Source organism: Schistocerca gregaria, chromosome 9, assembly GCF_023897955.1.
Source record: "Schistocerca gregaria isolate iqSchGreg1 chromosome 9, iqSchGreg1.2, whole genome shotgun sequence".
Classification (NCBI taxonomy): Eukaryota; Metazoa; Arthropoda; class Insecta; order Orthoptera; family Acrididae; genus Schistocerca; species Schistocerca gregaria.
In genome coordinates, this window is record NC_064928.1 from 141,379,653 (window position 1) to 141,664,093 (window position 284,441).

General features: G+C 42.8%; 1 protein-coding gene across 1 annotated transcript; it reads left to right on the top strand.

The window, feature by feature from the left end:
* Nucleotides 1–114,143: 114,143 nt before the first annotated feature.
* On the top strand, nt 114,144–242,134 carry LOC126291709 (PE-PGRS family protein PE_PGRS5-like). The gene is made up of 5 exons (XM_049985365.1): nt 114,144–114,214; nt 201,531–201,808; nt 214,817–214,931; nt 234,123–234,624; nt 238,834–242,134. The coding sequence occupies exons 1-5, from the start codon at nt 114,200–114,202 to the stop codon at nt 238,920–238,922; spliced, it is 999 nt and encodes a 332-aa protein (XP_049841322.1). The 5' UTR covers nt 114,144–114,199; the 3' UTR covers nt 238,923–242,134.
* The last annotated feature ends 42,307 nt before the right edge of the window (nt 242,135–284,441 follow it).

A 284,441-nucleotide genomic window follows, 5' to 3' on the forward strand; every position in this document is an offset into this window, starting at 1 on the left:
TTGGTCTGTATAAAAGGGGAAGACCGCATCTGTGCCTACCACCCTTGTCATTCCACACACTTGGCTCCTGGTCTTTAATCGTTTTTGTTCTCTGTTGATTCTTTGTATATTACCCATCAAGCCTATACCTATTTTTCTGAGGATATCAGACATCTTTCATCACTCAAAATGTAGAGCACTTTTTCTTCACAAACGAAACCTAAGAGAGTGACTGGCACTCGTGCTGGCGCAACTTTAGAAAAAGTTTTAAACAAACGTTGGCGGTAGATCCCAATAGGAAAGCATCGGGACGTGGCCACGAAAGCCTCAAACGTTTTCTGGTGTGAGAATATCCTGGTTTTTCTCAAGTCGTGCTTCTGCAAAGATACGTTACTTGAGAATTGCCTTCCTAGAAGAAGGAGACTGCGGACAGAACAGTTGTGCATCCCAGTTTCCAGTGCTGTACGAGTGATTGAGATGCCCACTTTAAATAAAAGCATCGAAGTAATTGAAAAGCGGCTGCTAGATTTGTTACCAGCAGGATATATCAACTCGCGAGTATTACAGAAATTCTCCTTGTGCTCAAGTAGCAATCACTGGGTGGAAGAAAACGTTGTTCCCAAGAAATTTAGAAAACCAATATTTATGACCGGCTGCAGAGCGATCCTACTGTCACCATCATACACCTCAGGTAAGGACCTCAAGATCTGAGAAATTGGAGCTCCTACTGAGGTCTATAGTCAGTCGTTTTTCTCTCACTCTGTTTGCACTGGAAGAGGAAAAGGAATGAGTAAAGCCGTGACCTACGTGAGCGACAGAAGCGAGCGACTTCTGGATATGCGACACTCCACCGGCTAGCAGCCACATCGGGCGAAAACCTTGGGTGTCCTGCGTGCAAGCGACTGTGTCGCGCTACAAGATGGCTGCTTAGAGCTAACCAGCTGTTTCTATAAAACGGTGTCTTTAACCTGTAGAATACTGTGGCTTGAGAGTAAGGCTACAGAATTAGGCTTACTTATGAAAAAAAGCGAAAATTACAAAGCGAGCAACCTCCAAGGAGAATTTCACAAGTATCATCAACTACAAAGATCACCAGACAGGTTCTTCGAATACACGTGAATAAGCAGAGGAGCATTGGACTATCTCATAAATAAATTAAATACGATTTTTTTTACATGATCAAGAACTTTTAACAGCCAATAAATACAAAGGAATGACTATTACATGACTAACTACGCTAAGTGAAAGTATAAGCACACAGATTGTTACAGCTGAACAGCCGGTAGGTATGGTGTAGGGTAGTGTATACAGTTCATAGTTGCGTGCGAGGTGGAAACGTCCAGAGGTGGAAACGTCCAGGGTTCGACTCCCGGCCGTTCTTATATTTTTACTGACTCAGTTACTATTCTGTATACTAATTTTTATGTATACTGTTTACACTGCATCGATAAGTATGTTTTTACGTTATTGCCAAAGAACTTGATCTTCATACATATCCCAGTATATCACACACATTTAATTCCTAATAAATTATAATGAACATGAAATTTTACAGATATTTGATGCTGCGAAAGTCGGTGTTAAGGCCAAGCGTTTCAGTTACTCTAAATAGTCTGTAAAAGTAAAACTGACAAAATTTTTGAAAAGAAAGTCAAATTTTTGTGTAATAATTTGTCAAAAAATATTAGGGGAACGTTTGGTGCACCTCATTTTCTGTTCATGATTTCGAGTATCATTCAAAGGCACCTAGAACGTTTCTCTGATCTATTTATTTCTTTTACACAAATCATTTCATGAAATATTTGAGTGATTTCTTTTATTTTTTGAATTTCAAGTTTTATTCAAAAAGCATGATCTTACTGACTCCTCGTTTGCCTTCCTGGCGTACTTGATTCGAAGAAAGTCTTTTTGACATTTAAATACCGCACCAATGTATCTCTTTATATGCAAAATAGCTAGGTCTCGAACAGATGACATTTTTGACACTTCATTTATAGCAGCTTTTCGTGAAATATTTCAGTTTTTCCTCAGCTTATTTATTAAGTTTTCGTTCATTAACCTGATTACTTTCAAGCAGTTACATATTTTCATACCAAACTAGACTTCATGTTGGTCACTTTGATAGCCCGTTTACCTGTTTCTCTCTTTGTTTGGCTATGAAAATTTGGACAAAACCTCATGGTGTAAGTCATAGGGAGCCTTGTTTTCGCTCTGGTCACGCGTTTACAAAAACGTATCGAATGTTAATCATATGATAAAATAGCCCTTTCTGCGTGCTGTCATTTCCAAAATTCGTCGTTTCGATATCTTCAACCTTCTATGAGATACGACGATTTTTACGACCACTTGATTCCCGCAGCACAGTAAAGGTTCGGACGTGTCGCAAGCGACCCATTCTAAAGAATTAAAAGAGATATCATTCCAGGATCAACTTTAAGCACTATTGACATATATTGGATACATTTCATGCGCAATAATGTATGGCCTTAAATAAACTATACGGAAAGTCTACACAATGTGATTTTACCGCTGCAAATTCTTAAAAAAATTCGTGCAGCCATGTACTCAATTTCGTGCACAACAGTAACTATGACGAATAACGAAAATAAATTCTGACCTTTATCATTCAAGGAATTTTCTTAAAATAGGATGTTAAATAATCCGCTCCACTGCTTTGCCCAGAAGACACGTGGCTGTCGCTCTGTGTCGCGTGGGCTGCAGCGACAAGATTCAAACACGATTGAATTCAAACGTCGCCAGTTGCAGCGGGAGACAGGCAGTGACACAGATGTCGCTCACTTAGGACACTTTCGCAACTACACCTACGGTTGTGTTTTGTCGCCTGAAGCTGCCGTACGCTGTCGCTCGTTGCTGTCGCTCACGTAGGACACGGCCTAACAATGGTAAAAGGCACCCTCCACCATGCACCACATAGTGGCTTGCAGAGTGTGCGTGCAGATGTAGAAGTGGTAGTCAGCTCAGTTCATGTGGCTTTTCCTTGATTTGTAGGAAGTAGCGTCTAAAGAGCTGTGGAGGAGTGTTGGACGTTGTGTAACGTTGTTGCAGCTGAGACCCACTCATTATTAGACTGTGATGCTTATGCAATGCACCTGTATGAGATCAAAAGATAGCTGTATAATAATTACGCTTGAGAAACTGTTCCATTCAGAGCACAGGATGTGAAGTTTTCCTCCCTACTTATAGTCAGCGAGCATGCTGGATATTTAACTAACAGAATCTAAAAGTCTAAACTCCGCCTCAACGCGTCTCGCAAGGCCCAACGGCACTGACCGACCGCCGTGTCTACTTCAGCCTATAGGCATCACTGAATACGGATACGGAGGGGCATGCGGCCAGCACACTGCCTTCCCGGCCGTTGCCAGTTTTCACAGCTGGTGTCGCTACTTCATAATCTGGTAGCTCCTAAATTAGCCCCACGAGGGCTGAGTGCACCCCGCTTGCCAGACCTGGACGGAGACCCATCCAAGTGCTAGCAAAGCTCGACAGCGCTTATCTTTCGTGATCCGACGGGAAGCGGTGTTAGCACTGCGGCAACGCCACTGACGACAGAACCTTGCACAAACACCAAAAATACTCCAAAATGCATTAGCGTAAAATAATGTTGAATCAACAGAGATTAAATTTAAGTACTTAGAGAAAACACTGCAGCCAAACAGTCTAGATAAAGGTACAAAAAGAAATAGACCTACATAATCCTAATGGCTTATCGGTTAACGAAGGACATCTCTGTTATTATAAAAATAGATGTATGTATGTGTGTATGTTCATCATCTAGAAAACAACAGGATCAATTTCAACCAAGTTAGTACCACTTACTAACTGGAAAGAAGTACCATGGGGGTGAGAGCCAGCTACCTCTCAAAGCGGCGAGGCTGGGGGTGAAAAAGAAGCGTAACGCACTGCGCGCAAATACCCTGACTATATTCATCCAGTGTTTGAGAATAGAGCACTTAGCGAGTTGCAACAAACGTCACACACAATTTCTAACCATTAATAAACTTTATCTCGATAGCACCCCGCCCCCTCTCCCTCAAAAAAATTAACGCTTAGTTTATAGTTATTACTTCCGTACTACTAACTCTAACGGCAACACAGTTTGCAGGTATTATACATATACTACTATCGTCTGTTGCGTCGGTGGACCTGATCTGTGATAGCATATTGCCAGGTATCTTAAAGTGTCTGAAATTTTGCCGGCCAGAGTGGCCGAGCGGTTCTAGGCGCTACAGGCTGGAACCACGCGACCGCTACAGTCGCAGGTTCGAATCCTGCCTCGGACATGGATGTTTATGATGTCCTTAGGTTAGTTAGGTTTACGTAGTTCTAGGGGACTGATGACCTCAGAAGTTACGTCCCATAGTGCTCAGAGCCAGCCATTCATCTGACATTTTAGTCCCAGAACTGATGCGTGACAAATGCCGCAAGTAGCTACGAGTTTTTTGAAATAATTTTTTTTTATTTCTGTTTAACTGTTCGATCCTTTAAATAGAGGCTTTGACACACTGCGTTGAAAAATAAATTTTGTGTTAATGGCGGCAAATTGGCTTTTCCTTTATGACAACACAATGTGAATGCCGTTGTATCGCATAAAGGCGCCTCCGACGCGAAATTGTTTGCATTACAAAGTCTACACTATAAATTCATCTAACCACAATTACAGTTCTCAAATTATTTGGAAATTGTTCATTGCATATTTAAATTTATCTTTCAGAACGACAATAGAATTATCGTTGTCAACATCTGCATTATTCCTGTTACTTTCTCTACCCAAAAATTGTGTCTCTCTAGCTCTTCCTCTTTCAGGCCGACCCATTAATATTCCTCTTTGATGATGATGTTTGGTTTGTGGGGCGCTCAACTGCGCGGTCTTCCGCGCCTGTACGAAGTCCCAATTATTACACAGTTCAATTTTTTTTTTACACAGTCCAATCTAGCCAGCGTCATGTATGATGATAATGATATGTAAAATAAAAAGTTCAGAATATAAAATTGCGCTTTTGTTTCGGAAATGAAGTGCTAGAGCGACCCCCAGAGATGAGAGGAAACGCAGGTGCCAACAAACTGCAAGTAATTACTTAATAACATTAAAAGAACGCGACCTAAAGTGTTTGATAACCTAAAAATAACAAAACTGTACCGCTTAGATCCCACTGAAGGCGCCTTAGAGTAAGAAACAGTGGAAACGCATCTTAGAAAAATAAATTACAGTTACAGACAGAAAAGGCGATTTTGTTTACAAAACAAATATATCTGTGCTTGGTGCGGAGGATGGTCACGCAAACAAACTTCCTATTCTTATTAACGTTTAAAAACTTCAACCAACATAAATGACGTCGAGACAAGTAATTTAATATAAGACACATGGGGCCGCAAATATCGGGAAACACCCCGAAAGCGGATAACAAATGTTGAACGTGTGACGTCACCAGATGACGTAGCGCGCTACACGTGCATCGGTTGAGGCTACTGCTCAGTCGCACCTGATGATCCCAACCAGTCAAGTATTTACGTCGCGTCGGTTTGGCACCGGGCCTACATGGGCGATTTCAGCTCGTGGGGCTCAGGTTTCGAGTCTTGCGTCTGGCAGGCTATATCTTTTTGCATCGCGTTGGAAAATTATGTGTTTTCATTGAGGTAAGATTTATTACCGCGTGGATAATCCTTGCTCAGCATGAAAATACATGCTGTGAATAACGGAATGGTTTCCTGTTGAAATTACGAGAGCGTAATTTTCAGGAAGAGGCGGACAACATATTACTTCCGAGCATCTATATCTCGCGAAATGATCACAAGGAGAAAAGCAGAGAAATACAAGCTAACACGGAGGTTTGCCGACAATCGTAGATGTAGCGTCCTTTGCATTAAGAGCTATTTCTCAAAGCGCTGATAAAGAAACAATATTACTGTGATACTTTCTATGTTTCCACTCTCTACGCGGATATGGTGTACTATTCTGAGGCAACGCCGCAAGAAGTGAAAAAGATCGTAAAACAGTAACGCCCCACAACGGTCCTTTGACATACTTGTTATTTATATGTAGTTTACATTTAGCCCATTATCTAGATTCTAAAGACGAGCAGGGAGACTGATATCTCGTGTTAGCTACAGAGATTCATGAAGGCACCTGTTAAATTGTGATTATATCTACTCATTAATGACATCCGCAGCTAACAAAAAGAAACTTTTCCAGATAAAAGAGGGCCTACATGAGCATAACACGCGACAGAAGAAAAGATTGCACAAACGCATAGCAACCTTCATGAGGGTGCAGAAGGTATTCAGTGTGGAATAAATGTTTAGAGGCATCTTCTCAAGATAAGGCAGGGCATTATCTACCCATAAGAGTTCAAGAGAAAACTGTAAACATTCTTGAAGAAGCATAAAATGTAATCTTTTATATTTGTACAGCTAGTGATACTTCTAAAGCCACCCATATGAAATAATATTCTCCAGCTAATAATGCATTCCTTGACTTGGTATACATTACAAGTACATACATCGAGAGAATGTACTGATGGGTTCAAAAAAATCAAACCGAGAAGAAAATTGTACACTATCACTAAGACATCAATTTTGTTGCCGCGTATTGAACTCCTTCCTCGGCCAGCGACAGCTTTAATAACACTGAACAACAAATTTGAAGTGAAGGTGTGTAAATTGCATGATTTTGAGTTAGTTATGTTTATTTCAGTATAAAACGATACAAAACCATCATCTTCATAAGTGTTTAACTGTTTTTTTTAAAGTGATCTACATTTTTGTATAAATAACTCACTAACTAAATATGCAATCGTGTTCCAAGATTCAGAATAACAAAGTGAATAATTAATTACTTGAATTATGCTATGTGTTAAGCATTGATAAATTTCAGTGACATTCTGGAAGCACAAAAGTAAAATATTAAGAAAACATGAAGATAATATTCCATGAATGCAAATATTTTGTAAGTCTACTTTATACCAGCACTATGTAAAGGACAAATAAAATATATACGAGAGTAATCCCAAAAGTAAAGTCTCCTATTTTTTATAAGTACGTAGATCTGCTTATTTCTACAATGATTTACATCAGTTTACAACTTGAACATTTAGCTATTTTTCGACATAATCACCATTTCTGTGGATGCAGTTTTGTAGACGCTGTGGCAGTTTTTGTATGTCCATGTCATACCAGCTCGGCGCCATGCTGTTCAGAAAGTTATGAACCTCTTCTTTCACCTCGTCGTCGGAGCTGAATCGCTAGGACCACAGTTAACGCTGACAGGTACTGAGAGACTGAAAAAACTCAAACGGGATATTCAGAACCGGAGAAGAGGAATGTTGAGCAAGGGCGTACACATTCTCCATGAGAACGCTCGCTCACACATCGTTCAGCAAACCGTTGCTCTCCTGCAACAGTTTCAGTGGAACATAATCACCCGCCCACCCTATAGTCCTGACTTGGAGCCCAGTGACTATCACCTGTTCCCTAGGTTAAAATAGCATTTGGCCGGAAAGCGATTCAGCTCCGACGACGAGGTGAAAGAAGAGGTTCATAACTTTCTGAACAGCACGGCGGTGAGCTGGTATGACATGGGCATACAAAAACTGCCACAGCGTCTACAAAACTGCATCGACAGAAATGGTGATTATGTCGCAAATAGCTAAATGTTCAAGCTGTAAACTGATGTAAACCATTGCAAAAATAAACAGGTCTATGTAATAATGAAAAAATAGGATACCTTACTTTTGGGATTACCCTCGTATTTTAATTGGTCACAAATGTATATAAAGGATTATAAATATTTAATGTCCATATGTACAGTATATACAGTTACATATTTTGTTCAGAGATAAATTCAAAGATGACCGTTTTCACTTGACTTGACGTTTATACACATACCTGGGAACATCCCTTATGACAGTCCAACAGTAATCTGCTAAAATAGTATGAGTCCACTTTCCGACATACCTCTTCTCAAATGTGGCAATATCTTGATGAAATCGCTCGTCATGTTCATCACTTACTGCAGCACAAACTTTGGGGGAGAAGTCAAGATGATTATGTAAGAAACACATTTTCAGTGACATGTTGCAACCAATTTTTTCAAAGATGACAAGATGATATCTTCAATCTGCTTGTAATTTATTGCTCGTTTGTTCCCTATGATTTAAACAGACTGCCTTAAAACGTTCCCATGCATGCTTCTCATCATCTTGTATGATTCCACCAAACGTGTGGTCTCCAGGAAGCTCCCGAATCTGTGGGCCTACAAAGATGCCCTCCTTTACTTCGGCATCACTTAAGGAAGGGAATCTTTGCCTTTAGTACTTAAGCGCGTCACCATCTTTGTTCATTCCCTTAACAAAGTTTTTCATGAGATTCAATTTGATGTGCAAGGACGGGTGGAGAATCTTTTTAGGATCTACTAGAGGTCCATTTTAATGTTCTTTATACCTGGTTGAAGAGATTTTATGGTGGGTCATTTATGTTTACTGTAATGAGGTCCACGAGCTCGGCTATCCCATTCACAGAGAAAGCAGCAATATTTAGTATACCCTAACTGCAAACCTAACAGCAGTTCAACCACTTTCAAGTCGCCACAGATATTCCATTGAGAATCGTTATACTTGATTGCTTCTAGTAAAATTTTCATGTTTTGGTATGATTCTTTCATATGCTCAGTATGTCCAACTGGAACAGAAGGAAACTCATTGTCAATATGTAAAAGTTCTACTTTTAAGCTCTACTAGTTCGTGGAGCCCTCCATCGGTAATGCTGGAATCAGTATGGTGTTGGTCCACCCTTAGCCTTGATGACAGCTTCCACTCTCGCAGGCATACGTTCAATCAGGTGCTGGAAGGTTTCTTGGGGGATGCCAGCCCATTCTTCACGGAGTGCTGTACTGAGGAGAGATGTCGATGTCGGTCGGTGAGGCCTGGCACGAAGTCGGCGTTCCAAAACATCCCAGAGGTGTTCTGTAGGATTCAGGTCAGGACTCTGTGCAGGCCAGTCCATTACAGGGATGTTACTGTCGTGTAATCACTCCACCACAGGCCGTGCATCATGAACAGGTGCTCGATGGTGTTGAAAAATGCAGTCGCCATCCCCGAATTTTTCTTCAACCGGGAAGCAGGAAGGTGCTTAAAACATCAATGTAGGCTTGTTTTGTGATAGTGCCACGCAGAACAACAAGGTGTGCAAGCCCCTTCCATGAAAAACACGACCACACCATAACACCACCGCCTCCCAATTTTACTGTTGGCACTACACACGCTGGTAGATGACCTTTACCAGAAATTCGCCATACCCTGACCCTGCCATCGGATCGCCACATTGTGTACTGTGATTCGTCACTCTGCACAATGTTTTTCCACTGTTCAATCGTCCAATGTTTACGCTCCTTTCACCAAGTGAGGCGTCGTTTGGCATTTACAAGCATGATGCGTGGCTTATGAGCAGCCGCTAGACCATGATATCCAAGTTTTCTCACCTCGCACCTAACTGCCATAGTACTTGCAGCGGATCCTAATGCAGGATGGCATGCCTATGTGATGGTCTGGATAGATGTCTGCCTAGTACACATTACTACCCTCTTTAACTGTCGGCGGTCTCTGTCAGTCAACAGACGAGGTCGGCCTGTACGCTTTTGTGGAGTACGTGTTCCTTCACGTTTCTCCTTCACTATCACGTCGGAAACAGTAGACCTAGGGGTGTTTAGGTGTACGTACAGACGTATTACACAAGTGACACCCAATCACCTGACCTCTTTCGAATGACTACTGAGGTCGCTGATGTGGAGTACCTGGCAGTAGGTGGCAGCGCAATGAACCTAATATCAAAAACGTATGTTTTTGGGGGTGTCCTGATATTTTTGATCACATAGTGTATTTTTAAATCGAAATTTTACGTGCCCATTCGCCAGAGCTTTCCCAAATTATTCTAGTCCAATATTCGCTCGTTTTATCGACATATATGAACACTGTCAGTAAAACTCGAAAAATATACAGCAATCCAGCGATGAGTCAGTGCCGGCCGGGGTGGCAGAGCAGTTCTAGCCGCTACAGTCTGGAACCGCGTGACCGCAGGTTCGAATCCTGCCTCGGGCATGGATATGTGTGATGTCCTTAGGTTAGTTAGGTTTAAGTAGTTCTAAGTTCTAGGGGACTGATGTCCTCAGAAGTTAAGTCCCATAGTGCTCAGAGCCATTTGAACCATTTTTGATGAGTCAGTAGCGCTGTATGCTCGGCGGTAGCGGAAAGCACGGGCCGGGACGGTGCTGTCACTGCTGGAGTACTGGTTATAATTCGTGTTTTACTGTCACTGCTCATACATATCGGTAAAGCGAATGTTTGGTCAGAATGTTGTGCGAGCGCTCTGTCGAATGGACACGTGAAATTTCGATTTAAAAAGAATTTTGTTTGTAACGGAAAGCATATCGGCGCTTACCGTCAACACTGACCGTCGCCCGAAAGAAGCGATGAGCAGTTTTTCTTTCGGCTGACTACAGCTACACGATGAAAAAACTAAATTGCAAATATCCGCCGAAATACGAGAGGAAATGCACCCTCCAAAGCTCATTCCATACCTTTGTTTTTAACTCACTCTTAAAACGCAGTATCCTGTTCTCATTATTAGGCTTCATTGTTTTGTATGAACCTACCTCAAGGCTATAAGCCCCATATTAATTATTGTCATTAACTGTGTGTCACGAACAAATAATACATTATCACTTGCGTGTACATTAATTGTTTCAGCCTGACCAATGTCTACGAAATTGTTATGAATCTTTGTCTCACTATCTTTCTAAACGCAAACTGGAAAACTCAAAATTGAAATTAGATTGAAACTCTCAAATAATGATTGCAGTTCATTTTTTCCATCCGTATCATTTAAAAATTCTACATTTATATCTCCACAAACTACTAACTGCTCCTTCTTGCCTGACAGGTAGCTGATTAATAAATCTAGATTTCTCATAGATAACAATTTTCCTAGAGGGGATCTATAGACTGCTACAATCGCCAGAGAAGTATTCTGCAGTAACAAGTCATAAGAACGTGTTTCCAGGTTCTGGTCTACACAAAAATTATTTGTTTTAATATTTTTTACTTTGTGCCCAACTTGTACATATTTGCAATTTAGTTTTTTCATCGTGTAGCTGGAGTCAGCCCAAAGAAAAACTGCTCATCGCTTCTTTACATGTTAACTCGAAACTGATGTTTGCCTATAATGCCTGATATTTAACTTCGCCATCCCTGTGGTTATATGATGTTCAGAGAGGCACAGAACACCTATCACTTCAAATTTTCCACTTCTTCTCGGGGTACAAAAAGCTAATCTGTCTTGTGTTTTAGCCTCCTAATGTTCAGATGGAACAAATTAGTTTTATTACTTCTATTGAGGTCGTATTCTGCTCTTATTTCTTTCAATACTCTGTGTCTGAAACCTGACTCTAAGGTAGAAAGAACGCTCCTCTGACTCCAGTAATCACAGGTATTTTGTCTTCTGTGGTTCCCTTCATACTATCTGCAATATGCTCAGCTAAACTTTCAGCACCCCCAATATTTACATGATAAAATGACTAGTAATGGTGCAGGGTGCCCTCCGCCACGCACCGTAAGGTGGCTTGAGGAGTATCTACTGGGTGACAATTGTTGAACTATATGAAATAAAATCGTCACACCTTCTGAGCGGTTTGCGTTAGGACATTGAAACTACACCGTTGGCCGCAGGGCATGATGGTAATTAGTATGGATTCGTTTAGCGACGAAGCCCACTTTCATTTGAATGGGTTCGCCAGTAAGTAAAACTGGCGCATTTGAGGGACTGAGAATCCGCATTTCGCGATTAGGAACTCTCTTCGCCCTCAACGGGTGATGGCGCCGTGTGCAGTGTCGACTCACGGTATCACAGGAGCAATATTCCTTGATAGCACGGTGACTACCGAACGGTATGTGAAGATTTTGGAAGATGATTTCATACACATTATCTAAAGTTACGCTGATTTCGACAAGATGTAGTTCACGCAAGACGGAGCTTGACCCCATCGAATCAAGAGAGGAGCACTTTAGGAATCGCATTCTGGCCCTGGGGTACCCAGAGGCCACTGGCATGCGCCTCATGACCGCCATATTCTCCGTATCTCAACACGTGCGATTCCTTTCTGTGGATCTATATTAAAGACAAGGTGTACAGCAATAACCCCAAAACCATTGCTTATCAGAAAACAGCCATTCAGGAGGTCATCGACAGCATCGATGTGGGTCATGCAGAATCTAGCTATTCGTCTGCGCTACATCATCGCCAATGATGGCAGGCATATCGCACATGTCATAACCTAAATCTGAATATCTGTAGTGACGTTTAAATGTTGTGTGCACGCCTTAGTTTGTAACTAATTTACGTTTTTTTTTCATATAGTTCAATAATTGTCGCCCTGTATGTATGTGTAGATGTAAATGGCTATTACATATTAGCTGATGATATATATAATATGTTATGATACAGACGAAGCTGTAATAAACTTATGGCCATTAATGGCTACGTGAGGAAGTCTGTTATTTAATACCTCAAACCATCCGGTATTTGAACTGTAGCTATCTATGTGATTGCCGAATTGCAGATAATTATAGGACTATGTTGCTGACGTCAGTCTGTTGTACATGATGATGAGTCATTCAAGAAATGTTTTAGGGATCTGGGATAGATAATTTTAATGGAAAAGTTTAAGTCAAGTCTTTACGTATTATACCGGGTGATCAAAAAGTCAGTATAAATTTGAAAACTGAATAAATCACGGACTAATGTAGATAGAGAGATACAAATTGACACACATGCTTGGAATGACATGGGGTTTTATTAGAACCAAAAGATGCAAAAGTTCAAAAAATGTCCGACAGATGGCGGCGCTTCATCTGATCAGAATAGCAATAATTAGCATAACAAAGACAAAGCAAAGATGATGTTCTTTACAGGAAATGCTCAATATGTCCACCATCACTCCTCAAAAATAGCTGTTGTCGTGGAATAATATTGTGTACAGCACTGTAAAGCATGTCCGGAGTTATGGTGAGGCATTGGCGTCGGATGTTGTCTTTCAGCCTCCCTAGAGATGTCGGTCGCTTACGATACACTTGCGACTTCAGGTAACCCCAAAGCCAGTAATCGCACGGACTGAGGTCTGAGGACCTGTGAGGCCAAGCATGACGAAAGTGGCGGCTGAAAACACGATCATCACCAAACGACGCGCGCAAGAGATCTTTCACGCGTTTAGCAATGTGGGGTGGAGCGCCATCCTACGCAAACATCGTACGTTCCAGCAGGTGTTTATCAGCCAGGCTGGGGATGATGCGATTCTGTAACATATCGGCGTACCTCTCACCCGTCACGGTAGCAGTTTTGCTGTCCAGCGCCATCTGTCGGACATTTTGTGACTTTTTTTTTTGTTCTAATAACCCCATGTCATCAATTTTTACCTCTCTATCTACATTATTCCGTGGTTTATTACGTTTTCAAATTTATACTGACTTTTTTTATCGGTATATTATGTACTTACATGTAACTGACACGAGGACGGCCAATGGTCTCTTCAGTGCGGATGCACAGTAGGCCCCAACTCATACGGGAACCGGCGAAATGCTACGAGTAATATGGATAATTGGCGAGGGGCACAACATTAGTAGTATGTGGATAGACTGACATATAGGTCCGACGAGAGGCCGCTCGGGGTGGCCGCGCGGTTTGTGGCGTCTTACCACCGCTCGCGCGGCTGCCCCTTCACAGGTACGAGTCCTCCCTCGAGCATGAGTGTGTGCGTTGTCCGTAGCGTAAGTTAGTGTAAGTCAGATTAAATACTGTGTACGCTTAGGGACCGATGATCTCAGCAGTTTGGTCCCACAGAAACTTACCACAAATTTCTAAAATTTTTCTGGTGGAGTTGCGATGACCACTGTGTCTGGAGGGCTCAGTGGTCAGAGCATCTGCCTGGTAAGCAGGAGACGCGGGTTTGAATCCCGGCCCGGTACAGATTTTTAACTTTCCCCATTGATTTCAGTCAATGCCCACTCGCAGCCAGTATCTGTAATTCTATTGTGTCTTTACTTCTTCCAGTATAACTTCCGCTGCGACTACGGAGCGTAAGTTGCCTGCGTTTCAGAACTGAGGCAGTTCTGTCCGGTTAGGGCAAATGACAAGAGGCGCCTCCAGTCTTCTGCTCAATTTGCTGGTGTATCCACGCTATCAATGTTGCCAATAGCTAACGTGGAAGGCAGGCAACGTGTGTGGTCGTTGGAGAGTGCTGTGGAACAGAGAGCAGTTGTATCTGTCTCTTCGTATCCAGTCTTCAAACGGAGCAGGTGCTCTTGTAACCAAGACTTGAGCCAAAGTGGACGGCCCAGAGCCATCCGCATGTCTCTCTGCTCATCGACAGCGAGAACCATCTGTGTAGGCGTGATACCACCACCTTTCCCGCTCCCATTCCTCTAGCTAGGTCCGAATCCTAAACTGGCAGCCATCCTTTAACTTTAGCTCCCTAGGGCGAGTCCTCGTGTGCCCTGTCACTGAGAATACAGATCCCAAGTTGCAGGAATTTCTCTCTTTCATTAGATCAGGCGTCAGTCCGGGCATCCGCCCCTCTGCAACCCTTGACACAGTCGCCTCCACTTTCCGCAGATGGGCCTGCATACTGCTGTAGAATGGTGGAACAAGTTTTATTCTTATTTATACTGTCCAGTCAAATTAATGTGTCCACCTGTGACAAGCCTGAGTAACCAAATTTTGTAAGGTAGACTGCCGTGAGATGTGCAGGAAGAGGTCCAACGAACTTCTGGAAGGAACCGACAAGGAGGTGGAGCCATGCCGACCCCACTCTGCGGCCAGCTGCGCTAGGTGTCTCTGTTTCAAATCCATGACGCATCGCCCAATCGAGTTGGTCCCACAAATTCTCGATTTGGTTTACGACCCCCGGAGTTTCATGGCCAGGGCAAACTCATCCCGCTGCTCATCAAACCATGCACGTACATTGTGAGTTGTGGACTGTGCTGCTGGTCCCGGCGGAGGTTCGAGTCCTCCCTCGAGCATAGGTGTGTGTGTTTGTCCTAGGATAATTTAGGGTAAGTAATGTGTAAGCTTAGGGACTGGTGACCTTAGCAGTTAAGTCCCATAAGATTTCACACACATTTGAACATTTTTTTGCGAGTTGTGTCTCGTAAATTATCTTGTTGCCAGATGTCATCGTAGAGGAAAAGCAAATTGCATGTAGGGGAGGAGATGGTTCTCAGGGATAGATATATTCTTGTGTTGATCCATTATGCCTTCCAGAATGATGAGATCACGCAGGCAATGCCACGACAACATTCCACAGAACACAACGCTTTGTACTCCAAAAAAATGGTTCAAGTGGCTCTAAGCACTATGGGACTTAACATCTGAGGTCATCAGTCCCCTAGACGTAGAACTACGTAAACCTAACTAACCTACAGACACCACACACATCCATGCCAGAGGAAGGGTTTCGAAACTGTGACTAGCAGCCGCGTGGTTCCAGACTGTAGCGCCCAGAACCGCTCGGCCACTCTGGCCGGCGCTGTTGTGGTACTGGCGTGCAAAGTCCAGCTTTCGTGACCAACGAACAGTGGTCAGCATGGCTGTAAGAACCTGGTAGTTGCTGTGGACGCCAATACTAAATAACGTTTGCGAACGGTCTTTGACGAGACACTATTGGTGGTAGCCGCTTGGTTCATCTGGGCGGTCAATTTATAACAGTAATTTGCCGTGAAAGTAGCTGACGTTACCCTCTGGGAGGATTTTTGAGACTGACCGCGCGTGTGTATGTCTAATGGACAAAGGTATCTGACTATAATTTTGAATTTGGTGAAATTAACAGAAAAAAACCAAACTGGCTGTAACCTTGGGAGTTAATGAAAGTGATAAAATCATAAGTGAATGAAAAAAAAGAACGGTCGCCAGCCAGATTTGGCACATTAATTTGGAAATAAACGTTTAAGAAAATTAAATACTGGTTATTGAAGTTACTTTCGTTGAGATTTCCCTTTGAATAGCAAACAGAATACAAACAAACACAGTGCACTCTGAAGTGTGTGTAGTAGCAGTTACCAATAACGCACACATCAGTAATTTGTAAGAAATAATTTTTCACCAAGCCCATACCAATGACAGCTACACGCAAGAGCATTACTTAATCAAAATATGAAATCTTACTGCATGATGTGCAGAACTAAATTTGGATATGAGATGCTTTTATCTTAACTGACATAAAAAAATCAATAAATATGAATAATTCATAAATACACTGTTTAAGCTCCTCTCTATACATCGGTTTTTCTTAGCAACAGTACAATTTTTTCCTAATAAGGGGAGAAAATTTTATTCCTACTATGTGGAGAATATGATGGGGACCCATAAACTAGTATAGTTTCTCTAGTCAACTCTCTCTTTTTATTACTGCAAAAAAAGACTAATTCAAAAAGAGAATATTCATTTCACTTGGCGTAGTTCATAATTTACTTTGTAAGGCAATAAAATACAAGACTGGGGTTCATTAACTTCAAAAAAGGAACCATTCACGATAGAAATCAAAACCACATTATTTTTTAAAATGAATTTATTTGCCATTTTATCATCCGTGAGGCAGGTATTTTATACAATAATATTTATACAACCTTGCACTGTATTCCTACAAAACTATACTTTTTAATAAACTAAGGATACTTTAACAAAATTCTATCTAACTTCACTTTTGTGGTTTTAACTTTAACTTTTACTACTTTTACGTTAGGCAAAAAATCACTTTAAAACACTTGAACACAAGAACTGTTCAATTAAATCAGGATACTCGGTTTTAGTAGCACTTAGATGAGGATCCTGCATAGGTTCGTGATCAGGATAGAAAATATGGTTCTGGACATAAATATGTTTTTGTGATTATTATTCAAACCACGCACAAATTAACTGGTCCATGCCCATATACATTACTGAGTGTACGAAGTTAGAGAAGCAGTGGCGAAGATTGGTGGCAAGCGACATGTTGACTAACTGTACACACGGCTCTTGATGTTTGAATGCTCTATAAAATCTCTTCTTTGCGTCGTATTTTCACCATATTACAGCGAATCCTTTCTGCCGAGAAAACCAAATAATTGCCAGCTCCACATCCTAGGCAAATCCATTGTAAGGCAGCTTCCAATTGCCTCTCTTAGCACCGTCGAAGTGTACCGTGCTACGGCTAGCCACATACTGCGTACCGTTCACACCAAGAAGCCGCTCAGTTCGACTGCCAAAACCACGTCCACTTCCGCTGCGGAGGGACTTTCCTTTCTTTCTTTCTTTCGGCCTTATCCCACCTCACGTGGGGTTGGCCGTGTTGTTATGGAGTCGGCAGCATTAGTTGCAGGGAGTGGCTCGATGCCCTTCCTTGCGCCACCCTGAACCTCACTGCATGTAAATAGTGTACCCCAGCTGTCTGTATCTAATGTAAGCCATGAAAGAATGCGAATGTTTTCAAATGTCTGTGAATCGTGTAACTGAGGCGGATCCAGTCCGGTATTCACCTAGTGAGATGTGGAAAACCACCTAAAAACCACATCCAGGCTACCGGGCCCTCGTCGTTAATCCGGGGCTGGCGCGCCTACCTGAGTCCAGGAAGCAGTGCAATAGTGCTCTCGGCTATCCTGGCGGGTTGCAGAGGAACTTCCCTACATATTTTATACATCACAAACACAAGTGCCCTAAGCATGAACCAGTTTTCAATAAACATTTTCTTTTTATGAACATACACATATTATAATAATTTATCATTTTAACAAATCATTTTGCTTTTCTCAAATATACATTACAAAACTCTAATTTTCCTGTCACAAACCAACGACTTTAAATAACAAAGAATACACACTCCATAATTGCAGATAATAGTTACATAATAAAACCTACTTCTAATCGATACATTTGTTGCTCAACATTTCAACCCCTATTCGCCCATACACATCTCCACAGCTGTGTCATCAGCGGCTTGTGGTGTTCCACAGTAGTGTCGTCGCCACTTTTGGATAGCGGCATTTTGCCATGGACGATATACTTTAACCGCAGCGGCACGCTAACAGTTTATAAACTTAACCGTTTCGACAAGCCTTCCACCCTTGACTCGAAAGCCAAAGAACATGCTCTTTTAAATGTCAGAGAAAATGCTCCGTTTCCGGATTATGACAACATGTGCACAGTTTTCCAAGTCCCCCCCTCCCCCCTCTTCTGCTAGTGCTGCCATCTGCCATATGCCATCTGTCACTGGTTATTTCACGCTGACGTCGTACGTAGGTGGTGGTCACATTGACGTAACTTCACCGTGTATTATGACGTTACTAGAGAACGAAAACCTCCTTTGTAAAGATCAATAATGCTTCTGTAAGCAGAGATCTTGTGAAATGCAGCTCGTTCCGTTCGTCCATGAGATACAGAGAGCTATAGACAGTGGCGCCCTGCTTGATACTGAGTTCCTTGACTTCAGGAAGGCATTTTGAAACAGTCCTGCATTGTCGTTTAGCGAAACAACAACGAACTTAGCCCGTATTTATCCAAGTTTGTGACTGGTTCCAGAACTTCCTTCCATACAGAACTCATCACGTCGCTCTTAATGCAGCAAAATCGACAGATGTAAATGCAACTTCTGGAATATCCTAAGAAGTTCTGATAGGACCGTTACTGTTCCCAATAAATACAGGGTGTTACATAAAGGTACGCCCAAACTTTCAGGAAACATTTCTCACACACAAAGAAAGAAAATATGTTATGTGGACATGTGTCCGGAAACGCGTACTTTCCACGTTAGAGCTCATTTTATTACTTCTCTTCAAATCACATTAATCATGGAATGGAAACACAGAGCAACAGAACGTACCAGCGTGACTTCAAACACTTTGTTACAGGAAATGTTCAAAATGTCCTCCGTTAGCGATGATACGTGCATCCACTTTCCGTTGCATGGAATCCCTGATGCGCTGATGCAGCCCTGGAGAATGGCGAATTGTATCACAGCCGTCCACAATACGAGTACGAAGAGTCTCTACATTTGGTACCGGGGTTACATAGACAAGAGCTTTCAAATGCCCCCCATAAATGAAAGTCAAGAGAGTTGAGGTCAGGAGAGCGTGGAGGCCATGGAATTGGTCCGCCTCTACCAATCCATCGGTCACCGAATCTGTTGTTGAGAAGCGAACGAACACTTCGACTGAAATGTGCAGGAGCTCCATCGTGCATGAACCACATGTTGCTCTGAGTACTTTGGGAATTAACATCTGAGGCCATAAGTCCCCTAGACGTAGAACTACTTACACCTAACTAACCTAAGGACAGCGCACACATCCATGCCCGAGGCAGGATTCGAACCTGCGACCGAAGGAGCCGCGTGGTTCCGGACTCAAGCGTCTACAGCCACTCGACCAAACCAGCCAGCTCACAACAATGCAGCCATAAAATACATACATCTACATCTTCATGGTTACTCAGCAATTCACCCTTGAGTGGCTGGCAGAGGGTTCATCGAACCATTTTCATACTACTTCTCTACTACTCCACTCTCGAATGGCGCGTGGGAAAAAGGGACACCTAAATCTTTACGTTCGAGCTCTGATCTCTCTTGTTTTATTATGATGATCATTTCTCCTCTCTATATAGGTGGGTGTCAACAAAATATTTTCGCATTTGGAAGAGAAAGTTGGTGACTGAAATTTCGTAAATAGATCTCGCCGCAAAGAAAACCGCCTTTGTTTCAGTGACTGCCACCTCAATTCGCGCATCATATCAGTGACACTCTCATCCCTATTGAGCGAGAACACGAAACTAGCTGCCCTTCTTTGTACGTTTTCGATGTCCTCCGTCAATCCCACATGGTGAGGATCCCACACCGCCCATCAATTGTTCCAGCAGAGGACGGACAAGCGTAATGTAGTCTGTCTCTTTAGTGGGTTTGCCGTATCTTCTAAGTGTTCTGCCTACAAAGCGCAGTCTTTGTTTCGCTCTCCCCACAATATTATCTATGTGGTCTTTCCAATTTCTCGTATTTGTAATTCCTAGGTATTTAGTCGAATTGACAGCCCTTAGATTTGTGCGATTTATCGTATACCCAAAATTTATTTCTGTTAGTACCCATGTGGGTGGCCTCGCACTTTTTTTTGTTTAGTGCCAATTGTCACTTTTCGCACCATACAGAAATTATCTCTAGATCATTTTGTAATTAGAATTGATCGTCTGATGATTTACTAGACGGTAAATTACAGCGTCATCTGCAAACAATCTAAGGGGGCTGCTCAGATTATCACCTAGAAGTAACTGAGTGGTGCGGCCTAAAGGCGAATGACCGTTCAAAACAATTAGTAGGAGAAGCAGATGCCAAACAGAGATCCATGACAACTCGACGTCGCATGGGCTTTACATGTTGTCGGAAGTCCCCTGAAAAATATTGAGCCAAGCTGTCTCTATAACTGCCCAAAACTGGGAAGGTGTAGATGGTGCACGGTTTTGTGCACGATTTGACATCTCGATTATGTACCATAAATGTTCGATGAGATTCATGTCGGGCGGTCAGGGTCGTCAAATAATTCGCTCGCATTGTCCACAATGTTCTGGCATGGTGCATTATTACCCATAAAAATTCCATTGTTGTTTGGGAACATGAAGTCCGCGAATGGTTGCAAATTGTCTCCAAGCAGCCGAAAATAATAATTGCCGGTCAATGATCTGTTCAGTTAGACCAGAGGAGCCAATGTATTCCATGTACGGTAAATGCAGCCCACACGACTGTTGAGCCAGCACCAGTCTGCACAGTGCCTTTATGATGACGTGGGTCCATGGTCTGGTGTTCATTTCCACAGTCACATTGAGAAGATGAAGCCCTTCCCCATCAGTAGAGGTTTTCAGCACAGATGTCGTGGCCTGTGCGGATCCGATTAATTGTTTTCTAGGTACGTCGCGTTAGTTCCATACTTGCTGGTCTTGTGTCAGGTCTGTAGGGTCTGATGTTCCTCATGGGCAATAGCGTTCCCCATGTCTGTCCACTTTTTGTTGATACTGAAAGTAGCTGCCTGTAGCGATTCTGCCAGTAGGACAGATGGCTGTCTAGAGTTTAGTCGGTCCATTCGTAATGCAGGAACATAGAGTGAATTGGAAGCTCAGGGATTTTAAGTAATTTTTGGTATTCCTTGAGGAGGGCGTTCTGTCGTCGGAGGTGTGGTGGCACAATGTTGCTTAGAGGTGGTACGCAGTATAGAGGATTAAATTTGATGCGGCCTGTTTTTGTCCTTATTGCTGCACTTAGCTCCATGTCAATTTTTCTCACAAGTGTGTTATTAAGCCACACGGGGGTACAGTATTCGGCAGCAGAATAAACAAGCCCTAAGGCAGCACGTCGCAGTGTCGTAGTTCTTGCGCTCCATGAGGTACCAATAAGCTTCTGTATGATGTTATTGCGTGATCTCAGCTTTGCTGTGGTGTTTTCTATGTGCTCCCTGCAAGAGAGCGTTCTATCAAGACTCTCTCCTAGGTATTTTGGAGAGTCTTGATGGTGAAGGACGTGACCATTAAAGGTGGGTTGTGTACATAGTTCTGCGTAGTCAGCACGTACACAGATTTCCCACTAGAGCGCGACCCGCTAAGCACAACGGCGCAGGCGCAGCGTTCGTCCGTCTCTGCAATACGAGATGGCGCTGCCATAGAGACGGGCCAAATTCTGCTTCCGCCGATCCGCATATGTAACGCAGCCAATGAGATTGCTGCTAACGTAGAACCTTTTCTCCTCACGGATCACACTCGCGCAGTGATACATGAACGCGTGAGGTATTATAACAGACCTCCAATTAGTCAGTCTGCATTTGTCTGGACCAGTCTGTACCAATCTGCACCAGTCTGTACGAGTTCTACATTTGTCTGTACCAGTCTATAGTCAAGTTTCAGTCTGTGCCTAATAAGATTACCATATTCCTGTGCATAGCCATGAAGATAAGTGTATAAACACTTTTGTCAAGTATCAGAGATATATGTGAGAATAAGATTAACGTACCAAGACCAAAGGAACTTCAGATTGTCAATTGTAAATAGCATCCAGAACCAAGTTAAGTGATTTTCATGCTTGTTATTATTTTAATAAATGTGTGTGAAAATTAATCAAGTTCTGTTTAAAGTTGGTCACCATCAATCTGCTACACTAAGCATGCAAGTGGCATTTCTATCGTCTGACCTAACGGCAGAAGATAAACATGCCACGATAAGACCACGAGACATATTGCTGACTCTCGCCTACTTCGTTAGAGCAAAAAGTCAAATAATCTGATGGTGTGTGTACTGAAGGTCTTACAGTATGCACACCACAAGGTGACATTCAACTTCGCATTGGCCATTTTGTTGTTAAGGTGAAAGCAGCTGACTTCAGTCTCCATTCGATTTGGCATCAGTCTTCACTTTTTGAAGTATTCATCTATTGTGCTTAGATCTGCGGATAGGATCTGCTCACCAGCTTCAAGAGTTCTCTATTGGGTGGCCAAGGCCAGATCACCTGCGTAGATAAACTTCCTTGACCCTGTTTCACGGAGGTCAGATGTATAAAAGTTCAACAGGGTTGGAGCCAAAAATTATCAAATTTCTTCTGTCTGCTTAGTTGGTTACCAAGGACTACTTGGTAGTGTCTCTCAGATGGCATGTTGTTTATGAGCCTGACTGTGGTTTGACAGTGCATAACACTGGCGAGTTTGTACAAGAGTCCTTATCTCTGTACTGCATCGTACGCAGCTGTAAGATCAATAAAAGCCCCTGATGTTTTAAGGTGACGTTGGAACCCAGCTTCTATGTGTCTGCGCCTCACTTGAACCCTATCATCCGGTATTACCAAATGAAATCGGTTTTAATTTGACCAGGCCACAGATTTTTAGGACCACGAGCCCAGAAGAGGCGATGCAAACGATTTAGTGCTGTCACAAGACGCACTCGCGTCGGTCGTCTCTTGCCGTAGCCCATCAATGCCAGATATTACCGCACTGTCCTAACAGATTCGGCCGTCGTACGTCACACACTGATTTCTGTCGTTATTTCACTCAGTGTTGCTTGTCTGTTAGCACTGACGACTCTACGCAAACTCCTCTGCTTTCGGTCGTTAAGTGAGGGCCCTCGGGCACTGCGTTATCCATCGTGAGATGTAATGCCTTTTGGATATTCTCGAGACGCTCTTGACGTCTTGGTTCTCCAAATACTGAATTACCTAATGTTTTCCAAAATGGAATGTACCGGGTGATCAAAAAGTCAGTATAATTTGAAAATTGAATAAATCACGGAATAATGTAGGTAGAGAGATACAAATTGACACACATGCTTGGAATGACATGGGGTTTTATTAGAACAAAAAAAAAATACAAAAATTCAAAAAATGTTCGACAGATGGCGCTTCATCTGATCAGAATAGGAATAATTAGCATAACAAAGTAAGACAAAGCAAAGATGATGTTCTTTACAGGAAATGCTCAATATGTCCACCATCATTCCTCAACAATAGCTGTTGTGGACAGCACTGTGAAGCATGTCTGGAGTTATGGTGAGGCATTGGCGGCGGATGTTGTCTTTCAGCATCCCTAGAGATGTCGGTCGCTCACGATACACTTGCGACTTCAGGTAACCCAAAGCCAATAATCGCACGGACTGAGGTCTGGGGACCTGGGAGGCCAAACATGACGAAAGTGGCGGCTGAGCAGACGATCATCACCAAACGACGAACGCAAGTGATCGTTCACGCGTCTATCAATATGGGGTGGAGCGTCATCCTGCATAAACATCGTACGTTCCAGCTGGTGTTTATCAGCCAGGCTGGGGGTGATGCTATTCTGTAACATATCGGCGTACCTCTCACCCGTCACGGTAGTAGTTACAAAACCAGAATCACGCATTTCCTCGAAGAAAAAAGGTCCGATAACGGTAGATGTGGTAAATCCAAACCTTACCGTGACTTTCTCGTCGTGCAATTGAGTTTCCACGACAGTTCTAAGATTTTCTGTAGCCCAAATTCTGCAGTTGTGGGCGTTGACAGATCCTCGGAGCTTGAAATGAGCTTCGTCGGTCCACAACACGTTACTCAAGCAATCGTCATCTTCCGCCATCTTTTGAAACGCCCACACCGCAAATGCCCTCCGCTTCACTAAATCGCCAGGTAACAGTTCATGATGCCTATGGATTTTGTACGGATAGCACCGGAGGATACGTCTAAGTGCCAACGAAACAGTAGGGTATGGAATGCCGGTGCGAGGTGCGACTGCACGAGCGCTGACTTCCCCGTGCATAGACGAACCCGCTACAGTCCCCATTTCTTCCTGAACTGTCTCAGCAGCATTACGCCTTGTGCTCTGTCGGCCACTACGGGGTCTATCGTCTAAACAGCCCGTGGCTTCGAACTTCGAAATCATTCTCGCCACAGCTGCAATTGTCAACGGACCTTTACCCGTTCGAATCCCATTCATATGGCGATAGGATCGTAATGCTGAACTAGCACATTCCCCATTCTGATAATACAGCTTCATAAAAGCGCCTTTCCAGGTAACGTCAACATGCTGCGACTGCTGGCGCATCTGATTTTCTCTCTCCTTACAGCTCCTTTTATACACGATTGTCGTCCGCAGTCACTGACGTTTTGCTGTCCAGCGCCATCTGTCGGATATTTTGTGAACTTTTTTTTGTTCTAATAAAACCCCATGTCATTCCAAGCTCGTGTGTCAACTTTTACCTTTCTATCTACAGTATTCCGTGGTTTATTAAGTTTTCAAATTTATACTGACTTTTTGATCACCCAGTACGATACGTCTAACTCCAACTATCATTCCGCGTTTAGAATTTGTTAATTCCCATCGTGCAGCCATAATCACGTTGGAGACCTTTTCACACGAATCAAGTGAGTACAAATGATAGTTCCGCCAATGCGCTGCCCTTTTATACCCTTCGTACGCAATACTACCGCCATCTGTATATGAGCATATTGATATCCCATGACTTTTGTCACCTCAATGAACAGGGCACTTTTTCGACCAATTCTGTAGAACTGTTCATCAGTATAGGCCCTTAAAAACGGCTCTAAGCCATATGGGACTTGAGATCTGACGTCATCAGTCCCCTGGACTTACAACTACTGAAACCTAACTAACCAAAGGACATCACACACATCCATACCCGAGGCAGGATTTGAACCTGCGACCGTAGCAGCATAACGGTTCCGGGCTGAAGCGCCTAGAACCGCTCGGCCACAGCGGCCGGCATGGGTCCTTATCAGTGGAACCGATAGAGGAGGTAGAACAGATCCAACAAAGACTGGCGTGTTTCATCGCGCGATTTTTCTCATCGGCGCGAGAGCGGTAGAAGGATGCGCAACAAACTGCAGCGACAGACACTACAAGGGGCGCGTCGCGGAGAGGATTACTGTTGAAATTCCGAGAAAGTACTCTGCGCAAGGAGTTGGGCAACATATCGCTTCCTCCGGCAAATCTGTCGGAATATGACCACGACCGGAAAACAGATACACTACTGGCCATTAAAATTGCTACACCACGAAGACGACGTGCTACAGAAGCGAAATTTAACCGACAGGAAGAAGATGCTGTGATACGCAAATGATTAGCTTTTCAGAGCATTCACATAAGGTTGACGCCGGTGGCGACACCTACAACGTGCTGACATGAGGAAAGTTTCCAGCCGGTTTCTCATACACAAACAGCAGTTGACCGGCGTTGCCTGCTGAAACGTTGTGGTCGTGCCTCGTGTAAGGAGGAGAAATGCGTATCATCACGTTCCCGACTTTGATAAAGGTCGGATTGTAGCCAATCGCGATTGCGATTTACCGTATCGTGACATTGCTGCTCGCGTTGGTCGAGATCCAATGACTGTTAGCAGAATATGGAATCGGTGGGTTCAGGAGGGTAATACGGAACGCCGTGCTGGATCCCAACGGCCTCGTATCACTAGCAGTCGAGATGACAGGCATCTTATCCGCATGGCTGTAACGGATCGTTCAGCCACGTCTCGATCTCTGAGTCAACAGATGGGGACGTTTGCAAGACAACAACCATCTGCACGAACAGTTTGCAACAGCATGGACTATCAGCTCCGAGACCGTGGCTACGGTTACCCTTCATGCTGCATCACAGACTGGAGCATCTGCGATGGTGTACTCAACGGCGAATCTGGGTGCACGAATGGCAAAACGTCATTTTTTCATATGAATCCAGGTTCTGTTTACAGCATCATGACGGTCGATCTGTGTTTGGTGAGATCGCGGTGAACTCACATTGGAAGCGTGTATTCGTCATCGCCATATTGGCGTATCACCCGGCGTGATGGTATGGGTTGCCATTGGTTACACGTCTCGGTCACCTACTGTTCGCATTGACGGCACTTTCAACAGTGGACGCTACATTCCAGATGTGTTACGACCCGTGGCTCTACCCTTCATTCGATTCCTGCGGAACACTACATTTCAGCAGGATAATGCACGACCGCATGTTGCAGGTCCTGTACGGGCCTTTCTGGATACAGAAATTGTTCGACTGCTGCCCTGGCCAACACATTCTCCAGATCTCTCACCAATTGAAAACGTCTGGTCAATGGTGGCCGAGCAACTGGCTCGTCACAGTACGCCAGTCACTACTCTTGATGATATTTGGTATCGTGTTGAAGCTGCATGGGCAGCTGTACGTATACACGCCATCCAAGCTCTGTTGGACTCAGTGCCCAGGCGTATCAATGCTGTTATTACGGCCAGAGGTGGTTTTTCTGGGTACTGATTTCTCAGGATCTATGCTCCCAAATTGCGTGAAAGTGTAATCACATGTCAGTTCTAGTAAAATATATTTGTCCAGCGAATACCCGTTTATCATCTGAATTTCTTCTTGGTGTAGCAATTTTAATGGCCAGTAGTGTAAGTTAGATGCCATACCGGCAATCGTCGTCCCCACGCACCATTTTCGAATGGAACAGAGAAGGGAGGATAAGTTAGCGATCCCAGGAGTATTCTCCGCCACACACCGTAAGTTGATTTGCGGAGTACTGATGTACATGTGGATAGGACTCACGAGAGCGACGCTGAGTAGCACGTATCTGGTTGTTAGCTCGGATATTACCGGTTTCCCAGCAGGCTGTTGCTCCTTCATCGTCGGCCACGGAGCTCTCACTTTCACTGACTCCCTCAAGGGTAGCCACCGGTCAGCGCAAATGCCGGCGCAGCCTTATTGTTCGCTTCTCGTAAGCCACGCCTTTGCCGCCTGCTGCCTCGTGCGCTACAACCGGCCAAACTGGCTGAGACAGTGATGAAGCAGCTGAAGATTCTAATCCCTGTCCGTCTATCCGGATATAAGGTTTCCTCGACTTTAAGATTTCCTTGATTACACTGCATCGCGAAAGATGAGTGCTGGGATGGTTTCTTTGAAAAGGACACAACCGACTTCCTAATCCGTTCTTCCCCACATCGAGCTTGTGCTCCGTCTCTAATGACCTCGTTGTCGACGGTGCGTAATTGTAATTTTCCTTTAAGAATTTTTAACACAGTGTAGCCCCGTCAGCAACTGTGATAATTAAACATATAACACGTCAGCCTCAGTTGCAAATAAAAAACAATCTTTACCTAGGTTTCAGCCAAAATAATTTGGCCTTCTTCAGAAGCTATTGACACAAAACTATTGTCGCTTATAATAATGGACATAAAACAGAAATCGTGAGATAGCTCTTTAACAAGAAAACAGGTAAAAAAACTGCGACCTCATCTACACTAGGTGTCGCACCAGAGTATAACTCCACTATCTTCATTTCTATTCCCTTGATAGGCAGAGCATCCTATAAAATAGGGCGACTCTTAAAGATCCACGGCTTTAAGATTGCATATTCTACGAACAACAGCCTCAAAAAGAACTTGATCCACTCGTTAAAGAATACGAATGACAAATTATCTCGTTCTGGGGTGTACAAAATCACCTGTAGTGATTGTCCGAGTTATTATATCGGCCAGACAGGGAGAGCCCTCTTAGCTAGATATAAAGAACATACACCCACGAAAAGTGGCGAGGGCACGCATGGCTTGACTTTTGCCGAGCACCTTGTTCATTTGGCCCATGCTCCTAATCCACCAAATGACACAGAGCTATTAAATTGCGGCCGGCCAGGGTGGCCGAGCAGTTCTAGGCGCTACGGTCTAGATCCGCGCGACCCTATGGTCGCAGGTTCGAATCCTGCCTCGGGAATGGGTGTGTGTGATGTCCTTAGGTTAGTTAGGTTTAAGTAGTTCTAAGTTCTAAGAGACTGATGACCACAGAAGTTAAGTCCCATAGTGCTCAGAGCCATTTGAACCATATTAAATTGCGAGGTTAAAGGCACTAGGTTTGACTTCCTTGAGGAGTTGCAAATTTTTAAACCCCTGTTCCTCGATAAAGAAAACTTACTTAGTGGCCAGCTACAATTGAGAAATAAGAACTTTTTCGAAGATTTTCAACCATTGCTTCACCTGTCCTTATGTTACGTAGCCTTTGCAGTCGCCGACGCCTGACTTTAGTCGAATACTAATGTATTCAAAATTGACGAATAATTTTGCCGAATAATTTATCTAGTCTTTCTTACGGGCTACGAATTCGTTTATAGGGTTCTTGTTCTCCTCAGAACTAAGTACGGTTACATATTGCGCCATTAACAGTTACGTTAATCCAATTCCTAACGTAAAGGTCCCCTACCCCCTTGAACCATGGACCTTGCCGTTGGTGGGGAGATTTGCGTGTCTCAGCGATACAGATGGCCGAACCGTAGGTGCAACCACAACGGTGGGGTATCTGTTGAGAGGTCAGACAAACGTGTGGTTCCTGAAGAGGGGCAGCAGCCTTTTCAGTAGTTGCAGGGGCAACAGTCTGGATGATTGACTGATCTGGCCTTGTAACAATAACCAAAACGGCCTTGCTGTGCTGGTACTGCGAACGGCTGAAAGCGAGGGGAAACTACAGCCGTAATTTTTCCCGAGGGCATGCAGATTTACTGTATGGTTAAATGATGATGGCGTCCTCTTGGGTAAAATATTCCGAATGTAAAATAGTCCCCTATTCGGATCTCCGGGAGGGGACTACTCAAGAGGACGTCGTCAACAGGAGAAAGAAAACTGACGTTCTACGGAACGGAGCGTGGAATGACAGATCTCTTAATCGGGCAGGTAGGTTAGAAAATTTAAAAAGGGAAATGGATAGGTTAAAGTTAGATATAGTACGAATTATTGAAGTTCGGTGGCAAGAGGAACAAGACTTTTGGTCAGGTGAATACAGGGTTATAAATGCAAAATCAAGTAGGTGTAATGCAGGATTAGGTTTAATAATGAATAAAAAAATAGGAGTGCAGGTAAGCTACTACAAACAGCATAGTGAACGCATTATTGTGGCCAAGATAGACAGGAAGCCCATGCCTACTACAGTAGTACAAGTTTATATGCCGACTAGCTCTGCAGATGATGAAGAAATTGATGAAATGTATGATGAGATAAAAGAAATTATTCAGGTAGTGAAGGGAGACGAAAATTTAATAGTCATGGGTGACTGGAATTAGACAGTAGGAAAAGGGAGAGAAGGAAACATAGTAGGTGAATGTGGATTGGGGGTAAGAAATGAAAGAGGAAGCCGTCTGGTAGAATTTTGCACAGAGCACAACTTAATCATAGCTAACTTGGTTCAAGAATCATAAAAGGAGGTTGTACACATGGAAGAATCCTGGAGATGCTATAAGGTATCAGATAGATTATATAATGACAAGACAGAGATTTAGGAACCAGATTATAAATTGTAATACATTTCCAGGGGCAGATGTGGACTCTAACCACAATTTATGGGTTATGAACTGTAGATTAAAACCGAAGAAACTGCAAAAAGGTGGGAATTTAAGGAGATGGGATCTGGATAAACTGACTAAACCAGAGGTTGTAAAGAGTTTCATGGAGAGCATAAGGGACAATTGAGGGAAAGAAATACAATAGAAGAGGAATGGGTAGCTCTGAGGGATGAAGTAGTGAAGGCAGCAGAGGACCAAGTTGGTAAAAAGACGAGGGCTGATAGAAATCCTTGGGTAAAAGAAGAAATATTGAATTTAATTGATGAAAGGAGAAAATATAAAAACGCAGTAAATGAATCAGGCAAAAAGGAATACAAACGTCTCAAAAATGAAATTGACAGGAAGCGCAAAATGGCTAAGCAGGGATGGCTAGAGGACAAATGTAAGGATGTAGGGGCTCATCTCACCAGGATCAAGATAGATACAGCCTACAGGAAAATTAAAGAGACGTTTGGAGAAAAGAGAACCACTTGCATGAATATCAAGAGCTCAGATGGAAACCCAGTTCTAAGCAAAGAAGGGAAAGCAGAATGGTGGAAGGAGTATATAGAGGACGATGTACGTGAGGACAATATTATGGAAATGGATGAGGATGTAGATGAAGATGAAGTGGGAGATATGATACTGCGTGAAGAGTTTGACAGAGCACTGAAAGAGCTAAGTCGATACAAGGCCCCGGGTGTAGAGAACATTCCATTAGAACTACTGACGGCCTTGGGAGAGCCAGTCCTGACAAAACTCTAACATCTGGTGAGCAAGATGTATGAGACCGCCGAAATTCCCTCATACTTCAAGAAGAATATAATAATTCCCAAAAAAAAGGTGTCGACAGATGTGAAAATTACCGAACTATCAGTTTAATAAGTCACAACTGCAAAATACCAATGCCAATTCTTTGCAGACGAATGGAAAAACTGGTAGAAACAGACCTCGGGGTAGATCAGTTTAGATTCCGTAGAAATATTGGAACACGTGAGGCAGTACTGAGCTTACGACTTATCTTAGAGGAAATATTAAGGAAAGGCAAACCTACATTTCTATCATTTGTAGACTTAGAGAAAGCTTTAGACTATGTAGACTGGAATACTCTGTTTCAAATTCTAAAGGTGGCAGGGATAAAATACAGGGAGCGAAAGGCTATTTACAACTTGTACAGAAACCAGATGGCAGTTGTAAGAGTCGAGGGACATGAAAGGGAAGCAGTGGTTGGGAAGGGAGTGAGACAGGATTGTAGCCTCTCCATGATGTTATTCATGTATTTTCTGCAAGCAGTAAGGGAAACAAAAGTAAAATTCGGAGTATCTATTAAAATCCATGGAGAAGAAATAAAAATTTTAAGGTACGCCAATTACATTGTAATTCTGTCAGGGACAGCAAAGGACTTCGAAGAGCAGTTGGACAGTTTCTTGAATGGAGGATATAAGATGAACATCAACAAAAGCAAAACTAGGATAATGGAATGTCGTCGAATTAAGTCGGGTGATGCTGAGGGAATTAGATTAGGAAATGAGATACTTAAAGTAGTAAAGGAGTTTTGCTATTTGGGGAGCAAAATAACTGATGATGGTCGAAGTAGAGATGATATAAAATGTAGACTGGCAATGGCAAAGAAAGCGTTTGTGAAGAAGAGAAATCTGTTAACATGGAGTATAGATTTAAGTGTCAGGAAGTCGTTTCTGAAACTATTTGTATGGAGTGTAGACATGTATGGAAGTGAAACATGGACGATATATAGTTTAGACAAGAGGAGAATAGAAGCTTTCGAAATGTGGTGCTACAGAAGAATGCTGAAGATTAGATGGGTAGATCACATAACTAATGAGGAGGTATTGAATGGAATTGGGGAGAAGAGAAGTTTGTGGCACAGCTTGACAAGAAGAAGGGACCGGTTGGTAGGACATGTTCTGAGGCACCAGGGGATCACAAATTTAGCATTGGAGGGCAGCGTGGAAGGTATAAATCATAGAGGGAGACCAAGAGATGAATACAATAGCAGATTCAGAAGGATGTAGGTTGCAGTAGGTACTGAGAGATGAAGAAGCTTGCACAGGATAGAGTAGCATGGAGAGCTGCATCAAACCAGTCTCAGGACTGAAGACCACAACAACAACAACAACAACGTAAAGGTAGCTACTATTAAGCATCTATATTTCCACGCGCGCTTGTACATGACTATCGGCGGTGCTCGGTACACAGCTGCGATTAGTTCCAGTGCAGCTCTCGCGTCCTGCCGACCTCGTCCGCGCAGTGGGGCTGCTGTTTCTCTTTAGTTAAGTAATGTAGATTTATGACAGGGTACTACAGCGCTAAAGTTTTATACTTGACATGGCCAAACTTTGGCATGCAATAGTTTATTGTCAATAGCTTCTAAAGAATGCCAAATTATTTTGGATGAAACCTAGGTAAACACTGATTTGTACACTCCTGGAAATTGAAATAAGAACACCGTGAATTCATTGTCCCATGAAGGGGAAATTTATTGACACATTCCTGGGGTCAGATACATCACATGATCACACTGACAGATCCACAGGCACATTGACACAGGCAACAGAGCATGCATAATGTCGGCACTAGTACACTGTATATCCACCTTTCGCAGCAATGCAGGCTGCTATTCTCCCATGGAGACGATCGTAGAGATGCTGGATGTAGTCCTGTGGAACGGCTTGCCATGCCATTTCCACCTGGCGCCTCACTTGGACCAGCGTTCGTGCTGGACGTGCAGACCGCGTGAGACGACGCTTCATCCAGTCCCAAACATGCTCAATGGGGGACAGATCCGAAGATCTTGCTGGCCAGGGTAGTTGACTTACACCTTCTAGAGCACGTTGGGTGGCACGGGATACATGCGGACGTGCATTGTCCTGTTTGAACAGCAAGTTCCTTTGCCGGTCTAGGAATGGTAGAACGATGGGTTCGATGACGGTTTGGATGTACCGTGCGCTATTCAGTGTCCCCTCGACGATCACCAGAGGTGTACGGCCAGTGTAGGAGATCGCTCCCCACACCATGATGCCGGGTGTTGGCCCTGTGTGCCTCGGTCGTATGCAGTCCTGATTGTGGCGCTCACCTGCACGGCGCCAAACACGCATACGACCATCATTGGCACCAAGGCAGAAGCGACTCTCATCACAGAAGACGACACGTCTCCATTCGTCCCTCCATTCACGCCTGTCGCGACACCACTGGAGGCGGGCTGCACGATGTTGGGGCGTGAGCGGAAGACGGCCTAACGGTGTGCGGGACCGTAGCCCAGCTTCATGGAGACGGTTGCGAATGGTCCTCGCCGATACCCCAGGAGCAACAGTGTCCCTAATTTGCTGGGCAGTGGCGGTGCGGTCCCCTACGGCACTGCGTAGGATCCTACGGTCTTGGCGTGCATCCGTGCGTCGCTGCGGTCCGGTCCCATGTCGACGGGCACGTGCACCTTCCGCCGACCACTGGCGACAACATCGATGTACTGTGGAGGCCTCACGCCCCACGTGTTGAGCAATTCGGCGGTACGTCCACCCGGCCTCCCGCATGCCCACTATACGCCCTCGCTCAAAGTCCGTCAACTGCACATACGGTTCACGTCCACGCTGTCGCGGCGTGCTACCAGTGTTAAAGACTGCGATGGAGCTCTGTATGCCACGCAAACTGGCTGACACTGACGGCGGCGGTGCACAAATGCTGCGCAGCTAGCGCCATTCGACGGCCAACACCGCGGTTCGTGGTGTGTCCGCTGTGCCGTGCGTGTGATCATTGCTTGTACAGCCCTCTCGCAGTGTCCGGAGCAAGTATGGTGGGTCTGACACACCGGTGTCAATGTGTTCTTTTTTCCATTTCCAGGAGTGTATTTGCAACTGAGGCTGACGTGTTATATGTCTAATTTTCCTTCTTCCTCCTCTCATACTCTTGTGGCACTCCCCATTCTTAAAAATGAAACTGTATTTCTTTAAATGTTATTTAACATTGCCTTCAATCCCGAGCGCAAAAGGCAGTAAAAGTTTAAGTTACTTCTTATAAATAGCTATCAAAAAGTTTCGGTTCGATGGCCTTACAGTTCAGGATCGGTATGTCAAACAGATAAAATCACCGTAAGCAATGAGCCAATGATTTCACCGACACAACAGGTTGAAGATACCCGTATGGTAAAATAAAATCTCCTGCTTTGTGAAGAAGTCCGTAACAGATCGCTGCACATTCTCGTCCGACAGAAGGCGTCGATCCTTCAACGGCTTTTTTAAGGCGATGAAGCCGGCCGGGGTGGCCGAGCGGTTCTAGGCGCTACAGTCTGGAACCGCGCAACCGCTACGGTCGCAGTGTCGAATCCTGCCTCGGCCATGGATGTGTGTGATGTCCTTAGGTTAGTTAGGTTTAAGTAGTTCTACGTTCTAGGGATAAGGAAATAATAAGAGTGGACGATCAAGAACGAAGTGCTCGTATTAAGAAGGGAGTAAGACAAGGCTGTAGCCTTTCGCCCCTACTCTTCAATCTGTACATCGAGGAAGCAATGATGGAAATAAAAGAAAGGTTCAGGAGTGGAATTAAAATACAAGATGAAAGGATTTCAATGATACGATTCGCTGATGACATTGCTATCCTGAGTGAAAGTGAAGAAGAATTAAATGACTGCTGAACGGAATGAACAGCCTAATGAGTACACAGTATGGTTTGAGAGTAAATCGGAGAAAGACGAAGGTAATGAGAAGTAGTAGAAATGAGAACAGCGAGAAACTTAACATCAGGATTGATGGTCACGAAGTCAATGAAGTTAAGGAATTCTGCTACCTAGGCAGTAAAATAACCAATGACGGACGGAGCAAGGAGGACATCAAAAGCAGACTCGCTATGGCAAGAATGGCATTTCTGGCCAAGAGAAGTCTACTAATATCAAATACCGGCCTTAATTTGAGGAAGAAATTTCTGAGGATGTACGTCTGGAGTACAGCATTGTATGGTAGTGAAACATGGACTGTGGGAAAACTGGAACAGAAGAGAATCGAAGCATTTGAGATGTGGTGCTATAGATGAATGTTGAAAATTAGGTGGACTGGTAAGGTAAGGAATGAGGAGGTTCTACGCAGAATCGGAGAGGAAAGGAATATGTGGAAAACACTGATAAGGAGAAGGGACAGGATGATAGGACATCTGCTAAGACATGAGGGAATGACTTCCATGGTACTAGAGGGAGCTGTAGAGGGCAAAAACTGTAGAGGAAGACAGAGATTGGAATACGTCAAGCAAATAATTGAGGACGTAGGTTGCAAGTGCTACTCTGAGATGAAGAGATTAGCACAGGAAAGGAATTCATGGCTGGCCGCATCAAACCAGTCAGTAGACTGATGTCCAACAGACCGCCCCGCTCGAACTGTCAACACAACTGGCACTGCTAAGAGTATCCTACGACTTCCACATCGCTGGCAACAGGTTATACACAATGCTGGTGACTACTTTGAAGGTCAGTAAAACTTTGAAACACGTATCTATTTTGTACGAGCTGTACGTAAATAGTTGCCACTATTAAAGTTCCAAAACTCGTAATTTGCCTCACATGAGCCACCGCAATGAGGGCTCAAATAGAAATCGCCTGAAAAAATTAAGTTACAAAAGCCGTAACTGCGGCCCTCAATTTGGCATCTGATTGCAATAAAATGTTGCGCCGCTACGGTTTCAGCTACAAAGAAATAGAATTAAAATAACATCTCCAAAGACTAAGTATTCGACTTAGTGTCACGCGGCGATTGTACGACTGGACATTACGCAGAGTTAATGAAAATAAATGGCCACACTTTCGCTTAAATTTGCTTTGTAATAAAAAACCATCGAACGCTGGTGTCCAACACAATAACCTCTTCCAATAGCACTGAAGCCTTGGTTCCTCCTAGGGCTAATTTCCGTAACAGCTTGAATCAGTAAACGCCCCACCCGTACCTCCAATTCTTGAAGGGATCTAACTACCATGTACAGTACCCATACCTCCAGATCTATGTCTCATAGAATGATAAATTTTGCGGGTGTATTCAGTAATATCTCTGGATACAATCTGCAAAATGTGTTGCGGATAGAGACAGTACTAAAGAAGTAATAATTAAAACGTCATACCCGATGCTGAACTTTACATCACGAACAGCGAAAGTGTAGGAAACGATTAGCAATTTACTTTTCAACTATAAAGAGCTTGTAATGTGTCGCCGGCCGGAGTGGCCGAGCGGTTCTAGACGCTACAGTCTGGAACCGTGCCACCGCTACGGTTTCAGGTTCGAATCCTGCCTCGGGTATGGATGTGTGTGATGTCCGTAGGTTAGATAGGTTTAAGTAGTTCAGAGCCATTTGAACCACTTTTTGGAATGTGCCAGAACTTTTGTTGCGTTAAATCGGCGTTATTAGAAGGTGTCGCCTCATCTTATTATCAAAATTTGCTGTTATGAAAAGTAACGAGAGTTTAATTAGTCGTTTAGAAAGCGCTCTTATACGTATATTTGTAAAATGTAGAGATTGCCGCCTGAAAATATCTGAACAGTAGTCCGCCTGCTTAGCTGGGTGGTAACGTGCTTGCGTCCCATGCAGCGAGCCCGGGTTCGATTCCCGGCCGGGTTGGAGATTTTCTCCACTCATAGATTGGGTGCTGCGTTGTCCTGATCATCATCTCGTAGTCATCAACGCGCAAGTCGCCCAACGTGGCGTCACATGAAATTAAGGCCTGCAACACCGCGGCCAAACTTCTTCGCACGGGGCCTCCCGGCTAATAATGCCATACGATCATTTCATTTATATGAGCAGTAGAATCTAGTCAAAGCCAGCGAATTTACTATGCACGGACGACTGCGCAAAGGCAACACCTAAGGAGCAACTGACCACTACAAGACTCCGACGACAGCCGCGAAGAAAAACCAACTGTTGTTAAAAGGGAAAAAATGCGTGCTTTGTTTGCCCATGAGAAATTCAATTAGTCGTTCTTGGTTGATAGCATGACTAATATCAGACCAATCGGGGTTGGACTCATGGTGTAAGTCAAACAGTAAAGTCGTTTAAGAGAATTCCGTGAGATTGATATCGGCTTCTTCGAAAGATATTTACGCCGATCTGTGATAATTTTGACTTCACTTTGTGCGGCCAAAAGCGTCAAGTGATTGATTTGTGTGGGAACTTAGAATTTTTGTGTGAGGTAGCAATAGTGGCTACAGCGTATTATACACTATGTGGTCAAAAGTATCCGGACACCCGCAAAGACATACGTTTTTCATATTAGGTACATTGTGCTACCACCTACTGCCAGGTACTCCGTATCAGCGACCTCAGTAGTCATTAGAGATCGTGAGAGAGCAGAATGGGGCACTGCGCGAAACTCACGGACTTCGACTGGGTGTCACTTGTGTCATACATCTGTACACAAGATTTCCATACTCCTAAACATGCTCAGGTCCACTGTTTCCGATGCGAAAGTGAGGTGGAAACGTGAACGGACACGTACACCACAAAAGAGTACAGGCCGACCTCGTCTGTTGACTGACAGAGACAGCCGACAATTAAAGAGCGTCGTAATGTGTAATAGGCAGACATCTAACCATAACGTCACACAGGAATTCCAAACTGCATTAGGATCCATTGCAAATACTATGTCAGTTAAGCGGGAGGTGAAACAACTTGAATTTCATGGTCGATCGACTGCTCATAAGACACACATCACGCCGGTAAATGCCAAACAACGCCTCGCTTGGTGTTCAAATGGTTCAAATGACTCTATGGGACTTAACTGCTGAGGTCATCAGTCCCCTAGAATAGTTAAACCTAACTAACCTAAGGACATCACACACATCCATGTCCGAGGCAGGATTCGAACCTGCGACCGTAGCGATCGCGCGGTTCCAGACTGTAGCGCCTAGAACCGCTCGGCCACTCAGGCCGGCGTGCTAGCTTGGTGTAAGGAGCGTAAACATTGGACGATTGAACAGTGGAAAAACGTTGTTTGGAGTGACGAATCACGGTACAAAATGTGGCGATCCGATGGCAGGGTGTGCGCATAGCGAATGCCCGGTGAACATCATCTGCCAGCGTGTGTAGTGCCAACAATAAAATTCTGAGGCAGTGGTGTTATGGTGTGGTCGTACTTCTCGTGGAAGGGGCTTGCACCCCTTGTTGTTTTGTGTGGCACTATCACAGTACGGGGGTACATTGATGTTTTAAGCACCTTGTTGCTTCCCACTGTTGAAGAACAATTCGGGGATGGCGACTGCATCTTTCAGCACGATCGATCACCTATTAATTATGCACGGCCTGTGCCAGAGTGGTTACACGACAGTAATATTCCTTTAATGGACTGAGCTGCAGAGAATCCTTACAATCCTACAGAACAACTTTGGGATGTATTGGAATGCCAAATTTGTGCCAAACCACGCCGACCGACAACGATACCTCTCCCCAGTGCAGCACTCCGTGAAGAATGGGCTGCCATCCCCCAAGAAAACTTCCAGCATCTGATTGAACGTATGCCGACGAGAGTGGAAGCTGTTATCAAGGCTAAGGGTGGGCCAACACCATCTTGAATTCCAGCTTTACCGATGGGGTGTCCGAATTTACCAGAGATGATCTATTACGCAGATTTAACAGCAGAGTGTTCATAAACATAGGAATGCAGGAGAGAAAACAGATGGTGGACAGATGCCACATCCAGTAATATTTCGGCCATACTGTTAAGGATATTGCTTGTTTGAGACCCAGTACTTCAGTAAAAAATAAGGAAAGGAAAAAAGGGACAGAACTAGCAGTAGCATAGAATACCTCAATAAATGCAGTACGGGATACAAACTTCACGTACGTCGATTTCTTCGCTTTCGTTAGCACTAATATCCCATACAGTTCAACTGAAGTACGGGACACAAATTTCACAGGTGTTGTTTCTTTCGCCTCCGTTACTACTAGCATTCTGTTCTTACGCAGATACTATTACTAGCGAATACGGAAAGATCTACATACATAATAATTGTATCCCATACTTCAGTTGACCTATGTAGGTCAAAGTTATCATAGTCTTGTTAGCGACTACAAGAAAACCAACAGCAGTGAAATTTGTATCTCATTCTTCAGCTATATAGATCAACTGAAGAATATGATACTACTACTAGCAAATGGAAAATAACAACGTTTATAACATGTGTATCCTGTGCTTCAATTGATCTATATATATATATATATATATATATATATATATATATATATATATATATATATATATATATATATATTCCGTACTGTCATTTCTTGTTAACAATATTAGCTTATTCCCACGAACACTCCCAGTTAATACTCGGCAGAAATCAAACCTGCATTTGGATCGGAGTTCCGTAACTCTTGTGCAGGAAGGTGTGAAGTATGCTGCTGCATCCATTTTCAACAAGCTACCGCTCGAATTCAAAAATCTTGGTAGTAATCCACGCGCTTTCAAATCGAAACTGAAGAGTTTCCTCATGGGTCACTCCTTCTATTCTGTCGACGAATTCCTTGAAAAATTAAGCTGATTTTTGTTGTATTGTTGATTGCGTTTACTTAAACTTATAGCCTGACTTTTTTCGGGGTTATAAACATTTTTTTGTCTGTTATTACTTTTATGTAGATTTATGTAGATTTCAGATAGATTATATAATGGTAAGACAAAGATTTAGGAACCAGGTTTTAAGTTGTAAGACATTTCCAGGGGCAGATGTGGACTCTGACCACAATCTATTGGTTATGACCTGTAGATTAAAACTGAAGAAACTGCAAAAATGTGAGAAATTAAGGAGATGGGACCTGGATAAACTGAAAGAACCAGAGGTTGTACAGAGTTTCAGAGAGAGCATAAGGGAACAATTGACAGGAATAGGGGAAAGAAATACAGTTGAAGAAGAATGGGTAGCTCTGAGGGATGTGGTAGTGAAGGCAGCAGAGGATAAAGTAGGTACAAAGAGGAGGGCTGCTAGAAATCCTTGGGTAACAGAAGAAATATTGAATTTAATTGATGAAAGGAGAAAATATAAAAATGCAGTAAATGAAGCAGGCAAAAAGGAATACAAACGTCTCAAAAATGAGATCGACAGGAAGTGCCAAATGGCTAAACAGGGATGGCTAGAGGACAAATGTAAGGATGTAGAAGCTTATCTCACTAGGGGTAAGATAGATACTGCCTACAGGAAAATTAAAGAGATCTTTGGAGAGAAGAGAACCACGTGTATGAATATCAAGAGCTCAGATGGCAGCACAGTTCTAAGCAAAGAAGGGAAGGCAGAAAGGTGGAAGGAGTATATAGAAGGTTTATACAAGGGCGATGTACTTGAGGACAATATTATGGGAATAGAAGAGGATGTAGATGAAGACGAAATGGGAGATACGATACTGCGTGAAGAGTTTGACAGAGCACTGAAAGACCTGAGTCGAAACAAGGCCCCCGGAGTAGACAACATTCCATTGGAACTACTGACGGCCTTGGGAGAGCCAGTCATGACAAAACTCTACCAGCTGGTGAGCAAGATGTATGAGACAGGCGAAATACCCTCAGACTTCAAGAAGAATATAATAATTCCAATCCCAAAGAAAGCAGGTGCTGACAGATGTGAAAATTACCGAACTATCAGTTTAATAAGCCACGGCTGCAAAATACTAACGCGAATTCTTTACAGACGAATGGAAAAACTGGTAGATGCAGACCTCGGGGAGGATCAGTTTGGATTCCGTCGAAATGTTGGAACACGTGAGGCAATACTGACCTTACGACTTATCTTAGAAGAAAGATTAAGAAAAGGCAAACCTACGTTTCTAGCATTTGTAGACTTAGAGAAAGCTTTTGACAATGTTGACTGGAATACTCTTTTTCAAATTCTAAAGGTGGCAGGGGTAAAATACAGGGAGCGAAAGGCTATTTATAATTTGTACAGAAACCAGATGGCAGTAATAAGAGTCGAGGGGCATGAAAGGGAAGCAGTGGTTGGGAAAAGAGTGAGACAGGGTTGTAACCTCTCCCCGATGTTATTCAATCTGTATATTGACAAGCAGTAAAGGAAACAAAAGAAAAATTTGGAGTAGGTATTAAAATTCATAGAGACGAAGTAAAAACTTTGAGGTTCGCCGATGACATTGTAATTCTGTCAGAGACGGCAAAGGACTTGGAAGAGCAGTTGAACGGAATGGACAGTGTCTTGAAAGGAGGATATAAGATGAACATTAACGAAAGCAAAACGAGGATAATGGAATGTAGTCAAATTAAATCGGGTGATGCTGAGGGAATTAGATTAGGAAATGAGACACTTCAAGTAGTAAAGGAGTTCTGCTATTTAGGAAGTAAAATAACTGATGATGGTCGAAGTAGAGAGGATATAAAATGTAGACTGGCAATGGCAAGGAAATCGTTTCTGAAGAAGAGAAATTTGTTAACATCGAATATAGATTTATGTATCAGGAAGTCGTTTCTGAAAGTATTTGTTTGGAGTGTAGCCACGTATGGAAGTGAAACATGGACGATTACTAGTTTGGACAAGAAGAGAATAGAAGCTTTCGAAATGTGGTGCTACAGAAGAATACTGAAGATAAGGTGGATAGATCACGTAACTAATGAGGAGGTATTGAATAGGATTGGGGAGAAGAGAAGTTTGTGGCACAACTTGACTAGAAGAAGGGATCGGTTGGTAGGACATGTTTTGAGGCATCAAGGGATCACAAATTTAGCATTGGAGGGCAGCGTGGAGGGTAAAAATCGTAGAGGGAGACCGAGAGATGAGTACACTAAGCAGATTCAGAAGGATGTAGGGTGCAGTAGGTACTGGGAGATGAAGCAGCTTGCACAGGATAGAGTAGCATGGAGAGCTGCATCAAACCAGTCTCAGGACTGAAGACAACAACAACATTACTTTTATGTTGTTTAGTTCATGTACTGACATATTCCAGAACCTTGGAGACTTGCTCCTTAGTTTGGTCCTACGGAATTTGACGTGTAAATAATAAATAAATAAATAAAGTCAACTGAAGAATAGGATATTAGTGCTAGCTAAGGCGAAAAATAGCGACATACATAACATTTGTATCCTGTTCTTCAGTTGACCTATATAGGTAAATCACATGTTTCGTCTCGCTAGCACCAGTATCCCGTACCGGTACATCAGTTGATATGTATACGTCTCGTGAAGTACGGGGTAGAAATTTTACGTATGTCGGTATTGTCGCCTTCAGTAGTGTTAGTATAGACTTGAAAAAATCGTAGTAATACTAATACTGGAAAAGAGAAAAAGAGCAACTACTGCAAAATTTGTATTCCTGCTGCAGCTGACGGACCCATACTTAACGCAGTACAGTGTAATACGACAAAGAAATACATCGAAATAGACAAATTCAGTACAACATAAAAATGAAAAACTAAACTTACCATAAGCAAATTCCTCAGCAAAAAACCTAACTTTGCCTTAAAAGATATCAACAAAAATCACATATACACATACATAAGTACACAACATCACGAAACTACACACATACACTCAAATTTATAAAGCCAGAAGTTCACATCAACAAAATGAAAGTAAAAGAGGAAAATTACGTAACATAAGGAAATGAAGAATGACGGGTCAAAGCCAAAAAATCCAAATCAATATTTTATCCATCTCGACCAAACCCACTCTTTTCCTTAATTATCGTTTACACCTCCCGCCCCCTATCCCCCATCCCATTTTGAAACTAACTAACAAATTTTGGACTACACATTTGCCCAACACGTTGAAGGAAACACTTAAATGGGCAACATGTATCAGGTAATCTACGCCTCCACGTGTATTAGTCTAAATGGCTCTGTAGTGTCGAAATCCGTCGTTTCCCCCATCCTACAATAGATTTTATGGCTGACCAATAACCTATATTATTGGTACAAGCTCCAGTCGATGAAGATCTGAATTCAGTATTATGACTGATAACAAGACGCTGTAAATCCCTATTACCGAAATCCCTGTATGAAAAAAACCCATCGGAAATAACTACAGAACCCTCTGATACATGATATTGAATTAATTTCACCAAGACATTCATCGTTCAGTTCGGAAGTACTTTAAAAACTACATCGTCACATTCCGGACCTGAAATTACAGCCCCCCAAACCCATAATCCTACCGCAGGTTCCGCCCTGTTGTAACTTGTTTTGCCAAAATGAGACTCATCGATCCTCCTCCCCCCCCCCCCCCCCCCCCCCCCGCCCTCCCCAAAAGGCTCCCTAAATTTTATACATTCCTCACAAACTTCCCTACCAAAATAATACCAGTCTAATATGGTACGCTCACTCACACGACATTCATGCTCACACAACCACACAGGATACCTCAAACACCAACAGTACGTAATTTTTATTATATCCCTCGAGGCCAGCTACGATTTCTAGTAAACCATGTTCCTCGTGTAATTGAGCGCCATAGTCGATCTTTGCTACGCCTCCATAAGACTAAATCGTCAGTACGACGAGGAGACACACTTACCAGACGCATATGTTCATTGCACTCACGACATCGAACGTAATCAGCAAGAAAACCAAACATTTGCAAAAATCGAATGGTCGCCATCATGTATAAGCCCCTTTAAGTCTTCTATTTTCATGGTAATAGATAAATCCATACCTACCAACGAAAATGAAAAACTAAAAATTTTTCCAAATCATCTGACACTCACTAAGGATGAAATTAAGTACCGAATGAAATGGAAAGAACCAATTATTTAAATCAATGCAAATGAAAAAAATCTCACGCAAGGTCTAGCGCTGTTTTTTTTTAACCACATTAATTTTTCTCAATTTACGATGCTGGCGCTTATCCACAGCAGACAACAGATTTATTATCTATGGCTCGAAAGTATACACAAAAAAATGTGTATGAAATATTATGGAACTTAACTGCTAAGTTCATCAGTCCCTAAGCTTACACACTACTTAACCTAAATTATCCTAAGGACAAACACACACACCCATGCCAAAGGGAGGACTCGAACCTCCGCCGGGAAAGTAAACACATTGACATCTATGAGTAACATGTCACATCACTGGTCAAAGCCGACGGGTTGTATTCCGTTCTTCAGTTGACCCTAATTTGATTGTGGTTTTGAATTGGAAAGATATTTATACGGTGTTACTTAGCGAGGTACGTTGTCATGCAGTAGAGTTATACATTAAAAGTTTTTTTTAAAAAAGAAGGAAGATCGGGTTTACGTTCCGTCGACATCGAGGTCATTAGAGACGGACACAAGCTCAGATTGTACCAAGGATAGGGAAGAAAATCGCCCGTGCCCATTCAAAGAAGCCATCCCGATATTTGTACGGAGCGATTTAAGGGAGTCACGGAAAACCAAATTCTGGGGTCAATTCTAGATTCCACACGTCAGCTTTCGGCAGGGACGTCATACCTAAGGCAGAGACGCTACGTAGAGGCAGTCTTTGAAAGCAACTGATCATATTTGTAAACAAAAGAATGTAGCATACGATAAAATTACAAACACAGTTCACGTGATTGATTACTTAGCCGACAAGAATCAAAGGAGACTAAAATAAATAAGAACATAAAAAGAGAAGTATGCATTTCTGAAATTAATTATTATCGTAGTTTGTGCGAGTAAGAAAACCACAAAAAACTTTAAATCCAGTACCGTATAGCGAATGGTGAAGTCATAATATTATGAATCAGTGTTAACTTTTAATGCTAATTGTTAAGTCTAACGGGACGGGGACAGAAATAACGAAAACTGATAAAAAGTACGATCTAACAAATACTGGAATCGGTAACTGGAACTGACTTATATAGGTTAATTCTAGTTACCGGTTCCAACCAAAGTGTTACAGGATTTCTGCGTATGGCATTACTATTTGTCTTCATTATTATGAAAAAGAGAAAAATTTGCAAACTGTAACTACACTACTTATTAATTTTTCATAGTAGTTCTGAGATCAATAAGAAGTCTAGAAATACCACAAAACCATAGTCCATAGATTTAGTGCAAAAATATCCAAAATTATGAACAATCGAAAAGTTGGAATCGGTAACTAGAATTGACCTAGGTCACTTCTAGTTACCGATTCCAGCCATTCAATGATTCATTAATTACATCGTTTTTTCAGCATCTGTGCGCACTAGAATGTAGGCTAATATGATTTCTGCATTTGTAATTGCTCTCTGAACTACTGCAGAATGGTTACTGATATTGGAATCAGTAACTAGAATTGACCTATGTAGAAGGTCAGTTCTAGTTACCGATTCCAATTTTTTCTGTAGACCGTGCAGTTTTAGAGAGCAACTACAAACGTAGAAATTGTATTACGTTTCAGTGCGTACAATTGCAAAAATAATTTACATATGAATCACGGAGCGATCGGAATCTGTAACTGGAACATATGTACATAATTTAATTCTAGTTATCGATTACAGCATTCATTATTTTTTGTAGATATTCATTAGTCCTTTACTGGCTTCTCTTTTAGAATTTAGTGTCTCGGTTTCTTCATATTTTATGCTACTGTTTCGTATCTGTTGTCATTCATTTAATTTGTCCGTTTTTCTGATACGTTTTAGTTTCTCCCCGCCCAAAATTCCCACTTTCCTACGCTTATCCCGTTATATTCATTAATTAATATAAAACTACGCTATTTTATAACAGCATGACTTCACCATGTGCTTTACTGTAATGCAACTTAAAGATTCTCTGTGCTTTGCTAGTCGCATAAACTATCAGAATACTTGTGAATGTATGCTTTCCCGGCGTATACAGCTGGCGAAGAGTTCTCGGGCTTCCAGCATCTAAGATGATGAGTATGTCACTCGTCGAAACGTCGCAGTTTGAAGACACCGCCACCCGGCTGGAAGCCCGAGAACTCTTCGCTATCAGAATACTTCTTCTCAGACATGAAAATTTCTTTTTAATTCTTGTTCTTATTATTTTCGTTATCTTCTGTTCGTTTCGATATAATTCATGACTAAGTAAATAGCTGCGTGAATGTGATTGTAATTATATCGTATGCTACATTTGCTTGTTTACGAGTATGATCCGTTGCTTTCATAGATGCGTATACGTAGCATCTTTGCCTTAAGTATGACGTCATTGGTCAAAGCCAACGATCGGACACTAGAATCTGGATGGCCGGACGCTGGTTTGAACCGTCGTCCTTCCGAATGCGAGTCCAGTGTACTAACCACCGCGCCATCTTGTTCAGTGGGAAGCTCTTGTTCCGTTGTTGTGAATGGTGAGGTCGAGTACCTGATTTTCTATCCAACATATACTATAGGGTACAGAATTTTCGGGTCAATTCTAGTGTCCGATACCACCCGTCGGCTTTGACCAATGACGTAATGTGTGATGTTATTTTGTTTGTGCCCCAGATTGCTGTCGAAGAACGTTAAATGATTTCCCGTTATATGCGTATATTAAGAATTAGATGTAGATTGTTTTGTTTTCATATTGTAATTTGTTTTCGGCATCTTTTGTTAATGAAAGTAGTCGTGATTTATAATTAGTCGAGATTTACAAGGTCTTGATTTCTGACGGTGTTCGTTATGGATGAACCAGTTGTTTTTACTGCGAAAATTCTGCTTCAGAAAATGAGTGACCGTAAGTCAACTATAACATTTTTGCAAACATTGGGCGTCATTGCTGAATTTTGCAAGTGCAGTGTCTTTGGAAATTATATGGTTTTGATGAAGGTTGCGTCATCACGAACTTCCGACGAATTCATGTGGAGGTGCAGAAAAGATAACATATGGAGATCCATAGGCAGGGGGACGTGGTTCGAAAGGTCGAGGCTGAACGTCGAAGTAATTGTCATGCCAATCTACTATTTTTGCTATAAATATTCTTGCAAATCTGTCATGCATGAAACAGGGGTTTCGTGTGGCACTTCAGTCAACTGGTTCTCGTTTTGTAGAGAAGTCTGCGGAGAATTTATAAAGTATAGGGGGTCACTGGGGGGGGGGGGGGGGGGGGGAGGCAGGGTTTATAGTGGAAGTAGATGAATCACATTTTGGAAAGTACAAAAGGGGGCAAGAAGTTGTTGGGCTTTGGGTTTTTGGAGGAGTAGTTTCTGGAGGAGATTGTGCTGATGATGTATTTAGGGTTGTACCAAATCGGACAAAGGAAGTCTTGTCATCTTTAATAGATGAGCATGTGGAAGAAGGTTCTGTAGTCATGTCGGATGGGTTTGCTTCTTACAAGGGGTTGGGTGAAAGGGGTTATCATCATTTGGTCGTGAATCGCAATATTCAGTTTAAAGATTGTAAGTCAGGGGCATGTACTAATACTATTGTGGGGTATTGGGGGGGCTGTAAAATCTGTTGGCGGGGAAAGAGAAGGATTTTTGTGTTGCAAGGCGATTTAGATGAATACTGTTGGAGGAAGAGTATTCCTAAGGGTTATTGTTTATTTCTTGCATTCATGAAAGTAGACAGCAAAATGAACAAGCCTCGTTTTGTTGGTTACGTGTCGGTCGGTCTGATACTTTTTTCTTGTTTTACGTTGCGTTTTTTATGTTACTGTATTGTGCCAATGCTACTTTTTTTGTTTCTCTGCAGGGAGGTTTTTCTGTCGTTGTAATGTTTTCTGGTTACAATCGAGGGCCGAGGGGTATTTCTGTGTCTTTGCCGGAGGGTTTATGTTATTGCTCGTGGTTTCATTTTTTTTCTGTTTTAATATTTTGCATCTGATTGAGGGCGGGTGGTAGGGAAGAACTGATTTGGGCAGTTTTTGTTTCTTATTTTTATTCAGTAGATATTCTGGATTTACTGCTTTCGTTACACTTTTACCTTCTAACATTATTATTTCTTGTCATGTCCTTATTTCGTTCTTGTCAGCCTCGATCTTTGACTCCTTTGGAAGTTCATATGCGGTAAGTTTCTTTTTATGTAGCCACTTTTATGTTTTCCTTTTCAATGTTTCTGCTAGAATTCTCTTATTTTTACTGTCACTCCTTATGTATCCATTTTAGTGAGTGTTATTTGGCACTACTGTAGCTGGTCTGACGTTTCGTGTATCGGTTGCGAGGTTTGGTCATTTTTGCGTTTTATTTCTTTGCGTGTGCAGTAATGTGTGTAAAGATTTTAATTTTTTCAAAGTCGGGTCGTATTCTGTAGTTCACTAACTATATCATTTTTGAAGCACGTTTCTGTTATAAGATTTTTGCGCAACAGTTCAAAAAATGGCTCTGAGCGCTATGGGACTTAACGTCTAAGGTCATCAGTCCCCTAGAACTTAGAACTACTTAAACCTAACTAACCTAAGGACATCACACACATCCATGCCCGAGGCAGGATTTGAACCTGCGACCGTAGCGGTCGCGCGGTTCCAGACTGTAGCGCCTAGAACGCTCGGCCACCCCGGCCGACCAACAAACAGTAATATTGGACTAGGTAACTAGAAATGACCTCTTACATAGGTTGCTTCTTGTTACCGATCCCAACTATTCGACGGTTCATTATTTAGATCGTTTTTGGAGTACGTGTGGAAAATATAATGTAATATATGCACTCGTAATTGCTCTCGTGTTCTAATGTATTTCAGACATCTTCAACTCATTTGAATGAAATTCGGGCGTAAATAATAGTCGCGTTAAATGTATTATTTTGTGGCATGTTACATTCCTTTGTTTAAGAGTATGATCCGTTCCATTCATAGATTGTCCATTGTAGCATCTTTGCCTTACATATGACGTCACTGGTCAAAGCCGACGGGTGGTATCGGACACTAGTATGATCCGTTGCTTTCATAGATTGCCTATACGTAGCGTCTCTGCCTTAAGTATGACGTCATTGGTCAAAGCCAACGATCGGACACTAGAACTTATCCTAAATCTGGATGGCCGGACGCTGGCTTCAACCGTCGTCCTCCTGAATGCGAGTCCAGTGTGCTAACCACCGCGCCATCTTATTCAGTGGGAAGCTCTTGTTCCGTTGTTGTGAGTGGTGAGATCGAGTATCTGATTTTCTATCCAACGTATACTATAGGGTACAGAATTTTCTATTGATGCTGAGATCGTCTTTAATGGTAGTTATTCGTACGGACTTCGTAAATATTTCGACAGTCAAACACGTTATTAATGTCATTATTGTCATAATCCTGTAGCTGCCACTAGTCTGTCACACCACAAATAGTATCCGTGGCAGTTCTGTAGTGCACGTCATCATAGTAGTACGCAGTCTGGGCTGTATCGAGAGAATTTCAACGTCCAGGTAAAAGTGTCTGCGTTGTGATCTGTACAGACTGTATTTCTCATACAGAAGTTCACGCCCGCTGCTTATCTTAGGCGTAGTCTTACCTATGAAGTTTAGTGACGTAATTCCGCAATGGAGCTAACATTGCTCTTCTTGAGTACAACTAAAGAAAACTAAGGTGTTGATTTCTGCTGTGAGACTTGCTCTTCCCTTACTGCTTATTGTGCGCCTGTAGTGCCTAATCGCTTAGTTATTGCTATGAGTGTGCTTGTGTCTGTAGGGTGGCGCAGAAGAAGCTCCATTTTCAAATACTGGATGAACATCTAATGGGTACTAGCACACTGTGGGTACCCTGACTCAACACATATACACCGAGACGACAAAAGTCGTTAGATAGCTTTATGTATATGTACAGGTGGTGGTATAAAAAGGCAGCATATTGGCGGAGCTGTCATTAATACTCACGTGATTCATTTCCGACGTGATTATGGCCGAACGATGGGAATTAACAGACTTTGAACGCGGAATGGCACATTCATGGTCATAAATTAAGGGTAATACTGATACATGGTGAAACAACGCTCTGGTGGGCGATTTGCGGGTTTAAATCACCTCGGGGTATGACCATTCGGTGCATTTGACCTTCGGTCGTCGCACGGTGACGCTGGCAGCAGTCCGCATACGCAGAGGTGCGTTGGTGCATGTCAAGAGTACGGTGGAGCGAGTAAGTGTGCAGACGTTTTCAGACGTGCTAATGGTGTCTGTGTGTTGAAAATGGCTCAGACAACACATATTGATAACGTTATGAGGGGTGGAATACTAGCGCGACTGGAGGCTGGTCAAACACAGCAGGTCGTAGCATGGGCCCATCGTGTGCCACAAAGTGTGATCTCAAGATTACGGCAACGATTCCAGCAAACAGGAAACGTTTCCAGGAGCTACAGTACGGGACGTCCACAGTGTACAACACCACAAGAAGACCGGCCACTGAGTACTGCAGGCAGCCTTGCTCGGGACCTTACCACAGCCACTGGAACATTTGTCTCCAGGCACACAGTCTACAGATGACTGAACAGACGTGGTTTATTCGCCCTGAGACCTGCAATGTGTATTCCACTAACCCCTGGTCACTGGAGAGCCCTTAAAGCCTGGTGTCAAGAACACAGCACATGGCCATTGGAACAGTGGTTCATGTTCACGGACGAGTCCAGGTATAATCTGCACAGTGATTATCGCCAGGTTTTCATCTGGCGTGAACCAGGAACCAGGTACCAACCCCTTAATGCCCTTGAAAGGGACCTGTATGGAGATGGTGGTTTGATGCTGTGGGGTGGGATTATGATTGGTGCACGTACACTCCTGCATGTCTTCGACAGAGGAACTGTAACAGGTCAGGTGTATCGGGACGTCATTTTGCACCAGTATGTTCGCCTTTTCAGGGGTGAAGTGGGTCCCACCTTTCTCCTGATGGATGGTAATGCACGGCCCCACCGAGCTGCCATCCTGAAGGAGTACCTTGAAACAGATGATATCAGTTGAATGGAGGGGCTTGGCTTTTCTCCAGACCTAAACCCCATCGAGGACGTCTGAGATGCTTTCGGTCGACGTATCAGTGCACGTCTTCAAACCCGTACGACACTTCAGGAGCTCCGACAGGCACTGGTGCAAGAAGTGGAGGCTATACCCCAGCAGCTGCTCGACCACCTGATCCAGAGTATGCCAACCCGTTGTGCTGTCTGTGTACGTGTGCATGTGATCATATCCCATACTGGTGTCGGGGTACACGAGCAGGAAACAGTGGCGTTTTGTAACAAATGTGTTTCGGGAGGGTTTTCTCAGCTTATCACCAATAACGTGGACTTACAGATCTGTGTCGCGTGTGTTCCCTATGTGCCTATGCTATTAGCGCCAGTTTTGTGTAGTGCCACGTTGTGTGGCACCACATTCTGCAATTATCCTTAATTTATGAGCATGAGTGTAGTTGGAGCTAGACACGTGGAGCATTACATTTCGGAAATCGTTGAAGAATTCAGTATTCTGCGATCCATAACGTCAAGAGTGTGCCGAGGATATCACACTTCAGGGATTGCCTCTCACCAAGCAAAAGCGGTGGCTGATAACCTTCACTCAACGACCGAACGGCTCGGCTCTGAGCACTATGGGACTTAACATCTATGGTCATCAGTCCCCTAGAACTTAGAACTACTTAAACCTAATTAACCTAAGGACAACACACAACACCCAGCCATCACGAGGCAGAGAAAATCCCTGACTCCGCCGGGAATCGAACCCGGGAACCCGGGCGCGTGAAGCGAGAACGCTACCGCACGACCACGAGATGCGGGCCCTCAACGACCGAGAGCAGCGGCGATTACATAGAGTTGTCAGAGCTAACAGACAAGCGAAACTGCGTGAAATAATTGCAGAAATCAATGTGGAACTTATGGCTAACGTATCTGTTAGGAAAGTGAGGAGAAATTTGACGCTAATGGGCTATGATAGCAGACGACCGACGTGAGTGCTTTTGCTAAAAGCATGACATCACCTGCAGCGTCTCTCCTGGGCTCTTGACCATATCAGACTGGGAAACTGTGACCTGGTCAGATGAGCTTCGGTATCAGTTGGTAAGAGCTGATGGTAGGACCCGAGTGTCACGCACACCCCACGAAGCCTTGAACCCAAGTTGTCAACAAGGCACTGTGCAAACTGATGGCGGCTCCATAACGATGTGGACTTCACATGGTGTGGACTGAGTCCTCTGGTCCAACTCAACCGATCATTGACTGGAAACGTTCATGCTCGGCTACTTGGAGACTATTTGCAGCCATTCATGTTCGCAAACAACAATAGAATGCCGGCCGCGGTGGCCGTGTGGTTATAGGCGCTTCAGTCCGGAACTGCAGGACCTCTACGGTCGCAGGTTCGATTCCTGCCTCGGGCATGGATGTGTGTGATGTCCTTAGATTAGTTAGGTTTAATTAGTTCTAAGTTCTAGGGGACTGATGACCTAAGATGTTGTCCCATAGTGCTCAGAGCCACTCGATCCATTTGAACAATACAATTTTTATGGATAACCACCCACCCCGCCACGCCATAATTGTTCGCGACTGGTTTGAAGAACCTTCTGGACAATCCGAGCAATTTTGGCCACCCAGATTGCCCTACATGAACCCCATCGAACATTTTTGAGGCATCATCAACAAATCAACTCGTGCTCAAAATCGTGTCCCGGCAAGACTTTCGCAGCTATGGATGGTTACAGAGGCAGCATGGCTCAGTATTTCTGCAGGGGACTTCCAAGGACTCGTTGAGTCCATCCCATGTCGTTTTGCTGCACTAGGCCGAGCAATAGTAGGTGCGACACAATGTTGGGTGGTATCCCATGACTTTTGTCACTTCATTGTATGTTGTTTCTAATTTTAATACCAGAATTATTGTATTATTTCCTTATCATAAGATCATGCCTCTTTATGAGTAGCATTTTAAATTTTAAAATTTTATCAAATTTTTTGTTGTCCCTAGAAGCCTTTAGATTGGCATTTTGAAAGTTGGGAACATGCACTTTTTTTGGTCCTTTATTAGTGCAGAGAGCAGTCAATGTTAAATTCACTCACCCTGGCCTTGTTCATTTATAAACAGGTCGGTGCAGGATGGATACAATGCAAAGATTGACTACTACACATGCAAATTATAAAGGATTGTTAACAAATAAAAAAGTATCCACTGCTGGACTTGTCGTGAACTCTTCGTCCTTTGGCTTTACTACCCGTGGCGTTTCTGATCACAAATATTTTAACCGTGCCTTTTGGAGCCGTCGGAGGAAGCCGTAACTTTCGTTACAAGGGAAAATAATGAGTTGAGAACTAATGTAAATATCAAAAATTTGCATTTAAACGTGAATAGTGTCTGAAGATGAACCCTGTCGCCTCGAAAGCGGTAACGCCGCTGTTTGTGTAAATAAATAACGTTATTACCAGTGGCCGGTAACTGAGATGGTCGCTCTTTCCTTTCTCGCAAGTCTAAAGGTGTATATAAATTCTTAAATCTAAATGGTAATTATGTAGCAAAATAGCTAAGCTATCACAATATGGTGATATCTTTTGTCATCGAATCAGATAGCACTATGATTTTTACTTAACTTTCAAGAAGGCTTTATGTTACCCAACGTGTTTAATATTTCAATATTTAGTCGTCAAGAAGTCCTTATAACAAGGGGATTTCATCTGTTTTATCGATTAATGAGGAGAGCATATGGAGAAGAATATTTCTGTATTTTGGACTTGCGTCGAAGAAGGCTGTTTGTGGTGAGCATTAGGTGGAGCTGAAGAGTTCAAAAAGATTCAAATGTCTCTGAACACTATGGGACTTAACATCTGAGGTCATCAGAACTTAGAAGTACTTAAACCTAACTAACCTAAGGACATCACACACATTCATGCCCGAGGCAGGATTCGAACCTGCCACCGTAGCGGTCCCGCGGTTCCAGACTGAAGCGCCTAGAACCGCTCGTCCACTGCGGCGGTCGGAGCTGAATGGCTAAAAGCTGATTCTATATACGCGTATACAATAAAATTTTGATAAAGCCAGCTCAGTGAGCGGGAGCATCGCGCGCCGAAAAGAAACAGGTTCGAGTCCCGGACCGGCACACAGTTTAAATCTGCCAGCAAGTTTCATAACTACATACACTTTGCTGCAGAATGAAAGACAGATTCTGACTCTCTAGGTCTCTTGTTGTTGGTTAAAGCAAAGACGAAGTTCATGAATAAATGCGTTTGTGCGTGTGTGTGTGTGTAAGAGAGAGAGAGAGAGAGAGAGAGAGAGGGAGGGAGGGGGGATCATTGTAAATTGAAAGCATCTGCCACAATGAAATTCAGGCCTGCCTGTGATTTGCAGCAAATACTATGTCCCTGCTCCATTTGCGAACATCTTGCAGTCAGATGGAAAAATATAAGTTTAAAATTTTTTTCTTTTTATAGTATGTTAGCACAAAACTGTAGCACCATGACATTGCTAGGAGACTGGATGTGAGCTCTGGGAAACAGACGTTGTCTCTCAATTTTTTTGTGTGACCTGAATACAGAGATGAAATTTATCGACAAGGGAGAATTTTAAGTACAGTGTTTGACATAAACTTGATTAGTGAAGAATAAAATCATCATTTATAAATAAATGATTGTGTTTCCGTATTTATGATAAATAATACAGAAAAGCTAGATGTGGAAATTTCTTAAGTTGCGCACGTACTGTCAATACGTCCACGTATTTTTTATAAATAATACAGACATTTTACATGTGGAAATAACATTGTGACAATTTTCCGCACACATGTATATATGTGTGTTCGTTTGTGTGTGTTTCTGAGAGAGAGAGAGAGAGAGAGAGAGAGAGAGAGAGAGAGAGAGAGAGGCAGATGGAATGAAAGATGTAATTCACTGACGACGTAGAACTTTTTGTGACGAAACTGCGTGGTTTCTGCTGTCACATCTGTTGCCATGTGGCAGTGGGTCGAACTGCAGAAACTTCCAGGAGGTTGGTCAACGTCTCACGCATTAGCAAGCGGAAGTGTGACGACACGGATGCAGGGTGCTTCGGTCGGTGGCTGCTGGGGCTCCAGGCACGGCGCTTCCTTCTCCCGGCCCTCTGGATTCCCGCAGCATACGCGCTGGTTCTTTCACAAGATCTTACTCTCTGTGTCCTCCAGTTCACTCACAGTGACCCTCGGTTCCTTACGCCAGTGGTAGTCAACGCTGCCCCTGCCCACTGTTTTGCATTCCAGCTTTCAATGTGGGCGGTAGGCGGTAGAGGTTTCAAAAAACGTTCATTAAGTTCTCATAAATTTTCACATGAAGTCTCTGGTATGTAATTATTATTATACGTTGTAAGTGGATATAAGCCTGCTTTATAAATTTTAAGGAATAAAGTTACGTTCCTACTTTATAGAAACCAGTACTGTGACACCGGTGGGAGGTTAGAAAATTTTACTAAAGTGAGCGGTGGGTAAAAAAAGTTGACTATCCCTGCTTTGCACATTTATTCTATCTAATAAGCACTGAGTCTCTAGGGCCTTGTTTGCACTTCCTTCGCTTCAACTCTCACTTTTAATCCTATTAGCAGCTACATCATTCCACTTCGTGGACCAGAATGGGGATAAGGAAGGCATTCTAAGCCACTTACTGTTTGGATGCTAAAATGTGCTTCTCCCACATCCTCGTTTTACTTTCACCACACCGAAATGAAATGGCTCTAAGCACTATGGGACTTGACATCTGAGGTCATGAGTCCCCTAGACTTAGAACTACTTAAACCTAACTAACCTAAGGACATCACACACATCCATGCCCGAGGCAGGATTCGAACCTGCAGCAACGTGGTTCCGGACTGAAGCGCCTAGAACCGCTCGGCCACAGCGGCCGGCTTCAGCACACCGAGCGAGATGGCTAGCACACTGGACTTGTATTCTCGAGGACGATGGTTCAAAACCGCGTCCGGCCATGCTGATTTAGGTTTTCCGTGATTTCCCTAAATCGCCGGGATGGTTTCCTTGGAAGGACACGGCCGACTCCCTTCCTCATCCTTTCCTAAATCGGTGGGACAGATGACATCGCTATTTGGTGCCAGCCCCCAAATCAACCAACCAACCTTACATCACATACCTCTAATAGCCCGAATAAAAGTCTCCTATACTCGTACATACATACTTCATCCTCGCAGTACATACTCCATAATGAACCTCGAAATCTAAACTCAAATCTATCTGTCATTCCGAGAGATTATAAGTAGTCAAGTCGCCCCGCTTCAGTGACCTCTCTGTATCACAGTTGATTTTCAGCTACTCTCATTTGCCCGTAATATATCACTGAAAACTTCATAAAACTTTCCTTAGTAAATGATATGTTCTGCCATAATGTTAGGTCTCTACAGATGTCACTAGCGGATTCTTTGCTATCAAGTGCACTGTGTCCTGACAGACGTGCAGAAGTTTAATTGATGTCAGTACTAATGATTCATCTCACATTGACTTAATTCAACATATTGCTGCTTTGAGTCAGGGTCACATAATGTAGACGAGAAATCATATGCATCCGTTTCCGTTGCAAACGTTAGACCATGTTCAACTTCGTCAGTGCTGAACTACCACTGGTTATATGCACCTTATTACTAAGCACGGAAAACTCAAATTATTCATACATTCCGTGTTAATATAAGTCTAATCTAAAAGCTCCTCTACAGTCATGGACTGCGCGGCTGATCACGGCGGAGGTTCGAGTCCTCCCTCGGGCATGGTTGTGTGTGTTTGTCCTTAGGATAATTTAGGTTAAGTAGTGTGTAAGCTTAGGGACTGATGACCTTAGCAGTTGAGTCCCATAAGATTTCACACACATTTGAACATTTTTTAAAAGCTCCTCTAATCTGTTACTTAAACTTTACTATTTACAGTATTGACTCTTTCTAAAATTACTGTTTAGATGCTCAAGTTACACCTGCAACTTAGTACATGGGTTTGTGTGTCTTGGTATATTACATTGCACGCACGCAGTCAGTGTTTCGGCCTTCGGACCTCTATCAAATATAAGTGAGTCTAAACTAGATATAGTGAAAAAAATACTACAAGGGTACAAACTAAAGTCCGTCCGAACAGGCTTTGAAGACGCAATGGTATCGCCTGACCGCATTCTCAGTCAATAGGCGTCTCCGGATGCGCATATGGAGGGGCATGTGGTTAGCACACCACTCTCGCCGGCCTCGGTGGTCTCGCGGTTCTAGGCGCGCAGTCCGGAACTGTGAGACTGCTACGGTCGCAGGTTCGAATCCTGCCTCGGGCATGGATGTGTGTGATGTCCATAGGTTAGTTAGGTTTAAGTAGTTCTAAGTTCTAGGGGACTAATGACCATAGCAGTTGAGTCCCATAGTGCTCAGAAACATTTGAACACACACCACTCTCCCGATCGATGTCAGTTTCTGTGACCGGAGCCGTTACTTCTCAACCAAATAGCTCTTGAGTTGGCCTCACAATGGCTGGGTGTACGCTGCTTGCAGTCGGCAGTCCGAGAGGTAACTCATGGGAACTGGTGCTACCACTGGAGCAAGGCGATTAGCACAAGGGTTCAAAGATACAAGAAAACAAGTTTTTGGTGCTAATCACATATGCAGCTGTCCCAGTTGAATCACCATTGACATCTCCTACTGTCTGAATGTCTTCTGTGTCTTCAGACCATCCTGCTTCTGTCACATTAATTATCAGTGGTGCAAATGATCGCTAATGGTTGGTGGGAGCCAACTTGGTGTTTGTGAGGTTGGGCTTGACTCACATCTTGTGCATCTTGGGTTCTTCTCAAGGCTTGGGAGACGGATGTGACGTTGTCGAAAGGTGCAGACAAACGGCCAGTGGGCATAAACGGTTCATTATTAACCCACTGAACTCGAACGGCCATTTGGGTGCGGCTTGGTAGCTGGCGCAATTTGACATGTGATATTTCCACTGAGCGTCGTGGGTGAGGAAGGCGAAGCACACAGCCTGCGGTATACACACACTATTCTAGAGCTGGCGCACTGGCTTGGAATAGCTGGTATGTTGGGTGCTAGAGTCAGCAGTAGCGGCCAAGGCACTGGATGTGACTGCTGCAGGCACTAAGCAGCCAGGAGCACCTTACGATTTTGCTGCAGATCTCAGCATTTCCCCTTGAGTCAGGCCGATGGCTGGAGAGCGTCTACAGGCAGCTGGGAGCCTTTGGCAGCACAGAGATGGGAAGCAGCCCATCGTGCCCCAGACAGAGCCCCCAGCAGGATCCTGGTTGTGATGTCACCTGGTTGTGGCAGAGTGCAGAGCTGCCAAGTACATCAGCAGTCACAGCCCACTTACGGCCGCATCACAGTTACAGCATAGATTCCAAGGTGCGCCAGTAGGACTCCTCGTGACAACTGACACATGACCCTGCCGTGGCGATTACCCGCTCAGATGGGCCGGGGGTGTAGTAGGTGGGTACACGGAGCGCGGCCGGCATGTTTTTATTGTGCACCCCTTTCAACCAATTAATTACATCAATTTTACTTAATACAAATTAATTAAATTAATTTTATTTTAATTTTTAATACATTTTATTTATGAACATTTTCATGTTTTAGAAACACAACAAAAATGAAATAAGGCATATCAGCCTTAACTCTGCTATAGTAATTCGTGATATATATAGCTCGAATTTGTCTTGCCACTTAATCCTGCTACCCCAACTGTTTGAATTTCGTAAAAAGATATAGAAACTTTAGCATTTTTTATTATATTTTCTCGTTGTTCGAGCTTATAATTTCGTTCATATTTAACAATACGCTGTAGAATCTACTATAACTTTGGGTTTGATAATCTATCTTTTATTTCAACTCCAGCATCACTGTAATAAACCCATCTAAGAATACAGCATCCAGCACTTGACCTCCAATTTAAAATTACAGTAAGATTACCCTCCCACATAATTTCCTACTAATCTTTGAAAATTCCTCCAAACATTCCAAGAGATGAAGCTCGTCTTTTTCTTACTCTTTATTTTTCTATTATTAAATATATGTCCTTCCACACTTATTTTGTCAGCAAGAGACGATGTTAAATGTAACAAAACTGATGATGAAATAAATCGATGCTCAATTCTAGGTAGAACATTATTTTATTTGTTTACTGTTATAAAATCGAATAGCTTTCCCACATAACTATCAATTTTTACGATTTTTCATCACAGGTTGAGCAACCCGATCCATAATCTTTAATAAACCTAAAGTTCATGTACAACTGAGCTTTGTTAGGCTGTACCCATCCATCAGCAATATTAATATTAACCTCTGTATCCTCGTTAAGAGAATTTAGATTGTTTTTACTTTTCTCATTCAGAGGGAATGAGTAGAACTGAAGCCCTATGTTTGGTTCATTATTCATTGAAGAATAAAATTTCATTAAGAAATTTTGTAAAACAATTCTCATACAAACTCCTCCTCCTGCCTTAGATTTAAACTGACATGTACCAGTAGACGTGGCGTGCCGAGACGGAAATAACCTACAGGCGAAGCTGTCTCCAGTGAGTAGGTCGGTCCGAACGCCACAACGCTTTGCTGGGTGCGGTCCTATCAGAGGCTGTAAGTCGTCGCCTTACTCTCACCACTCAGCTGGATCGCCTAGCAATAGAGGGTCCTACAGTTCAACATGAATGTGCAATCACGCATTTCCACACCTGCGGGAAAATTCCCAGAGATGCAGTTACAGAAAAAATCTCAGGACTGACTGGAGATCTAATCCTGGACCATTGGGTGCGCAATCTAACAGTTACCCACACGTTCACCGAATCGGAGAAGCAACATGGCAATGCAAAATTGACTACGGCGATTATCCATTGCATGTGGCGGCTGTAAAGCAATAAAAATGTCAAAGAAAATAACGAAAGGTGTACTAACAGTAACAAATCTTTTGAAACAACGATCGGTTCCGAGAGCTGAATCACGGTCTTCATCATCTTCTTCCAGTTTTCCGTCTTCTGTACTGATTCAACATTTGGATCTCTATGACTATGGATTATAGGCCTTCTGACTTTGCAATATACAATGAAGAAACTGGTACACCTGCCTAATATCGTGTAGTGTCCCCGCAAGCACGCAGACGTGCCACAACACGACGTGTCATGGACTCGATTAATGTCTGAAGTAGTGCTGGAGGGAACTGACACCAAGAATACTGCAGGGCTGTTCATAAATCCGTAAGAGTACGAGGGGGGAAGTGGGGGGGGGGGAGTAATCTCTTCTGAACAGCACGTTGAAAGGCATCCTAGATACGCTCAATAATGATCATGTCTGGAGATTATGGTGGCCAGCGGAAGTGCTTAAACTCAGAAGAGTGTTCTTGGAGCCACTCTGTAGCAATTCTGGACGAGTGGGGTGTTGCAGTGTCCTGCTGTAATTGCCCAAGTCCGCCGGAATGCACAATGGATATGAATGGATGCAGGTGATCAGACAGGATGCTTAGGTACGCGTCAACTGTCAGAGTCGTATCTAGACGCATCAGGCGTCCCATATCGCTCCAATTGCACACACCCCACACTATTACGGAACCTCCACCACCTTGAACACTCCGCTACTGACATGCAGGGTACATGGATACATAAGGTTGTCTCCATACCCGTACACGTCCTTCCGCTCGATACTATTTGAAACGTTACTCGTCATATCAGGAAACATGTTTCCAGCTATCAACAGTCCAATGTCGGTGATGACGCGCTCAGGCGAGGCTATAGCTCTGTATCGTGCAGTCATCAACGGTACACGAGTGGGTCTTCGGCTCCGAAAGCCCACATCGATTATGTTTCGTTGAATCCTTCGCACGCTCACACTTGTTGATGGCCCTGCATTGAAATGTGCACCAATCCGCGGAAGGGTTGCACTTTAGTCACGCTGAACGATTCTCTTCAGTCCGTCAACAGTTGTAGTTTTTACAGGGTGACAATTATTGAAGTATATGACAAAGAAACGTAAATTAGTTACAACTTCGGTATGCACACACTTTATTCAACATGTAAACGTCATTACAGATATTCGGATTTAGGTTATGACTCGTTCGATATGCCTGCCGTCATTGTCGATGATATGGCGCAGACGAATAGCGAAATTCTGCATGACCCGCTTTAGTGTCGGAACACCGATACCGTCGATGAACTCCTGAATGGCTGTATTCTACTCAGCATTGGTTATGGGGTTATTTCTGTACACCTTGTCTTTGATATGGACCCACAAAAAGGAGTCGCATGTGTTCAGATACGGAGAAAATGGCGGCCCATGCCATTGGCCCTGGGTACCCCGCCGGCCGCGGTGGTCTCGCGGTTCTAGGTGCGCAGTCCGGAACTGTGCGGCTGCTACGGTCGCAGGTTCGAATCCTGCCTCGGGCATGGATGTGTGTGGTGTCCTTAGGTTAGTTAGGTTTAAGTAGTTCTAAGTTCTAGGGAACTGATGACCCCAGCAGTTGAGTCCCATAGTGCTCAGAGCCATTTGAACCATTTGAACCTGGGTACCCCAGAGACAGAATGGAATCCCCAAAGTGCTCCTCGAGGTCATCAAACGCTCTCCTGCTTCGATGGGGTCGAGTTCCGTCTTGCATGAACCACGTCTTGTCGAAATCAAGATCAATTTAGATAATGGTGCTGAAATCATCTTCCAAAACCTTCACGTACCGTACGGTAGTCACCGTGCAATCAAGGAATATCGCACCAATTATTCCGTGCCTAGGCACTGAACACCACACAGCTACCCGTTGAGGGTGAAGAGACTTCTCGATTGATAAATGCGGATTCTCAGTGACCCAAATGCGCTAATTTTGCTTATTGACGGACCTATCCAAATGAAAGTGGGCTTCGTTGCTAAACGAGGGTTGGTCCCGTTGTTGTAGGATCTTTTTCCGGCCGCACCTATGTCGGAGATTTGATGTTGTACCGGATTCCTGATATTCACAGTACACTCTTGAAATGGTCGCACGGGAAAATCTTCACTTCATCACCACCTCAGAGGTGCTGTATCCCACCCCTCGTGCGCCGACTATAGCACCACGTTCAACTCACGTAAATCTTTATAACCTGCCAGAGTAGCAACAGTAACTGATCTAACAACCGCGCCAGACAGTTGTCTTTTATAGGCGCTGCCGACAGCAGCGCCGTATTCCACCTGTTTACATATGTCTGTATTTGAATACGCGTGCCTCTACCAGTTTCTTTGGCGCTGCAATATATTTCTTCAGTGTCAACATTTTGTTACCAGGGAACCAGTAACTTTATCAAATTTCTAAAAGCCTTTATTAAGGAATCTGTTCATAACTGGAGTATTTATATTAGCCGACTAGTTTCGAATCCTTACAGGTTCATTTTCAAGCCTGGCAAAGTGCAGTTTGGTTTTGGCTTAGTTAGGGGCACATGTTGAAGGTGACATTTATTCTGCAAACTTTTGTAAAGCATGTGTTGCCACTTTGATGTTTATATTAATATCAGGCCCTGTCAGTGCAGCCAAAGTATGCCAGGCTTGAAAATGAACCTGTGACAGTTCCAAACTAGTCACCTAATATAGACAGTGAACTTTATGAATTAAATTTCCGTAACTTCTGAACGGTTTGCATTAGGACGTTCAAACTGCACAGTTGACCGCGGTGCATGATGGGAATTAGTAGGTGTGTGCATGGTTTAGTTTAGCAACGAAGCCCACTTTCATTTGGATAGGTCCGTCAGTAAGCAAAATTAGCGCATTTGAGGGACTGAGAATCAGCATTTAGCAATCGATAAGTCTCTCCCCCCTCAACGGGTGGCTGTGTGGTGTTCAGTGCCTAGGCACGGAATAATCGGTGGGGAATTTCTTGATGGCACGGTGACTACCGTATGGTACGTGAAGGACGTGGTTCATGCAAGACGGAACTCGACCCCATCGAAGCAGGAGAGCGTTTGGTGACCTGGAGAAGCACTTTGGGGATTGCATTCTGGCTCTCGGGTACACAGAGCCAATGGCATGGGCCGCCATTTTTCGCGTATCTGAACACATGCGACTCCTTTTTGTGAGTCTATATTAAAGACAAGGTGTACAGAAATAACCCCATAACTATTGCTGAGCTGAATACAGCCATTCAGGAGTTCATCGACAGTATCGATGTTCCGACACTCAAGCGGCTCATGCAGAATTTCGCTATTCGTCTGCGCCACGTCATCGACAATGACGGCAGGCATATCGAACGTGTCATAGCCTAAATCCGAATATCTGTAATGACGTTTACATGTTGAATAAAGTGTGTGCATACCGAAATTTGTGACTAATTTACGTTTCTTTTTCATATACTTCAATAACTGTCACCCTGTAAAAACTGCAACTGTTGACAGAATCGTTAATAAATGCTTTAAGAAATTAGCGGAGTATGATGAAGTAAATTGCTTTATTTCATTACATGGCAGCTAATTTTGTTATATTAAGTGCTCTTGTGTTTTTTTCTGATTCTTTCATGTTCAATGAGGAGCCCCTTCATCACCGGATATTATTGTGCTGTTCGAGGTGCCAGACCAAGTTAATCTCGATACGGCAGCTATTCCTCACTATAAAATGCGAGTCGTTGTGTTAACATGTCGCTGATCATTATGAAGACTGCGAAAACATACGAGTGAGAGAAATGTTCATGTAACAATGTATAACTCCATCTCTAGCCACGTTGGATTGCAAATGCTTATGATCTAACGTAACGTTTTTAATGCGTGGCATTAGTGCGTACATAGTTGATGTGCAATAAAGTATTTCAAAACAGATAAGTGGTTATTTTTTGAAGATATTTTACTTGTAACGTTTAATAGACTTATAGTGAAGGAATGATTTTGAAAGGTTATGAAAATAACAGGTCAAATACCCATTACAAATACGACGGTGGCATAGTGATATAAATGCATCTCTGGTTTTAAAAATTTACGAAGATTTTGATGTACTATAATAGATTTTGACACTATGAAAGATCTGCAAGCTGTCTATTATTGAAACACAAGTGTTAGTTACCCGAGAAGTGACAGGCAAACTAAAGTAAGAAAATTCATTTGAATAACCAATTTGAAACAGAGTTGCTCTGCTGCAGTAATTGAGAACCTCTGGTTGTCGCAGTAACGTAGTAAATAACAGCTAGAATTTAATGGTATTATTTGAAAATTTTTAATTACAGCATATCAGAAATTATTGTAGTCGTTAATATTTTTAAGATTTTCTGAATTCGAACCTGCAGCGATCCTCTGTATTCGGGAACAAAATAATATCTTGACCCATTTGATAAAGGCAAAATATTAACGAGCGCCGAATACAGAAAATTACGCCGAAAATTTGCGCTTGTATTTTTTGAAGATATAACGTTTAATAGATTTATAGTGAAGGAATGATTTTGAAAGGCATTGAAAATACCAGGTCAAATACCCATTACAAATACGACGGTGACAAACTGATATAAATGCATCTCTGGTTTTAAAAATTTACGAAGATTTTGATGTACTATAATAGATTTTGACACTTTGTCAAAACGTCGTAGTGTTACACTTCCCAAGTTTGTAGATAAAATTAAGCGATTAAAATTTTATTTATTTCGTTCTGGCTTTTTGGGTCTCCTCTGCGTGAAAGGAGTTACGATAACCTGCGAGTAACGAGTCATCCATCACCCCGCTTCCCTTTTTATTAATAACTGTAATTTACGACTCAATTAGGACGGAAAATTACCGTTACTAGAAGAACCTAACGACTAGCCTTCTTAATTAACTAGCCTTTCACTGCGGCGCACGCAAGATATGCAATGAAAGTGGCAGCAGTATATTCTTCCGTGGGCAGCGCACGCTCCCACAGAACAAGTGAGAAAAAAGTTCAGTTCCATTCGGAGAATCTCCATTTTTTTTGGGTCAGGAAAGGACTATCTGTCGAACACTATTCCATGGCAACGCACTACTAATTACCAGACCACGTTTACTGTCTGGCGATATAATAACTTATTGTTGTAGTTGTGGTCTTCAGTTCTGAGACTGGTTTGATGCAGCTCTCCATTCTACTCTATCCTGTGTAAGCTTCTTCATCTCCCAGTACCTACTGCAACCTAGATCCTTCTGAATCTGCTTAGTGTAGTCATCTCTTGGTCTCCCTCTACGATTTTTACCCTCCACGCTGCCCTCCAATACGAAATTGGCGAGACCTTAATGCCTCAGAACATGTCCTACCAAACGATCCCTTCTTCTGGCCAAGTTGTGCCACGAACTTCTCTTCTCCCCAATCCGATTCAATACTTCCTCATTAGTTATGTGATCTACCCATCTAATCTTCGGCATTCTTCTGTAGCACCACATTTCAAAAGCTTCTATTCTCTTCTTGTCCAAACTATTTATCGTCCATGTTTCACTTCCATACATGGCTACACTCCATACAAATACTTTCAGAAATGACTTCCTGACACTTAAATCTATACTCGATCTTAACAAAATTCTCTTCTTCAGAAACGCTTTCGTTGCCATTGCCAGTCTACATTTTATATCCTCTCTACTTCGACCGTCACCAGTTATTTTGCTCCCCAAATAGCAAAACTCCTTTACTACTTTAAGTGTCTCATTTCCTAATCTTATTCTAAGCAAATGGGCAAGGATATTTATTTCTTGCATGACAGCAAACAACCACACTAACGTAATGGCGTTCAATGAACATTTGCAGTCCGTTGAAGTGGTAAGTCTTGTCGCATCCAACGTACGATCTACATCTCACACCAATCACACCAACCGTCTTCCAGTTCGGTGTCATGTAGGATTTTGTAACTGATACACTACGCCAATTCCCCCCTTGTAGCCCAATCAGGACCACTTCTTACCAGTCATGGTTCCTTTATACCACTCACAGTGGTACAGATGGCTGGTGTCTCACATTTTAACATTATTTTGTTCTAAAAGTAACACTTTTACAACCTCTGTTGCTTTTGAAACAAAATAATGCCACTAAGACAGACATCAGCCATTTGAAACAGAAACTGTAAGCGGTAAAAAGATACCTTTGCGGATACAAAGTTACCCTTACTGACTGTAACCTACATATTTAAGCCTTAACGCATTGGTACAACATTACAATCTACATCAAGAAAAGTTCTACCGAGTATACTATTAACAGGTAACGGATACAGACAGATAGGGTGAGCGGTAAACTGCGACTATTTGCTGATGACGTTGTAGTGTACGGGAAAGTGTCGTTTAGTGACTGCAGGAGGATACAGAATGACTTAGACAGAATTTTTATTTGGCAGCTTCCTCTAAATGCATAAAAACAATCCTGTACTATTCAGACACAGTGTTAGCGATGTGCTGATTAAGCCCGCGATGTCCACTAAATACACTCATGCTTATAAATTAAGGATAATTGCAGAAAAGGGTGCCACACAATGTGGCACTACACAAAACTGGCGCTAATAGCATAGGCACATAGGGAACACACACGGCACAGGTCTGTAACTCCACGGTATTCGTGATAAGTTGAGAAAACCGACCCGTAACACGCGTGCTACATAACGCCACTGTTTCCTGCGCAATTACCCCGACGTCAATTGGGGTATGATCAACATGCACACGTACATAGGCCGCACAACGGGTTGGCATACACCGGTTCAGCTGCTGGAGTATAGCCTGCCATTTTTGCACCAGTGCCTGTCAGAGCTCCTGAAGTGTGCTACGGGTTTGAAGACGCGCAGCGATAAGTCGACCGAGAGCATCCCAGACGTGCTCGATGTGGTTTAGGTCAGGAGAACAGGTAGGTGACTCCATTAGTCTGATATCTTCTGTTTCAAGGCACTCCTCCACGATGGCAGCTCGGTGGGGCCGTGCGTTATCATCCATCAGGAGGAAGGTGGGACCCCACTGCAGCCCTGAAAAGGTGGACATACTGGTGCAAAGTGACGTCGCGATACACCTGACCTTCTATGTCAAAGACATGCAGGGGTGTACGTGCTCCAATCATAGTCCCACACCACACCATCAAACCATGACTCCCATACAGGTCCCTTTCAAGGACATTTAGGGTTTGCTATCTGGTTCCTGGTTCACGTCAGATAAAAACCCGGCGAGAATCACTCCTCAGACTATACCTGGACTCGTCCATGAACATAACCTGTGACCACTGTTCCAATGACCATGTACTGTGTTCCTGACACCAGGCTTTACGGGCTCCCCTGAGATTAGGAGTCAGTGGAATGCACCTTGCAGGTCTCCGGGTGAATAAACCATGTCTGTTCAGTCGTCTGTAGACTGTGTGTCTGGAGACAACTGTTCCAGTGGCTGAAGGTCCCGAGCAAGGCTACCTGCAGTACTCCATGGCCATCTGCGGGCACTGATGGTGAGATATCGGACTTCTCGTGGTGTTGTACACTGTGGACGTCTCGTACTGTAGTTCCCCCTGTCACTTCCCACACTCGCAGTGAGAGATTACGATGCGTACTGCACTGAATCGGAACACAATTGTACACAACTAGTCCAGCCCTATATTGGCGAAGGTTAGTTATATCTCACTCGCCTTTGAGCATATATCATGTTTCACCTCTAGGTGGCCGGTATATATCAGTTCGTCCAGTGGGGTTGGCGAATCCATATTCTTGGTATGTTAGAGTACGAAGTGAAAGTATCATGTAGGTTGTTAACAATTTTACAGAAGGACCAAATATAATTCTACGCTAACATCATAAAGAAAGTACATCTTTGACAATTAAGCCTTCGATAGTTTAGTAACAGGCCATGTGGTGCATGAACTTTACTAACCACCACAGGTTTACGAATAAGAGAAAAGTTCTTTATTCTTTTACGAAATACGCAATGGATTACTTGTGTAATATTGTTGACCTTGTGCACAAGTGAAACAAAGAGGCGTAGGTCATACTTTCAGGAGACATTCCTCACACATAGAGGACATTGGTCCGGAAATGCTTCCTTGTCGGAACTCTTCAGCACACTAGTCATATGAAACATACTGGTAAAGAATGTATCAGCAACAGTAAGAAAATGGAAATGTTGGATACAACTTTATACATAATTGTAAAGAGATCATAAATCAATAGCGAACAAGTTAACACAGTAAACAGAAGATTTAACTAACTTGTATTTCTCCGAGTGTACAAAGACTCACTACACATAATACATGAAGGAATACAGTTCAGCTCTCAACAAGGAAGAGGGTTTTTGTACTTTCAACATTGCAGCACAGTCAGCAATCGTGATAATCTAATATATAAGAAACTACACTCCTGGAAATGGAAAAAAGAACACATTGACACCGGTGTGTCAGACCCACCATACTTGCTCCGGACACTGCGAGAGGGCTGTACAAGCAATGATCACACGCATGGCACAGCGGACACACCAGGAACCGCGGTGTTGGCCGTCGAATGGCGCTAGCTGCGCAGCATTTGTGCACCGCCGCCGTCAGTGTCAGCTAGTTTGCCGTGGCATACGGAGCTCCATCGCAGTCTTTAACACTGGTAGCATGCCGCGACAGCGTGGACGTGAACCGTATGTGCAGTTGACGGACTTTGAGCGAGGGCGTATAGTGGGCATGCGGGAGGCCGGTTGGACGTACCGCCGAATTGCTCAACACGAGGGGCGTGAGGCCTCCACAGTACATCGATGTTGTCGCCAGTGGTCGGCGGAAGGTGCACGTGCCCGTCGACCTGGGACCGGACCGCAGCGACGCACGGATGCACGCCAAGACCGTAGGATCCCAAGCAGTGCCGTAGGGGACCGCACCGCCATTTCCCAGAAAATTAGGGACACTGTTGCTCCTGGGGTATCGGCGAGGACCATTCGCAACCGTCTCCATGAAGATGGGCTACGGTCCCGCACACCGTTAGGCCGTCTTCCGCTCACGCCCCAACATCGTGCAGCCCGCCTCCAGTGGTGTCGCGACAGGCGTGAATGGAGGGACGAATGGAGACGTGTCGTCTGCAGCGATGAGAGTCGCTTCTGCCTTGGTGCCAATGATGGTCGTATGCGTGTTTGCGCCGTGCAGGTGAGAGCCACAATCAGGACTGCATACGACCGAGGCACACAGGGCCAACACCCAGCATCATGGTGTGGAGAGCGATCTCCTACACTAGCCGTACACCTCTGGTGATCGTCGAGGGGACACTGAATAGTGCACGGTACATCCAAACCATCATCGAACCCATCGTTCTACCATTCCTAGACCGGCAAGGGAACTTGCTGTCCCAACAGGACAATGCACGTCCGCATGTATCCCGTGCCACCCAACGTGCTCTAGAAGGTGTAAGTCAACTACCCTGGCCAGCAAGATCTCCGGATCTGTCCCCCATTGAGCATGTTTGGGACTGGATGAAGCGTCGTCTCACGCGGTCTGCACGTCCAGCACGAACGCTGGTCCAACTGAGGCGCCAGGTGGAAATGGCATGGCAAGCCGTTCCACAGGACTACATCCAGCATCTCTACGATTGTCTCCATGGGAGAATAGCAGCCTGCATTGCTGCGAAAGGTGGATATACACTGTACTAGTGCCGACATTGTGCATGCTCTGTTGCCTGTGTCTATGTGCCTGTGGTTCTGTCAGTGTGATCATGTGATGTATCTGACCCCAGGAATGTGTCAATAAAGTTTCCCCTTCCTGGGACAATGAATTCACGGTGTTCTTATTTCAATTTCCAGGAGCGTATCAGTGTCGATTGCTGTAATGAAACCAATCTTTACTTATGTTTCAGCCCAAATAATTGAGCCTTCTTTAGAAGATATACCTGAATCTATAATTTTTCTAACTGGGCATGGTCTAGAAATAAAACTAAAACATCCTGAATAGGAATAGTCACATTTTAAAAATGCGGTACATAAGTACTAAGTCAACACCAAGACTTGACTTACGCTCAGGCGTGCGCCTCGTCTCCATGGACGCCGTGCGGTGGGCCTCGGGAGCTCACGTGAAACTAAGTAGGACTAGATGACGCGCTGCAAATCAACATGGCGGGGAACATTGCGCCTAAGACCAACGCAGATATATCTTAAATAACTTATAGAAAAGTTGAAAATCTTAAACACAACGGCGCTGCACCAGGTTATGGCTAAAGTGTAACAAACTATGCATGGATTTATATAAGTTCGAACACACTACCCTGACTTAACACTATTAGAATATATCAGACCTTTCACAACGAATGCTGCGTAACACATACATCGTTATTAATGAAAGATCACATAGGACATAAAACAGCGAAACTGTAGTTTTATGTTTACGCAATTACCATATTTTTCACATGTCAAACGTAATTTGACCTATGCTGCTCATTTGCTTTTACGTGGCGATGAAGTGGCGTTGTTCGTTCACTCGCCCGTTATTTGTAGTAATGAGATAAAAAATTTATCTTGATAATATTCCTCATTCAGTGCGTGCCAGCAATAAGAAGTATAAAGTTCTCGCTTTTCCAGCCGCGTCAATTCGAATAAAATCCTCAAGCTTTCGATGGCCATCTCCGCCATCGTCATCAGGAGCTCACTGACTGCCGGGGCTGCACTGCACTGCACTGCAAATCTCTGGTTACATCTACCAGGAGGGAGAAAGGCTAAGCAGCGAAGCTGCTGTTCCTGTGTGGACCTCAATCACTATTGTGTGGCCTCACTGTCAGGATCGGCCTATGGGAGCGGCCGCGTGGGGGTGGACGCTGCGTGAAATGCGTCATAGAGGCTGCGGAAGAAACTACTCCCACAGCAGATCAGGACTGCCGGGGCTGTTACGGTCTCTCGCTTATATAGACATGATGACGTCATCAGCAGCCAATCACATCTATCCAATGTGGCGCGCGCGCGTATGTCAACCCGGGCAGCTCGTGGCAGCATCGGTGGCGTCAGGTGGCGCCAGGGGCAGGCGTCACGTTTGAAACTGCCGCTCCCGCGTCGCGCATCTGTCTCTGCTTTTGTTTCGATGACCAACGCCCGTCCCCATGCCCTGCTGAGTGTGTATCCCTGGTCTCTGTTGAAATTGTTGTTGTTAAAGCGAATCTCGGCCGCTTCCTTTATAACGGAGTCCCAAAATGTAGACGCATGAGCCAACACTTTTGTATTTTCGAACTGTATTTTATGCCCGTTTTCTAGGCAATGCTCCGCTATGGCCGACTTGTCAGGCTCCCTTTGTTTTATATGGCGCTTGTGCTCAGTACAACGCTCCGCAACCGTGCGAATTGTTTGTCCGATATACATGCTGCCACATTCACAGGGTATACCATACACACCGGACACTCGAAGAGCAATGTCGTCTAACAGGGCGCAACATATCTCGTATTTGGGGGCAGGCCGGAATACTGGTCTTAGCCCCTGTTTCTGCAGCAGACGTCCTGCTGCTAGTTGCTCCACAGTATGGCAGGAATACAGTCCGGTTGACCTCTTCTACAGATTCACTAGGTATCTTTCGTCGTCGTCGGCCCTTGAAAGCATTTGCGATGTCTCTTTTGCTGTATCCATTTTCCCCGAAAACACGTTTTAAGTTTTGCAATTCAGACTGTAGGTGGTCGTCGTCAGAAATAATCTTGGCTCTACGAACCAACGTGTTCAGGACAGCTTTCTTGTGTACAGGGTAGCGTTCAAGTACCGATCAGTGTGTGTTTGTTTCCGGTACACTGGCCTCATTCCTTCTGCTCAACCAAAACATCCAAGAATGGTAGCTTGCCGTGATTCTCCATCTCGACAGTAAATTTAATGTTGGGATGGACACCATTCATATGATCGACGAACTGCTGTAGTGTATTTTCACCATGAGGCCATATCAGAAACGTGTCATCAGCATATCGTAGAAAGCAAGATGGCCATAATGTCGCACTTTGCAGAGCCTGCTCCTCAAGTGCTCCATGAAGAAATTTGCGACTGCTGGAGACAGAGACCAGGGATACACACTCAGCAGGGCATGGGGACAGGCGTTGGACATCGAAAGAAAGCAGAGACAGACACGCGACGTGGGAGTGGCAGTTTCAAACTGGCGCCTGTCCCTGGCGCCACCTGATGTCACCGGTGCTGCCATGGGTAATAGCTCCGCTACCTGCCTGGGTCAACTTACGCGCGTGCGCCACATTGGATCGATCTGATTGGCTGCTGATGATGCCATCATGCCTATATAAGCGAGAGACCGTAACAGTCCTGGCATACTGTGGCTGACTTTTAATCTGTACATGTCCATTCAGTGTCTTCTCTGTGGTTTAAGAATCGCCAATTGTGTTTTTTTTAACTTTCTGATTACTTTTTTAACTGTCCCCCATGAACATCTCCATTTCAGTCTATTTTTATCTCCATTTTCTCCCATTACTCTGTTTTAAGTTCGCCTTTTTTATCGCCTTATGTGTGTAACATTTTATTCTTATTTTAAGTTGTCATGCCACTCGGCTGAAGAGCGGCGGATTGTGCCGCTGAGAGCGCTCCCCTGCCGATGTGGAGCAGGGGAATGAAATCACAATAAAGAAAAAAAAACAGGCCCGGCAGTCAGTGAACACCTGACGACGATGGCGGAGATGGCCATCGAAAGCTCGAGGATTTTATTCGAATTGATGCAGCTGGAAAACCGAGAACGTTTTATTCATGTATGCTGTCGTGAAAGACTCTGAGGAAACAATAAGAAGTATATCTACATCAACTGATAAAAACACCTAGTCGACCATCTGTGTACAGGTTAACCGAGATTGAAACTTCCTGGCAGATTAAAACTGTGTGCCCGACCGAGACTCGAACTCGAGACCTTTGCATTTCGCGGGCAAGTGCTCTACCATCTGAGCTACCGAAGCACGACTCACGCCCGGTACTCACAGCTTTACTTCTGCCAGTATCCGTCTCCTACCTTCCAGATGGTAGAGCACTTGCCCGCGAAAGGCAAAGGTCCCGAGTTCGAGTCTCGGTCGGGCACACAGTTTTAATCTGCCAGGAAGTTTCATATCAGCGCACACTCCGCTGCAGAGTGAAAATCTCATTCTGTTAACCGAGATTATTGCATTATGGCGTTTACATACTACAGTTTCGCTGTTTTATGTCCTATGTTATCTTTCATTAATAACGGTGGGTGTGTTATTCAGCATTCGTTGTGAAATGGCCGATATATTCTAATAGTGGAAGTCGGGGTAGTGTGTTTGAACTTATATAAATCCATGCATAGTTTGTTACATTTATGTTTAAGAATTGCAGCCTTTCTATAAGTTATTTGTTTTAAGATATAACTGTGTTGGTCTTTTATCTTTGACAGTCATGGTCTCAGTTAGACAGGCGCAATGTTCCCCGCCATGTTGTTTAGCAGCACGTCATCTAGTCCTACTTAGTTTCACGTGAGCTCCCGATGCCCACCGCACAGCGTCCATGGAGACGAGGTGCACGACAGAGCTTAAGTCTTGGTGTTGACTTAGTACTTATGTACCGCATTTTTAAAATGTGACTATGCCTATTCAGGCTGTGTTAGTTTTATTTCTAGACTATGCCCACTTAGACAAATTATAGATTCAGGTATATCTTCTGAAGAAGGCTCAATTATTTGGGCTGAAACCTAGGTAAAGGTCGGTTTCATGACCGCAATCGAAGCTGATAGTTTCTTAAATACAAGGAAGACAGTCTCTGAACTAAACACTATCAACTGTGTCAGAGGCGCGATTAGGCGGCGCCTGCGTAGCATCACGTAGCAAAGAGGCTCCAAGAGCGTGTGTATCGTGTGGGTGGCGTCTGCCATTCTACATCGCAGCGACTGAGAGCGCCACTGGAGGCATGACTTTTAGGGGTGCACCATTGGGTCCGCCAAGTCCCACTCAGTCACTATTGGCGTCTCACAGAAACTACCAGCTCCATGTCAACTTATGGCGCCACATGGGGTGGTATCAGTATGTGATACCACAGAAATGTTCAAAATGCTGTGTTGTTTTTAATACATATATTGGTTTGTACTGTTCTGTACGTCAATTGTGGTTCTTTAATTGTGTGTACATATACAGATCATTACACTCTATGATTTGTTGGCACATGTACATATAGTTACACATCAAATGACGCCATACACACACTAAATTGACAACGAAACTTGTGGACAGTTTAAACAGTCTTTTTTCTTTATGGAAATATTATTTGAGGGTTTAAGGGCCGCAATATAAAACACTTGAAGAGCACGGTACTAGAATAAGATTTTCACTCTGCAGCGGAGTGTGCGCTGATATGAAACTTCCTGGCAGATTAAAACTGTGTGCCGGACCGGGACTCGAAATAGGGACCTTTGCCTTTCGCAGGCAAGTGCTCTCCCATCTGAGCTACCCAAGCACGACTCACGCCCCGTCCTCACGGCTTTACTTCTGCCAGGACCTCGCCTGCTGCCTTCCAAACATTACAGAAGCTCTCCTGCGAACCATGCAGACCTAGCACTCCTGAAAGAAACGATATTGCGGAGACATGGCTTAGTCACAGCCTGGGGGATGTTTCCAGAATGAGATTTTTCACTCTGCAGCGGAGTGTACGCTGATATGATATGAAAACATGGTTCGCAGGAGAGCTTCTGTAAAGTTTGGAAGGTAGGGGCGAGGTAGCCCGAGTTCGAGTCTCGGTCCGGCACACAGAGTTAATCTGCCAGGAAGTTTCAGCACGGTACTAGCTCGTAAGTTAACAAAATATCTCAGGTTCTTTTTGCATTGCAATTTCATTGAAATTAATATTGCATTAACATCATGAGTTTGCATAGAGAAATATTATTGTGTGGCATATTTCTCACTGATCATTTCGGAGCAAGTTAATTTCTGTGAATTTACGTAGCTGAGAGAAAGATAGCCATCACAAGAATTTAATGAAAACTGCTTTTAACCTTTGCAAATAAATTAAAATGACATTGAAGTTAAATAATATAATTAAAATGCAAACTTTGGAAGTTTTTTTCGCATCTCTGTGTCGTTTAATGTTGGCAATATTCAAATAAAACCTTGTAAGCATGCAAATTGTCCACAACAATCAATCTTTCGCTCGCACTGTAGTGCAAGTTCTGATAGTCAGAAAAAAACAAGTTATAAGTTTCCTAACATGTAGCAATGCTAAAAACAAATTTTAAGAGAAAGTAAACACGTATACTTAACCAAACTTCAACATAACTTACAGTGTCTCTCACGTTTATCCTAATCCAAGATCAAGACCAGAGTAGGTAATTACATAAAATCATTCGACTGTCTCACGGTTATTAATATTTTTAACATACAAGAAAGAATAATATACATAATAAATAGATGTTGTTTTTAAATACAATTGAATGACAAATGTTTTTTTCTGTACATCTTTCAAGAATCATAATAGTATTAAAATTAATAAATATTCTTCTCCCCGGAGTAACCAGTACAATGCCCTCCGTTAGCAAGAATACACGTATGAACCCACCGTGGTACTGAATCCGTGGTTCAAATGGCTCTGAGCACTATGGGGCTTAACAGATGAGGTCATCAGTCCCCTAGAACGTAGAACAACTTAAACCCAACTAACCTAAGGACACCACACACATCCATGCCTGTGGCAGGATTCGATCCTGCGACCTTAGCGTAGCGCGGTTCCAGACTGAAGCGCCTAGATCCGGCGCCTAGAACCTCTCGGCCACAGCGCCCGACCTGAATCCATGACGCACTACGTCTCCCAGGAGAATTGCATATTCCTTCACAGCCTTCCACAATAGAGGCACGAAGACTCTGTTCATCTTTCTTATGCCACGAGTCCGTACGCAAGAGCGTTCAAAAACGCCCACAAATAAAAATGTAATGGGTTCAGGCCTCGAGAGCGTGGAGCCAAAGGAAGTGGTCCACCTCTACCTGCCCATCAGCTATTTAGAAGCCTATGAACATTAACGCCAAAATGTTGTTCAATCGTGCATGAAGTACATGTTTTGTTGACCCGTAAAGGCACATGTTCTAGCAGGACAGAGGAATATTCTCTACGAATGCATGCTAAGTTTCTTAACAGCATATCTTTGTTGATGACGCAACTGCCCAATTTTCTGAGAATTCTCGACAGCTCATACGAGCTGACTGAAAATTTTCAACCTGATCACGCTGAAAGCGAAGCCTTGTAAGCGAACAGCACATTTACATTAAAGACATTGTTGATACGTTGTTGGATGGGCCATTCGCAGAGGTGTACCCTTGCAGGAAAATCTTCTGCTGATAGTGCCTGCACATGCCGACAGTCATGTAATCCACGTTATCTGTTGCAGCTAATTGTCTTACGCTGACACTAGGGTTGTCATCAACCCCACAAGGAAGCTCCTCTTCCAGCTGAGGTGTCTTCGCCCTTCTAGGCGAGCAGTAGGCTTAAACGCCCCATGCTCCCTAGGGCGACACTAAGCTACATCAAATGTCCCAGTGTCGGAGCACTGTCTTTCTGAAAATCTCTCCCGATAAAAATGTGGAGGGCCACGGCCAGTACCGTATGCTAATCCACACAGCAAATTGGCACCTGCCAACTCCGAATTTCGCTGAGCGCTCTGAGGCACTGCAGTCGTGGACTGTGCGGCTGGTCCCGGTGGAGATTCGAGTCCTCCCTCGGGCACGGGTGTGTGTGTGTTTGTCCTTAGGATAATTTAGGTTAATTAGTATGTAAGCTTAGGGACTGATGACCTTAGCAGTTAAGTCCCATAAGATTTCACACACATTTGAACATTTCTTGAGCTCCGGAATTCAGTACACTTCCGCGGCACTGTATTAGAAACAACGTGCGTGACGAACACTGAACAGTTGCTACGCACTTGCAGAGTCCGTGATGAACACTATACAGGCGGTACCATGTGTTTGATGCTAGTAGAAAAGTGAATTTTGTCGCATGTCAACACAAACAATGAGCTTTGTCACATGTCAACATTACCATCGTTGCAATAGAACAACAAACACTGACAGTGAACCTAAGAATTACAACTTACTGAATATTTTAACCAAAGGTGAGCGAGGGGTATCTTGAACATCTCATGTAAGAGAACGTTTCAAATTTTATTCCTCTATATGTGAGGAATGATGCCTGAAGCAATTTTTTCTATAGGTTTCTGTTGCACCCTGTATAAGACCAACATGTCGGGTCTAATAATGAATATCATGTTTTCGAGATATATACTACGACATGCAGTTTAACTAATTTCGAAAGGACAGTAATGGTATGCTTCACATCTGTTGTTGTTGTGGTCTTCAGTCCTGAGACTGGTTTGATGCAGCTCTCCATGCTACTCTATCCTGTGCAAGCTCCTTCATCTCCCAGTACCTACTGAAACCAACATCCTTCTGAATCTGCTTACTGTATTCATCTCTTGGTCTCCCTCTACGATTTTCACCCTCCACGCTACCCTCCAATGCTAAATTTGTGATCCGTTGATGCCTCAGAACTTGTCCTACCATCTGGTCCCTTCTTCTAGTCAAGTTGTGCCACAAATTTCTCTTCTCCCCAATTCTATTCAATACCTCCTCATCTAATCTTCAGCATTCATCTGTAGCACCACATTTCGAAAGCTTCTATTCTCTTCTTGTCAAAACTAGTTATCGTCCATGTTTCACTTCCATACATGGCTACACTCCATACAAATACTTTCAGAAACGATTTCCTTACACTTAAATCTATACTCGATGTTAAAAAATTTCTCTTCTTCAGAAACGCTTTCCTTGCCATTGCCAGTCTACATTTTATATCCTCTCTACTTCGACTATCAACAGTCATTTTGCTCCCCAAATAGCAAAACTTCTTTACTACTTAAGTGTCTCATTTCCAAATCTAAATTCCTCAGCATCACCCGACTTAATTCGACTACATTCCATTATCCTCGTGTTGCTTTTGCTGATGTTCATCTTATATCGTCCTTTCAAGACACTGTCCATTCAGTTCAGCTTCCAAGTCCTTTGCTATCTCTGACAGAATTACAATGTCATCGGTGAACCTAAAAGTTTTTATTTCTTCTCCATGGATTTTAATACCTACTCCAAATTTTTCTTTTGTTTCCTTTACTGCTTGCTCAATGTACAGATTGAATAACATCGGGGAGAGGCTACAACCCTGTCTCACTCTCTTCCCAACCACTGCTTTCCTTTCATGTCCCTCGACTCTTACAACGGCCATCTGGTTTCTGTACAAATTGTAAATAGCCTTTCGCTCCCTGTATTTTACCCCTGTCACCTTTAGAATTTGAAAGAGAGTATTCCAGTCAACATTGTTAAAAGCTTTCACTAAGTCCACAAATGCTAGAAACGTAGGTTTGCCTTTCCTTAATCTTTCTTCTAAGATAAGTCGTAAGGTCAGTATTGCCTCACGTGTTCCAGTATTTCTACGGAATCTAAACACTGATCTTCCCCGAGGTCGGCTTCTACTAGTTCTTCCATTCGTCTGTAAAGAATTCGTGTTAGTATTTTGCAGCTGTGGCTTATTAAATTGATTGAACATCTGCTTTCTTTGGGATTGGAATTATTATATTCTTCTTGAAGTCTGTCTCATACATCTTGCTCACCAGATGGTAGAGTTTTGTCAGGACTGGCTCTCCCAATGCCGTCAGTAGTTCTAATGGAATGTTGTCTATACCCGGAGCTTTGTTGCGACTCAGGTCTCCCAGTGCTCTGTCAAACTCTTCACGCAGTATCGTATCTCCCATTTCATCTTCATCTACATCCTCTTCCATTTCCATAATATTGTCCTCAAGTACATCACCCTTGTATAGACCCTCTATATACTCCTTCCACCTTTCTGCTTTCCCTTCTTTGCTTAGAACTGGGTTTCCATCTGAGCTCTCGATATTCATACAAATGGCTCTCTTTTCTCCAAAGGTCTCTTTAATTTTCCTGTAGGCAGTGTCTACCTTACCCCTAGTGAGATAAGCCTCTACATCCTTACATTTGTCCTCTAGCCATGCCTGCTTAGCCATTTTGCACTTCCTGTCGATCTCATTTTTGAGACGTTTGTATTCATTTCTGACTGCTTCATTTACTGCATTTTTATATTTTCTTCTTTCATCAATTAAATTCAATATTTCTTCTGTTACCTAAGGATTTCTACTAGCCCTCGTCTTTTTACCTGCTTGATCCTCTGCTGCCTTCACTACTTCATCCCTCAGAGCTACCGATTCTTCTTCTGCTGTATTTCTTTGCCCCATTCCTGTCAATTGTTCCGTTATGCTCTCCCTCAAACTTTGTACAACCTGTGGTTTAGTCAGATTATCCAGGTCCCATCTCCTTAAATTCCCACCTTTCGCAGTTTCTTCAGTTTTAGTCTACAGTTCATAACCAACAGATTGTGGTCAGAGTCCACCTCTGTCCCTGGAAATATCTTACAATTTAAAACCTGGTTCCTAAATCTCTGTCTTACCATTATATAATCTATCTGATGCCTTTTAGTATCTCCAGGATTCTTCCATGTATACAACCTTCTTTTATGATTCCTGAACCAAGTGTTAGCTATGATTAAGTTATGCTCTGTGCAAAATTCTACCAGAGGGCTTCCTCTTTCATTTCTTACCGCCAATCCATATTCATCTACAATGTTTCCTTCTCTCCCTTTTACTACTCACGAATTCCAGTCACCCATGACTATTAAATTTTCGTCTCCCTTCACTACCTGATGATTTTTTTTTCATCTCATCATACATTTCTTCATTTTCTTCGTCATTTGCAGACCTAGTTGGCATATAAACTTGTACTACTACATGCAATGAATTTGATTATGTATAGAATACTACTGTGATCAAAGAGATAGAGTATACATAAAGAAGCTCTGATACGTTGTTCAGTGTTCCCTGCAGTGGCACGCTGTACTATTATCCGCCATAGTTTCGGAAGTCATCGTGTGCGAATTAAAGATGGGTCATTCGTGAATTAACGGGTCCAAAGGAACGGTTCACCAAGATGAACGGAACGAGCGAGGAACTAATTCTAAGGAACGGTCTTTCATAGTTAACTTCGGTCGCGGCTTTCTATTTATAGTTGCCGGGAACGGGTAACGGTCGGTCTCGTTCCCACAACGGCGCGTCGGCCGGTCTCGTTCCAGCCTCGGCCCCGTTCCCGCCTGCCTCGTTCTCGGTCTCGCTCGGCCGGACTCGTCCTTCTTCGCGTGGCCACTCGTCGCAGTTCCACTGCCGACTGCTCATAGTTCAGTATCGAGTTGTTGCTGTTCGTTTCGTTCGCTTCGCACGCCTATTCTAGATCTCTTTGAAGCCTTTTCTGAACTCTGAACTTCTGTGTTTTTCGTATTCTGTTCAGCGTCCACGAACGGTAATTAAAATTATTTTGTAATTGCGCAAACTACACAAAAATTATGTGGTATGTAATACATACATCTTTTTCAGGTAACAAAACGGCGTATCAACTTACTTCACTATTTCGATAAACAGCAGAAGAAATACTTGCGAAAATGCAAGATTTTTTGTTAGTAGACATGCAAAGGACGTCGGCACGGCACACACGAGTGGCCATTTTCCGCCTTTTTTTGATCCAAGGTAAAACAGCATGTCCATTGCTATGGAAGGCAGACCGACTTACAACCGAATGAAGCCCGCACTTCCTAATCGAGTCACATTTTGTAAAGAGAATATGATATCTCCCACAATATTATTTGAGTGGTACAGGGTGGCGCATGAAAACTCGGACCCGAGTTTTAGACTGCTCATTGTCGCTTACCAATCGTCATCTGTTGTTTAGAAGTTGTTTGCGTTAGCTTATTTGTTATTTCTTCGCTGCCTAATTATTACATGTTTATATATTCTGCTCTTAGCTGTCAACAAATCGTGCGTAACTGGCGAGCAGTCTGTACTCGGGGCTGGTTTTTCGCGCGCCACCTTATATTATTTCACTGCGATCAGCCACATAACGCAACAGTTGGCCAAACGAGACGTTTTGCAGAATCACGAAAACTACAAGTGTGTGAGCATTCTATTATGAATAAAAACTCTGTACTCCATGGTGGAGGCAAGTCCTCATCTTGGCGCCTTCCATCTTCAGTCACCTATGGTACTAATTTTCAATTTTTCATAAGAACCACATACCAAGCGCAATGAAAGGTGAAGGAATAAAAATGAATGGTTCCCAAAACAGAGCGCTCACCAGTGAACTAGTTTCCAAGGATGAACGACTTTGCCCACCTCTAGTGCGAATGACTGAAATGAGGAATACTGCAGTGCACAACTGACGTTCGGAAATAGGTCACATGGTGGCTGTTGCTTGCTGTGTAGTGCGATCTTCGTCTCGACCGCCAGATTTACGAAGGCGTTGCTAATGATTAGATCGCAGTTAAATTTTTGTGATAACCGAGGCTATAAGTATGACTGCTGCTCGTTAAACTCACAGCAATTTAAGCTACGCTCTTAGGTTCCGTCCCATTCACACTCTCGCAAAAAGGTTGAAATGCTTATGACAAGAAAGAATATAAATGTAATGCTGGTTGTTTCACTCGTAGCAGTATCATTTCGATTTTTAATCCACATGAAGTCACGGAATCGAAGAGACTCATTCCTTTTGTGCAGATAACATCGAATAGTTCAGAACGTACTGCTGTTACATAAATTAGACCGAGCGAGGTGGTGCAGTGGTTAGACACTAGACTCGCATTCGCGAGGACGACGGTTCAATCCCGCGTCGGCCATCCTGATTTAGGTTTTCCGTGATTTCCCTAAATCACTCCAAGCAAATGCCGGGATGGTTCCTTTCAAAGTGCACGGCCGAATTCCTTCCCCGTCATTCCCTAACCCGATGAGACCGATGACCTCACTGTCTGATCTCCTTCCCCAAACAAACCAACCAACCACAAATAAGAAAGTCCCAGAATGTGTTACAAGCGCGAAAGCGTGTACCAGGCCGCGAACGTCCTTTCTTCGACTCCCCAACTGCCCATCTGTAACCACATGACCGTAACGATCAGTTACAATTTCGAACAGTATTAACGTCTGTCTTAGAAACTCCTAAAGACGTTTCACAGTTAATGTGCCCTTAACTGATATTTAATTATAACAAATCGTACCTAGAATGACGTGATGCGCCGTTGACCTGTGACAGCATACTCTCCTAATACGGAAGCTATGATATGGAGGCAGCAGAGGATTTGCAAGAGCAGTTGAGCGGAATGGACAGTCTCTTGAAAGGAGCTTACAAGATGAACATCAACAAAAGCAAATCAAGGATAATGGAATGTAGTCGAATTAAATCGGGTGATGCTGAGGGAATTAGATTAGGAAATGAGATACTTAAAGTAGTAGATGAGTTTTGCTATTTGGGGAGCAAAATAACATGATGGTCAAAGTAGAGAGGGTATAAAATGTAGACTGGCAATGGCAAGGAAAACGTTTCTGAAGAAGAGAAATTTGTTAACATCGAGTATAGACTTTAGTGTCAGAAAGTCTTTTCTGAAAGTATTTGTATGGAGTGTAGCCACTTATGGAAGTAAAACATGGACGATAACTAGTTTAGACAAGAAGAGAATAGAAGCTCTCGAAATGTGGTGTTGCAGAAGAATACTGGAGATTGGATGGGTAGACCACGTAACTAATGAGAAGGTACTGAATAGAATCGGGGAGAAGAGGAATTTGTGGCACAACTTGACTAGAAAAAGGGATCGGTTTGTAGGACTTGTTCTGAGGTATCAAGGGATCATCAATTTAGTGTTAGAGGGCAGCGTGGAGTGTAAAAATCGTAGAGGGAGACCAAGAGATGAATACACGAAGCAGATTCAGAAGCATGTAGCTTGCAGTAGTTACTTGGAGATGAAAAAGCTTGCAGGATAGAGTAGCATGAAGAGCTCCATCAAACCAGTCTTTGGACTGAAGGTCACGACAAGAACAATATAAAAAAATTCTCTGGATGTAAAAATCGATTCTCTGTATGATTTCTGTCATGGAGGTACAGTAAAGGGAGTTGTTCTGACGTCACAAAGTTGAAGCTCCAAACGTTAGCTTCTGGTAGAAGTGTTTTGATCAAAACTGTCAGCTTGCGTTATTTATGGGTGTACTACGCATCCTGATTATAGCGTAAAGTGCAAGGGAACCACATTTCATTCGTACATGTACACGGTCGAGTGATATTTGATTAGAGATACACGAGTTTACAAAGCAGCCTTTTCTCATATACTTATCGCCTTCGTTATTCGAAACCCATAGCAAAAACAAAGTTGTTAGCGATTCGAAATGCGTCATATTGCTAGACCAAACAAGTATTTAGGACCAGAACAACGTCTGAAAAATCCTTCCTGGCCCTATGTTATTCATGAAAGCACTGTCACATTTTCTTTTAAAACAACTGTTGCGTGCACACGACATAAATTAGGAGCAAAAAGCAATCGTAAACAGTAGTATGCTAATGTTTTGGGTCATCTTCGAAGTAACGTACAGCCTGAGCTTGTAGCACCACTCTCCTTATTGTACCTCCGTCATTATTTTGTATCTCTGGTCATCTTCATCCAACATGTTTCATTAAAGGCGTAAACCAACATTTGCTGTTTAGTATTATATTGATATTTTGTACTATCCACATTTCGGCTTTTATGCCGTCATCAAGGACAATGCTGAAAGTTATTAGACCATTATTAAGTCATGTCTCTTAAGGTAGCCCAAACGATGCTAATATATGTCTTTAAAATGTAACTGTCGAACAATTCTGTTAAGCAGTTGTAATTTCATCCTTGTGGAAACATGCAAACAGTAAACGTGAAGTGAAGGAAACAACCCGAAGGGTGGATACAATTTAAATTCACATTGTCCTTATCTCCCAAATACAACGTGGATCATATTATCTAAGACATAAAATTATTCATTTAACGAGCCGTGGTTTCGACATGGGGCCGCAACAAGCAGATGAATTCTTTGACATTTACATCTTAAAGACATATGTTAGCCGCGTTTACCTGCTTTGGACTGCCTTAACAGAAGTGACTTAATAATGGTCTAACAACATTTAGCATAGCACTTGATAAAGCCATAAAAGCCGAAATCTGGATAGCACAAAAGATAAATATAATACACAGTCAAAATGGTGGTTTACTATTGCAAGACTATGGCTCAACGCCATCACAACCTTTTTAATATGTTTTGGCGTGTGTTAAAAGTAGTAAAGTGCGTCCTGTTCTGTTCGAAGTTGAAGGTGGAGAATGGACTTGGCGGGAGACTGGTTGTAGCTGTTGTTGGTGCACGCAGCATTATGGAAACGTATAAATATTAAAGTAAAATCAAGGAAATAAACCGACGGATGGATACAATTTCACCACATATTAGTCTTCTATCTAGATATAAAACTATTTTTTCAGTGTGTCTGACTAGGGTCTCCCGTCGGGTAGACCGTTCGCCGGGTGCAAGTCTTTCGATCTGACACCACTTCGGCGACTTGCTCGTCGATGGGGATGAAATGATGATGATTATGACAACACAACACCCAGTCCCTGAGCGGAGAAAATCTCCGACCCAGCCGGGAATGTAACCCGGGCCCTTAGGATTGAAATTCTGTCGCGCTGACCACTCAGCTTACCAGGGGTAGACATTTTTTCAGTGAGCCATGGTTTCGACGTGTGGCCGCAACAAACAGAGGAGCAAAAGGAAAATTGCTACTGAATGGCCTTCTTTCTCAGGCATTTATTAGCTTCATTATACGAGCGTCGCCGATGTTAAAAAAAGTGCACTTGATTTGACGTTTTTCAAATTCGAAGATGTTAAACATTTTTCGCTATAGTAGGGGCAGGGTCATTGCAACATGAAAGAGCACCCAAGCTGTCCAAAGGGGCTACTTGCGGTACAAGCAGGGAATGTACAGCTGTTATCGATCTTTTAAATGTTCTCAAACTAGTAATCAGTTGCCAGGCTTAGGTTCACTGGGTCAATCGCACGCAATTTAAATTCATGAACGAAAGAACTGGCGTACGAAAGCCTGGTTCGACAGATTGATGTGTGCCAGTAAATCCTCGAAATCGCTGTTCTACACTACTGGCCATTGAAATTGCTACACCAAGAAGAAATGCAGATGATCAACGGGTATTCATTGGACAAATATATTATACTAGAACATTTACATTTTTACGCAATTTGGGTGCATAGATCCTGAGAAATCAGTATCCAGAACAACCACCTTTGGCCGTAATAACGGCCTTGGTACGCCTGGGCATTGAGTCAAACAGAGCTTGGATGGTGTGTACAGGTACAGCTGCCATTGCAGCTTCAACACGATGCTACAGTTCATCAAGAGTAGTGACTGGCGTATTGTGATCAGCCAGTTGCTCGGACACCACTGACCAGACGTTTTCAATTTGTGAGAGATTTGGAGAATGTACTGGCCAGGGCAGTACTCGAACATTTTCTGTATCCAGAAAGACCTGTACAGGACCTGCAACATGCAGTCGTGCATTATCCTGCTGAAATGTAGGGTTCGCAGGGATCGAATGAAGGGTAGAGCCACGGGTCGTAACACATTTTAAATGTAACGTCCACTGTTCAAAGTGCCGTCAATGCGAACAAGAGGTGACCGAGACGTGTAACCAACGGCCGGGTGATACACCAGTAGGGCGACGACGAATACACGCCTCCAATGTGCTTTCACCGCGATGTCGCCAAACACGGATGCGACCATCATGATGCTGTGAGCAGAACCTGGATTCGTCCGAAAAATGACGTTTTGCCATTCGTGCACCCAGGTTCGTCGTTGAGTACACCATAGCAGACGCTCCTGCCTGTGATGCAGTGTCAAGGTAACCGCAGCCATGGTCTCTGAGATGATAGTCCATGCTGCTGCAAACGTCGTCGAACTGTTCGTGCAGATGGTTGGTGTCTTGCAGACGTCCCCATCCGACTCAGGGATCGAGACGTGGCTGCACGATCCGTTACAGCCATGCGGATAAGATGCCTGTCATCTCGTTCCGTACTACCCTCCTGAACCCACCGATTCCATATTCTGCTAACAGTCATTGGATCTCGACCAATGCGAGCAGCAATGTCGCGATACGATAAGCCACAATCGCGATAGGCTACAATTCGACCTTTATCAAAATCGGAAACGAGATGGTACGCATTTTTCCTAATTACACGAGGCATCACAACGTTTCACTAGGCAACGAAGGTCAACTGATGTTTGTGTATGAGAAATCAGTTTGGAACTCTCCTCATGTCAGCATGTTGTAGGTGTCGCCACCGGTTCCAACCTTGTTTGAATGCTCTGAAAAGCTAATCATTTGCATATCACAGCATCTTCTTCCTGTCGGTTAAATTTCGTGTCTGTAGCACGTCATCTTCGTGGTGTAGCAATTGTAATGGCCAGTAGAGTATTATAGCTTACCGAACTATTTCCAATTAACGTAAGTTTGTCATATATAGTTCCTTCTTCACAATCAACTATTATTCCACCTACATCAGCTATCATTGTTAACGACGTAGTTGGAACAAAATTGTTTAGTTGGTTACCGAATGTTTTCGCAAAAGATAAGAGTTTGGAAGGGAATCGTCTATTAGAGTAGTTCGTTCCTCCATGTCGCCTGTTATTCTTCATTTGTGTTTCTGTTTGCAAATGGTATGTCATTACGTACGGGAAACGAAGCGAGCACATTCGACCACGAAAAACGTGGAGAAAGCTGTTTAATTGGAATTAATAAAACGACAATCCACGGGAAACTATTGAGATAACTTATCGTGCCTTTGGAAAGTTTAAAAACAGTCCGTAAAAAAGAAAAAAGACAATGCCCTTTCAACAACTGACGAAACGTGTGGAAAAATATCAGTGTGTTTTTAATAAGATGCAATAGTTCGAATTTTCTAAATATCTTACGGATCTGCAAAGCAACTGTTTGGCTTGACTATGAAAGAACTGCGCTAATTAGCGTATCAACTCACAGAACGAAACGGATGCCCACATGCATTCAACAACAAGATAGAAATTACTGGAGAACATTGAGCCCTTGGTTTCCTGGCTCGCCATCCTCACTTCAGTTTCAGGGAACGACAAGCCATATTCGGGGCGCGTGCTATGGGATTCAGGGCCTGGAGTTAATGTGAGGAAAGTGGCGGGAAGTACAGTAAAATAACACCGTTGCTCCGAGCTAGTTCGATCACCGCCAAGTTTTTCGTATAAGAGTCATGTCCATCAAGGAGCAGAAAAGCAGGATTTTCTATCCTTGCATTAGAAAAATCGATGAATTTGTGGAACCAGAATAAGAATATTTTGTTGGTGTCCATCCAGAGTCATGAGCTTTGGCCAAACGCATTGGTGGCAAACCAGGTTAGAATTCTTCATCTGAGGCATGTACAGTATATGATCAAAACATACGTTTTTCATATTAGCTGCATTGTGCAGCCACCTACTGCCAGGTACTACATATCAGCGGCCTCAGTAGTCATTAGACATAGAGCAGAATGGAGCACTCCGCGGAACTCACTGACTTCGAATGTGGTCAGGTGATTGGGTGTCACTTGTGTCATACGTCCGTGCACGAGATTTCCACACTCCTAAACATCCCTAGGTCCGCTGTTTACGATGTGATAGTGAAATGAAAACGTGAAGGGACACGTACAGCACAAAAGCGTACAGGTCGACCTCGTCTGTTGACTGACAGAGACCGCCGACAGTGGAAGAGGATCGTAATGTGTAACAGGCAGACATCTATACAGGCCATCACACAGGAATTCTAAACTGCATCAGGATCCACTGCAAGTACTATGACAGTTAGGTGGGAGGCGAGAAAACATGAATTTCATAGTCGAGCGGCTGCTCGTAAGTCACATATCATGCCTGTAAATGCCAAACGACGCCTCGCTTGGTGTAAGGAGCGTAAATATTGAACGATTGAACAGTGGAAAAACGTTCTGTGGAGTGACGAATCACGGTATGCATTGGCGATCCGATGGCAGGGTGTGGGTATGGCGAACGCCCAGTGAACGTCATCTGCCAGCGTGTGTAATGCCAACAGTAAAATTCGGAGGCGGTGGTGTTATGGTGTGCTCTGTTTTTCATGGAAGCAGCTTTTAGCCGTTGTTGTTTTGCGTGGCACTATCACAGCACAGGCCTACATTGATGTTTTAAGCGCCTTCTTGCTTCCCACTGTTGAAGAGCAATTCCAGGATGGCGATTGCATCTTTCAACATGATCGAGCACCTGTTCATAATGCACGACCTGTGGCGAAGTGGTTACACGACAATAACATCCCTGTAGTGGACCGGTCTGCACAGAATCCTGACCTGAACCCTATAGAACACCTCTGGGATGTTTTAGAACGCCGACTTCGTGCAGGCCTCACCGACTAACATCGATACGTCTCCTCAGTGCAGCACTTCGTGAGAATTTGATGCAATTTCCCAAGAAACTCTCTAGCACCTGATTGAACATCTGCCTGCGAGAGTGGAAGCTGTCGTCAAGACTAAGGGTGGACCAGCACCATGCTGAATTCCAGCATTACCGTTGGAGGGCGCCACGACCATTTAAGTCATTTTCAGCCAAGTGTTCGGACACTTTCGATAACATGATGTATCCTCCTCCCGCTGAACAAAATTTCAGCTGTCACTGTATTTCCACGTTCGGCAGATGTGAGCACTCCAGCTTGATGTTATACTTCGTTTCCAATAATTTTTGTGCACCGTTTCGACTGTTATACTAGTATCCTCATAGCTTTTTGGCTTATTGTCAAAATTATCGACGAAAAACACTGGAGAAAGAATTTATAAATGTGTCGATACCGTATAACTGTCGTACCGAAACGTTGCTTAAAAATCATTGCAAAGGATAGCATCATGCTGGAGGCTCAGATCTGCAGAACGCGGAAACACAGTGACAGCCGAAATCTGTTGTTCAGTGGACGGAAGGTTCATGCATCCGATGTTGATCTATCCCCGGAAAAGGAAGCAGCAAGAATTCGAATGTGGTTTGCCACCACGAGGCGGGGCCGAAGCTCATGACTCTGGATGGATGACAAGTGAAATATTCTTACGCGGCTTCCACAATTTATCGACTTTTCTAATGCAGGTATAGAAAATTCTGCTCTGCTGCTCTTGGTTGGGCATAACCCTCATACGAAAAACTTGGAGGTAATCGAACCACCTCAGAGCAACGCTGTTATTTTTCTGCGCTTTTCGCCAAATTCCTTCCGTAAACTCCAGCCCTTGAATGTGGCATTTATGAAACCATTGAGCTTGTGTTATGAAAAGTTGTCATTCTGTGGCAAGTGTCATCCTTGTTTGGACAAGCTTCTGTGTGTGCTGCGAACATGAGAACTGCAATGAAAGGATTCGAGAAAACTGGTATTTGGCAACGTATTCCAGCTTCTTTTCAGACTATGACTTTCTAACAGCTGCGACAACTGAGGCAGCAGTGAGTACCACTGAAAATTCTTCACTGATTCGTTCAGCAAACGTAGTCACTAATGCTCCAACTGACTGCTCAAACCTACCCCCTGAACTAGTACGAACTACTTGCAGTCCCGGATTACTGAGCTGGAATCTGGACCTCAGTGTTCTTTGATGCTTGATATTCCAAATGCATCCATCAATAACTACACTGAGTCAAGCTTGCCTACTCTTAGCCCGGAAAACTTTACAAAAATACCCAGACTTCACTGGAGAAGAATCTAGTGACAAGAAAGAAAGGTACAAGAAAGAAAGGTGAAAGCAATATTCTCACAAGATATCCCTACAAGAACGAGCTACAAGGAGCGGTCAAAAAAGTCTCTAGAAGCTAAGAAAATAGAGCAAAGATCAAGCCGCTAGCTCGAGAACAGGAGAAGAAAAAGGAAAAGATATTCCTCCAAAGAAGAGGAAGACCAAAAAAGTCAGTCAGTTAACTTCGACACCTTGCCGTACGCCACGCCACCATCAGCAAACAACCGCAGACTGCTTCCCAATCTGTCTACCAAATCATTTATGTATACACAGAACAAGAGCGGTCCTGAATGAGATTTTCACTCTCCAGCGGAATGTGCGCTGATATGAAACTTCCTGGCACATTAAAACTGTGTGCCGGACCGAGACTCGAACTCGGGACCTTTGCCTTTCGCGGGCAAGTGCTCTACCAACTGAGCTACCCAAGCACGACTCACGCAACGTCCTCGCAGCTTTAATTCCGCCAGTACCTCGTCTCCTACCTTCCAAACTTTACAGAAGCTCTCCTGCGAACCTTGCAGAGCTAGCACTCCTGAAAGAAAGGATATTGCGGAGATATGGCTTTAGCCTCAAGAAAGTTTATTACATTGGAACTGAGAATGTGTTCAAGGATTCTGTAGCAAACATAAGCTGGCGATATTGGTCTGTACTTTTGCGGGTCCTTTCTTTTATCTTTCTTATATACTGTAGTCACCGCGCTTTTTTACAGTCGCTTGCAACACGATAAATGCAAGCTAGGTAAGGGGCCAACGCTGTAAAATCGAACAGGGATTCCACCCGAACCTGGTGATTTATTTGTTTTCATATCTTTAAGTTGCTTCTCTACGCCAGGTATGCTTATTTCTATGTCGTCCATACCGGAGTTTGTCCGATGGTCAAATGACGGTGTGTTTGTATAGTTCTCCAGCGTGGACGATTTCTTGAACTTGAAATGTAAAACTTCGGCTTTCGCTTTGCTATTTTCAACTACCACACCAGACTGGTCCGCAAGGGACGAATGGAAGCGTTAGACCCGCCTAGCGATTTTGTCGGTACAAATGGCTCAAATGGCTCTGAGCACTATGGTACTCAAGTTCATCAGTCCCCTATAACTTAGAACTAATTAAACTGAACTAACCTAAGGACATCACACACATCCATGCCCGAGACAAGATTCGAACCTGCGAACATAGCGGTCGCGCGGTTCCAGACTGTAGCGCCTAGAACCGCTCGGCCACCCCGGCCGGCTTATGGGTACACACGACCAAAATTTTCTCGCATTCTGTGCCAGATCTTTTGCTAAGGTGTGACGGTGGTAGTTGTATGCATCGCGCATAGGTCTCTGCACGGACGCACGAATCTCTGGTAACCTCCGCTTGTCGTCGTTTGTGCGTTCCCTTAGGAACCTAGAGTGCAACAGCCTCTGATTTCTCACCAGCTTACGTATTTCGTTATTAAACCATTGTGCGTCTTTTCCATCCTTATCCACTTACTAGGCACGTAATTCTCCAGACCACGATTTATAATCTGCTTAAACTTTGCCCATAATTCCACTACCTCCCTCTTACTGGTACCAACTGATGCCAACTCATTGTCTATGTGAGATGTTAATAACTGCTTATCTGCTCATGTAGCAGAAACACTCTCCTAGCCTTCTTGTCTAATTAATTAGCTTTCGTAATCATAGTTGCTGTAGTGACATCATGATCGCTAACCCCCGTTTCATTGTCGATAAGGTCCAGCCTATTTGTAGCTTCAAGGACTAACATACAGGGTGTCCGAAAAGACTTTCCCTGATTACATAAATTGATAACTCTGGCTAGACATAAGATACAAATATGGAACTTATGTCGAATTGTTTACAACTATCAAAGTTTTTTTTCTGTTTTAGGTTCGCAGTACGTAAGTAGTGGATGAGCTGCAGTGCCCAAGAAGCCGTGTTAACCAGTCAGGAGAAGGCACAGTGTGTCCTATGGTACCGTGAGACACAATCACACTTCCAGACAACATTTGGAAGGAATCCACCTGATTTCAAGACCATTAAAGCCTGGTATGAGAGAACACAGGATCGGTTGCTGACCTTCCGAGGTCAGGTCGACCAAGAACCTCAGCAGACAGGGTGGAAGCTGTAAGGCAGTCTTTTCTGCGAAGTCCGAAGAAATCGGTGCGCAGGGCCTCACGTGAATTACAGATGCCAAAAAGCTCTCTCCATGACATTGTACAGAAACGTTTATTGTTTCGTGCATACAAAGTGCAAATCGTTCAGGCCTTGTTGCCCAATGACAGTACACGTCGATATGACTTTGCGGTCGAAATGCTATCACGTGTTGAGGACGATGATGGTTGTCTCAGGCAAATTGCCTTTTCCGACGAAGCGACCTTTTTTGTCAGTGGAGTACCAGATCTTGAAACCCTTCGGCAACGGATAACCACAGTCATTGAATTGATCCCTCCAGTGATGTTGGCTAATGTGTGAACGGAAACTGAATATCGCCTAGAAATGCTACGGGCTACCAAGGGTGGTCATGTGGAAGTGTACTGATGTGTGAAAAAAACTTTGATAGTTTGTAAACAATTAGACACCAGTTTCATATTTGTATCTTACTTCTAGCCTGAGTTATCAGTTTATGTAATCAGGGAAAGACTTTTCGGACACCATGTATTTCCATTGCCTGTACCCCCCCCCCTCCCCCCAATGAATCCATAGACACCCCAGTCTAAGCTCGACAGATGAAAGTCGCCTAGTCGCCTTTAACTAATATTGCATGATCTGGGTATTTACGCGCTATTGACCGTAGACTTTCTTTGAATGACTCTAGAACTGCCACAGCGGAATCGGGTAGCCGGTAAAAACATGCAAAAATTTACTTGGTTGCACTTACAACTGTTATACGTGACCAGACGACTCAGCTTCGACCTCAGTGGGGACAATATTTTTGTCAGCTCCCCCTCCTATGGCCTCTAATCTATCTTTCCGATATACGTTCCGTGGGTTTAATTTTTATAGTCTTTCTTCCTACGCACAGTTAGCGAACGGAAGACAGAGGGGAACAGATAGTGGTACTAGAGAACTACCCTCCGCCACACACCGTAAGGTGGCTTAAGCAATATAGATGTAGATCAAGAGCCGGCCAGAGAGGTCGAGCGGTTCTAGGCGCTACAGTCTGAAACCGCGCGACCGCTACGGTCGCAGGTTCGAATCCTGCCTCGGGCATGGATGTGTATGATGTCCCTAGTTAGGTTTAAGCAGTTTTACGTTCTAGGGGACTGATGACCTCAGCAGTTAAGTCCCATAGTGCTAAGAGCGATTTCTTTTTTGTACATCTAGATTTCTCCTATCTCATATTATTTCTTTTGCTCTGTCCCACGCAGTGTCTGATGAAAGCAAAAATCGAACGCTCTGCTGTTTGGCCGTCAGGTTTTACGTCTAGTTATGCTAATATTGATCCAAATATCGATTACGGGCGCTATAGGTACACGCCAAGTACCTACCCGACCGGAATGCCTACTAAAGAGATGTCGAGTGACTTTAGGGCACAAGTTGTGTACAGTGTTGCTGCATAGGTTTATGCTTTGGTGATGTCCTGGTTATGCATTCATTCCATGTCCTCGACAAAACCATAGGTTTTTCTTTTTTCAGTTTGATGGACCACGATGTGCTCCTGTGTAGCTCTCCACAACCACTCCGCTACTCACAATACACTACATTGGGGATTAGTTTCTACTGCAGCGGACGGTGGGGTATGACCTCCGTGGATACATGACGGACGGCGATGTGTGGAGTGCTGTGATGAGTACCTGTCAGTACCTGTCAGGACAGGAGACTTACTAGACAGAATTTGCGGTTTACACCTTCATTGTCTTTCGTTTTAAAATTGAATCATCTTCTCTATGGGCAGTGGTGATAGCAGAACCAGCGGACACACGGAATTGAGACATACTGATGTGTGCATCTCAGCAGTACTAGGGAGCGTGGCTAGGTCAACGCCGTAAACACAGCAGAATCTGTGCAAGGTAGCTGACCCAGCGGGGGCCAGGCATTGACCATTCGGTCACAGTGCCTAACAGAGCAGTGACACAAATTGGTAGGGCGCACTCATGGACATCGAAGGCAGTGGTCTAGCATGCTCCTAGCAGCTGCATAGGATGGTAGTAGTCGTGCAGATATACACTCCTGGAAATGGAAAAAAGAACACATTGACACCGGTGTGTCAGACCCACCATACTTGCTCCGGACACTGCGAGAGGGCTGTACAAGCAATGATTACACGCACGGCACAGCGGACACACCAGGAACCGCGGTGTTGGCCGTCGAATGGCGCTAGCTGCGCAGCATTTGTGCGCCGCCGTCGTCAGTGTCAGCCAGTTTGCCATGTCATACGGAGCTCCATCGCAGTCTTTAACACTGGTAGCATGCCGCGACAGCGTGGACGTGAACCGTATGTGCAGTTGACGGACTTTGAGCGAGGGCGTATAGTGGGCATGCGGGAGGCCAGGTGGACGTACCGCCGAATTGCTCAACACGTGGGGCGTGAGGTCACCACAGTACATCGATGTTGTCGCCAGTGGTCGGCGGAAGGTGCACGTGCCTGTCGACCTGGGACCGGACCGCAGCGACGCACGGATGCACGCCAAGACCGTAGGATCCTACGCAGTGCCGTAGGGGACCGCACCGCCACTTCCCAGCAAATTAGGGACACTGTTGCTCCTGGGGTATCGGCGAGGACCATTCGCAACCGTCTCCATGAAGCTGGGCTACGGTCCCGCACACCGTTAGGCCGTCTTCTGCTCACGCCCCAACATCGTGCAGCCCGCCTCCAGTGGTGTCGCGACAGGCGTGAATGGAGGGACGAATGGAGACGTGTCGTCTTCAGCGATGAGAGTCGCTTCTGCCTTGGTGCCAATGATGGTCGTATGCGTGTTTGGCGCCGTGCAGGTGAGCGCCACAATCAGGACTGGATACGACCGAGGCACACAGGGCCAACACCCGGCATCATGGTGTGGGGAGCGATCTCCTACACTGGCCGTACACCTCTGGTGATCGTCGAGGGGACACTGAATAGTGCACGGTACATCCAAACCGTCATCGAACCCATCGTTCTACCATTCCTAGACCGGCAAGGGAACTTGTTGTTCCAACAGGACAATGCACGTTCGCATGTATCCCGTGCCACCCAACGTGCTCTAGAAGGTGTAAGTCAACTACCCTGGCCAGCAAGATCTCCGGATCTGTCCCCCATTGAGCATGTTTGGGACTGGATGAAGCGTCGTCTCACGCGGTCTGCACGTCCAGCACGAAGGCTGGTCCAACTGAGGCGCCAGGTGGAAATGGCATGGCAAGCCATCCACCATCTCTACGATCGTCTCCATGGGAGAATAGCAGCCTGCATTGCTGCGAAAGGTGGATATACACTGTACTAGTGCCGACATTGTGCATGCTCTGTTGCCTGTGTCTATGTGCCTGTGGTTCTGTCAGTGTGATCATGTGATGTATCTGACCCCAGGGATGTGTCAATAATGTTTCCCCTTCCTGGGACAATGAATTCACGGTGTTCTTATTTCAATTTCCAGGAGTGTATATCACTGCCTCTCCATCAGAGGTAGGCCGTGGACGCTGGTGTCCACTCACTAATGGTTGGTTGGTTGCTTGTTTTGGGGGAAGAGACCAAACTACGAGGTCATCGGTCTCATCGGATTAGGGAAGGACGGGGAAGGAATTCGGCCGTGCCCTTTCAAAGGAACCATCCCGGCATTTGCCTGGAGCGATTTAGGGAAATTACGTAAAACCTAAATCAGGATGGCCGGACGCGGATTGAACCGTCGTCCTCCCGAATGCGAGCCACTCTCTAATGCAAGTCTGGGGACAGCATCAAATAGTGTACCTCCCCAGACAGTGTGTCTGACACCATCATTTTGGCTCCAGTGAGCAGATGGTAGAAGGCTCCACATCTTCACATCGACAGAGATGAAGATTGCAGTTCGCAATGGCTAACTACAGCACGATGATCTGGCTGTAGTCACGAAAGTGGCATTCACCTGGCGAATGGTAGGCAGCATGTTACAGATCGCACCTCAGAAATAGCTCACTGCAACTGGACAGAAGAGGACTCAGAAACCGAAGTATTTGTAGCTGACTGTTAGAGCCAATGAAGTTATCCACTGGCAAAGATGGTCGAATCTGGCCTCGTCTTCTGGGCTCATCAGCCGTCTTCATTGCGCTACAATGTGCCAACGTTTCGTTTCAGTCTTGCAGCTTATCTTTTTCTGCAGTGTTAGAGTGCTGAAAGTCGTTCTTGCGTATAATTCACACACTGTTACTCCACTGAGTGTGGTTGTCAGACTGCCTTTATGCTCCCTTCTCAGTGAGTTCACACTGCTGAATTCGCAACTCAGGCGTCTCGCTTGAATAGTGTGTAGCAATGGCCTTGGTTGTGTGCCACGCTATTTGCAATATCGGCTTAGTGCCTGGTTTACTTTTAGATATAGAATATATGTCTGGAGACCAGTTGCTGTTGACATATGGACTGTATTACTTGTGATGAGTAATAGGTACATCTACATACATACTCCGCAATCCACCATATGGTGCGTGACGGAGGGTACCTCGTACCACAATTAGCATCTTCTCTCCCTGTTCCACTCCAAAAGAGAACGAGGGAGAAATGACTGCCTATATGCCTCTGTACGAGCCCTAATCTCTCTCTTATCTTATATTTGTGGTGTTTCCGAGAAATATAAGTTGGCGGCAGTAAAATTGTACTGCAGTCAGCCTCAAATGCTGGTTCTCTAAATTTCCTCAGTAGCAATTCACGAAAAGAACGCCTCCTTTCCTTTAGAGACTCCCACCCGAGTTCCTGAAACATTTCTGTGACACTCGCGTGATGATCAAACCTACCAGTAACAAATCTAGCAGCCCGCCTCTGAATTGCTTCTATGTCCTCCCTCAATCAACCTGATCGGGATCCCAAACGCTCGATCAGTACTCAAGAATATGTTGTCTTAGTGTGTTATAAGCGGTCTCCTTTACAGATGAACCACATCTTCCCAAAATGCTACAAATGAACCGAAGACGACTATCCGCCTTCCCCATAACTGCCATTACATGCTTGTCCCACTTCATATCGCTCTGCAATGTTACGCCCAAATATTTAATCGACGTGACTGTGTGAAGCGCTACACTACTAATGGAGTATTCAAACAGGATTCTTTTTCTTATTAATTTTCACTAATTTACATTTATATATATTTAGAGTTAGCTGCAATTCTTTACACCAATCACAAATCCTGTCCAAGTCATCTTTTATCCGCCTACAGTCATTCAACGACGACACTGTCCCGTACACCACAGCATCATCAGCAAACAGCCGCACATTGCAATCCACCCTATCCAAAAGATCATTTATGTAGATAGAAAACAACAGAGGACCTGCCACACTTCCCTGGGGCACACCAGATGATACCCTCCCCTCCCATGAACAGTCACCATCGAGGACAAGGTACTGGGTTCTATTACTTAAGAAGTCTTCGAGCCACTCACATATTTGGGAACCAATCCCATATGCTCGTACCTTTGTCAGGAGTCTGCAGCGGGGCACCGAGCCAAACGCTTTCCAAAACTTAAGGAATACGGCATCCGACTGATACCCTTCATCCATGGTTCGCAAGGTATCATACGAAAAAAGGACGAGTTGCGTTTCGCAGGAGCGATGCTTTCTAAAGCCGTGCTGGTGTATTTGGTGGTGTAGCCTGTCTTACTGTTGCAGTTCATTGTGCAATTAATTGCCAGTGCTGTTATGCAGGACAATCTTTGCACAAGTCAATGGCCGTGGTTTATGCATGTTGGGGCACCGCTTCATCGTATACCCACTACAACGTTTCGTGGACGATGGACTGAAGGAGTCCTGGCAGCATGGCCTTCCTGATCACCCTACCTGAATCTGTTGGATTTTTGGCTATGGGGACATTTAAGGATGCCCATAATGTGCAGACGTTACGAGAGTCCGTGCTCAATACACGTGATGCAATCCAAACGGAGCCAGGTTTAATTGAAAGAATGTGTGATCCGCTGTAAAGAAGAGCTGAGTGGTGTGTCAGAATGCACAACAACCACATACAGCACTGCCTAGAGTGTACGCTTCTAAGTAACAGACAGATGGGAATGAATGACAGATTGGCCTATGCCACAACAGATATTGGCCTTCAGACTTTCCTTTCAGTTTCAAGCAGTACTACCTCCTGCAACAACAGGTCACACTTTTCTCATACATCCACACTAGCCCTGCTCTTTCTTATTCTCTGCATCTACTCTAAACGCTGTAGACTGCTGTCACGAGGCTATGCACATTAGATCTGCTTTATTTTTAAAAAGTAAAGCAATTACTCATTCCACAGACAAAGGTATAACAAGGCATTTTGTTAAGTTCCTTTACGAGGAGAGCTAAGGTCCAGATCAAACACAGGAAAAAGCAAGCAAGAAATTATAGCCTTCATCGCTCTATTTAAAATATGAAATGAGACAATTTTGTTGAAATACGTTAACTTTAGAAGAGTTCTATGTTAAGTTCAAAGGCATCTTAATTTAGGCTGTAGAGAAATGTGAATACCAAATATAGTAATAACGGATGGTACAATTCAAAGATTGTTGTCAAAACACAGACTACCACTCTTTCACCACAAATGAATACATGCGCAAATTGATACCATAAAACCCAAGGAAATTTTTGTGATCCTATGAAAAGTACATGAACAGATCCAAACCTTGCAAACAGTCTACAATAAAGCAGGCTGGTGTCGAAACTGGAGACCATAGGTAGAATGCAAAAGAATAAAACTCTGTATTTAAAAGTTTACTCATGTGCAAGCATCCTGTAACCGCACCATCGTCTGACTGCTGTTCACTCACAAGTAAGTGATATGGGAATCAAAATTCCCGGTACTGAAAGCAACTAAGACTAGCCAGAGCATAAAAGACAGCAAAATCTGACCTGCTCCCGAACCACCTTATCCCGTGTCCTCGCGAGGTCGGCGTGTTAATTATTGGATTTGGTACAACGCTAGTGGCAGAGGAGGACTACTAGGGAATTGTAAGTGAAACGTAACAGTAAATACTTCCAACCCCGCCCCCAAAATTCGCAACTCTGCAGGATCTGATCATCAATGGAGCAGCTTCAGCTGAATGTAGCATACCTTAAAAGCTTTAGGACACACTTCCTCGCAAAATTGAGACTATTATCCAAAGCTACAGGTGGTGTTTAAGATACACTATCTCTCTTTCCACGCATTCATCCCGACTTTCGTGGTCTGCTGTTATGGTTAACCAGAATTGGCGTGTTAAATTTAACGAGTGTCTGGATGCCCTTCCTGATGTCACCCCGTACTGCCCCCCCCCCCCCTCCCCTCCCCTCCCCTCCAGGACGGAAAGTGTGCACCCCAAATGTCTGTGTAGTGTGTAATCCATGGAATAATGCGAACGTGTTTCAAATGTCTCCGAGTCGTGTAACTGAGGTGGAACGTGCGGACCAGTCCGGTATTCACCTAGTTGGATGTGAAAAACCACCTAAAAACCACATCCAGGCTTGCCAGCACACCAGCCCTCGTCGTTAGTCCGTCGGGCGGATTGGATCCGGGGCCGGCGCGCCTACCTGTGTTCAGGATGAAGCGCGTTAGCGCTCTTGGCTACCCTGGCGGGTCGTTTAAGATATGCTATACAGTTACATTAATGTGACCACATACAAGGTGTCCAGAAAAGGACTCCCTGATTTCAAAATTAAATATCTTGAAAACAAAGATCGATAGAGGAATGCAGTAAACGATATGTTTATTGTTAAAGCTGTTAGAAGTTTATACAGCAGTCTGAAATAATAGTTACAAAAGCTGCGCTGTAATCGCCATACGTAAAGCCTAGTATAAATAGCGATCAGTTCCACTATTTAAACGTGAAATGAGGTTAGCGTACCGAAGGAAGAGATTAAAACCACGTACTTCATTGAACAACGCGTTTTTCTGGTGCTAGAGTACCACAAGTTAGGAGAGAGTCCTACGGCAACAAGGCGAAGTTTTCAAGCACGATTTAATGTTCCAAAAGGACCCGATGCGAAAACCATTCGTACGCTCTTCGCAAAATTTCAACGAACAGGCAGCGTAACTGATGATCTAGTGGGGCATGTTGGCCGCAAGCAAACCGCAGTTACGCCTGAAAATATCGCCACAGTTTCTGGAATTATTCAGCGAAATCCAATGTCATCCGTCCATGGAATTGCATCTGAGACTGGTTTGAAGCGTTCCAGCACGCAGAAAATACTGAGAAAGAGCCTACACATGTTTCCATTCAAAATTCAAACGCACCAGGCCATACCCGTACGAACTGTACAACAAAGGGTTGCCTTTGCTTATCAGATGTTCACAATGACTGATAGTGAAGGATTTGCTGTTGGCTGCATCTGGTTTATAGATGAAGCACACTTCCATCTGAATGGATACGTGAATAAGCAGAACTGGCGATTTTGGGGTTCCGAAAATCCATATTGGTGTGAAGCGAAACTCCTGTATTCTCCTAAAGTTACTGTGTGGGCTGCAGTATGGAGCAGAGGTATTATTGGCCCTTTTTACATTCGAGAAACGGTCAGTGGTGCACGTTGTGTTGCAATTTTGGAACAATTTGTCGCCACACAGCAAGCGTTAGAGGATCGACCAGGTACTGAATGGTTTATGCAAGATGGATCCCGACCGCATCGGACCGAACAAGTGTTTCGCTTTCTTGAGGAATACTTCGGGAATCGAGTCATTGCTTTAGAATATCCCAAATTTACTGGTGCAGGCATGGATTGGCCTCCATATTCGCCGGATTTGACTCCCTGTGACTTTTTTTGTGGGGCACAGTGAAAGACATGGTCTACCCGAAGCATCCAGCCACGCTGGACGAGTGTGAATTGGCGATCTCTGTGGCATGTGAATCCATTTCGGTTGAGACACTACGAAATGTGATGGCGAATTTCATTCTTCGTTTGCGCCCCCTCTGTAGTGCCAATGGTGAACATTTTGAAAACATTGTGATGTGATTGTTTGCAAAGATTATTTTCATACGATTATTTCACTTATGCATGCTGGTATGAGCTGTACAGCGTACAGCTCCATCTGTTAGCAGCTTTTGTAACTATTATTTCAAACTGCTGTATAAACTTCTTACAGCTTTCACAATAAACACACCGTTTACTGCATTCCTCTATCGATCTTAGTTTTCGAGATACTTAATTTTGAAATCAGGGAGCACCTTTTCTGGACACCCTGTATCAAAAGCCTGAATAACCACCTTTTTCCAGCGCAAAGTGGTACTGACAAGGATGTGGAGCCATGCTAACTCCAGTGCCGTAGTCAGCTGCTCTAAGTTTCCCGGCTGAGACCTACAGTGCAAACAGGCCAATAGAGGTGGTCCCATAGGTTCTCGACTGGGTTGAAATCTGGGGAGTTCGGTCGCTAGTGGTGTACGGTAAACTCATCCTGGTGCTCTTCGAAGAATGCACGTGTGACATGTTGCGTTGTCCTACTAGTAGATGCCATCTTCTGAGGAAAAACGAACTGCATGTACGAGTGGGCATAGTCACCAAGGACAGACGCATATATATTTTGATTCATTGTGCCTCCATGAAAGACATCACCTAGGGAACGCCACGAAAACGTTCCCCAGACCATAACGCACCCTCCTCTGTCCTGGGCCCTTCCCACAACTGTTGCAGCGAGTTTGTTTTCAGACATTTCACGCTGTACACCCCAACAACTGAATGTCTGGTGGAGCATAAAACGTGGTTCATTTGAAAAGTCCACCTATTGTCACTTTGTGGACGCCCAGTTGGGAAGATATTGCCGTGCGGATTCCAGCCTTCGTCACCGACGCGCACCAGTCAGCATGGGAGCATGGAACAAGTACTTTCTGCAGAGGCCCATAAGCAGCAGTTTTCGCTGAATGGTCCTTGAGGAGACGCTGTTGGTAGCTACTTGGGTTATCTGTGTGGTCGGTTGCTCAAAAGTTGAACTTCTATTCACCTGCACACATCTCCACAGCTGTTGTTCACACCTGTCTTCTACGGCCCATGATGCATCACAGTTGCGGCGTAACGACAAGTGTCGGCACGAAGATCTACATCTAAATCTACGTTCATACTCCGCAAGCCACCGAACGGTGTGTGGCGGAGGGCACTTCTGTTCCAGTCGAGTATGGTTCGCGGGAAGAACGACTGTCTGAAAGCCTCCGTGCGCGCTCGAATCTCTCTAATTTTACATTCGTGATCTCCACGGGAGGTATAAGTAGGGGGAAGCAGTATATTCGATACCTCACCCAGAAACGCACCCTCTCGAAACCTGGCGAGCAAGCTACACCGCGATGCAGAGCGCCTCTCTTGCAGAGTCTGCCACTTGAGTTTGCTAAACATCTCCGTAACGCTATCACGGTTACCAAATAACCCTGTGACGAAACGCGCCGCTCTTCTTTGGATCTTCTCTATCTCCTCTGTCAACCCGATCTGGTACGGATCCCATACTGATGAGCAATACTCAAGTATAGGTCGAACGAGTGTTTTGTAAGCCACCTCCTTTGTAGATGGACTACATTTTCTAAGGACTCTCCCAATGAATCTCAACCTGGTACCAGCCTTACCAACAATTAATTTTATATGATCATTCCATTTCAAATCGTTCCGCACGCATACTCCCAGATATTTTACAGAAGTAACTGCTACCAGTGTTTGTTCCGCTATCATATAATCACACAATAAAGGATCCTTCTTTCTATGTATTCGCAATACATTACATTTGTCTATGTTAAGGGTCAGTTGCCACTCCCTACACCAAATGCCTATCCGCTGCAAATCTTCCTGCATTTCGCTACAATTTTCTAATGCTGCAACTTCTCTGTATACTACAGCATCATCCGCGAAAAGCCGCATGGAACTTCCGACATTATCTACTAGGTCATTTATATATATTGTGAAAAGCAGTGGTCCCATAACTCTCCCCTGTGGCACGCCAGAGGTTACTTTAACGTCTGTAGACGTCTCTCCATTGATAACAACATGCTGTGTTCTGTTTGCTAAAAACTCTTCAATCCAGCCACACAGCTGGTCTGATATTCCGTAGGATCTTACTTTGTTTATCAGGCGACAGTGTGGAACTGTATCGAACGCCTTCCGGAAGTCAAGGAAAATGGCATCTACCTGGGAGCCTGTATCTAATAATTTCTGGGTCTCATGAACAAATAAAGCGAGTTGGGTCTCACACGATCGCTGTTTCCGGAATCCATTTGGAACCTTCCGTTCCTCTAGAGACTTGCGGTGCACGACTGTTAGAAGGGGGGCAAGTTCTTTCGCGTACTCTGTGTAGAATCGAATTGGTATTCCGTCAGGTCCAGTGGACTTTCCTCTATTGAGTGATTTCAGTTGCTTTGCTATTCCTTGGACACTTATTTCGATGTCAGCCATTTTTTCATTTGTGCGAAGATTTAGAGAAGGAACTGCAGTGCGGTCTTCCTCTGTGAAACAGAGAAGAAGAACAGAGATGAAGAACACAAGAGCAGAGAAGGCTGTGATATGAGTTCAGGCAACAGTACGCTAACTAGGATAACACCACCTGGACTCGCATTCGCGAGGACGGCGGTTCAATCCCGCGACCGGCCATCCTGATTTAGGTTTTCCGTGACTTCCCTCAATCACTCCAGGCAAATGCTGGGGTGGTACCTCTGAAAGGGCACGGCCGACTTTCTTCGCCATCCTTCCCTAATCCGATGAGACCGATGACTTCGCTGTCTGGTCTCCCTCCCCAAACAACCCCACCCAACCCAACTACAACATGACAGGAGAGAATATAAGCGCCGCTCCTGCCAGCCTCTGCCGGACAGCAGAAGACGGACACCAGTAGACCCAGACTAGAAGAGGGCACTAGAAGAGCTGTTACTTGTGATCCATATCCATTACTTGCACGGACATTCTATATAGAGAAAGACATTGATTTTTTGCATGTCGCCAATAGCTTGCGACACGACATTGTAAAGCAAAGTTAAGTGGTTCAAATGGTTCAAATGGCTCTGAGCACTATGGGACTTAACATCTATGTTCATCCGTCTCCTAGAACTTAGTACTACTTAAACCTAACTAACCTAAGGGCATCACACACATCCATGCCCGAGGCAGGATTCGAACCTGCGACCGTAGCAGTCGCGCGGCTCCGGACTGATCAAAGTTAAGTATTGTCAGTCTACTTTATTGTAATAAAAACCATTAATGTGATTTGCTTGAATTGTTGTACAGCTATCCGAGACAGCAACATCCTTTAGGCACCCTATAAGAGACAAATGGGCAGGACCTCACAGCCTTAGCACCAGTTTTGGGTAGCGGCGTTTTGCCATGCACAGTATACTTTAACCAAAGCGGCACACGAATGGTTTAAAACTTGGTCGTTTCAGGAATGCTTCCACCCTTAGTCGGAAAGCCAGTTGGTTCGAATGGTTCAAATGGTTCTGAGCACTATGGGACTTAACAGCGGAGGTCATCAGTCCCCTGGAACTTAGAACTACTTAAACCTAACTAACCTAAGGACAGCACACACATCCATGCCCGAGGCAGGATTCGAACCTGCGACCGTAGCGGTCGCGCGGTTCCAAACTTAAGCGCCTAGAACATATCGGCCACTCCGGCCGGCGGAAAGCCAATGATCATGCATTTTCGGACGTCAGATAAATTGCTACATTTCCACATTACGACACCGAGTGCTCTGTTATCCGCGTCCCTCAACACGTTTTCATAACCCCCACTGCTAGTCATGAGATGCAAAATGGCACTACCCAAAACCGGCACTGAGGCAGTTGTGGTGGACCACAGACTGTAGATGACATAGGTGAACGACAGACGATCAATTTGTGCTGGATCACACATGTCTTTGAGGTCGAGACTGTCGTCTTTGTCGCGTATACCGATTTTTAGCTGTCCTACACTTCCCAATCTCCCGAGCAACTTCTGTCGCTTTGGCACCTCGATTAAAAGTAAGATGTCTCAAATGCTCTTTTGTGTTGACTTGACTCTCTATTTTAATGGCCTGAAAAGAGCAGGAAGTATAGCAGCAAATAAAGAAGAAAAAAACACAAAAAACTAAAGACACTGTTTTCTAGACCATACGATTCTCTATCGAATGCCGGCCATCTGGCCGAGCGGTTCTAGGCGCTAGAGTCTGGAACCGCGCGACCGCTGCGGTCGCAGGTTCGAACCTGCCTCGCGCATGGATGTGTGTGATGTCCTTAGGTTAGTTAGGTTTAATTACTTCTAAGTTCTAGGGTACTGATGACCTCAGAAGTTAAGTCCCATAGTGCTCAGAGCCGTTTTTGAACCATCTCTATCGAATAACATAATACGCATTGCCACAACCTTTTATTTTCACACAGAATTTTCACTTAAAATGAGCCAGAACTTACGGACCAACCCAATAGAACATCCAAAGCGTAAAATTAATATCATACCTTTTTTTAAATTTTTATTAATCCAGTCTCGTAGTTTTTTGGACTAACGGAGGTATATGACCATTATTGTAGACCAGCTGCATGACTTCGTGGTTGCTGTCAGCCTCAACTGCATAGACATCTTGCAGCAGGTTGAGTGCCACAAATGCAGAATCGTGCTACTGTGATTTGAGGAGCATGATGGTGGACTTATGTTGCCGTATTGGCTACCAAATTCACTTGGCATGAACCAAATGAAAGCCTTCTGGGTTGCTTTCAGATGCCAGCTCAGCGTCCACAAACCTCCGGCTCGTATTTGCGGAAACTGCGCGACCTGTTCTTATAAATCTGGTTTCCTCTTACCTCCGGAATTCTAGCAAGGAGTTGTCGAACCATGCCATATAGGATGTCTCCTGTATTTTGTTACAAAGGTACCTATTAAGCAGTCGGTTATGATGTGTTTGCTCCTCAGAGCACATTTGGTGATCAAAAGTACCTGGACAGCCATATGTAATGCTGATTTGACCACTTGATGTCAGCAGAGGTGAACGCTCCCGCATAGTAGCAGCCAGGGAGTATTACGTTGTCAGTAGAAAAACAGTAAGGAAAGAATGGGTCGGTCAAGAGAGGTCAGTGACTCGAACGTCGAGGGTAATCCCAAAAGTAAGGTCTCCTATTTTTTATAAGTACGTAGGCCTGTTTATTTCTGCAATGGTTTTCATCAGTTTACAGCTTGAACATTTAGCTATTTTTCGACATAATCACCCTCACCATGCACTTTCATCAATTGGCGATGGATTTCAATCGGCGCAGTGCCCTTCGCGTTCAAAAACCGAAGAAATGCGCGCAGTTCGCACTTGGCGGTAACATCCAACGGAAGCTCGACTCTCAACGGCTGCCAAGCCAAGACTGAGCGCCTCAGCGCGGCGTGGGCATGTTTACACACAGCGCATGATGCACTCTTCATAACAGTGTGACCAACTGCCACACAGAATTCTGTACTTATAAAAAAATAGGAGATCTTACTTTTGGGATTACCCTCGTATACTAGTCATTCTGTTTCATCGGAGCAATAAATCCATGAAGGGCATTAAAACCCTCCTAACCGCTTCAGTCCGCGACCAACCGGCTGAACGTTACTTCTCCACTTTGATTCAAGTGCAATTTCAGTTTATTCTACACTGTATCCATCTGTCCAGTGAGCTGGAAATTTTAGCTGTATCCACTTATTTTCTCGGTGATACTTTTTCTCTACTGTTGGCTACATTGGGATGTTACACTAATTGCATCATGCCGGCCGCTCCTGACGATCTCTCTTAAATGTCTTTCAGAAAGAAACGAAAGTACAAATGTTATACTCCATTTTCTGTTACTACTTATAGTCGTTGTTGTTGCAAATAGATCAACAAATTATGTGCAGTAGACTAACACCGTTACTTCTCAATTATTTCGAAGAGTAAACTATGAAGTCCAGCCAGCTGGCCATAGAAAGATATCTGTCCGGATGAGCAGTAACTAAAAGCTATCATTACAACGCCCACTTATGACGTCCATGTGCCACGCCCTTATAAAAAAATTCTTGAAATAATAGAAAAAAATTTGCTTGGGTCTGAGGGGGCTAAAGCTGCCCAAGCCGACTGTTAGTGATGTGACTGTGAAGTGGAGACGCAAAGGAGCAATCGAGTCCAGGCAGAGCTCATGTACTGCCGAACAGGGATCGTCGGGAATTTGCAGGAGGTGACTGCAAAAGATGGCACGAAATCAGAGGAAGCAATCAGTCGTGAGTGTCAAAATGCTACCAGCACTCTACCAAGCACAATTATTGTGCGTAGGAAGTTAAAAATAAGATGGTAAAACGGTAGAGCAGCTTCTCGTAGACAAAAAATTTGTGTTGCCTGTGCTAAGCGACGCTTCACATGGTGTAAAGTGTGAGGCCACTGGATAGTGGATGAAATGAAATGTCGTGTGGCGAGAGCCTCCCGGCGGGTAGGCTTGATCTTCTGGTGCAAGTCTTTTGAGATGGCGCCACTTCAGCGACTTGCTCGTCGATGAGGACGGAAGGATGATGATGAAGACATAGCGCGGCAAATCTATTTAACAAGTATTTTATATCCGTTACTGATAGAACGGGATTGTCAGGATCAGTAAATAATGCCCTTGAATATCTGAACCTAGCCTTTACAAATAGCTTCAGGTACATGAATATGTCATTCACTTCACCAAAAAAATAACTTCCATAATAAAATCTTTAAAAACAAAGCATTCTAGTGGTTACGATGAAATATCAACAAAGATAATTAAGGCATGTTCTTGTGATTTTAGCACAATTCTAAGTTACTTGTGTAACCAGTCAATTATAACTGAGACATTTCGTGACTGGCTAAAATATGCAGATGTTAAGCCTCTATTCATATAAAAATGCAGTAAATGAAGCATGCAAAAAGGAATACAAACGTCTCAAAACTGATATCGACAGGAAGCGCAAAATGGCTAAGCAGGGATGGCTAGAGTATAAATGTAAGGATGTAGAGGCTTATCTCACTAGGGGTAAGATAGATACTGCCTACAGGAAAATTAAAGAGACCTTTGGAGAAAAGAGAACAACTTTTATGAATATTAAGAGCTCAGATGGAAACCCAGTTCTAAGCAAAGAAAGGAAAGCAGGAAGGTGGAAGGAGTATATAGAGGGTCTATACAAGGGCGATGTACTTGAGGACAATATTATGGAAATGGAAGAGGTGTAGATGAAGATGAAATGGGAGATATGACACTGCGTGAAGAGTCTGACAGAGCACTGAAAGACCTGAGTCGAAACAAGGCCCCAGAAGTAGACAACATTCCATTAGAACTACTGACGGCCTTCGGAGAGCCAGTCCTTACAAAACTGTACCATCTGGTGAACATGATGTATGAGACAGGCGAAATACCCCCAGACTTCAAGAAGAATATAATAATTCCAATCCCAACGAAAGCAGGTGTTGACAGGCGTGAAAATTACCGAACTACCAGTTTAATAAGTCACGGCTGCAAAATACTAACGTGAATGCTTTACAGATGAATGGAAAAACTAGTAGAAGCCAACCTAGGGGAAGATCAGTTTGGATTCCGTAGGAATATTGGAACACGTGAGGCAATACTGACCCTACGACTTAACTTAGAAGCTAGATTAAGAAAAGGCAAATCTACGTTTCTAGCATTTATAGACTTGGAGAAAGCTTTCGACAATGTTGACTGGAATACTCTCTTTCAAATTCTAAAGGTGGCAGGGGAAATATACAGGGAGAGAAAGGCTATTTACAATTTGTATAGAAACCAAATGGCAATTATAAGAGTTGAGGGGCATGAAAGGAAAGCAGTGGTTGGGAAGGGAGTGAGAAAGGGTTGTAGCCTCTCCCCAATATTATTCAATCTGTATATTGAGCAAGCAGTGAAGGAAACAAAAGAAAAATTCGGTGTAGGTATTAAAATCCATGGAGAAGAAATAAAAACTTTGAGGTTCGCCGATGACATTGTAATTCTGTCAGAGACAGCAAACGACTTGGAAGAGCAATTGAATGGAATGGATATGTCTTGAAAGGAGGATATAAGATGAACATCAACAAAAGCAAAACGAGGATAATGGAATGTAGTCGAATTAAGTCTGGTGATGCTGAGGGTATTAGATTAGGAAATGAGATACTTAAAGTAGTAAAGGAGTTTTGCTATTTGGGGAGCAAAATAACTGATGATGGTCGAAGTAGAGAGGATATCAAATGTAGACTGGCAATGGCACGGAAATCGTTTCTGAAGAAGAGAAATTTGCTAACATCGAGTATAGAATTTAAGTGTCAGGAAGTCGTTTCTGAAAGTATTTGTATGGAGTGTAGCCATGTATGGAAGAGAAACATGGACGATAAATAGTTTAGACAAGAAGACAATAGAAGCTTTCGAAATGTGGCGCTACAGAAAATGCTGAAGATTAGATGGGCAGATCACATAACTAAAAAGGGGGTGTTGAATAGGACTGGGGAGAAGAGACGTTTGTGGCACAACTTGACTAGAAGAAGGGATCGGTTGGTAGGACATGTTCTGAGGCATCAAGGGATCACCAATTTAGTACTGGAGGGCAGCGTAGAGGGTCAAAATCGTAGAGGGAGACCAAGAGATGAATACACCAAGCAGATTCAGAAGGATGTAGGCTGCAGTAGGTACTGGGAGATGAAGAGGCTTGCACAGGATAGAGTAGCATGGAGAGCTGCATCAAACCAGTCTCAGGACTGAAGACCACAACAACAACAACAACAACAACAAGCCTCTATTCAAGAAAGGGGATAAAGAGATACTATCAAACTACAGACAGATTTCACGTTTACCAGCATTCTCAAAAATTTTAGAAAAAGTAATGTGCAGACAGCTTCTCAACCATCTGACAACAAATAACATATTATCAAGAACACAGTTTGGATTTCTGAAGGTTTTACACCTACAGTGAAAATGTACTTAATTCATTAAATAACAAGTTACAAGCAGCAGGTATTTTCTGTGATTTGTCAAAGGCATTCGATTGTGTAAACCACAACATCCTTTTAAATAAATTAGAATTCTATGGTGTCATGGGCAGTGCTGCAAAATGGTTCAAGTCATACCTCGCTAACAGGAAACAAATGGCGTCAGTGCAAGGAACTAGTGAATTAAGTCATCGGTCATCATCAGAATGGGAAGAAATTACATGTGGTGTCCCACAAGGATCCATCTTACGGCCATTGCTTTTTCTTGTGTACATTAAAGATCTCTTTTCAGTTACACTGCCAGAAGCAGAGTTCGTTTTGTTTGCAGGTGACACAAGTATTGCAATAAATAGTATGTCGAGTGTAGCTCTAGAAAGATCTGCTACTGATATTTTCATGAATATTAATAAATGGTTTAAAGCCAACTCACTGACATTAAACTTCGAAAAGACTCACTATAAGCAATCAGAACCTGTAAGATGTTTCTACCCAGCATATGCATAAAGTATGAAGAAGAGCAGATAGAAGAGGTTGACATTCTTAAATTCCTGGGATTGCAACTTGATAATAAATTCAGTTGAGAGGAGCACACCACAGAACTGCAGAAACGCCTTAACAAATCTGTATTTGCAATTCGATTGTTAGCAGACATAGGCGACATAAAAATGAAAAAGCTTACATACCTTGCCTACTTTCATTCCATAATGTCATATGGTATAATATTTTGGGGTAACTCTTCAACTCAAACAAAAGTTTCCAGAGTCCAAAAGCGTGTAATATGTATTATTTGTGGAGTAAATTCACGGACGTCCTTTAGAAACCTCTTCAAAGAACTGGGTATACTAACTACTGCCTCTCAATATATTTGCTACTTAATGAAATTTGTCTTAAATAATATATCTCTTTTTCCAACAAACAGCTCAGTTCATACATACAATACCAGGAACAAAAACGATCTGCACAAGGACTTAAAAGCACTTACTTTAGTTCAAAAAGGGGTCCACTACTCAGGAACACTCATCTTCAATAATTTGCCAGCAAACATAAAAAATTAGTTACAAATAAAGACCAGTTTAAAAGGGGCCTGTAAGACTTACTAGTGACCAACTCCTACTCCATTGACGAATTTCTTAATAGAAACAAATGATGTATTGTATATACTTATACTATTAGTACTTGTATTTCAACTTAAAAAAATTGACATGTTCCACATCCACGAGGATCTCCTCAGTACGGATCTACGGAATGAAAAACTAATCTAATCTAATCTAATTTACGATACGAACACCCAGTCCCTGAGTGGAGAAAATCTCCAACCCAGCTGGGAATCGAACCTCACCCCCCCTAGCCCCCCCCCCCCGACTGCGGACAGTGGATGATTGGGTATGACTGATTTGGAGTGATGAATCGCGCTACATTCAGTGGCAATGCAGTGGAACGGTGCGCATAATGTGAAGTACGGAAGATGTGTTAAGGTATGGCGCTGTTTTCCTTAGTTAGGATGTGACCCTCATTTATGCTTAAGAAAACGCCAAATGCGGAAGGATGTGAACACATTCCATCGCTTTGTGTACTGCAGCCGACCGATGTGGCCGAGCAGTTCTAGGCTCTTCAGTCTGGAACTGCGCGACCGCTGCGGTCTCAGGTTCGAATCCAGCGTCGGGCATGCATGTGTGTGGTATCCTTAGGTTAGTTAGGTTTAAGTAGTTCTAAGTTCTAGGTGACTGATGACCTCAGATGTTACGTCCCATAGTGCTCAGAGCCATTTGAACCATTTTTTGTGTACTGCATACAGCAGAGGAACGTTTGTGAGACGATGATTGTTTGTGTGAGTATGACAAAGCATCATGTCATAAGGGAGCATCTGTGAAGCAATGATTTGTGGAGAATAACATTTCTGAAATGGTTTAGCCTCTCCAGAGTGCCGACCTGAACCACATGCAACATCTTTTGAGATGAATTACATTGTCGACTTTACTCCAGACCGAAGCGTCCAACGTAACTACCCTCTCTTGAGGAAGACTGGGTTGCGGTTCCTCCACAGACATTCAAGGTACCTTATCGAGAGCGATCCCCGTAGAGTTCAAGCAGTCATAACTGCAAAGGGTGGACACGGCCAGTTTTAATGTCGAGTTGCAGATGTACGAATACTAATAATCACATCGTGTATTTGAGGCCGGCCATTGTGGCCGAGCGGTTCTAGGCGCTTCAGTCCGGAACTGCGCTGCTGCTACGGTCGCAGGTACGAATCCTTCCTTGAGCATGGATGTGTGTTATATCGTTAGGTTTAAGTAGTTCTAAGTCTAGGGGACTGATGACCTCAGATGTTAAGTCCTATAGTGCTCAGAGCCATTTGAAGTGTATTTGAAAATGGCAGACGTACATTGGATACACTCATTAGGGTGACTTTGTCAATTACGAGGATAGGCTAACGGACAAACCACAGCAGTAAGCACTGGTGCGTCGCAGAAAATAATTGGATTGGTGCATAAGTTCGTATCGGTTTTCCATAAGTTAACAGATAGACATAACAGAGTCTTTAGTCATCAATAACACTGTATATTCTCCTTCACTATTTACAACAGCCTGCCAGCCCGGAGATAACTTATCGGCTCTGCGACTGTAGAAATCTTGTGGTTTTGAGTCGAAGAACTCGTCGAGCCATGTTCAGAATGCATTTTCATCCGGAAAGGAAGTTCCTTGTAGGCTGTCCGGTAGAGAGGTGAAAAGGTGAAAATCTAGGGCGAAGATCAGGTTAATGAGGTGGGTGTGGAATAAATTCCCAACCCAACTCTTTATACTGTTTTTTGTCAGCCTGTCAGAATGCGGGCGTGCACTATCGTGTAGTAGCAACAATTCACACAGTCTTTCTGATCGTTGTTCTTGGACTAAGTCTACAAGACGTCTCAGGCGTTGACAATAAATGTCAGCAGTGATGGTTTCACCTCGAGGAAGCAATTCGCAATATACCACGCCATCGCTGATCTACCAGATGCATAGTACTATCTTTTGTGGACGCGAGGTGTCTTTGTACAGGAAGTTGTTGCTTTGTTACGACTCAACCATTCCTTTTTTCCCTTAGAATAACATAAAGATACCATTTCACGTTACCAGTAACGGTACGGTATAGGAATGGTCGGCGTTGTTCGAGACAACTGATGACGAGCAAGCAGAGATGCACATACAACCACCTGCTCATCTTAGTGATTTCGGCTTAGAGCATGCAGTACCCATACATCCGATTTCTGAAGCTTCACCATTGCACGCACACATCGGACGATGGTGGAATGATCGCAGTTCATCGAATCCCTCAGTTCTCGAGTACAATGACGTTTAAACGCTCTTCATCAAACTCTGAAGGTCTCTAATGTCAAAACGGTCCCCCTTAAAACGAGGCATTGTCCCCACACACGGCTCGAATGTTTCTGGCTGGCTCCACTGCTATCAAGCCTCTATTGAACTCCACCATACTAGTATGTCGGAGTTGTTTCTGTTAATCCAAGTTTTTATCATCCACAGCTCCAGTCACTATATCTATCATCCACAGCTCCAGGCGCTGCCTCCAAATGGCAAAAGGACAATTTGTAAACTCAAATACACTACTGCCCATTAAAATTGCTACACCCAGAAGAAATGCAGATGATAAACGGGTATTCATTGAACAAATATATTATACTAGAACTGACATGTGATTACATTTTCACGCAATTTGGGTGCAAGAAATCAGTGCCCAGAACAACCACCTCTGGCCGTAATAACGGCCTTGATACGTCTGGGCATTGAGACAAACAGAGACTGCATAGCGTGTACAGGTACAGCTGCCCATGCAGCTTCAACATGATACCGCAGTCCATCAAGAGTAGTGACTAACGTATTGTGACGAGCCAGTTGCTCGGCTACCATTGACCAGATATTTTCAATTAGTGAGAGATCTGGAGAATCTGCTGGCCAGGGCAGCAGTCGAACATTTTCTGTATCCAGAACGCTCCGTGTAGGACCTGAAACATGCGGTCGTGCATTATCCTGCTGAAAAGTAGGGTTTCGCAGGGATCGAATGAAGGGTAAGGCCACGGGTCGTGCATCCAGGTTCGGCGTTGAGTACACCACCGCAGGCGCTCCTGTCTGTGATGCAGCGTTAAGGGTAACCGCAGCCACGGTCTCCGGGCTGATAGTCCATGCTGCTGCAAACGTAGTCAAACTGTTCGTGCAGATGGTTGTTGTCTTGCAAACGTCCCCATCTGATGACTCAGGGTTCGAGACGTGGCTGCACGATCTGTTACAGCTATGCGGATAAATTGCCTGTTATCTCGACTGCTAGTGATACGAGGCCGCTGGAATCCAACACGGCTTTCCGTATTATCCTCCTGAACCCACCGATTCTATATTCTGCTAACAGTCATTGCATCTCGATTAGCGCGAGCAGCAATGTCGCGATACGATAAACCGCAATCGCGATAAGCTACAATCCAACCTTTATCAAAGCCGCGATGGTACGCATTTCTCCTTCTTACATGAAGTATCACAACAACGTTTCACCAGGCAATGCCGATCAACTGCTGTTTGTGTATGAGAAATCGCTTGGAAACTTTCCTCATGTCAGCACGTTGTAGGTGTCACCACCGGCGCCAACCTTGTGTGAACGCTCTGAAAAGCTAATCATCTCCATATCACAGCATCTTCTTCCTGTCGGTTAAATTTCGCGTCTGTAGCACGTCATCTTCGTGGTGTAGCAATTTTAATGGCCAGTAGTGTAGCAACAGTGAACTACAAACAAACTTCTCATGGTGTACAATATGACTGTGATTATAACAAAGCCATGAAGGAAATTGGAACTGCCGTTTGACAGGCGATATAATTGCCCTCTTGTACGTTTTGCCCAGTCACCGAACTAGGCGAGTAATTTTCCGCTTTGGCGGCCATTGCCCTGGGGCTACGAGGTTTCAGCGCGCGATTTCCAAGCCAGATCCTCCCGCAACATCGTAAGGCAGCTGCCGGCCCGGTTAGCGGCCTCTTATGAAACTGCGCTGTGTGTGTGTGAGTGAGTGAGAGGTGGCGCTCCGAGGGAAAGCACACCGAGCCTATATAAGCCGCGTGGCAGCCGCTGGCCCCACCCACCAGGCCAGTGCAGCTGCGGCGCTCCGGACGTCGAACCCGGGACCATCGTCAGTGCCGACATGAGGACGTCGCTAGTGAGTAGCCGCTCCAGTCTAGGCAAAGGTTTCTTGAGTGTACATTTTGGTCAAATGTTTGAGCGGGGCGAAAACAAGCTTGTCTATAAATTACACAATGTTTTTTTCTACAAATTTTCGTAGCCAAACGAAGAGTGGGAATAAATAGAACATCGAGCTGACCACCGTGAGGTTTATGCTTGAAAAAAAAAGAAATAGAAGAAGTTTAATTGCTTGAAAGTTATCAGAGTAATTAAAACAGCTTCATTAGTGATTTGTGGGAAAATTGAAATATCTCACGAACATATGCAACTAACTAGGCCATCTAAATTGAGGTTTAAAAAGTTCAATTTTTCATCACCTAACTATTTTACGTTAAAAAAATTCGTTGTTGGCAGGCGATCTAATTGTCCTCTTGTACAGTCGTGGACAAAACGAGCGAGACCCCTCGCCTTTTCGTTATGCTGACCCGCACAGCTTTAAAGTCTGCAACACAGCATAACAGGCAAGGCGACGAAGTGCTACCAAGATACTATGAACAGACGTGAAATTGACGAACCATCCAAACTTTGTCAGACTGTTTTCAATCATACGTAAGACTATACGAGTGTTGGAACTTAAATCGTGGCAACTATTTATTCACAACCGATAGAAAAGAGTTACATGTTTGTACCTGTTACTGTCCTTCAGAGTAATCACCAGCGTTGTGTAGAACCCGTTGCCATTACTCGCTAATAACAGTATTTTGTTATTTCGATAAACATCCCGAATGATTGTCACATAAGCGGTAACATAAAGGTAGAAAATTCATGTTTTAGAGTCCAGAAAGCTCTATGCAACAGAAACTGCAGATCATTTTGCCATTTTCTTTGCGAAATTGCCGGCTTATTCATGTCTGTGGTAATAATTGAGGGCTGTTTGCCTGCATTGTTTGCTAGCATAGTGAAAGGTGTTTGCTACTGCAAGGGAGGTCTGGTTTGTTTTCGGTTCTAATCTCGATGGTGGCAGTTAGACTATCAGTAAAGCAATTTTAAGAAATTCTCGCACCCCCAATACGTTTTATTGCTACATTTATTCTGTACTGGCGCCCTGTGGATGTCCATATGAAACTCTTGTAGAATTTCATACTTGTTACTGCCTTCCTTTTTCCGATTCTATCAATAATTGAATTGACGTACGTGTGGCACTGAATGATTTTTAACTGAATTTCGTTATGAAGCTGCACGCATTGCTAAACTTGCACGCTTTCATGGTAGGTCAGCAACGGTTATCCACTATGACTGGTCTGAAAGTTGGCACAAACCGTTTCGCGGCCGAAACGCGCATAATATTTTGCTAATTCGTAACGATCTGGGGTACTTTGTCTTACTAGAACAGTTGTGTTATCTCGATAAGCTGAAATTCATTTTTATTAGTACAGCGTTTCTTCTTTCATTTATATCTTATATTTACGTGTTGTGTTTAACACACTAATCAGCATTAATATAGTCTTACATAAGATTGAAAACAGTCTGACAAAGTTCGGATAGTTTGTCAATTTCACGCCTGTGCGTAGTATGATAGTAGCACTTCATCGCCTTGCCTGTTATGCTGTGTAGCAAACTTTAAAGCAGGCGAGGGGTCTCGCTCGTTTTGTCCACGACTGTACATTTTGTCCAGTCATCGAACTAGGGAAAAAACCGATCGGTTGAAACCGATGTTCATATTTTAGCTCATAACAAATGGCGTTTTTGGATATTTATTTGGTCTTGCTTTCAAATGATTTTTTTTTTTTTACTACTAACTGTGTGAATAACCGGTATATCGTTTTTTCATAGGAGCGTTGCTAAAATTTTTGGTTTATAAATAAAACTATTTTCAAAAATGAGTAATGTTTCTTTATGAATTTTCCGTTGCTTTCAAACATTATTACAGAAAATGTGAAAAGCAATCAGAGCTACTTTAATAACAACGCCAACAATCAGAAAACTGCAACAAAGAGATGGCATAAGAATCGCTACAGCATTGCTGAGCCAAAAACGTACCTGTTGCCGTGTATTGTGTTCTGCTGGACGATGCACGTACATATACAGTATGCAACACTTGCTCACTTCTGGTCCATCACTGCTGATGCAATAATTCATTCACAGATTATAACAAAAATATGAAATGACTGATTGCTGCCAGTGACTCCATAACAGGCTTCCGTCTGCTTGTAGTCCTTGGAAATGGACAACTTAACACGAAGAATAGAGTTCTCCATCCTCTTTTTTCCCATTCTAGCACTGACTATTCACAATTCCCAAAATTTCGTATGATTCTCCATTACAAAATGATTTTTGATCAGAGTCCCAACCAAATTAGAATCTTGTGAATAATAGATTTCAGCTATCAGTCGTCCTTTGGAATTTTTATTGGCAGATCTAGATTTCAGCTAGAAACTAGCCATTCTCAATGCACTATAATTTTTTTTTTTTGGTCAATGCATGTAATACTCAATGAACTGTGGACAAAGCCCGACCAACAAGCATTACATGCATTGACCAAAGAAAATGATAGTGCACTGAGAGTGGCTAGTTTCTAGCTGAAATCTAGATCTGCCAATAAAAATTCTAAAACACGACTGATAGCTGAAATCTATTATTTACAAGACAAAACAACAGTCCCTGCGTGCAACAGCGTCTGAATGGAGGGTAACCTGTTGAAAATTAGAATCAATAGGATTCTCGTTGTGTTTTGTAGTAAACAGCCTCTCATTACTTATCGAGAAAAACAACGAACGATAGACGGACTCATTTTTCTTTTATTTACGTATTGTATTTAATATTTTGATTCAGCATATCTTGGAACGCCTGAGGGGCCTTGCAATATTTCAGTCTTCGTACGATGTCTACGTTTATTAATGGAAATAACAGCAGAAACATGCTGAAAATCAATTATTTCAGAAACCGTTTATTTTCGGCGGTTTTGACAATCAGGTTAAATTGGAGATGAAAAAAACTGTAAAATCGAAATACCTGTTGTTTCAGCCATAACCGTCGCCCTCCAGTGTGATATTTGATTTATAAAGTTATTTCCTTCGAATCAAGTACTAAATTCAGTACGTTTAGAAAACAGGAGACTCTAGGAAAGCAAGTGATATGCCAATAAGATACCGTATTCTGCACAAAACTTAAAGATAAAAAGATTTTGGAAAAGGACCGGTCGATGTTTTGTGAAATGATTTGTCTAAAAGAAGTAAAATGGGTTAGAGAAACATTTGACGCATCTTTGAATGATTCAAGAAGTCAAGTACAGCAAATGAGATGTGTCAGATGATTCTCTAATTTTTTTATTTCCCACTTTTAGACAAATCATTCCACAAAACATTTTATCGACTTTTTTTTACTTTTTTATATCTTTGCAGATGACACACGTATTATTCTGAAAGAACTGGATCGTATTATAAATGATCCAACAAAAATTTGTGTTAAGAAGTCGCTCTTAATTAATTATCGCACAGTACATTTCGAAGTCTGTAACTTTATCATCAGGTGCTGTTTAATGGAAGCTACACGTTTATTCTACGGAAGAAAGAGTTGGTTTGCTCACAATAGGGTTTTTTGACATGCAGTAAGAGAAAATGCGACGTACGAAGAAGTTTTGGAGCTGTAGCTAGAAGTTAAACATGTGTTCCTAACTTACAGTTTTGTAAAGTGCTATATTTTTAAACTTCATAAACTATTTTTTTCATCATCACAATTTATTAACCAGATAACATAAATTTTTTCACCTGGTACACTTGTGATCCATATTCAGTTAAGCAATATGACTGTGATTATAATCTTATTTCATATGTCTAACTTACGTAAGATCTGTACTAACAAGTCAAAGATGTTACGTCAAACATCTAAGGGGCACACCAAAGAGACTCTTTGTAGCCAGTACGCTAGCGACGGATCGCTGCGATCCGTCGCATGGGCGACCGATTGGTTCGTACAGATCGCTCTTGTGTGGTCAAATCGCAGCGTTCAGTCGCTGATCGCTGATCACATGAAAACTCCAGGCAGTCTGATGCTCTACATGCAATTCGTGCTAGTAATAGGGCTACCTCGCTAGTTAGCACCGATGTTTGGCCATATAACACGGACTCGCTTCTCTAGTTATTAATCCTGAACACTATAGACAGGAAAATGTTGCATTACTACTAAATCATAATAAAACTTACTACTCAAAATTTTATTCATAGGAAGTCGTAATTTAAAGTTTATTCATTAGTTTATTACCATTATTTTTAGAGTTCCAGTAATCTAAGATTAAGTGTGATTGCGCTTTTTTTTCGTTTCGCTCTGCCCACGCCGAATAAAACCTTTACATTAGTATTTATAGTTGTTGAGGGGCGACGAACTACTCTGAGAACTGAAACGGCCAGAGTTACCATTTATGTTAATAAATAATAAGTATCGAACCATTTTGCAGTGTGTAGAAGTAGAATTCATGGGAAGTTGGTTTTGTAGTAATAGTCACGAGATACTGCGCTCCCTCTGATGACTTTGAGCTATTTATGAAACGGTTAAACGCATTTTTTAAATTTGTAAGTTCCAAAGATAATGCCATAAGTGGTATAATACACTACTGGCCATTAAAATTGCCTCACCACGAAGATGAGGGGCTACAGACGCGAAATTTAACCGACAGGAAGAAGATGCTGTGATATGCAAATGATTTGCTTTTCAGAGTATTCACACAAGGTTGGCGCCGCTGGCGACAACTACAACGTGCTGACACGAGGAAAGATTCCAACCGATTTCTCATACAAACAGCAGTTGACCGGCGTTGCCTGGTAAAACGTTGTCGTTATGCCTCGTGTAAGGAAGAGAAATGCGTACCATCACGTTTCCGACTGATAAAGATCGGATGGAAGCCTATCGCCATTGCGGTTCATCGAATCGGACATTGCTGCTCGCGTTGGTCGAGATCCAGTGACTGTTAGCAGAATATGGAATCGGTGGGTTCAGGAGGGTAATACGGAACGCCGTGCTGGATCCCAACGGCCTCGTATCACTAGCAGTCGAGATGACAGGCATCTTATCCGCACGGCTGTAACGGATTGTGCATCCTAGTTTCGATACCTGAGTCAACAGATGGGGACGTTTGCAAGACAACAACCATCTGCACGAACAGTTCGGCTACGTGTGCAGCAACATCGACTATCAGCTCGGAGATTATGGCTGCGGTTACCCTTGACACTGCATCACAGACAGGAGCGCGTGCGGCGGTGTACTCAACCACGAACCTGGGTGCACGAATGGCAAAACGTCTTTTTTTTTCGGATGAATCTAAGTTCTGTTTATAGCACATGACGGTCGCATCTGTGGTTGGCGACATCGCGGTGAACGCACATTGGAAGCGTGTATTCGTCATCGCCATACTGGCGTATCTCGCGGCGTGATGGTATGGGGTGCCATTGGTTACACGTCTCGGTCACCTCTTGTTCGCATTGACGGCACTTTGAACAGTGGACGTTACATTTCAGTTGTGTTACGACCCGTGGCTGTGCCCTTCTTTCGATCCCTGCGAAACCTTACGTTTTAGCAGGATAATGCACAACCGCATGTTGCAGATCCTGTACGGGCCTTTCTCGATATAGAAAATGATCGACTGGTATCGTGTTGAAGCTGCACGGGCAGCTGTACCTGTACACGCCATCCAAGCTCTGTTTGACTCAATGCGCAGGCTTATCAAAGCCGTTATTACGGCCAGAGGTGGTTGTTCTGGGTACTGATTTCTTAGGATCTATGCACCCAATTTGCGTGAAAATGTAATCACAAGTCAGTTCTAGTAAAATATATTTGTCCAATGAATACCTGTTTATCATCTGCATTCCTTCTTGGTACAGCAATTTTAAAGGCCAGTAGTGTATTAAGTGGACATTTTAATTTAAATTCTCATCGCAAATTTATTGCACTCAAGTCCCTTGTCATTTCATATAATTTAACTCTCCTTCCTACTATTGATAACAACAGATGTGGTACACGGCACTACTTCTATAGACAAATCGAGATTGCAAAACAAATTGTGTTCTGGGACTGCTTGAACTACAAAATCAAATGAATGAAAAAGGACTTGGGGTCCGATAAACAAAAAACGAAGTGTATTAATTCACTGCAAAGATTGATACAATCCTTTTACCACCTGTGAAAAGTTTAATATAGACTGTAAAGCTCCCAAGATAAGCGTTTCGCAACAAATCTAGTAAATTACAGTTTCCGTTTTTTAAATTAGTTGTTTGCAAGTATTCGTAGGGATGTAGAGATCAACTCCGACTGCAGCTATACGTAGTAGTCCAGTTTCTACAGCAGAACTTCTCGACCCAGAGGCGTTCGTAGTACTAGCTCAAATTGCTTAGCAAAGCGCTCGTGTGGGACGGGAGCGAAGCGAGCGACCGATTGCAGCGATATTACAAGTTTGTGGGACGGACGGCTGCGATTCGTCGATCGTGTGTGAGGCTCTTAAGATAAGTGAGATCCTTGATTTGTTGCTAGACACTTACATGGATTACGAGTACGTAAGTCAGCCATAGGGCTGAACGGTGAGTAGGTGAGTTCGTAAGTCAGCCATAGGGCTGAACGGTGAGTAGGTGAGTACGTAAGTCAGCCGTAGGGCTGTGCAGAAACTGCTGCTATCTTCATTATAATAACGATCACCAATGTTTTTCACACTCATACTTGTTAGACGAAGCCTGCTTATCATCTCTTGTTGCTTACTTTCACTCTATTATCTCATGTTGTGTTATATTTTGGAGTAACTCAGAGCATGCGTTAAGAAAGATGTTAGCCAAATAAAAGGGCGGTCAGACTGACCTGCAAATATCTCACAGTTCTGACTCTGCCATCCTCGTACATATCTACAAATACATCCGTACTCTGCGAGCCACCTGACTGTGTGTAGTGGAGGGTACCTTGCAGAGTCTTTCACTGGAGCTTATCTATCCGTGAAGCTTTTGTTATTACTAAATGAGCCTGTAACGAAGCGCGCTGCTCTCCGTTGGATCTTCTCAATCTCTTCTATCAACCCTATCTGGTACGGATCCCATACCGGTGAGCAGTATTCAAGCAGGGGGCGAACAAGTGTACTGCCTACTTCCTTTGTTTTCGGAGTGCATTTCCTTAGGATTCTTACAATGAATCTCAGTCTGGTGTCTGCTTTACCGAAGATGAAGTTCATATGGTCATCCGTTTTAAATCACTCCTAATGACTACTCCCAGATAATTTATGGAATTATCTGCTTCCAGTTGCTGACCTGCTATACTGTAGTTAAATAATAAAGGTTTTTTCTTTCTATGGAGATTCTTTTGCGTTTCAGTACAATTTTCCATTGTTACAACCTCTCGATATACTACAGCATCATCCGCAAAAAGCCTCAGTGAAGGTCATTTATACACTCCTGGAAATGGAAAACAGAACACATTGACACAGGTGTGTCAGACCCACCATACTTGCTCCGGACACTGCGAGAAGGGTGTACAAGCAATGATCACACGCACGGCACAGCGGACACACAAGGAACCGCGGTGTTGGCCGTCGAATGGCGCTAGCTGCGCAGCATTTGTGTACCGCCGCCGTCAGTGTCAGCCAGTTTGCCGTGGCATACGGAGCTCCATCGCAGTCTTTAACACTGGTAGCATGCCGCGTCAGCGTGGACGTGAACCGTATGTGCAGTTGACGGACTTTGAGCGAGGGCGTATAGTGGGCATGCGGGAGGCCGGGTGGACGTACCTCCGAATTGCTCAACACGTGGGGCGTGAGGTCTCCACAGTACATCGATGTTGTCGCCAGTGGTCAGCGGAAGGTGCACGTGCCCGTCAACCTGGGATCGGACCGCAGCGACGCACGGATGCACGCCAAGACCGTAGGATCCTACGCAGTGCCGTAGGGGACCGCACCGCCACTTCCCAGCAAATTAGGGACACTGTTGCTCCTGGGGTATCGGCGAGGACCATTCGCAACCGTCTCCATGAAGCTGGGCTACGGTCCCGCACACCGTTAGGCCGTCTTCCGCTCCCGCCCCAACATCGTGCAGCCCGCCTCCAGTGGTGTCGCGACAGGCGTGAATGGAGGGACGAATGGAGACGTGTCGTCTTCAGCGATGAGAGTCGCTTCTGCCTTGGTGCCAATGATGGTCGTATGCGTGTTTGGCGCTGTGCAGGTGAGCGCCACAATCAGGACTGCATACGATCGAGGCAGACAGGGCCAACACCCGGCATCATGGTGTGGGGAGCGATCTCCTACACTGGCCGTACACCTCTGGTGATCGTCGAGGGGACACTGAATAGTGCACGGTACATCCAAACCGTCATCGAACCCATCGTTCTACCATTCCTAGACCGGCAAGGGAACTTGCTGTTCCAACAGGACAATGCACGTCCGCATGTATCCCGTGCCACCCAACGTGCTCTAGAAGGTATAAGTCAACTACCCTGGCCAGCAAGATCTCCGGATCTGTCCCCCAATGAGCATGTTTGGGACTGGATGAAGCGTCGTCTCACGCGGTCTGCACGTCCAGCACGAACGCTGGTCCAACTGAGGCGCCAGGTGTAAATGGCATGGCAAACCGTTCCACAGGACTACATCCAGCATCTCTACGATCGTCTCCATGGGAGAATAGCAGCCTGTATTTCTGCGAAAGGTGGATATACACTGTACTCGTGCCGACATTGTTCATGCTCTGTTGCCTGTGTCTATGTGCCTGTGGTTCTGTCAGTGTGATCATGTGATGTATCTGACCCCAGGAATGTGTCAATAAAGTTTCCCCTTCCTGGGACAATGAATTCACGGTGTTCTTATTTCAATTTCCAGGAGTGTATATATTGTGAATAGCAACGGTCCTAAGACATTCCCCTGGGGCACACAATAAATCACTCTTACTTCGGAAGACTTCTCTCCATTGAGAATGACATGCTGCGTTGTGTTATCTAGGAACTCTTCAATCCAATCACACAGTTGGTCTGATAGTCCATATGCTCTTATTTTGTTCATTTAACGACTGTGGGGAACTGTATCGAACGCCTTGCGGAAGTCAAGAAACACGGCATCTACCTGGGAACCCGTGTCTATGGCCCTCTGAGTCTCGTGGACGAATAGCGCGAAGCTGGGATTCACACGATCGTCTTTTTCGAAACCCATGCCAATTCCTACAGAGTAGATTTCAAGTCTTCAGAAAAGTCATTATACTCGAACATAATACGTGTTCCAAAATTCTACAACTGATCGACGTTAGAGATGTAGGTCTATAGTTCTGCACATCTGTTCGACACCCCTTCTTGAAAACAGGGATGACCTGTGCAAATTCCCAATATTTTGGAACGCTACGCTCTTCTAGAGACCTACGGTACACCGCTGCAAGACGGGTGGAAAGTTCCTTCGCGTAGTCTGAGTAAAATCGAACTGGTATCCCATGAGGTCCAGCGGCCTTTCCTCTTTTGAGCGATTTTAATTGTTTTTCTATCCCTCTGTCATGTATTTCGATATCTACCATTTTGTCATCTGTGCGACAATCTAGAGAAGGAACTACAGTGCAGGGTTCCTATGTGAAACCGCTTTGGAAAAAGACATTTAGTATTTCGGCCTTTAGTCTACCATCCTCTGTTTCAATACCATTTTGGTCACAGAGAGTCTGGACATTTTGTTTTGATCCACGTACAGCTTTGACATAAGACTAAAATTTCTTAGGATTTTCTGTCATGTCAATGCATAGAACTTTACTGTCGAAATCGTTGAAAGCGTCTCGTATAAGGCTATGCGAGAGGTGTTCAACATTTCGCTTCGTGTAATTTTTGTTTGTGTGCAAGGCTTTGGCTACGTTTATGTTTGCTGTGAGGTTCCCTTTGCTTCCATAGCACTTTTCTAACTCGGTTGTTGTACATACAGGTTGGTCTCAAACACTAAGGAAAGCATGTAAGGGGATTACAGAGTAGGTTGTACTGAGAAGTAATTGTTCAGTGAAATTTCGATACGTTGCGCCGTTTCCGCGCTAATTATCACTGAAGTTAGCCAATTAGGCTCTTGCGTGCGAAAATTCAAGCTGCCCGCAAAATGCAATTACTCTCATAGCGAAGATGATAGCGGACGAGACTGACCCATCTTTGGCTCAGATTCGAGTATTACTACTGTCCACGTACAATTTTTCATCGCTCTGTTGTTCGATTTTAGGGAACCAAAAGAAAACCAAGTCTGGCGACACGGTCTCTGGCAGACAGCTTCAATTTGCGTGCGCATGAACCATGGACCTTGCCGTTGGTGGGGAGGCTTGCGTGCCTCAGCGATACAGATGGCCGTACCGTAGGTGCAACCACAACGGAGGGGTATCTGTTGAGAGGCCAGACAAACGTGTGGTTCCTGAAGAGGGGCAGCAGCCTTTTCAGTAGTTGCGGGGGCAACAGTCTGGATGATTGACTGATTTGGCCTTGCAACATTAACCAAAACGGCGTTGCTGTGCTGGTACTGCGAACGGCTGAAAGCAAGGGGAAACTACAGCCGTAATTTTTCCCGAGGACATGCAGCTTTACTGTATGATTAAATGATGATGGCATCCTCTTGGGTAAAATATTCCGGAGGTAAAATAGTCCCCCATTTGGATCTCCGGGCGGGGACTACTCAGGAGGATGTCGTTATCAGGAGAAAGAAAACTGGCGTTCTACGGATCGGAGCGTGGAATGTCAGATCCCTTAATCGGGCAGGTAGGTTAGAAAATTTAAAAAGGGAAATGGATAGGTTAAAGTTAGATATAGTGGGAATTAGTGAAGTTCGGTGGCAGGAGGAACAAGACTTCTGGTCAGGTGATTACAGGGTTATAAACACAAAATCAAATAGGGGTAATGCAGGAGTAGGTTTAATAATGAATAGGAAAATAGGAATGCGGGTAAGCTACTACAAACAGCATAGTGAACGCATTATTGGGGCCAAGATAGATACGAAGCCCACACCTACTACAGTGGTACAAGTTTATATGCCAACTAGCTCTGCAGATGATGAAGAAATTGAAGAAATGTACGATGAAATAAAAGAAATTATTCAGATAGTGAAGGGAGACGAAAATTTAATAGTAATGGGTGACTGGAATTCGAGTGTAGGAAAAGGGAGAGAAGGAAACATAGTAGGTGAATATGGATTGGGGCTAAGAAATGAAAGAGGAAGCCGCCTAGTAGAATTTTGTACAGAGCACAACTTAGTCATAGGTAACACTTGGTTTAAGAATCATGAAAGAAGGTTGTATACGTGGAAGAACCCTGGAGATACTAAAAGTTATCAGATAGATTATATAATGGTAAGACAGAGATTTAGGAACCAGGTTTTAAGTTGTAAGACATTTCCAGGGGCAGATGTGGACTCTGACCACAATCTATTGGTTATGACCTGTAGATTAAAACTGAAGAAACTGCAAAAATGTGGGAAATTAAGGAGATGGGACCTGGATAAACTGAAAGAACCAGAGGTTGTACAGAGTTTCAGAGAGAGCATAAGGGAACAATTGATAGGAATAGGGGAAAGAAATACAGTAGAAAAAGAATGGGTAGCTCTGAGGAATGAAGTAGTGAAGGCAGCAGAGGATAAAGTAGGTAAAAAGACGAGGGCTGCTAGAAATCCTTGGGTAACAGAAGAAATATTGAATTTAATTGATGAAAGGAGAAAATATAAAAATGCAGTAAATGAAGCAGGCAAAAAGGAATACAAACGTCTCAAAAATTAGATCGACAGGAAGTGCAAAATGGCTAAACAGGGATGGCTAGAGGACAAATGTAAGGATGTAGAAGCTTATCTCACTAGGGGTAAGATAGATACTGCATACAGGAAAATTAAAGAGACCTTTGGAGAGAAGAGAACCACGTGTATGAATATCAAGAGCTCAGATGGCAACCCAGTTCTAAGCAAAGAAGGGAAGGCAGAAAGGTGGAAGGAGTATATAGAAGGTTTATACAAGGGTGATGTACTTGAGGACAATATTATGGAAATGGAAGAGGATGTAGATGAAGACGAAATGGGTGATACGATACTGCGTGAAGAGTTTGACAGAGCACTGAAAGACCTGAGTCGAAACAAGGCCCCCGGAGTAGACAACATTCCATTAGAACTACTGACGGCCTTGGGAGAGCCAATCATGACAAAACTCTACCAGCTGGTGAGCAAGATGTATGAGACAGGCGAAATACCCTCAGACTTCAAGAAGAATGTAATAATTCCAATCCCAAAGAAAGCAGGTGCTGACAGATGTGAAAATTACCGAACTATCAGTTTAATAAGTCACAGCTGCAAAATACTAACGCGAATTCTTTACAGACGAATGGAAAAACTGGTAGATGCGGACCTCGGGGAGGATCAGTTTGGATTCCGTCGAAATGTTGGAACACGTGAGGCAACACTGACCTTACGACTTATCTTAGAAGAAAGATTAAGAAAAGGCAAACCTACGTTTCCAGCATTTGTAGACTTAGAGAAAGCTTTTGACAATGTTGATTGGAATACTCTTTTTCAAATTCTAAAGGTGGCAGGGGTAAAATACAGGGAGCGAAAGGCTATTTACAATTTGTACAGAAACCAGATGGCAGTCATAAGAGTCGAGGGGCATGAAAGGGAAGCAGTGGTTGGGAAAGGAGTGAGACAGGGTTGTAGCCTCTCCCCGATGTTATTCAATCTGTATATTGAGCAAGCAGTAAAGGAAACAAAAGAAAAATTTGGAGTAGGTATTAAAATTCATGGAGACGAAGTAAAAACTTTGAGGTTCGCCGATGACATTGTAATTCTGTCAGAGACGGCAAAGGACTTGGAAGAGCAGTTGAACGGAATGGACAGTGTCTTGAAAGGAGGATATAAGATGAACATCAACAAAAGCAAAACGAGGATAATGGAATGTAGTCCAATTAAATCGGGTGATGCTGAGGGAATTAGATTAGTAAATGAGACACTTAAAGTAGTAAAGGAGTTTTGCTATTTAGGAAGTAAAATAACTGATGATGGTCGAAGTAGAGAGGATATAAAATGTAGACTGGCAATGGCAAGGAAAGCGTTTCTGAAGAAGAGAAATTTGTTAACATCGAATATAGATTTAAGTGTCAGGAAGTCATTTCTGAAAATATTTGTTTGGAGTGTAGCCATGTATGGAAGTGAAACATGGACGATAACTAGTTTGGACAAGAAGAGAATAGAAGCTTTCGAAATGTGGTGCTACAGAAGAATACTGAAGATAAGGTGGATAGATCACGTAACTAATGAGGAGGTATTGAATAGGATTGGGGAGAAGAGAAGTTTGTGGCACAACTTGACTAGAAGAAGGGATCGGTTGGTAGGACATGTTTTGAGGCATCAAGGGATCACAAATTTAGCATTGGAGGGCAGCGTGGAGGGTAAAAATCGTAGAGGGAGACCGAGAGATGAGTACACTAAGCAGATTCAGAAGGATGTAGGTTGCAGTAGGTACTGGGAGATGAAGAAGCTTGCACAGGATAGAGTAGCATGGAGAGTTGCATCAAACCAGTCTCAGGACTGAAGACCACAACAACAACAATGACCTGATAGGCTAACTTCAACGCTAATTAAGTCGGAAACGGCTCAACGTAGCGAATTTTTTACTTAACAGCTATTTCTCAGTACGTTCTATCGCGCAGTACCCTTACAAGCTTTTCGGACAGTTTCTGACCACCCTGTATATTGCGTGACTTCTTTTAACCCTCTCAGACCCTCTGGCTACAATTGTTTACATTAGCTTTTACAGTCTGTTAGCTGCAACGAAAGTATTTCTTCCCTCGGCGGACCTGAGCTACACACTCGTAAATGTTCAACCTTTTCTTCGCGTGCAAGTGCTGCCAACCATTGGGCATCACTATAAAAATATCAGTAGGTCAATGTAGCAGTGTGCTGCAACTCGTGACCACCAGAATACACCGTTCGCTATATTCAAGCGTATAACTGAAAACTGTTGTTGTTATTTTGCATGGAAATTATTGAATGATAATTTAACTATTTATTAGAATAGCGAATATTTCATAATAAGTTATTTTACTCCTTAAAGTGAAGGCAAGTGAACAAAGTACATTTTGGAAACGGGTACATATTTTTGTATAAATCTTGCTCCTAAAATCATTAAAAAATCCCCAATGACCACTACGACATAAAGAAAAATTTTTCTTCCTCCAGAAAAATTTCGGGTCTGAAAGGGATAAACGATTTTCTGCGAAATGATATGGAACGAAACAGTTTACTTTTTTCTGTTTTACCTCATAGGAAATGGTTGTTTAAAACCTGCTACTGTAAAACAATGGTTTAGCTTGGTACATTCTACACTGATGAGCCAAAACGCAAGGAGCACTGCCCACCGCCAATGTCAATGCTACCTGATGGCATTGCTGGTTCGTGATGCGCCAAGGCAAGTACCGGGTGATCAAAAAGTCAGTATAAATTTGGAAACGTAATAAACCACGGAATAATGCTGATAGAGAGGTAAAAATTGACACACATGTTTGGAATGACATGGGGTTTTATTAGAACAAAAAAAAAACACACACACACAAAGTATTGCTACACGCGTGAAAGATCTCTTGCGTGCGTCGTTTGGTGGTGATCGTGTTCTCAGCGGCCACTTTCGTCATGCTTAGCCTCCCAGGACTTCAGACCTCAGTCCGTGCGATTATTGGCTTTGGGGGTTACCTGGAGTCACAAGTGTAGCGTGATCGACCGACATCTCTAGGGATGCTGGAAGACTACATCCGACGCCAATGCCTCACCATAACTCCGGACATGCTTTACAGTGCTGTTCACAACATTATTCCTCGACTACAGCTATTGTTGAGGAATGATGGTGGACATATTGAGCATTTCCTGTAAAGAACATCATCTTTGCTTTGTCTTCCTTTGTTATGCTAATTATTGCTATTCTGAGCAGATGAAACGCCATCTGTCGGACATTTCTTGAACTTTTGTAATTTTTTGGTTCTAATAAGCATGTGTGTCAATTTGTACCTCTCTATCTACATTATTCCGTGATTTATTCCGTTTTCAAATTTATACTGACTTTTTGATCACCCGGTACATCCGGTAAAAAAAGCACATCTTGAAGGAGGTACCCGAATGACGGAAATCTGTAGATACGATGTACATGTACAGGCCAACAAACGATTACACTTTTAGAAAAATTGGATGACTTATTCAGGAGAAAAGGTCTTATGCAAGCAATTTTTTTGGTATGGCATTGATTCACAGACAGATGTTTCTGTCCAATTGTCGCGTTAAATCGTCAAAATTGCGAGCTAGTCGTTCTCAATTGGGGAGAGACCCGGCGAACTTGCTGGCCAACGTAAGGTTCGACAAACACGAAGACAAGCAATAGTATTTCTTGCCACGCGCGCGGGTAGGGGAGGGGGGGGGGCGGTGCATTATGTAGCTGAAATGTATGCCCAGGATTGCTTGCCTTGAGGGAAACAAAACGGGGTGCAGAGTATAGTCAACGCACGGCTGTGCCATAGGGACGCCTGAATGACAACCAAAGGAGTTCTGCTGTGAAATAAAATGGCACCCCAGACCATCACCCTTGGACGTCGGGCCATATATTTTTTTATTCCTCAAGGACAGTAACAAAAATATCTAGCTTACAATGAAATGACATAAATAAGGTGACATATAATTGTAGTCACAAGTTACAGCATTAATAGAATGAGAAATGATATTCAGCGTTTAGCAGTAGCACACATTTAGCATCTTCACTGTCGCCTTCAACTGGTTTCAGTTAGACATGCACATTTTCTTCTTCTGCAGCCTGAGGTCCCTCCTCATCATTTCTCAGACCCAAATTAATCATTCAGTAAGTCCTTGATGTGTGTTCCTAAGTCTCCTCCAGCGTAAATTATGTGGACAGGAGTCCGAGCAGCAACATGACGAAGTCCTTCACTGCCTTGTTATCTTTTGTCAGTTTCAGCCTTCTGAACGCATCCTTAGGGAGTTCAATATCTTCCTTTATAACAGACACCAGATGTTTGCTGTCATATTCTTGTATCTGCAGTACTACTGATTTATTTCTCGCGTGTGACTTGCAGGTGAGGTTAGGGTCGGGAGCGCGCCGCAGAAGCAGTGGGGCCTCTCCATGCCACTGCTAGTGCTTCACGGCCCACCCCATCCCCTCTCCACGAGGAATACATGTTTCCTTAACCTAGACACATTCTGTTGAAGACAATTCGGAGAGTGTTGTCAATTTCTTATTGTGGTTCGGATACTTAAGTGTTTCTCCGAATTCAGTATTTTCATCATACACATCACATCACAGTCGAGAGGTATCTCCGATGTTATTCAATCTGTATATTGAGCAAGCAATAATGATAACAAAAGAAAAGTTCTGAGTAGTTATTAAAATCCATGGAGAAGAAATAAAAACTTTGAGGTTCGCCGATGACATTGTGATTCTATCAGAGACAGCAAAGGACTTGGAGGAGCAGCTGAACGGAATGGACAGTGTCTTGAAAGGAGGGTATAAGATGAACATCAACAAAAGCAAAACGAGGATGATGGAATGTAGTTGAATTAAGTCGGGTGATGGTGAGGGAATTAGTTTAGCAGATGAGGCACTTAAACTAGTAAAGGAGTATTGCTGTTTGGGGAGCAAAATAACTGACGATGGTCGACGTAGAGAGGATATAAAATGTAGACTGGCAATAGCAAGGAAAGCGTTTCTGAAGAAGAGAGATTTGTTAACATCGAGTATAGATTTAAGTGTCAGGAAGTCGTTTCTGAAAGTATTTGTATGGAGTGTAGCCATGTATGCAAGAGAAACATGGACGATAAATAGTTTAGACAAGAAGAGAATAGAAGCTTTCGAAACGTGGTGCTACAGAAGAATGCTGAAGGTTAGATGCGTAGACCACATAACTAATGAGGAGGTATTGGATTGGACAGAAGAGGGGTTTGTGGCACAACTTGACTAGAAGAAGGGATCGGTTGGTAGGACATGTTCTGAGACATCGAGGGATCACCAATTTAGTATTGGAGGTCAGCGTGGAGGGTAAAAATCGTAGAGGGAGACTAAGAGATGAATACACTAAGCAGATTCAGAAGGATGTAGGCTGCAGTAGGTACTGGGAGATGAAGAAGCTTGCACAGGATAGAGTAGCATGGAGAGCTGCATCAAACCAGTCTCAGGACTGACAACAACATGTTCATCACTCCCAGTATTGTGTTATTTTTTGCATGAGGGTAGCAACTTTCTTCTGGTCTGAAGAAAATGTTGGTCGGGACATTGTTTGTTGAAGTTTTTGTTATTTGAGCAATTTTCTCCCTCGTCCACCTCCAGTTGATAATCCGATCTCCACATGTGTACCGATGAGGTACACTATCAACGATGTTGCATTTGTTGCAGAGGTTAGTGTCACCTAAGACGATGGCAAGAGACGCTCATTAGTGCTGATGATTTTATTGACTACCTTATACCACGCTGAAACTTCCTGGAAGATTAAAACTGTGTGCCGGACCGAGAATCAAACTCGGGACCTTTGCCATTCGCGGGGAAGTGCTCTACCATCTGAGCTACCAAAGCACGGCTCACGACCCCTCCTCACAGCTTCAATTCTGCCAGTACCTCGTCTCCTACCTTCCAAACTTCACAGAAGCTCTTCTGCGAACCTTTCAGCACTCCTGGAAGAAAGGACGGGTGCTTGGGTCGCTCAGAGCCCGCCAATGGCAAAGTTTGAGTCTCGGTCCGGCACACAGTTTTAATCTGCCAGGAAGTTTCATATCAGCGCACACTCCTCTGCAGAGTGAAAATCTTATTCTGGAGACATTCCCCAGGCTGTGGCTAAGCCATGTCCCAGCAATATCCTTTCTTCCAGGAGTAAGAGTTCTGCAGGTTGCGCAGAAGAGCTTCTTGAAATTTGAAAGGTAGAGGATGAGCTACTGGCAGATTTGAAACTGAAGAGTCGTGACTCGTGCTGGGGTAGCTCAGTTGGTAGAGCACTTGCCCGTGAAAGGCAAAGATCCCGAGTTCGACTATCGATCCGGAACACAGTTTTAATCTGCCAGGAAGATTCATATCCACGGAAACTCCATTGCAGAGTGAAAATATCATTCTGTTTTCGCGTCAGACGAAAGAACATATCTACTGATGTTTTTACGGGTTACATTCCATGCTATTCCAGCATATTTAGTTTCTATGTTACTTTTCCTTTCATGTTTCCGTTTTTCAGCAAAAATCCCCTTTGCTGTAACGTTTTCGGAATTTAAAAGCTTTTTGCTGAGGTAGTTCAAGATAAAAGTCCCTAATACGTTTCAGTTTATGGCCTGACAATGTCGTACAGTTTTGCTGTAATGCACCCTGGATCGTTGTACTTTCCATAATACTTTGCTAAGGCTGACATGATCGTCTTCGCCGCCAATAATGGGATGGGGAGAAACTGTGATATGTAATGGGCCTTGGGTAAAATATACGTGTTGATAAATAGTATTCTCGGAAACTGGTGTATGCTACGTTGACAGTTTTCAATCAAAGCTCCCTTGATTTTTCTTGCCACCTCCCGCCAATTTATTGCTGTTGTTGTTGTTGTTGTGGTCTTCAGTCCTGAGACTGGTTTGATGCAGCTCTCCATGCTACTCTATCCTGTGCAAGCTTCTTTATCTCCCAGTACCTACTGCAACCTACATCCTTCTGAATCTGCTTAGTGTACTCATCTCTCGGTCTCCCTCTACGATTTTTACCCTCCACACTGCCCTCCAATGCTAAATTTGTGATCCCTTGATGCCTCAAAACATGTCCTACCAACCGATCCCTTCTTCTAGTCAAGTTGTGCCACAAACTTCTCTTCTCCCCAATCCTATTCAATACCTCCTCATTAGTTACGTGATCTATCCACCTTATCTTCAGTATTCTTCTGTAGCACCACATTTCGAAAGCTTCAATTCTCTTCTTGTCCAAACTAGTTATCGTCCATGTTTCACTTCCATACATGGCTACACTCCAAATAAATATTTTCAGAAATGACTTCCTGACACTTAAATCTATATTCGATGTTAACAAATTTCTCTTCTTCAGAAACGCTTTCCTTGCCATTGCCAGTCTACATTTTATATCCTCTCTACTTCGACCATCATCAGTTATTTTACTTCCTAAATAGCAAAACTCCTTTACTACTTTAAGTGTCTCATTTCCTAATCTAATTCCCTCAGCATCACCCGATTTAATTGGACTACATTCTATTATCCTCGTTTTGCTTTTGTTAATGTTCATCTTATATCCTCCTTTCAAGACACTGTCCATTCCGTTCAACTGCTCTTCCAAGTCCTTTGCCGTCTCTGACAGAATTACAATGTCATCGGCGAACCTCAAAGTTTTTACTTCGTCTCCATGAATTTTAATACCTACTCCAAATTTTTCTTTTGTTTCCTTTACTGCTTGCTCAATATACAGATTGAATAACATCGGGGAGAGGCTACAACCCTGTCTCACTCCTTTCCCAACCACTGCTTCCCTTTCATGCCCCTCGACTCTTATGACTGCCATCTGGTTTCTGTACAAATTGTAAATAGCCTTTCGCTCCCTGTATTTTACCCCTGCCACCTTTAGAATTTGAAAAAGAGTATTCCAGTCAACATTGTCAAAAGCTTTATCTAAGTCTACAAATGCTAGAAACGTAGGTTTGCCTTTTCTTAATCTTTCTTCTAAGATAAGTCGTAAGGTCAGTATTGCCTCACGTGTTCCAACATTTCGACGGAATCCAAACTGATCCTCCCCGAGGTCCGCATCTACCAGTTTTTCCATTCGTCTGTAAAGAATTCGCGTTAGTATTTTGCAGCTGTGACTTATTAAACTGATAGTTCGGTAATTTTCACATCTGTCAGCACCTGCTTTCTTTGGGATTGGAATTATTATATTCTTCTTGAAGTCTGAGGGTATTTGGCCTGTCTCATACATCTTGCTCACCAGCTGGTAGAGTTTTGTCATGACTGGCTCTCCCAAGGCCGTCAGTAGTTCTAATGGAATGTTGTCTACTCCGGGGGCCCTGTTCCGACTCAGGTCTTTCAGTGCTCTGTCAAACTCTTCACGCAATATCGTATCACCCATTTCGTCTTCATCTACATCCTCTTCCATTTCCATAATATTGTCCTCAAGTACATCACCCTTGTATAAACCTTCTATATACTCCTTCCACCTTTCTGCCTTCCCTTCTTTGCTTAGAACTGGGTTGCCATCTGAGCTCTTGATATTCATACACGTGGTTCTCTTCTCTCCAAAGGTCTCTTTAATTTTCCTGTAGGCAGTATCTATCTTACCCCTAGTGAGATAAGCCTCTACATCCTTACATTTATCCTCTAGCCATCCCTGTTTAGCCATTTTGCACTTCCTCTCGATCTCATTTTTGAGACGTTTGTATTCCTTTTTGCCTGCTTCATTTACTGCATTTTTATATTTTCTCCTTTCATCAATTAAATTCAATATTTCTTCTGTTACCCAAGGATTTCTAGCAGCCCTCGTCTTTGTACCTACTTTATCCTCTGCTGCCTTCACTACTTCATCCCTCAGAGCTACCCATTCTTCTTCTACTGTATTTCTTTCCCCTATTCCTGTCAATTGTTCCCTTATGATCTCCCTGAAACTCTGTACAACCTCTGGTTCTTTCAGTTTATCCAGGTCCCATCTCCTTAATTTCCCACATTTTTGCAGTTTCTTCAGTTTTAATCTACAGGTCATAACCAATAGATTGTGGTCAGAGTCCACATCTGCCCCTGGAAATGTCTTACAACTTAAAACCTGGTTCCTAAATCTCTGTCTTACCATTATATAATCTATCTGATACCTTTTAGTATCTCCAGGGTTCTTCCACGTATACAACCTTCTTTCATGATTCTTAAACCAAGTGTTACCAATGACTAAGTTGTGCTCTGTACAAAATTCTACTAGGCGGCTTCCTCTTTCATTTCTTAGCCCCAATCCATATTCACCTACTATGTTTCCTTCTCTCCCTTTTCCTACACTCGAATTCCAGTCACCCATTACTATTAAATTTTCGTCTCCCTTCACTATCTGAATAATTTCTTTTATTTCATCGTACATTTCTTCAATTTCTTCGTCATCTGCAGAGCTAGTTGGCATATAAACTTGTACTACTGTAGTAGGTGTGGGCTTCGTATCTATCTTGGCCACAATAATGCGTTCACTATGCTAATTTATTGCTATCATTTTTAAAAGGGAAGTTGTCAATGCTATTCCAAGAGCCTTGTATTCACTAACATGGTTCGACCATTCAGTGCGCAAGTTAGCAAGCCGCTTTATATTTAGAAATTTACTTTTCTTTTCATTTACCCTCGCACTTGGTGCGGATTAATATTTTGCAATTGCCATCTCTAGTTGTATCCCATCTGCTTGGCCTCTGATGAATACGTCTGCATGGCCGCGTAAGCACCTGCATCTGCATCTACATCTACATCTACATCTAAACTTATACTCCGCAAGCCACCCAACGGTGTGTGGCAGAGGGCACTTCACGTGCCACTGTCATTACCTCCCTTTCGTGTTCCAGTCGCGTATTGTTCGCGGGAAGAACGACTGCCAGAAAGCGTGCGCGCTCGAATCTCTCTAACTTTACATTCGTGATCTCGGGAGGTATAAGTAGGGGGAATATTCGATACCTCATCCAGAAACGCACCCTCTCGAAACCTGGACAGCAAGCTACACCGCGATGCAGAGCGCCTCTGTTGCAGAGTCTGCCACTTGAGTTTGCTAAACATCTCCGTAACGCTATCACGGTTACCAAATAACCCTGTGACGAAACGCGCCCCTCTTCTTTGGATCTTCTCTATCTCCTCTGTTAACCGGACCTAGTACAGATCCCACACAGATGAGCAATACTCAAGTATAGGTGGAACGAGTGTTTTGTAAGCCACCTCCTTTGTAGATGGACTACATTTTCTAAGGACTCTCCCAATGAATCTCAACCTGGCACCCGCCTTACCAACAATTAATTTTATATGATCATTCCACTTCAAATCGTCCCGCACGCATATTGCCAGATATTTTACAGAAGTAACTGCTACCAGTGTTTATTCCGCCATCATATAATCATACAATAAAGGATCCTTCTTTCTATGTATTCGCAATACATTACATTTGTCTATGTTAAGGGTCAGTTGCCACTCCCTGCACCAAGTGCCTATCCGCTGCAGATCTTCCTGCATTCCACTGCAATTTTCTAATGCTGCAACTTCTCTGTATACTACAGCATCATCCGCGAAAAAGTGCATGGAACTTCCGACACTATCTACTAGGTCATTTATATATATTGTGAAAAGCAATGGTCCCATAACGCTCCCTTGTGGCACGCCAGAGGTTACTTTAACGTCTGTAGACGTCTATCCACTGAGAACAACATGCTGTGTTCTGTTTCCTAAAAACTCTTCAATCCAGCCACACAGCTGGTCTGATATTCTGTAGGCTCTTATGTTTATCAGGCGACAGTGCGGAACTGTATCGAACGCCTTCCGGAAGTCAAGGAAAATGGCATCTACCTGCGAGCCTGTATCTAATATTTTCTGGGTCTCATGAACAAATAAAAGCGAGTTGGGTCTCACACGATTGCTGTTTCCGGATTCCTACAGAGTAGATTCTGGGTTTCCAGAAATGACATGATACGCGAGCCAAAGACATGTTCTAAAATTCTACAACAGATCGATGTCACGGTCTTTGGTGCTTGAACGGTAATGCAGGCGACAGTCAGGTTGGTATCCATCTAGGGCGTCTCTTGCCATGTGCTAGGCCCGAAATGTCACTGACCGGAGTGGAATTGTCTTAAGTAATGAGTCCTGCTGCGAAATGAGCTCCGACTACCGGTGAAGACGTGTATGGAGACACCCCAGACAGTTGTGGGACACAAACCTGCCTGCCGCCTGCCATACAGGCCGATACCCAGGAGTGACGGTCAAGGATCACCTCTACATCTACATATATACTCCGCAATCCACCATACGGTGCGTGGCGGAGGGTCTCGTAACACAACTACCATCTTCTCTCCCTTTTCCACTCCCAAACAGGACGAGGGATAAATAACTGCCTATATGCCTCTGTACGAGCCTTACCTCTCTTATCTTTGAGGCCTTTCCGCGAAATGTAAGTTGGCACAGTAAAATTGCACTGCAGTCAGCATCAAATGCCGGTTCTCTAAATTTCATCAGTAACGATTCACGAAAAGAACGCCCCCTTTCCTCTAGAGACTTCCACCCGAGTTCCTGAAGCATTTCCGTAACACTCGCGTGATGATCAAACCTACCAGTAAGAAATCTAGCAGCTCGCCTCTGAATTGCTTCTATGTCCTCCCTCAATCCGACATGATAGGGATCCCAAACGCTCGAGCAGTACTCGAGAATAGGTCGTATTAGTGTTATATAAGCGGTCTCCTTTACAGATAAACCACATCTTCCCAAAATTCAACCACTGAACCGAAGACGACTCTCCGCCTTCCCCACAACTGCCATTACATGCTTGTCCCACTTCATATCGCTCTGCAATGTTACGCACAAATATTTAATCGACGTGACTGTGTCAAGCGCTACACTACTAATGGAGTATTCAGACATTACAGGATTCTTTTTCCTATTCCTATTAATTTACATTTATCTAGATTTAGAGTTAGCTGTCGTTCTTAACACCAAGCACAAAGCCTGTCCAAGTCATCTAGTATCCTCCTCTCATTCCATAGAGGACCCTTTTGGTTGTCATCAACTACACTCTCATGGCACAGAGGTACATTTACGATATTCTGTGCGTTTTGTTGTCCTTCATGGTAAGCCATCCTGGGCTCACATTTCAGGAAAATAATTCGTGCACGCGCGTGACGAGAGTTTCTACTGCTTTTCGCCGGATGTCTCCCCAATTGAGAACGTTTGGAACATTACGGGTAGGGCCCTGCAACAAGCTCGGGATTTCGCGACTCTAACGCGCCAGTTGGCGCAGTATCCCTCAGTACTATCCAACAACACTATCAGTGAATGCCGAGCTGAATAACTGCTTGCATAAGGGTCAGAGTGGGCCAACGCGTTATTGACTTACTCAATTTTTGAAGCTCTTTCTCTTGAATACATCGTACAGTTTTTTTCTGAAATTGTAACCATTTGTTTGCCTGTACATGTACATCACATCTACTGATTTCCGTGCCATTCGTATATTTTCTTCGGGGTGCGTCTTTCTCTTTTTTAACTTGGAGAATATATAAGCGGAGTAGACACGAATGGGAAACGATTCCAGCGACGATACGGTCCTCAAACGGTGAAATACAATAAGCGACTTTCCAAAAGGGCAACACCTACAAATGAGCATGTCGGAAACGACGATGGTCGGCTTTTCGAAAGCTGTCGTCCTGAGTGTGCATGGAAGGCGGTTAAACGACAGTGAAACCACGAGTAGGTGAAAACGTGTTGGATGTCCATGCCTTATCACAGAGGCGGTCGGAGGATTACCCGCGCAGTAAAGTCCCATAGAGGACGATCTGTGGCACATCTAACGATAGAGTACAGTGCTTATCGGTGCAAAAGCTCAAATGATTCATATGGTTCTGAGCACTATGGGACTTAACTTCAGGGTCATCAGTCCCCTAGAACTTAGAACTAACTAACCTAAGGACATCACACACATCCATGCCCGAGGCAGGATTCGAACCTGCGACTGTAGCGGTCGCGCTGTTCCAGACTGTAGCGCCTAGAACCGCTCGGCCACTCCGGCAGGCACAGCATAAGTGTTTCAGGGTACACCAGTCAGCACCCATCGTTGAACAATGGACTTCACAGCAGACAACTATTGTGTGTTCCCATGTTGACACAACGACATCATCAACTAGCATTGCAGTGGGCAGGCCATTATCTAATCCGGACTGTAGATTAATGGGGAGGTGTAGCGTGGTCGGATGAGTCAGGTTTCTCGTTATGCCAGGTCAATGGCCTTGTCTGGATACGCCATCAATCAAGCAAACAGTTGCTCGAAACATGCAACGCGCCACGAGGAAAATATTATGCTGTGGGGACATATGAGATGGAATCCAAAATTTTCGGGACTGGTGCTGCCACCTGGAAAGTATGAGTAGTAGATCTTTGCACCGCCAGGTGGCGAGACCTGCGTATCTGATGAGTCAGTGTGCGGAGTGGCATTCAGCTGAGAGGACGTGTCCACTGTGCTTTCTGTAATACTCTGTGATTGGTGTGTGGCGATTTTACGATGGATCCGTGAATAGAATAGCGCGTGTGTGTCAAATTCTGTGCGAATCTCTGGAAAAGTGCTATGGAGACCCTTGCAATGATTCAACAAGTGTTTTGGGGACAGAGCATCGCCTGTGTTTGAGTGGCATGTTTGGTTCAGGGTCGACCGTATAGACGTCGAAGATGATGCCACACTGTAACGCCCGTTAGCCACATGCCAAACATTGTTGCCAAACTTCAACAATTGGTTTGTGCGGATCGACGTCGAACCATGCAAGACCTTGCTGATGAAGTGGGTATTGGTTATGGGACATGTCAACGAATGTTGACTGATGAATGGGGCATGCATCATGTCACCGCAAAATTTGTGCCGAGGATCTTGACTGCCGATCAGGAGGCACAGCATGTTGAAGTGTGCACAGACCTTCATCAGACCGCATCTGATGACCCAGCCTTCTTGTCATTGGTTATCACCGGCGACGAGAGCTGGATTTACGGTTATGACTCAGAGACAAAGCAACTATCATCCCAGTGAAAGAGTCCAGGTTCTCAGACCCAAAAAAGGGAGACAGGTGAAGAGGAAAGTGAAGAGCATGATCATCGTTTTCTTTGATACCAAGGGAATTGTGCACAAAGAATTCGTCCCACCCAACCAAACAGTGAATTCCGCTTACTACTGTGACGTTTTGCGACAGCTCCATGAAAACATGTGGCAACGACTGCCCTAACTTTGGCATCAAGGGAACTGGCTGCTGCATCACGACAATGTGCCCTGTCACACGTCCTTGATCACCAAGACCGTTTTGGGAAAAAACAATATGGCGGTTGTACCCCACCCACCGTACTCGCCAGATTTGGCACCTTGCGACTTCGCGCTATTCCCAAAACTGAAACTCAAGTTGGCATGCATCGTGTCGTTTCGACACTAGAGAGGATTCAAGAAGCATCGCTGGTGGTGATAAACACCCTCAAAGGACAGGACTTCCAGAAAACGTTTGATCAGTGGCAGAAACGCTGGGACCGGTGTGTACGTGCTTTTGGAAACTACTTCGAGGGTGATGGTGACCATTAGTCCAAAGGTAAGGTTTTCAACAGATGGCAGCACCAGTCCCGAAAATTTTGGATAGCACCTCGTACATTTGGGGTTCCAAAGCAGCCGTGGTAATAATCAAAGGTAAACATACTCCCTTTCATGCTTGACCGCTTCACCATTAGTGTGTGTGCATGTCACAAGACCAGAATAGTGATACAGTGGCTTGAGGCGCATTATAATGAATTCATGCTGATGTATTGGCCTCAAGTTCAGATGGTCTGAACCTGATGGTACATGTCTGGGACACTATCGGGATCCAACTCCACACCCACAAAGTAGGGTTGTTAACAAAATATGAAATTATCGTTATTTTTTCCAAAAAATATCGTTATCTATCACGATGTCTTCTCTCCGATATATCGACAAACAAAACTGCTATATCGACTGCCGATATTTTTATTTTATATTTTTTTACAATTTTCGGAAAATATTTCAAGTTGTTCTTTAGAAATTTTAGTAGGCCATAGTTTTACTTTCACTGTGTGAAAGAATCTACAACTTTTTTCATCATATCCAGTCTTACTCTTTGACTGTGTGAAGCAAGTATTTGTGGCACAAAAGGAGAGCATCGATTGCACAGGGGGGTGGCGGTGTGAATCGAATAACAAGATTTCCAATGTGAAGAAACAGCACACCAGTTGCGCAACTAGTGTGCTGTTTCTTCGTATTAACATGCTTCAAAAACATTTCCCGTAACTGATGAACAAAAATCTAAATGACAAGATTGGTCGTTGCGGTGGACGGAGACGTGTGAGGGCAAATACTGACGTAATCGGCGCTCAGCGCTACCTATAGAAACTGCAACGTTTAGCTTCACCACGAAATTTTTACACTAAATTGCTAGATCGATGGCTTTTGCAAAAATGAGAAAACACGGAGTGGACATAAAGTATTCCGGACGAATCCAGTATGTGATGAAAGTGAACGATGGACCCATCAAGCACTTTTTATTGTGCCACTCACATGCAGTTACTATTGTTAGCAAAGTGTTTATTGCCAACTATGAGCATATATCGTTTTCCTTTCAGTTCTTGCTCTAAGGGGGATAGGCAGGTTTATTTACAGAATATCTAATAATAAATCAATACTTAAATATTCAGCTCTAAATCGAAATGCAGCCGATATTTTTATAGGAGGTACGTCGAAATGTTTTCTGCCGATATACCTATATATCGGCACGTTTCTTCGATATGTCGAGAGCCGATAATGATATTTTTTAGATGTCAATATATCGGACTCCCGAAATTTTTAAGAATATCAACCGTCCTACTATAGACCATTAAGCAACAGGAGTGGCGTATTGTGTTCCTGCAGACACACTTATGTTGCGTTATGGGTAACAGGTGTATCACAGCGCGCGTGTCAAATGGCACGGCAACTGGAAACGTACTCGCAAAGTTGAAGTACACGAAACAGTACTATCTCAAGGGCGAAACGTCTGAACTGCACACAGATTCACCGTGAAATTAAGACAGTATATGGACCGAACTCAATATGGTATCCAGCCAGCAATTTGACCAAGTACACAATAACGTGGGTGATGCTTATCGGGAAGCTTAGATTTTGCATCTTACGATTCCATCTTTAGAACACGCCGAAACATTTGGGGGAAAGATATTTTCCACCGATAAGGACTTTTAGGCGGCTGTTCTCGAATTGCTTCCTGACTGTGGAGCGAATTTCCATCGTCGAGGAACAGAACGATTGTGTCACGATCCAACCGTCGAGTACAGAGACTTGGTGACCACGATAAAAAATAGTGTCATGCATCTGTGTCGCTTTAAAGTTTAGTGCAGCGTTCAGTAAAACTTACTTGGTCTGCCATATTAATGAATAACTTACTTTTTGAAGACTTCACGTAATTCGGCTGGTCCCGGCGGAGTTCGAGTCCTCCCTCGGGCATGGGTGTGTGTGTGTGTGTTTGTCCTTAGTATACTTTAGGTTAAGTAGTGTGTAAGCTTAGGGACTGATGACCTTAGCAGTTAAGTCCCATAAGATTTCAAACACATTTTTTTCACGTATTTATCAAGCGATACTGGCGTAATGAACGATTACACCTACTCAGTCTCTACGAGATGAAACCAGCGTTGCTTGTCCATTCGGCCAGCTGTTGCTCACCATACTTAAGAGATAATGGCACCAGATTGTGGAAAGCCTCGCCTAGAAATAAAACGCTTTAACTGAAGTAAACAGAAATTCTACACAACATTGCTCAGATGGGTTCTATCTTTAGAGTGATATCTTTTGGTGGCTGAAGTCCCTAGGTCGCATGATGTAACTTACGGCCCAGCAGACCTCTCTGTTTTACAGACACTTATTGTTCCACAATAAAGGTACTAATTCAACAGTACTAGAAGGTAATCTGAAGGAAAACGAAAGTAATGAGGAGCAGTAGAAACGAAATTAATTTTTAGCTTGGGAACTGAGGAGCACGAAGTAGACGAAGTTAAGAAATTTTGAAACCTTCGAAGCGAAATAACACGGCAGACGATGCTGTCCAGAACCGATAAATGCTCAATTCTAAATACTGTAGTTTCTATGAGGCTACAAATCGGATTCTGAAGAGCGAAAGGCCACTAAATTCACCTTTTTTTAGAACTACGGGGGGCGTTTGAAAAGTCCGTACAAAAATAAAAACTACTTACGTGTTAGGGGTAAACCTTTTTCATTTTTCGACACAGTCTCCTTTTGTCCAACGCTGTTCTAATGTGTTGATCCCTTCCGACTAATAGAAATTGTCGAAGTCTGCAAAATAGCTATCAGTCGCTGCAATCACCTCCTCGTTTGAATAAAACCTTTGTCCCGCCAGTCAATTCTTCAAATTGGGGAACTGATTGTAGCCCGAGGGAGCCAAGTCTGGAGAACAGGGGGGATGTGAAACGAGTTGGAATCGTAATTACATTAATTTTGCGACTACAACTGTTGAGGTGTCTGCTGGTGCACTGTCGTGATGGAACAGGACTTTTTTGTGGTCCAATCGCTGGCGTTTCTCTTGCAGCTCGGATTTCAAACGGTCCATTAACGATGAATAATATGCAACTGTTTTACCCTTTTCCAGATAGTCGATGAGGATTATCCCACGCAAGTCCCAAAAGACAGTCGTCATAACCTTTCCGGCCGAAGGAATGATCTTCGCCTTTTTTTGGCGCAGATTCTCCCTTGGTAACACATTGTTTAGATTGTTGTTTGGTCTCAGGAGTATAGTAATGTATCCATATATCATCCACAGTGACGAGACGACGCTTAAAGTCCTGCGCATTCTTCCTGAAGAGCTGCAACCCATCCTAGCAACACTTCACACGATTCAGTTTTTGGTCAAGCGTGATCAATCGCGGAACCCATCTTGCGGATAGCTTTCTCATGTCCAAATGTTTATGCAAAATATTATGTACCCGTTCCTGCAACACTAGCAATCTCTCGCACGTTAACTCTTTTGTCATTCATCGCCATATCATGGATTTCATCAATGGTTTCTGGAGTAGTAACCTCCACAGGGCGTCCAGAACGTTGTGCCCATATGGCCACTTCGGAAGTTTTGAAACCACTTCTAAACAGTTCTAATCCAAGGTGCAGAGTCACAGTAATGTTTATCAAGCTTATCTTTAGTCTCCTGAGGCGTTTTGCCTTTCATAAAGTAATGTTTAATCACCACACGAAATTCCTTTTCGTCCATTTTTTGCCAATCACTCGACTTCCTTGATTCACACGAATGCCAAACACAAAGAAATAGACCAATATGGCTGAAACTTGGTGTGCGTTCTTTCCAAATATGCTACTAACTAAATATGACCTCGATCCGCACCGGTCGTGTCATCTCTCGGACTTTTTAAACGCCCCTCGTACGACCAGTAAACACCAGATTAGTGAAATAATCGCACTCCCCCATCTGAAACAGCTTAAACTGTATGATTATTTTACAAATGAGGTGATGTGTTCAATATTTATCTTTATGCCTATTTGCGAGAAAAAGTTTAGGTATTGTTTGAGATTATGTTTAAATTTAGTTGGAAGTCGGTAAGTGCTCTCATTAAGAAACACTGGATGAATGTAGTCTGGGTAATTTGCCCTCCATTTTCAGCAAAAGTCAGCTTTTCACGCATCTCAATGTTTATGACGTCATGGTTCTGGCTCTGAGCACTATGGGACTTAACTTCTGAGGTCATCAGTCCCCTAGAACTTAGAACTACTTAAACCTAACTAACATAAGGACATCACACACATCCATGCCCGAGGCAGGATTCGAACTTGCGACCGTAGCGGTCGCTCGGCTCCAGACTGTAGCGCCTAGAACCGCACGGCCACTCCGGCCGGCTTTATGACGTCATATCTCCTGAGTTATATGTAGAAGAATGACACAATTATGCAGGTACATTCAGTGTTATATGCGAGTACTGTCTGCAAAATTTGTTGCGAGAGAAAAGTCAGTAGCGACGACATGATGAAGTACAACGTTATGCTTTCGTGCGAAGTTTCAGTGCACAAAAGTAAACCTTCTTTCGTCATTTTTTGGGGGAGTCAGGGAGAAAAAATTTGATAAAGGTTTGATATTATGAGCGAAATTTGCTGGAAATCACTAAGTGCTTTCAGTCTCAAATACTAGACGAATGTATGCTGGGTATTTGCACGTAGTGAGTTCACTGCCTCAGGACATACCAATACACATTTTCTAACTGCGATACTTGCTTCATTGTGTTGAACGTCAAACGTGGGATTATACGTATTAATGAGTATATTATGACAGCATTTTAAATTTTTAAATTCTTTCAATAACTGAGCGAGGGTTAGCCGTGCGGTCTCAGGCGGCCTGCCACGGTTCGCGCGGGTTCCCTCGGGCATGGGTGTGTGTATTTATGTTAGCTTAAGCAGTGGATAAGCCTAGGGACCGATGACCTCAGTAGTATGGTCCTGTAGGACCTGTGGTGTCACCGCCAGACACCACACTTGCTAGGTGGTAGCCTTTAAATCGACCGCGGTCCGTTAGTATACGTCGGACCCGCGTGTCGCCACTATCAGTGATTGCAGACCGAGCGCCGCCACACGGCAGGTCTAAAAAGACTTCCTAGCACCCAGATGTACAGCCGATTTTGCTAGCGATGGTTCACTGTCTACATACGCTCTCATTTGGAGAGACGACAGTTTAGCATAGCCTTCAGCTACGTCATTTGCTACGACCTAGTTAGGCGCCATATTTAGTTACTATAATCTGAACAGATAATATTGTGAATCATGTACTGCCAAGAGAGACGTTCATCATTAGTGGATTAAAGTTAAGTATTAAACTAATTACGTCCGCTTTCTGAATTCTAGTTCCTTGTCATGTTCCAGAACTCACGTCAGTATAGTTCTTCCCTCCTCACGCCAGCCTGCGTGAGCTAAAACGCGTTCATTTCGGCGTTCTCTAGTAACACGGTGTTGGCTCTTCTGACAACACAATAGGACCTTACCACAAATTTCCAATTTTTCAATAATTACGGGAAATATTGGAAAAAAATTTTTGGTTGCTGCTGGAAGCAATCTGTAACTGGTACGTGGTAGCGGAACAGTGTTTTAGTAATGTAGATTCCACGCCTACAAACTCGTCACCTCCCACTCTCCGTCTGCTTCCTGCCTCATTCGAGGACTGCCTGATCCTAGTGCCGGGTTATGCACCGTACAGTGGAAAGCTACACGAGTTTTTTTCGCACACTCTGCTTGTGAGCAGCCGTGCTCATGTTGAAAGTAGCAGTTCCAGAATGAAAGTAAAGCGTGCTTTCCCTCGTAATTAGAACTCGTTCATTTTTCTCTCCAGACCCAACAGTTCGGTGAGGCGGCTGTATTACGGACATCTATTTCTCACAGAGCAGAACTCTCTTTCTTTTTGTACTCTTGTGAACAGGGACCATGTACTGTGAGTATTTATCGTAGTGTGTGGTGCTTATTGAACAGATAACATTACACAACAAGTTTTCATAAAAATTTAGAATTTCTACCTTTTTTGCCGCACGAAGTGGCCGCCTGGTTAGAGGCGCCATGTCACGAATCGCGCGGCCTCTCCCACCGGAGGTTCGAGTCCTCCCTCGGGTATGGGTGTGTGAGTTGTCCTTAGCGTAAGTTAGTTTAAGTAGTGCGTAAGTCTAGGGACCGATGACCACAGCAGTTTGGTCCCTTAGGAATTCACACATTTTCGAACATCTACCTTTATTAAGCCATACTATGATCAACAGCAAACCGTTTAAAGAAATCCATACCTCCATCTTCAGAAATACATGTTCTGTTTACCATCAATACACATATTTATTCAAGTAGCATACTAGAAACATGCAGCATAAGAAAGTGTTTAATTATTGTGAATATTGAGGTGATAAATCATTTGAATACAATTGGTCTGATAAAATTCAATAAACATCAACTCACAAAATTACAAGAATTATCAGTGTCTTTTTAACAATTTTTATGGAGATATAGCACTTAGCAGCCCCATCAGTCAAACAAATCAGTAACAGCTTGCACTGTACGTGCTTGAGCATTGTCCTACAAGATGATGGTCAGGTCCTGCAGAAAGTGTCATCACTTCTGTCTCCAAACTGGTTGTAGATCGTGTTCCAAAAATGAACAGCATAGAGACAGAAGTGATGACACTTTCTGCAGGACCTGACCATCATTTTGCAGGACAATGGTCAAGCATGTACAAAGCAAGCTGTTACTGATTTGTTTGACTGCTCTCCTCAATTAAGCCCTCGTGAGTGCAACTCGATTTCTAAACTGAAGGAAACACTTCGCGGCATTCGCTTCAGAACTGCTACAAATTCTTCAGGGAATAGACCGCGCTCGAACTGTCAACACAACTGGCACTGCTAAGAGTATCCTACGACTTTCACTTCGCTGGGAGCGGGTTATATACAATGCTGGTGACTACTTTGTAGAACAGTGTGGTTTGCGTACTGTAAGATGGTTCAAATTGCTCTGAGCACTATGGGACTTAACATCCTAGGTCATCAGTCCCCTAGAACTTAGAACTCGTTAAATCTAAGTAATGTAAGGACATCACACACATCCATTCCCGAGGCAGGATTCGAACCTGCGACCGTAGCAGTCGCGCGGTTCCGGACTGCGCGCCTAGAACCGCGAGACCACCGCGGCCGGCCGTACTGTAAGACCTTCGGTACCCACACCATTAGATTATTTGACTTGTCGCTGGAACGAAGTAGGCGAGTGTCAACAATATGTCTCGTGGTCTTATCGTGGCGTGTTTATCTTCTGCCGTTAGGTCAGACGATAGAAATGCCACTTGCAAACTTAGAGTAGCAGATTAACGGTGACCAACTTTAAACAGAACTTGATTAATTTTCACACACTATGCTTTTCATTATTTTAATAAATGACATTACATAACTTGATTCTGGATGCTGTTTGCAATTGACAATCCGTAGTTCCTTTGGTCTTGGAACGTTAATCTTATTCTCACATATCTCTATGTACACGAATATGGTAATCTTATAGGCGCAGACTGAAACTTGACTATAGACTGGTACGGACTAATGCAGACTGGAACAGACTGGTGCAGACAAATGCAGACTGGTACAAACTGGTGCAGACAAATGCAGACTGGTGCAGACAAATGCAGACTGACTAATCAGAGGTCTGTACACTCGTTATAATACCTCACGCGTTCAGGTATCACTGCGCGAGTGTGAGAAAAAGGTTCTACGTTACCAGCAATCTCACTGGCTGCGTTACATATTAATACGCGGATCGGCGGAAGCAGAATTTGGTCCGTCTCTAAGGCAGCGCCATCTCGTAGTGTAGAGACGGACGAGCGCTGCGCCTGTGCTGTTGTGCTTAGCGGGGCGCGCTCTAGTGGGAAAGTTGTGTATGTGCTGACTACGCGGTACGCGGGACTATGTACACAACAAACAGTAAAACTTTGAAACATGTTCTTAGTATGTACGAGCTGTAAATAAATAGCTGCCACTATTATAGTTCCAACCCTCGTATACGTAGCGGCAGTATCGCCTGCATAAGCTACGAAATGATGATGCATTGGCATAGCTGCCACTTGTACTCTGTTAATTCATGTGAAAAGGTTCCCGATGTGATAATGGTGGCACGACGGTCATTAATAGTCTTTGAACACCGAACAGTATTTGCAACTAGACAAATGGGACATTCCATTTCGGAAATCCTTAAGGAATTCGATATTCTGCAATCCATAGTGTCAAGAGCGTGCCGAGAATACGAAGTTTCAGGAGTTGCCTCTCGCCACACAATCGTGGTGGCTGACGACCTTGCCAGCCGGAGTGGCCGAGCGGTTGTAGGCGCTTCAGTCTGGAATCGCGCGACCGCTAGGGTCGCAGGTTCGAATCCTGCCTCGGGCATGGATGTTTGTGATGCCCTTAGGTTAGTTAGGTTTACGTAGTTCTAAGTCTAGGGGACTGATGACCTCAGATGTTAAGTCCCATAGTGCTCAGAGCCATTTGAACCATTTGAAGCTGATGACCTTCACTTAACGACCGAGAACATTGGAGTTTCCATAGAGTTGTCAGTGCTAGCAGACAATCAACACAGTGCGAAACAACCGCAGAAATCGATGTGGGACATACAACGAACGTATCTGTTAGGACAGTGGTGTGAAATTTAGCGTTAAGGGGCTATGTCAGCAGACGACAGATGCGAGAGTCTTTGCTAATAGCACATCACCTGCAGCGCCTAACCCGCAGACCCTAAACGACAGAAAAACCGTGGCCTGGTCACACGAGTCTCAATTTCGGTTGGTAACAGCTGATGGTAGGGTTCGAGTGTGGCGCAGACCCCACGAAGTTATAGAACCAAGTAGTCAACAAGGCACTGTGCAAGCTGGCAGTGGATCCATAATGTTGTCAGTTGTGTTTACATGGAATGGACTGGGTTCTCTGGTCCAACCGAACCGATGATTGATTTCAAATGCTTATGTTCGGCTACCTAAAGACCATTTGCAGCCATTCATCAACTTTGTGTTCCCATGACAATGCATCATGTCACCAGGCCACAGTTCTTGGTGGTTGGTTTGAAGAACGTTCTGGATAGTTCAAGGGAAGGAACTGGCCGTTCATGGAACATTTATGGGACCGAATTGGGATATCAGTTCGTGCACAAAATCCTGCACCGGCAACACTTTTGCAATTAAGGAAGGTTATAGAGGCAATTTAAGAAAACTATTAGTTATATTGTGCTTTCTATAATCACAAAATTATTATTTTTTATTTTCCTTGTTTGACGATAGTTACCTTTTAAAATACATTCAATGATGAGTTAAAACAAATAATCATTACGGTAGTAAGCAGGGTAACTGAAAACGGGTGGTGTGAATCATGATAGTGTTACGGTGCTGCGGGCACACTTGGAATTTGTACCGGTGCGCCAACCCTCGGGTAAAGTCTGACGCCGGCGGGCCAGCTCTGCGGCCGTGGCGACATCAAAAGGACTGGAGCAGAAGCACCTGGAACCCTCTGCCTCGCGTTGCCTTGACACTTCGAGACATTACGTCGCTACGACTTTATAAAGCCCACCCTGATGTTGCAGTCATTCAGTGTGGATGGTTTCGTTCACTGCATGCTGTAGACGTGTTTAGTTCCGACTTTAGTGTCTAGTGGACTATTTTATATGACTATATTTTATTCGTTTACTTTTGTCTCTTAGTGTATTGTGAATTAAGTTTGCAGTGGATAAATTTGTTACCAAAAAGGCGCGCTTGGAAGTTGATGATACTGCAAGTCAACCTCCAACAATTATTGTGTCGTCAATTGCATCATCGTCTTCGGGCTAGAAGCATTCACAGTCGAAACCTGGACAACGGAAGATCATTTCCAAAGTCTTGGTTCATCAAATATACATGGCTAGAATTTGAAGCATCTACCGAAAAAGTTTTTTGCAAAACCTACAAAGAGGCAGATGCTAAAACTCTATTACAATTTTCTTAAAAAAAAAAGGATGCATTTACTTCTGTAGGGGTTTCTAAATGGAAAAAGGCTTTGGAAAAATTCGTCTTCATGAAAATACGTTTTCACATAAAGAAGGTGATCTGAAACTAAATTCTAACCGAAGTGTGGCCTCCCATTTGAATGAACAGTTGGATAGTGAAATGAACAAAGACCATTTAGCTCTTGAGACAATTTTTACTACCGTGCAATTTCTATACTCCCAGTTCAGTGAACAGTTAGATAGTGATATGAAGAAAGGCCGTTCAGCTCTTGAGACAATTTTTGCTACCGTGAAATTTCTATGCCGACAAGGACTAGCAATTAAGGGGACGAAGATGTAAACTCAGGTTTTTTTTCTATTGTTAGAACTCCGAAGGAATGACATAAGTGAATTTAAAGATTGAGTAGGGCGTTTGGGGTATAAGTGGACGTCCTACAATATTCAAAACGAGATCGTTGATGTACTAGGAAAGTCTGTGTTGAGAAAGGTATTGACTTTAATCAAGAAGATTGTTTATTTTTCTATTATGGTTGACGAAACAAGTGATTCTTCGATTCACGAACAAGTGTCATTTTGTATTCGTACTGTCGATAATCCCTTCATCATCAACAAAGACTTTACTGGCTTATACGAGACCCCCAACACTGAATCACAAACTCTGTTTAGTATTTTAAAAGACGTTTTTGCTCGTCTTGATTTGTCAATGGATAACTTAAGAGAACAATGCTATGATTGTGCCTCGAATATGAGCGGTAAATTCAAAGGACTAAAGAAGTTAGTTTTGGATATACAACCAAAAGCACGTTATGCGCACTGTATTGCTCACAGTTTAGACTTGGCAGTTTAGACAGTCTCCGCCACTTTACATCTCTGAGGGATATTATGGCTTTATCCAAGGACTTAATAAATGCCTTAAGAGAATCCTACAAAAGGATGGGACTTTTCAGAACCATACGCTGTGAGAGTCCCAAAGACCAAACTGGTCTACTACCCCACTGACGGATTCGATGGACTATGCGAGCTTCTAGTATCTTGAGAATATTGAAAAACTTTGAAGAACTTCTAGAGTTTTTTTGAAACATTTTCTGCAGAGGACAAAACAGGGGCAAAGTCAATGTTACAATTCAAGACTTATTTCTTTTTACGCCTTTATTACCGTGGAATGAACCCGGTAGAGGATGTAAATGAAAAAATTCAGTGCCCTCATCTAAGTGTTGCTGATCTGGAAAAACTGTGTGAGGACATGTTTTGCATATTGAATGGAAGGCGTGATAGTTTTGAAAACTTTTGGGAATTGCGTTTAAAAGAAAAACCTTCACAAGTTGATGATTCTTCGCTTCCTCGGAATCGAAGTATACCAAAGAAGTATGAAAACAACGAAGACTGCTCACCGCACACTTTCAAAACCCCAAAGAAATGGCTCTGAACACTATGGGACTTAACATCTGAGGTCATCAGTCCCCTAGAACTTTACTTAAGCCTAACTAACCTAAGGACATCACACACATCCATGCCCAAGGCAAGGATTCGAACCTGCGACCGTAGCGGTCGCTCGGTTCCAGACTGAAGCGCCTAGAACCGCTCGGCCACTCTGGCCAGCCCCCAAAGGAATACTACAAAGCTATTTACATTGAAGTTTGTGAAACGGTGTAGTCTTCCATTACTGAGCGGTTTGCTTCAACTGGACTCACACAGGTCATTGCAGTTGAACAAGAGTGCTTGCTTTTAGTAAACAGAGGTGAAACAACGAAGAAAAATCAATTGAGCTTTTCAAAAATGACCTAGACATTCAGAGACTGCGCTTACACTCGAATATATTAGCCGATATCGCTAATAAAAAACGTCTTAAAAACATGCGTGATGTAAGAAAGTACACAAGAGCCTGCAGCTGGGGAAATGTTATGTGAAGTAGTGAAGGGCATTAAGCTTGTCCAAGTAGTACCAATCACGACAGCAACAGCAGAACGGTCATTTAGCGCCCTTAGACGTCTGAAGTCATATCTCCGATCAACAATGGGAAAATGGAAATAAGCGTTTGGTGCCATTGGCCGGGAGGTCCCTTGCGGGGCAGGTCCGGCCGCCTTGGTGCAGTTCTTACTACATTCGACGCCACATTGGGCAACCGGCGCGCCGGATGGGGATGAAATGATGAGGAAGACAGCACAACACCCAGTCCCTAAGCGCAGAAAATCCCCGACCCAGCCGGGAATCGACCCCGAGCCCGTAGGACGGCAATCCGTCACGCTGACCATTCAGCTATCGTGGCGGACAACACTGGGACAGAAGCGATTGAACAATTTGGCTGTTCTTCATGCCCACCAGAATGTTTTGGGTGAATTGGACTAGTCATCAACGACTTCATATTCAGTAATCCAGTCAGACTGCCGACGTTTGAATGGCATTTAAAGCAATAATAAAAATCTTTATAAAACAGAGAATTAAACAAATACATAATGTTAAATTTTCAGTTTAGAAATGTTAGTACTAATTTAATACTGTATTACTATATTACTATTGTACTATATTAGTTATTCTCAAATACTTTAATATTTTTAGGGTTTAAGATCCAATTTAAATACTTTTTGACTGAAAGTATTAGGCATACTGTATTTTCTTTATTAACTGTATTAAAGCATTAACTTTGAGACATTGTTTTTTATTTAATGAACCCTGAGCCTTATTCAAAGTAAGCTTAAATTAGCTATCACACTTATTAATCAAAGTGCTGTTACTGGGCGACAGCAATATTTTACGTTTTATTCTTTTAATGATAGTTTAGGAATTATTTAAATATAATTTCAGTCTTTTCAGAGCTATATATTCACTGCTCTGCTATAGTCTATAAGCATGATTATTACTGTAAATTAAATTAGCTTTTTACGAAAATATCGTGTGTGTTTATGTCTTGTATCTTTTTTCAAAGCCAAAAAATGAGCCAGGCCTGTCGAGTTTCCCGCAGTGTCGAGTTATCGAGAGTCCAGTTTTCGGAGTTCTAATGTTGATCACATGACTGTAAATGGTTCAAATGGCTCTGAGCACTATGCGACTTAACATCTGAAGTCATGAGTAGGATTCGAACCTGCGACCTTAGCGGTCGCGCGGTTCCAGACTGAAGCGCCTAGAACCGCTTGACCCCAACGGCCGACACATGGCTCTAAAATGCTTAAAAGAACTTTAAAACTCACTATTTTTCATCTACAATTTGGAAACTTTCCCGGGGCAAGACATCCAGTATGGGCCCCCCAAACATTTTTTTGTAAGTCGGCGTCCCTGAGGAGGTATCCAATCACTTTTATTATCTCATTGTGTTTTCCATATATCGTTGAGGCGGAAAAAGTCGACAGTGGCACAACCCAAATTCCGTGTTGCTACAAAGGATAGAGACATCGACATGCAGTGTTATGCACTTAGATTGTGAGTTAATTCTAGCTCCTACTCATAGGCTTGTACTGCCAGTGGACTGACAAGAAGTCGAAAGGAAGCAGCGAAAGGCGGACCCCACATAATACTTGCGTTGGCCAGTAATCATGCAGGAGCCGGAAGCAATGGCCACTTTCACATCGCCCCCTGTCCGTCCAGCCGTGAGATCGCCCCTCACCCGGAAAAGTGTCGCACTACGCGCCCTGAACAGCACGACGAGCAATTCACTCACACGTGGCTGCTCCGAGGATAACGTTTTATGTTTTCACCGATGTCCACTGGGCGGCACTGCTGAGATATGAACATACTAACTGTCATTCGTGTCGAAAGTGGAGCCAAAATACAGGGCTATTACAAATGATTGAAGCGATTTCATAAATTCACCGTAGCTCCATTCATTGACATATGGTCACGACACACTACAGATACGTAGAAAAACGCATAAAATTTTGTTCGGCTGAAGCCGCACTTCAGGTTTCTGCCGCCAGAGCGCTCGAGAGCGCAGTGAGACGAAATGGCGACAGGAGCCGAGAAAGCGTATGTCGTGTTTGAAATGCACTCACATCAGTCAGTCATAACAGTGCAATGACACTTCAGAACGAAGTTCAACAAAGATCCACCAACTGCTAACTCGATTCGGCGATGGTATGTGCAGTTTAAAGCTTCTGGATGCCTCTGTAAGGGGAAATCAACGGGTCGGCCTGCAGTGAGCGAAGAAACGGTTGAACGCGTGCGGGCAAGTTTCACGCGTAGCCCGCGGAAGTCGACGAATAAAGCAAGCAGGGAGCTAAACGTACCACAGCCGGCGGTTTGGAAAATCTTACGGAAAAGGCTAAAGCAGAAGCCTTACCGTTTACAATTGCTACAAGCCCTGACACCCGATGACAAAGTCAAACGCTTTGAATTTTCGGCGCGGTTGCAACAGCTCACGGAAGAGGATGCGTTCAGTGCGAAACTTGTTTTCAGTGATGAAGCAACATTTTTTCTTAAAGGTGAAGTGAACAGACACAATGTGCGTATCTGGGCGGTAGAGAATCCTCACGAATTTGTGCAGCAAATTGCAATTCACCAAAGCTTAACATGTTTTGTGCTATCTCACATTTTAAAGTTTACGGCCCCTTTTTCTTCTGCGAAAAAAACGTTACAGGACACGTGTATCTGGACATCCTGGAAAATTGGCTCATGCCACAACTGAAGTCCGACAGCGCCGACTTCATCTTTCGACGGGAATGTGCTCCACCGCACTTCCATCATGATGTTCGGCATTTCTTAAACAGGAGATTGGAAAACCGATGGATCGGTCGGGGTGAAGATCATGATCAGCAATTCATGTCATGGCCTCCACGCTCTCCCGACTTAACCCCATGCGATTTCTTTCTGTGGGGTTATGTGAAAGATTCAGTGTTTAAACCTCCTCTACCAAGAAACGTGCCAGAACTGCGAGCTCGCATCAACGATGCTTTCGAACCCATTGATGGGGACATGCTGCGCCGAGTGTGGGAGGAGCTTGATTATCGGCTTGATGTCTGCCGAATCACTAAAGGGGGCACATATCGAACATTTGTGAATGCCTAAAAAACCTTTTTGAGTTTTTGTATGTGTGTGCAAGGCATTGTGAGAATATCTCAAATAATAAAGTTATTGTAGTCAATCATTTGTAATAACCCTGTATAAACCTCTAGTAGTGGTAAAGCTGCGATACGGCGTTTTCGAGGCGAATTTTCAACTTGCATTACAGTCGGGTGTCCAGCCGGTTTACGTCATCAGTTCTGCACGACACTGCTGCAAACACACTCGTTGCGACCTTCAGGTGGTTCCTGAAGACAGTTATTTCTCTCGAGTCTGTGTTCTCCAACGTAACCACATTTACACAACCACAGACCGAGACTGTACGTCGAAATGCAAATCCTCACAACTCCGACAACAGAAGGACGCGTAGTAAATAAACAAATTTTACTTATTGTGACTATCAGGGTCAAAAGTATTTAAATCGACAAACGCTGGGAGGTTGTTAGGGGACATCAAAACAAATATTTTTCCCTAATGTTACTTTTTCCTATGTGGATTATTTAAACCAGTGGAGGCCGTATTACGATCTTCAGTTGTAGAGGGCGTATTACGCTCTTCAGTTGTAGGCAACTGCTGTCCACCAGCATAGTAGCGCATTGTCTCTGTTTACTAATGGAGCGATACACCTGCAGTGAGTGCACTGATATGGTTGGTGCGTACTGCGTAACGCACCACAACGGACGAGCTGCACAGCGGGTTTATCAACAACAATATCCTAATCGCCGTATCCTGCATCATACGACCTTTGCTGCTGTGTACCAACGTCTGCATGAGACCGGGTCATTTAGCATATTACCTGGCCAGGGACGCCGTCGCACGGTAAGAACGCTGCAATTTGAGGAAGCTGTCTTGCAGCATGTGGAGCGGGATCCTTCAATCAGCACTCGTGCAACTGCACGTAACACGGGGACGAATCATACGAATGTAAGAACAGTCCTTCGAGAGCAATTGTTACGTCCATTTCACTTACAGTGTGTTCACTACCTGGAACCAGTTGATTATCCACCCAGAGCACAGTTTTCGCAGTGGTACCTGGAATAGTGTGAAATGCGTCCTATATTTCCATCTTCTGTGTTGTTTACCGATGAAGCAATGTTCGGGCGTGATGGAGTCTTCAACATGCGCAATTCGCATGTATGGAGTTGCCACCGTTACTAGCGCTCATCAAGTGCAGTTCTTCGTTATTATGTGGGTCGGTGTAGTTGGGGACTGTTTAATTGAGCCGTATGTGCTACCTAGGTCATTAAATGGCAGCCAATATTACAGTTTTCTCGCCAGAGCATTGCCAGAATTGCTGGAAGACGTCCCGCTCCCTACAAGACAACGCATGTGGTTCCAACATGACGGGGTGCCGGCACATTTCAGTCGTGTGCGTCTATTCCTGGACCGACGGTTCTGAGAAACGCGAATTGGCAGAGCTGGTCCTGTACCATGGCCTGCTCGATCCCCAGATATGTCCCCTCTGGACTTTTTTGTGTGGGAAGGTATGCGCAACCTTGTTTACGCAACTCCTGTTGCATCAGAAGAAGATCTGGTTGCCCGGATACTAGCAGCAGCAGGAACAATTCAGGATACACCTGGGATTTTTGCCCGTGTCAGACAGAACATGATCCGACGGTGTAACCTTTGTTTACGTGTCAATGGAGGCATTTATGAAAATCTACTGTAATTGAAATTGGGTTGTGTTAATGTGTTGTCTCTTGGTCATAAAAAAAAATGGAAAAGTGTTTGTTGGTTTAATTAATTTGCCGCCAGAGAAATCTTCATCTACCGGTTTAAATACTCCTCATAGGAAAAAATGATATTAGGGCAAAATATTTGTTTTGATGTCCCCTACAACCTCCCAGAGTTTGTCGGTTTAAATACTTTTCACCCTGTAGAGTGCAGTAGGAAGAATGCGTCATTAACTTTGTAGTTAATTTGTGGGTACAAAATTACAAAATTTAGTACACAGTGTTGGGCATCGAGTTGAACTTGGATTAGATGACACATACGAACACTTATCATTCCATACTCCTCGAACTGTAGGTCAGTCGTGGTGGTTGGCGAGTAGTGGTAACACGTCAACAGGTGTTTCCGATGGGTGAGAGATCTGGAGAACCTTCTGGTCGCAACAATCAGTGCTTAATTTCTAAAATTTTAGGTGATTCAAAGAATCTCTTCAACAATGAAACCCTATCCCCGCCACTCACAATTTTCCATTTTTGAAAACTTGTGATGAAACTAATAATGAGATCAGTTTTTACAGAATTATGTCCTGAAATTTGGATTTATGAAACATTATTTCTTATAATGATAACAATAATATAACAAGATTTACTACAAACACGTTCACTGGTGCCAGCGCAACGGCAAATTATAGTTGGGTTTCAATTTAGTACACTTGTACCATTTTAAAATTCCCGATGTCGACTTGTTCCAATGAGTCAAAAAAAATCCACGTGAGAGGCCGGAACGCCGCTCCGGCGCTTTGCGGCGGGAATTAAGCCCTGACGGCAGTAGTCGAGATATACAAACTGCGTTGCCTGTGGTATTCCAAATTGCGATGCAATGCTGCTCTGGACATGCGTATTATTCTGGTCTCTTCTGTATGGGAATATACGTAATGGATACACGAGTACAGGTTGTAGACACATGATGGTCCATTTGTGGAAGTTTGAGCTGGCCGTGAGTCATGCACGAATAGCCAAATGGTGAAGCGACCGCTTGCAGTAAGCGGGAAATCCGGGTTTGAGTCCTCGTCCGGCACAAATTATCATTGCCGTCATTCCATTCTACAGCTGACGGTTGTCCATATTCGCAAAGAAAAAAAAATGGCTGTAAGCACTACGGAACATTTTAAGTCATCAGTACCCTAGACTTAGAACAACCTAAACCTAACTAAAGGACATCACATACATCCACACCCGAGGCAGGGTTCGAACCTGCGACCGTAGCAGCCACGCGGTTACGGACTGAAGCGTCTAGAAGCATATTCGCAACTGTGAATGTATTTATTGTATAGTCGAGGTAGGTCAGGACAGCACAGGCAACAGGAAGTCTTGTGTTATCTTGTTGAAATATAATGTCAAGGGAGCTCGGCTACAGGACAGAGCCACCAACGAGATCACGTCTGCCGTCCAAATGACCACCGCTACGATACAGAGGTGATCATGTTGAGTGCACGTGAGACATTGAGGAGTGCATCCTGGTAACATTAACTCTGCCTCCACACACTGCTATACCCACAATGATGCTGTAAGTAAATCAACCCTTCCGTGCCTTATTGTCATCGTGTGCACCACCGTAGGCGCGTCTCTCTCTGTTCCCGCGCCGTGGGAGCCGGCGACAAAGTTCGTCGTGCTGCCAGTCCGTAGAGCTGCAGGCGTCGTCGCACTGTTAATGTCGATACTTGTCTTACCGGAAACAAGGCCATTCTCACTCATAGTGCGTTGACATGGCTGTACGATCCTCCACGGTCGAGCAAGCAATACGTCTGACCTCTCGGGCGCTAGTCGACTGTGGCTATTATGATCCTGCAGGGAATTGAATATCATCTTTCAGAACCGTAGATTCCATGTTCACATGACAGTTTCGGTATACTGACAAAAGCGATCAGCATTATAGCAGAACGATAAACCGCTGTCTCAGTATGTCACGATTCTGCTTATACAACGTACAACACGATATTTTCAGACACAACCAACATTCACATTCCATTTGTGAGTGAGAAAACCGCTGCGTAACCTTTCTTTACACAGGGCGTTTGACTACTATAGGTACAGTCAAAAGGGGACGAATAGGGGACAATGAAATAAACAAATAATCCTAATAAACATTGGTCAGCAAACCAATGGCGTCCTCGTGTTGTGGCTGAGTACACTAACAGCTTGTAAGAAGAACCGCGATGATGATGATATTTGCTTTGTGGGGCGTTCAACTGCGCGGTTGTCAGCGCCCATACGAATTCCCAATCTTTTCACTGTCTACTCTCGCCACTTTCTCGCATGATGATGAAACGATGAGAACAATATAAACTCCTCGGGGAGTGAAAATCTCCGACCCGACCGGGAATCGAACCTCGGACCCCACGATATAGAGGCAGCTACGCTAGCCACTAGACCACGAGCTGTGGACAACGAGAATCTCCAAGAACCCAAACTGCAGGTAGGAACCTGAGGACAGACACGTTACATATAGCGTTCCACCGTTCTGCGAAGGCAGCCTTCGGTTCATCTCCTCATCGATCCTCGCTATGGTGATCTAGATTTTACTGAGCAGCACCTTCCTTAGTTTCCGCTTCAGCGACATCAGATTGGCAAGAAAAGTTATTACGTATTTTGGGTATGATGTGTCTACTAAAATGTTCTTTCTGTTTGTAACGTATACCACAGGGAAGATTCTGGCAAAGTGAGCCAACTCCGTTCTGCTCATGCAGATTCGGCAGTGCGGGTCACTAAACAATAGGGCCCCAATGACTCCCGAAGGAGAGAACATCGTACCATCGTTGTCAAAACTTCTATGCACACTCTTATTAAACGGATATTTTATACTGATTTATGTATAATGTATTAGTTTTGAGCATGTAACGATCCCTGCGTAATAAACTCGCGTGACAAAAGTTATGGATATCAATATGCGTATACACAGATGGCGGTAATATCCCGTACACAAGGTATAGGAAGAAAAAGCATTACTGGAGCTGTCATTTGCACTGAAGCGATTCATGTGAAAAGGCTTCCGACTTGGTTATAGCCGCACGATGGGAATTAATAGACGTCGAACGCGGGTTGGTAGTTTGAGTTAGAGGCATGGGACATTCCATATCGGAAATCGTTAGGTAATTCAATATTCCGAGGTATATAACCGCAGAAATCAATGTGGGACGTACGACGAATGTATCCGTTAGGACAGTGCGGCGAAATCTGGCGTTAATGGACTATGACAGCAAGCGAGTGCCTTTGCTAACAGCACGCCATCGCTTTTGCAGCGGCTCTCCTGACCTCTTGACCATATCGGTTGCCCCCTAGACGATTGGAAAACTGTGGACTGGTCAGATGCGTCTCCATTTCAGTCAGTCAGAGTTGACGGTAGGATTCGAGTGTGGCACAGACCCCATGAAGCCTTGGACCCAGGTTTTCTCCATTATGGTGTGGGCTGTGTTAGATGGAATGGACTGAGTTGTTGACTGGAAATGGTTTGAGTCGACAAGGATTGAAGGGATCGCTGAGTTAAGAAGAAACCTACGGTCACTGAATGCCTACCCCTACTTTGACTGGACCAGAGGATTGATTTTTCCTATATATATGTCAGGGGGCCTGAGGATGGCGTAATGTAGCGCTGAAACTGGTTACTCAAATAAAATAACAAATGGAAATTTAAACGTTTGAAGGTTGTTTGGTTCGACATTTTATCTGGAAATTGTTATGTTCAGTTACCGATAAATCATTTGGTGCCATTCATGGGTATCATGTTTCCAAACAACCATGGAATTTTCATGGATGAGAATGAGCCATGTCACTGGGCCACAATTGTTCGCGATTAGCTTGATGAAACCCTAGAGAGTTCGAGCGAATGATTTGGCCACCTACGTCACCCGACATGAATCTCATCGAACGTTTATAGAATATAATCGAGAGGTCAGTTCGTGCATTAAATTCTGCACCAGCAACACTTTCGCATTGACGGACGGCTGTAGTGGCAGTATGGCTCACTGTTTCTGCTGGTGGCTTCTAACGAATGGTTGAGTTACTCACTACGCTGGGCACGAAGTTAGGAGGTATCCCATGACTTTTGTCACCTCAGCTTATGCCAACGTCTTATGAATAAAAGTGTGTTAATTTAAATGTGTGTCGACTATGTTTGTTGAGAAGCGCAGTGATCCTACCAACGAGCAAGCAAGAGATTTTTCAATTTTACTGATTTTTGAGTAACAGTGATATACATTTTTAAGCCTATTAGTGATATACATTTTTAAAGGAAATGGCTATAATTCTGACTTCTGTATTAAACCGGCAACCATTTAGAGTATTCTATTTTGGCAAATATTAAGCCTGTCGGAACATATGCTGAAAGTTTCGCCTACGTACAGAAAATCAAAACTAATTCGAGAAAAAGTGAATCATAATTCTGGGAAAATAAAAAAAGGGAAAACTTAATTTCTATAAAGTGACTAATTATGAAAAATCACTTGAAACAGATTCAGCTAATCCCCTAGACCTGCAATTTGTTGCTAACTCAACAGTTACTCACTATGTTTACATGCTACACATCTTCCGAAAGACGAAAATTGAATTTCGGAAACCGTTTTTCGCTCTCGTGTTTACACGTCAAGGTCAGAAGCGGATTCGCTAGCCCAGTTAAAGATGGCGCATGGGAAACAGCTGTTACAGTGGACACGGAAATGCCGTGTGGCTAGGGCCTCCCTTCGGGTAGGCCGTTCGCCTGGTGCAATTCTATCGAGTGGACGCCACTTCGGCGACTTTCGTGTCGATGGGGATGAATTGGTGATAAGCACAACCCAACACCCAGTCCCTGAACGGAGAAAATCTCCGACCCAGCCGGGAATTAAACCCCGGCCTTTAGGTATGACATACCGTAGCGCTGACCACTTTTTTTTTTTTTAACTCTCATTTTGTTCACTTTTGTTCGTTGCGTCTGCTCGGGGCGGACGTCGTAAGACATCTGTCTTAAGTTCGTTGATGATCGATTAACTCAGTTTATTTATTTATTTATTTTTTATTACAGAGGGCACGTAACCCTATGACCGAACAGGCTGAGCTACCGTGCCGGACCACTCAGCTACCAGGGGCAGACACCTGATACAGTTTATGATTTCGTCAGCACACTCGTTATTGATCAGCTCCAGTCTAGTATTTCTACTTATCCTACACTGTACAGAAGGCCAATCCATACAAATTTTAAGAAACAAGACGAAATCTGACAGTCCAAGCACGTTTCAAAACTGGTTTACATGGAAGCGAAAATTGATTGCGAAACTGGAAAATCGGCAACCAGAAGCGGATTTCCATAATCGATTTTGATGTGTTTACATGACCACACGGGAACCGGTATTGGAAAATCAGTTTACGAAATCCGATTTTGAGTGTCCAACAGTTTAAGACTCGATATCGGTTCGATGTTTATGTGAATGAAAAGCCTCTGAAAAACAACAGAGCCTACATTCGCACCAAAACTACTAATTGAAACTGTAGTAGAAAAACATTAAATATTACTCCGCAGCACACTCAAGTAGTATCTGTGGCTGCCGGCCGGAGTGGCCGTGCGGTTCTAGGAGCTACAGTCTGGAGCCGAGCGACCGCTACGGTCGAAGGTTCGAATCCTGCCTCGAGCATGGATGTGTGTGATGTCCTTAGGTTAGTTAGGTTTAATTAGTTCTAAGTTCTAGGCGACTGATGACCTCAGAAGTTGAGTCCCATAGTGCTCAGAGCCATTTGAATCAGTATCTGTGGCTGATCGAACTCTGCAGTGTTCAAAAATGGTTCAAATGGCTCTGAGCACTATGGGACTCAACTGCTGTGGTCATTAGTCCACTAGAACTTAGAACTACTTAAACCTAACTAACCTAAGGACATCACACACATCCATGCCCGAGGCAGGATTCGAACCTGCGACCGTAGCAGTCGCACGGTTCCCGACGGCGCGTCTAGAACCGCGAGACCACCGCGGCCGGCCTCTGCAGTGTGACGTGTATTTGTATTGTGGAACATCTAAAGACAGGTCTTGGACTACAGCGACGATTAACATGGATACGATATTGCAGTGGCTGTATTGTTAACATGTACGATGTTTCGGCCATGCATGCATGCGTGTCCGAAGGAACACGCACAAAAGCGACCACAGCCGTCATAAAATGCATTTGTAGTTGCGAACACGGACACACGGTCAGCTGTAAAAAATTAAACGACCCCGCCCCTTCCCCCCATGTTCGGAAATTACATAATGAGTGGAGGTTGTGACACATGAACGACGACATACGGTTGAATAAGGCCGTAAGTCGTTTAGGGATAGCCAAAGCGGTTATGGCGTCCGCTCGTGCAAAGCGGAAGTTTGTGTGGAGGGCCGACGCGGCACAAATTTTCATTGTCGTCACTCCATTATACAGCTGATGATTGTCCGTGTATGCAACTGCGTACATATTTCAAGGATTTACATTAAGTTTTAGGAGCAGATCCTTCTTGGCTAGCGAGACTAAACGATCATGCGGTGTATGTGAAGAGGTAGGAATCCGTTTTCCTTCAAGAAGAACACAATCAAATACAAAGAATGATTTGTATGGGTTGAACACAGTCCCTTAAATCTACGAAAGAATGCAGCTGAAGGATATTTACTATTTCTAATGCGTCCAGAGGAAGAATAAGGCGTCTATTTATGTCCATAGGAAACAGTCTCACCCAATCGGCGTTTATGCAGTGACTTGTGCCGAACTTCGAGGCGGAAAACCTCACCGCCCACGTTCAAAGGCCCCAGACGTGTTCCGAGTATACTGACAACCATCCGGCTATTTACAATTTGTACAGAAACCAGATGACAGTTATGAGAGTCGGGGGACATGAAAGGGAAGCAGTGGTTGGGAAGGGAGTGAGACAGGGTTGTAGCCTCTCCCCGATGTTATTCAGTCTGTATACTGAGCAAGCAGTAAAGGAAACAAAAGAAAAAATTTGGAGTAGGAATTAAAATCCACGGAGAAGAAACGAAAACTTTGAGGTTCGCAGACGACATTGTAATTCTGTCAGAGACAGCAAAGGGCCTAGAAGAGCAGCTGAACAGAATGGACATAGTCTTGAAAGGAGGATATAAGATGAACATCAACGAAAGCAAAACGACAATAATGGAATGTAGTGGAATTAAATCGGGTGATGCTGCGGGAATTAGATTAGGAAATGAGACAAAGTAGTAAATGATTTTTGCTATTTGGGGAGCAAAATAACTGATGATGGTCGAAGTAGAGAGGATATAAAATGTAGACTGGCACTGACAAGAAAAGCGTTTCTGAAGAAAAGAAATTTGTTAACATCGAGTATAGATTTAAGTGTCAGGAAGTCGTTTCTGAAAGTATTTGTATGGAGTGTAGCCATATATGGAAGTGGACGATAAATGGTTTAGACAAGAAGAGAATAGAAGCATTCGAAATGTGGTGCTACAGAAGAATGCTGAAGATTAGATTGGTAGATCGCATAACTAATGAGGAGGTATTGAATAGAATTGGAGAGAAGAGAAATTTGGCGCACAACTTGACTAGAAGAAGGGATCGGTTGGTAGGGCATATTCTGAGGCATCAAGGGATCACTAATTTAGTATTTGAGGGCAGCGTCGAGGGTAAAAATCGCAGAGGGAGACGAAGAGATGAATACACTAAGCAGATTCAGAAGGATGTAAGTTGCAGTAGGTACCGGGAGATGAAGAGGCTTGCACAGGATAGAGTAGCATTGAAATCTGCATCAAACCAGTCTCTGGACTGAAGACCGCAACAACAACAACATCGATAATACATTCCAGGACTTCGTCGACATTCTCAGTAAGTCTGGAATACACCGAAGGTTTTGAATATCCCAACACAAAAAATCCAACAGGTTTAAATCTAGAGACGTGGGATGCCATGTGTGCCACTATCGATACATCTACAGAAGATTCGTGGTGAGTATTCCCGAAAAAACACACGAAAACGTGCCAGTGCACCACCATGTACGTACCACATATGCATCCCTTCAGCATAAGGAACATCACCCAAACAGATTACAGAGTTCTAAGTTGGCATGCCTGCATACGTTATCGTGGGGAAACCATTGGCTTCCAGATCTGTTTTATACGTAATCGCAGAGGGCTGGAAATAAGAGGGCGCGCACAAAAATTTATGGAAAGAAGGCATGTACGGGTGGGACTTCTGGGGTCCACACATTGCGCAAGCTGTCTACTATGGATTCGCTTCTTTGCTTGTGAGCTTGGGCTGTGTTTATTGCGATCGAAAGGAGACAGAAAAAGAAAACCCAAAAGTGACTGTAGGTAAAGAGGTATCTAAATAACAAAGGCACGAGAAATACAGAGTGACAACGAGTTGTTTGCTAGTTTCGGAAGTGGGTCACAGCGAAATTTTAAATTTCCTGTTTTGGAAACTGGAGCGATAACGATAGCAATAAAATTTCGTTAGTTAGTAACCGGCGACTTGTATACCAGATTGAACAGTTTATTTCGTATTTCAAAACAAAGCGTTTCAGTGATTATTCGTGAAACTGAGAAATATTATTTAAGGGAGGTTTTTAGTCTTTATGTGAAGGTTAATTAATTTTCTATGTGTCATTGGTGTTTTACTTTATAAAAGAAGTTGTTCACACGACTTTAATCATGAAATATTATAAGTAGATCAACACCCTGGGGCTCGACAAATTTGTGACTCCCACAAATGTCAGACTCCATTAGAACGGAGATCGTATTTTCCAGTTTTGTATTTTTTGCATCGTTATTGTCCTTCATTTCTATTTCTAGTAGTTTGTTGAGAAGCTACAAATAACCCACCATTTCCTTTGTTCAGATGTCAAGTTCTTTAGTTGTTGTGCTGTTAAGTTGCCATTGCATGAATATTCGTCCACGTTTTCGAAACAAAAAAACAAAAAAACAAAAGAAAATGGCTCTGAGCACTATGGGATTTAACATCTGAGCTCATCAGTCCCCTAGAACTTAGAACTACTTAAACGTAACTAACCTAAGGACATCACTCACATCCATGCCCGAGGCAGGATTCGAACTTGCGACCGTAGCAGTCGCGCGGTTTCAGACTGGAGCGCCTAGAACCGCTCGGCCACAACGGCCGTCGCTTTCGAAACACACATTTCATAAATTTGTGGCTCATTCTTCTCTGTTTTTCTGCTTGGAATCTTACGGTATATTATTCTTTACAGATATATCATCAGACACGTTTTATCTAATACGTGGCGCTTGTTTATTCAAATAATCTTTAGAAGCGGTGTTCCACAGGACTGTTTTTGTCTATAATCACCTTTAAAATTAAGCGTGTTTCATGTGGAGTCAACATATACTATCGCACATGAAATGGTTCGCATCATATCCTCAACACACTAGACAGCGAAACACATATGGGTTCCAGCTACCTGTCGTCAGCTGAAAAGCGCAAAGATTCCCACCAAAGCCGGGAAGCAATGCGCTTATGCACGACCTGCATTTCCAGGAAATTACGCGTGGACTAAGGCATCGAATGGACTCACCTTTAGGATTAGTTGCTTGTTCCATTTCCTTCTCGCCCCTTTCGTTTGTACCTACAACAGTCGAACACCCTGCATACATAATGTAGATGGCGGTGCTGCTGAGGTTTCGGTGTTGCATTTTTATGGCGAGTAGTCTGGCTATAAAATGGGATCATTTCCGCGATGAACGTACCGGAGCATTAACCTGTTTGGCTACAGGTGTGTCAACACGCCCGCCGCTCGCCAAAAAGAAAAGACACGCGTCTGGTTTTCCTGGCGCGGCGGCCAGAGCACCTTTCCTCTATTAGACGGGACGACTTTCATTGCGAGCGGCGGCGAGGCAGAGGGGCGACTGCAGGTTTCCCCATGCGACCGGCCGCTGGCATTTCGACACCGCGAGCTGCGTAGCGCCGCGTTCTCGTGGGAGTAAATTACGAGCGGCGATAACTATCAGATACTAAAGGACTGTCAGCCACTGTTACAACATTCCGATCACCTGTTCGACTTCTGGCGTGTTGGAAACTTCGTGGCAGATTAAAACTGTGTATCGTATCCAAGGAGGACTCATAGCCAGGGTCGTTTCTACCATCAGGGCTAGGCGCTACAGTCTGGAACCGCGCGTCCGCTACGGTCACAGGTTCGAATCCTGCCTCGGGCATGGATGTGTGTGATGTCCTTAGGTTAGTTAGGTTTAAGTAGTTCTAAGTTCTAGGGGACTGAGAAGTTAAGTCCCATAGTGCTCAGAGCCATTTCAACCATTTGTAACTCTACCATCAGGCAAGATAAGGCGGTCACCTAGGGAGGCAAAATTTTAGGCACGGCAAATGGCGGAAAAAATTAATGAAATCTGGTTTCACAGGACAGAGCGGATCAGGTTGTGGAAAGGGGCCCAGGTCAATTACTGTTAGTTATACAAGAACACACACAACTTTATTCCTCAAACCAGTGCACAATTTCCCTTTAAAACAACAATGATCAATTCACGGCTGAGGGACCAAGTAACTTCAGCACAGTAAGTTTAAATGATTGCTTTTAAAATACCAGGATTTAGAGTAACGGCTGAAGGCTTCTGTAAGTAAAATTAAAATATCTTCTCGGCTAAAGGCCGAACTAATATTTAAGATCAGCAAAAGAAAATTCTTTAAAAGGCGAGCATTTACAAATTTCGGATAAAGGCCATATTAAGAAAATTTTGAAATAATTCCTCGGCTGAAGGCCCAATAATATTTCAAATAATAAAAGGCAACCTTTAAAGAGAAACATTTACGCAGTACAATAGAAAGCCATATTAAGAAAACTTGAAGAATCTTGTCGGCTGAAGGCCGAAACAATTGCTCAAGAATAATTAAGTTAAACATTAACAGAACACGGCTGAAGGCCGTTTCAAGAATCCAAGATAATTAAAGAGAAACCTTAAAGAGAAGGATTTACATATTAAAGACACAGATTCTGAAACAAACGCGGCTGAAGGCATAAATACAGTGCAACAAGAATTTGAAATGAAACATGGTTGAAGGCCTAATCTTAAAACAGTTGATATAAAGTTGGGCGGGAGGCCATATACTAAACATAAAACAGACAATATTAATACACGGCTGAAGGCTTGGCACAGTATCTGCTAGCGTATCACGTCGTTTTTGGAAACCCAGAATCTACTCTGTAGCAATCAACATGGATTCCGGAAACATCGATCGTGTGAGACCCAACTCGCTTTATTTGTTCATGAGACCCAGAAAATATTAGATACAGGTTCCCAGGTAGATGCTATTTTCCTTGACTTCCGGAAGGCGTTCGATACAGTTCCGCACTGTCGCCTGATAAACAAAGTAAGATCCTACGGAATATCAGACCAGCTGTGTGGCTGGATTGAAGAGTTTTTAGCAAACAGAACACAGCATGTTGTTATCAATGGAGAGACGTCTACAGACGTTAAGGTAATCTCTGGCGTAACACAGGGGAGTGTTATGGGACCATTGCTTTTCACAATATATATAAATGACCTAGTAGATAATGTCGGAAGTTCCAAGCGGCTTTTCGCTGATGATGCTGTAGTATACAGATAAGTTGCAGCATTAGAAAATTGTAGCGAATTGCAGGAAGATCTGCAGCAGGCACTTGGTGCAGGGAGTGGCAACTGACCCTTAACATAGACAAATGTAATGTATTGCGAATACATAGAAAGAAGGATCCTTTATTGTATGATTATATGATAGCGGAAGAAACACTTGTAGCAGTTACTTCTGTAAAATATCTGGGAGTATGCGTGCGGAACGATTTGAAGTGGAATGATCATATAAAATTAATTGTTGGTAAGGCGGGTACCAGGTTGAGATTCATTGGGAGAGTCCTTAGAAAATGTAGTCCATCGACAAAGGAGGTGGTTTACAAAACACTCGTTCGACCTATACTTGAGTATTGCTCATCAGTGTGGGATTCGTACCAGATCGCGTTGACGGAGGAGATAGAGAAGATCCAAAGAAGAGCGGCTCGTTTCGTCACAGAGTTATTTGGTAACCGTGATAGCGTTACGGAGATGTTTAGCAAACTCAAGTGGCAGACTCTGCAAGAGAGGCGCTCTGCATCGCGGTGTAGCTTGCTCGCCAGGTTTCGAGAGGGTGCTTTTCTGGATCAGGTATCGAATATATTGCTTCTCCCTACTTATACCTTCCGTGCAGATCACGAATGTAAAATTAGAGAGATTCGAGGGCGCACGGAGGCTTTCAGACAGTCGTTCTTCCCCCGAACCATACGAGACTGGAACAGGAAAGGGAGGTAATGACAGTGGCACGTAAAGTGCCTTCAGCCACGCACCGTTGGGTGGCTTGCGGAGTATAAATGTAGATGTAGATGTATCTGCGACCAAATAAAATGACAATCACAAACAACAAACAGTGGTACTCAGGAGTGTTCCAAGGATCAGCCTGGGGAGAAAACTCTAAGCACAGTTTTGGTGAGAGAGGCAGCTAAGCGTAACACTAAACAATCGGGTGGCAACACGACCTAGGGAAGGGTGAAGAACCAACCAACAGCCTAATCAATTCCCTTCCTCCCGACACCGCTGCTACTCTACTCCAATACGCAGACAGCACTGATGTGCTCAGTGAAGATCACAGAAGCTACTCAAGAACTCGAAGAATCGTAAAAGCAATCACTGAGGAACAACAAAGACGAATCAGTTCGACACACAGAGATTTCCGCAAGCGGTCGGCGACCAAATACAAGGCGTCCGATGAGACGACCAACTGCACGACTAACCAACGGTCATCCCTCTCCAGTCTCCTTCCGTCGGACAGTTCATGTGTGTTGCCAGCGGTCGGCGAGCACTGGCTGTCCGCGCCTCTCTGGCGCTCCGTCCCCGACTTCACTGCTACTGCGTCCCGACTCAACTCCCGACGACGACCAGGAAATACTAGCGGTCGCTCCAGAGATAGTACGACAATGCACTTATCGATAAGCGCTGCTGCTGCCACTCACGGGCAAGCAAGCCAGCAACTTGTGACGCCAGTAAACTGAATAACAGAAAATGAGGCGACAGAACCAGATGACTGGAAATAAACGGCATGACCGCAAGCTGCACACGGCTCAATTAACTTCAAATCATACAGCGAAAAAATTGAGCAAATGAGGAGAAAAAATGAAAAAAGAAAAAATTAAAACACTGAATTGTTTTCAAGAGCATACAGAACAGATGCTTAATAAATCTTTATTTACTTCAACGAAAGTAAATATATTGCCACCACCTATCTCGAAACTAAGGCAGCCTTATTAAATAAACAAGGGGGGGGGGGGGGACTCCCCAACGCAGCCGCCTCAGATTTAGTGGTAAGTTCGGCCAATGGATAGCCTGTCAAAAGCTGAACACATATCGAGCACGAGAACAGGAAGAAGGTGTACCGACATGTGAAAAAAGAAGCAAAATCTAAACTGCGAACGGTCCAAGCTCAAGATGTGTAACATGGAACGAATTTGTAGAGCCCCTAGGGTCGTGGTTATGTGGTCCTGGTGTTGGTTTATGAAGTGGGGGATTCGTGTTCAAATCATCTCCCTTTTTTTTTTTTTAGTAAAATTATGAACTATCCGTCCGGTCATTGGCGCGTCTGTTCTTCTGTAGTCTTGGAAATTATCATACTGCACGTTGGTTATGGAGTATGAGTCATGCTGTAAGAATATATTACCGTCGCAAGTAAATGTGATGAATAGTGAGTGCATGCGTGATGTCGCATAGACCTCTCACAGAAATGAAAATAACAAATAATGTTACAACAAAGGAATTCAAGAGTCAAAACTCCCAAACGGGACGCAAGAGCGGTACTTCTGTAGAACAAAAAGGAAGTAGTGTTAACTGTTAAGACGGCCGAGTTGCGAGGGGCGTGCGGGGAGAGGAGGAAGCAAGCAATGGCTGGGGTTGGTGAGGGGGAGGGGGGGGGGACGAGGCACTCCTACCAGTTGCAGTGCTGGCACTACAAATTGCGCGTCATGCTTACACGAAAGCAGACGAAAGGCTTGGAACTAAAACTCGCTTTAAATGTTGTTCGTAAACGAAACTGAAATCGTCATGTACATTAAAATCTATATATTTCAAAATGAATGTATGTATGTATGTTTGTCTACTATACGCCCACAAACCACTCATCCGATTGCAATGAAACTATGGTGAGTTGTTCTCCGAACGCCCGAAAAGAGTGATGGACAATGTATTAGCAGTTTAGCCATTGTAGCATGCGTAGCACAATTGATTAGATAAAGGTTTTTTTTTTAATGCAGCGGACCCGAGTTCGATTCCCACTGCTTACAATTTTTTTTTTCATTTTATTTCATTCCCCGCAATGTTAAACTATTAATTATAAAATTTAAATATACTTAAACAGGTCATGTAGTATAACGTAACTGTCAATCTCTATATATAAAAATGAATGTATGTATGTCTGCCCTTGTGCGTTCCCAAATTATTCATCCGATTGCGATGAAATTTTGGTGAATTGTTCTCCGTACGCCCACGAAGGTTCCTAGCCGAAAAAAAGAAATACACATTCTTGAGGAGTTATGACGTCATAAACAATGAGATGCCACCGTGGGAAAATACCCAGATGTAGCAGCTCTCACTGAAGATTTGTAATTGGGGTGAAGCAATTTTTTCTGCTCTGCTCCCTTTCCCTTTCGCAGCATTCAATCACACGCAATATAATTTTGCGAGCATCGTTACGTAATACTGGTTTCTTTCTAACCGTAGGCCTACCAGTAGGGGTTGCTGGCGACTCCGGAGATGGGCCAGCAACTGCCTCTTCACTCATTTTGATAATGTTTAGCACAACTGTACAATAAAAACATGCAGAACAGTACAGCACAAAACAATAACGAAGCAGACGACAATGGCTACCTTGTACAACACAGTCAGCTACGTAATGTTGGCAGCAGTCGAAACTGCGTGCCTACCGAAGTCTCACGACGTATACCGACTACTGCCGATTCAGGACTAGGGAGAGGTCTGCCATCTAAAAGTTTATACACTGTACGTACGTCTGGAGGTCCCCATCTTACACCTCGCTGTTGCAAAAGGACGTTACACCAGCTGGACGATGTCATCGGTAATGCAGTGTGGTGCCCAGACCTTGCATCATTGGCTAACTACACCTGTCCTTCCCTGAATCCCTTGTGCCACGCCTTGAACCTTGAAAGGGACGTGCAGTGTTCGCCGTACAATTGTGATACACGTCGATGAATATCCGTTCCTCCTACTCCTTCCGCTGTCAGAAAACGAACAACACCTCTTTGCTCTTCTTTTGACGTCTCCATGTCACTGTTTGTAATGAGACAGGCAGCGTTGGACGACTAATGCGCGGTTAGCCCTGTATAGTCACGTGACGTGCACTCGCGACGGACTGTGAACATCCGCGCCCTGGTTGGAACCACACCTCGTTGCACACGGCACGATATATCTTGTCACTGGTTTGCGCATTCCAGACTCCAGCTGGTTGGAACGCCCCTTATACAACTTCCCTGTTTTCGGTTATAACCGGCTATGAGGAATAAAGCGAAAAACACATTCTCGTGGTGCAAATTTTGTTTGAAATTATATTTAAGGGCCGGACACTGTGACCGAGCGGTTCTTGGTGTTTCAGTCCGTAACCGCGCTGCTGCTACGGTCCCAGGTTCGAATCCTGTCTCGGGCATGAATGTGTGAGATGTCCTTAGGTTAGTTAGGTTTAAGTAGCTCTGAGTCTAGGTGACCTTAGATACTAAGTCCCTTAGTGCTTAGAGCCATTTGAACCATTTTTTTATATTTAAGGAGGAGGAATATACAGGGTGATCAAAGAGTCAGTGTAAATTTGAAAACTTAATAAAGCACGGAATAATGTAGATAGAGAGGTAAAAATTGACACACATGCTTGGAATGACATGGGGTTTTATTAGAATAATAAAAAAAAGCATTGCTAGACGCGTGAAAGATCTCTTGTGCGCGTCGTTTGGTGATGATCGTGTGCTCAGCCGCCACTTTCGTCATGCTTGGCCTCCCAGGTCCCCAGACCTCAGTCCATGCGATTATTGGCTTTGGGGTTACCTGATGTCGCAAGTGTATCGTGATCGACCGACATCTCTAGGGATGCTGAAAGACAACATCCGACGTCAGTGCCTCACCATAACTCCGGACATGCTTTACAGTGCTGTGGACAACATTATTCCTCGACTGCGGCTAGTCTTGAGGAATGATGGTGGACATATTGAGCATTTCCAGTAAAGAACATCATCTTTGCTTTGTCTTACTTTGTTATGCTAATTATTGCTATTCTGATCAGATGAAGCGCCATCTGTTGTACATTTTTTTCAACGTTTGTATTTTTTTGGTTCTAATAAAACCCCATGTCATTCAAAATATGTGTGTCAATTTGTACCTCCCTATCTACACCATTCCGTGATTTATCCAGTTTTCAAATTTATACTGAATTTTCGATCACCCGGTATAAGTTGTTGGTGTTATGGTCTTCAGTCCTGAGAGTGGCTTGATGCACCTCTCCATTCTACCCTATCCTGTGCAAGCTTCTTCATCTCCCAGTACTTACTGCAACCCATATCCTTCTGAATCTGCTTAATGTATTCATCTCTTGGTCTCCCTCTACAATTTTTACCCTCCACACTGCCCTCCAATGCTAAATTTGTGATCCCTTGATGCCTCAGAGCATGTCCTACCAACCTGTCCCTTCTTCTTGTCAAGTTGTGCCACAAACTCCTCTTCTCCCCAATTCTATTCAAAACTTCATAATTAGTTACGTGATCTACCATCTAATCTTCAGCATTCTTCACATTTCGAAAGCTTCTATTCTCTTCTTGTCCAAAGTATTTATCGTCCATGTTTCACTTCCATACATGGCTACACTCCATACAAATACTTTCAGAAACGACTTCCTGACACTTAAATCTGTACTCGATGTTAACAAATTTCTCTTCTTCAGAAACGCTTTCCTTGCCATTGCCAGTCTACATTTTATATCTTCTCTACGTCGACCATCATCAGTTATTTTGCTCCCCAAATAGCAAAACTCCTTTGCTACTTTAATTGTCTCATTTCCTAATCTAATTCCCTCAGCATCACCCGACTTAATTCGACCACATTCCATTATCCTCGTTTTGCTTTTGTTGATGTTCATCTTATATCCTCCTTTCGAGACACTGTACATTCCGTTCAGCTGCTCTTCCAAGTCCTTTGCTGTCTCTGATGGAATTACAATGTCATCAGCGAACCTCAAAGTTTTTATTTCTTCTCCATGGATTTTAATAACTTCCTCCAAATTTTTCTTTTGTTTCCTTTACTGCTTGCTCAATTTACTGATTATAACATCGGGGAGAGGCTACCACCCTGTCTCACTCCCTTCATGCCCCTCGACTCTTATAACTGCCCTCTGGTTTCTGTACAAATTGTAAATAGCCTTTCGCTCCCTGTATTTTACCCCTGCCACCTTCAGAATTTGAAAGAGAGTATTCCAATCAACATTGTCAAAAGCTTTATCTAAGTCTACAAATCCTAGAAACGTAGGTTTGCCTTTCCTTAATCTTTCTTCTAAGATAAGTCGCAGGGTCAGTACTGCCTCACGTGTTCCAACATTTCTACGGAATCCAAACTGATCTTCCCCGAGGTCGGCTTCTACCAGTTTTTCCATTCGTCTGGAAAGAATTCGCTTTAGTATTTTGCAACTGTGACTTATTAAACTGATAGTTCGGTAATTTTCACATCTGTCAATACCTACTGTCTTTGGGATTGGAATTATTATATTCTTCTTGAAGTCTGAGGATATTTTGCCTGTCTCACACATCTTGCTCACCAGATGGTAGAGTTTTGTCAGGACTGGCTCTCCCAAGGCCGTCAGTAGTTAGGAGAAACAATTTGTCCATTGATTTAAATACCCTGATATCATAGTTAAAATTAATGGCGATAAAGAAAACTAAACTACACATTTTCACAGCACAAGACAGCATTTCTTTCTCGCAGTCCGTTTTGATTGGAAACTTGAGCAGTGTTTTTTAAGAAAATATGCAACCCAGGAATGTTTATTGGAGTATCGTACAAAAAGCTGAAGTAAATCGCCCAAGAATTTTTCAGAGCGTTTGTCTGTTGTATCTTATATATACAAAGTGAACATTAATAAAATCGACAAACACCAGGGACGGATTCCTGAGTGGAAATTGAGGAAAAAAGGTACTATGAACGTACGTCCAGAGAGTGATAGTGTGTGTGCAACAAAAAATCGTACCGGAACACAGTGCATAGCTGCGTCGGATTCCGCGTCACAACAGATACTCTAAGTGACCTCCATGGGATGCAATGCAGGCATTCACACTTCGTATCTTGGATCACCACTGTCTTTCATACTTTCCGGCCTCTCACCGAATAGCGTCACAGGTGTCGTAGACACGCTGTTGAAGCGTCTGCACATCAGGAACCGGTTTAACATACACAGCGCTTTTCAGGCACTCCCAGAGGTAAAAATCCACGGGCTTTTAAGTCGGCCGATCTAGCAGGCCATGCTATAGGGCCTCCGCGTCCTGGGAACATATTGAGGTGTCAGCAAACTGTAATGCGGAAGTGTGCGGTTTTCCGTCATGCAGAAACCACATAACCTGTCGTATTGCTAAAGGCGCCTTTTCAAACAGCTCAGCAGAGTATTCCGCAGGAATTCCAGGTACTGCCCTTTGTCGAGGCGTTGTGGAATAATAACCAATTATGGAGGGCGTTTGAAAGTCCGCGCTTAGTCCGAGAGATGGCACCACCGGCGCGTATCGAGGTCATGTTGAGTTAGTTTTTTTTTATTTTTTTATTTTTTGCGAGGTGGTGCTGAAGTCTGATCAACTTTGTTGATTATTACTTCTGTAGGGAATGTAAAGGGTAAAAATTTTCGCTTTATTTATTTATTCTTCTTTCAGCTTTAGTTTGGGCACACAGAAGGGTCCTTTAACTCGCTGCTTTTGGTGTGTGTTTGAAAACATGTGTGTAGAAGTGCTAAAGGACTTTATGTCCTTAAATTATGGAGAATTACGTAGGAATATTATTTAAAAGGCTCAAATACTGTCGCCTTCGTTACTTTATATTTGTGGTTGTGTAAGGGTTCTACCGTACCTACTGTGGTGAGCTGTGGTTTACTGTCGCGTATCATGTCCAACTTCCGAAATAAGGTTCGCGCCTTCTCCTTGACCTTGTCTGAGAGGTACGATTCGCTTAAGGCTCGATGAATATCATGATTCCGGATCCACCATTGGGCTCCAGTGATCCGTCATAGGCATCTGGATTGTACAACCTGTAGCTTCTTGTAGTTAGTGGCACACGTAGTGCCCCAAGAGGTCGATCCATACAAAATAGATGGTTCGACTGTGGCGTGGTACAACTGGAGTTTCGTGCGTTGGCTGAGGTACGAGCTCTTCAGAAATGGGAGGAGAGCTCCCAGAATTTTGAGGCCAGACGTCTTCTTCTCCATAATGTCATGGCTATACAGCAATTTGGCGTCCAGATGCACTCCAAGGTATTTTACAATTGTTGTCCAGGGGAGTGGCTGGTCTGATATCCGTAGGCGTTCATTGACGATGGGTCTCCGACGTGTGAAGACAATAACTTTGGTTTTCTCTGCATTTGCCGTTATTTCGTTCCTGTGGGTCCAGTGGTCCACTAAATCTAGTTGGCGCTCCATCCGTGTGACGAGGTGGTCCATTCTGGTGCCTGCAGTCAGGAGCGCTGTGTCGTCGGCATACAAACTGGAAGTAACATGTGGTACCGTCGGGAGGTCGTTAATATATAAATTAAACAGCAGTAGACATATGACCGATCCTTGTGGAAGTCCTTCAAGGACAGGCCGTGTTGTTGAATTCTTGTCATCAATGCGAACATATAATTTTTATTTATTTATTTATTTATTTAACCTGGCAAGATTAGGGCCATCAGGCCCTCTCTTACATCTAACCAGGCATTCTACTAATTTTACAGTCATATGTTTCAGTAGGCATGTTAAACTACATCTAATACAAAAAGTGAGATAAACAATTAGAAAGGTACACCTCGAAAAATACATTATTGAAGTGAAAGATTTAAGATAGGAGTGCTGGCAGCAGGGAGTATGAGTATCTGCGATCCTGAAGAAAATTGTCGAGAAGTTTTAAATAGCAGTCTGGTAGAGGAGTGGTACGTCGGAGCTTGACGATCAAGTTGCGTCGCCATACTTTATCGTAAGCCTTCTCCATATCGAGGAAGACTCCAATGGTATGTTTTTTCTTGTTGAAATTGTCTTGGATAGATTCCGTGATGCGTAGTAGTTGTAACTCAGCCGACAGCTTCGCCTGGAAGCCAAACTGCTCCTGTCGGATGCTGTTGTGTGCCACAAGGATGTCCAACATGCGTTTCAGTAGGACACGTTCCAGTACCTTTCCCTGCGTCGGCAGTAAACTTGCGGGTCTGTAGCTGTCAGGGGGTGAGAGATCATTGCCCGGTTTGGCACTATTCTGGGAAGTAACCAGTCCTGAGGCAGCTGTTCACTATCTGAGTGAGAACCACAATAGGCTTTCTCGGTAGGTGTTTCAATTCCGTATTGCTGATTCTATCTGTTCCAGGTTTGCTATACTTGATAATCCTCCGAATTTCCTCCGGCGTTGTCAGCCGGGGCATAGTGTTAGTCGGGGCATTCCGAATAGATTCCCATTCCGCCGTCCTCCTCTGCACGGTGGAGTGCATCATCTCCATCCTCCGTCGGGGGCGCAGTCATCTGTTGTTGGTACAGGGTGTTTCAAAAATGACCGGTATATTTGAAACGGCAATACAAACTAAACGAGCAGCAATAGAAATACACCGTTTGTTGCCATGTGCTTGGGACAACAGTACATTTTCAGGCAGACAAACTTTCGAAATTACAGTAGTTACAATTGTCAACAACAGATGGCGCTGCGGTCTGGGAAACTCTGTAGTACGATATTTTCCACATATCCACCATGCGTAGCAATAATATGGCGTAGTCTCTGAATGAAATTACCTGAAACCTTTGACAACGTGTCTGGCGGAATGGCTTCACATGCAGATGAGATGTACTGCTTCAGCTGTTCAATTGTTTCTGGATTCTGGCGGTACACCTGGTCTTTCAAGTGTCCCCACAGAAAGAAGTCACAGGGGTTCATGTCTGGCGAATAGGGAGGCCAATCCACGCCGCCTCCTGTATGTTTCGGATAGCCCAAAGCAATCACACAATCATCGAAATATTCATTCAGGAAATTAAAGACGTCGGCCGTGCGATATGGCCGGGCACCATCTTGCATAAACCACGAAGTGTTCACAGTGTCGTCAAAGGCAGTTTGTACCACCACAAATTCACGAAGAATGTCCAGATAGCGTGATGCAGTAATCGTTTCGGATCTGAAAAATGGGCCAATGATTCCTTTGGAAGAAATGGCGGCCCAGACCAGTACTTTTTGAGGATGCAGGGATGATGGGACTGCAACATGGGGCTTTTTGGTTTCCCATATGCGCCAGTTCTGTTTATTGACGAAGCCGTCCAGGTAAAAATAAGCTTCGTCAGTAAACCAAATGCTGCCCACATGCATATCGCCGTCATCAATCCTGTGCACTATATCGTTAGCGTATGTCTCTCGTGCAGCAATGGTAGCGGCGCTGAGGGGTTGCCGTGTTTGAATTTTGTATGGATAGAGGTGCAAACTCTGGCGCATGAGACGATACGTGGACGTTGGCGTCATTTGGACCGCAGCTGCAACACGGCGAACGGAAACCCGAGGCCGCTGTAGGATCACCTGCTGCACTAGCTGCGTGTTGCCCTCTGTGGTTGCCATACGCGGTCGCCCTACCTTTCCAGCACGTTCATCCATCACGTTCCCAGTCCGTTGAAATTTTTCAAACAGATCCTTTATTGTATCGCTTTTCGGTCCTTTGGTTACATTAAACCTCCATTGAAAACTGTTCTATTCTAAGGAATAAACCATGTTGTCCACAGCACACTTGCACATTGTGAACAGCATACGCTTACAGCAGAAAGACGACGTACAGAATGGCGCACCCACAGACTGCGTTGTCTTCTATATATTTCACATCACTTGCAGCGCCATCTGTTGTTCAAAATTATAACTACTGTAATTTCGAAAGTTTGTCCGCCTGAAAATGTACTGTTGTCCCAAGCATATGGTAACAAACGGTGTATTTCTATCGCTGCTCGTTTAGTTTTTAATGCCGTTTCAAATATACTGGTCATTTTTGAAACACCCTGTATGTATCCGCATACAGCTCCGCCTGCGCCAGTGAGTGGTACAAGAGGCCCTGGGGTCCTCGAATCGTCCATTTGGGGGGCTGTTGCTGTCTGAGACTTTTAACTATTCGCCATTCATCTTTGGTGCGTAATAGAAAGTTGTCCATTCGGAGTTCCCACGTGTGTTGCTTCCAGTCCTAAACCTTCCGCTGGAGTTCTCGGGTTAGTCTGTGAGTCTCCCGTCTATCATCCGGATGGCGGTAACGGACCCATCGTTTCCGAAATCGATCTTGTTTTAAATCCTGCAGTGGTGGTGGAAACTCGTCATAATTGACTTCTGGGTGAGTACTGCCACTGCCACGTCAGTCGCTTCTCTGGTGGTAACAACCTAGGTTGGTCGCACATTGTTGTTGAGGTACGTTTGGAACTGCTGCCAGTCGGGTCGTCGGCAGTGGGAGTTGCAAAGTAGCCCTCTTTATGAGTCCTATCACCGGTCTGTGGTCCGACGATAGATCATCCAGCGTCCGCAGATGGAGATTCGGGTTGATGTTCTTGATTATGGCGATGTCTAGAACATCAGGGTCTTGTGTCTGGACGTAAGGTATCCTCGTCGGTTCCCGTGGGCCATTGACGGAAACATGTAAATTCTCAGCCAGTGCAAACAACATATGTCCTTTTGGGTTAGTCTTATGAGAATTCCAGGCAACATGTTTACTATTAAGATCCCCTCCAAGGAGGATGTTGTCGTAACCTTCTGTAACGGCATATAGATCTTCTGGGTGGAGAGGCTTCTTTGGGCTAAGGTAAGCCGCAATACAGGTAATGTTTCCGAGCGTCGTGTGGATTGTTGCTAAAGTCTGGAGTTTGGGTAAATGTTCTTGGTGGTGACGAACGCATTTTTTGATCAGGACTGCCGTCCCTCCACCCCGTTGGTCCCGTCTGTCCGTCCGGTAGATGTGCATGTTCCTCAAGCGGAGGTCGGTTGACTCTCGGAGATGTGTTTCGGAGACAAATGCTATGTCTATCAAATGGCTTTGAGCACTATGGGACTCAACATCTTAGATCATAAGTCCCCTAGAACTTAGAACTACTTAAACCTAACTAACCTAAGGACATCACACACACCCATGCCCGAGGCAGGATTCGAACCTGCGACCGTAGCAGCCCCGAGGTTCCGGACTGCAGCGCCAGAACCGCACGGCCACCGTGGCCGGCGCTATGTCTATCCTGTGGCGATGTAAGAAGTCCATGAATTCTATTTTCTTCAGTTTCAGGCCGTTGGCATTCCAAATGCAGAAGTTAAGATTCCTCGTGTGATGCCGTATATCCATTTTGGGTGTTTGAAAAGCTGTCAGTACGCTTTCTACAAGCGAGAGGATAGACGTCAGCTTCTGCTGGAGGTCGGTGAGTAGTTGAAGAATATCTGTTAACGCCGGTGTAAAGGTGGTTGACCAGGCAGATGACGTCTCCGCTGGTGTTGGCGTCGGTGGATTGGCGTGTAGTGCTTCGGAGTAAGAGAGCTGTTGTCTGTCGTTGAGTCACTCTGGGTGCCGGTTGCGGTCGAGAAGCGATTGTTTCCACATGGAGAAGAGGTGCCGCTTGTAGTTGGGTGGCCGAAATCGCTGCCACGGCCGAGTTCTTAACAATTATAGGCCGTTGTGGGGTCGATTTATTTAGTGTCCTTTTAGTATATTTCCGTAGGAGTTCTTGAAATTTGGGGCAGCCACGGAAGGTCGCTGGATGTTCTTGTTCATAATTGACACACTTTGGGGGGCGCCGTCCTAGGATGGGTACAATTCGACGAGTTGTGGGAGCCACCGCAGCGGACGCAGCGGGCTGGCATGCTGCAGTAGTTCGCTGTATGCTCGAAACTTTGGCAATGTTGGCGCTGGACTGGTCCTTCTTTACTGTTATAGGTTTCTATCATCACTCGTGTGTAGAGCAGGTATTTGACATCATATATCCCGTCACTGTCTTTTCCGGATGGGAGGTTGACTCGGTACACAGGTTGCGGTATCAGTTGTTTCGTCTTCTCGTCGCGTTCCTTAAATTGGTAGACTTGTAGCACTTTGACGCCTTTTTCCTTGAGGGCATAGTTAAGTTGTCCTTCGGTAACTTCCGCCGGAAGGCGTTTGACAACTACTTTCAGTTCCCTGTCATCTGGTGCTTGATGAGTAATACAGGAGAAGCTGTGGTTCGCGAAGAATTTTATTGCACGTCTTTGGTCTTCGAAGGACTCATAGTGGTATTTGATGCGGTCCTTTTGGTATATAGCTTTAAGGTTGCCCTCTAGAAGTCCGTTGAGCGTTTCATTGAGGTGAACGTAATCCTTTGTGTAATAAATAGTGACTGGGGGCACTCTGCGAAGCACAATCTTTTCTCTGTCCACGGCTTCTGCGGCATTAGAAGTTTGTGCCTGTGGCTTGTTGGTGGGTGATGGAGGCGCAGCTTGAGGTGTCAGTGGGGCGAATCGGTTCTTCGTGGGGATGGTCTCTGTTCGTCTGTTAGCCGGGTTGGCTAAGTCCTTGCCTAATGCGTTGCTTCTGCGCCGTTTGTTGTGTACGAGCGTGAAGCCCCTCTCTGCGTGTGGGGAGTCGTCGTCGTTTTCTGTTGGAAAGGCCGTTGCCCTCTCCGCGTCGTCGACCGATTGGTGGGAGTGCTGTGATTCGACATCTGAGTCCACAGATGGAGATGCCAGACAGGTGTCGTTATCCTGCTCTTGCGTTTCCCGTGAATAGCGGATAAGGCGTTGTGTATCCGTCAGCGTTTCTTTGTCCTCCTCCCGACATATATCGAGTCTTCTGGCGTAGTCCCGCCGGTCGTCTTCATTGCTGCGTCCGTCATGATGTGACGTACGGCCGACGTCCGAATGCGGTTACGTCGTGTGGTGTGTAGTCTTCTGCGGTCGAACAGCGCCTGTCGATCGCCGTTCTATCCTGTCACGAACGGGTGCCGTAGCCTGGATCATCAAGCTGGGATCCGTGCTGTGTGGAGCGGCCGCTGGGGCGTCCGGCGTGGCAGGCCCAACAGACGGAACAGCGGCCGACTCCGGCGCGTCCAAGGCGGCTGCGCCCGCATCGTCCTCGCTCGTCGGCATCGCGAACTCAACCTGTTTAGTTGGTAGCATATTTGGAAAGAACGCACACCAAGTTTCAGCCATATTGGTCTATTTCTTTTTGTTTGGCATTCGTGTGAATCAAGGAAGTCGAGTGATTGTCAAAAAATGGACGAAAAGGAATTTCGTGTGGTGATTAAACATCACTTTATGAAAGGCAAAACGCCTCAGGAGACTAAAGAGGAACTTGATAAACACTACGGTGGCTTTGCACCTTCGATTAGAACAGTTTATAAGTGGTTTCAAAATTTTCGAAGTGGCCATATGGGCACAATAGATGCTGAACGTTCTGGACGCTCTGTGGATTGATAAAATCCATGATATGGTGATGGATGACAGAAGAGTTAAGGTGCGTGAGATTGCTAGTGCTGTGGGCATCTCGAATGAACGGCTACGTAATATTTTGCATAAACATTTGAACATGAGAAAGCTATCTGCAAGATGGATTCTGTGGTTGCTCACACTTGACCAAAAATGGAATCGTGTGAAGTGTTGCAAGGATGGTTTTCAACTGTTCAGGAAGAATCCACACGACTTTAAGCGTCGTTTCGTCACTGTGGATGAAACATGGAAACATTACTGTACTCCTGAGACCAAACAACAATCTAAACAATGGTTTACCAAGGGAGAATCTGCACCAAAGATGACGAAGACCATTCTCTCGGCCGGAAAGGTTATAGCAACTGTCTTTTGGGATTCGTAAGCGATAATCCTTATCGACTACCTGGAAAAGGATAAAACTATTACAGGTGCATGTTACTTATCGTTATTGGACTGTTTGAAAACCGAGCTGCAAGAAAAACGCCGGCGATTGGACCGCAAAAAAGTCCTTTTCCATCACGGCCATGCACCAGCACACACCTCAGCAGTTGTGGTCGCAAAATTATTGGAAACAGGATTCCAGCTCATTTCACATCCCCCCTATCCCTCAGACTACTATTTATTCCGCAATTTGAAGAAATGGCTGGCGGGACAAAAATTTTATCAATACATAAAAAGGTGCTACTAACATGGGAAGAACTGCAAAATACTAAAAAAAATATTAAATTTCTAACTATGCTATTGCAAATCCTCTATGTGTCCACTAGCAGCAGCTCGAGGATCATCTGGATGATTCGTCATAAACTTTATCTAGTTTTGCAGGAGCTACGTCGGCTGTTATTCTGCTCTTAACTTTTTCTGTGTCATGACGTAAAGGGGAGACTAACACAGATTTGAAATCAGGTCTTCTTTTTGAAACACCCTGTATAATTTTCTTCTTTCAGACAATGACGCTCTGACGATAAACTACATAAATCCTCATTAATCACAAATCTTATTCAGTCCTGAGTATTGAGTTTATATGGGTGAAGCTTTTTTGATGTTAATGAACTTGCACCAGGACGAACTAAATTAACTCTCTGTTGATTCTAATGATAAAGAACGTAGTCAGTCTGACGAAGGGAATGGATCTGAAAAGGAAAAGATAACGAGAAAAAGAAGTAAGTACATGAACAGATGGAGGGGAAACACACACTTCAAAAACAAGTTTTTCCTCACCCCGGTTCCCAGAACTCCTGAAGACAGACGTTGACTGTGGATGTTGTATCACGGACACAGTCCCTTTGACTACTCAGAGATGTCACTAAACCTGCGCAAAGCTGTAAACAACCGTGCATGAGCAGCGCCTATTAGACGCAGGGGATCCGACAGCCGATCAGTTCCGGTCATTCCACTAGAAAGGAGGTACACAGCTCGTGTTGTCTGCAGTTTAACCATGCCTAGACGGTCAATACCGCAGTTCGATCGCGTCCGCATTGTTAGTTTGTGCCAGGAAGGGCTCGCAACAAGGGAAGTGCCCAGGTGTCTCGGAGTGAACCTAAGTGATGTTCGGACATGGAGCGAGATACACAGAAACTACTGCAATGGATAACCGCTACCTACGGCTTATGGCTCGGAGGAACCCTGACGGTAACGCCACCATGGTTGAATAATGCTTTTCGTGCAGCCACAGAAGGTCGTGTTACGACTAAAACTGTGCGTAATAGGCTGCATGATGCGCAACTTCACTCCCGACGTCCACGGCGAGGTCCATCTTTGCAACCACGACACCATGCAGCGCGGTACAGATGGGCCCAACAACATGCCGAATGGACTGCTCAGGATTGGCACCACGTTCTCTTCACCGGTGAGTGTCGTTTATGCCTTCAACCAGACAATCGTCAGAGACCTGTTAGGAGTCAACCCGGCCAAGCTGAACGCCTTTGACGCACTGTCCAGCGAGTGTAGCAAGGTAGAGATTCCCTGCTGTTTTGGGGTTGCATTATGTGGAGCCGCTGGTGGCCATGGAAGGCGCCGTAATTGCTGTACGATACGTGAATGCCATCCTCCGACCGACAGTGCAACCATATCGGCAGCGTATTGGCGAGGCATTCGTCTTCATGGACGAAAATTCGCGCCCCCATCGTGCACGTCTTGTGAATGACTTCCTTCAGGATAACGACATCCCTCGATTAGAGTGGCGAGACATGAACCCCATCGAACATGCCTGGGATAGATTGAAAAGAGTTGTTTGTGGGCGACGTGACCCACCAACCACTCCGAGGGATCTACGCCGAATCGCCGTTGAAGAGTGGGACAATCTGGACCTACAATGCCTTGATGAACTTGCGGATAGTGTGCCACGACGAATACAGGCATGCACCAATGCAATAGTACGTGCTGCTGGGTAGTAGAGGTACCAGTGTGTACAGCAATCTGGACCACCACCTCTTAAGGTCTCGCTGTATGGTGGTACAACATGCAATGTGTGGTTTTCATGAGCAAGGGCGGAAATGATGTTTATGTTGATCTTTATTCCAGTTTTCTGTACAAGTTCCGGAACACTCAGAACCGAGGTGATGCAAAACGTTTTTTGATGTGTATATAAGAAAAATGAATAGGCAGTCAGGAAAGGCATACACATCCCTTGCCAAGAAAGAAATGTCAGCCAGAACATTTAAGTACAAGAAATACACCAAATACCTGAGAAAGTGTAGCAAGATCATCAGTGAGATTGAAGCGATGGGGCTGTTCCATAGATTCTGAATGATGAAAGATTTGGAAAGGCAGCGACATATTTAGTTCCACTTATTAAGGAGGTACCTAAAGCAGAGTCATGCTCTGCATTTGCGCGGTTTCGAAGAAAGATGACAAAGAAGTACTTGCCCGTGAAAGATGGCTGTGAAGTTCACGTGTGTCTAGGGTTTTTCCTTAGCGCTTTTTACGTGTCATAAATATTTGTGCAAAACATATAAACTCTGAACATTCCTATGAGACAGCAATGCTTCTTTGAGTCTAGCACCGAGAGAGGTGGCGCAGTGGTTACCGCACTGGGCTCGCATTCGGGAGGACGACGGTTGAAACCCGCGTCCGGCCATCCTGACTCAGGTTTTCTGTGACTTCTCTAAATCGCTTCAGGCAAAGGCCTGGATGGTTGCTTTGAAAGGTCACAGCCCACTTCCTCCCCCTTCCTTCCCTAATCCGATGGGACCGTTGACCTCGCTGATCTGTGTGTCAACTGCCATCGATAGTGTTTCGTTGAATTTAAACTACATGAGGTCCACATTTACATAGTCCGTTTGGAAGGAGTGGAGACTGTCTCTTAGATAGCCGTCTAATGAAATTTTATGTGTTTATTTTTGGATTTAGATGTTACTTGTACAGTATTCGGTCTTGCTACAACGACCTTGTGATCACCAATCCATGTATCCGTCGTTATGCCTCTGTCTGATCAAGATTATCTGTTCCTGAAAGGTCAAGTTTGTTTTCACAAACTTTACACTTCCAGTTGGCTTCTAAACGAATTGTTCAAAATAATTTTCGGAGATAGCACTATATTTCATGTCTACCTCTGGCTCTGAACATGCATTTTCACCAACGTATGGAAGGTAGATTGAAGCCATATTCAGCTATAACTATGAGTGGGGCCCTGTTTGAAATGAGACTTATTTCTCTTTGAAGTGTTCAACAGCTGTATCAGCCGAGTTGGAGCGCCAGTAAAAGGGAACAATAATTAATTTATTCTGGTTGTAGGGTATAGTCTCTATCCATAATGACTCACAGGAATTATCTATATCAATTTCACTACAAGGTAAACTACTTCTAACAGCATTAAACACTCCACTGCCAATTACTTTTTGTCAAGTCCTTCGAAACACCGTTAGGTCCTTTGTAAAAATTTCGGCTGGACTTATCTCCAGCTTTAGTCAGTTCTCAGTACCTGTTACTATTTGAGCTTCCGTGCTTTCTACTACCGCTGGAGTACTGGTTCTTTCCCAACACGGCTACGACAGTTTACAACTACAGTACTGACTATTGCTGGGTCTACCCTCGTCCTATGTTTGCCGTACACCCTTTTAGGCTGATCATCTTTCTGTAATTTCCCGAGTATCTCTAACCTAAAACATGGCCCACTTCACTCCACACAGCCCATGCTGTGTTGTCGCTTCCTGCGTGTAATGGGCTCCTGCCCTATTTAAGCCGGACCTGAAAACCCACCACCTCATGGCGGAAGCTCTCGTTGCTGTTAATCGTGATATAACTTGGTTCTTATAGTGTGTTTACATTCAAACAACAATTTCTCAGCTTTAACGTAAGATAGAAGATAAATAAATAAACATTGCCGTAGAGAGGTTGTTTTGACTTTAAACAATTTGGTGGCCTAGATAGTTACATCCGATAGAGTAGTAACATAAATAAAGAATCCTCTCGTATACAAAATTTATCATGCTCCAGTGCAATCAATATTCTTAAACAATGTATTTTAGACATTTATGAGTGTTTTACAGTACTTGGCAATTACGGGGGTTCTTTCGGTTAAAATAGTAAAAAGGATCATCACCAAGAGGACCTGGGAAAATGCTTGAAAAACACATATTAACTGTATTTATTTGTACAGGTATCAGTGAAATAATGGTTACAGTCTTTTCTTAATTATGTTCCATAGTTTTTCTCTGTTAGCTTCATCGAAGACTTTTTCCAAATAAATAAATGCCATGTGGGTCTCTCGATTAAATTTTGTGTGTTTTCCAACGACCTGTTTCGTCACAAATGCTGCATCCGATGTCGATGTTCGTCTACGGAAACCCTTACAAAACACCGCGAAGCGCAAACCATCATTCTAGTACCGCATTATGTCACCGTCCCAACGTGTTTTATATTCGCGAAAGCAGTAGGCTCTTCAGCAGTCGCTGGCGGCTGCTGATTCCTGGTCCGTGAAGGTGTGACCTTGTGCAAATGCAAGAGGAGAGAGGGGGTCAGAATTACACGCTCTGATTGCCACCTTCGCAAAAAGCACTCCGAATGGCGTAGGGTACACTCGCCCGCAAATCTAACTGGAGGTACAGCCATGACATTTAGACAGCTCGCCCAAGGTTTCGTGGCACGGTATGCGTATTTCTGCATTGTTTCTTTTCTCTCCTTCCCTTTTACTTTCCTTTCGTCTCATTTTCTCCCGTTTCGCCACACTGTGCACCGTGATTCGTTCTCCACAGAACTTATTTTCACTATTCAATCGTCCAATGTTTACCCTCCTTACAGCAAGCGATGCGTCGTTTGGCATTTACTGGCCTGATGTGTGGCTTATGGGCAGCCGCTCGGCCATGAAATCCAAGTTTTCTCACCTCCCGCCTAACTGTCATAGTACTTGCAGTGGATCCTGATGCAGTTTGGAATTCCTGTTTCTGCCTATTATACGAGGGTCACTCCAAAAGAAATGCACACTATTCTTTTAAAAATCCATCTTTTATTCTACATGTTTGAAAGTTTTACAGTGTGTAGATACATTCTTTAGGAACAAATTTTCATTTCTCCACATAATTTCCATACCTCTCAACTGCCTTATGCCATTTTGGAACCAGTGCCTGTATACCTGCACGGTGTAATTCTGGACCAATCTGTTGGAGCCACTGTTTGGCAGCGTGCACAAGGGAGTCATCTTCAAACAATGTTCCACGAAGAGAGTCTTTCAGTTTCCCAAAGAGATGATAGTCACATGGAGCCAGGTCAGGACTGTATGTAGGGTGTTTCAGTGTTGTACATCCGAGTTTTGTGATCGCTTCCATGGTTTTTTGTCTGACATGTGGCCGAGCATTGTCGTGTAACAGCAAAACATCCTGCTTTTGCCGATGTGGTCAAACACGACTCAGTCGAGCTTGAACTCGTCACATATGCATCAGAATTTACGGTGGTTCCACTTGGCATGATGTCCACCAGCAAGAGTCCTTCGGAATCGAAAAAACTGCAGCCATATCTTTTACAGCAGAAGGTGAGGTTTTGATTTTTTTTTTCTTGCGTGAATTTGCATGATGCCACTCCATTGATTGCCTCTTCGTCGCTGGTGAAAAATTGTGGAGCCATGTTTCATCACCTTTCACAGTTCTTCCAAGAAATTCATCTCCACCATTCTCGTACTGTTCCAAAAGTTCTCTGCATACCTTTTTTCTTGTTTCTTTGTGAGCCATTGTTAACAGCCTGGGAACCCACCTGGCACAAACCTTTTTTAACGCCAACACTTTCAGTATTCTGCAAACACTTCCTTCCCCTATCCGAACATAGTGTGACAATTCGTTCACTGTGAAGCGTCTGTCAGCAGTCACCAGTTCGTTAACTCTCTGCACATTGTCTGGACTGTGTGCTGCTGCGAGGACAATCCTCAATATTGCAGTGTCCGCTTTCATCACGTAACCTGCTTGCCCACCGACTGACTGTACTGCGATCGACAGCAGCATCTCCATACACCTTTTTCAACCTCTTGTGGATGTTTCGCACTGTCTCGTTTTCGCAGCACAGGAATTCTATGACAGCACGTTGCTTCTGACGAACGTCAAGTGTAGCAGCCATCGTGAAGACGTGCTTTGACGACGCTAATCACGAGAACAGGTTGAAATAAGTTTGAAAACAAGAGGGAAGGACGTATCTACACACTGTAAAATTTTCACACGTGCAGAATGAAAGCTGTATTTTTACAAAAATAGTGTGCATTTCTTTTGGAGTGACCCTCGTACTTTACGACCCTCTTCAATTGCCGGCTGTCTCTGTCAACAGACGAGGTCGGCTTCTACACTTTTGTGCTGTATGTGCCCCTTCAGGTTACCACTTCACTATCACATCGAAAACAGTGGACCTAGGGATGTTTAGGAGTGTGGAAATCTCGGGTACATACGTATGACACAAGTGACACCCAATCACCTGACTGTGAGTTCTGCGAAGTCACCCACTCTGCTCTCTCATGATGTCTGATGACTACTGAGGTAGCTGATATGGAGTAGTTGGCAGTATGTGGTAGTTCAATGCACCTAATATGAAAAACGTTTGTTTTTGGGGAGTGTCTGGATACTTTTGAGCACATAGTGTACCTATTGTTATCTGCTCCATATTTAACTGGCATTTGGAATGACATCTCGTAGCTATGAAGAGGGCTACAAGCTGGTTAGTTACAGAGGAGATGATATTTGGTGCAAAAAGCTGGAAACAGCCATCGTAACTTCAGAAACCAGCGAATTTGGACAACAATGTCGTTTCTGACAGCCTAGTGGTAATGTGCATGCCTGGAAACCAAGTGGTCACAGCATCGAGCCCTAGTAGGAGCACGGAAATTTCATGTCCGTTATAAATGTAGTACTTCACCTCTCAACGGTATGAAAAGTCACGGAAACGACACTTTAAACTGTAAGAGCCCTTTTTTATTTAAAAATCAACAGTCGAGATCGGGGTATGACGAAAAATCCGAGGAGCCGCCAGCATCAGCCAAATGGGACCAAAAAATTCTGAAGATGGCTTGTAGATGAGCCGAAGCCGGCTATAAAGAATCATTATTGCGAACTGGACAGTTCATTTTTAATTATAGAATCAGGTCGCTGCTCACCTTGGACTATGTCTACAGCTCGTGGTCTAGTGGCTAGTGCTGCTGCCTCTGGATCACGGGATCCCGGGTTTACATTCCCAGCCGGATTGGGGATTTTCTCTGCCCGGGGACTGCGTGTTTCTGTTGTCCTCATCATTTCATCATCATCATCATCATCATTCGTGACAATTGCTAGATTGGACTGAGTTAAGAATTGGACTGTGTACAAATTGGAACTTCATATGGGTGCTGATGACCGCGGTGTTGAACGCTCCCCAACCTAAACACACTCATCATCTCCGTGGACTTTGTTGTCAAAATTTATGTAAGGTCCCTTTCCCAGTTCGATAACAGGTGTAGACTGAGGAGATGAAAGTCACTGGTGTCCAATTGAAAGACTTGCTCTCGGACATTGAGCCACGCTCAGTCGTTACCAGAATCTGTACAAATTATGTATTGTAATTCCCTCACCGTGTTTTTCTTTCTTTCTGTGAAATATAATCTCAGTAACTATTGCAGAGCTTTTGATACGGTTTTCAGTGTTAAATGGACATATTCACGTGAAACGTTTCTGAATGTTCATACATAGCATAATGGGCAATCATATTAAAACGAGACAGACTCTACATAGGCTGATAAGCCATAATACACTACTGGCCATTAAAATTGCTAGACCACGAAGATGAGGTGCTAGAGACGCGAAATTCAACCGACAGAAAGAAGATCCTGTGATATGCAAATGATTAGCTTTTCAGAGCATTCGCACAAGATTGAAGCCGGTGAAGAAAGTTTCCAACCGCTTTCTCATACACAAACAGTAGTTGACCGGCGTTGCCTGGTGAAACGTTGTTGTGATGCCTCGTGTAAGGAGGAGAAATGCGTACCATCATGTTCCCGACTTTGATAAAGGTCGGATTGTAGCCTATCGCGATTGCGGTTTATCGTATCGCGACATTGCTGCTCGCGTGAGTCGAGATCCAATGACTGTTAGCAGAATATGGAATCAGTGGGTTCAGGAGGGTAATACGGAAAGCCATGCTGGATCCCAACGGCCTCGTATCACTAGCAATCGAGATGACAGGCATCTTTTCCGCATGGCTGTAACGGATCGTACAGCCACGTCTCGATCACTGAGTCAACAGATCGGGACGTTTGCAAGACACCAACCATCTGCACGAACAGTTCGACGACGTTTGCAGCAGCATGGACAATCAGCTCGGAGACCATGGCTGCGGTTACCCTTGATGCTGCATCACAGACAGGAGCGCCTACTCAACGACGAACTTGTGTGCACGAATGGCAAAACGTCATTTTTTCAGATGAATCCAAGTCCTGTTTAGAGCATCATGATGGTCGCATCCGTGTTTGGGGACATCGCGGTGAACGCACGTTAGAAGCGTGTATTCGTCATCACATACTGGCGTATCACCTGGCGTGATGGTATGGGGTCCCATTGTTTATGTGTCTCTGTCGCCTCTTGTTCGCATTGCCGGTGCTTTGAACAGTGGACGTTACATTCCAGATGTGTTTCGACCCGTGGCTCTACCTTTCATTCGATCCCTGTTAAACCCTACATTCCAGCAGGAAAGCACGACCGAATGTTGCAGGTCCTGTATGGGCCTTTCTGGATACAGAAAATGTTCGACTGCTGCCCTGGCCAGCATATTCTCCAGATCTCTCACCAATTGAAAACGTCTGGTCAGTGGTGGCCGAGCAAATGGCTCGCCACAATACGTCAGTCACTACTCTTGACGGACTGTGGTATCGTGTTGAAGCTACATGGGCAGCTGTACCTGTACATGCCATCCAAGATCTGTTTGGCTCAATGCCCAGGCTTATCAAGGACGTTATTACAGCCAGATGTGGTTGTTCTGGGTAATGATTTCTCATGATCTATGCACCGAAATTGGGTGAAAATGTAATCACATGTCAGTTCTAGTATAATATATTTGTCCAATTAATACCCGTTTGTCATCTGCATTTCTTCTTGGTGTAGCAGTTTTAATGACCAGTAGTGTATTATGACCGTTGCCGACCCCACGTCTGGTGGCGTTGTGGGCACGTGACGCGTTAACGAAAACATATAAGCGGAGCAGAAACGGACGGGGATCACTCTAGTGAAGATATGGAGTGCAAATCGGGAAATCCATTGAGATAAGCGATTCTGACAAATATCTGGTTATTATTACGCAGATTCTGTGAACGAGTATCTCGAAAACGGTGAATCAGAGCGAATGTTCATGTGCTACCATCGTGAGCATCTATGGAAAGAGGTAGAAGGACAGTGAAACTACCAGTAGGCGCTAAATGGTTGGACGTCCACGACTCTTCACAGAACGCGGGGTGCGGCTGCTCTGTATAGTAGGATAGATGGTGATCTGTGGCGTCTCTGCCGAAAGAGCTCAATGCTGGTGCACGCACGCAACGTTCGTCGTACATTGTTGAACATGAAGCTCTGCAGCAGACCACCCCTATGTGTTCAGACACTGACCCAACGACATTGTCAGTTACTATTGCAGTGGGCACAGGAGCATCGGGATTCGACCGTCGATCAATGGAAATCTATTCGGGTGAATCACGTTTTCGCCACACTAGGTCGATGGTCGCATCCTCAAACGCCGCCATCAGTGTGAACGGCAGCCCGAGACGTGCAGCATGCCACGGACTCAGTCTGGTGTGAGCAGTATTATGCTACGGGAGACATTCTCCTGCACTTGCATTATACTTGTGGCAGTAATCGAAGATACGCTGGCAACTGCGAACCACCAACATTTCTTCATGCTTGAGTTCTTCCGCGACAGAGATGTTATCTTTCAGCAATATAACTGTCCGTGTCGGAGCCAGAACCGCGCTACAGTGGTTTGAGGGGCATTATAGTGAACTCAAGTTGACCAAATTCACGACCCGTTATTTACTCGAATTATATGAGCTGTGTGTAGACAAGGTCACATACTTCCACAAAGCTACCAAAAAACTGTCGGATCCCTGATACGCCGACGCAGTGCCGTATTTCGTTCCAAAGACGGACAAACAAGTTGTTAAGTAGATGGTCATAATGTTTTGGCTCATTGGTGTACAACGAGCATGGTGCTGATGTTGGTAATGCAGCTAGCTGTTTGTATAGAACTATATTGTGAATCAGAATGCAACAGCGCGAACGTTCACCGCCGCACCAATTGTCTGTTAGATGTGCTCGACGCGAGGTCAGTAAGTCCTGTCTGCTGCCGACTTCACTATAGAGGCCGAAAAAGAGGAGTAATGAGGTGTAGTACGATTTTCTATTGCGGAAGGTGTGTCAGAAAACGAAATTCTCTCGCCCGAATGCCTGCTGTGTATGACCAACACAGTAAGTCGCGTGTGCGTGTGTTTTTGCGGGGAAGAAACAATTTCGAGGAGTCGGGTGTCACGGAAATACGGCAGCCGACCAGGGCAGGCTCATAGTGTGATAACCCCTTGCACTGCGATGGAACAGTTCTTATGCTTTTGTGTAGTAAACTGTCACTACTTACTGTGATATGTAAAAGTGACAATCTTAACAGATAATTTCACTCCTTGTGCTGTGCTTAGCTGGCCGCGGTGGCCGTGCGGTTCTAAGCGCTTCAGACTGGAACCGTGAGACTGCTACGGTCGCAGGTTCGAATCCTGCTTCAGACATGGATGTGTGTGATGTCCTTAGGTTAGTTAGGTTTAAGTAGTACCAAGTTCTAGGGGACTGGTGACCTAAGATGTTAAGTCCCATAGTGCTCAGAGCTTTTTTTTTTGCTGTGCTTAAACTAAACAAGAAGTAGATCTTACAAGAGGAGGCCACAGCGTTGGGATCACAGATTAACTTCAAACTTTGCACACCTTCTGTGGGCCATTAAAAGAATATGATGTGCAAGTAGTAAGGTGCACCATTCTGGTAATTCCGAGAAAATCGCAGGAGAAGTTTTGCGCGTCTATTATACACCTAATCTTCCCGCCAGATTAGCAGAGAGTGCTAATTATCTGCTTCCTGGACTCTGGCAGGCGCGCCGGCCCCAGATCGAATGCATCTGGCGGATTAACGACGAGGGCAGGTGTGCCAACCAGCCTGAATGTGGCTTTTAGCCGGTTTTTCACATCCCATTAGGTGAATGCCAGGCTGGTCCTCATGTCCCGCTTCAGTTACACGACTTGCAGACATTTGAAAAACGTTCGCACTATTTCATGGCTTACAATGGATGCAGATAGTTGGGGTACACTAATTCTGTCCCAGGGGGTATGAGGTGGCGGCAGGGGTTGGGGGGCATCCGGCCACCCTCCAGCACTAATATCGCCAAATCCATAGTAACAAGGCCCCAGCAAATGATGATGATGATCATCATCATGTGCCTAATATATGTGTGCGAAAGTGCTGTGTGTTAGTTTTCCTGGGGGTCAAGTTACAGATTTACAACAAACTCTTAACACCTACCTTACATGCCCCTACTGAGTCCACAGAGGGTATCATGATACCCATTTCAAAACCAAGTGGTGGTCGTAGACCACAAGACTTTTTTTTTTGGTCATCAGTCTACTGACTGGTTTGATGTGGCCCGCCACGAATTCCTTTCCTGTGCTAACCTCTTCATCTCAGAGTAGCACTTGCAACCTATGTCCTCAATTATTTGCTTGACGTATTCCAATCCCACTCTTCCTCTACAGCTCCCTCTAGTACCATGGAAGTCATTCCCTCATGTCTTAGCAGATGACCTATCATCCTGTCCCTTCTCCTTATCAGTGTTTTCCACATATTCCTTTCCTCTCCGATTCTGCGTAGAACCTCCTCATTCCTTACCTGATCAGTCCACCTAATTTTCAACATTCGTCTATAGCACCACATCTCAAATGCTTCGATTCTCTTCTGTTCCGGTTTTCCCACAGTCCATGTTTCATTACCATACAATGCTGTACTCCAGACGTACATCCTCAGAAATTTCTTCCTCAAATTAAGGCCGGTATTTGATATTAGTAGACTTCTCTTGGCCAGAAATGCCTTTTTTGCCATAGCGAGTCTGCTTTTGATGTCCTCCTTGCTCCGTCCGTCATTGGTTATTTTACTGCCTAGGTAGCAGAATTCCTTAACTTCATTGACTTCGTGACCATCAATCCTGATGTTAAGTTTCTCGCTGTTCTCATTTCTACTACTTCTCATTACCTTCGTCTTTCTCCGATTTACTCTCAAACCATACAGTGTACTCATTAGACTGTTCATTCCGTTCAGCAGACCATTTAATTCTTCTTCACGTTCACTCAGGATAGCAATGTCATCAGCGAATCGAATCATTGATATCCTTTCACCTTGTATTTTAATTCCACTCCTGAACCTTTCTTTTATTTCCATCACTGCTTCCTCGATGTACAGATTGAAGAGTAGGGGCGAAAGGCTACAGCCTTGTCTTACTCCCTTCTTAATACGAGCACTTCGTTCTTGATCGTCCACTCTTATTATTCCCTCTTGGTTGTTGTACATATTGTATATGACCCGTCTCTCCCTATAGCTTACCCCAACTTTTTTCAGAATCTTGAACAGCTTGCACCGTTTTATATTGTCGAACGCTTTTTCCAGGTCGACAAATCCTATGAACGTGTCTTGATTTTTCTTTAGCCTTGCTTCCATTATTAGCCGTAACGTCAGAATTGCCTCTCTCGTGCCTTTACCTTTCCTAAAGCTAAACTGATCGTCACCTAGCGCATTCTCAATTTTCTTTTCCATTCTTCTGTATGTTATTCTTGTAAGCAGCTTCGATGCATGAGCTGTTAAGTTGATTGTGCGATAATTCTCGCACTTGTCAGCTCTTGCCGTCTTCGGAATTGTGTGGATGATGCTTTTCCGAAAGTCAGATGGTACGTCGCCAGACTCATATATTCTACACACCAACGTGAAAAGTCGTTTTGTTGCCACTTCCCCTAATGATTTTAGAAATTCTGATGGAATGTTATCTATCCCTTCTGCCTTATTTGACCGTAAGTCCTCCAAAGCTCTTTTAAATTCCGATTCTAATACTGGATCCCCTATCTCTTCTAAATCGACTCCTGTTTCTTCTCCTATCACATCAGACAAATCTTCACCCTCATAGAGGCTTTCAATGTATTCTTTCCACCTATCTGCTCTCTCCTGTGCATTTAACAGTGGAACTCCCGTTGCGCTCTTAATGTTACCACCGTTGCTTTTAATGTCACCAAAGGTTGTTTTGACTTTCCTGTATGCTGAGTCTGTCCTTCCGACAATCATATCTTTTTCGATGTCTTCACATTTTTCCTGCAGCCATTTCGTCTTAGCTTCCCTGCACTTCCTATTTATTTCATTCCTCAGCGACTTGTATTTCTGTATTCCTGATTTTCCCGGAACATGTTTGTACTTCCTCCTTTCATCAATCAACTGAAGTATTTCTTTTGTTACCCATGGTTTCTTCGCAGCTACCTTCTTTGTACCTATGTTTTCCTTCCCAACTTCTGTGATGGCCCTTTTTAGAGACGTCCATTCCTCTTCAACTGTGTTGCCTACTGCGCTATTCCTTATTGCTGTATCTATAGCGTTAGAGAACTTCAAACGTATCTCGTCATTCTTTAGAACTTCCGTATCCCTCTTCTTGGCATATTGATTCTTCCTTACTAATGTCTTGAACTTCAGCCTACTCTTCATCACTACTATATTGTGACCTGAGTCTATATCTGCCCCTGGGTACGCCTTACAATACAGTATCTGATTTCGGAATCTCTGTCTGTCCATGATGTAATCTAATTGAAATCTTCCCGTATCTCCCGGCCTTTTCCAAGTATACCTCCTCCTCTTGTGATTCTTGAACAGGGTATTCGCTATTACTAGCTGAAACTTGTTACAGAACTCAATTAGTCGTTCTCCTCTTTCATTCCTTGTCCCAAGTCCATATTCTCCTGTAACCTTTTCTTCTACTCCTTCCACTACAACTGCATTCCAGTCGCCCATGACTATTAGATTTTCGTCCCCCTTTACATACTGCATTACCCTTTCAATATCCTCATACACTTTCTATATCTGTTCATCATCAGCTTGCTACGTCGGCATGTATACCTGAACTATCGTTGACGGTGTTGGTCTGCTGTCGATTCTGATTAGAACAACCCGGTCACTGAACTGTTCACAGTAACACACCCTCTGCCCTACCTTCCTATTCATAACGAATCCTACACCTGTTATACCATTTTCTGCTGCTGTTGATATTACCCAATACTCATCTGACCAGAAATCCTTGTCTTCCTTCCACTTCACTTCACTGACCCCTACTATATCTAGATTCAGCCTTTGCATTTCCCTTTTCAGATTTTCTAGTTTCACATTCAAGCTTCTGACATTCCACGCCCCGACTCGTAGAACATTATCCTTTCGTTGATTATTCAATCTTTTTCTCATGGTAACCTCCCCCTTGGCAATCCCCTCCCGGAGATCCGAATGGGGGACTATTCCGGAATCTTTTGCCAATGGAGAGACCATCATGGCACTTCTTCAACAACAGGCCACATGTCCTGTGGATACACGTTACGTGTCTTTAATGCAGTGGTTTCCATTGCCTTCTGCATCCTCATGTCGTTGATCATTGCTGATTCTTCCGCCTTTAAGGGCAATTTCCCACCCCTAGGACAAGAGAGTGCCCTGAACCTCTATCCGCTCCTCCGCGCTCTTTGATAAGGCCGTTGGCAGAATGAGGCTGACTACTTATGCCGGAAGTCTTCGGCCGCCAATGCTGATTATTTATCAAAGTTTAAGCAGTGGCGGGGATCGAGCACGGGACCAAAGACGTTTTGATTATGAATCAAAGACGCTACCCCTAGACCACGGGGTATGTGGCGCTCCCATATACAACAACAACAAAAAAGAAGAATGAAATAACATAATAAATAAATAAATAAATAAATAAAAACTAATTATGTTAAAATTTTCATATCTCCCCTGTGGTTCCCTTTCCTTTATCCTTTCTCGCCCCTTCATAGCTCTAGGATCGTCGTATAGGGAGTAGGACTAGATAGGGTCCAACGCCCTAAAAAGTGGTTTTTTATATTTAGGGCAAAGGTGGTAGTGGCAATTTTCCTTCTTTATTTTTGAATCACTTTTATACTTTTCAGGGGAATTAATTAGAAAAAAAAGTGGTTAGCGTTTGAGCAACGTAAGACGAACGTGAATAGAAGACTGTTCGACTCCCACTCCAGCCTAAATTTTGATCTATATTTTTTTCATCATTGGTCATGTTATTTAATATATATGACATGTGAGAGGTAATATAATTTTTTAAAAAAAGCAGGTGTATCTCCATGATGTTCTAGTGAATTTCATGTTATTTGACTAGTTACAATTTTTAATTAAATGTAATTATTAGAACAAACATTTTCATAACTATCGACAAGTAAACAAAGAAACACGTAGAGTTTTACTGAAAACGTATGCCTGTCATGAATTGCGAATTCTCTTATACTTGCAATCTGGTAAGGTACCCGGAATTACTTTCCACTTTGGCGTTTCGAGCTGCAGTCACCATTTGGTACTTAATCTGTGTAGTGGTAAGACGTTGCTAATGTAGCAAGAACGAATAGAGTAGGTGCAATTTTTTTTAATATCACAGAATTTACACTTTTACTACAAAACTGAAGGTGACTGCCTGTTCTTCGGCTACTGCAGAGAATGAATGCCATGAAGATTCGAACCGTCGCTTCGTGCACATCCCTCTTGCAAAGCGCGAAGACTAACCACTTTTTTTTATTCTTACTTCGTTTGTTACATTTGTTCGGAATGGATGTCCCTTGGCAGCTAACCCTCTGACTGATCCACCAGATCAATAACAAAAAAATCAATAGTATTGGCATAATGCTTACTACCTGAGCCCCCATCTTTCTGTTACTCGCTCCTGTGAACGGGAACGCGTTATGCAGATCTTGGTGCCTCTCGCGCCCATCTAGAAAAGATAACCTGAAGATGCCTAAATAAGGTGAAACGAATAGTTAAAAAATAAAAAAAATAAAATTGCAACCAAGACTGTTTTTAACCAATACTGTTAAACACTGGTTTGCTGTTATGCCACATATGGACTGGAAGAACAAAATAAACTAAACATTTGCAGACCTATGTTTATACGAACTTTTTTCTTTAGTTTTACTTGTAGAATAACATATCACATATCTGCTTGCCTTCATGAGTCACCCTGAATACAGTTGCGGAGATAAATAATGTTACTTAAATGTAGCCTACATTTTCTGTAGTCATATTGTCCGCATTTGTATGTATGTATATGTGTGTACGGTTTAAATTAAACAATGAAACATCCAGGATGGAATGTAACAATACCAGAGAAGGAAAGTTACTACTCACCATACAGGAGAGGTGCTGACTCGTAATAGGCACAGTAAAAAGATTCCCACAATTAAAGCTTTCGGTCATTAAGACCTTTGTCAGCAGTACACACACATACACACACGCACACTCACACACACACGCACACACATAGACACACACACACACACACACACACACACACATAAACGCAACTTGCACACACAACTGCAGTCTCAGAGAGCTGAGACCACACTGCGAACAGCAGCACCAGTGGATGATGGGAATGGCGACTGGTTGGGGGGAAGGAGGAGGCTGGGGTGGGGCGGGGGAGGGATAGTATGGTGGGAGTGGCGGACAATCAAGTGTTGCAGTTTAGACAGAGGGCAGGAGAGAAGGTGTGGAGGGGGGAGGGGGTAAGTAGCGGAAAGGAGAGAATATAAAAGACTGGGTGTGGCGGTGAAATGACAGGTGTGTAGTGCTGGAATGGGGACAGGTAGCCGGCCACTGTGGCCGTGCGGTTCTAGGCGTTTCAGTTTGTAACCGCGTGACCGCTACGGTCGCAGGTTCGAATCCTGCCTTGGGCATGGGTGTGTGTGATGTCCTTAGGTTAGTTATGTTTAAGTAGTTCTAAGTTCTAGGGGACTGATGACCACAGATGTTAAGTCCCATAGTGCTCAGAGCCATTTGAACCATTTGGAACAGGAAGGGGGCTGGATGGGTGAGGACAGTGACTAACGAAGGTTGAGGTCAGGAGAGTTATGCAAACGTAGGATGTATTGCAGGGAAAGTTCCCACCTGCACAATTCAGAGAAGCTGGTGTTGGTGGAAAGGATCCATATGGCACAGGCTGTGAAGCAGTCATTAAGATGAGGGATATCATGTTTGGTAGCGTGGTCAGCAGCAGGGTGGTCCACTTGTTTCTTGGCCCCAGTTTGTCAGTGGCCATTCCTGCAGGCACAGCTTGTTGGTTGTCATGCCTACTTAAAATGCAGCACAGAGCTTGCAGCTTAGCTTGTAAATCACATGACTGGTTTCACAGGTAGCCCTGCATTTGATGGGATGGGTGATGTTAGTGAATGGACTGGAATAGGTGGTGGTAGGAGGATGTATGGGACAGGTCTTGCATCTAGGTCTATTACAGGGGTATGAGCCATGAGGTAAGGATTGGGAACGGGGTTGTGTAAGGATAGACGAGTATATTGTGTAGGTTCAGTGGACGGCAGAATACCATGGTAGGAGGGGTGGGAAGGATAGTGGGCAGGACATTTCTCATTTCGGGGCATGAAGAGAGGTAATCGAAACCCTGGCGGAGAATGTAATTCAGTTGCTCCAGTCCCGCATGCTACTGAGTTACGAGGGGAATGCTCCTCTGTGGCCAGACTGTCGGACTTTGGGACGTGGTGGGAGACTGGAAAGATAAGGCAAGGGTGAGAAATTATCATGTGAGTGTGTGTGTGTGTGTGTGTGTGTGTGTGTGTGTGTGTGTGTGTGTGTGTGTGTGTGCATGTGCGTCTACTGCTGACAAGGGCCTTAATGGCCGAAACCCTGATTTGTGTAAATCTTTTTATTGTGCCTAACACAACTCAGCATCTCCGCTATATGGTGAGTAGCATCTTTCCTTCTCTGGTATTGTGTGTATGGTTTGATATTTTTCGTCTACATTGAACTTCCAAACTCTATAGAAGTATGATGGGAAGATTTGCATGATTTTGAAGTAATACAAGAGTTCTGATACTGTCTGATCCCACTGGGATTTTTGCTAGGACTGTAGATATGTGCCTCTAAATATATGAAAAATTAATAACTTAAACTACTTTCTCTAGATGTAATTAAAACTTTATGACTTTCCCTCGTAGATGTGTGCTTACTAGTTTAATGAATGGATGTGATAAGATGCCACTGTATTAAGACTGATACTGGGAGTGAAGTAAGAGTGATGTCCTGTGGTGTTTCAGGTGGTGATGGTGTGTTTGGTGGCAGTGGCGGCGGTGCTGGCTCAGGACGAACCACTGGACTCTCAGCAGCAGCTGGACTTCACGCCTTTCACTGGGCCAGGGTCAGGTGGGGGTGGGGGAGGTGGTGGAAGAGGGGAAGGCGAGGGGGGAGGGGACGAGCAGCAGGCAGGGTCTTCCAGGCAGGGAGCGGTCGCTGCCAATGGTGGTGGGAACGGAGATGGAGGTATCAGTGCTGGGGCATATGGCACTGTCAGCATCCCACCCCCACAGAACAACAGGTGAGCTGCACAGGCCCAGCAAGTCATCTTCTTCTAGCCTCATCTGAAACAATCCTCTACTGCATCAGTGAGACATATGCTGACGTTCCGAAAGTATGACCACTACTCTCTGCGATATTTAATGGCATGTTGTGCTGTTGTTCACTTGTGATGTGGTAAGGAAAGTATACAGGGCGTTTATAAATTAGTTATACAAAAGTAATCTTTAATTCTCAAAAGGGTAAATAGCTTAAAGAAATGTTTGATACAGCTTTGAATGCAGTATATCTTCAAGTTTTATTCCCACCTACCATTGTTAGTTCCTGTCATTCCCGCTAGGTGGCGAATTTACTCCAGCCATAATCATGGCGTCATACAAAGGTTCAAAGTGTTTGCAGTGTTGTTCGTTTTCAGTGTTACAGTGTTTCATGAATCCAGATCCAGTGCTACAGTTCTGAGACAATTCACAAGTGAATATTACAGACCGCCACCTCAAACACAAGTTGTTATTAATTGGTACAATCGTTTCACGAAAACCATCTGTTTCACATAGGATGCCAGGTTAGGGTCGGCCAGCACTCTCTGGCACAGTAATTGAACAAGTATGGCACACTTACATTCGTTGTTCAGGTAAATCAATGAGATGTGCCAGATTAGAATTGGATATACCAAGTGTTACAGTTTGGAAGATATTATGGAAGCGCCTGTCATTCAAACCCTACAAATTGGGACTGTTGCAAGCTTTAAGACAAAGTGATAAAGAAAATTAAGCTTAGTTTTGTGTAGAAATATTTAACAAAATGCAGACTCAAGATGATTTTCTTGATAAAGTTGTGTTCAGTGATGAAGCCACCTTCCATATGTAGTACAGATATGGGGTGAGCAGAAACCATGTTACTTAATCAGACATATGTGGGACTTGACTAAGGTAAATATTTCATGCCTAGTAAGCTGTGAGATGAATTATGGCCCATTATTTTTTGTTGAGCCAACTGTAACTGGCACATCATACATCGCCATGCATGAACACTATCATTACAATAGGATATGCACACAGAATTAACTTTCCAGCAAGATGGCGCACCATCACATCATCACTGTGAAATTGTCACATAGCTCCATAGATACTTGTATTCGACATAGTGGAACAATATCCTGGTCACCAAGATCACCTGCCTCAGCCTCATAGGACTTCTGTTTATGTGGGTACATCAAGGACAGAGTGTTTGCTCCTCCCCTTCAGGGAAACATCAATGAGCTGCGACAACAGCTAACACAAGCTGCTGTCACCACACATCAAGATTTACTTCATAGCATTTAGTAGGAAACTGATTACAGATGGTATATTTGCTGTGTTACAAAAGGCACCCACAGTGAGCATTTGTAAATAAAACTTGAGGATGTACTGCATTCAGTCCTGTATTAAACATTCCTGTAAATTATTTACCTTTCTCACAATAAAAGATTACTTTTGTATAACTAATTTATGAACACCCTTTATAACAGACAACGTTCACATGTTACAGGAGATGTGACCCATGTGTGTGACCAAATTTGAGGGCGACCGGATTTTTCATGTAAATTATCATACTTAGGGAACAGGGATGGAGAACACTTAACAAAGTAGTAACTACATTGAGCACCTCCTATATTGTCAACACAGGTAACTGACATAGCACAGGACGGTGCATGCACTATCTGATCAGAAGTAGGCACATACCTATTATTGGACATTTAAATGGCATGTGTACACCCTTTACAATGGTTTGACCTCTGCTGGGGACAGTTCCAATGCAGTATATGAAAGTCTGTAGAGGAATGGAAGCCCTTTCTTCCTCAAGAGCTGAAGCCACAGATGCTAGTGATTTTGGATGTTGGAGTCTGGAACGAATTCGACATTCTAATCCATCCGAAAGGTGTTCCATTGAGTTGGCGACAGGACTCTGGTCAGTCCAGTCCATTTCAGTGGTTGTTCACAAACAATTGGCTCATAGGTGCTGCTTTGTCACAGGGTGCAGTGTCATCCTGATACAGTCGTCCTCTCTGAACTCTATGCAGTGCACAAAGCTGTGAAATGTTTTCAGATCTTTCTGTATTTAGTTTTTTCTTAAGCACAGTGAGGGAACCTCTCCTTAACCATGAAAAAACACCCTCATACAGTGACACCACCTTCTCTATACTTAAATATCAGCACTATGCATGAGGCAGGTAACATTCTACAGGCTTTCACCAAACCCAAATCCTTCCATTGGACTGCCACAGGGTACATTCCAAATAACTCGCTTCCAGTCGTCCACTGCAAATGGCATCACTGTTTTCATCATCTCAAGTGTCCGTTATCAGTGACTACAGAAATGTGTGGCTTATGAGGAGCTACTCGACCATTGTATCCCATTCTTTTCAGCCCCTTACAGACAGTCATTGTGCTAGATCAGTGGTTCCAACTTGGGGGTAATTATTCTCTGAGGGGTAAAATCAAATTTTCTGAAGGTTAAAAACTAACGATTCAATTATGTTTCAGTAACGAAACTAAATTATTTTCAAAAGATCATTAATATTATCATGATTTCGCAAGACTCTAATATCTATTATATGTTATCACTTATTACTTTTTCTCATTTAGTACCATTAATGTGGTGGAGGTTACAGGTCCCTCATACAGTTCACCCACTATGCACATATGTTGTGCTTTGTCCCGTACTTCACTGATGGTAAAAGTGATAAAACAAATGCTACATATCTCACGAAAATGTCTTCTCCAAGTTGTAGATAGCACCTGCAGTAGTCCAGAAATGGCCCCATTACACGCTTCAAAAGATAAATGAATTAATTGATAGCGAGACACAGCAGTAACTACATAAGGGATACTGTAGTGCTGTACTCAGTATTACTATTGTTATTATTATTATTATGGCAGTTACACACTAAGCATTACCAATGTTAAGTTGTCTACTTTCTGACAGTTCAGAAGTAAGGAGTTCAGCAACCAAGTGATTTACAAACCTTGTTTGACTTTAAATAGGGTTGCGTGTGTAGGTCAAGCAAGTGCTGCAATGGAGAGGAGTAATCCAGGGGAAGAGAATTTTGTAGCAAGTGCCTAGCCTCAATGTGGATAGTTAGCTTTATTATCTGAGAAGGAATTGTGGGTAGCACTTGTAATGCACCATGAATTACTTCATCATTCATTCTAACACATACACACAAACTAAATACCATTCATCTTTCATCATCTTGAAAATAAAAATGTTCCAAGAAAAGGCTTTCATTCTACAGTTTAGTTAGCTGCTAAAGTTGGTGATGATGTCGCAAAGAGATGGGGGATCGCAACAAATGGCAGGGGGAGGGAGGGTACTAGCTAATGTCTGACTGCACACAAGTGTAATGGTCTAAGAAATATTGGTAACCACTGGTCTAGAAGCACTTTATAACACACAAGTAGTTCCCTCCACTGACTGTATGCGACTTTTTACAATCACCCTCCACAATGCTAGACAGTCCCTGTCTAATATATGAGGCCTGCGTGCTCTTTGTTTAACTGTGGTTGTTTCTCACGTTTCCATTTTTTTAAATCACATCACCAACAGTCGACCTGGCCAGCTTTAGAAGGGCTGAAATGTCACTGATGTATTTGTTATTTTGGTGATATCCAATGACCAGTCCACATTCAAAGCGAGTGAGCCCTCCTGTTACTTCTTCTCTGCTGACAACACAATACTCCCTACCTCCTTTCATAATGATGTGTTCATCTCTCGTGACATCTAGTGCTCAATTCAGCATTACAATAGTGTGGCCAGGTACTTTTGATCAGATAGTCTTCTCAACAAATATTTGTCTGCACACATATATTTAAAGGACTTTTCTTTTTAACTCTTTCCATTGCTGTTTCCTGCAACACGATGGGGCACTTTTTATAACAACCACAAATTATAACTAGTATAGCCCTATAACACTCCCTTGCAGTACTCTCAAAGCGAATTTTATATCTGACAATTTCTTCCCATTAAGTGTGGCATGTTACACTTAACCCTCAAAGACATCTTGAACACAATCACAAAGATGATTCGATATTTGGTAAGCTCTTATTTTGTTGATGAAGTGAGAGAGTAGGACTGTACCAAATGCCTGTCAGAACTGAAGGAACTGGGTGTGGTAACTATGGCCTTCTGGATCTCATGAACAGAAGGAGTTGACTTGAGTTCATAGGGGAGATATTCACTGAGCTACAAATATATTCAATTATCCTATGGCACATTGACTTTAGAGATGTACAATGTGTCCCAGAAGTACCCCTAACCAAAAGTCACAATAGTACATTGTATATTGCATTACTTAATTATAAGTGGCACATACCCAGCAGAATTGTATGTGCTCCATCCTGCCTTGCCAGAGACTTAGTGAATCATCTCAGCAATTTTGCTTCAAAAGACTTCCTCAACGCTTTTTTATAGTTATTGATCATTCTTGTGCTGATGTTGGGTCACATGGAACTTCATATCCCAATAATGGGTTGTCCGCCGTAAAGGTCCAGGCTTCACGGTGGCCATTTCAATAGAATGGGAAATGTTACTGTGCATTATCGAATCCAGTGGACTCGAAATCGTTCGTCAAGCTGCTGGAGGTCCTTACTACTCTAACCACACTTCATTCACGATTCCCTTGTCTTCGAACTGAGATACTAATCACAATGGCAACATCTCCAAATAATAACTTCCATTCACATAAACTACGAAAAAAATGTGGTCCACAGAGGTATTGTGATGATATCCTGGCCCATTTCATAAAATGAGAAAGGTTTCTTCCCTACACTTGGACAATGTGGATTTTCTTTCGATCAGAAAACCACATTATCGTGTTGATCGGCGATATATCTCACAGTTATCTCTAAGTAATACACTTGCGCGAATTGTGGCATTTCGAAATTGCGTCAACGAAGCACGGCAGTCGGCAACTCGCTGGTGGATGTCTTTGTTGTCAGACAATTAGTTTACAAAACTCACTCTACATCCTTTCATTTTCTAATATTTTTTCATGTGGTCAAGTTTTGTTGATTGCGGTGCAAAAATTCAGGTCCTCATTTCTGAATGGATTTCGCTGGATACTGCTGAGCTGATAGACTTTCGTCAGCTTCAAAAATTAAAATCTATACAGCAACTATTTATTTTCCCAACTGTTCAAAGTCAAAAGAGGTATGGGAACTCCTTGGACACTGTTCTTGAAAACGGGTATGTTCTCTCTCTCTCTCTCTCTCTCTCCATCTCTCTATCCCTTTCTCTCTCTCTTTCCCTCGCAATCTCACGGTACCCTACTTCACCTCAGAGACCTGCGATAACCTGCACTCAGAAGAGCAGTCGCTTACTTTGCGTAATCTGTATGTTATCGTTCACGTGTATCGTCTGTCCTTGATAGCTTTCCTACGTTTGGCGGTTTTAGGTGGTTAACCAAGTAGGAATGTCTAAGGATTAGTTTCAATGCAATAGGATGCAAAAGAAGAAAGACAAATTAGAATCAGAATTTTTCTTCTCAGCAACATAATAATGATTTTTCACACGAAACAGTTGTGATTGGAGTATGGTTCTGCATCCGACTGTAAGGAGCCTGAAGAATCAAGGAAATGAATAGAATAAAATTTTTAAAAATATATACTTATCTCACATTCACTTTATGCTTCGTTGTCGTTGGTTTTTGAAGCTCAACTTTGCTTGGAAACGAACTGTTAAAATAATTTCAATATATTCATTTTAAATTTATTTTTAATCATAACTTCCTCTATGTGGACATGTAATTACACATTGCTGCCAATGTCAGTGAAGTCCCAAAACTACAATTAACTTAAATACAAGACATATTTGTCTTTCCTGCACAGAGTCTAGAAAACAACTGTTACATCTTGTATGTAAACTCTTGGAGACTTGAGTGTTTGATAATTTGTCGGTTTTACACGTAAATGTTTTCATAAATATTTTTTCTAGACTGGTGTACAAAGCAAGAAATGATGCATTGTTGTTCGCATACTTTTAACAAACTAGAACCAATTCCCAGAAAATATGTGCTGTTTCGACTGCAATTGGATTCATGCAAACTTTTTTGAGTGAAAATAATGAATGAATGAAATTATTCCTTTCAACAGTTTTCAAAATGTTCATGATGAGGAATGGTGATGCCAATTTACATAAAATTGGCAAACTGTGAGCTTTAAAATAATGCAAGAAAATTACAATTGTGAACAAATTACGGGTAATATAAATTTTAGATTAAACAACTGCAAACAGAAAAAATAGTAATTTTTGTTACCTTGTAGTATTAAAGGCTTTTAAATAAACTGGAAATGTTATCCTATAAATTCCAAATGTATGTAAAAAGTTCTAAACAGTGTAATATAAATGCATCATGTTCAGAACAATTATTATTGAAGTGCAATAAACTGGGCTTACTTTAGTTCAATTTTTGCTTGTCCCTTTATATGTGGCAAGAAAAAAGGATAGTGGCAGATATAAAATTCCAAATACATTTTCCTAGTATTGCCAAAGACTTGAACCATCCATTAAATAACTTAATAAATAAAAAAAATTATAATCTGTAGCTGTGATTCCATAAGAATAAAGTGGGCCAATGATACCAATACTAAGGGCCACTTTGACCCACCCAGCGATTTGTTCATGAGGCAAATTAAACTCAATGATTATCTCTAGAGCAGACAATCAGCAGTATAAGGAATAAAGGTGAGGACAGGGAACATTGAACTTTATTCATGAAATGATACAAATGTTGTATAGTACATCAAATGACTATTTAATTTTCAAGATACACGTTCCATTATGGTAACTATTTGCTAAGAGAATATATAATATGTTAAGTATACTGTAAAATAAGGATATGCGCCTTATTACACAAATCACTGAGGCTCTGGTACTTAAAAATAGCCTCATTTTGTTAGTAATGTTGATCTGATAATTCTTATAATATAATATCCAAGGATGAAAAAGTTTGTCATCTTGTTCTGGCCATTTGCAGTAGGACTTTAGTAATAGTTCACTTTAACACCCCCATAGCTCGATATTACTCGGTCTGTATACTGAGCAAGCAGTAACAGAAGAAAAATTTGGAGTATGAATTAAAATCCAGGGAGAAGAAATAAAAACTTTGAGGTTTTCCAGAAACATTGTCATTCTAGTGGAGACAGCAAGGGACCTAGAAGAGCAGTTCAACAAAATGAACAGTGTCTTGAAAGGAGGATATAAGATGAACATCAACAAAAGCAAAATGAGGATAATGGAATGTAGCCAAATTAAATCAAGTGATGCTAAGGGAATGTGATTAGGAAATGAGACACTTAAAGTAGTAAATGAGTTTTGCCATTTGGGGAGCAAAATAACTGATGATGGTCGAAGTAGAGAGGATATAAAACGTAGACTGGCAATGGCAAGGAAAGTGTTTCTGAAGAAGAGAAATTTGTTAACATCGAGTATAGATTAAGTGCCAGGAAATCGTTTCTGAAAGTATTTGTATGGAGTGTAGCCATGTATAGAAGTGAAACATGGATGATAAATAGTTTAGACAAGGAGAGAATAGAAGGTTTCGAAATGTGGTGCTGCAGAAGAATGCTGAAGATTAGATGGGTAGATAACATAACTAATGAGAAGGTACTGAACAGAATTGGGGAGAAGAGAAATTTGTGGCACAAGTTGACTAGAAGAAGGGATCGCTTGGTAGGCAATGTTCTTAGGCATCAAGGGATCACCAATTTAGTTCAAAATGTTCAAATGTGTGTGAAATCTTGTGGGACTTAACACCAATTTACTACCGAATGGCAGCATGGAGGGTAAAAGTCGTTGATGGAGACTAAGAGATGGATATACTGAGTATAATCAGAAGGATGTAGGTCGCAGTAGTCATTTGGAGATTAAGTGCCAGGAAATCGTTTCTGAAAGTATTTGTATGGAGTGTAGCCATGTATAGAAGTGAAACATGGATGATAAATAGTTTAGACAAGGAGAGAATAGAAGGTTTCGAAATGTGGTGCTGCAGAAGAATGCTGAAGATTAGATGGGTAGATAACATAACTAATGATAAGGTACTGAATAGAATTGGGGAGAAGAGAAATTTGTGGCACAAGTTGACTAGAAGAAGGGATCGCTTGGTAGGCAATGTTCGTAGGCATCAAGGGATCACCAATTTAGTTCAAAATGTTCAAATGTGTGTGAAATCTTGTGGGACTTAACACCAATTTACTACCGGATGGCAGTGTGGAGGGTAAAAGTCGTTGATGGAGACCAAGAGATGGATATACTGAGTATAATCAGAAGGATGTAGGTCACAGTAGTCATTTGGAGATGAAAAAGCTTGCAATGGAGAGAGTAGCATGGAGAGCTGCATCAAACCAGTCTCTGGACTGAAGATCACAACAACAACAAACCCACCTGAGTCCCAGTTCTGTAACATTTTTCTTTATTATATAAAACTGTACCATGTTGACCAACTGCTAATTTCTTTCAACATTTTGTGGTGCTGGACATCATCTTACACATCAGAAAAACTTTCAGAATCACCATCAGATTCTAGCACCACTTCATCTTCATTTTGGGGTTAATTTGTGCCGGGCTATAGTAACCCCATATTTTCGAAAAATATACACCATTTGACAAAAGTGTTAAACATATGACCTACATTGAGTTTCACACAAATGACAGTGTCTCGCCTTATTACCTAATACTGACGGAATGCAAAATTACACTGATCATATTTTTAACTTAACTGATGTGAGCCCTCCAGGCAGAAGTTATCGGTGTGTAATGGCTGTTAAATTGTTTGTAATCAGCATAGATTCCATTGCTTCGAACACAACATCACTTCAGGGGTTTCACAATCTCCAGGTTGTTCATCGCACACTGCAAATCCATACCACACTGTTTACTCCATCCTAATCAAATATTTTTAGTGGTAAAAATTTGAAACTTTTTCCGACCAGTAGACCAAAGTTACCAGCAAAGGACCAAAGTAACCCCCCCCCCCCCCTTACCGTATTCAAAGTAAAACGTTATACAGGGTGCCCACATGAAACCTCCCTTACTTCCAAATGCAATTAAAAAAAGCTGTGAGACGTAGATACCTGTAGTTTGTGGTATCATGTGCAGTGAGTCAAAAAATTTTATAAAAAAATCAATACATTTTCATATTCGCCCTTTCGTAACATGTCAAATGTCTAGATGATTCTCTGTCGCAACCCATGTGTGCACAAGCCTGTCTGGTGTGGTGGAGGCTGTTGCATCCACAATTCTTCTGCGGAATCTTCAAGGTCACGTACAAGCGAGATACGGAATGTCTTTCATATAACCAGACAGGAAGAAATCTAAATGGATTTGCTTTCAAAGATCGCGGTTGCCACTTGGTTGGTCCTGCACTTCCTATCCATCACTGTGGAAATGTTCAGTCCAGGAAGTCACGAACAAATAAACTCCAGTCCTGCGGTGCACCATCCTTCTGGGAGATTATGCTCCGCTGAAGGGGAGGACTTCGAGGGGCAGCAAACTGCCTAAACATGTCCAGATAAACGGTTCCTGTTACTGTTCGATAAAGAAAATTGGTCCACTTATGCTGTCTTTCGATGCACACGCCTCATGTTCATCTTTTCTCTCTGGCACGTTCCCGAAATCTGCAGGGGTTTCCCGTTCCTCAGATACGAATTTTGGGCCGATTAAACTTCCCACACACACTATGTGAGCATAAGTATCCGGACACCCCCAAATACATACGTTTTTCGTATTAGATTCATTGTGCTGCCACCTACTGCCATGTACCCCATATCAGCGACCGCAGTAGTTATTAGACATCGTGAAAGAGCAGAATGGGGCACACCGCGGGACTCACGGATTTCGAACGTGGTCAAGTGATTGGTGTCATAAGCCTGTAAACGAAATTTCCACACTCCTGAACATCCCTAGGTCCACTGTTTCCGACGCAATAGTGGAAACGTGAAGGGACAAATACAGCACAAAAGAGTACAGGCCGACCTCGTCTGTTAACTGACAGAGACTGCCTATAGCTGAGGAGGGCAGTAATGTGTAATAGGCTTACATCTATCCAGACCATCACAGAGGAATTCCAAACTGCATCAGGATCCACTGCAACTATTATGACAGTTAGGTGGGAGGTGAGATAACTTGGATTTCATGGTCGAGTAGTTGCTCGTAAGCCACATATCACGCCAGTAAATGCCAAACGACGCCTCACTTGGTGAAAGGAGCATAAACATTGGACGATTGAACATTAGAAAAACGCTGTGTCGAGTGACGAAACACGATACATAAAGTGGCGATCCGATAGCAGAGTGTGGGTATGGCAAATGCTCGGCGAACGTCATTTGCAGTAAAATTCGGAGGCGGTGTTGTTATGGTGTCGTGTTTTTCATGGAGGGAGCTTGAACCCCTTGTTGTTTTGCGTGGCACTATGACAGCACACGCCTATATTGATGTTTTAAGCACCTTCTTGCTTCCCACTGTTGAAGAACAATTCAGGGATAGCGATTGCATCTTTCAACACTATCGAGTACCTGTGCATAATGCACAGCCGGTGGCGGAGTGGTTACACGACAATATCTTCCCTGTAATGGACTGGCCTGCACAGAGTCCTGACCAGAACCCTATAGAATACCTTTGGGATGTTTTGGAACGCAGACTTCGTGCCATGTCTCACCGACCGACATCGATACCTCTCCCAAGTGCAGCACTCCGTAAAGAATGGGCTGCCATTCTCCAAGAAACCTTCCAACACCTTACTGAACGTATGCCTGCGAGAATGGAAGCTGTCATCAAGGCTAAGGGTGGGCCAACACCATATTGAATTCCAGCATTACCGCTGGAGGGTGCCACGAACATGTAAGCCATTTTCAGCCAGGCGTCCAGATACTTTTGATCACATAATGCATGTGAAAGGTTGCTTTTTCAGAGAAAATGAAAATTCGTAGATACTCCGTAGATCCAATCTGACATCTGAATCGGAAGTTCGTGTCGAAGCTGCAAGTCGTTTTACTTCAATGTTCAATGTAAACATTGTAAGCGTGAAAGCAAAGTCGTTTATGCAACACCTTTTGAACTGTTTAGCTAGGGTATTTAGATCTCGTAATGCTCGGCCAAATGACTTTGACGGGCTTCCTCGAATGGTCTATCTGATTTCTTCTACGATTTCATCAGATGAGCGTTTGCACCCAGAACCTATCTGTTTTCACTTCCACTGCATAGGAAATTGTCATATCCGGCCTTAATCGTCTTAATGTCTGGTGAGGCCCTTTAAAATTCACGTTGGAAATTTCCTTGGTTTCATTTCTGTATGCCTCACCTAGCATTCGGTTCTCTCTTGATGGGTAGTCATTTCTGGTGATTATGTAGCACCTGAAACGACACAAAAGGAATCATTTGGAAAAAAATGACACCCTGTATTAATGTAGGATTGACTAATCGTAGATCTTCTGCAGTTCGTGGTCTTGCGGTAGCGTTCTCGCTTCCCGCTCAGATCCCAGGTTCGATTCCCGGCGGGATCAGGTATTTCCCCTGCCTCAAGATTTCTGGATGTTGTTGTGTTGTCTTCATCATCATCATTCATCCCCATTACGGTCTGAGTAAGGCAATGGCAAACCACCTCCGCTACGACCATGCGTAGTCGGTGGTGTAGGTCTCATCTACATCTACATGATTACTCTGCAATTCACATTTAAGTGCTTGGCAGAGGGTTCATCGAACCACAATTATACTATCTCTCTACCATTCCACTCCCGAACAGCGCGCGGGAAAAACAAACACCTAAACCTTTCTGTTCGAGCTCTGATTTCTCTTATTTTGTTTTGATGATCGTTCCTACCTATGTAGGTTGGGCTCAACAAAATATTTTCGCATTCGGAAGAGAAAGTTGGTGACTGAAATTTCGTAAATAGATCTCGCCGCGAAGAAAAACGTCTTTGCTTTAATGACTTCCATCCCAAGTCATGTATCATATCTGCCACACTCTCTCCCCTATTACGTGATAATACAAAACGAGCTGCCCTTTTTTGCGCCCTTTCGATGTCCTCCGTCAAACCCACCTGGTAAGGATCCCACACCGTGCAGCAATATTCTAACAGAGGGCTTGTTGGATCTTCTAAGTGTCCTGCCAATGAAACGCAACCTTTGGCTCGCCTTCCCCACAATATAATCTACGTGGTCTTTCCAACTGAAGTTGTTCGTAATTTTAACACCCAGGTACTTACTTGAATTAACAGCCTTGAGAACTGTACTATTTATCGAGTAATCGATTACCAACGGATTTATTTTGGAACTCATGTGGATCACCTCACACTTTTCGTTATTTAGCGTCAACTGCCACCTCCCACACCATACAGCAATCTTTTCTAAATCGCTTTGCAATTGATACTGGTCTTCAGATGACCTTACTAGATGGTAAATTGCAGCATCATCTGCGAACAACCTAAGAGAACTGCTCAGATTGTCACCCAGGTCATTTATATAGATCAGGAACAGCAGAGATCCCAGGACGCTTCCCTGGAGAACACCTGGTATCACTTCAGTTTTACTCGATGATTTTCCGTCTATTACTACCAACTGCGACCTTCCTGACAGGAAATCACGAATCCAGTCGCACAACTGAGACAATACCCCATAGACCCACAGCTTGATTAGAAGTCGCTTGTGAGGAACGGTGTCAAAAGCTTTCCCTGCGCTCCTCGGAGTATGTGACCTCGTCATCATCAATCGTAGATCAGTCATAAGTTTCTAAATAAATGGAAGCAAACAGAATGGTAAATGTGAAGAATGGGTGTCATAACACTGAGTAGATGCAGACAAATGACTTCAATACAAATAATCAGTTTGCATCAGACATCAGGATTTACCCACTAACTAAATATTAGCGTCTAAGACGGCATGGTATTTAGTTCATTTAGAAGTCCAATGTCCCATCTCTGTTGGTACGTTAATTAGTTAGTGCAGCGTTTCTTTTCCATGTTGTTAGCTGAAGGAGAAATGTCGTTTCCGCCTGTTGCAGGCCCTCTTCCAGCGGCTCAGCGCAGCTGTCTGTTCAGAACTTGATCAACCCTCAGCTCGTCACGTCTGTGAAGAATGCCATCGCTGGAGCAGCATCGGCAGCTGCGGCTCAGAAGGTACGATTGTGTGTGTATGTGTATGTGTGTGTTGAATTAGCGGCTGGAGCAATGTAAAACCTCCTACTGGACATACCACCGCGGCAAAAGCTAAACAACGTAGCCCAGTAGACGTCCTCTGGTAATGAAAGAGAAGAATGCATGACTCACCATAGCGAATTGTTGTTGTTGTTGTGGTCTTCAGTCCTGAGACTGGTTTGATGCAGCTCTCCATTACTCTATCCTGTGCAAGCTTCTTCACCTTCCAGTACCTACTGCAACCTACATCCTTCTGAATCTGTTTAGTGTATTCATCACTTGGTCTCACTCTACGATTTTTACCCTCCACGCTGCTCTCCAATACTAAATTAGTGATCCCATGATGCCTCAGAACATGTTCAACCAACCGATCCCTTCTTTTAGTCACGTTGTGCCACAAGCCTATTCAATACCTCCTCATTAACTATATGATCTACCCATCTAATCTTCAGCATTCTTCTGTAGCACCACATTTCTAAAGCTTCTATTCTCTTCTTGTCCAAACGTTGTGCCACAAGCCTATTCAATAGCTCCTCATTAGCTATATGATCTACCCGTCTAATCTTCAGCATTCTTCTGTAGCACCATATTTCTAAAGCTTCTATTCTCTTCTTGTCCAAACTATTTATCGTCCATGTTTCACTTTCATACATGGCTACACTCCATACAAATACTTTCAGAAACGGCTTTCTGACTCTTAAATCTATGATCGATGTTAACAAATTCCTCTTCTTCAGAATCGCTTTCCTTGCCATTGCCAGTATGCATTTTATATCATCTGTACTTCGACCATCATCAGTTATTTTGCTTCCCAAATAGCAAAATTCCTTTACTACTTTAAGTGTCTCATTTCCTAATCTCATTCCCTCAGCATTACCCGACTTAATTCGACTACATTCCGTTATCCTCGTTTTGCTTTTGCTGATGTTCATCTTATACCCTCCTTTCATGACACTGTCCATTCCGTTCAACTGCTCTTCCAAGTACCTTTGCTGTCTCTGACAGAATTACAATGTCATCGGCGAACCTCAAAGTTTTTATTTCTTCTCCATGGATTTTAATACCTACTCCGAATTTTTCTTTTGTTTCCTTTACTGCTTGCTCAATATACAGATTGAATAACGTCGGGGAGAGGCTACAACCCAGTCTCACTCCCTTCCCAATCACTGCTACTCTTTCATGTCCCTTGACTCGTATAACTGCCTTCTGGTTTCTGTACAAATGGTAAATAGCCTGTCGCTCCCTGTATTTTACCCCTGCCACCATCAGAATTTGAAAGAGAGTATTCCAGTCAACATTGTCAAAAGCTTTCTCTAAGTCTACAAATGCTAGAAACGTAGGTATGCCTTTTCTTAATCTAGCTTCTAAGATTAGTCGTAGGGTCAGTATTGCCTCATGTGTTCCAATGTTTCTACGGAATCCAAACTGATCTTCCCCGAGGTCGGCTTCTATCAGTTTTTTCATTCGTCTGCAGAGAATTCGCGTTAGTATTTTGTATCAGTGACTTATTAAACTGATTGTTCGGTAATTTTCACATCTGTCAACACCTGCTTTCTTTGGGATTGGAATTATTATATTCTTCTTGATATCTGAGGGTATTTCGCCTGTCTCATACATCTTGCTCACCAGATGGTAGAATTTTGTCAGGACTGGCTCTCCCAAGGCCGTCAGTAGTTCTAATAGAATGTTGTCTACTCCTGGGGCCTTGTTTCGACTCAGGTCTTTCTGTGCTCTGTCAAACTCTTCACGTAGTATCATATCTCCCATTTCATCTTCATCTACAGCCTCTTCCATTTCCATAATATTGTCCTCAAGTACATTGCCCTTCTATAGACCCTCTATATACTCCCTCCACCTTTCTGCTTTCCCTTCTTTGCTTAGAACTGGGTTTCTATCTGAGCTCTTGATATTTATTACAATAATGCAATGGAACATTTATACCATTAACGCCTACCTCGATGGAACGATCCAAACTGATGCTCCATTAGTTCCAGGGCGTGGAATACGTTGATTAATGTTTCATCCTTATTCCTGCACATTTTCTTTGTAGTACACAAAAAGGCCATTTCTACAAATGCAGATATCATGGTAGAGCATGCACAGTAGACGAAAATGTGAAGCTTATCCTCATCTTTCGGACTTTGATAAAGGTCGAATTATTGCAATGACGGAAATGAGAGCAGGTTACTGACATGTTGGCTGTAGTGTAATGACTGCAGAATGAGTGGCGATGACGCGGAATCATGACGGCAGTGTGACAAAAACTGTAGGCATTTATCGCCGTTGATGTAGTATCTATATATCGATATTTCTCCAATAAACTGTCGATATATATCAGCACCTACACTATTCTTGATATATCAATACGAAAATGGCAATATCGAGTGACGATATTTTTATATTATATTATATTTGTTCGCAGTTTTCGGTAAATATTCGGAATTGTTCTTTTGAAATTGTAATAGAACATAATTTTGCTTTCACTGGGTGAATGAGTTTTACTGCTTTTTGAACTTTCATCACATTCAGTCTTTCTCTTTCACTGTGTGAAGCACGGATGGCTCGAAGAAGTCCAATTCCACTTGTGGGCGGCGGTGTGAATGAATAACAAGATATACTATGTAAAGTTGAGTTAAAAAACAATTTTAACGCAACTAGTGTGCTGTTTCTTCTCATTGACATTCTTCAAAAAATCTAAATGACAAAGATTTCTCTCTGCAGAGGGCAAGGCGTTTGAGGAGAAATGCGGACGTAATCTGCGCTCGACGTTACCCACAGAAACTGCAATGTTTAACTTCACTACGCAATTTTGACACTGAGACTGCTAGTCTTTTGGCGTTTGCAGAAATAACAAAATTGGGAGATCGACATGAAGTGTTCCAGAAAAACGCGATGTGATGAAACCGAACGACGGACCCATTGGACACCTTTTATTGTGCCATTTACATGCAGTTGCCATTGTTAGCAGAGTGGTTATAGCCAAGAATGAACGTGTGTCGTTTTCCTTTCAATTCTTGCTCTAACGAGGATAAGCAGTCCGTTTAGCTTGTTGATGTACAGAATATCTAATAAAAAATCGATACTTAAATGTACAGCTCTGAAACTGACAGTGTATTTACAATGTGCAGCCGATATGGTTTTTTGGCCGGTAATTCGATGTTTTGGCCGTCGATGTATCAATAACTTTTTTCGATATGTCGAGTGCCCTTAATGATATCCGATTCCGGATATTTTTAAAAATATCAACAGCCATAGTAGCCATGAATCATCCCGTAAGGACAACAATACGAAAGTATCATCGGATTGTCTGACTGCATATGAAGAACGAAGGATAACAACGGCTGAAAACCGTGCTTGCGTTACAGGCTGTTACAACGATCCTATAGGATCAGATTACTGGAGGCTGGGTGACATCTTGAGCTTCCGTGCGTCCTTTACAATAGGCACCATACCGCATAGTCAACAGACACTTGCATAGTGTCGAGTAAGAGTCTATTTCGACACTGAGTGGCATTTTGTGGTGATTTTGCGTCCATTTGTGGTCAACAACTACACGACGTTTAATCACTTGGTGGGATGTCCCAGAAAGTAGCAGTTCTTGAGACCTATACTTCTCCAACTTTTGTAATAACGATGTGGGGACTGCTGCATATAACAACAGGGCTGAACGCTCGGCAGTGTGTGGCAAGATTTGTAAATCTAGTTCTCATATCCTTCGTGATCAAGTTTACAAATGTGTACAAAAAATGGAATAGGATGTAAGCGCCACAAACTAGAATTTTCAATATTCAAATAAATGTGTCTTAAATATTAGATGATTATATTAATTTTATGAAGAAATATGTGTATATCAAAATACCTCTACAAAACATGAAACCAGTTTTTTATGAATATGTATAAAGGGAACAAAACTTATATGGAAAAAAAAGTAAGTGCCATCCTTTCATTTTCTGGAAAACGCTGTAAGTGCCTCACTAAGTTTGTGAAAAGGATGTAAGTCAAGGGTTTATGTCTAAAAAAAAAAAGATAATAAGTCCATCGTAGTTTTGAGAACGTTTAATAACTTTGCGCATAATTTTACTCTTTCATTGCTAGGCTAACATTAAAAAGGAATAAAATAAAATTTTGGATGGTGTTTTGGAGCAAAGTTTTTTGTCTTCAGTTTCTTACACTTATTCTTTCATTGGTAAGTATAAGCCACCTGAAAACCAAAAACTGAACCAGATGTCTAAATTTGTTTTGGGTGTCTCATCTACATCCATAATATTCTGACTTTTATTCACTTTCGAATTTCGTTCTGATACAGTTGATCATTTTCGACTAAATCAATTTTGTTTTACAAACACACACACACACACACACACACACACACACACACACACACACGAGAAATCAACAGCAAAGTTATCTGCATTTAGTAATGTACTTGTTTCCTCCATGCAGTCCTATTCCTCATCTTCTTCCTACACATCCATGTTGTACGCCTCTTCATCTTTGTTCTCCAACAGGGCTCTACAGAAGTCCTTGTCTTCTTCTATCTCCATATGTCATTCCCAAAAGGTCATTCTTCCTTGCTTGAGAGATTTTGGATTTAAAGTGTATTTTTGGCAGGCCATGAATTGTCAAGATTAGCATCATTCATTGTCAAGATTAGCATCTTTCTTTAAAACATCAACTTACCATAACATTACCTTCAGACCCAAAACTGATGCCACTTCCACTGTGCTAGGAGTCTTGTGGAAAATGCAGAAGTAGGAAATTTTACTTACAGCCAGACCTTTTGTATTTTGATAGTGTTTAGCAGGGCTTTTAAAATCTATGAAGTCATCAGCATTCATAGATACTACAGTAGAAGGTGTTTTCAATTTTGCACTTGCAACTAACACTTTAAGATCTTTAGGTGTTACCACTTTTGCAGTTTTGCATTTTTTCTCAATCACCACAAAATCACAGTCACGGCTCATGTAGCTGTGTCTACTTACAAGGTATTTCACATCAATTGAACATTAACTTCTTTTGTGGACTAAATAAATAATAGACATTAACATCATCTGGTTTTTGTTTTGTGCTCCGCAGTTATTGCACCATAACAGAAGCCTTTTCGAGGAAAATGGCCTCCAGTAGAAGCAACTTTGAACGAACCAAAAGCTATTACATAAGCGCCAAGGCCTCCAGTCCCTTCATGCCACATACACATATATACAGAGCCATTGTCTCCAACATGTATTCCTAGACTGTAGAAAGATAGCTGTCTACAATAAAACATAGTGTTACGTGTAAGTATTGGAACAAACATAACTTGTTGTAGGCCCATGCATTAGTGTGTATAAGTAGCCGTTGGAAGCTGTGAAGATGTAATATCTTGTTTATAAACTTATGAGCATTTTCCCATTTTCGGCGATGGAATTCTTGCTGGGCTTCCACTTCCTGTTTTACCTTTTCGCTGGTCGTAAATTGCAACTTTGCCTTTAAAAAGTCACTCTTCTTGCATGTATCAACTGCAAGAGCTTTAAATTTCCGTTTTGGAAAATATTGTTTTAACACTTTTGCATAAAAACTATATGTAACATCACTTGCAGGATTTCGTTTTTTAAAAGCCATGTACATTCGGCGTTTATATAGATCAGGTGACAAAAACTCATTACTTGATTTTTTTCGGCTGTAGTGACTTTCGTATCTGGGGAATGATTTTATATGATATCTTACAAGATTTCGATTATCTTCGGTAAATTTAAACTTGTGTGCATTTGATGCAGGTGTTTTCCCTCATTTGCGCTCAAAAACCAAGCAACTTGACTTCTTTTTTGTTTGTAAAACAATCAGTTTCCTTTCAGATGTAGAAAAAATTTCTTTGAAAGTTTTTTTGCACAGTTGTACATTTTTCCTTGTACCTTCAGGGATGTTATAAGCAAAAGTACAAGTCTGCCTACTCTCTGCTGCACTTTCGTATCTTCTATGACGTCTGTGACCAATAGGCAACATACTTATATGATTCAACAAATATGTTCCCTGGCTTTCTTCATCAACTTTATAAAACTCCAAAAACAATAGCTGTTTTTGTTCACTGATTAAGTTTTTTATGCTTGTACTTCCAGGAGCAGCTTGCCTGTTCTGCTGGTGTTTGTTTTGCAGGTATCTCTTTCCCATGACTGTTAATGTACAGCTGACCCTTTTCTCTTGCTTCCCGTCTCTTACAAACTATCACCTTCCTCCTAACAGGCTTTTCCATTTGCTGGTTGGTACACTAAACACACAACTGAAGAACACTCTGAAACACCGTCAACCTACTGTCACCAACTAAAGCAACTGTGTAGTCGAGGCACATACGTCATGGCGGTGGCACTTACATCCCTTCCCATCTCAGCCCCACTGGCGCTTGCACAGTGCTGCTATCTTTGAACTGCTCTTGAAACTAGTAGGAAGTTTTCTGGCACTTTCAAATCTTTCTCGTTTCATTACGCTTGGCTTATACAACCCTTTTCACTATAAAAGTATTTTTTTTTAGTTTTTGGCACTTACATCCTTTTCCATTTTTTGTACTCAATTGACATATTGCAGCAGGATAACGCAGCACCTCAAGACTATAGTTTCAAGCAGAAGCGTCTCGAGGAACTTGTGGATCGTTGAGTGGCCAGCCTGGTCTCTTTATTTCTATAGAGTCTGGGATTCAATGGGACGACATATACTTTTGCACCAGCCTGCAACCAATTGTCTTCATGAACAGATACTGCATCTGTTTCAGGCATGCCAAGAAATTCCTTTAGATGATATTCTGAAACTTTTTACTTCCATGCCAATTGAATACAAAAATTTTTTGAGATGGGTCCACAGAATGTACTAGATCATTGAATGGCATATTAAATACTTTTAGATTTTATGGTTCACACTGACTTTATGAACTCGTTATTTATGTACGACGTGTCTCCTTTCGGCAGTCTGCCATTTTAAAGTAAGCCTGCAACATAGAATATACAGAATTTTTATATAAGATAACAGAAATATAAGTTTGATGCCTTATGTCTACTCTGGTAGACACTTTTTAATATTTACGTTTTATGTGTCACAATCTAGTGTCTTGGAGTGTCTGTTGAAATTTATTCTGAGTTTCTGTTGCTGTTGGAGATTGTCAGAACCTCATGTATGTGTACACTTTTTTATTTGCGCTGTAGCTCGTTTGATAGCATAATTCACGCCACTCGTCCAGTGACGCTGTATGATTACAATGAATTTAGAATTTTGCAAAAACAGACATAATGTCTTATGGGACAACAGCAATCAGTGATTTTATAATGTTACTTAAAAACCGTCTTGATTGCAATTTTTTTTTTATTCATATGACCGGTTTCGGTTCATTCAGAACCATCTTCAGATCTGTAAAAATAATGATACTAATTTACTATTTCACGGAAGCAAATCTTTTTCATCCTATCTAATCAACATCAAATGTACCAGAGCGTACCTGATATTTCAGTTACAGGAGTAACCCGTCCAAATCCAGCAGTTTTCACATGCTACGTCACATAAAATTCGTTGGCAGAGTGCACGTCATTTATATTAATTATAACACTATTACCGACAGGTGGCGTCTGGTACATTTGTTACATTCCATTTGCACATACTATATTCAGTAGATCTTTTTTATTAATTAAAAATACTTAATTAAAATATGTAGATGTCAAGGTTAAAATCTGTATTTGTCAGCATTAATAAAAAAACAGTTAAATTATCATTTTTAAACGATCTAAAAAACATAGGGCGATTTATATATCTATGGCGATGGTGTGAACTTGTTTTCCTCTACGGTCTGCTTCCGTATTTCCCGCCGGTTTTCTCTGATGTCCATCGCCGCGGGCAAGAGGGCCGCACAGGAGGGCCCCGTCAACGACGCCAGGCACTGCACGCGTCTTCCGGCTTCTCCACCGCGCACCATCTTTCATCCCTCGGCCTGGATCTCCACACGCAACAGTTGTTTGCTTCCGTGAAATAGTAAATTAGTATCATTATTTTTACAGATCTGAAGATGGTTCTCAATGAACCGAAACCGGTCATATGAATAAAAACAAAAATTAGCAATCAAGACGGTTTTAGAGTAACATTATAGAATTTAGAATTCATATTTGTCATATTCGCAGAATTTCGGTGATAATAACTACATAAAAAGTTCGTGTTATTCTCTGTTTTTATGTACTGTGCAAATATAATTTTTGTTGAGAGTATATTACACTCACAGTCTGTGATCTCTCCATCACTACGTTTATGGCTGCACACATCTTCGTCGCGGTTGTGTTTACAGGTTAAGGTCTGAAGCGTATTTGGTAGCCCAGTTAAATACGGCGCCTGGAAAACAGTTGACTCAGTTGCTGATTCAGTCAGCACAATCGTTATTTCTCTTCACTTAAACATTACAGACAGACAACTTGACGTGCAATTTAGTCTTCTATTTCGCTGCACAATATTTACCTGATATTCTGAAAAACTGCCTAACTTGATAACCTAAGCACGTTCCAAAACCATTTGCGTTTACAAGGAAACGCAAATCGATAGCGCAAATGGAAAACCGCAACTAGAAGCGAACTTCAGAATCGACTTTGAAGTGTCTACACGATCAGCCAGAAGCGATATTGGGAAATCGGTGCACGAAATCTGGTTTTGGGAGTACCATGTAAACGGGGTGCATGAGAGTTCCACCGTCGTGATTTATTTCTTGACATCGTGAGGCGCTCGAATTTATCCTACAAAGTTTTCTAAATATTGCTTGTGCTTTAACTCCGTTTTCTCATTAAGAATTTTGTCTGGAAATGTTTCTGTGTGGACATTTAAGTTCGAGTTATTCCAAAATGTTCATTGTGGCTCCTTTGAGTACAGCGGTATAGAGGAATGTTCGATACGAATCGCCGGGTTTGACCAATAACATAGGAAACATGCGACACTGTGTAAAATTTTCATTGCGTTTTCTGTTTATCTTTTTCATTTTCTCTCGATCCTCATTTGTGTTTGGTCGTTGCGGACGTCACATGACAAAGTTCGTTTGTTGATCCTTCCACTCATTTTTTTACTACAGAGGCCAACCAGTTCTCTGACCGAACACGCTGATCTACCGTGCCGGCTACCATTCAGCTATCAGGAAGGACAGGATGACACACATGTGGACTAACAACACTGGAAATCGCCACTGAAGATGCTTCACAAATCAAAGAAGCGAAACATGCAAGGCAAAAAACAAATTGCCTTTGATTTAGTTGCATAGACAGAACAACCTCCATGAATGTTCTGTTTGTTCTGCTTTTACGGTTGCTTAAGTGTATGTAGAACGTGCGTCGATTACGTTCACAAATTCGCGTGTGTTCCTTGAATGCAGTTGAGAAGTTCCTGCCCGTTTGTCCAGTGTAAAATTGGTTATAATAATTGCATGAGATTTTTTTAATATCTGGGTTCGAGAAAATTAGGATTTTTGTTTTTATTGATTGTATCTTTGTTTGTAAAATGTTACCTGTACGTAACGCCACTTTCGTCTTTGTCTCTTTAAATATTTTTGTGTGAATATGGGGTGAAAGGTAACGGGATGACAAAGAGAATAGGAAGGAAACAATGAATTCCAGCTGCAAAGATCATTACGGCAGTGGTACAGCGAGAATTCAAAAGCTGTGCTCTACCAGTACTCGAAACCGGATGCTCCGCTTTTCTAGAAATGTTACCGTAACCGCCTCGCCCATACGGACTGGCTTGCCGTCCGACCTATGTTCTGAACTCTCTCGCTGCACTACAACGACATTTTAACTCCTCCTCGCAGATTTCTGACTCCTGTAGGAGTCTGAGCATTGATTGTGCATTAGCGCTGAAATTTTTTCCTTGTACGGCCATCGCGCCCATAGAATCATACATATGAGTAGTGTCTCTTCCGTTGAATATGCCCGACAGAGCAGATACGATGAAGCAGATACGACATACAGATGAATAATTGGGTGAGATGAATGGAAAGGATATTTTATGGAATAGAGATAGGAAAGAGATAATGACTTCCAGCCGCACAGGGCATTGTGGCTGTGCAACGGCGAGAGTTGAAAATTTGTGCCTCTTCTCTGGAACTGCCTTAACCACCTCAGCGAAAGAAACAGGAAGCAAGGCAGAGAGTGATAACGGTAGAGAGGTAGATATGGGCCAACGACACGAAATATTCTCCACCTTGGCAGCAACCGGTAACAGCCTCCTCCAGCAACAATACTTCCCGAGCTAAGCGCAATATTGCCTCGTCTTGTAGCAATGTTGACGTCAAGACTATTAGGGCCAGATATTGCCGTTTAATGTGGCATGTAGAAACGTACATTAATATTAAAGAGGTCTGTTAAAAAAAAGTGCGGAACATTCGTAATTTCGCTCCAATGGTGTGTTGGGGCGAAATGCGATTGGCATCCCTGCACACGCCTGTGTTTGATGTGTAACTGCCGAGAAGTTTCATTATTGTATGTTTGTTAGTTACTGTTCAGTGCTGTATTGAGTAGAGCGTCTTGTCACACAGTTTGCGAATTTCGAGATGGCAGAGTTAGAGGAGCAACGGGTCTGCATTAAATTTTGCATGAACCGGGGGAGTGCTTAAGCCGCACTCGTTGTTAACAATGGTTCACACGGTTTAAAAATAGTTGGACAGAAATTACAGACGACACTCGTTCGGGATGCCCTTCGACGTAAATCGACGACGCTCATGCCAGGAACCTCAACGAAGTTGTGCCTGTCATTCAAATACTGACTGTCCGTTTTGCATCGTCTCGTCGTCACTTCTACCATGGGAAGCAAGGATATGATGTTGATTGGTGGCCGATATCCTCCTCTATAACACAAACTGCACGCATGTGTTAACAGGGTTCTTCATTAGTGAGAATAAGAAAGCTACTTAACTCAAGATAGTCCAGGTGTTGTGATACAAGCTCTCTGTAATAGTCCACGTTAGCCTCACTGTTGATCAAGTACACCAAGTTTCGGTATGTACACTACTCTGGCAACTAGGTACTGACTGATTCCGAGCTGGAGGCTGAGCTAACTGCGTGTGCGACTCCCATTGCGCTGTGACTGATGATTCGACTCGTTGATTGATTTATTTATTGATCCATTTTCATCTACAGCTGCACAATGTACAAGAGATATTTGGATTTTTTTGTTAATATTAACAGTTTTACATGTAATATACCTTTGTACATAATAACACACATTACTATATCAATTAATCATGAATACTTAAATAAATGTTGTTGCGCTACATACAGAGAGATAAAGTACGAATGTTCTTCTGAATGAGACTACATTGGGTAAACACACAAAGATTTAGTTGTGTAGGTATTCACTTACTGTATAAAACCAGTGATCAACGACTTCTGTTTAGATTTGAAGTGACCAATGTTTTGTATGTGTTTAATGGTATCTGGTAAGGCATTGTATAGTTTGATACTAGGATGAATAAGGCTGTTTTGAAATAACTTTGTGTTGGCACTTTGAACATGTACATGTCTTGTATCATAGCTGTGTGTTGTGTAATTTTGAGTGATGAGTGGTCTTTTTGTATGTAAGTTTTGCTTTAAATACATTATATTTTCAAGTATATATATATATATATGTGTGTGTGTGTGTGTGTGTGTGTGTGTGTGTGTGTGCGAGTGTACATCTGTCCTTTTTTCCCCTAAGGGAAGTCTTTCCGCTCCCGGGATTGGAATGACTCCTTACCCTCTCCCTTAAAACCCACATCCTTTCGTCTTTCCCTCTCCTTCCTGAAGAAGCAACCATCGGTTGCGAAAGCTAGTAATTCTGTGTGTGTGTTTGTGTGTTTTGTTCATGTGCCTGTCTGCCGGCGCTTTCCCGCTTGGTAAGTCTTGGAACCTTTGTTTTTAAAGGAAGTGACAGGATCATCCCTTTTTGAAGCCATGGTCTACATGATTTGCGATTATGCACCCCTTCCATTATTCTTATATATATATTTTTTTAATTTTGAATGTTTTGCTGGCATCTCCAGAATTTCCCCAGAACATAATCCCATACCGGAGGTGAGAATGTACAGCTGCATAATACACACACTGAAGGGTGTTGAATCTGGTACAATTTTTTTAATGTACACTACACAAAACAAGAAGTACTTAATTTTTTGTTCTTTTGCTCATTATGTGATTTTCATTTCATGTTGTGTTGTAGATGAAGTCCAAGAAATTTGGTACAGGCTGTTTTGGCAATTGTCTGTCCGTATAGCTCTAGAACGGGTGATACCAGATTTTTTGTTTGTGGTGTGTGTATATCCATAGCTACAGTTTTTTCAGTGTTTATTATTAAGTCATTGTCATCAAAGTACCATGTTAGCCTGTCAGTGGCTTCTTTTATGTTTTTTATAAGAGATTCTTCTGAGTTTCCTGTAATTAGAACACTCGTATCATCAGCAAATTGAAATATTTTACTGCTGTCATTGCTTATGTTTAGGTCATTTACATAGAGTAACAACAGAACAGGACCCATTACTGATCCTTGTGGCACTTGACTCACTGGATGACCGACTGGCTGGACCCTCCGATCTGCGGCAGCGATCTAAATACTGGCAGACGAGAGGGCGTTGGCAGCGCGTTTCTTGAGAGTCTGTATTTGGCCTCTATCGGGCTTCTCGCAACCTCTTTGCCACCTTGTGTGCTGGCGACAGCTTACTCCAGCTCATTCCTCCCTCCTGAAGTGCCGCACCACTGTCGTGCAGTGAGGCTGCGAACGACAACGGGGAGTGAGGCCGGACGCTGGACGTAGAGATGAACTGGCAACCGTGGCTGTGGAGGACGGCGTACTCCCGGCAGTACCTCGCCATTTGGCTTGCGATGCAACAGGAATATCATCTGGAAAACTGCTGCCAGGGCACACATCCAGGCCTGAGGGGACGTCGTGGGATGATGACAGTGACGGCAGTGGCGGGTCCGACACCATCGGGTCTGCGAGCGGGGATGGTAGGGGTGAGGTCACATCGTCCATCCACTCCTCCTGGTATGCTCTCATGGTCGCTTGGTCCCATGAGGCCGTGAATCTGGGGGAAGAAAAGTAGCAGAATCACGTGGCCAAGGCATGTGCAAATTTGGTTCCAGTGGTGACGATGCAAATCATTAGGACCTGCAATCAAATACACAGAAGAGCCAATGCATTCTTGGATCACGCCTCTTTCCTAGTACGCGTGGTTGCCATGAACCCTGAAAAGAACGAGGTCGTGCAGTGCAAAAAGATTCTTGCCGACCATTCGTGGCGCCGGAAGCTGTGGTAGGTGTAGCAACTGAAGCAGCGTCTAATGGTGGTGATAGTGCACAAGTTCCGCCAGTGATGGTCTGTCTCATGGGTGGGAGTGATATAAGGTGAGAAAGAGTTGCAGCACCTTGTCCCATGTGTGCATGGCGCAAAGCTTGGCCATATGTCGCTTAAAAGTGTGCACGAAGCGTTCTGATTCTCCTTTGGACTGCGGGTGAAATGACGGAGCACTTGTTAGATGATAAATGATATTTAGTTCACAAAACTGTTCAAAACCACGTGAACTGAATTGTGGTCCATTGTCTGACACAAGTAGTTGAGGCAAACCTTGTATGCAAAATGTGGAGGACAGTGCGTGAATGGTGCTACGTGACGGCCATGTGGTTCTAGGCACTTCAATATGGAACCGGGCGACTGGTACGTTCACAGGTTCGAATCATGCATTGGGCATGGATGTGTGTGATGTCCTTAGGTTAGTTAGCTTTAAGTAGTTCTAAGTCTAAGGAACTGATGACCTCAGATGATAAGCCCCATGGTGCTCAGAGCCATTTGAACCATTTTTTTTGCAACGTGACTTGGTAGAAGCCATGTTGTTGTTGTGGTCTTCAGTCCTGAGGCTGGTTTGATGCAGCTCTCCATGCTACTCTATTCTGTGCAAGCTTCTTCATCTCCCAGTACTTACTGCAACCTACATCCTTCTGAATCTGCTTAGTGTATTCATCTCTTGATCTCCCTCTACGATTTTTACCCTCCACGCTACCCTCCAATGCTAAATTTGTGATCCCTTGATGCCTCAGAACATGCCCTACCAACTGGTCCCTTCTTCTTCTCAAGTTGTGCCAGAAACTCCTCCCCAATTCTGTTCAATACCTCCTCATTAGTTATATGATCTACCCATCTAATCTTCAGCATTCTTCTGTAGCACCACATTTCCAAAGGTTCTATTCTCTTCTTGTCCAAACTATTTATCATCCATGTTTCACTTCCATACATGGCTACACTCCATACAAATGACACTTAAATCTATACTCGATGTTAACAAATTTCTCTTCTTCAGAAACGCTTTCCTTGCCATTGCCAGCCTACATTTTATATCCTCTCTACTTCGATCATCATCAGTTATTTTGCTCATAGAAGCCATAGGCACCACAAATGGAAACTTGCTATAAGAGTCTACCACTACAAACCAACGAGTATTCCAAAATGTCACAGCAATGTGTACTGGTTGCCATGGCTATTGAGTCTTAGGCCAAGCTGGGAAACTCTGTGATGAAGAGGATTGGTTCTCCGCTCAAGCGCGACACTGTGAAGTTATCTGCTCTATGTCAGTGCCCATACCATGCCAAGTACAGTGCTGTCATGCTAGCTGTTTAGTGCGAACAAGTCCCCAATGTCCTTGATCGAGCAATCACAACACATCCTTTAGCAACCCTTTGGGAATAAGCACACGCGGTTGTCCACTGTCATTTTGAATTAGAATCACACCTTGTTGAACTGAAAGGCGTGCAAATTATCAGCGTACAACTTTCTTAATACTGTTCAATGAATGAGGACATGCGAATGTAATGATTTGATTTTGACTTGATTTATTGATCCATTTTCATCTACAGCTGCACAATGTGCAAGAGATATTTGGATTTTTTGTTAATATTAACAGGTTTACATATAATATACTTTTGTGCATAATAACACACATTAATATACCAATTAATGCTGAATACTTAAATAAAGGTTGTTACGCTATATATGGAGAGTTAAAATACAAAGGTTCTTCTGAATGAGACTACAATGGGTAAACACACAAAAATTTAGTTTTGTAGGTATTCAATTACTGTATAAAAGCAGTGATCAACGTAGTACAACTTCAGTTTAGATTTGAAGTCATCAATGTTTTGTATGTGTTTAATGGTATCTGGTAAGGCATTGTATATTTTGATACTAGGATGGATAAGGCTATTTTGAAATAACTTTGTGTTGGCATGTTGAACATGTACATCCATTATGTGATTTTCATTTCATGTTGTGTTGTAGATGAAGTCCAAGAAATTTGGTACAGGCTGTTTTGGCAATTGTCTGTCCGTATAGCTCTAGAACGGGTGATACCAGATTTTTTGTTTGTGGTGTGTGTATATCCATAGCTACAGTTTTTTCAGTGTTTATTATTAAGTCATTGTCATCAAAGTACCATGTTAGCCTGTCAGTGGCTTCTTTTATGTTTTTTTACAAGAGTTTCTTCTGAGTTTCCTGTAATTAGAACACTCGTATCATCAGCAAATTGAAATATTTTACTGCTGTCATTGCTTATGTTTAGGTCTTTTACATAGAGTAACAACAGAACAGGACCCATTACTGATCCTTGTGGCACTTGACTCACTGGATGACCGACTGGCTGGACCTCCGATCTGCGGCAGCGATCTAAATACTGGCAGACGAGATGGCATTGGTAGCGTGCGCCAGAAATAAATCCCTGCAGTCATACTATCCTCTGTGTCCTCGGTGGCTCCGATGGACACAGCATCTGCCATGTAAGCAGGAGATCCCGGGTTCGAGTCCCGGTCAGGTCACACATTTTCATCTGTCCCCGTTGACGTATGTCAATGCCTGTTCATTTCATTGTAATTTCATTGTAATTTCATTGTAATTTCATTCTAACGAGCTGTATGGTCACTGATGATATCTGTTGGTGGTGGTGGGTGTTGGGATGTTTAAGAGGGGCTAAACAGCTAAGGTCATCAGTCCCCCAGATATCTGTTGTTTCGGACATGTCCGAAAGAACAGATACCATCTTAGTATACAAAAGAGGAAAGGCCGCTGGACCTGGTGGGCGAAGGAACTTGCCCCCCTTCTTGCAGTAGTATACCGTAGGTCTAGCGTTCCAAAGGATTGGAAAAGGGCACAGGTCATCCCCGTTTTCAAGAAGGGATGTCGAACAGATGTGCAGGACTATAGACCTATATCTCTAGCTTCGATCAGTTGTAGAATTTTGGAACACGTATTATGTTCGAGTGTGACTTTTCTGGAGACTAGAAATCTACTCTGTAGGAATCAGCATGGGTTTTGAAAAAGACGATCATGGGAATCCCAGCTCGCGCTATTCATCCATGAGACTCAGAGAGCCATAGACACGGGTTCCCAGGTAGATGCCGTGTTTCTTGACTTCCGCAAGGTGTTCGATACAGTTCCCCACAGTCGTTTAATGAACAGAGTAAGAGCATATGGACTATCAGACCAATTGTGTGATTGGATTGAAGAGTTCATAGATAACAGAACACAGCATGTCATTCTCAATGCAGAGAAGTCTTCCAAAGTAAGAGTGGTTTCAGGTGTGCCACAGGAGAGTGTCGTAGGACCATTGCTATTCACAATATACATAAATGACCTTGTGGATAGCATCAGAAGTTCACTGAGGCTTTTTGCGGATGATGCTGTGGTATATTGAGAGGTTGTAACAATGGAAAATGGTACAGAAATGCAGGAGGATCTGCAGCGAATTGACACATGGTGTAGGGAATGGTAATTGAATCTCGATGTAGACAAGTGTAATGTGCTGCGAATACATATAAAGAAAGCTCCCTTATCAATTAGCTACAATATAGCAGGTCAGCAACTGGAAGCAGTTAATTCCATAAATTATCTGGGAGTAAGCATTAGGAGTTATTTAAAATGGAATGATCATATAAAGTTTATCGTCAGTAAAGCAGATGCCAGACTGAGATTCATTGGAAGGAACCTAAGGAAATGCAATCCGAAAACAAAGGAAGTAGGTTACAGTACACTTGGTCGCCCACTGCTTGAATACTGCTCACCATTGTGGGCTCTACACCAGATAGGGTTGATAAAAGAGATAGAGAAGATCCAACGGAGAGCAGTGTGCTTCGTTAGTAATCGCGAAAGCGTTACGGAGATGATAGATAAACCCCAGTGGAAGACTATGCAGGGGAGACGCTCAGTAGCTCGGTGCAGGCTTTTGTTGACGTTTTCAGAATGTACCTTCACCGAGGAGTCAAGCAGTATATTGCTCCCTCCTACATATATCTCACAAAGAGACCATGAGGATAAAATCAGAGAGATTAGAGCCCACACAGAGGCATACCGACAATCCTTCTTTCCACAAACAATACGAGACTGGAATAGAAGGGAGAACCGATAGAGGTACTCGAGGTACCCTCCGCCACACACCGTCAGGTGGCTTGCGGAGTATGGATGTAGATGTAGATATAGATGAGGGCGTGAGATATGTTCATGTGACCTCTGATACCAGCATTGTCCCATAACTGATGCGGCACATACAAGTGTGTCGAAATTCTCAAAAAGGACCATCCCACCACTCAGAAGGCTACAATTTGACCACATTGAAACTATTGGCTGTAGGAAGCATGAATGCATCTCCGTGGCACAGTTCCTGCTCGCTTCACACATTTGCACCACACTGAACCTTCTGGCTGTGAGCGTTCTCTATAAAAGGGTAGACACAGATGGCACTCTGGTAGCTGAGCCACTACATTATCTGTTGTCAGATGACATTGAAACTATTATCAGTACACTTACTTCCCACAGGTGGCATAAGCCAACAGTGGATCAAAATTGAAGATGTCTTTTCAAGTCGACTACTTTTCTTTCCAGCAGAATACCTAGGAACACATATTTTATTCAGATTTAATAGTGTTGCAGTTAAGAAAATCTTGTAATTAATGTGTTTAATAGTTTATGTCTTGCTTTATTACCCTACAACACATCAATGATCCGTAAGTGCAGGCAAATGATGGAGTAGTTTATCAAAATGCAGTTATAAGTTCCAATACATTGAGGTAGACGTCAATGGCAACTAACAGAAATTTCAATTTTCAAGGCACAGAAAATTGCTAAAATATTAAAGAAGCAAGCAAGCAGTAAAGGAAACAAAAGAAAAATTTGGAGTAGGTATTAAAGTCCATGGAGAAGAAATAAAAACGTTGAGGTTCGCCGGTGACATTGTAATTCTGTCAGAGACAGCAAAGGACTTGGAAGAGCAGTTGAACGTAATGGACAGTGTCTTGAAAGGAGGATATAAAATGAACATCAAGAAAAGCAAAACGAGGATAATGGAATGTAGTCAAATTAAATCGGGGGATGCTGAGGGAATTAGATTAGAAAATGAGACGCTTAAAGTAGTAAAGGAGTTTTGCTATTTGGGGAGCAAAATAACTGATGATGGTCGAAGTAGAGAGGATATAAAATGCAGACTGGCAATGGCAAGGGAAGCGTTTCTGAAGAAGAGAAATTTGTTAACATCGAGTATAGATTTAAGTGTCAGGAAGTCATTTCTGAAAGTATTTGTATGGACTGTAGCCATGAATGGAAGTGAAACATGGACGATAAATAGTTTGGAGAAGAAGAGAATAGAAGTTTTCGAAATGTGGTTCTACAGAAGAATGCTGAAGATTAGATGGGTAGATCACGTAACTAATGAGGAGGTATTGAATAGAATTAGGGAGAAGAGGAGTTTGTGGCACAACTTGACAAGGAGAAGGGACGGGTTGGTAGGACATGTTCTGAGGCATCAAGGGATCACAAATTTAGCATTGGACGGCAGCGTGGAGGGTAAAAATCGTAGAGGGAGACCAAGAGATGAATACACTAAGCAGATTCAAAAGGATGTAGGTTGCATAAAGTACTGGGAGATGAAGGAGCTGGCACAGGATAGAGTAGAATGGAGAGCTGCATTAAACCAGTCTCAGGACTGAAGACAACAACAACAACGTTAAAGAAACTCAGTTCATTTGAAAATATCATGTATTTCTGGTAGAAGACCTTCTGCAATGTGTTGCACAATTGAAAAGTACTCTCACTATACTCCGAAGCTTGTGAAACTGTCCAGTAATTCATGATCACACTGAACAATGTATTTAAGTTGGATGATAGAAAATGAGATCATGGTTATTGCAGGCAGCAGCAGCAAAGGCAGTCGCAGGAGCAGTGGCGACAAAGGCGGCGTCGACGGCAGCAAGCATCGCAGGGGCGGCGGCCTACAAGGCAGGGGTAGCGACGCGACTGAAGCTGCAGGCACTGGCCAACGCGGTGCGCAGGCCGAGACCCAGACCCACTGGCAGCTCGAGGCCGCCGGCCACCGACGCCCCGCCGGTCAGCCCGGAACCGTCGCTGGCCCCCGTGCCGGAGCCCGCCCCCGGGGGCGGCGTCCCAGGCGGTGACGTTAGCGGCGGTGGTGTCGGTGGAGGGAGAGGTGGCGGAGGCAGCAGAGGTAACGGTCAGGGGGACGGCAGTTTTCTGGGTGACTTCGGAGACACGCTGGCCTTTCCTGGAGGTGAGGCTGGCTTCCAGGGCACGGGGTTCGACTTTGGAGTGGGCTTTGGGGCCGGTGAAGGTGTCACAGATGGAGGACGAGCGGCTGTTGGCGCACATCCGCAGTTTTCATTTGACCACCTGCAAGGTGCGTATATTTTATATTTTAAACTTATCAGTCTTTTTACCAATTTTGTGCTGTCCAAATGTCACTTCAGTGAAAGTCAGGGAATACATAACATGTGCAAGAACAGAGAGAAAATATTGGAACTGGAAATTTTTAATAAAAATAACATGTTTTAACTTTTAATTACTAATTGCTTGAAGATGTGAGTATGCACAAAAAATTATAATTTGGTACAAAACTTCAAAAATCATATAAAAAATTTAAATACTTTTCTAATTCTTGAGATTGAACAGAAGCATTCACAAGAAAAGTTTTTTTTTGTTAACAGTAGGGCATTTCACACATTTGTATCAAATTTTAATTTATTTTCATATGGCCAGAAATTAAAAATAAGAAGATGTTATTTTTATTAAAAATATGTTTCAATATTTGTTAATTAACATTATCACTTGACAATAATTTTAGAATTTAAATAAAAGGCAAAAGCAGAAACTGCTACTCGTGAAGTTCAAACCACTGACATCATGCACTGAGCTACCTATTAAAGTCACTACTTTAATAGCCCTGGAAACTGATGTCTAGGCTCTAAACTTCAAATCCTTAGAAAATCAAAGAGAATTAGTCTGTAAGATCTTGTTCTAGGTGTAATTCCCATATTTTCCATGATGCCATCTGAGTTTGACAGTTGTCGTGGCAAAAGCGAAATGATGTGTCACACAGTGACTGTGAAACTCTATAGCAGTCAACCCAGTAAGCTAAGAATGACACTGACTTTTTCCCGTGAGTGAGTACACCCACAGAAATCGCCACATATTCGATGAAGTGGTGATGGAAGGAACAGCTAAATGTATGTGAGAAGCAAGAATACAGAGACGTAAAAACAGATTAAATATCACCTCTGTTGTGTACACAATGAAAGGCTGAGGTGCTCTACAGAGTGGTTGAGAGCTGTCATTGTAGAAAAGCTGGCCAGGAGCAGAAATGATTAGGAAACAAGTAAATACAACAAACAGAAAATGTACTTGACATGTATTCCTCCAAGCACACAAAGACACATTTGCAAATAATGAAGCAAGAAACAGAGTCCAACTATCACACTCTCCACAAGCAAAATGCTCCCCATATTAAGGCATGCATGAAAAAGTTGAAGCTGCGACTAGGTAGTGTCTGCATAGCATCATGTTGCCATCCTGTATTGCAACAACAAAGGGCACTCATACTCCAGCGGTATAGGTGGTGTGGCTCAGTGAGTGTGCTCCATCGGATGTGCTGGTTCCTGCATGACAGCTATCTGCATCTAACAGAAACTTGCCATTCTGTTACCAACTTTCATATGCTTTGGGGTGGTATGATACATGACACCACAATTTCTGACAATACATTTATTACACAATATTATGTAATCTAAACAGTAAGTAACTGTAAAGAGAATATACAAGGAAATATTAAGCCTATGTTGTTGTGGCCTTCATCCAGAGACTGTTTTGATGCAGCTCGCCTTGTTACTCTATCCTGTGCAAGCTTCTTCATCTCCAAGTACCTACAGCAACCTACATCTTTCTGAATCTGCTTAGTGTATTCATCTCTTGGTCTCCCTCTATGATTTTTTCCCCTCCACACTGCCCTCCAATACTAAATTGGTGATCTCTTGATGCCTCAGAATGTGTCCTACCAACTGATCCCTTCTTCTAGTCAAGTTGTGACACAAATTGCTCTTCTCCCCAATTCTTTTCAGTACCTCCTCATTAGTTATGTGATCTACCCATCTAATCTTCAGCATTCTTCTGTAGCACCACATTTCAAAAGCTTCTATTATCTTCTTGTCTGAACTATTTATCATCCATGTTTCACTTCTGTATATGGCTATGCTCCATATAAATACTTTCATAAAAGACTTCCTGACACTTAAATCTATACTTGATGTTAACAAATTTCTCCTCTCCAGAAATGCATTTCTTGTCATTGCCAGTCTACATTTTATATCCTCTCTACTTTGACCATCATCAGTTATTTTGCTCCACAAATAGCAAAACTCCTTTACTAGTTTAAGTGTCTCATTTTCTAATCTAATTCCCTCAGTATCGCTGGATTTAATTAGACTACTTTCCAGTATCCTCATTCATCTTATATCCTCCTTTCAAGATACTGTCCATTCTGTTCAACTGCTCTTCCAGGTCCTTTGCAGTCTCTGGCAGAATTACAGTATCACAGAATTACAATATCACATGTGAACCTAAAGTTTTTATTTCTTCTCCATGGATTTTAATTCCTACTCTAAATTTTTCTTTTGTTTCCTTTACTACTTGCTCAGTATATAGATTGAATAACAATAGTGGTAGGCTACAACCCTGACTCACGCCCTTCCCAACCACTGCTTCTCTTTCGTGCCCCTCAACTCTTACAACTGCCATCTGGTTTCTGTACAAGTTGTAAATAGCCTGTTGCTCCATTTGACCCCTGCAACCTTCAGAATTTGAAAGAGAGTATTCCAGTCAACATTGTCAAAAGCTTCCTCTAAGTCTACAAATGCTAGAAATGTAGGTTTGCCTTACCTTAATCTATTTTCTAAGATAATTCATGAGTCAGTATTGCCTCAAGTGTTCCAACATTTGTAGGGAATCCAAACTGATCTTCCCCAAGGTCAGCATCTGTAAGTTTTTCCATTCATCCATAAAGAATTCATGTTAGTATTTTGAAGCTGTGACTTATTAAACTGATAGTTTGGTAATTTTCACACCTGTCAACACTTGCTTACTTTGGGATTGGAATTCTTCTTGAAGTCTGAGGGTATTTCACCTGACTCATACATCATGCTCACCAGATGGTAGAGTTTTGTCATGGCTGGCTCTCCCAAGGCTATCAGTAGTTCTAATGGAACATTGTCTACTCCTGGAGCCTTGTTTCGATTTAGCCTAAACATTGAAAAAAACAGATCAAGAGGGATATTTGATGACATTCATTTGCTTTCACCAGTGATGTAATGTTAACTCCTGCTGTGATGTCACTTTTTAGTGTGTATTTTCACCATTTGGTCGTGAGTTGGTGAAGCCAACGAAAGAGAAAGCACAATAACCTGTTTGTGCTGACACTCTGTGCTGTACCTTAGCCCAAGGTTAGTTTGGAATATGACAGGTTGTGAGTTGGTGACGCCAACAAATGTGAAAGCAAAAAACCTGATTGTGGTGACTGACTGATCTGCAGCTTAGTCCTCTTGAAAAAATTGCCACTGATATCATGTTATAGTCATCATGATGTCCATGGTGTTTGTTAGATGTTTCCTCTTCACTGGTCAGAACTAATGACTAGTAGCAAATATTCCTCTTTAATCGAAAAAAATGGTGTGTGTGGAGAGGGGGGGGGGGGGGAGGGAGGAGAGAGAGAGAGAGAGAGAGAGAGAGAGAGAGAGAGAGAGAGAGAGAGAGAGAGAGAGAGAGAGAGAGTATGAGCAGGCGCAGAGGCCATTAGAGGCAAAAAGAAATTATTCCAATGTAGCACAATTTATTTTTTGTCATAACACCCTCCACTTCTTCCACCTTAACCTCATACTTGTGCTCACCTTTGGTGTGAGGGTATGTCAATAAACAATCGATAGACGAACTTTGTTAACAATGGAACAAAATCAATCACTATCAACAATACTGTGGCACATGTATGTAGCAAAATGTAGCAGAACAGAGTGGTACAAGTCATGTAAGTAAAAAGCTTGTGCTAGTTTTCAGGATGTGAAACATGGTTTAATCAAGTAGAATTGTGATAAAAGTGTTCTTAAAAAGTGTGAAAAGACACAATTTGTGCAACTGATCACTTATCTTCAGTGTTTTAAAAATTCCACAATTATGTGGCCATAATCATAAAACAGTACAATATTATTATTTTAACTTAATACTATGAGCCCTTAAATTTCCCTTGAAAAAATAGGCAGTGTAATTGCAGAGTGCATGACAGTGTGGGACCATATCTCGTGCTGCATAAATGTGCTGTGTGTATCACAATGGGGAACTGACTCTGGCTTCTGGTTGCTGAGGTCATTAACCAGAGTCGCAAACAACACACTTTTCATGATAGAGCGTGAAAGAAAGAGAGCTTGTTTTCAACATCACTTGTTGCATTGTTGACTTAGTTCTCAGAATTCTATTACTTTAAAACTTTAGTTGTAATCAGCTTCAGCAAAATATTTCACTTCAGAAATACAGCTGTTATCATGACAGTCATGATTCCACTATGTTTCAGGTGGTTTTGGAGGCAGCGAGTTTGGATTTGGCTTTGGTGCCTACGTTCCAGCAGGTGGAGATATCGGAGGAGGGCACCACATTTGGTGACAGTGGCTGACGCAGAATGTTAGCAAATACAAAGACTGAAAACTATCATATAATCAACATTCCTAAGCTGTCAAGGACAAACACTTGACTTCTCTCACTGTATCTGACATATTTCATTGTTTCTTCGTTCACTTGAGACATGTCATACACATCACAAATATGGTATCCACTAGTGACTGACTCATTTGTAGCAAAATTTTGAACATTTCAAATGACTTAACTGCTATGAAATATAATTACAATCTTCAGTGAAAGATATAAGTGAAATTCAGAAAATAAAATAGTAAGAGGGCTAAAAATTATCTCACTTGGGCACACTTTGATAATTCACACTCAGTTTCTTTTCCCACATCATATTTGGATAATATTTCAGGATCTTAATGGGTGTTTCCGTTTGTTAGTAAGAAATGAGCAACTATAATTTAGAAATTAGTTTGGATTCTCCTTTCATGCTCTGTACCCAACGTATGATGCGCTATGTTACATCAAAGCCACAGAGTTGTAGTAATTGTTTTAGTCTTCAGTCCAAAGACTGGTTTAATGCAGCTCATCATGCTACTCTATCCTGTGCATGCCTCTTCATCTCTGAATAACCACTACAACCAACATCTCTTTGAAGTACTTACTGTGTTCATCCATTGGTTTCCCTTCTACAATTTTTGTCCTTCACACTCCCCTCCATTAGCAAATGAACAGTTTCTTGACACGTCATGATGTCTTGTATCAACTGAGCACTTCTTGTGACATAAATTTCTCTTTTCCCCCATTCTATTGAACATCTCCTATGTGCAATTTAATCTACCCACCTAATCTTTACCATAATTCTGTAGCACCACATTTCATGCTGAGCAGCTCACATTTCACTACCATACAAGGCTACATTCCAGACAAATAGCTTCATAAAACACTTTCTAATACTAATATTTATATTAGATCTTAATAAACTCCTCTTTTTCAGTTTGCTTCTTATAACATCTCTACTTTGGCCATCATAAGCTATTATACTTCCCAAATAGCAAATCCCATCTACCACTTTTAGTGTCTTATTTTGTAATATAATTCTCTTAGTATCACCTAAATTAATTTGATGTCATAGAAAATTTTATGTCACAGATAAATTTGATGACACAGAGACGGCACTGAATTTTCATATAACGTAGCATACTCAACAACCAAAAAATGCATACAGAATCTCTGACACAAAGTTATTCAGAGCATCATTGTTAACATTATAATTTAAACAAGGTAACAGTTGTACTTACTTTGTGATCTCTTTACATCAGATGTCTAGTTCTAAAAACAAATAACTGTATAATGACTATTCAAAAATTTTTAGAAAAGTGTCAGATGTCTGGCCTCATTATACATCTGTAAGAACATACCCAGAGCATGGGAGGGGGCAATGGAGGCCAACTGATCCCTCCCTTCCCATAAGAAAGAGGGCAGAAAAAAAAACTTCACAAACCAAACTCGCATCCTACCAAACTAGACAAACAAATATATCAACTGAGTATCAATTTGAAGAGCAGAATGTGTAGTGAACACTGACTAGTATCAGTTGTATCCAAATTATTTGCCATGAAATCTCAAAACTCTTTTGTCACTATTCTCCTTACAACTAAAAATGCCAGATACCCTTGGTTTCTAAAAGCTTCGAGTAGCATTATACCTTCAGCTCACAATGTTTTCTCTCATCCCAGCACCCACTGTCAAAAGCTATTCCAATTGAGAATACATAAAGTATTCTCAAAACATATGATGTTGCATGACACAAAAATAATATGTATATTTTCCTTAATCAAATCATTTACCTAACCATCCTTAATGAAAACAGATCAGTATTTAACTTACAGTTTTCAATAATGTTGTGCTGTCATTTGATGTCGCTCTGTCACAGACTTTAAAAAAAAATCATGTTACACAGCATGGTAAACATTCAATTAATGCATTTTCAAACTGAAAGAGACAAAAGGAATTCATATTACCAACAGTACAGGTAAGCTGATGTCATCCTCTACCAGTGCTTCACAACAGACATTTCTCATTTCCATGCTGTAGTTAATGAAACATGATGATGTCAACTGACAATATCAAGAATGAAAGGAAGAAAGTGGTAGCATTAATATGTTTGGTAATTAATAATTAATCATAGTTTTTCAATAGTTTTGACTTTTGTTTTGTAATAAGTTAGGTATTATTCCCTCAACCCCTTCCACTTTCAGCAAAGTAATACAAGTCCTCTACCCTCCTGTCCCACACTGCCTGTCCCCCAAGCTCAGATTCTGTCTATACTTTTCTGTTACACACTGTGCCTTTATGTTGACAGAAGACTCTAAACTGAATTACCATACTAGCAAGCTATGGACATCTAGCTGGTTTCCTCACAATTTTGTGGAACAATCAATGTGGCTAGAAAGTTTTAAATGGCTGGCTATTGTTTATATTAGAAATGTTTGTGCACTTCATAATTCGAATGCCTGTATTTTTGAGTGAATTGTATACTGGACTTTAAAGCAGAACATAGATGTGTGTCTACCATGTAGTGGCTTGCTCCTAATGAAAATAGTAGAACATATTGTTAAAAACTGAAATGTCATCCAAATGTAGTGTGAACAGAGAACTGATTGCATTTTATCTCGAAGAACATTACATGTTAATGTAACCAACATTTAAGCATTATAAACGAGACTGAATTTCTTATGTGTTTCAAGTAACAATCTCTTGTTTTGTGGGACATGAGATTTGAATATAAGCCATGTAATATCATTTGTCTTTAAACCAAAAAGAAAATACCACAAGTGTCAAAAAAGTAAGCAGAATACTGTACATATTTATATCATTACAGTGCAATGAACACACTCTTTATACAACTACTGAACTATCGCCTTGTTGTGCAATTCATAAGTAATCATGCATTACACAATTCTAATCATATATTTGTGTCTTTCAAAACTCTGTGTCATTTAAAACAGAGAATGTATGGAATAGAGTATTAGACAACTTTCTAAACATTAAAAATTAAATGTGATGGGCTTTTTATCTTTTTGTAAGTATTATATGAGTCCCCAGTTTCCCTCTTTACAGTTCTGAATTATCCAGAGAATAGTCAGCTTTTGAGGTAAAGATGTTCACCAGGAATCCAGTTACAGAAGGCCACTTATAACTTTGCATAGACATTTGTAATCACAACAATGCATGCAGGACATCACAAACTGTTACCACCAATACAGCAGGATTAACAGTGGGTAGGCTCGATGAGAGTTCTTCATACACCATTACATTACATTTCTACTTGTTCCACAGATCATGAGTATGACATTCTGTAATGATGTGGACTGTGTCAGTTCAACATAAGGTTTCTCTAAATGTCATAATTGGATTATAATAACAATAATTAATATTATTATGTACAATTACAGCTTTATATCTAAAAATTCATCTATTGAGTAGAAAGAGTTGTCATTTTTTAACTTTTTTAAATGCTGGTTAACTATCTGATAAATGACCAAAGACTTCATACTTTTCTGTACTAAAACCGGATTTAACCCAGAATAGAGAAGATCATTATTTCTCCTAGTGTTGTAGCTATGCACTTTGTTATCATTTCCGAACTGGAATGGGTTATTAATAACAAATTGCATAAGTGAATATATGTATTGTGAAAGTACTGTGAGTATCCATAGTTCCTTAAATAAATGTCTCCAAGGTGATCTTTGGTGGGCTTTGATTAGATTAGATTAGATTAGATTAGATTAGATTAGTTTTTCGTTCCATAGATCCGTGTTGAGGAGATCCTCGGGGATGTGGAACATGTCACCTATTTTATTTTTTATTTTTTTTAAGCTGAAATAACAATACTAATACTATAAATATATACAACACATCATTTGTTTCTATTAAAAAATTCGTCAATGGAGTAGAAGGAGTTGGCCACTAGTAAGTCTTTCAGGCTCCTTTTAAACTGATCTCTATTTCTAACTAAATTTTTTATGTTTGCTGGCAAATTATTGAAGATGAGTGTTCCTGAGTAGTGGACGCCTTTTTGAACTAAAGTAAGTGCTTTTAAGTCCTTGTGCAGATCATTTTTGTTCCTGGTATTGTATGTATGAACTGAGCTGTTTGTTGGAAAAAGAGATATATTATTTAGGACAAATTTCATTAAGGAGTAAATATACTGAGAGGCAGTAGTCAGTATACCCAGTTCTTTGAAGAGGTTTCTACAGGACGTCCGTGAGTTTACTCCTCAAATAATATGTATTACATGCTTTTGGACTCTGAAAACTTTTGTTTGACTTGAAGAGTTACCCCAAAATACACTCCTGGAAATTGAAATAAGAACACCATGAATTCATTGTCCCAGGAAGGGGAAACTTTATTGACGCATTCCTGGGGTCAGATACATCACATGATCACACTGACAGAACCACAGGCACATAGACACAGGCAACAGAGCATGCACAATGTCGGCACTAGTACAGTGTATATCCACCTTTCGCAGCAATGCAGGCTGCTATTCTCCCATGGAGACGATCGTAGAGATGCTGGATGTAGTCCTGTGGAATGGCTTGCCATGCCATTTCCACCTGGCGCCTCAGTTGGACCAGCGTTCGTGCTGGACGTGCAGACCGCGTGAGACGACGCTTCATCCAGACCCAAACATGCTCAATGGGGGACAGATCCGGAGATCTTGCTGGCCAGAGTAGTTGACTTACACCTTCTAGAGCACGTTGGGTGGCACGGGATACATGCGGACGTGCATTGACCTGTTGGAACAGCAAGTTCCCTTGCCGGTCTAGGAATGGTAGAACGATGGGTTCAATGACGGTTTGGATGTACCATGCACTATTCAGTGTCCCCTCGACGATCACCAGAGGAGTACAGCCAGTGTAGGAGATCGCTCCCCACACCATGATGCCGGGTGTTGGCCCTGTGTGCCTCGGTCATATGCAGTCCTGATTGTGGCGCTCACCTACACGGCGCCAAACACGCATACGACCATCATTGGCACCAAGGCAGAAGCGACTCTCATCGCTGAAGACGACATGTCTCCAATCGTCCCTCCATTCACGCCTGTCGCGACACCACTGGAGGTGGGCTACACGATGTTGGGGCGTCAGTGGAAGACGGCCTAACGGTGTGTGGGACCGTAGCCCAGCTTCATGGAGATGGTTGCGAATGGTCCTCGCCGATACCCCAGGAGCAACAGTGTCCCTAATTTGCTGGGAAGTGGCAGTGCGGTCCCCTATGGCACTGCGTAGGATCCTACGGTCTTGGGGTTCATCCGTGCGTCGCTGCGGTCCGGTCCCAGGTTGACGGGCACGTGCACCTTTCGCCGACCACTGGCGACAACATCGATGTACTGTGGAGACCTCACGCCCCACATGTTGAGCAATTCGGCGGTACGTCCACCCGGCCTCCCACATGCCCACTATACGCCTTCGCTCAAAGTCCGTCAACTGCACATACAGTTCACGTCCACACTGTTGCGGCATGCTACCAGTGTTAAAGACTGCGATGGAGCTCCGTATGCCATGGCAAACTGGCTGACACTGACGGCGGCGGTGCACAAATGCTGCACAGCTAGCGCCATTCGACGGCCAACATCGCGGTTCCTGGTGTGTCCGCTGTGCCGTGCGTGTGATCATTGCTTGTACAGCCCTCTCGCAGTGTCCGGAGCAAGTATGGTGGGTCTGACACACCGGTGTCAATGTGTTCTTTTTTCCATTTCCAGGAGTGTATTATATCATATGACATTATGGAATGAAAGTAGGCAAAATATGCAAGCTTTTTTACTTTTATGTCGCCTATGTCTGCTAACGTTTGAATTGCAAATACAGACTTGTTAAGGTGTTTCTGCAGTTCTGTGGTGTGCTCCTCCCAACTGAATTTATTATCAAGTTGTAATCCCAGGAATTTAAGACTGTCAACCTCTTCTATCTGCTCTTCTTTGTACTTTATGCTATGCTGGGTGGAAACCTCTTACAGGTTCTGAATTGCATATAGTGAGTCTTTTCAAAGTTTAATGTCAGTGAGTTGGCTTTAAACCATTTATTAATATCAATGAAAATATCATTAGCAGATCTTTCTAGAACTACGCTCAAAAGTGAAATCGGTCTGTAGTTTGATGGCATCTCTTTATCCCCTTTCTTGAATAGAGGCTTAACATCTGCATATTTCAGCCAGTATGGAAATGTCCCAGTTACTATTGTCATTACTTGCTTTTGTGCAACTCCAAACTATGATGCCATTTGAAAGCAGTGAATGAACACATATGTAGTAAGCTAAATTACTGATACATTTATCACCAAAATTTGCAATAACCCTAAAAGCGTAAGTAACTGAACTCAAACATTTTAGAAGATCATCAATGTTTTTCTTCCAACTCAGTTATTCATCAGTACACACACACACACACACACACACACACACACACACACAGAGAGAGAGAGAGAGAGAGAGAGAGAGAGAGAGAGAGAGAGAGAGAGAGAGAGGTTTTCAGTATTTTGCTTTAGCAACAGACTGCTGTTCAAAGTCTATATTTACCAATGATTTTATGCCGTTTTCTGTACAGAACTGTATGTACTGTTTTCTCTCAAAATTTAGTGAGAGCACATTTGCAGAGTATCACTCAATAATTTTCTGAAAGGCATTATTTCATAAGCTAATTCTTGTTTGTCAGGTGTGATTACTATACTTGCATCATCAGTAAAAAGAACTATTTTTGCATCTTTATGAATTTAGATTGGCAAGTAATTAATATACAGGGTGGTTATAATTAAACTTTCAAACTGCTGTAAAAATAATGCCACTTGTCAGAATGATGTTATATTGCAATAGAATATTATCAGAAAAACAATAAATAGTTACAAAATGTAGCAATAGACGGTGGTGTATGCACAATTATTTAATAATGGTTGACTACATATGATGAATGAATCAAACAGCAACACCTAAGGTGTATATTTGATGTTGGAAAAACTCTACTACTCAGAGTGCATGGGTTTACAGGTGTGATATTGTTAGTTACGTAAGCCTGGCCATTATGGCAAGGTTATATCACATCGAACAGGAAGAATCAAATTTTAATTGCCCTGAGGCCAAAAACCACATAAAAAGCATCAATCAAAATCAAATCGGATTATTAATTTCCATGAGACTGGCACAAAACATGTTCAATATGCTGTCCACTGTTTTCTGCAACAAGTTTAAATCGGCCACAGCCAGAAGCCACACGAATTAAGATCACGTAATCAGGATGGCCAGGCTGCAGGGAAATGGTGGCTGATAAGTCTAGCATTTCCAAAATGGTGCTTCAGCAGCTGCTTAGCTGGATTTTAAATGTGCACAGGTGCGCCATCTTGCATAAAAATGATCACATCCACACTGTTGGAATAGCTCGAATGACGAGGTTGTGTAAAAGACACTCATAGCACTTACCAGTGATGATACAGGTAACAGGACCAGAAGAACATGTCTCTTCGAAAAAATATGGCTCTATGATAAATAATGCCATAAACCCACACAACACAGTGACCTTTTCAGGATGAAGGGGTACTGGTTGATTTGAATGTGGATTTTCCATTGCCCATATTCGACAATTCTGTGTGTTGGCATATCCTGTCAGATGGACATGGGCCTCGTCTGTTCACAAAGTCTTTCACAGCCAGCCATTGTCCACTTCCATGTGAGAAAGAAAGTGTAAAGCAAAGGTCTCTCTTGCTGGTAAGTCAACAGGAAGCAACATATGCACATGGGTAATTTTGAAAGGATAGCAAAGGAAGATGTTTTGTATGATTTTATGTACCTGCGCATGGATATGTCCAATGTTCAGGCAATTGTCTGTGCACTGCCTGTTTGCACACCACCACTCATCTCCTACAGCATTGCTGTGACCACTGCTTCCACTGAAGTTGAATCAATTCGTTTTCTCCCTCTACCAGGTTGCACACCTAAAGAACCCATCTTTCCGAATTTCTGAATCATTTTCTCCAGACCCATGGCAGTCATCACACCAATGCCTTTTTTTCATACTTTTCAGTGTCTGGAACTTCTGTAGAGTGACATGTGCACTGACATCATTCTTGTAATACAGCTTTATAAGCAAAGTGTGATCCTGCATTGAGTCAGTCATAGTAAACATTGCAGATGTGAAAGGAGGAAAAGCTATGTACCCAGCATGTTTATACCAGCTTCAATTGGTCATGTGTGTGACAGGTGTTTTCATTTGTGTATTCTGACACATACAGCACCAGCTACTGATCAATTTTCACACAATTTTTTTTCTTCTGGCATATGTTTCCCCCTTTCTCTGATAATATTCCATTGCAATTTGACATCATTCTGGCCAGTGGTGTTATTTCTACAGAATTTTGAAAATTTAACTTTAATTATAATCACCTTGTATATTAAGAACAATAACAATAAGGGGCACAGGGCTGAACTCTGTGAAACACTATTCATGATACATCCCAAGTTACAGGAATCTGTTGATTTTTGCAGATTATCTGTAATGTTAATTTGAACCTTCTGCATTCTTCCAGTTAAATATAAATTAAACAATTTGTGCACTGCTCCACTTGTACTGCAATACTTAAGCTTATCTAGAAAAATTTCATGATTGACATAGTCAAAAGCCTTTGAGAGATCACAAAAAATCCCAATGGATGATTATCAGTTGTTCAGATCTTTTAATATTTGATCAGTGAAAGCATATACACCATTTTTTGTTGAAAATTCATTCTGAAAACCATACTGACGTTTTGATAGTACTTCATTTTTGCAAATATGTGAAGGTACTCTTGAATACATTACTTTTTCAAGAATTTAGGATAAAGCTGTCAGAAGTAAGACTGGGCAGTAGTTGTTAGCATCAGACCTATATCCCATGTTATATAATGCTTTAACAAAAGAAAAATTTGGAGTAAGAATTAAAATCAAGGGAGAAGAAATAAAAACTTTGAGGTTCACTGATGACATTGTAATTCTGTCAGAAACAGCAACCTGGAAGAGCAGTTGGACAGAATACACCGTGTCTTGAAATGAGGATGTAAGATGAACATCAACAAAAGGAAAACGAGGATATTGGAATGCAGTCTAATTAAACCAGGTGAGGCTGGGGGAATAGGATTAGGAAATGAGACACTTAAAGTAGTAGATGAGTTTTGCTATTTGTGAAGCAAAATAACTGACGATTGTCGAAGCAGAGAGGATATAAAATGTAGACTGGCTATGGCAAGGAAGGCATTTCTGAAGAAGAGAAATTTGTTAACATTGAGTACAGATTTAAGTGTCAGGAAATCTTTTCTGAAAGTATTTGTATGGAGTGTAGCCATGTATGGAAGTGAAACATGGACGATAAATAGTTTAGACAAGAAGAGAATAAAAGCTTTTGAAATGTGGTACTACCGAATAATGCTGAAGATTAGATGGATAGATTATGTAACTAATGAGGAGGTACTGAATAGAATTGGGGAGAAAAGAAAGTCATGGCACAACCTCACTAGAAGAAGGGATCAGTTGGTATGACACATTCTGAGACCTGAAGGGATCTTCAGTTTAATACTGGTGGGGAGTGCAGGAGGTAAAATCATAGAGGGAGGCAAACAGATTCAAGAGGATGTAGGTTGCAGTAGTTACTTGGAGATGAAAAGGCCTACACAGAATGGAGCATCATGGTGAGCTGTATCAAACCACTCTTCGTACTGAAGGCCACAACAGCAAACAGTAAGCCATGGCATTTTAGATAGTTTCTTGCAATTATGTTTCACTGTTTTCTTAGGGAAACTGTTTTCTAATATATTCACAAAGATATCACAAAATAGGCTAAATTTCAAATTGGCACCAGGTTCCCTGTACACCTTATTCCAGTCTAACTGTTGCAAGCTTTCCCTAAAACTTGCTAAAAGCATATATTCCCCCACATTCATCACTTCCATACCCATGATTATGTAATGTTCAGACAGGTATAGAACACATATTCTACCATCAGTCTTCTAAACAAACAAGAAGCTCATGTACTTTATTATGAAAAGGAAAGTTGCTACTCACCATATAGCAGAGATTGTGAGTCACAGATATGCACAACAAAAAGACTGTCACAAATTAGTTTTTGGCCACTGTGGCTTCAGTTGCCAGAGACTGTATTCGTGTGTGTGTGCATGCATGGGTGTCCATGTCCATCATCTATTTTTGACGAAGGCCTTACCAGCAGAAAGCTAATTTGTGGCAGTCTTTTTGTTGTGTCTATCTGCAACTCTGCATCTCCCCTATATGGTGAGTAGCAACTTTCCTTTTCATAATACTGTTGCATTCCATTCTGGATTTTCCATTGTTTGATTTAACCTCATCTACTTTAGTTTTTAATCTACATTCTGATGCAATATACTAACATTATTTTTCACTGAATTTTTATGAGAATCTTGTGATACTTCATTGGACACTGATCTTAGCCTAGGTAGAGGTACTCCCATGAGTTTCAGTTCCCTCTCTTAAAGTTGTTGATCTCATTCTGGTAAATATACCCTTTCCTTTCCTACTGAGGAGCAGGCCATACCCTGTGAATTTCAACCTACCAATAGTGTCAACAGGATCCAAACCCATTCCTGACAAAGTAGCTGCCCAAAGCAGCTGATCTTTAACTCCATAAGTCACTCCTGACAGAGCTGCTCAATTGGGGGAGGGGGGCTGATCATTGCACGCGAAAGCAGGAACCAAGCTAACATTTGTTGCAGATGCTTTTTTTATGAGGTCGCCCTCAGTATTGTAGCCTTAATCCCTATCAATACTGTTCTTGTCCCACCCACTATCACAACATGATCCTGCTTTGTAAAAACCTTGCACAATGACCCTACATCCTCTATCACCCAAATTCTAAAGATCTCATCATGAATGAAAACCCTAAAGGATATGGAGCAAGTTGAAATTCACACTACAACAGCTGTGACAAACCATGTTTGTAGAGACATATGCTACATAAATGCTTTATAAGGCGTAGCAGTCTTTTGTTGCATTTTAATAACACATTAGTCTTGACAACAATAATTCCTGATTAACATTACAAAATCTTATGCATTTCACAATTTTTCATTATTGAAGGATCTAAAAATTAAGTACAGCATACATGAGAGATAGAACACTAACTTAAAATAAAATATAACAAATACATCACAAGCAATGAGATACAATGTGAACATAGCAGAAATGCGCCTAGCCAACAAACACAGATACACAGTATCATGTCAATGTTACTTCTGTGAAGAATAAATACCAACTGATTGGAATGCACTGCTGATGGTAGTAGGAAAGCAGTTCCACAAGATGGCTCATGTGTTTGACTGTTCTAATGTATGAGTTACAAAAAATGATTTGTTTTTTGCTAATCCACACACATTTACATTCAAAGGACATTCCATGTCTTAATTTCAGTTTTCAGTTTAAAGTACAAAACACAGTGCTTGAGATTGATGTTTTCTATATAATTTTCTTGAGCATATTTCATAACAGATTGTGCTGACAAGCAATGATGCCTGTACTTATACTAAATACTCAGAATAAAAAAAGTTCAAAAAGTTACAAGCATATATATTTACAATACTTTGTAACATATTTAGGGTGCAATATGATACATACATGATACAAATACACTCCTGGAAATTGAAATAAGAACACCATGAATTCATTGTCCCAGGAAGGGGAAACTTTATTGACACATTCCTGGGGTCAGATACATCACATGATCACACTGACAGAACCACAGGCACATAGACACAGGCAACAGAGCATGCACAATGTCGGCACTAGTACAGTGTATATCCACCTTTCGCAGCAATGCAGGCTGCTATTCTCCCATGGAGACGATCGTAGAGATGCTGGATGTAGTCCTGTGGAATGGCTTGCCATGACATTTCCACCTGGCGCCTCAGTTGGACCAGCGTTCGTGCTGGACGTGCAGACCGCGTGAGACGACACTTCATCCAGTCCCAAACATGCTCAATGGGGGACAGATCCGGAGATCTTGCTGGCCAGAGTAGTTGACTTACACCTTCTAGAACACGTTGGGTGGCACGGGATACATGCGGACGTGCATTGTCCTGTTGGAACAGCAAGTTCCCTTGCCGGTCTAGGAATGGTAGAACGATGGGTTCGATGACGGTTAGGATGTACCGTGCACTATTCAATGTCCCCTCGACGATCACCAGAGGTGTACGGCCAGTGTAGGAGATCGCTCCCCACACCATGATGCCGGGTGTTGGCCCTGTGTGCCTCGGTCATATGCAGTCCTGATTGTGGCGCTCACCTGCACGGCGCCAAACACGCATACGACCATCATTGGCACCAAGGCAGAAGCGACTCTCATCGCTGAAGACGACACGTCTCCATTCGTCCCTCCATTCACGCCTGTCGCGACACCACTGGAGGCAGGCTGCACGATGTTGGGGCGTGAGCGGAAGACGGCCTAACGGTGTACGGGACCGTAGCCCAGCTTCATGGAGACGGTTGCGAATGGTCCTCGCCGATACCCCAGGAGCAACAGTGTCCCTAATTTGCTGGGAAGTGGCGGTGCGGTCCCCTACGGCACTGCGTAGGATCCTACGGTCTTGGCGTGCATCCGTGCGTCGGTGCGGTCCGGTCCCAGGTCGACGGGCACGTGCACCTTTCGCCGACCACTGGCGACAACATCGATGTACTGTGGAGACCTCACGCCCTACGTGTTGAGCAATTCGGCAGTACGTCCACCCGGCCTCCCACATGCCCACTATACGCCCTCGCTCAAAGTCCGTCAACTGCACATACGGTTCACGTCCACGCTGTCGCAGCATGCTACCAGTGTTGAAGACTGCGATGGAGCTCCGTATGCCACGGCAAACTGGCTGACACCGACGGCGGCGGTGCACAAATGCTGCGCAGCTAGCGCCATTCGACGGTTAACACCGCGGTTCCTGGTGTGTCCGCTGTGCCGTGCGTGTGATCATTGCTTGTACAGCCCTCTTGCAGTGTCCGGAGCAAGTATGGTGGGTCTGACACACTGGTGTCAATGTGTTCTTTTTTCCATTTCCAGGAGTGTATATAGATAGCAAAAAAGTGAGACTTAGAGCTATACATAAGATTGGAATTAATCAGCATTGTGTACTCGTACTGAATACTCAAAATTACAGTAATTCAGAAACTTACAAGCATACATATTTACACTAAGGTGACAAAAATTATGGGATAGTAATGCATACATATACAGATGGTGGTATATCACATACACAAGGTATAAAAGGGTAGTGCATTGGCAGACCTGTCATTTGTACTCAGATCCACATGAAAATGTTTAAGATATGGGACAGTAGTTGGAGCTAGACACGTGCAACATTCCATTTCAGAAACTGTTAGGGAATTCAATATTCTGAAATCCACAGCATCGAGAGTGTGCCAATATTAACAAAGTTCAGTCATTAACTCTCACCTCAGACAATGCAGTGGCCGATGACCTTCACTAAACGACTGAGAGCAGGAGCATTTGCGCAGAGTTGTCAGTGCAGACAGACGAGCAACACTGCATGAAATAACCACATAAATCAATGTGGGATGTATGATGAACATATCTGTTAGGATAGTGGGGTGAAATTTGGCATTAATTGGCTACTGCAGCACACAACTGATGTAAGTGGCTTTGCTAACAGCATGACATTTCCTGCAGTGCCTTTTTTGGGGTTGGGTCCATACCTGTTGGATTCTAGATGACTGGAAAACCATGGCATGGTCAGAAGATGAGTCAATTTCAGCTGGTGAGAGCGGACAGTAGGATTCGAATGTGCTGCAAATACCAAGAACCCATGGTAACAAGTTGTCAACAGGGCATTGTGCAAGCTGGTGGTGGCTCAATAATGGTGTGGGCTATATTTACATGGTTCATTGAGTGAAAATGGTTATGTTTGGGTACTTAGAGGCCATTTCCAGCTTATTATGGAATTTGTGTCCCCAAACAATGATGGAAATTTTTATCGATGACAATGTGCCATGTTCCCATGCCACAACTGTTCATGGCTGGTGTAAAGAACGATCTGGACAGTTTGAGCAATCGGTTGGGCCACCCATTGAACATTTATAGGACATGATTGAGAAGTCAGTTTGTGCACAAAATTCTGCACCTGCAACACTTTTGCAATTATGGACTGCAGTAGAGGCAGTTTGGCTCAATATTTGTGCAGGGGACTTCCAATGACTTGTTGACTCTGCACCACATCAAGTTGCTGTGCTGTGCCAGGTGAAAAGAAGTCTGACATGATAATAGAAGGTAGTCCATTACTTTTGTCTTCTCAGTGTACAATATTTTTGCAACATGTGCACTACAGATTTAGTGCACAAAATCATATGTAACAAAAAAAAATTAAAAATTAAAAAAAATATGTAGAATGTAAAGGAAAGGTATACCTAAGATCAGAATTAGACAATGTTGTGCAACAAGAAGGAAATAAGGATATTTCGATTCTGATACATTGCACATCGGTAGGCCACAAAACAGTCATACCATCCAGGGCCCAACTTTCACGTGCTGTGTTTATAACAACCATGAATATACAATCAATATGAAGACCGAAAGCATAAACACACTTCTCAATGAAATCTGAATTACACAACAGAAAAACAGGGCTGTCTGCATACATTTGATTATATTTCACATAAAATAATAAAACAAATTCCAGAAACCTTAGAACAAGAAGTAAGGTTGAAAAGCACGTATGAAATGTTTAAGGAGCATTAAAGAACCTCTATTGACATAAAAAAAGAAAAAAATTTGAAAATACATTAAAGATAAAAGCCAATTGACTGGTAATAAGTAGGGATACTGGGATGATTGGTGGCAGTAACTATTAAAGAGAGAAGTACCAGTAATCAACTGCAAGCTGTTGAGTATTTAAAATGCATAAGCAAAGTGTTACGTATTTTGCTTTCTTTTCTTTTCTTTTCTTTTCTTTTTAATCAAATGTTCACTACCTACAACAAATATTAGATAGCACCCAGTCTTCAAGGTAGACAACAATCAATCACAGGATTTATTTAGTTATTGTGTTATATAGACAAAATTTATCATTTTTATTCTAAATCATTTATAAAAATAATTTGTTCACAGTGTTTGAGAAGAAAAGCAACAGATACATTAGTTTAGCAGCAACTTTAAAGTTGGAGGATCAGATAGCTGGTACAAATATGAAGTGTCACATTAAAGTACTTTAACATCTGTCCATAATTTTAGTATGGAGGGAGCAGATAAGAGATGGCAAAGCTATACAAAGATGGAAAATTTAACCATTTTCAATCTATGTTACACAGGTTAATAAAACTGCTTTAAAAACTAAAAGACATAGAAAATGAACTGAGCACTCTCGAACAGACTGCTAAGTCCAGTGGATATAAGGCCACTAAAATAAAGTTATTGTATAATGGACTAAAAAATATAGTAGCTCAACATTCTAAAAATAAAAAGCATGTAGTGGCCACTTTGACATACAATGGTCCCTTTATTAATGGAGTGGTGAACCAATTTGAAATGTTGGAGATAGGAGTAGGTTTATGAACTTGTGATACACTTGGACATTGATTGCACTTCTCAAAAGCACACTAGATAGATGAACTTACACAGCTATATATCAGGTGATTATAATTAAAGTCCCAGTTGCAGTGAAGTCAAATTTGAATGTAATATTATCAAAGACAGGGAACTGCTATGAAAACAAAAAAATCAATGAAAATTTTACCACTAGATGGCACTATAAGTGTAATAATGTAAATTGGTTTGGCTACAAATGACAGATGAATCAAAATATGATGGCTATGGTGGAGTTATACAATAAAGGAACCATACTGTGCAATGCTCATGACTGCACAAGTTTGGCAGTGTTAGTTAGATAAGCTGTCCATCACGGCAAGGTTGTTCCACATTGGATGGGAAAAAACAGTTTTTAATTGCCCTGAGGCCTAAAATGACATAAAAAGCAACTGTGACATCAATTTTTAATTGTCCTGAGGCTAAAAACTGCACAAAAAGCAACAATGAAATCAATTTTTAATTATAGTGAGACTGGTACAAGACATGTTCGATATGCTGTCCATAGTTTTCTACCACAAGTTGAAATCAAGAAACAGCATGTTCAACAACAAATTAGAGTGTCTCAGGGGTCACATTCAGAATGAGTTGCATAACATGTGCCTTCAGTTCAGCTACATTTGTAATCAGAGCACTGAATACAGTATGTTTCAGATCAACCCACAGCCAGAACTCACATGGATTAAGATCATGTGTTCTGTATGCCCAGGATGTACAAAAATAATAGCTGATAGCATTTCCAAAAGGCCTCTGCAGCTGCTTCACTGGCTGTGCAACTTGTGGAGGAGCACCATCCTGCATGAAAATGATCTTACCTACAAATCCACACTGTTGAAGAGTTGGAATGATGTTTGTGCACAAAAGACTCTCATACCCTTTACAAGTGATGGTACAGGTAACAGGGCCTGCAGGAGCCATCTCGTCAGAAAAATATGGGCTCACAATAAACGATGCAGTCAGAATGAAGTAGTTGATGTGCAAGTGGATTGCCCATATTCTGAAATTTTTTTTTTTTACTGACATGTCCTTTGAGATGGAAATGGGGCTTTGTCCATCCCCAGAATGTTCCAGGCCATTGACTGCCTACTTCCATGCAAGCAAGGAATTCTATAGCAAAGATTTGTCTTACTGGCAGGTCAGCATGAAGTAACTCCTGAACATGGTAATTTGGTATGGATAGCAACACAGGGTGTTTCATAGAATGTTATGTGCCTTGGTCACAGGCATGTACAAAGTTTGGGCAGGTTTCTTTGAACTGCATGTCCACACCTACTCACATCAGCTGAATAGTTTTCCTCCATTTGACATATTGCACTTCCAAAGACAGGGAGCAGTATGTCGTCCTGAACAGGGTGACTTCAACAGAAATAAGCATAACTTTAGGTGTGCCCTATGGCAGCGTAATAGGTCTGCTGTTTTTTACAATTTACATAAACGATCTAGTTGATGGTACTGACAGCAGCATTAGACTGTTTGCTGATGATGCTGCAGTCTACAGGAAAGTAGTATCATATGAAAGTTGTGAACAAATCTGTGAGGATTTGCAGAAAATAAATGTGTGGTGCAATGACTGGCAGTTATCTTTCAATATTAGTAAGTGTAACCTATTGTGTACAACAAGTCAAAAATCCCCATTAATGTATGAGTACAAAATAAATGTCCAGTCTTTGGAAGTGGTAACATCCGTCAAGTATCTGGGTGTGACTATTCAAAATGATCTCGAATGGAATGATCAGATTACACAAGTAACAGGTAAGGCAAACTCTAGAGTGTGGTTTATTGGTAGAATCCTGAAGTGATGCAGTCCTTCAACAAAGGAAATAGCTTACAATAAGTTAGTTCATCCAGTCTTAGAGTATTGTTCATCTATATGGGACCCTTGCCAGATGGGTCTGAGTCAAGAGATTGAGAAGGTCCGAAGAAGAGTGGCAAGATTCGTGGCTGGTACATTTAGCCATTGTGAGAGCATTACAAATCTCATAGAAAGTTTGAAATGGGACACACATGCAGATAGACGGTGCACTAAACTGAAGGGGCTTCTCACTAAATTTCGAAATCCAATCTTCACTGAAGATGTAGAGCACATATTATTACCACCAACTTTCAAATCGCGCAATGATCACCATGCAAAGATAAGGGAAATTAGAGCTCATACTGAGGCGTTCAGACAGTCGTTTTTCCCTCGCTCGATCTGCGAGTGGAACAGAGGAGGGGGGATATGACTTTGCCGTGAATTGTGCCCTCTGCCACACACTGCCTGGTGGCTAGTGAAGTATATATGTAGATGTAGATGCAGACAAAGAACCCGTCTTTTTGAATTTCACAATTATTTTCTCCAGATCCTTGGCAGGCACCAGACCATCACCCTGTTTCATACCCTTAAGTATCTGGATCTTCTGCAGTGCTATTGGCACACAGTCACCATTCTTTAAAAAGAGCTTTGCCAGCAGCACAAGCTAGTATTTTGATAATGGAATTTTAATTATAATCACCTTGTATAAGATGGAATATTGGAACCGAAAGGTTATTACTTGGAACAAACTGGGGGATCAATTAAGAAAAGATTTTGTGAGCATACATATATAAAAGTAATGATGCATAAAGAATCACATGGTACAGCACAACCACACTTTTAGGCACAGTGAATGGCAGTCTTAAAATTTTGCGCAATGCTCCAAAAGCCCTATACCTAAAATTTTTTTAAAACTCAAAAATCTATGATAGTAAGAGAGAAGATTCTATAAATATGCCAAATGAGCCAGCAATTTTAATAAAAACTGCTTTTCCAATATTTTCACTGAACATCTGTGAATGCTCCTGCTTTTCCCTCAAGTATAGATATTACTCTCATAGATGGCGATACAGTGCACAGCTCACTCACATTTGTGTTGGTTACTATAGATTCAGTTTTCTTGATTTTCACCTTGTTAAATTCTCCATCTTTAAGTAACCTTGCCATTTCTTACCTGATATACACTAAATTGGTGGCCAGATGTAACAGTGTTTTAAAGCGATTCAAACAATGAAAAATCCAGGATGAAATGTAACAATATATGAGAAGGAAAGTTGATATTCACAATATAGCGGAGATGCTCAGTCACAGATACACACAACAGAAACACTCTCACAATTAAAGCTTTTTGCTATTAAGGTCTTTGTCAACCATAGACACACAAATATGCATGCAAGCGCGCTCGCGCGCGCACACACACACACACACACACACACACACACACACAGTCTCAGGCAACTGAAACTGCACTGTGAGCAGCAGCACCAGTGCATGATGCGAGTGGCAACTGGATGGGGTTGGGTAAGGTGGGGGGGGGGGCTATTATGGTGGGGATGGTGGACAGTGAAGTGCTGCAGGCTAGACAGTGGGCAGGTGAGAATTGGGTGGGTGGGGGGAAGTAGTGAAAGACAAGATAAATAAAAAGGCTGGGTGTGGTGGTGGAATCATGGCTGTGTAGTGCTGGAATGGGAACAGGGAGGGGTCTGGATGGGTGAGGAGGGTTACAGGAGCATAAGATGTATTCCAGGGAAAGCTGGTGTAGGTGGGAAGTATCTATATGGCACAGGCTGTGAATGAAGGGTATCATGTTTGGCAGCAAGTTCAGCAACAAGGTGGTCCAAATTGCTTCCTGGCCACAGTTTGCCGGTGGCCTTGCCTTTGATGGATAGGTGATGTTAGGGACCGGACTGAAGTAGGTGATGGTGGGAGGATGTATGGGACAGGTCTTGCATCTAGGTCAATTACAGGGGTATGAGTCATGAGTTAAGGGATTGGGAGTTTTTGAACTTTTGAGTATTCTATACAAGCGGACAACATTATTTCCAAAATAATTGTAACTTTTGAAACTTTTTTATTCAATTTAACCATAGAATGTAACAATACGAGAGAAGGAAAGTTGCTACTCACCGTTAAGCAGAGATGATGAGTTGTGATAGGCACAATTAAAAGATTCACACAATCATAGCTTTTGACCATTAAGGCCTTTGTCAGCAGTTCACACACACACACACACACACACACACACACACACACACACACACACACACAGACTCACGCAAGTGCAACTTGCACACACAACTGCAGTCTCAGAGAGCTGAAACTACACTCCAAGCATCAGCACCAGTGCATGATGGGAGTGGCGACAGGGTGGGAGTAAGGAGGGGACTGGGGCAGGGAGGGGGAGAGATAGTATGGTGGGGGAGGTGGACAGTGAGTGTTGCAGTTTAGGTGGAGGGTAGGGGGGAAGGTGCGGAGAGGGGAGGGGGTAAGTAGCGGAAAGGAGAGTAATAAAAATAAAAATAAAAGAAATTATAAGACTGGGTGTGGTGGTGAAACGATGGCTGTGTAGTGCTGGAATGGGAACTTTAGCAACATGCACAACGCCACCTCAAAAAGCTCTCAGTCCTGCTCACTTCCTATTCCTGCCTTGGAGTACCACTGTCCACCACCTCTACAACAACCTCCAAACCTCCCCCACACCCCCTCATACCTTACAAACCTTGTCTTGCAGACATACTACACTTACCCCACCCTCCAAAACTCCCTCCCACCACCACACAGAACTCCAAAGCTAAACAGACCCGCAACATAGTCATGAACCTTTCCTCCGGAAGCCTTAGTCCCACAGAAATATCAGTCGTTTCCAAAGGCCTCGCCTTTTGCCCCACTCCCAAATTCAACCATGCAGGACTAGTTAAAGACCTTCTCCCAGTCCCTACAGTGAAAACACTTTTCCGTCACCAACTCAACCAATCACACTCAACCAATCACACTCAACCACCACACAGAACTCCAAAGCTAAACAGACCCGCAACACAGTCATGAACCTTTCCTCCAGAAGCCTTAGTCCCACAGAAATATCAGTCCTTTCCAAAGGCCTCGCCTTTTGCCCCACTCCCAAATTCAACCATGCAGGACTAGTTAAAGACCTTCTCCCAGTCCCTACAGTGGAAACACTTTTCCGTCACCAACTCAACCAATCAGACTCAACCAAAGACCAACATTGAACCTTGCCTAACTCAGTTCATTCCTCCATCCAACCGTGATCCACCCCCACTGCCTCCAAACTAACCCCTGTTAACTTTCCAGAATTTCTTATTCTTGAACCTTGCCTCACCATCATTCCCCAAATCGCTCAACGTGCATACTAACCTTATATCCACAGAAAGAACCACAGTCCACCATCTAAAAATTGATCCCAATCTTATAATCCTACCTGCAGACAAAGGCTCCACCACAGTAGTTTTGAACCACAAGGATTACGTGGCAGAAGGACTCTGTCAGCTGTCAGATACTTCCACCTACAAACCATGCCACAGTGATCCCATTCCAGCAATTCAGCAGGATCTCCAATCTCTACTCAAATCCTTAGGCTCATCCCAGAAACTCTCCCCAGAGTCCTTCTCTCTCTACTTAGCCCTACCACTCCCCACATTCCCACCTACTGCATGCTTCCTAAAGTCCATAAACCCAACCACCCAGGATACCCCACTGTGGCCAGTTACTGTGCCCCCACTGAGAGAATCTCTGCTCTCATAGACCAACACCTTCAGCCTATTACCTGGAACCAATCCTCTTATATAAAAGATACCAATTGTTTCCTCAACTGACTCTCCACAGTTCCTTTCCCTTTACCACACGGTGCCTTGCTCGTCACTATTGATGCCACCTCCCTGTACACTAACATTCCTAATGCCCATGGCCTTACTGCTATTGAACACTACCTTTCCAGATGCCCTATGGATTCCAAACCAACAACCTCCTTCCTAGTCCCCATGACCAACTATATCCTCACCCACAAATTCTTCTCCTTTGAAGGCATTACCTACAAACAAATCCACGGTACAGCTATGGGAACCCACATGGCACCACCTTATGCTAAGCTGTTCATGGGCCATCTAGAGGAATCCTTCCTAAAAACCCAGAAACATAAACCCCTCACCTAGTTCAGATTCACTGATGACATCTTTGCCTTCACTGACCGTAATTATCCTCCCATCCTTGTGCAAAAACAAATCTCCTGTGCCTTATCTTTCCAGTCTCCCCCCATCTCCCAAAGTCCGGCCACAGTGGAGCATTCCCCTCGTAACTCAGTACCATCCCGGACTGGAGCAACTGAATTACATTCTCCACCAGCGTTTCGATTACCTCTCATTGTGCCCTGAAATGAGAAATGTCCTACCCACTATCTTTCCCACCACTACTACCATGGTATTCCGCCGTCCACTGAACCTACACAATATACATGTCCATCTTTACACAACCCCTGCTCCCAATCCCTTACCTCATGGCTCATACCCCTGTAATACCCCTAGATGCAAGACCTGTCCCATACATCCTCCTACCACCACCTACTCCAGTCCGGACATTAACATTACCTATCACATCAAAGGTAGAGCAACCTGTGAAACCAGTCATGTGATCTACACGCTAAGCTGCAACCACTGTGCTGCATTGTATTAAGCATGACAATCAACAAGCTGTCTGTCTGCATGAACGGCCACCAACAAACTGTGGCTGAAAAATAAGTGGACCACCCTGTAGCTGAACATGCTACCCCTCATCTCAATGACTGCTTCACAGCCTGTGCCATATGGATTCTTCCCACCAACACCAACTTTTCTGAATTGCGCAGGTGGGAACTTTCTCTGCAATACATCTTATGTTCCCATAACCATCCTGGCCTCAACCTTCGTTAGTCACTGTCCTCACTCATCCAGCCCCCTCCCTATTCCCATTCCAGCACTACACAGCCGTAATTTCACCACCACACCCAGTTTTTTAATTTATTTTATTTTTATTTTTATTTCTCTCCTTTTCACTTCTTACTCCCTCCCCCCTCCGCACCTTCTCTCCTACCCTCCGTCTAAACTGCAACACTTGATTGTCCGCCACTCCCACCATACTATCCCTCCCCCTCCCCACCCCAGCCTCCTCCTTACCCCCACCCAGTCGCCACTCCCATCGTGCACTGGTGCTGCTGCTCGCAGTGTAGTTTCAGCTTTCTGAGACTGCAGTTGTGTGTGCAAGTTGCGCTTGCGTGAGTGTGTGTGTGTGCGTGTGTGTATGTGTGTAACTGCTGACAAAGGGCTTAATGGCTGAAAACTATGATTGTGTGAATCTTTTTATTGTGCCTGACTCAGCATCTCCTCTATATGGTGAGTAGCAGCTTTCCTTCTCTTGTATTGTTACATTCCATCCTGAATTTTCCATTGTTCAATATAAGCAGAGGCACTACATGGCATGTCAGTGCCATCTATTACGGAATATGCACACATACATCATATGGAAAATAGCCTCAAGCATTATTTTATGTATTTTAAACACAAAATTTGAATTGAAACATGGAATGTACTTTGCATGTTAAAGTGGGTAAATTAGCAAAAATAAATTATTTTTCTAACACAAAGATATGTTACAATTGTACATTAGAACAGCCATACATGTGAGCACCATCTTGTATAACTGCTTTCCTTACACTGTCAGAAATGCATTCCAAACAGTCAGATACTGTGTATCTGTATTATGTTGGGTAGGTGTTATTTCTGCAATGTTCATTTATTGTTTGCAATGTGTTTCTTATGTTTTGTTTAAAGTCATTGCTCTGTTTGTTACGTATACTACTACTTATTTCTAAATCCCTTGAGAATGGTAGAACTCCAAAATCTGTAAGATTTTGAAATGTTAATACAGAATTGTGGTCAAGACTGAATTGTTATTGCAATAGCATATATTAATTACTGCAGGAACCTTCAATCCTCCCATCTACATGCACACAAATACTAAATGTCTGACACCATAAGCAGAAAATCAGGGAAAGTAAAAAAAATAAAATCTAATTATATTCATTTGGTGCATAAGTCTGTAATTTTTTCCTTAAGTTTAATTAATGCAACACATACACTTAACACAGACTTCAATCATCAATAACATATTCTCCTTCTGTATTTACAATAGTGTGGCAATGCTGGGGTAACTTTCAATTCCATGACTGTAGAAATCATGTAATTTTGAGGTAAAGAACTTGATAAGCCATGTTCAGAGTGCATTTTCATGCAGAAATGAAGTTACTTGAAGGCTGTTTGATAGCGAGTAGAAAAGGTGAAAATCTGAGGTCACATGAGCCGATGAACAAGATGGATGTGCAGTAGCTTCCCAACCCATATCCTGTATAGTATTTTTTGACAGTGTAGCAGAAAGGGGGGGGGGCATTATTATGAAGTGGCAGTACTTCATACAGTCACCTCAATACATCTCAGTTATTGACAATAAATGTCAGCAATGATGGTTACACTACAGGGAAGCATTTTGTAGTATACCACACTGATGCTGTTCCACCAGATGCATAACTTTATCTCCTGTGGATGCATATAGGCCTTTGTACAGGGAGTTGCTGCTCAGTTTGGGCTCAACTATTCCTTTTTTTCCCTTATGTTATCATGAAGACACCTTTTCTCATCACCAGTAACGATACAGGATAGGACTGTTGGTGTTGCTCACAAGTCAATTGATGATGAGCAAGCAAAGATGTACTTATGGGCACTTGCTGATTTTCGTGATTTTGGCTTAGAGCATGTGGTATTGATGCACCCAGTTTTTGAAGCTTCCCCATTGCATGCAAATGTTGCAAAATCATGGAATGACCTCATGTTGTGTACATAGTTCCGCGTAGTCAACATGTACACAAATTTCCCACTAAAGCGCGCCCCTCTAAGCACAACAGCGCAGGTTCAGCGCTCATCCATCTCCACACTACGAGATGGCGCTGCCTTAGAGACGGACCAAATTCTGCTTCTGCCGATCCGTGTATTAATATGTAACGCTGCCAATGAGATTGCTGCTAACGTAGAACCTTTTCTCCTCACGGATCACACTCGCACAGTGATACCTGAATACATGAGGTATTGTAATAAGTGTACAGACCTCCGATTAGTCAGTCTGCATTAGTCTGCACCTGTCTGTACCAGTCTATAGTCAAGTTTCAGTCTGCGCCTAATAAGATTAGCATATTCCTGTACATAATCGTGAAGATAAATGAATAGACACTTTGTCAAGTATCAGAGATATGTGAGAATAAGATTAACATACCAAGACCAAAGGTACTTCAGATTGTCAATTGTAAAAGCATCCAGAATCAAGTTAAGTAATGCCTATGCTTTTTATTATTTTAATAAATGTGTGTGAAAATTAGTCAAGTTCTGTTTAAAGTTGGTCACTGTCAATCTGCTACTCTAAGTGTGCAAGCGGCATTTCTATCGTCTGACCTCATGGTAGAAGATAAACACGCCATGATAAGACCACAAGACATATTGCTGACACTCGCCTACTTCGTTAGAGCAACAAGTCAAATAATCTGATGGTGTGTGTACCGAAGGTCTTACAGTACGCACACCACACCACAGTTCATCACATTTGCCAGTTCTTGACTCCACTGATGGGGATCATTGTGGATTAATGCCTTTAAATGATCTTCATCAAATCCCAAAGGTCTTCCTGAATGTGTAGGGTAACTAATGTCAAAATGATGATCCTTAAAATGAGCAAACCATGGCACAAATGTTTCTGGTGCCTCTGCTGCTGTCAATCATCTACTGAACTCAAACAGAAGAATATCTCAGAAATGCTTCAGTGAACTACAAATAAAAATGACAGTCAATAAATGATACCATAGCAAACGAAATGTGAACATGAAAAATAAAAATGCTAGAAACTTGTGTTCCAATCTAATAGTCTCTAACTACTGTTTGTCTACAGCAACATGTTTAAAAATTATGTAATGAATTTTGAAGATTGACAGTGACTATATACTGCATGGAGCAGGCTTATTTACAATGAACTTAGCAAAAATAACGTAATTTACTTTAGAATTTAAGTTACTGGGAAGAGTTTTGACTATTTTAATACTGAGTGATTTTTTCAGCCAGGTAGCAGCTAGGCTTAGGGATGCAAAATGAAATGATGCCAGTTAGCTACCTGTAGCAGAGGTTAGCAGGTATGGCTTCTATGTAGTATAATGTACACTGGATGCTAGAAGGCTCAACATGCTGATTATAGGGGAGTTGTACTAATCTACTCACAACTTTCATGTTCCACACCTTAAAACAAAGGAGTTTGAACACAGTAGCTGAATCTTCAAACACATATCTCTTTATTATGCTTTGATATGTCATACACAGATTTTAATATTAATGTTTTGATAGTATTAAATGTACTTTTTCTTGAATGAGATTTTCACTCTGCAGCAGAGTGTGTGCTGATATGAAACTTCCTGGCAGATTAAAACTGTGTGCCGGACCGAGACTCAAACTCAGGACCTTTGCCTTTTGCGGGCAAGTGCTCTACCAACTGAGCTACCCAAGCATGACTCAAGCTTTACTTCTGGCAGTACCTCGTCTCCTACCTTCCAAACTTTACAGAAGTTCTCCTGCGAACCTTGCAGGACTAGCACTCCTGAAAGAAAGGATATTGTAGAGACATGACTTAGCCACAGCCTGGGAGATGTTTCCAGAATGAGATTTTCACTCTGCAGCAGTGTGTGTGCTGATATGAAACTTCCTGGCAAATTAAAACTGTGTGCCGGACCGAGACTCGAACTCAGGACCTTTGCCTTTCATGGGCAAGTGCTCTACCAACTGAGCTACCCAAGCACAACTCACACCCCGTCCTCACAGCTTTACTTCCACCAGTACCTTGTCTCCTACCTAGAGCACTTGCCCGCAAAAGGCAAAGTCCCAAGTTTGAGTCTCAGTCCAGCACACAGTTTTAATCTTCCAGGAAGTTTCATACTTTTTTTGGTTTCTGGCATTGGCAATCCAACCAACTGCAGTAAAGGCAGGCTAAGTCTGCAAATGTCTCCCTAGAGTGCAGTGGAACACAGCAACATAAGTGTCACTATCAAGTGAGAGTTACTAGAAAGATTTGATGAAGTAAGGCTGTTGTAATATAACATGGCAAAAATGTTTTCATGGTTGAAGTTGGGGATGTGTATCATTGCTTAATACAAGAAACGTATTATTAATATACCACATCTTATTATAGATATCTCCACCAATAAAATAACATGTACCTTGTGTAATCAGAGGTGCTGCTTCTTAATGCTACTGTAGGTTCATTTTGATGTTAATGCATCACAACACAGGAATCATGCAATGGTAGAAATAAGTGTCAGTACGTCCTGCTCACAGACAATTTTATTTTGCACATTAGAAGTTTGGTGGTGAACATAAAAAGTCAGACTACGTGCTGTTGAAACAAAATTTGATCCAAGACTTGCTTAAGACTGACCTAAGACTGACTTAAAGTGCCATACAAACCACCTCTATTGTATGACTTTAAACAGTTACTGTTATTGTTATATATTGAATTCTGGATTTATTCAGTTAAAGTTTTTTACATACATCTTCCCAAATTACATAGAAGTTTACATGAACTAAAAGTGAATAATTTCATACAGGGACATGAAAGAATCTGTTTCTATTAAGACTATAAATTACGTTTTATCATTGCAACAATGTATTTTGTTAATTTGCATATATTATTTTAATGACTTAAAGGAATATTATCCTATCATTTTCAGGTGAACAGAGCAATTAGTTTTATTGAATAAAAGGCCTAGATCCAATTAATTAAATTTTGTATGAGTAAAATTTTACATTTTTATATGGTTATAATTACAGTTCTGTTAACTAACACCATTCAAACATGAGTATGATTAATTCTGTATTAAAAATCATCATGTCATATTTCTATTAGGGATACAAATAGTCTTCACTAAACAAATAATTAAAAATAGCTGTCTCTTGATTACCAGAAATAGTAGAACTTTAATCATTATTAACTCCATAATTACAATAGCAATTTTATTCTTACCATGTACCACAGGTACTACAAGTTTGTATGATGTGCAAATTGTGATGGTACATTAGCTTTTAATCCAACATGTTTCCTTTATTCTAAATATTGTGAGGCCCAACAAAAACAATGTCAAAACAATAGCTTAAACTAGTGCAGATTACTAATTTGCTTCACAAAAAATCTTCAGTGATTTCAGATCACCCTAACCATGTTGCATGCCCACACTTAATCATACACTATGGAGAGCTTGGTATTTAATCCAGGATGCTGGTGCATAGTCTGAAGGTCAGGAAGTATACGCCACCCGACTTAATTCGACTGCATTCCATTATCCTTGATTTGCTTTTGTTGATGTTCATCTTATACCCTCCTTTCAAAACACTGACCATTCCGTTCAACTGCTCTTCCAATTCCTTTGCTGTCTCTGACAGAATTACAATGTCATCAGTGAACCTCAAAGTTTTTATTTCTTCTCCATGGATTTTAATACTTTCTCCAAACTTTTCATTTGTTTCCTTTACTGCTTGCTCAATGTAGAGATTGAATAGCATTGGGGAGAGGCCACAACCCTGTCTCACTCCCTTCCCAACCACTGCTTCCCTTTCATGTCCCTCCACTCTTATAACTGCCATCTGGTCTCTGTACAAATTGTAAATAGCCTTTCACTCCCTGTATTTTACCCCTGCCACCTTCAGAATTTGAAATAGAGTATTCCAGTCAACATTGTCAATAGCTTTCTCTAAGTCCACAAATGATAGAAATGTAGGATTGCCTTTGCTTATTCTTTCTTCTAAGATAAGTTGCCTCATGTGTTCCAACATTTACACGGAATCCAAACTGATATTCCTTGAGGTCAGCTTCAACCAGTTTTCCCATTTGTCTGTAAATAATTTGTGTTATTATTATGCAGCCATGACTTATTAAACTGATAGTTCAGTAATTTTCACATCTGTCAACACCTGATTTCTTTGGGATTCAAATTATTATATTCTTCTTGAAGTCTGAGGGTATTTCACCTGTCTCATACATCTTGGTCACCAGATGGTAGAGTTTCGTCAGGACTGGCTATCCCAAGACTGTCAGTAGTTCTAATAGAATGTTGTCTACTCCTGGGGCCTTGTTTCGACTTAGGTCTTTCAGTGCTCTGTCAAACTCTTCACGCAGTATCATATCTCCAATTTCATCTTCATCTACCTCCTCTTCCATTTCCATAATATTGTCCTCAAGAACATCACCCCTGTATAGACCCTCTATATACTCCTTCCACCTTTCTGCTTTCCCTTCTTTCCTTAGAACTGGGTTTCCATCTGAGCTCTTGATATTCATGCAAGTGGTTCTCTTTTCTCCAAAGGTCTCTCTAATTTTCCTGTAGGCAGTATCTATCTTACCCCTCATGAGATAAGCCTTTTTTTATTTTTATTTTTTCTTTTTTTTTTCAGGTTTTCCTTTCATATATCTGTGTTGAGGTGATCCTCGTGGATTTTTTTTTTTTTTTTTTTTTAAAGCTGAAATAACAGTACTAATAGTATGAATATATACAACACATCATTTGTTTCTATTAAAAAATTCGTCAGTGGAGAAGAAGGAGTTGGCCACTAGTAAGTCTTTCAGGCTCCTTTTAAACTGATCTCTATTTCTAACTAAATTTTTTATGTTTGCTGGCAAATTATTGAAGATGAGTGTTCCTGAGTAGTGGACGCCTTTTTGAACTAAAGTAAGTGCTTTTAAGTCCTTGTGCAGATCATTTTTGTTCCTGGTATTGTATGTATGAACTGAGCTGTTTGTTGGAAAAAGAGATATATTATTTAGGACAAATTTCATTAAGGAGTAAATATACTGAGAGGCAGTAGTCAGTATACCCAGTTCTTTGAAGAGGTTTCTACAAGACTTCCGTGAGTTTACTCCACAAATAATACGTATTACATGCTTTTGGACTCTGAAAACTTTTGTTTGACTTGAAGAGTTACCCCAAAACCATTTATTAATATCCATGAAAATATCATTAGCAGATCTTTCTAGAGCTACACTCGACATACTATTTATTGCAATACTTGTGTCATCTGCAAACAAAACGAACTCTGCTTCTGGCAGTGTAACTAATGAGAGATCATTAATGTACACAAGAAAAAGCAATGGCCTTAAAATGGATCCTTGTGGGACACCACATGTAATTTCTTCCCATTCTGATGATGACTGATGACTTAATTCACTAGTCCCTTGCACTGACACCCTTTGTTTCCTGTTAGCGAGGTATGACTTGAACCATTTTGCAGCACTACCCATGACACCATAGAATTCTAATTTCTTTTAAAGGATGTTGTGGTTTACACAATCGAATGCCTTTGACAAATCACAGAAAATACCTGCTGCTTGTAACTTGTTATTTAATGAATTAAGTACATTTTCACTGTAGGTGTAAATAGCCTTTTCGATATCAGAACCCTTCAGGAATCCAAACTGTGTTCTTGATAATGTGTTATTTGTGGTCAGATGGTTGAGAAGCTGCCTGTACATTACTTTTTCTAAAATTTTTGAGAATGCTGGCAAAAGTGAAATCGGTCTGCAGTTTGATGGCATCTCTTTATCCCCTTTCTTGAATAGAGGCTTAACATCTGCATATTTCAGCCAGTCAGGAAATGTCCCAGTTATAATTGACTGGTTACACAAGTAACTTAGAATTGTACTAAACTCACAAGAACATGCCTTAATTAACTTTGTTGATATTTCATCATAACCACTAGAATGCTTTGTTTTTAAAGATTTTATTATGAAAATTATTTCTTTTGGTGAAGTGAGTGACATATTCATGTACCTGAAGCTATTTGTAAAGGCTAGTTTCAGGTATTCAAGGGCATTATTTACTGATCCTGACAATCCCATTCTATCAGTAACGGATATAAAGAACTTGTTAAATAGATTTGCCACACTATGAACACCGGTTACTAATGTATCATCTACCCTTAGTGCTATTTGCTCCTGTTCCTTTCTGGTTCTACCAGTCTCCTCTTTCATTATATCCCATATTGTTTTTATTTTGTTCCCTGACATTGCTATCTTCTTCTCATAGCGCATTTGTTTAGATGTCTGAATTAATTATTTTAACATTTTACAGTATTCCTTGTATTTAGCTAAATCATCAGCATTGGAGCTATTCTTGGTCGACAGATACATTTCACTTTTTTTCTTACAGGAAATCTTTATTCCTTGTGTGATCCATGGTTTTATTATAGACTTCTGTTTAATTTGAGTAACTTTTAGAGGAAAACAGTTTTCAAACATGGTACTGAAATTGTTCATGAATGTGTTATATTTTTCATTCATGTTGCCCGCATCTCGTGGTCGTGCGGTAGCGTTATTGCTTCCCACGCCCGGGTTCCCGGCGGGGTCAGGGATTTTCTCTGCCTCGTGACGGCTGGGTGTTGTGTGCTGTGCTTAGGTTACTTAGGTTTAAGTAGTTCTAAGTTCTAGGGGATTGATGACCATAGATGTTAAGTCCCATAGTGCTCAGAGCCATTTGAACCTGTTTTTTTTCATTCATGTCATGAGCATTATAAACATCTTTCCAGTTCATATCTTTGAGCAGTTTTCTAAAAGATTGAATACTCTCCTGTACTCAGATTTAGCAATCTTGATAATCTGCTTACAATTTACATTTAAAACAAGGAGCTGCATGTCATGATCTGATAGTCCATTTATTACAGGTTTTATGATATGATTTTGTTCCTTTGATTTGTCTATAAAAATGTTATCAATGGCTGTCCTTGAGGATTTAGTGATCCTAGTTGGAAAGTTTACAGTGTGAGTTAGATTGAAAGACAACATTACTAACTGCAGTAAATGTTTACTGGAAGATTGAATTACAAAATCTGTATTAAAGTCACCGGCAATCAAAATTTCTTTGTTTCTTACTGTCAAATAACCCAAAAGAGCCTCTAGATGATTTATGAATAGATTATAATTTCCTGCAGGTGCTCGGTAAATAGTTACTATTATATAGGATCTGTTATGGAACTCTACTTCTGTTGCACATGCTTCTAGATGCTGCTCTAAACAGATTTTATTAATGTCAATGTTCTTGAATTTATGGCAATTTTTAATAAATGTGGCAACTCCTCCTCCATCCATATCTACTCTGCAGAAGTAGGAAGCTAGCTTAAATCCTGAAATGTCTAACATACCTATACCAGTGGTCACTTGATGTTCAGAGAGGCAGATTATGTCAATTTGATTAGATGAATTCATTTCATCGATACAAATGAGCAGTTCATCAACTTTATTTCTGAGTCCCGGAATGTTCTGGTGTAATACAGATAACTGATACTGCATACTAATGGGATTATAACTGCTTTGGTAAAGATGAACTGGCAGTTTCTGATTACTTTCTGTTAAACATTGTTTAAATGGAGGCTGTATGCTAAAATCTGACTCCTGTTCATCTGTTTTCTCAAACTGAGTGTGTCTGCCAGTCTCTCTTAAAACTCTTTTTCTATCCCCCTTCCCTATCCTAAAGAAAGGCATCCCTCTGACACCTGTGACCACTGGTATTTTACCACTTACATTTTCACTGTAGACATCTCTGCTTAGCCATTTTGCACTTCCCGTCGATCTCATTTTTGAGACGTTTGTATTCCTTTTTGCCTGCTTCACTTACTGCATTTTTGTATTTTCTCCTTTCATGAATCTTCTGTTACCCAAGGATTTCTACTAGCCCTCGTCTTTTTACCTACTTGATCCTCTGCTGCCATCACTATTTCATTCCTCAACGCTACCCATTCTTCATCTACTGTATTTCTTTAACCCATTCCTGTCAATTGTTCCCTTATGTGCTCCCTGCCACTCTGTACAACCTCTGGTTCTTTCAGCTTATCCAGATCTCATGTCCTTAAATTACCACCTTTTTGCAGTTTCTTCAGTTTTAACCTACAGGTCATAACCAATAGATTGTGGCCAGAGTCCACATCTGCCCCTGGAAATGTCTTACAATTTAAAACCTGATTCCTAAATCTCTGTCTTACCATTATATAATCTATCTGAAACCTTCTAGTATCTCCAGGGTTCTTCCACGTAGACAACCTTCTTTCATGATTCTTGAACCAAGTGTTAGCTATGATTAAGTTATGCTCTGTACAAAATTCTACCAGGCGGCTTCCTCTTTCATTTGTTAGCCTCAATCCATATTCACCTACTACATTTCCTTCTTTTCCTTTTCCTACTGTCGAATTCCAATCACCCATGACTATTAAATTTTCGTCTCCCTTCAATACCTGAATAATTTCTTTTATCTCATCATACATTTCACCAATTTCTTCATCATCTGCAGAGCTAGTTGGCATATAAACTTGTACTACTGTAGTAGGTGTGGGCTTCATGTCTAACTTGGCCACAATAATGTGTTCACTATGCTGTTTGTAGTAGCTTACCTACACTCGTATTTTTTTATTCATTATTAAACCTACTCCTGCATTACGCCTATTTGATTTTGTATTTATAACCCTGTATTCACCTGACCAAAAGTCTTGTTCCTCCTGCCACTGAACTTCACTAATTCCCACTATATCTAACTTTATCCTATCCATTTCCCTTTTTAAATTTTCTAAACTACCTGCCTGATTAAGGGATCTGGCATTCCATGCTCTGATCTGTAGAATGCCAGGTTTCTTTCTCCTGATAATGACGTCCTCTTGAGTAGTCCCCACCCAGAGATCCATATGGGGGACTATTTTACCTCCGGAATATTCTACCCAAGAGGATGCCATCATCATTTAATCATACAGTAAAGCTGCATCCCCTCGGGAAAAATTACAGCTATAGTTTCAACTTGCTTTCAGCCGATCGAAGTACCACAACAGCAAGGCCGTTTTGTGTAGTGTTACAGGGCCAGATCAGTCAATCATCCAGACTGTTGCTCCTGCAACTACTGAAAAGGCTGCTGCCCCTCTTCAGGAACCACATGTTTGTCTGACCTCTCAACAGATACCCCGCCATTGTGGTTGCACCTACGGTACGGCTATCTGTATCGTTGAGGCACGCAAGCCTCCCCACCAACAGCAAGGTCCATGGTTTATGGGGGGGTTGGGGTATGATGGAGTAGTATTGATAAAAAGCATGATGAATGTTTTTTTTGTATTTTAGGTAAATGACAAACCAAGGCCACAGAATAGTGAGCACATGGTAACAGAGAACTTTCAAAGGATTGCATAACTTAGTATGTTCTATTCATACTAGCTTACTTTAACACAGATATCAGCAGAAGTTTAACATTAATAGAACCAACAAACTACAGGGACAGATTCCTGACTGGAAATGATGGAAAATAGGCCCCATGAACATGTGTCTGGAAATGCATCATTGCCGCAGAAGATGACACTGATGAATAAACGTTGTTTGACCATCTCCTGTGTTCCTTGTATGTTGCAGGCTGTGTGATTTATGCAGCATACTATAAGCAGCAGAATGGCCCAGTATTTGTGTTAGGATCAAGCAAAGATGATGTTTGTGTATGCCCAAGCAGATGGAAACAGTTGAGAAGCAGCAAAGCTATACCAGGACAAGTACCCTCACAGAACACTTCAAGTCTTTTTTGGCTGTTCGTGTGATCATGGGTCCTTGCAGACAGACAAACATGCAAATATGTGGCAGACAGTGTGTACACCAGATCTGGAGGACTGGGTTCTACAGGATATTAAGACAAACTGTAATACAAGCTCCAGTCAAGTGGTCCTTCACAATTATGTGTATCCTGCATCATAAACGCTACTATGCCTATCACCCACAACGAGTTGAGCATCTGTTGTGAGATGGATGCGATGCAGCTCTGTACTGTGTTAAGAGGCAATTTGTTGTCATTACACACCAACCGTCCATTTCCAGACACGTGCTCATAAGACATTTTTCCTCCATTTCCAATCAGGAATCCATCCCTGCAGTTTGTCAGTTCTTCACCCTATATTATGTGATGGAGGTAACTGCACATCTTGCAGAAGCTTCTTTGAGAATATTGGGAATCTTACACTTGCTTCCTAATAAATTTACTCCTTACTGGTTTTCATTACTGATGATAAAAATCAGTTTTAACTGAACAGTTATTTGCACTATTAAACACAATACACAAAAATAATCATCACATAGTCTTTGCATATTTGTCTAGGATTCAGACTAGAGTTATGTACTCTTATGAATCACCAGAAAATCACGAATGCTAAGAAAAGCTGTAGATGTAATAGTGAAGCAGACTGTGAAATGTACAGATATAACAATAAAGAATATAGCAAGATAATAAGGCAAGCAAAATCTGGATATTATGAACATCAAACTGGAACTTCAACAAATATTTCCAAGTCGGTGTTGTTGCACATATATATGATCAGAAAAGAACCAAATAAGGCAAAAAGTGGAAAGATAGTACTTGTAGTAAAAGGGAAAGAACCAACAGACACACATGAAGTTTGTTCCTCTTTAAATCAGCATTATGTAAATATAGCTCAAAAACTAATGAAACAAAATGAAATATTGAGTACAGTATAGATTCAACAAAAACAATGAAATGCCTTTTCCTACTTCCAACAGATGGAACAGAAGTCACAAATACGAGATCTGTTCAGAAAATCCCAGAATTTTGTCCATAAAATTTTTCTACACTTACCTCATTCGAAATACTCCCCTCCACAATTGATACACCACTCCCAATGCCATTTCCACTTCTGGAAGAAGTCTTGGGATGTCTCTTGCTAGATCGCACGAAGTGCCATCTGTGAATTTTCTTTTACCTCATCCATCATTGCAAATCTTCACCCTTTCCATGTAGTTTTCAGCTTTGGAAATTAAAAAAAAAATTGCATGCAGGGGGCAGGTCTGGAGGGTATGGAGGATGAGGCAGCACAGTGATTTTGTTTTTTGTGCAATAGTCACACACCATTTAGGGATGAATGAGCTGGTGTGTTATTGTGATGCAAGAGGCATGAATTGTCTTGCCATATTTCAGGCTGTTTCCTTCTCACATGATCCAACTGAAATGTTACATTATTCTTCAATTTCTCAGATAATCAGTCTTCAATTGGCAAACACAGTTTTGTTGATGTTCCTGACATGAGCGTTGTCAGTAGATGTCCAAGTGAGTCCTGGATGAGGTCATCTTTAACTTCCATCTGGCCATTTTTAAACTGTGTGAACCATTTATAACATCAAGTACAGCTTAAGCACTCATCACTGTAGGCTTACTGCATCATTTGGTATGTCTCTTTTGTGTTTCATGCAAAATTTAATGCAGACGCAATCTTCCTCTAGCTCTGCCACCTTAAAATTTGCAAACTGTGTGGATCTACAGTACTCAGTGAAGCACTGAACCATAACTAACACACATACAACAATAAAACTTCCAACTATTATACATTAAAGACAGGAGCACACAGGGACGTCAACTGCATTTCATGTCGTTACAAATGTTCCAGAATTTTTGGACAGACCTCATACAATCAGATCACTGAAAAAACCAATGTAATCAGACACTGCTCAGAGAACCTAGCAGAGCCTTTAATTCCTTGTAGTCTTGCTAATGGAGAAGGGTCTGTTCCCAGCATGTCTAAAAAAGAGTTTACAAAGACAGTGACAAGGGGATCCTGGAAACCAGAGACCTGTAACAAATATACCCATCTTATCAAAAAGTGTAGAAACAGCTATTAAAAACACAGTTACAAAATTCAAAGAAAAATAAATTATCCTGGATAAAGCACAGCACAGATTTACCACAGGAAAGGAAAATTCTACAATAAAAACAGCTCTGGCAAATAACCCTCAGAAATCAAAATAATCCACATGACTGTACTTGCGGATGAAATGATGTCAAAAAATAAGTGTCTCTGATCAGCTATAATTTCACAAAGAGCAATCAAAGAAATTTTCATGGGAAGTAATAAATGGTTCCTAGCCAATTCTTTGTCACTAAACTTTGAAAAGTCACGCTATATGCCTACCAGTATATATCTAAAACATAATGACAATGAGATAGAAGAGGATAGTAGTGTTACAATAAAATATATAATAATAAATTCAGTTTGGGAAAGAATACCACAGGACTAGTGAAGTGTCTTAACAAATCTTGATTAGCAATGTGGATATTGTCAGATACAGGTGATATAAAAACTGTAAATAAAGTTCTGTCAGAATGTAAAATAATCAAGGAGTAAAGTGTACCATTCATCTAATAGCAGAAGCACTAAGTCGTCAATAGGCTCATACAAAAGAGAAAGTAAACTTGCTAGCTTTTGAAGTATATAATCTGATGATGTAGGGAGAGACATGGGACACAGGAGGACAGGTTCAGGATGGGTAGTCAGGAGCTTGGAGGGAGGCAGCAGGTTTGCAGGCTAGGAATGCAACAGGGAGAGGAGACAGATGCACAGGCCAGGCATGTGATACACAAGTGCTGGAGTCAGCAAGGTGTGGAACATGATGAAGATTGACATGGAGTTGTGGACTGGCACAGGATGACAGGAAAGGGAAAGGAGAAGCTGTTGGGTACAGAGAGTGGGGACAGTGGAAATTGATGAAAGAAGCATTATGGCAGTGAATGATGTGTCGCGAGAACAACTCCCATCTGAACAGTTCAAAAAAGCTGGTGTTGGAGGCAGGGATCCAGATGGCACCAGTTGTGAAGCAGCTATTGAAATTGAACACATTGCACTCAGATGCAAGTTGTGCCAACAGGTGGTCAACACTGTTCTAGGCCACAGTTTGGTGGTGGCCGTTCATTCTGACAAGCATTTGATTGGTTGCCATACTGACATAAAGAGTTGTGCAGTGATTGCAGCAGATTTGGTATATGACATGGCTGCTTCCACAGGTGGCCCTGCCTGTGATGGGATATGATTAGCCTGTGGCAAGACTGGAGTAGAAAGTTCAGGATGGATGGACAGAGCAGGTCTTGCAAGTGGATATTCCACAGGGATCAACAGGTTGGGAGTAGGAGTAGCAAAGGAAAGGACCAGAGTTTTGGGTGGACTATGGAATATCACTTTAGGAGGGATGAGAAGGATACTGAGTAGGATGTCCCTCATTTCTAGGTGTGATGAGAGATAATCAAAGCCCTGGTGAATGATAAGGTTCAGCTGCTCCTGTCTTGGGTGGTTGTTTCTTGGGGGTGATGGGAGGTTTAGGGACATATGAGGATATGACGTGGAAACCTCTTTGTGGACTAGGTTTGTGGGGTAGTGCCTGTCTGTGGAGGCCCTCACAAGACCTTCAGTATACCAGGCAACAGAATTCTTGTCACTGTAGATACGCTGTCCACGCATGGACAGGATGTATAGGAGTGACAGCTCTTGAAATGGACATACTGTTAGTGGTTGGTGGGTGGATAGAGCCATCAGAGAGAAGGAAGTCAATGTCCAGGAAGGCGGCACATTGGGTTGAGAAGAACCAGGTAAAGTGTGTCTTGGCCCTGAGTATGGACTAGATTAGGGGTGTGGGGTTTTTGGATGCTAGGAAGGTGCCTTCTAGCTTTGATGTGAGAGGCTAGACTTCATGCAATTGGTTGAAGATGCTGGTCAATAAAAGTGGAAGTTCTTTTAGTAGGCGCACAATACCAGCTACAATGGGGCATTGAGCATTGTCAAGTTTGTGGATTTTGGGGAGCTTGTAGAAGATGTGCAGGGTGTCATTTTGGTGAGGAGGTAGATGGACTCAGGAGACACATCTACAGTGACCAGAATTGCCATGTCCATTATGCTGAAGGTCTCATGAGAGTTTCACAGATAGGCACTACCCCAAATCTAATGGACAAATGGATATCCCACACTATATCCTCACACACCTCTAACCCATTCCCCCCCCCCCCCCCCCCCCCCTCCACCACCACCACCCTGAATACTTAGCTACAAATGAGGAGGTACACAATACACCTTTCATAAGGTGACATCAACTCTCATGGTACAGGATTTTTCAACCAATGTGTGATTAGCTTTCTCAGCAACACCATTTTGCTTTGGACTGTAACATATTGTAAGCTAGTGCATGATACTTTCAGGAGTCAGAAATCTTTTTAGTTTATCATTAACATATTCCTTTTCACTGTCAGATCATAATCTCTTGATATTTTTATCTGTCAGCCTTCCACCATTACTTAAGTTTTTAAACATTTGTAAGATCTGAGATTTTTTCTTCAAAAAATAGATGAATTTGAATCTTAAAAAGTAGTCAATGAATGTCAAAAAATAATAACTGCCAACAATTGACACTGCCTTCATTGGTGCACCTAAGAAAGAATGAATTAAGTTGTAATATAGCATAGCATAATGTCATTAATTAATGATATATTTGCTCTTTGTTGGAGATGACATAGCCTTTCACTGGAACCTGAAGTGTTCAATTTCAATTGCTATCATTTTTTGATATAGCTCTCATTTGTTCTTGCCAGATTCCTTGACTGACAGATATCGAAGTTACATGTATTTATATAGAAATAAAAGTGAATATTTCTTAAACATTGTATGCAGGTGCTGTATTCCAATTACATTACACCAGTCATTAAATTTGTTATCACGTGAAAGAGTAAATTTAAATGTCTAGGAGCATCAAGATTTTTATGACTTATAGTGTTTTATATATTTGTGTTGTTCTCTGCAAACGCAATTACTAGAGACAATATGTGCTCAGATTAATTACAGTAAAGAAATGAACATTTATTATTGAAGATATTACTTTTTACAACAACTTATGAGTAAGTTCTTTTCCATTTTGCAGTGTGCCACAAGATAAGACAGGCAATTAAAATATCTGTTATTTTTCCTTGCTGAATACATATGCATGTTATAAAGTCCAAGACATTTTTGCTAGTTTTGAATGGAAGAGAAGACTGTTTTCACAAGATGCAAAACTCACTGGGATCCTTGACCACAATATCATCATTTAGTTCTGTTGTGTGCAAATTAAGGTTCACACTTCATTTTTTGTGAACTCATATCCTAGCCTGATTACAGTCAAAGCCACTGCATGAAAGGAAATTGAGCATATATGAATAATAGAACATGCCAATATTAAAAATACTAGTCACCTAGCAGCTGTGAAGGAAGTTACTGGTACAGTAAGAGTAATCGTAAGTACTAGGGTTCTTAATCGTGTAATAGGAGGGACAGACGACCTATCACTGACGAACTTTTAACTGGATTTGTGGGAACTCAGAATGTTAGTGCAATGGATTCCACTCCAGGGTACTGGGAAAATGTCTCCAACTAAAGAATCCTCTAAGTGCATTAATTTTCTATTTGAGTGTCAAAATTTTGAACTGCTAGGTTTTGGCCTTAATGTGTCCTTTTTGATTTTATCAGAGTTTTAAACATAGTAACTGATAAGGAATTATGTGATTAGATCTTGACATATGTATTCTTAGTTCTATGTGAGATCATTGTGAAACTATTGAGAGACTTTTTCCAGCAGAGAAGTGGAGGAGTGACTATCAAAATGGTCAAATAAGAATTTGGGTGTCACGAGGTAAAATTTTTAGGTCATATTATCAATAGCTGTGATATTAAGCCCAACCCAAAGAAACTACTGGCCATAAGAAAATGCCCAGAACCACAAAATAAGATTAAACTGAAAAATTTATTCACATGTGCATGGAATTTATATAAAAGAGATGAGGAGTGGATAAATTTTCAGACAACAGCTCACACAAATTCAAAATTGCTCATGTAATGCACATTATTCCAAATTTTTAGTATCATTTCTGAAGTATGGATAAGGGCACTGGTTTTCAGTTTACTGAATGACACGGGTTGAAGGGTCATTGTCCAATTGCATTTGCCAGCAGATTACTAACTGGACATGAACAGGATTATGGTATCACTGAAAAAGAAGTTCTGTGCATTATATAGAGTTGCAAGAAATTTAGGTATCTGCCAGCAGTGAATGAAACTGTAGTTCTTACCGATCACAAGCCTCCAACATTTTAAAGCATAGCTCCACAGCCAGTGTGCTCCGCAAGTGGGTGGCAAACGCAGGCCTGAGAAATGCGAGTACCGTATCCCCTCTGTCGTCACAAGGAGAGACTTGGGTAAATGGGAAAATCAATACTGAGGGAAATGCTTGGATGGTTGTAGGTTGCCTTTGTACTCCCTGTTGCATTCATTGCAGATCAATTACTTCAAGCTGCAGATCAGTGTGAATTGGGTAGTGGAAGTGTGTGTATGTTTTTTTTTTTTTTTTCCCAATTGTGCTATGAATCCCGATTTATTTTTCAACAGTGCTCCATCTGTACACACATAATTTAATAGATATAATGACAAATATATATTTTCTACACTTTCTTCAATACAGGTGAGACTGTCACGACCAGCTTTGTGTGTCTGTGGTATCTACACCTTCATGAAATGCTAAAGAATATGCAAAAAAGTCATAAATATTTTGAAAGTTGGCTCTGAACATCATCTGCCACTATCTGTGTGGGAAGTATGATTGTCAATGTCCAGGTGCAACTATACACATCAAAAAAAGTTTTGCATCACCCCGGTTCCCAGAATTCCTGAAGATAGACCTTGACTGTGGATATTGTATCACAGACATAGTCTCCGACTGTTCAGAGATGAAACTAAACCTGCCCAAAGTTACAAACAACTATGCATGAGCAGCGCCTGTTAGACGGAGGATGTCCGACAGCCAATCAGTTCCAGTCATTCCACCAGGAAGGAGGAACATGGCTTGTGTTGTCTGATGGTCAATACTGTGGTTTGATTGCGTCCACATTGTTACTTTGTGCCAGGAAGGGCTCTCAACACAGGAAGTGCCCAGGCGTCTCGGAGTGAACCAAAGCGGTGTTGTTCAGACACGGAGAAGATACGGGGAGACAGGAACTGTTGATGACATGCCTTGCTCAGGCTGAACAAGGGCTACTACTGCATTGGATGTCCACTACCTATGGATTATAGCTCACAGGAATCCACACAGCAATGCCACCTTGGGAGGCTTTACATGCAGCCACACCATGTCGTGTTAAAACTCAAACTGTGCGCAATAGGCAGCAGATGTGCAACTTCACTCCCAATGTCCATCTTTGCAACCACTACACCATGCAGCACAGTACAGATGGGCCCAACAACACACCGAATGGACCACTCAGGATTGGCATCACATTCTCCTCACTGATGAGTGTTGCATATGCCTTCAACCAGACAATCATTCGATATGTGTTTGGAGGCAACCTGGTCAGGCTGAATGCCTTACACACAGTTCAGCAAGGTGGAGGTTCCCTGCTGTTTTGGGGTGACATTATGTGGGACCGACATATGCCACTGGTGGTCATGTAAGGCACCGTAATGGCTGAACGATACATGAATGCCATCCTCCGACCGATAGTGCAACCATATTGACAGCATATTGGTGAAGCATTCGTCTTCATGGGTGACAATTCACGCCCCTATTGTGCACATCTTGTGAATGACTTCCCTTAGGATAATGACATCGCTTGACTACAGTGGCCAGCATGTTCTCCAGACATAAACCCTATCGAACATGACTTTGATACATTGAAAAGTCTGTTTATGTATGATGTGACCCACCAAACAATCTGACGATCTATGCTGAATTGCCATTGAGGAGTGGGACAATCAAACCAACAGTGCATTGATGGATAGTATGCCATGACGAATACAGGCATGCATCAATGCAAGAGGACATGCTACTGGGTATTGGATTTACTGCTGTGTACAGCGATCTGGACCACCACCTCTGAAGGTCTTGGTGTATGGTGGTACAACATGCAATGTGTGGTTTCCATGAGCAATAAAAAGGGTGAAAATGATGTTTATGTTGATCTCTATTCCAATTTTCTTTACAGGTTATGGAACTCTCAGAACCGAGGTGATGCAAAACTTTTTTTGATATGTGTACAAATCATTCTTTTATTAAATCACCATCCATGGAAGGGCACAAGGACTATGTTAAAACTAGTACAATTTTGTAGTTCACCTGAATGGCACGTTCACTTTATTTTACTTCACCTACTTCTTCCTCCACATCGGAGCTTCCTTTGAAACATTTTTGTCCACACTAGGGTTCTCCCCAATTCCGTATTCTTTGACGTAGTAAGACAAGTTGTGCACTTGTAAATTGAACTTATGGAAAACATTCAGTGTTTTATGGTACACTAAACATTTTGCATGCCTATTTTTTGTGTAAAAATATAACATTCCTTGAAACAGAAAACCACTGTCATCGTTACACAATGCCAAGCCATAATTGCTGCTCTTAGATAACACTGCTGTCAAAACTGACCCCCATCTGTTTTATAATTGGCACTTTTCCATGCTCATGCTCGAAACTAGCGAGTTGTTAAACCCCGTTTTAATGAACAGTAAATTGTTCATCTTAGACTTCCTAGATGGACTGCGTATTTACAGTTTTGCTTTCAAGGAAGCTATATTAAAGGACATGAAAACTTGGGTGTCACAAGCACTGTCACTGTTACCTGTAGCGATGCACACTTCAGATGTCCAAGAAAGAGCAGAATTTTGTGTTTACTTTGCGAAGTGTGACCATTGCTTTAAGTGGGGTTGCCAGCTTTTGAAAAACATTAACACACATCTAAGGGAGAATAAGTACTTCCATAGAATAATCAAATTGTATCGTACTTTTTGTACATGTAGTGACTTCTATAGTTGGATAGCATATAACACTACTGGCCATTAAAATTGCTACACCACAAAGATGATGTGCTACAGATGCGAAATTTAACCGACAGGAAGAAGATGCTTTGATATGCAAATGATTAGCTTTTTAGAGCATTCACACAAGATTGGCACCGGTGGCGACACCTACAATGTGCTGACATGAGGAAAGTTTCCAACCGATTTCTCATACACAAACAGCAGTTGACGAGTGTTGCCTGGTGAAACGTTGTTGTGATGCCTCATGTAAGGAGGAAAAATGTGTAGCATCACGTTTCTGATTTTGATACAGGTCGGATTGTAACCTATCGCGATTGCGGTATATCGTATCGTGACACTGCTGCTTGCATTGATCGAGATCCAATGACTGTTAGCAGAACATGGAATCGGTGGGTGCAGGAGGGTAATACGGAACGCCGTGCTGGATCCCAACGGCCTTGTATCACTAGCAGTCGAGATGACAGGCATCTTATCCGCATGGCTGTAACGGATCGTGCAGCCACGTCTCAATCCCTGAGTCAACAGATGGGGACGTTTGAAAGACAACAACCATCTGCGCAAACAGTTCGACAACATTTGCAGCAGCATGGACTATCAGCTCGGAGACAATGGCTTTGGTTACCCTTGACCCTGTATCACAGACAGGAGCACCTGTGATGGTGTACTCAACAACAAACCTGGGTGCACAAATGGTAAAATGTCATTTTTTTCGGATGAATCCAGGTTTTGTTTACAGCCTCATGTTGGTCGCATCCATGTTTGGCGACATCGTGGTGAATGCTTATTGGAAGCGTGTATTCGTCACGCCATACTGGCCTATCACCCAGCGTGATGGTATGTGGTGCCATTGGTTACATGTCTCAGTCACCTCTTGTTCTAATTGACTGCACTTTGAACAGTGGACGCTACATTTCAGATGTGGTACGACCCATGGGTCTACCGTTCCTTCGATACCTGCGAAACCCTACATTTCGGCAGGATAATGCACGAACGCATGTTGCAGGTCCTGTACGGGCCTCTCTGGATACAGAAAATGTTCGACTACTGCCCTGGCTAGCACATTCTCCAGATCTCTCACCAATTGAAAACTTCTGGTCAATGGTGTCCAAGCAATGTGCTCGTTACAATACGCCAGTCACTGCTCTTGATGAACTGTGGTATCGTGTTGAAACTGCATGGGCAGCTGTACCTGTACACACCATCCAAGCTCTGTTTGACTCAATGCTCAGACGTCATATTATCAAGGTCATTATTACGGCCATAGGTGGTTGTTCTGGGTACTGATTTCTCAGGACCTATGCACGCAAAATTGCACGAAAATGTAATCACGTCAGTTCTAGTATAATATATTTGTCCAATGAATACCCATTTATTGTCTGCATTTCTTCTTGGTGTAGCAATTTTAATGGCCAATAGTGTAACAACAATACACCTGTACCACAAAAACCAAGAGAATTTATAATATTGAACTTGCATACACGTTACACACATTTAGGAGCAAAAAAGTACTTGTTACAAATAAGTAAAAATTATTATTTCAAGAATGTGAGTAGTCATGTCAAAAGAACTCTGAGTACGTGCGATATACAACCTCTGACAAAGGTCAGTGAACAAAGAATGGTCGATCGCGCAACACTGGCAACCCTCTGTAGTGGGTGGTGTTGACAACCTGCCCCTACCGTAGTTCATCTGAGCATTGTGTGTGTTTTGTGTTACACCTGTTGGACAAAGTGGTTGTTTAGTGCGTTGGCTCTGAACTAAAAACAGGACAATGAACGAGCAAAGTATCAATTTAACATTTTGTTTTAAGCTTGGCAAGACACCAAAAGAAAAGCACACAATGCTGGTACGTGTTTATGGGCATCAAGCACTGTCCATGAAGTGTGTGTACGAGTGGTTTGCCTATTTTCAAGAACGCCGGGAAAGTGTTCCTAACAATCACCATAGTAGATGAACTGTGAATCCATGCGATAAGTCCTTACCCAGAAGTTAGGGAAGAGGAAAACGTGTTTTCATGTTGTGCCACACCACTTGACTGACGATCAGAAGCAGGCACGTTTTGAGGCTTCACAGGATTTTATCGAAACAGTGGATGTGACACCCAATTTCTTGAACCATATTGTCACTGAGGGTGAAACGTGGTGTCTCCAGTACAACCCTGAAATGAAACGGCAAAGCATGGGCTGTCTTTCTCTGACATAACCTCATTGGAGAAAGGTCAGAGCCGAAAAGTCATGCATCAAAACGATGCTCATCACCTTTTTCGACAACTAAGGCATTATCCACAAGGAATTTTCTACCTGAGGGAATGACATTGGACGCTACACAGTACGTTGAAATTGTGACACGTTTTGTGCAACGTCTACGCAGGGTACGACACCAGTACGCACAACAAGGTTTCTGGTTTT

What these genes read in the sequence shown, in the direction of transcription:
- LOC126291709 (XM_049985365.1), top strand. An exon ending in CCACCCCCACAGAACAACAG is followed by an intron (nt 201,809 to 214,816) that starts GTGAGCTGCACA and finishes CGCCTGTTGCAG; the next exon opens with GCCCTCTTCCAGCGGCTCAG. An exon ending in CGGCAGCTGCGGCTCAGAAG is followed by an intron (nt 214,932 to 234,122) that starts GTACGATTGTGT and finishes TGGTTATTGCAG; the next exon opens with GCAGCAGCAGCAAAGGCAGT.